The sequence below is a fragment of the Cavia porcellus genome, unplaced genomic scaffold (assembly GCF_034190915.1).
Source record: "Cavia porcellus strain 051 isolate PalLab524CR breed Dunkin Hartley unplaced genomic scaffold, mCavPor4.1 scaffold_1, whole genome shotgun sequence".
Taxonomy (NCBI): domain Eukaryota; kingdom Metazoa; phylum Chordata; class Mammalia; order Rodentia; family Caviidae; genus Cavia; species Cavia porcellus.
This window is the reverse complement of record NW_026947484.1, coordinates 220851170-221094962: the sequence shown is the minus strand read 5'-3', so window position 1 is coordinate 221094962 and position 243793 is coordinate 220851170. Positions and strand designations below refer to the sequence as shown.

At 37.4% G+C, this 243793-nt stretch overlaps 5 protein-coding genes and 1 non-coding gene across 12 annotated transcripts; 3 read left to right on the top strand and 3 right to left on the bottom strand.

Annotated features, from left to right (window-relative positions):
• Positions 1–208: 208 nt before the first annotated feature.
• Cebpzos (CEBPZ opposite strand) lies at positions 209–18675 on the top strand. 3 transcript variants are annotated; one of them, XM_013155915.2, is made up of 5 exons: positions 209–270; positions 2352–2467; positions 3331–3375; positions 3978–4062; positions 7045–7448. In XM_013155915.2, the coding sequence occupies exons 2-4, from the start codon at positions 2353–2355 to the stop codon at positions 4058–4060; spliced, it is 243 nt and encodes an 80-aa protein (XP_013011369.1). In that variant the 5' UTR covers positions 209–270; position 2352; the 3' UTR covers positions 4061–4062; positions 7045–7448. The 3 variants fall into 3 exon arrangements, with proteins under 3 accessions (XP_013011369.1, XP_023422124.1, XP_013011368.1); XM_023566356.2 differs by lacking the exons at positions 209–270; positions 7045–7448 and adding exons at positions 326–972; positions 17582–18675; XM_013155914.3 differs by lacking the exon at positions 209–270 and adding an exon at positions 335–972.
• On the bottom strand, positions 3908–24937 carry Cebpz (CCAAT enhancer binding protein zeta). The gene is made up of 16 exons (XM_005005051.4): positions 24730–24937; positions 21655–23153; positions 17537–17768; positions 16754–16937; positions 15338–15426; positions 13144–13197; positions 12615–12717; positions 12450–12518; positions 10900–10966; positions 9490–9590; positions 8347–8404; positions 7874–8067; positions 6988–7074; positions 5131–5192; positions 4966–5047; positions 3908–4236 (listed from the first exon to the last, which is right to left on the bottom strand). The coding sequence occupies exons 1-16, from the start codon at positions 24874–24876 to the stop codon at positions 4097–4099; spliced, it is 3168 nt and encodes a 1055-aa protein (XP_005005108.2). The 5' UTR covers positions 24877–24937; the 3' UTR covers positions 3908–4096.
• Positions 24938–24939: 2 nt separating this feature from the next.
• Positions 24940–56245, top strand: Ndufaf7 (NADH:ubiquinone oxidoreductase complex assembly factor 7). The gene is made up of 12 exons (XM_063229708.1): positions 24940–25069; positions 25368–25531; positions 29198–29278; positions 30293–30403; positions 33014–33227; positions 34086–34144; positions 35228–35338; positions 37601–37744; positions 39085–39258; positions 39739–40027; positions 42804–51236; positions 54864–56245. Exons 1-10 carry the CDS (start codon positions 25015–25017, stop codon positions 39952–39954), a joined length of 1329 nt encoding a protein of 442 aa, XP_063085778.1. The 5' UTR covers positions 24940–25014; the 3' UTR covers positions 39955–40027; positions 42804–51236; positions 54864–56245.
• Positions 40720–127078, bottom strand: Prkd3 (protein kinase D3). Of its 5 annotated transcripts, none has more exons than XM_063229703.1 (19): positions 126917–127078; positions 119102–120011; positions 95742–95880; positions 93746–93877; positions 92530–92687; positions 87890–88082; positions 72034–72111; positions 70314–70497; positions 68794–68917; positions 66297–66374; positions 64665–64941; positions 62651–62703; positions 59991–60063; positions 57111–57217; positions 49791–49952; positions 49459–49557; positions 46981–47248; positions 44209–44294; positions 40720–43059 (listed from the first exon to the last, which is right to left on the bottom strand). In XM_063229703.1, exons 2-19 carry the CDS (start codon positions 119384–119386, stop codon positions 42886–42888), a joined length of 2670 nt encoding a protein of 889 aa, XP_063085773.1. In that variant the 5' UTR covers positions 119387–120011; positions 126917–127078; the 3' UTR covers positions 40720–42885. The 5 variants fall into 5 exon arrangements, with proteins under 5 accessions (XP_063085773.1, XP_063085777.1, XP_013011291.1 ...); XM_063229707.1 differs by having other exon boundaries at positions 119102–119194; positions 126917–127075; XM_013155837.3 differs by lacking the exon at positions 126917–127078 and adding an exon at positions 126502–126790.
• On the bottom strand, positions 57937–58075 carry LOC111757793 (small nucleolar RNA SNORA2/SNORA34 family). Its single transcript, XR_002792079.2, has one exon. It is a non-coding gene; the product is annotated as a small nucleolar RNA SNORA2/SNORA34 family (small nucleolar RNA).
• Positions 127079–143991: 16913 nt separating the features above from the next.
• Positions 143992–168568, top strand: Qpct (glutaminyl-peptide cyclotransferase). The gene is made up of 7 exons (XM_063229701.1): positions 143992–144220; positions 152042–152188; positions 157632–157910; positions 160554–160730; positions 162844–162943; positions 165806–165922; positions 167890–168568. Exons 1-7 carry the CDS (start codon positions 144134–144136, stop codon positions 168033–168035), a joined length of 1053 nt encoding a protein of 350 aa, XP_063085771.1. The 5' UTR covers positions 143992–144133; the 3' UTR covers positions 168036–168568.
• The last annotated feature ends 75225 nt before the right edge of the window (positions 168569–243793 follow it).

Genomic DNA, 243793 nt, shown 5'->3' with positions numbered 1-243793 from the left:
CGAGTTTTCTTTTACTAGCCGTGTGATTGTGGGCAGTCGACTTTTTGCTTCCCCTGTAAAATGAGATCTTTACAGCGTCTGTTACATGGAGTAATCATGACCGCTAAGAAGACAAGTAAAGTTAGCAGCGCAGGGTGCACTTCAGCCCGCACTCGGCTGGCTCCGGCTGCAAGAGGCAGGGACAAGGTGATTAGGCCGGGAGGCGTGGCCGACGGTGGGAGGGGCGGTGCCGAGGCTTTGCGCATGCGCCGCTGGATGCGCGTGCTGCAGGTAGGAGGGCGGTGGGCTGCTCCCGCTGCGTGTGCTGAATTTCTTCGCAGTGCGACAAAGAGGCGCGTGGTGTGTGTTTGTGTGGCTGTGTGTATGTGCGTGTGGTGAGAGACTTTCCAGGTTCTGGGGAGGGCGACGGACACTCGTCACCTCCAGTTCATGGACGGTGACCCGAGCGTTTCCGGGTCGCCGGGCGACCTCGGCCTGGGGTCGGCGCGTGCGCCCTGGCCGAGCCGCGAGCCCCGGCCCCGGGAGTGAGGTGGCTGTGCGAGCCGCGCGGCAGCGCCTGCTGCCGCTGTATTCGTCGAAGCCCAGGTCATATGCTAGGGAACCTCGTCGCCGCGTGCAGTCTGAGACCCCGCGTCGGGAGTCCAGGCGCCTGCAGGCGCGGAGCCTTGCGGGTCACATCCCAAAAGCGCAGGCGCAGCCGCAGATCGGGGAATCTGGGCGCCCAGCCGCGCGGGGTCCAGAGCTTGGGCTCTGGAGCGGGCCTCGCAGCCCTGCTTTTTTGTGAGGCTGGCATGCGGTTTCATTTTCAGCAGCCCTTCCTTCGAAGTCCAGGCTCTGCCTATGCTGCCAAGTCAGAAGGGCCTCTGGATGCCCCCTCCCCATGTTCCGCTCTGCCAAATGGGTTTTATCAGTCGGTTGAAACACTCCTGAAACTGAGGGAGTGGAAAGAAATAAGCACATCACTTAAGGAAGGTAAATGCTTTTTTACAGTTATTTGAGCATTACTTTTTGAGGCTTGAGCATCACCCTTTCCTAACAAAAGTCTTGGATTCCTTACGTTGTGGAACTGGGCACGAGTAGGTTCTGTGTGCTCGCGAGCCCGTGTGTGTGTGTGTGTGTGTGTGTGTGTGTGTGTGTGTGTGTGTGTGTGTGTGTGTGTTTGCCCCTGGATCATCAGAAGTGACCTGAGAAGTCTATCACCCCCCTCTTGGTTGTTTCTAAGTTCTTTTTAACTTACATTGATTGCATCATTTGTCTTAACAGATTTAAATTTGAGCAAGTGTGGGGGAGTCTGGGATAACACTGTCAGAATGGAAAAGGGAATTTGGGGAGAAGGGCATCTTGTAATAAGAATCTACCTCAGGCATTGTGAAAATGAGGTGGAAACAGATAGAGCAACTGCCTGCCGGTGAGCAGACAGTGGGCCTGGAGAGTACTAGAAAACTAGTTCTGTCTCTACGGAGCACATGTGACACAATAGTAAAAACCGAAGTTACAAGCTAATTCTTGCATTTTTGACTTTAAGGTTATGTGGAGGCAGAGTAAAGATAAGGGTTCATGATGCGTGTATTCAGAAATAGGCCTATGGTGATTTCTTGTTATGTAGCTGTTATTCTTGCTCAGCTTTAGAAAATGAAAGAGACCCACTCTGGCTTTTTTTTGGGTGGTGATTCAATACCATGCTAAGCGCACCTGCCACTCCCAGCCCAATAAACTTCCCTGATTAGCTTTTATAGGAAGGGAATCAAGATCTAAACTGTCTGTAGTTTTGTTATTGTGTCATAACCCAATCAACTTTTCCTCCTCATGTGCCTATTGGCCTTTTGTATCAAAATTACTTGGGGTGCTTCTAAACAAAGGGCAGCTTCCTGGGATACCCAAAACAGCTTTTGCTGCATCAGAATCTAAAGACTGGGGAGTAGAAAACTGTAAGCTGAGGTTCAGGAATACACATTGTATTTTATTTTAGAGACTTGGCCTCACTTTATAGTGCAGGCTCATCTCAAACTGTGTATCCCAGGCTGGCCTCAAACTCAAGGCAATCCTGCCTCAGCCTGAGTGCTGGGATTACAAGTGTGTGCTACCACATTTGGCAGGAATACATTTTAAACAAGCCACTTAAGTAATGTAATTATAGACCATAACTCTTCAGGAACAAGAAACAATTGGTTTATCACCTATCTTTGATTTATTATGCCCCTCACATATGGAAATTGAAAACTGTATAGGATAGCTTGAAATAAATGTACAGTAACTTTGGGATCTTATCTTGTATAAACTTCTTAAACTGAGTGGATTTTTATAATGTGATGAAATATGCTCAATTTCATACTTGTTACTGTTAAACCCAGGATGCCTCGCAGTATGGAACCACTGGCAAAGAAGATCTTTAAAGGAATTTTAGTAGCTGAACTTGTGGGTGTTTTTGGAGCATATTTTTTGTTTAATAAGATGAACACAAGCCAAGGTAATCACAATTTAGAAGTGAATGCTTTCTATACTATACAGTTTGCTAATGCATTTTGAGTATAAATGCTAATGGCATTTGTGGTAAAAATGCTTTATGGATTCAATGTACTACATGTTTTTATGGGCAGAAGGGCAAATGAAGGATTCACTGTAAGCTGGAGGATTTTCGTCTCCCTTATAAACATATTTCACATCTCCATGCACGTCACTGGTTGGAAGAATGAGTGTCCTTTGTCTGGCTTAGTTTGGGAAGCACATAGGTAAACAGCCTGCACATTACAATTCCTCGTTTGCTAGACTGAGAAAGAGGTGACATGACTGTATTCTGACAATGCTGTATTCTTGGGCTATACTTAGAATTTTCTCTGAGTCAACGGTGGGCACTGAAAGCATTTCCCATTCATCACTGAAAATGCTTGAACATACTACGAATGATCTTATTTCAAATTTGTCACGGTAAAGTGATATCCATTACAAAAAGCCATAAAGTTACTCAAAATTATATTGAAACTAGAAATCTTGCTTTTAAATATATTTTTCATTTTTAAGTAAAATTACATCACATATACAGATTTTAAAAACTCTTAAAATAGGTGTAAGGAGGCTCCACGTTAAGGCAAATCATTTTAAATTTTTTTTTGGGGGGGGAGGTACTGGGAATTGAACTCAGGACCTTGTGCTTACCAGGCAGCACAATTTTAAATCTTACTGAAAAAGTTTTAGTTCCTGAGTTAAGATCTTAGAACAAATTTCCGACCTGATTCCCATCATATAGCTCCTAAAGCACGAAATTGTGGCTTGTGTGTTGATACTGTGAGTTTCTTGATCATAACTAATTTACGGTTTTTTTTTTTTAATCAGATTTCAGGCAAACAATGAGTAAGAAATTTCCTTTCATCTTAGAAGGTATGTTTTCCCTTAAACTGTAGTAACTTTTTCATAACTAAAGGGGAAGTGACTGTTATTATTACACTACTGTTTATTATGTTACTTATTACTATTATATTATTAGCTAGTATTTCTAACAATACTATGCCATATTGTAGTTCCTTCTGAGACCAACAGGGAAAAATTCTTACCTATAGTTACCTAGATGAGAGCACAGCTGGATTCTTAATTTTTCCAATGGTTAACAACACAGACTTCAGAATGAGATGTATTGAAAGGTGGTGATGGAAGCAAATCACAAGCTAAACTTTTGGTTTTAAGACTGGTTTTATCTCAGGTGTGCTAACCTCTTAGAGCTGCTTCTTTCTCTAATAGAGTTAATACCTACCTTATATGATTATTAGGATTAAGCAAGAAGAGATTATGTTCTTCAAAGCACATTATCTGGTATAAAGTAACAGTTCATTACAGTAATTAACTGGAGTGAATAGAGGTTGTATGTAAAATATGTAATCTTTTGTCCTTTTTATTATGTAGCAATATGCAAAAGTGATTTTTCAATGTTAAGTTTAATAACATTTTTACATGGTATTATAAGTGACAGCTATTTTTATTTATAGTTTATTACAAATCCGTTGAACAGGCTGGAATTTATGGAACCAGGGAACAGGATCAAGAAAAATGGCTGGATAGCAAAAATTAGGAGTAAGTAGAATGTTATATTTTACATCAGTAACTCTCATTTCCTTTGCTTTTTAGTTTTTTGAGTGTTTTTTAGCCCTTTCTTTTTGAAATTTTTCTTTCTCTTGATGATACTTTTCACATCTCTGTTGTGTAACCAGTCATCCCGTTCAGCCTCCCATCTAAGTTGTTTGAGACCTTTAAGAGAAGAAAGATGGTGTGTCACACGTTAGACGCTAGAGTCCCACAGAATGCTGTGCTTAGGTGGCCCATGGCCCCTGGCTTCCACCCACTAGGTAAACCCACCCCTTGTTTCCCTGCTCTTCTCCTTTTACTGTCAAAAACTTGTTTTACAAATAAAACATGAAGGAGGGGAAAGGAAAAAAAATGCTCTATAAAGATTTTCTTTTTTTTTTTTATCGGTACCAGGGATTGAACTCATGACCTCCTGCTTGCAAGGCAGGTGCTTATGCTGCTGAGCTAAATCCCCAGCCCCTATAAAGATTTTCTTTTTCTTGAGCTCTTTTATTTGTGGAGGCATAGTGAACTATTAAAATCAGAATTAAAAGTATTTAAGCATGTGAAGTTAGCACGTTTATACTATATGAAAGTAGCATGCATGTCATGTGAAACCCAATTTTTGCAGTATGTAGTATTTGTGGTCTAAATACATTTTAACCTTTATCATCCAGAGGGGAACATTTGAAAAAGCTATCCTTTCCAGATTGTAGGGTACCCTAAAAAGGTTCTCCAGAAATCCATCTTCTAATTTTAAGTGAAGGCTATTTTATTTCACCTCCCCCTACCTTTGTGGTACTGTAATCAAGTCCAGAGCCCCACTGCACGCTAATTAAACACTGCCCACTGACCTACATCCCTAGGCCAAGGCTGTTATACAAACTTGGACTGAAAATTCAAGTTACTTACTTGCATTGTCTTTGTTAGCCATGGCATTCATGCCAATGTTATCAAATTTGGATCCCATATTTTCATCCAACAGGTGGCCAAACTTAAAAACAAAAGTATGTATTCATTAGGAAACTTAAAATAATGTAGAATAGCCATCTCCTCAAAGCAGCACAGCAGTCTTACCTCTTCAGCAGATACAAACAGGCTGGAGTCATGGAGGCTTCGTTTCTTTTTCTTTTTTGGTCCTAAAAAGTATATTGGCTGTATTACTCAATACCGAATGGTTTTTGGAGAAAATATAAATTTCTCAACATGACTTTATTTAAAAATTATATTTGGGGAAAATACAGTTGTTACCTGTGAAATTTTGTACTATCAGACAAGATTAAAATTCTACTGATGACCCAGATGGATTTTGGAATAAAGCAAAACTTGATTCAGATGCCTTACTAAGAAAAAGCTGGTTGAACATGTTTATTATGTTATCAAAGAAGCCGTATCATACTTTACTCCACTGGCAGAACAGAATCACAGGGTACTGTGTGGATGTGCCACATTACATTTATCCGTTCATCAGTTATTGGGCATTTGGGTTGTGTCTAGTTTTTGGTATTAATGAATAAATGGGATTATGAACAGTCACATGCAAGTCTATGTAAACATGTCAGAGACACTTGTGATAAAAGTTTCTAAAGCATCCCATCTTAATTTTTTTTAATCTGAAACTTACATTATATGTAACAACTGTGTAAACTCTCATTTCCTATAGATGTTTATTGTATTTCACTGAGTAGTTCTTAAAGTTTTCTTAACGATTATTTATTTTTAATGATAATCCAGTGTGTGGATATATAGTAATACCCAGAGGGTCAAATAATTATTAAATCTAAGCAAAATTCCCTTTTATTTCAGTCAACTGTGCCAGGTACCCTTAATCTGTGGCACATACTATTATCATTGGAATCTTCTAGTCTGAAGCAGCGTTTATTATCCAAAGCAAGGCTTCTGCAGGGCAGCTTTTGATAACCAGCTCCGCAGGTCTGTGTTAGAGCAGCATTCTACTCTGAGGGATTTTCTGGAGGAACCCTACTTTGTATTATGCTTTCAGATATCTTGAATCACACTTAAGGGAAAGTATGATCTGGAAAAACACCATTATAATTTGAATATCTGGTGTCTAGTTATTAAGGGATATTGCTAGTTGCATTTTAAAGAGCCCATTCAAATTTGGTAGGTTTAAGTATCTGAGGAACTACTAACAATATGTAACTAAGATATTTAAAAATTATTTTTATTTGTTTTTATGTTCATGAAGAAACAGAAACCAGAAAGGTTGGCCTTGAATTCTCAGTGATCCTTCTCTGGTATGCGCCATGACACCTGGCCCTGTTTCCTACATTGTTATTAAAAACTAAAAATTGGGGGGCTGGGGATTTAGCTCAGTGGCATAAGCGCCTGCCTTGCAAGCAGGAGGTTGTGAGTTCGATCCCTGGTACTGATAGAAAGGAAAAAGACTAAATAAATAAATAAATAAATAAAACTAAAAACTGTCACCTGATACAGCACTTCTTTATTATTACCTTACAAATGTTATACTATAAAACATAGAACTATTAAAAAAAGGAAAAACTAGCAGGAATAATTCATATGTTCTAGTTACATATTTTGAGATTAGAATTGTTTTATCTTAGCAGATACCAAAAAAATTAAAGGAACACAGATTTTTGTAAGTCAAATGGCAAAGGGTAAAAAATCGAAGAAAAAGGTAAAAAGAGAAAGAAAGGCAACACAAATCTTGAAAATTCAGGGTTTATATATAATTTGATTGCTTTAAACAGGAAGAGAGGATGCAGATACATTTAAATGTGAGAGGAAGGAACACAGGAAGAGAAGAATCGTTAATGTATACATGGGAAATAGTACAAAACATCTTTAAGGAACAAAAAACACCTAAATTATACTAGCCAATTAGAAAAGCGTATTTCTCATTTTTACATGGACACTGCTTAGGTTTAAGAAAGAGTATATGCATTTTCTTACCTAGAAATGAACCAGCGAAGTCAACATCACCTGTGCTCTTTCTTTTATTTTTCTTAGTATTGTCTTTGGAGTTGTCGTCATCAAGTTCTATTACCCAACAAAAAACTGCTATGAAGTAATTTGAACATAACTGGAAACTCCTTAAAACAAGAAACTCCTCCTGTGGCCCCACAGCAGGATACTGGATGGGTTTGTGTTTACTGGCAGTTCATGAAGAAAGGTTAGAAAACAGGCCAAAGATACAATTTTGGTATTCTACGCTAATTTGTAACAGTAAGATAAATCGTTCATCTTTCTTTATGCTATAGGTCTGATTAATAATAAGCTTTTATAAAATGTTGATTAATCTTTGCTGGGGACTGAACTGAGGGTTTACATATGCTACAGGGAATCCTAACAGCTGCATCTCTGCCCCCTGCTAATCACTGTTCTACCATTAAAGCATCAACATAACAAATCAACAGATAGTGTGGAGAGGCTAATTGTTGATCAAAATAAAAGTCAAACACTCAAAACTAACCTGCATTAAAAAATAAAACCTTCCAGAAAACTTTCTAAGTTCCAAATGAGAAGGCGAAGGGCCCTTTTATACCCTTTCTTGGGTATAAGTATTAATATGAATACAGGACCATATTAAAAACCTTTACTATACTGAGTGTTGTGGTACACGGCTGAGGCTGAGGCTGAAGCTGAGGCAGGAGGATCACTGAGTTCGAGGCCAGCCTAGGCTACACAGTGAGTTAAAGGCCAGCTTGAACTGCATTGAGACTGTCTCAAAAAGACCAACCAAAACAAACAAGAAACAAAGAAACCCATACTAGGAAAACTAGGCATCAGAATAAGGAAGAAAGATACAGTTTGTGACTCATTGTTACGAACTGCTTACCTGGAGCGCCCTCACTGCCCTCATCTGACACGTCCATGAACGTTCCTCCATCATCATCAAGTTCATCAAAGTCCTCATTCATGCTTCCTAAAGAAACTTCTTCATCGTCTAAGTTACCAAATTCATTGTCACTTCCCTCTGAATCTTCATCTTCCAAGTTGTCCTTAGCTCTTTTTTTCGTCTTTTTCATATTGCTGGAAAAACCCCAAAACTTATAAAACAGCATGTATTTTTCTAAAGCATATTTTGATGATTGACTAGGCTGTTAAATACTCAAAAGAATTACAAAATGTTTAAAGCGTAACAGTAATATGCGTAATAAAAATAAAAACAGTACTGCTACACTCACACTACCCAGACTTGGTTGAGTAAATTTCCCCTGTGTATCACATAGTTCTGAAGTATACTACTGTAAGGGACAACAATTTCAGAAATGTTGGGAAACAGTAAAAAGATTTAAAAAAGTTTATTACCTTACAAAATCAAGGTCACCCTTTCCAGAAGTGTAACAGTTATCATCTTCAAATGTGTCTGCCAGAGAATATACAGATTGTGAGATGTAACAGAGTAACACAGTCAGTGTGTTACAGCTGAACTGACTGCACTAAACATTACAATTCTTTCAAAATGATACAAATGTGACTATTGTTGGTATGTCTTATCAATGTATATAAGCCTGTGACATACCGATTTTAATGAAATCTCTAAAGTGACTTCTGACCAATTCCAAATTCATTACAGATTTTTTTAATGGAAAAAGAAAAGTAACATTTAATAGTTATAGCTCAGTGTGGTGACACAGACTTGTAATCGCAGCACTCAAGGCTGAGGCAGGAGGATTGCTATGAGTGTGAGGGTGGCCTCGGCCGCACACTGAATTAGAGCAGCCTGAGTTACAGAGTGAGACTCTGCCTTGAAAAGGGGAGGGGGAAATAACAAAATCCCAAAAAACTCCTAAACAGTAATAATAGTTCTTTTTACCATAGAAGAAATATAGCATTTAAGTGCTTGCATCTAATAGGTATAATATGCAATAAAAATGAAAAAACTCATTTCATTTGCCTGGCAAGCACAAGATCCTGAGTTTGATTCCTGGTACCAAAAACCAAAACAAAATAAATGAAATCAGTGTAAGGTTTTCCAGTTTCCCACGTGTTTCATTTCAGTTACATTTTCATTTAAAGTTTTCAAGTTTTGTGGATACAAAAGATAAAACAGCAAGACTATTGCTACCAATAATGCAGTCAGATTATGAGCGGGCTGCTGTGGCCCGTGCCTGAAATTTAGCACGAGGAAGCTGAGGCAGGAGAATCACCATGAATTTGAGACCAGTTTGGGCTACACAGTGAGTTCAAAATCAGCCTGAATTATACAATGAAACTCTGTCTCTTAGAAAAAAAGAAAGCTTATAAAAGATTTCACCTTAAGAGTTAATATACTCATATAAACAAAATTTTCATAACATACTGTTCACAATAGAATCATTTTTAAAAAGTGTTGTTACCAAATATTTAAGCTGGTATTATGATTTTCATAATAATCAGTTAATGATTTTTAAAAACTAAACTCACTTCTAATAGATTACCTGACAAACTGAGTCAATAAAAGAACATTACCAATCATCTTTTCAAATTCCTCATCATCCACGTCTTCTATACTCTCTTCATCTGTATTCGCTTTTTGTTTCTCTTTTACAACAGCAACTTTTTTATAATACCTAAAATACAATGATGTTACACAATTAATTTTAGTAAAGTTCTAATCTTATAATTGAACAATCAAAGCACCTATCACCAATGACAAATCACAATCATAAAAGCTTGTTATAAACTGGGTTAGTGGTTCATGCCTATATCTCAGTACTACGAGAAGGTAAGGCAGAAGGACCGCAAGTTCGGGCCCCGCCTGGACAATTTGGTGATAGCCTATGTCAGAATGAAAACGGAAGCTGGGCATGGTGGTGCACACCTGTATTCTCAGCACTCAAAAGGCTGAGGCAGGAGGATCACTGTAAGTTGTAGACCAGCCTGCACTACATAGTGAGTTTAAGGTCAGCCTGAACTGTGTAGTGAGACCCTGTCTTAACTGCCCCCTGAAGATACAGCACCGTGTGAAGGCTCTGGGTTCGACCCTAACCACTTGCCAAATACAGCTTGTATATTCAATATACAAAAATAGCTTTGAATTCATTGAGCCCTGTGAACATTTGAAATACGAAGTGTGATGAATTTCAAAGATCTGAGTTGCTTACAAACTTGTATTTCATAAAGCTACCCAAACTCATTTAATGGACATGGCATTGTAGTGTCTGTGTGCGATACAGCTTTTGCCTAGCATGCATGAGGTCCTCCTGGGTTTGACACCCAGCTCTGCAAGAAAAAATTACAACACTCACAAAGCCAAATGCGTAGAAACACAGCTTCAACACTAGTGATTTAAGAATTATTCAGGTTTAAATGACTTTATATTTATCAGTTAGCCATATTCCTATGGTTTAGATACAGAAAAACGTTTTTCCTGATGCCATCATACCCTCAAAGTTACATGAAATATTTTTAGAAAGCACAATTCTACCTAGACCCAACCTGATAAAGATTACTAGTACAAGCATTAATAATAATGTTAGTAGGGTTAGAATTACTTTCTCTAGTAGCACAATGAATTTGATTGATTCTGCTCCAAAGCCACAGACTGGACAAATTATTTATCACTCCATTAAACTAATACAGGCTTTATGCCTATAAAATTTACTATATTAAAAAGTTAATGCACACTAAATTCCTGAGTTAGGTTCATAAACCAAACTTTATACACAGAATTGTTAAAATCCCCAAACTGTTTCTAGTTTCACTAAGATATTTAAAGATTAGTGCCACGAGTGACTTTAACTGCCCAACAAAAAGACACAGACACAGCCTCTTTTAAAAGTATGATCTGATCTTTTAAAAGTATGCCAACGTTAACAGAACATTTTATGAACTCTAAGAATTTGGTTCTCCCAGGTGGAACTGTATTATGTATATTACCTGTGGAAAAACACTTCATCCACTGGTATCTGGCTTTCTTCTTTTGCAAGGAACTCTTTACTATTCACTACAAAACAAATCAATGCATTGTAATGTTTTATAGTAACCCATTTTATGCTTCTTAAAAGCATCTTTACAATTGTATAATCATAAAATGTGAGGAAAGTGGACAGACGGGAGCTGGCAGTGTACCGGCCAGTCACTGGAGAAGTCTGTGTGGAGAAGACGCAACATTTGAAACTAATGATTGTCGACAGAGAAAAGCAGGCAGCGTGCTCCCCAGTCACACTGAAACGAGTTCATCACCCTTCAAACTGCATCCAGGGTGCAAATTTCAAGAAATAAAAAATTCAAGGAGTTTTCCTAGTGAATAATCCCCTTTTTTTTAAGTACCGGCGCTTGAACTCACAATCTTGCGCTTGCCAAGCAGGCACTTACACTGCTGAGCTAAACCTCTGGCCCTGAATAATCACTTCAGTTCTGCCGCTTTTTACTTACAAAACTTTTGTAAATGGGGGTGGGCAGAGGACATTTGAAGGGAGGTGAGCTGGCAAAAAGAAGATACATTATGTATAAGTACACGTTCCCTATCATGAATGTGATCATTTTATGTATGGCACTAATAAAAAAATTAGAAAAAGAAAAAAGCTTGACTTTTTAATCTCAGAAAAATGACAGTGTTTGCCATTCTATGAACAGTAAGTAGAGATAAACAGAAATTTTCAAACTTTAACACTGAGGAAAACTAAGAAATAAGTAACTACAAGAGCGTTTGTGCTGGGTGTGGTGGCGCACAGCTGTAAGCCTCGCACCAGGAGGCTGAGGCAGGACTGCTGTGAATCGGGCCCAGCCTGGATAGCAAGACTTGGTATCAGAAAACAGAAAAATCAGCTTTCCCTCTTCAGAATTAAAATTTATGACTCACTTTGATTAGAGACAGTTTTGGGTCATTACTGTATAAACATCTTCTAAACTTTGAGTAAGTTCCTTTACATTTTGGATGGCTGTAAAGTCAGTTTGTCTGACTTAACCCTAATCTCTGAAAAAAGGGAGGTCAGATCTGGTAGGCAGCCTCCTGTGAGTAGACAGACAGACTGGATTCGGTAGGTGAATACTAAATGTAGGAGGAAATGAACTAATTTTCAGATGATGCCCTCTGGGCTGGGGGAGGTAGCTCAGTGGCAGAGTACTTGCCTGCCTTGTGCAAGGCTGTGTTTGGCTCCCAGGACTGCAGATAAGTAAAATATGGCTCTGTGAAAAGCCAGGGGTGTATGTTTTGTTCCTCTAAGCCCATGTTGGAGAGGTTGAAAATAAGGGTTACACAGGTGGGGTTATGAATGGAAGTGACACGAGAGGATGACAGGACAAAGGCAAAATGGTGGTAATGTTACAGCGGGGCGGTGGCTAGCACAGGAGAGTTTGTTACACCATTTTGTTTACATTGGATATATTTGAAATTTTACTTTGATAAAGTAGAAGAAAACATCAACACAATGTCTCTTTTACTGTTTTGTGCTTGTTGGTTCCTAATGTCCAGGTCTGATACTTACCAGCAAGGCTGCGAATATCCTTTATAAAATGTTTCCGTTTGGGCTGCATCACAACACTGTCCGTGTTTTCTGAAATGTAAAACCATGACAGTTTAAAACTGAGTTATATGCTTGAGTTATTACTAAATATCAACTGTGAAATGGTCCCGTGATATGGAAACGTACCTTTGCCTCTATGTGGCTTTGGATTTCGGTATACAAACCGATCTAAGAATCTCATTAGTGTGAAATCCTGCAGTGGGTCCCCTGAATACTGAATATAATTTCCCTGGAAAGTGGGGAGTGGGAGATTAAGAACATAAGTTAAAAAAAATACGGGTTTACTACATAAGGGGCAAAAAAGGAAAAACATATACTACATTGCATCAGGTACAAATAAGTAATAACCCTTTAAATAACCTTGTGCACATTATACTGGAAAAATACCACCATTCAATTAGACAGGAACCAAACTCTGAAGGGACAAAACATTAAGGCAGAATTGGTAAATAACTGCTGTGGTGTATTTCTATTCATCTTGCGGGGAGGGAAGAATTATTTACTACTGTGCATTACACCAATCACTGCTCTTTACAAGAGCAGTAAAATCTGTATGATTCTATCCAGTGGATAAAACGTTGTCTGACCTGTTTTGGTTATCAAAAGCTATAAAAATAAGTTTTCTTTCCTTATCTTTTGAGTATTTTAGACTCACCTGGAGGATAGTCTTCGCAAAAAGCGCTACGGAGGGATGAAAATGCTCAGATAACTAAAAAGAGAAGTATGAAGAATGTCATTAAGTCCAGTATCAACTCTTACTACATACAGCTTATTTTAAAACGTTCAAAGAACTAAAACTTAAGCCAATACATCAGAAAAGTGATTCTTGAACATCACAGTCTCAGGACCTTTTTATACACTTTCTTTTTGGTACCAGGGATTGAACTCATGACCTCACACTTAGCAGGCAAAGGCTTGATCCCTGGCACCATACCCTTATAAATCAAGGATTATAAGTGCTCTTTTACTAGGTTATACTGACTGATATTTACTAGAAATTACAACAGAAGAATTGAAGATATTACAGTTCATTTAAAATAATAAATTGAGGTGCCAAGGATTTGGCTCAGTGGTGCAAGTACGTGCCTGGCAAGCACAAGGTCGTGAGTTCAACCCCAGGTACCAAACAAATAATAAATCCACTATGTATGTTTATGGAAAATAAATGGCTCTAACAAGAAGAATACATCAGTTTGCAATTTTGCAGCCCATTCAACGTCTGGCTTAATGAAGGACAGTGGTTTCTTTTTATCTGCTGCTGTATTCCATGTTAGTTCACACATACATAGAAAATCTAGCTTCAATGCAGGTATAGTGTTAGAAAAGGGAGGATTCATAAGTCTTTAATCAAGCTTGGACTTTCTTTGATATTTTACCAAAACTGAACATTAGTTATAATACTGAATGTGAAACTATGTTCAAATGGCTTTTGGCATTTGTATTTAGAACTGGCTTATTTTGAATATATCTTTTATCTACACATGAATGTGTAAAACTGCATTAATCACTTGAAAAATGGAGTTATGCAGTTCTTTCTAATGTACATCATTTAGTTTACAAAGAACACACTGTTCGTGCCACCACTGATTTCATCAGAAAAAACTTTCACACATAATCTCAATTCTGTGGAAGGTTGAGGCAGGAAGAATACAAGTTGAAAGCCAGCTGGGGCAACTTCGTGAGAGCTTCTCAAAATCAAAAGATAGCAGGGCTAGGATGTAGCTCTGAGGTAGAGCACACCAGGTTTATACATACGGGGACACTGTAGAACCTCAATGCGGGTGTTACACGATTTCTAAAATTGAAACATCTGCTTGAAGCAACAAGTCCAATTCATTCATTTTTTTTTTTTTTTCTTTTTCCTTTTTATCGGTACTGGGGATTGAACTCATGACTGTCTGCTTGCAAGGCAGGTGCTTATGCCGCTGAGCTAAATCCCCAGCCCTGATTCATTCATTTTTAACAACTGCTCCCAATACTCAAGTTCAAGGAACCAGTCTGACACTCAAGTCATCCTTTCTAAAAGAAGTGCTAGATGAGTTTGGAACAGTGACATAAACAGGCTTCCTCAAGAGACGACCTTCATCCTCAGGTACACAGCTTAGGTGGTACTGGCACACGGAGTACTGGAACGTACTTTAAACTCAAGGTAATAAAATCAACAATTTCCTGCTTTATCATTAGGGAGCAGCACTGGCTTTCTCCTTCTCTGTAAGTATATGGCAGTGAAAAGCACAATGGCTGCCAGGGCAGCGTGGTGCGGTATATCTGTGGCAGGGCAACAGGAGTACGACCCCTTCTCCCCCGTCCCTTCTTCCCTACCTTCAGGGCTACTGCTAACGACAAGACAGCATCTTCTGATCACTACACCTTGCCACACTCACTGAGGAGGTGTCAGACACCCTAAAATGTCTTTGGCCACACTTTGAGAATAGCTGCGTAGGAAGATACTGGCTTCACCAAGAAATTTCAGGAAGGATATTTAGAAACATGAAGTCCTCTCATGCAATTTAAACAGTAAGTTTACTGGCAAAAATTCTACCATTGCAAAACTGCAGATATCTAATGTACAAAAGCAAAGTTTATCCTTTTACAGAGCTGTTTTATGCAACAATTTATCTACGAAAAGCTATATTTATAAGACATTGGTACAACATTTTTATTTTACACGCACATTAAGCTTTTCTACAGTGAAAACCTGAGAGTTCCTTCTCTCAAATGTGGAAATATAATGTTTATATTGACACTTGTATGTATCACAAGAAAAAGGAACACTTCAAGGTGTTAAATCTATAAGGGCGAGAATGTATAGCACAAATGACTTAAAAGAGCATTTGAAATGATTTTACCTTTTTGAGTTCCCAAAAACTTGTATTTTCAGCTCCACAAAACAAAGGGTTTCTACTGAATGGATCATAAGTATTCAACTGTTTGACACCTAACAACAAAAACAGTGTTTTTCATTGATTTATTGCTAGCCAAGAGGCCACAAAAACTACAACCATTAAATGTTCTTTCAGATACAAACTTTAACAGGCATCCGAGATTCAAAACTCCAAACCACTTCATGCATTAGTCTTGGCATCTAAGCTGATATTTGTTCTTGAAAAAACCAGGCAGCATATTTATCACACTAAAAAACCCATTTAACACTCTTTAAATAGCAAAAAGTGTCAAAAAAACAGGCTGTAAATGTTAAGATGGAAATAATCTGAAGACAGGTCTGGTCTTTTGGAGCTGCAGAGTGCGCCACGTATTTGTTACTAAAGCATTCCCTAAAATCTTACTTAGATATTCCAAGTAAGAATTTACGTATCTGTAACGTGCTTAGAAATTTGGGAATAAACAAATTTAAAACAAGATTTTCAGAACATGTGAACAGGTGCACAGGTTTGTCTCTTTTTAAAGGCTTATTCTCAGTTCAATTATCAGGACAACTGACAAATTCTTATAAAAACTTTCCTGGCCGCTACCAGGCCTCTTTTGTACTTCACTGACAGTTTTACACTTGGAGATAAATTAATCTGACCACAAGTCCACAGCACAGCTGAAGAAATGGGTCTGGTACATTTTTTGATCTTCAAAGCTTAGGGTTCTCTTCTCCACAGCCTCAAATGAAGAGCCTGCATCTCTAAGATTTCTTTTCTAACATCCTATTAAGAGCTAATTCAGTTTGTATGAATGGAAAAAAAAATCACTTAGGGTTCCTAGCTCAAAAGACATTTTCTATTGTAAAATACTACTAAGAAACGTTAAAGGGTGAACCTGATGGTTAAACAAAAGAACCAAGAAGTTCATACAGTTCATAGTATTTGGTCAAATTCTTCTGTTAGAAATCACAGTTGTGTGAAACATATTTGTGTACCTCTACGTGTCCATGTTTGAAGCCTTTACATGTTCAGGTCAAGACCAAAACAGTAACCAGATGAAGTGTGTAAACTTGTAGTTGAAGAAATGAGCTTACTGTGCAGTGAACAGTACACAGTTTTCTCACAGCTCTAAAAGTATTTGCTTTAATTTCTATGATTTCCTATGAAAAGTATAGTTTTTAAGTGAAGATAATGGCGACTTGCTGTTTTAAAAATTTACTTCTTATTGCTGGAGATGTACCTCAGAGGTGAGGCACTTGCCTGGCATGTTCAAAACCCTGGATTTGATCCCTAGCACTGCGGGAAACAAAGTCATTTCTGTAAAAGTCAAACAGGGAAATAACTCCCTGGTTTAAAAATGCAAGACAATAATTTAAAAGATTAAAAACATGTTACCTTTCAAATTATTCACGTGTACCCAGGAAGCAGTCTTTGGGTTTTTGGTTTCTGTATCAGACACAGTTTCCTCTGTTTCAACTTTTTTCACTGTATCTACTTCTGTTTCTTCGTCTGCATCAGTGACCTTTTCTATGCCATCATCATCTGCTGCGTCAACAAATTTTTCTTCATCATCAGACTCCTAGAAAAATGTATGAATCAAGTGAAATGTTAATGGAATGAGAAGTGCAAGGAGTCTGTATTCACTTACGTGATCTGCTGTATCCCAGTCCTTTAAATTTCACCTTTATTTTGAGACAGGCTCTCACTAAGCTTCCCTGGCTGGGCTTGAACTTGTGATCCTCCTGCCTCAGCTTCCTAAAGTGCTAGGATTATGGCATGTACCACCATACCCAACTCCAAAGTTAACTTCTGAGCCAAGAGCCTTTGGAACTTTATTACTTGAAATTACTTGGTCCTCAAATAGATATCTGACATGTTATAAACAACCCAACTAGGCAGGTGCAATTACTTCCATTTTACAGGAACTAGGACTTATAATCTTCCCTGACTGTCTAACATAACTGCAGTCTTTAGTGTAGTATACTTGTAGAAGGGTCAAGTAGCTTGCCCACATGGTTAGTGTACACCTGGCACTAAAGTTCAGGTCCATCTGATCCAAGAGCTCACACTGGAATATGCTGCAGAGAACTAAGTTACTGTTCTTGAAACAAAGAAAAACCAAAACCGACTAAAACATTTTATCAGCCATTCAAGTTAAATACCAGTTTTAAAATATACCATGTGATTGTTTAGTTGACTTCTTAAATCTGGTTTTGCTTTAAGGATCTCAGACACAAGATACAGAGCTCCACATATGAACGGTGGCGTCTGTGTGCAAGTCACTTGAAGCAACCTCTTCACAAAAGCTTTCACCCGGCGCAAGACTATGTCTGCTTTCAGAGATTTGTAGACAAGGTTAAGGAACATAGCTTGCTTGGAACACATCAGCAACCCTGGATCCAAGATCTTTCTGTAAAATAAAATTACATCAAATACTTGCTTACAGAAATGTCTCCACAACCATGTTTTAGAGACTTCACAAACAGGTAATGTAATCTTTCAGATAAATTCCTACTTATGTTAGAGTAAGAGATCATTTCTGTTCTAACAGATAAAATGAAAATTACAGATCTGAAGAAGCAGAATGATGGTGGTACCAGGAGGGGGGAAAAAGAAAAAAGGAAACATTTGTGTGTTTTTTTCTTTTCCAAATTTTCTATAAATCAAGAGGGTCCAACCTCAACAGTATGATTTTTATGTAACTATAAGATCTCACCCGAAAGGCTAATCTAAAAGCCAATAATGAAAATTTTCCTATGAAGCGGGGGACTAGACTCCTGGGGTTTTGGCCTTGTACCACTGGCTATTCGCTGGTGACCAGACGTGGGCTCCACGCGGTTCTAGTGAAGGCCACCTATGAATAGTAGAAAATTACCAGGACTTCAGAGGTTGTTTGACCCAGTGCACTGGCTGTGTATCTTCTCCTGCAGCTCTGCATGTCCACAGATCTAAACCTGGTTCCTCTGTTTTGGAGGTTTGAGACAGGATCTTACTATGTGGTTCAGGCTGTCTTTGAATTTACTGTGGAGCCCCGGCTGGTCTAGAACTCACTATGGAACCGAGGCAATCCTCCTGCTTCAACCTCCTGAGTGCTGGGGCTACATGCATGTGCCACCATGCCTGGCTGGTTCCTCTATTCTTCCAGTCTCATGAATGTTCTTTAGTTTCACAAACTTTATTTCCTTGGCTTTCCCACCTTTTCTCCCAATGTGAAATGGATCAAGAATTGTGTGTTATTCATTACTGTTAGCCCAGTGCCTAAACTTACAGCAAAACTGTCAGTATTTGTTGACTGAATAAATATACTTTCATAGAAAGTGGTTGTGCACTGAGCACTTACTAGGAATCCAACCCAATTCTGGACACCTGTTTTACTAGAAATCTCTTTCATTTTCTGATGTTGGGATGGAACCCTGACCTCACACATGCTGGTCAACCATTCTACCACAGCCTTACCTCCAGCCCCTAGAAATTCTCTTTTTCTAGAGCTGTAGTTTATGCCCGTGTAATTTCCAACCATCAATTCTACTGTTCTCTGAAGAAACACAATCTAACATTTTCTGTCATAGCTTTCCAAATACTCGAACCTATGCAGTCCTGTCTTTTTCTCCCCCAAGTCTCTTGTAGGCAGCTCAACTCTTAATCTCATACAGTTTTCATTCTGTGGCAGGGGTTGGGCATTGGGAGTGAACCAGGGCCCCTTAGCATGCCCTCTAACCACTGAGCTACACCTCTGGCCCCCTCATATGGTAATTTTAATACACTCTATCCTAACTTCTGAATGCCCTAATTGGTCTGAACCTCAGGAAAACAGAACATAAAGAATTGACACAATTCCCCCGGATTAGCTTGAATAACACACAGGATAATTACTTTATTAGTTCTACGCACTTCCACGAATGTTTTCCACTAATACTAAAAACCAAAGTACTTAAGCTGTGAAGTGTTCTTATGGATTTGTATACTGATTCTCTCCGGTTGTCACACCCGTAATTCCAGACATCTTGGAGATACTTCGAGATATTCAACTTCCCCTTTTCACACCTAAACTTTTCAGTATTTCTGTTCATTCAATTCACTTTTAATCATAAATTCCAGAAATACTTAAGAATTTAGATAGGACTGCCTCTACCATTTTACAGAGAATAGGTTTCTAACATTCTTAATACATTTTATTTTTGGAAAAAAAAAACCCTATCATTTCTCTGATCCCTATCAGTTAGGGATTTTAGTTCAAAGGATTCACAGTAAAACCAAGAGCAAATGAGTACTTTAAAATAGCTTAACAGGTTTTTAAAGCAACCCAATTCTGAGTACAACTGGCAAATAGTAATCAAAAGAACTTGGGAATGTACTTTGCCTCAGAGTTGTTATACTGGTGTGTTAAACAGACTGACATTACATGGACAAAGAAACCAAGACCTTTACATTTTCAACCAAATTAAAACCATGAAGTATTTGTTATTTTAAAAAAAAAATTGTAAATTTTTAAAAAGAGCTATGGAAAGATCTCTGAGATTCTTTTTTTTTTTTTTTTTTTGGTCTTTTTCCTTTTTATCGGTACCAGGGATCGAACTCACAACTGCCTGCTTACAAGGCAGGCGCTTATGCCGCTGAGCTAAATCCCCAGCCCCAAGATCTCTGAGATTCTTTAAAGTGTATCAGACAAATGAGTGCCATGAGACATCATGACCTCGAAAGCCAGCAGATGTAGATGTGCTCCCTAACTCAGGCTTACTATCTTGTGACTCTGCACAAACCACTGTGCCTCAGACCTGAGGCACTTACAGGATCAAAGAATCATGTAATATTTACATCTCAGATAGCAGCATTTACAGGATTAAAGAAAACTGTGTGATATTTACATTTCAGATAGCAGCCAATATTGTGATAGCACATTTTAGGTTGTTAAGCACTTAGCATATAAATGAAGATTGACATGGTCAACATAGACATTGTAATTTGGAAAGTGTCCTCCAAAAGTACACGGGGTAAGGGCTTGTTTCCCAGTGTGGTGCTACTGAGAGGTGGTGGCACTCTGGGAGGCAGGGGCTAGTGGAGGGGATAGGGGCCCTGGAACCCTGTCTCTTCGTCTTTAACTTCCTGGCTATGAAGTGTGAGATTTTACTTCACCATGCATTTCTGCCATCTTGCACTGCCTCAACTAAAGTTCCAGTTCAGTCTTGTACTCGCTGTATAACTTTGGGCAAGCTTCAAAATCTTGCTAATAACCACGAGACAGGTTATTTGCTTCACATTCTTCTAATATATTATGGTAAGATAAAATGTCTACTGACAATTTTAATGAAAATTAAGCTATTAGCCCAAGTTACAAAGTAAAAGTAATGGCTAGGATTCAAACCCAGACACTGTTGCTATTAACCAGTACATTACACTTTTTCTCACAAATGTATCTATGCAGTTAGGTGCAGGGACACACAGCTGCAATCTCAGCCACTCAGGGGGGTGACACAAGGAAGTCAAAAATTAAAGGTCAGTTGGGGCATCTTATTAATACCATCTCAAATAAAAAAAGCTGTTAAGTCCTGGCGATATTTTTCAGTGATAAAGCTCCCCTCCATTAAATCCCTACTACTAAAAAAAAAAAAAAAAAAAAGTATGTGCAATAGGTTACATTTTTCAGTAATGTAGCTTGTTAGTATACTTGAACTGTGCTTAAAAAGGTACACATTGTTCATAATACTATGCTCACCATGGGTAAGCCGCAGGACAGCTGCAAAGTACAGCAAGCAAGATCTTTCACGTATTTTATTCTAAGTGCCTCTAAGGGTGGGACTCCACTGGGCCACAGCCTGAGCCTGTGGACAGTGTGGAGAACAGGCAGACCAAGCAGCATGTACAAACACTCAAACTATACTTGCTAAAGTCAATGCCATGGCACAGGCGCAGGATCCTAGCACTCTCAGAGGCTGAGGCATGAAGTTCCACTTAGAGCTGCCCTGGGCAATTTACTGACACTCTGTTTCCAAATAAAAAGTGAAGAGGGCTAGGGGCATAGCTAGTGTGAAGACTGAATTTAATCCATGATACTGGAAAGAAAACAAATGAAAAAGTCCCCCCACCTCCCTGAATGAATTACTGGACAGGAGAGAGGACAGAGAACTGAGGATCAAGGGGAGAAGGAAAGTTCAATTCTACCTGTGGCTTATTTCCTTAAAGGTCTCAAACTTGAAGTCCGGTTCTGTGAAGCCTCTTTTTGCCCAGAAGCTGGGCACTACATATACTCTACTAGATCCTCACTACTCACGCTGCACGGTGGAAAGCTATGCACTTACCTGTATAATGCTGTATAGTATCGATCTGATATGGTCTGCTGAGAATTCATCACTTGGAAAAGCAACATCAAAGCCTGAACACTGGTGTTAAAATTTACAACATGCAGCACTTTGAACAAGGTGTCCACCTGCTCCCTCACTTTCTCATCCCCACTCTGGGAGTAAGGGTACGCCCTGTTCACACCTGATAAAAGGGCACTGAGCATTTTTGACTCAATATCTTTTTTCTTGATACAAGTCCGAAAAAAACAAAAATAGATAGTTATTAATTTGTTAGCCAGTTCACTTTCTTCATGGGAGAGGACTATTTGATTTAAAAAGCAAATTGCATAATATTGAGCCTTGGGGCTGATATTTGAGCGGAAGAGTAGCCTTTCTATTTCACCACACACAACTCCTTTCATGTTTGGATGTTTACAGAGTAACGTCTCTAACAGATGGGAGGCCTTGGTGGCTATCCTGTTCTGAGGGTCTCCCAGTTTATTCACCACCTGCATAAGAAGCGCCTTTTCTTCTTCAGGCTTGTTGCAGAGTAGCTCATGAGCTGCTAAGAGGGCCCTAGTTTTAGTGGCTTCCAGTGAGTCACGACTTAAAGTTTCTAAGACCTGCACAAATTCAGCTACTAAGTGTTTCAGCTGGTGTTCAAAATACCATAATATTAACCTTCTGTCTCTGGAGTCCTTGTTGCCACTGGACACCTGTTCCAGTTTGCTGAAAGGATGCTGGCTGAAAACCCTCAGCTTGCGGTTATCTGGTAAGAGGTCTGTAATGAGTAACTCTTTGAAGGTATCCAAAGCCATGAGGCACTGCTGCTTGCTGCCCTTCTTCTTAACAAGGCTCAGGAGAGTTTCTACAAACTGGAGAGTGTGAACAGCATCATCCTGGATAAGAAGAATCATGGCTGCCATCCTGTCACCTAGTGTCCCAGATGACACAATCGCCTTCATCCAGGTAGAAGAGGCTCCCTTTTGATTATTTGTTTTATTTTTGAATAACTTGACTTCGCATTCATACAGCTTTTGAGCCAAGGTTTTGTACTTAGACACAATATCCCGAGGCTGGGGTTCAAAACAATATTCACTGGTATACTCCAGATCATACCATTTGCCACCAGCCTTGAGTAACAAAGTCTGCCTCTCAAAAAATTCAAACATGTCCTGTTGTTCTTCTTTCGGTACTTTTGGTATGGCACTGCCCTTCTTGGCAGAATGCTTTCCTGCCATGTCCTTATTTTTCACCTTACTCATCGATACGTTCTCATTTTCTGCCTCATTCTGCTTTTTATTATTTATTTTAGAAGCCTTTGCTTCTTTTTTGTTGGCATTTTCTTTTTTAGCCGGTTCATCTTCCTCAATGAAAGAATTTGAATATTTGTCCAAACCAAGGTTTTGAATAAATGCTTTCAGTTCACCTTCTTGAAGGTCATCAATTGTTCCCTTTTTGCCTCCATCCACAACTTCCTCATTCTCATCCAAAGTAGCCAGCATAAGGTAATCTTGCTGCATGAAAACATACATAGGTTAAAAACAAATTACAAATACAATGTTTTGGTTGAAACTTCATCTTTGAACTCTGTAGAACTGAATTATTATGATGTTACCTGGCCTGCTACCCTATAGCAAAGAAATGTGATGAATAGAAAATTTAAATATAACAAATAACATGAAATTTAAATATAACAATAATTTAAATATAACAAATAACATGAAAAAGTATAACACAACCAAAAAGCTTTTCAGAATAAGGAAAGCTTTTTCCAATTTAACATAAAACCCAGAGACCATGAGACAGGATCAGTAAATTCATCATTCTCTTAAAACACAAAACAGAAAAATCAAGGCAATAAACTGCATTACTTAAAACAGTGTAACACTGGCTACAACTTATGTAGCCATAATAAATGGCCAGGTAGCTAAGACCTACAATAATTTATGCAGTTATGAAAAGTGACATAATTTCATACATCAATACAGAAGGATCTCTAAAGCAGAAAAGATGTAAAATATATGATCCCATTTGTATTAAAAAAAAACCTCCATGCATATATTTCAAGTGTGTATGTATTTACATGGCAAGGTATAGAACATCGTTGGAAAATATAAAATACACATGTAAAAATAACTGTTTCTTAGAAGGGAAACTATGAAGGGAAAGGGAAGTGGGAAAGATTGTTCATGCATCCCATAACCCCAGTAACCTTTTAAAGCTTGTTCATATGTATTTTCTACTCAAAAATTAAATATGACACAAGCACAGAACACACTCTGAATCTGCCCATCCGGGCTGCATTTCCCCTGCTCTACCTCCCACAAAGTTTGGTATCAAAAGGATATTTTTTTTAAACAGCGGCCTATCATACATTTGCCAAAAATCTTCCAGTGACTCTAGACCAAACATGAGGCTAAGGCTTCATTTCTCCTAGTCTCCCCTTCATTCTCCCTCAATTACAATGGCATTTCTGCTGTTTAGAGTACCATTCAGCCACACTTTGCATTTGCTATTTTCTGATTGGTCGACCAACATTCGCACCGCCCTACAGATTTTTGCTCAAATGCGTTCTCAAGGATGCTTTCCCGATCATGTCACCGAAGCTGTAATGACACTTCTCACTGTATTCTCCTTATTCTCTCAATTACTACCTGGCACCTTAAGTATGTCTAAAAAGTCTTGTTTTCCGTTTCTCTCAGGATGTTCAAACCATGTACTTGAGCTTCAAACGCATACAGCGAGCATGCGCAAATACCGAGTTAAAATAAAAATTTTTAACATCATTGGCACTCTAAATATTGGAGCTACGGGGTCAAGACCAGAAAGTTAGCTTTTTCAAACCTGATAGAGTGATGGTAATGACAGGTCAATACAGTAAGGAAGATCTCGCCTACTTCCTAAAGATGGTCACAGCGTAAAACGTTCAATTCTAACTTTTGCACTTTTGTAAAGTGCAGCAGAAAAACTGCAGCAAGAGCTGCAAGCACTTTCCAGGGCTAGGATGCGAGTCCCGCACGCTTATCCTCTCCCGCGGTAGAGCGCGCCGCCTGTCCCCCTTCTCTCGGGAGGGGAGCCTGTGGCCCATACCTTGGTGCCTCCGAGCCGCAACACTTCCTCCAAGGAGAACCCATCCTTGGTTTGGCCGCTATCATCCTCATCCGAATCTTCGAACACGTCTTCCTGGGGTCGGGGTCGCTTGGCATAAAACTCCAAAGGTTCCTTTGCCGCAGCCATGGCTCATAAAAGCACGCGCGCACAGCCACAGCTCACTTCCGCCCGGAGCGTGACGCATTTCCGTCGGCGACGTGACGTTACCGGAAGTGGTCGCAGTCACCGCCCCCGGGGCAGTGCTGTGCCGCCTTCGTAGCGGGAATGGGTGTCCTGGTGAGGTCCGCCGCCCGGCAGCTGTGCTGCGCGGCTCGCGCGGGTAAGGGTCCTCTCGGTAGAACCCAATTGTGGGAAGCGCCTGGATCACCTTCACAGTTTCTCCGTCTGGGGCTCAGTTCCAGCCCGAGGAGCTCTACGCTAGCGGCTGGGGTCCATCCGCAGGCCCCGTGCGGCTGTGTGTTCGTGGGCGCAGTGCTGCCTTCTCTGCGCTTCCTGGGTGAAATGCGTGGGTCTGTCCGCGTTCTGGGCTTGGGGCGAAATTGAGGATGAACGAAGTTTCCTGGAAAGCACTTAGGATGCTTGTACCTGTAAATGCCTGCATAATCTGTGTTTTTCAGTCATTCCCTGTACTTGGAGAGGGAAATACTTCAGTTCTGGGGATGAACCGGCAGAAAACAACCGGGTGACACCGATGCTGCGGCATCTTATGTACAAAATAAAGTCTACCGGCCCCATCACAGTGGCGGAGTACATGAAGGAGGTCTTGACCAACCCAGCCAAGGTATGGGTCGGGGTCCTGCAGGCCCGCTCTAGCAGGTGTACGAGGTGCAGGTGTCGAGAGGGTGTGAACAGGGAGAAGCCCGAAGCTCTTCTAGGGCAACCTGGGGACGCATAGTTGAATCTTTAGTGGGTCACGACTAGTGCCGGTAGAGAAGACAGATTCCCAAGGCATCTAGGAGACGGAAGGTAACTAGCCTTTGAGGGAAGGACGGCGGGGGTGGTTGTTAGGCAGAAGGGTATGCAGGAGAGAGCAGAGCCCCTCAGGAGGATCGTAGCGAGTTCGAGGTCAGCCTGGACTACAGAGTGAGTTCAAGGCCAACCTGAACCGGTGAAACCCTGCTTCAAAAACAAACAAATAAAGAGCCTTTTTAGGAGGTAGGGGATGGATGTATACATTTCAGATGTACACGGGGAATTCTTGGGTAATGGAAGTTGTCAGTAGGCAACTGGAAATAAAAATTCATTGCCTAGAAAAATGTCTGTCAGTAACTTCAGTGGGCATTGGAAGCATGTAAGGGTTTTCTTTATTTTTTTTAGACAGGGTTTTCACTATATGATTGCAAAACTCGCTTAGTTATGTAGCTCAGGCTGGCCTCGAACTCAGTGATCCTCTTGCCTCAGCCTCGGGGGTGCTGGGATTATAAGCATGCACCACCACATCTGGTATCAGCGTTTTATTCTTGAGAACAGAGTCTATGCCTTTGTTGTAGGGTTCAGAACTGTCATAGCTTTCTGCCCCACAGTTCCTTGTCCACTCGACAAAGTAGTTTGGTGACAGTTTTTTATACAGTATTTCACTTTTTGTTAGGTTAAATATGACATCTGTGGTATTCTGGGATGGTTTGGCCTACTCCTGTTGGAGGTGGTGAAATGATTTAAGTGTCCAGAGTTTTACTACGGGCAGGGGCACTTTAATGTTTGTGGGCAGTGCTACAAGGTAGGTGGCTTAGACTGGTGTGGTTAGAGGTGAGGTGAGAAAGGAATTAGAAATAGATCTTGGACTCATGAAGCTTGCTAATAAGTGGAAGGGTGAAGGAGAGGAAAGGATCAAGACTGATTCTTAGATTTTTGGCTTGAGCAGTTGGGTGAAGGTTGTACTTTCCTTTGAGACAATTAGGACAGGGAGAACCAGGTTTGGAGGCATCTGGGAAACCATCTAATTAGGACCTGAGTCTTACATACGTAGTGATGCTCAGGTGGAGGTGGTCAGTAGCAGCTGGCCGTAGGTTTCTGAAGCTTAGCAGCAGATTGGGTATGCATATATAAATTTGGTTTTCCGCAGTGTGTAGATGGTGATTAAGACTGAGGAACTGGGGATTGTGTACACGGAGAAGGGAATTTTCCTAGTGTTAAGACTTTGGGTAACTTCAACATTTAGTTTGAGACTCCTAACCTAAACCTTGAATAATGCCAAGGGATTGTGAATTTGAATTGAAAAAAATTACTTCTTTCATAAACTCATAATTGAAACTTAGCATTTTTATAATTATAAACAAAGGCAACAACAAAGAACTTTGTCCATATATCTTTTTTCCCCTTTCAGTGGTACTGAGGGTTAGACCAAAGGCTTTCACATTGAAGTACATTAGTAAACTTTATTAACTTTTTGAGATAAGGTCTCACTAAGTAACTAACTTGCCCTGGTTGGACGTGAACTTGCTATCCTCCTGCCTCAGCCTACTAGACTGCTGGGATTAAAGATATGTGCCACCATACCCAGCTAATACTTAGCACTTTGTTATTAGTGGAGATAACAGATATTGTTGTTATCATAGTACAATGATTACAAATGATTACAAAAACCTCAATACCTATCCTTTAAAACAGTTAATCATTGAGTATTTCATTTGATTTTTGTTTAATATACCAGTAAAGACATATTTTTAAATATTCAGTAAGTATTTTTTCATTGATTTCTTCTGTAATCCTGTGTGTTTAAAATTCTGTACATTTAAACTGGAAAGCTAGGGGCTGGAAGTTTCATTCAGCGGCATAAGCGCCTGCCTTGCAAGCAGGCAGTCCTGAATTTGATCCCTGGTACCGATAAAAAGGAAAAAGACCAAAAAAAAAAAAAAAAAAAAAAAAAAACCTGGAAAGCTGACACATCCCTATAATCCCGGCACTCTGGGAGGCTGAGGCAGGAAGATTGCAACTTCATGTCCAGCCAGGGCCGTTTAGCAGTTTATGGAATCCCTGTCTCAAAACAAAAGCAAAAAAAAAAAAAATGGACTAGAGCTGTAGCTTACTGTGAAGACCCGAGACTCAGTCTTGAGTCCTGAAAAAACTGATGCATTTAAAATTCAATGAAGGGTTTACCACTATGGGCTTCACTTTACTACCAGAGTGGTTCAGTGCCCGCGCCAATGCTACTTCTGAAGCAAAGTCTTACACCCCTTAGAAGGGGAATATTATGTGTAGTGAAAAAAAGTTCTGTTTAAAGGTGAGAATGAGTTTGTTTCTAATGCCAGAAGGGAAAAGTTGAAGCTGTAAGAGATAGGGGTTGATAAAAACAGCCTGGAGATGCTGGGTAAGGACTGGCAGCCCAGGGCCGGGGATTTAGCTCAGCGGCGTAAGTGCCTGCCTTGCAGGCAGTCAGTGCCATTAGGTCTACTGAGAGATCGCAAAGGTATTTAGCTTTTCGAGTCTCAGAGTGGGGGAGCAGGTGGAAGCCAGGAAGGCAGGGTGCTGAGAACGTGTTTCAGGTTTTGCAAAGGGTGGGAGCCCAGGGCCACCTGCCGAGTACGAGGTGGTAGCGTAAGGTATTGGAGAAGCAGGGGAGAAGCTTGTAACTGGAAATTCTTTCTTGAAAATGACCCAATAGGTTAAAACTTGGGATGTGAAAATAAATAAAACATAGTTGTCTCCCCCAAATAATTACTGCTGCTTGTGAAGAACACAGATACAGGAAGAAGAAGAATTCAGAAGAAGGTGCACTGGATTTAGTCTTAGGTCAGAGGACTGAGCAAGACTTGGTCAGCAGAGGCGGCGTTTGAGCAGACTCAAAGGATGAGTATGATTTTGAGCAAGATACAAAAAGGGAGAACTTGGAATAGCATAGAGGTGTAGACATCAGGGCTAATTTATAAAAGAACCCAGCTTTTTATTGTGACATGATGCTCATATAGAAAAGTGCATAGGTCACAAGTGTACCATTGAGTGCATTTTCACAGGGTGAACACTCGTGTAATCTGTGCCAAGGTCAGAAGCAGAACATTGGTTGACCCTGGTGCACAAGCTTGTGATCTCAGGTACTTCAGAGGCTGAGGCAGGAAGATCTGGAGTCCAAGGCCAGCCTGGGCAACCTGAGATCCCATCTCAGAAAACAACAAAAGAAACAGAATATCATCAGCAGGCTGGGCTGATTTGGGAGAGGAGGCTGGGAGGCTTGGTGGGGTCTGGGGCTGAGTTGTGAGCAGGGCAAGGAGGGCAGCGATGAGCATTTCATGGCTCCTCGGGCTGACACTGATGAGTAACTTTTCCTATCAGTGTAGCAAACTGACTCCTATTTTGTAAAAGAAGTGAAGACACTGTCTTTATCTTGCCTATTTAGGGGAGAGAGCTTTCATTCTAAATGTTTCATTGTATATCTTATGTAAGATTTTGAGAACTGTTTGAAAAAACCTTATTTGAAAATTAATTTTTCCCCATTTTTTTCCCTTTTGCCTAGGGATATTATATGCACCGTGATATGCTAGGAGAAAAAGGAGATTTCATTACTTCACCTGAAATAAGTCAGATCTTTGGAGAGGTAACACCCTACGTACACTGACAAACAGTAACGTCGTCAACATTTGAGAGCAGATCAGTTCCTGTTAGTGAGGATAGTGTTTTACAGGGTTTATTTTGTGACTCATCAAAAGTTTTAATTTTTTAGAGGGAATAGAGAGGAAACAGGAAAATGGTAGAGAAGACATTTGAAACATTTATACTTGATTATAGGGAAGGGATTAGATGATAAGAGGATAAAGAGAAGTAGAAATGGAAGCCACCAAATTGGAAAAGAGAAGAACCAGATGCAGTTGAGAGTGGAAGAAAAGAGGGAGAAAAGGTTAAAAAGAACACTGAAGGATTACTGAAATCAAGTTGAGCTCTGGAGTTCGTAGTCGTGATTTGATGATAGCTACATTAGAAGTCCCCTTAAAGAGCAGGATTTTAGTTATCTCCACATAAGTTCCTTTGATGATTTAGAAATAGGAAAGTATACACAAGAGGAAGTAGAGTCCAGGTTAATAAGAAATACTAGTTGTATCTAAGAATCGTGTAATTTAAGTTGAATATAAAGAAATGGCATAGTCCCATCTCATATGTCTGTTTACTTCCAAATAGCAGTACCTTTTTGTAAGTGGTACGCTCTTATCTGCTCATTTTTATAGAAGTGGCAGATCCGAGATTGTCTCACCCCGTCTTTCCTGGTGGACCTTTTCTGGTCTTAGGCAGTTTCTCTGTCCTCCTGTCCTTATCAGTACTCAGCCAGAGGCTTTCCATGACCCTCTGCTCCGCCTCTCTTCTCCTCTCTCTCTTCTGCAATAAAAATCTCATGGTGGAGCTAAAAGGATAAAATTATTGTTAAGCTTCCTGTATGGTGCGTGTTGTAATATAGTTACTACTGAAGTTCTTCTGTGTGTATGTGTATTATGTACATATTACATAATACACATATAGTTATTTGCAAATATTTTATGCATAAAGTGTACTTATTTAGGACTTTACGATATAGTTTTGTACTTTATGATATTTTAATGTGTGTGTTTCCTTGTTGTAGCTACTAGGGATATGGTTCATTAGTGAATGGATGGCGGCTGGGAAAAGTGCAGCTTTTCAGCTGGTGGAACTGGGCCCCGGGCGGGGCACCCTCATGGGAGATATTCTGAGGGTAGGTGATAAAAGAATGTCTGTAAGTCTTATTGGTCTTATTCTGAGCTTGCTAACTTCATTCATTTTCTTGGCTTTCAGTTCTATCTCTGCAATCCTTATGTTTCTCCGCTAAAATGTAATGGTTCATTTCTCATTATGGTTCATAAGCTTAAAACTGTGTGTATGTGCATATGCGTGTTTGTACATGTGTAGCGAATATAAAAGCTAACTATAGATGTTTAGAAAATATTTTAGGACAATATATTGTCCTCTCAGTAGGTAAAGTTTTGTTTATGTCAAGCAGAAGCCATAAAGAAAAAGATTAATAATTTAACTTCAAGAAAATAAAATTAGGAACTTTCTGTTCTTGGCAGAAATTAAGAGATTTTAGTTTGTTAGAGACACAGTGAAGTGATGAGATTAGTCACAGAGTGGGAGAACTTGTAACATATATAGCCAAAAATAGTAGAATATATAAAGAACTCCTTTAAATCAATGAGAAGATAACAAATATTAGAAAAATCAAGCTGAAGATGTAATAGGTACCTCCCAAAAGAGAAAATCCAAATGACTAATAAAAACAAAATGGTGCCAGTTTCTCATAGACAAATGGAAATTAAAATCACAGCGACATAGCACTGTAACTATCAGACTGGAGAAAAATAAAAAGTCTGACATCACAAAGGATTGGTGATTGCAGGGTGTGTGGAGCAGTGGCATGTGTCATATGCTGCTGGTGCAGGTGGGATTTGGCACAGCTGCTTTGAGAAGGTATTGGGCATTATCTGCTAACTTTCAGGTTACTTATGTTGTATGAATCTGCAGTTTTTACTGCTACTCATACAAACAGAAACAACCCAAATGCCTGTCCTTGGGAAAACAGAAACCCAGATTCCTGTCCTTGTGATACAGCCTCCAGTAGAATACCGAGTGCTGAAAAATGCTCGAGCCAGCAGCATGCAGCAGTATTCAACATGAAACAAAAATACTGAGTAAAAATAGTGTTGCAAAAGAATTTTTATGATTGTATTTATATAAAATCTGAAAAAGTCAACAGTAAGCAAGATACATTTGATGATGTATATTTAGTAATATTCATTAAAGTCATGAAGTGGCTAATGTGGAATTTAGAATGGTGTGTCTGATGCATGCAGGGGAGGACATGACTGGAGCACAGGTCGTTCCTGTTTTGGTGAGCAGATGGTGGATATTTTATCATTCTGTCTATTTCTGTCATTCTATCTAGTTCTTCATGAAAACATTAAAAGGAGACTATAGTACCTGATAAATAGTACTACTTATTTCACTTTTGTAGTCTTCACTATGTTGAATTTATTTTGAATTTATTTTGTATGTATCTGGCAAGTCTTGATAAAAACACGAAGACATTCGAAAACTTTTTTTTTTTATTTTCGGTAGCTCTCAGGGCTGACCTCAAGGCCTTGCTCATGCCAGGCAAATGCTCCACCACTGAGCTGCATCTGCAGATCATATTTAATTTTCTTGATGCTCTATGACTTTTGCCTCAAATTGGGAATGTTTTTTTAAAAAACAAAATTTATAAGCATCTAACAAATACGAATCCTGATTGTTCTTGGAAAAGAACAAAAGAAAAAAATCACTGATTCAAGTTTTAGGGCTCTATTTTATGGCAAAACTACCTGAATTTAAAATAGTTTAAAAAGTTCTTAAAATAATATTTCCTTAGCCAAGTACTTGAAAAAATTTAAGCCCACAACCTTTAAGATGTCTCTCTAGATCAACTCACAAAGACCCTTTTGAACCAGAAAATTTAAAGGGGTGTAAACAAAATTTCCAAAACAAGTATTTCAGTCCTGTTTTTGAGGTTTTTTTCTTGGGAAATTTTTCCATATATGGTTTAATCTCCAGTGTGAGTTTGGGAACATCATGTTCATTTGATTGATCTGTATGTACACATTTGTATCTCAAAAATAGGAGACATCACCAATGAAAACTCAAGTGAAAAATACTGATACTTTATGAATTTTAGCCTTCAAAGACTGATAAATTATTAATATTTTCCTTTTTTCCCTGAATGTTTACAATAGTTAAAAAATATAGCTAAAAATATTTAAAATGTGGTATAGTCCCAAATGTAAGCCACCAGGTTATTAATGCCATTCAAATTTATTTCCTTTAGGATACAGTTTAATAATCCCCAAAATAAGATTATTTCATAGACATAGAGACTTTACAAAACCAAGGCCTTATAAATTTTATTTTCTTTGTCTTTTTTTAGGCTTTACAGTCTGAAATTTTTATTGAATGCAAAATTTTTTATTTTCATTTGTTAATCATAATGTGTCATTAAGCAACCAAATTGTACTGTTTATTTCTTAGCTCAGTGGTGGCAAATTTTTTAGAACTTTCAGTGATGCAAACAGCCCACTGCAGTGCACGTTGCCTGCCATAGGTTTGCCCCACTGCCTGAGCTTATGCTTTGTAATTCTAATTGGTGTGATTCTTACTGACTGGAGAGTGGGTTACGTCAGGAGCAAATCTTAGCACATATTGTGATTTGACTGAATTAATGTAGTAGATGGTTAGAACACCTAACACAGTTTTAACACATCGCATTTTGCCTTAATTTTTTTCTTTTTGTCTTTAGGTGTTTAGTCAGCTTGGATCCGTGCTAAAAAACTGTGATATTTCAATACACTTGGTAGAGGTGAGCCAAAATTTAAGTGATCTTCAAGCATCAACACTGACTGAAGCAAAGATCCCATTAGAGCGAAATGCCGAATCTCCAGTGTATATGAAAGGTGTTTCAAAGTCTGGGCTCCCAATATCCTGGTACCGCGATCTACAGGATGTTCCAAAAGGTAATTACTTCACATTGGTTAATCAAAGAATTTTAATTACAACCTCATAGTAGTGATCACTGACCATAATTTACAGCAGTTTAATATATTAAATTATTGGTGCCAGATTCTATTCCCATAGAGAGTAGCTAACATTTTTTCCTAGAAAAGATCTTTGTAATAGAAGACAGAGTTACCTTACTTTAAGGAGCAATGTATTTCATGTAGTTGTATTAGATAAACAAATAGCAAAGCAAAACCAAATAGCCAAAATTTAAATATTCATTGTACTTTTTAGTATTTCCATATAGCTAGGATGATACTGATGATGAAGCGGCCCACAGCAACAAGGGCTGAAGCACGCAGTGCTAGTAGAAAGATTTAGGTACTTCCTTTTTTGAAAATGACTGCTTGTCTGAGGTATGGTGAACTCTGTGATACTCAAGAATCTCTGATAAATCTACGCTCACACTAAGTGGGGTGGATCCTGGGCAAGATGCTTAAAGCCGTCCCTCAGCCGCAGCCTGCTCAGCTGCTTTTGCAGTTTGGGTTGCCTTCCAAAGGGGAGCTAACAAATAAATGTGGTGTGTCTCATTTCTTTCAGGTTGAGTGGTGATTAGATTTAGCCAGTAATTCAGCCGTTGCAGTTCTCAGACGCCATAATGTAGAAAATGAGACTAGTAATAGTTGCTCCTTCATACGTTCTGCAGAGTAAGTTTTCCATGAAGAACAGGCGATCTCTGTGGTGGTGATCATTGTGGAAGCATCCAGGGTCCAATACTGAATAGTCAGGCATTTCCTTTTTTACAGTTTATGTTTTAAAGACTTATCTGCATTGAAATGCCGAACCATTAATTTTTTTCTTTTATTTTTCAATAGGGTACAGCTTTTTTCTTGCACATGAATTTTTTGATGTTCTTCCTGTGCATAAGTTTCAGGTATTGGTGAACATTGTGTTTGTACTCAGAACACACAAGAGTACTTAAATTTATTAACCTTACTTGAATAATTTTTAGCTATTGATTGGTGAAATGGAATATTAGCTACAAGTGTTGATGTTCTTGGAATAATTGTTAAAGATTCTTAATTCTTCTGTGAAGAATGTCACTGGTATTTTAATACACATTGCACTGAATCTGTAGATTGCCTTTGTCAAGTTAGTACTACTGTATAGCCTTTTAAACAATTCTGCCAGTCTGTGAACATGAAAGGTCTGTTTTCTAGTGTCTTCAGTTTCTTTTTCTGTGTTCTAAAATTTTCATAGTAGAGGTCTTTCACCTCCTGGGTTAGACTAAACCCTGGGTTAGACTGAACCCTAGGTTTTTTAAGCTACTGTGAATGGAATTGTTTTGTGATTTCTCTCTCATTACTGGTGAATGGAAAAGTTATTGACCTTTTAATGCTGGTTTTACGTGCTGCTACTTTGGAGTATGAATATGATCAAAAAGGATTGTACACATTGACTCCCCCTTCCCATGTGAAGCTAGGGAGTGTGGGGCAAGCAAAAGGGGAGGAAACGAAGTATGTTCTGTGCGCATACAAATCTGCCCAAATGGAACCCGTTAATCCGCATAACCAATGGGCACTAATAAAAAAGTGTGAGAAATTCTTAATTCTTCTGGGGTAAACATCAGATGGTAAATGACTGTCATGTGTATAAAGAATTTATTTTGACAAATTTCTAAAAATTCTAAACATTTTTATTTTCTCATTCTTCGAATCTTAAGATTTGGTAATGTGTGTCTGCTGGTAACTTTTAAGGCAAGAGCAATTCTCATTAGCATCTGCGTTTGTTCTCCACACTGCTTTTTTGATTTTCTTGTCTTCTGTAGCTCCATTATGTATTGTTTTTTCCTTACAGTATTGTTTACATATATCAATTTATTCATATTGTTTCTGTACTAAAATTACTTAGTGCTCTGTAAATGTTTTTTATGTGCAAAGAAAAAAGTTAATAGTATTTTTGGTAGAAGGCAATTATGAGAACTTGCAAAAAAATTTTTCATGTTATTTTCGTTTAGAAAACACCCCAAGGATGGAGAGAAATCCTCATTGATATTGATCCACAAGTTTCTGATAAACTGAGGTTTGTTCTGGCGCCTTGTGTCACCCCAGCAGAAGCTTTTCTGCAGGTAGGAATATTGTTTCTTCTAAGTTTCTCTTCCTGCTAGTAGAGCATTCAGGTATTGTTTTTTGAGTTACTATTTGAGGTCCTTTAACCAGGAGAATTGTTGGCAACATTCTATGTGCTTTTTGTTGATGGTAAAAATACAAAAGATCTAATTTCAAGAAAGAGGTTAAAATCATTTCTTAAGTTTGTCACCTTAATGTTATGTATGAGAAAGCTAGGAAGCACTTATTTAGCTAAGACCTTGCCTACTTTTGTATTCTGTTGCCTGACATCGAACGATGAAGATACCTTCAGCTTTTACAGATCGCCTAAGAAGGCGCTGTAGCTCCTCGTGGCAGCAAAGTTATAGTGAGAGCTCAAACTTACTTGGCGCTGTGTGTTACTTTGTACTTTCTTGTTTCATTCTCAAGGCAACTGTATTAGGCAAGTTTTCTTTCTTTCCTTTTGGGTGTTACTTTTTCTCTGTGTCCTGCCCATGGACAGCTGGACTGCTGTTTTCTCTACTCCTCAGGGAGTAACTGTAGGCGCCTGCCTACCCCGGGTTTCTGTGTAGGTCCCAAAATACTGTGTGTTTCTCAGAAGTATTTTGGCTTCAGAGCACTTCTTTTTATTCTTTTTTATTTTTCCTACTGCAGGAAAACTTTCTACTTTCTGGGCCTTAATTAAGGATTGCTTACCGTAGAAGTTAACAGTTTCAAAAGCACAAGCATACACTCATGAATTGTTTTCTTTTCAGACTATAAGTTAAAATATCAGAGTAAACACTTGTGAACATTTCTGTTTTTTTATATTCTACCTAATTTTACCTGAATGTCAAGCAGATTTATAAAGCTCCCCCCTCCATTCCTTGGAGCTTATTTAGTTCCTGACTTGACTGGCATTCACTTAGAAGGGGGTGAATTTTCCTTTTTGCTTGAATTTTCCTTTTTGCTTGAAATGATGCTGCTGCTGTTGAAGAGCAGTCTAAGGTATTAACCTGTGCTTTGTCAGCTGGTGCCTGAAAAGGCTTGCTTAATGATTTTTATGGTTATACCACAATGCAATTTATTTAATAGCACTAGGGCTAAGTGGCTTTTGTTGTTGTTGTTTTGAGACAAGGTTTCATGGCACAGTTCAGGTTGGCCTTCAACTCACTCTAGCTCATGCTGGCCTTGAACTCCAGTGATCCTCCTGCCCCAGCCTCCTGAGTGTTGGGATTATAGGAATGTACCACCATGCACTAAGTGGCTTATTTTATTTAATTCTCACAGCAGAAAAAAGGAGGAAAAAGATTTGGGTTGAGTAACTTGTATACTGGTAAGCACTTGGAAGAGCTAAGGTTCAACTGTACATCTGACTTCAGCTCTTACTGACTGTGCAGTGATAGGCATAGACATTAGAGCAGGCCTTTATTTCACTTTAGAGGTTTTGCGAGCGAGCAAGAGATGTGTTTTCATCAGGGAGAAAAAAGTGTCACATTTTCAGTCATCTCAGGCATCAGTAAAACTTCATATATGCCAGTCAGATTGACAAGTATTAGTATTTACTGTCCCTTCACTTTTGATAGTAGGGGACCCCAATCTAGTGGACCCTTACATCATGGTTGGACACTGTGGATAATGAGTCTCAGGTGCAATGGTACTAATTCAGAAGCTGGTGTTTTCAGATACAAGCGTATTATTGGTATTCTTTGTGCTCCAGCAGAAGTCATCATAATACGTTTAACAGGATCTGTTTTGTTATATTGGATTTATCTTTTGTTCTTTCTGACCAAGTTTTTGAGTACTTGGGCACTTGAGGCACTTTTCTAGGCAGACAGAAATCCCTTTCTCATGTTTCCAACCCAGTAGGATGTTTGTTTTTACTATATGGAAGTACTTTTATAATAAAGTGAACTAGGTATGGTGCCATGCACTTGTAATCCCAGCACTGTAGAGGCTGATGCAGGAGAATTGTGAGCTCAAAGCCAGTCTGGATTATACAGTGAGGCCCTGTCTCAAAAACAAAATAAATAATGCACTTGGCCATGAAGGGGTTGAGGGCATATACCTTTGTATAAAAGATGCTAAAATATCTGCAAAGTTAGTGGATAGCATCAGAGAATCAAAGAAATCTACATTATTAAGGGAATGTCATGTGAAACAGTGAGAATAGAGAAATGCTCATGTTGAAAAGGAATTTATTATAACTAAGAAATGCTTATTATAGAGAAATACGAAAAACCTTAAGGAAAGTTTTTTTGAATGATATATTTTGATCCTTCCAACTGTTCCCCCCTCACTAGCATGATGAAACGAGGGATCACGTTGAAGTGTGTCCTGATGCTGGGGTCATCATTCAGGAGCTCTCTGAGCGCATTATGCTCACTGGAGGTGCTGCACTGATTGCTGATTATGGTCACGACGGGACAAAGACCGACACCTTCAGAGTACGTGTAACCCAGTAACGGACTGATTGGTTTCACTGTTAGATTTGAAACTCACTGAAGATCTTTAGTTTTGGTTTTCACAGTGCCTAGCATTGTTGTATATTTAAAGCCAGGCATGGTGGCGCACACCTGTAATCCTAGCACTAGGTGGCAGAGGCGGTGGCGCACACCTGTAATCCTAGCACTAGGTGGCAGAGGCGGGAAGGATACTGTGAGTTCAAGGGCAGCCTGGGATACACAGGACTTAAAGGCCAGCCTGCACTACTATGTAAGGTGGCCTCCAAAGAAAAAGAAATACATAAAGCATTGTGGTATATTTTAAATTTATTATTAATTCACGTTGTTGCAATTACCCGTAACCTTACATCTAGTTTCTAAGGCCAGCATTCAACTGTCCTTTGAACAAGTTGTGAATTTCTTAAATTCTTCTGTAGCTGCAGAACCTAGTAAGCATCTGAGTAATGCAAATGGAAAGAGTTTCTTCTATTTTTCAGCCCTGCCTTTATTTAACATACATGACTATCTCACTGGTAGCCTACACCACTGGTGGTAACAAATGAATCTGATCACTTTTATTGGTCTTTTTAATAAAATTAATCAGAGCCATCTGACAGTGAGTTATAAATTAAATCAGAGCCTCCTGGCCACAAGATATACGAGTTATGGCCCTGTCACGAACATTTATAATTACTTTTGGTACTTACTACTTTGTGGATTCAAACATTCTGTCATAGTCTTAGCATGTTTTTCCTTTTCCACATGTATTCCTTTTATCTTTCAACATACTCTTATCAATGTTCCTTGAATATGGTCAATTTTGTTGAATGTTCTCTAACTTAAATACATTTAACTAGATGCTGTTCATCACTTTCTAAATCTGTGGTTAATTCTAACTTTATTATTGTCACTACAAATAACTCAAGTTGGTTTAAAATGTTGATCTCTGGCTTTACCTCTGGGATTTGATCAACATTTGGAGGAAGTCTATTAACACGTTTAGTTGATTCTAGGATTCTACAAAAACAGCCTAGGTTCTGATTACCTAAATTCAGTGGGAGAATAAATAACATCATCTGTATTCCATCACCACAAACATGAATGAAAATGTTAAATAACTTTTTGTTATGGTCAGCATTTTGAGACACTCCCCACTTTTGCAATTTGTATTGGGTTTTCCATGTACCACCTTCTTTGCAAAAAGGTACTACTGCATAGTCTACATCACAGATGTAGGCCCTATTTCCTTTTTAATGATTGCATGTAAATATGTACTGATAAGAAAGCATTTCTTTGGTCTCAATAAAGATAGCTATAAATGTGTAAAAACTTTTATGTTTAAGGGATTTTGTGGTCACAAACTTCATGATGTCTTAACTGCTCCTGGAACAGCAGACCTAACAGCTGATGTGGACTTCAGTTACTTGCGCAGAATGGCACAAGGAAAAGTAGCTTCTCTGGGTCCAATAGAACAACAAGTGTTTTTAAAAAATATGGGAATTGATGTCCGGTTGAAGGTAATGGTTTATTTCACTATCATTAAATACTTAATTTCATAGTATTTCAAAAATAAGAATCGTCTGGTCAGGTAGAGCTTTGGTGCTTTAGTCTTTTCAGTCCTGTAGGGTTTTGGGTAACCAGATGCTAGCTGGAGGCTGGCACAGCCTGGTAACTTTCAGGAGAGGTAGAATAAATGCTTCCTAACAGTAATGCTTATTCATTAAAAAAAACCATGTTCATGGGTATGAATGTTACTAATGTTCTTCCAAGGACACTTAAATTTACAGAGCAAACTCTGTAAATATTCCTAAGAATGCAGAACCATCGGTTTGGGTTACAGCAAGCTACATTTTTAATAACTAGCCTATGAACCTTGGGTGTGTAATCAGAATTCATATTTTAAGCAGTAGAGTATTGGAATATGTGAGAGTCATCATTAGTGTAGTATCTACCTACAGATTCTTCCTTCTTCTTGCTAAGAAGTGTTTCCTTCTCAGGTTCTTTTAGATAAATCAGATGAGCCATCAGTGAGGCAGCAGTTACTTCACGGGTATGACATGTTAATGAACCCTCAGAAGATGGGAGAACGGTTTCTCTTCTTTGCCTTGCTACCTCATCAGAGACTTCATGGTAGAAGTCACCAAATAAATGCGTGCCAGTCAAAGCCCTCTGCGTCACCTGTGGCTGGATTCGCTGAACTCGCCTGGCAGTGATATTTCAGCTTTACGTTTTTATCCTTCAGTCTGCCTAAGAAATCAAAATAAAGGGAATACCCATACATTAAAGGTAACAAGTCCTAAAGTATTTTATCTCTTCATGGTCAATAAAAATAACTTTTTTTTTTTTTTTTGGTACCAGGGATCTAACTCACAACTTTGAGCTTAGCAGGCAAGTGCTTGAGCCACTGAGCTAAATCCCCAGCCCCAAAATAACCCGTGTTATGTGTTAATAAAATCACAAAACTTTTAGGGTTGTAACTTGGTACAAACCTGTTTTCAATTACTTTAACTGCTACTGAGAAATGGAGTTTCCTTTTAATAAAGCTAGTTGTATTTTTATTTTTAAAAGTACATATGAGTACTGACTGGTTTAATAAGAATATTTTAAAAGAAGAGGTTGAACAGGGTGTCTGACAGATCTCTAAGCTCTTACTAAGTAAAAAAAGTAGAACACGAAAATTTCTACAGTTACTCTATTTTTGCTGGATTACATTTACATACTTGTAAATAATTTCATAGGCACTAATATAAATTTACAATTATAATTATTCTAAACTTTAAAGAAATGAGCCCCTCAGATAATCACCTCAAATTTTGTATATAATTATAATAAAGTTGCTTTAAAATATACCATTACTTTAATCTATAAATACTATTTTCAAAATAGTTCTGTTATCAAAGCTTACGAAATAACACAAACAAGTAAGATTTTCCTTGGATCCCTGTGTTACAGGCGGGCCAAGATTTTCATGTGAAAAATATGGTGATACAGAAATACATTTTATTATCAAGCTTTTTGAAAATATTTACAAAAAGTGGCACATAACAAAAAATATAAAAATGTACTGAACAGTGTCATTATAGACTACTTTGTACATTATCAAATGTTTCTAGCAAACAATTATTTGTTACACAAACAATTTGATTTCAAGACATTTTGTTATACAGTATCTGGAGTAACTCCAAACTGGAGTCATCTCCAAATTATTTGACAGTGCCTTTAAAAATTTTTTTAAAAAACTTCTTAGGCATTCAGCAAAAAGAGTGCAATTAATTTCATGGCTTGTAAAGTTTACATAAGTATAGCAAATGAATTGAACGTAATTCCAGTTAATTTTCACCAAATGTAGTAAAACCACAGTGAAGTTAGTTCACTGATCATTAAGGATCTTCTTCCATGTCATCTGGATTGGGAGCCATAATGAAGTGCTTTGGGTACACCAGGTTGTGTGTGTATGCATGGATTTCCCAGTAGGTTGCCTAGTGACTCAAAAAAATTTTTCCACTTTGTGTATACTCATATGAAGACATACTTTGGAGAAATATGGGGATGTCATTGTCCATCACAGGAAAAGTCCATTTATAACAAAGATTCTCAAAATTGATTTGGTTATACCTTTGCAGCCGTGAGGACATATTATGAAATATGTGGAAAGTCTCCTAGAGGTCTGTAGTGTAGCATAATGACCAGGAGGGTTCATAACCTCAGCAACTAATCTCCCATGCCTCAATTTCTTATCTCTAAGATTCGTAATGTACTTTCAATGTGACTGTTGTGAGAATAAATTAAAATATATTTAAAAACTTAAAGCACAGAGGCACTGTGTAATGTTTCTATTACTCTTTTAAGGATATTCTTAGTCCTAAATGAATAGCTTTAAGGATCTCTAATGACATTCTTAGTCTGTTAACATACAAGATCAATCTTTTCTTTGTTCTCCCAAATTCTGTGGGAAAATGAACATTTTTATACTTTTAAAATTATTAAATACACTCATGTATATTTTTACCTCACTTAGAAGCATTTCACATAAGGGATACTTAACCTGTATTAGTAAATATTTTTAAAATAGTTTGATGCTGGAGCTGATATATAAAAAGTTCTTATTGTTTAATTTGCTATATTGATAACATAGTTCAACTCTTACCAACTGTTTCATGTCTACCTCTATCCACTCCCTCAAATAGCTTTTAAAATTGAATAGTTTTAAAACATTCTAGATATTGTAAAGTCCTCCAATAGGCTAAGGGAAAATAAAGGCATAGTTTGCTACATAGTGACAGCAGAATTAACTGGCCTTTCATTGATCTTTTTTTTAGTATGTACTTTTCCCCTCAGATTATTTGACCCTAGGTAAAAATAAATTATGTAATTGAAGTTTAGATATGCACCCATTGAATGTCAGGATACAGTGTGGCATCTGGATGGTGTCCCGTGGGAACATGAATGTTCAGCACAGCTGAGCTACGAGAAGGCACACATAACCACTCAGCACTCAGGGACAGTTTCTACAGGACTCTGTAATATCAGTCATCCCCAATCCTACTAGCTATCATGAAAGATTCACAAAGATGATAATTTAAGTTTTATGTTGCAGAGGCCATATTAAGAGTCGAAGTTCCAAAAAAGGTTAGAAATAACTGTTTTTAGAGTCTTGTCTGACATAAAAAGGTGAAATAGTCCAGTGCTCCTCTTATATGTATCTAGGAAAAACTTTAAAATCCTGGTGGTCACTTAGACAAATTATTCAGAAAGTTCTTTTGTAAATCATATACTGTTAGCCTCACAGTTAATGCTAACACAATAACTGGATGCTAGCTTGCCTTTTAAAAAAAGTGTGTAATATTAGGAAAGGGAAGATAAATTAAATGGCATTATTGTTCTTAAAAGGGAAGAATTAAGAAAAAATACAAAACCAGTTATTGCTTATGCTACAAAATTTATAAGACGCTTCTGCTTGATCCCTTTCTGCTCAGTGTCCCTTCCTGTACCTACTCATGAACTGCAGTATCGGTGCTCCCAGTGCCTTCTCACGTTTCCTCATGTCTTTGCATCCTTGCAGGTGACAGCCTCCAAGGAACAAATTATGCAGCAAAACTTTAGTCCATAAGATGAAACTCTTACTGAAGTTAGTTCACTGATCATTAAGGATCTTCTTCCATGTCATCTGGATTGGGAGCCATAATGAAGTGCTTTGGGTACACCAGGTTGTGTGTGTATGCATGGATTTCCCAGCGAGCATCATCACTTTCATGCGTAATGTAACGTTCTCCGATTCGAGTTTCAAATTCTCTAAGGTCAAGCCATGTCTGATAGTCCTAAGGAAGAAATGTAATGTGTATGAACTAAAAAATAGAACACTGGCAGCCTTTTTTTTTTACTTTGCACACTATCAATAATTGATAACTCCCACTAAGTTTTTGATACTTAAGTTCTATTTATAATATTTTAAGTTAGCAATGTTGAATATAAACACTTTGTCAAATCCACTATTTCCAATAAATGAAAATACTTTCTAATAAATGAAGTAAAAAAAAAAGTTTCAGGCCAGGTGTGGTGGCACAGGCCGATAATCCCAGCACTTAAGAGGCTGATGTAGGAGACCACAGTGAGTATGAGGCCAGCCTGGGCTACAGAGTGAGTTCAAGGCCAACCTGAACTGCTCACTGAGACCATGTCTCAAAACACAACACAACACAACACAATACAACACAACACAACACAGCACAACACAACACCAAACCCAGCTCAACCAAGTTTCAGGGTTCTGAAGGGGTTAACAATCACTAAAATGTTTTGTGTTGTACTGTTGGGAGTCCCAACACCAAATTGTAGTTAATTCTCCCTCTCATTCCCTTTAAAATAGTTCTAAGGCTTTTCTCCTTACTCTGAAACATAGTTTTTCTTGTAGGCTTTTAAAATTTATGTGTGCCAGGCACAGTGACGACTTTCATTGTGGGTATTTGGTACATGCACATCACATGTTGTAATTCTTTTATACATCCCTTTCCCTCCTACCCCTTACTGCTTCCCCATGTCTCCTGGTCCCCTTCCCACTGCAAAGATCTATCACCTTGTTTTCTTTTATCTGCCTTTTATTTTGCTTTTTTTTACTCTGGATTTCCCATGATTATTAAGCTTGTGTGTTTGGTTTATTTCAGTTAACATGTTTCCGAACTGTATTCATTTTGACAAATCTATGTAATGGTGGATCAAGCCAGTTTAGACTGTGTATGGGGTAGGGCCTTTCAATACAAAAATAAACCTTTAAGCAGACATTTAAAATAAAATATAGTTTATAAAAATGTATGTCCTGTTAATCTTACAAAAAACTGAAGTTAATATACAGAGCCTACAGAAAACCAAGTCACTGCTTCAGTTCCTGTAGTCACCACACAACTCCTGGAGCTATGGCCATACAAATGAATGAGCTGCTTGTATAAGGATCACCAGGTTTGTTTTTTTACCTGTAGCCAGGGATGGCTAAGAGATTTGTCAACACTGTAACGTTTCCTCATCTTCACTTGAAGCAAGTTGTTTATCAAATCAATTGCTAAAGGAAAATACAAAATTAGATACATAAATTGGGTGTATAAAGTACCCCAAACCTGTGACTCTGCCACAGGTTGTCTACTTCATAGAAATGCAACATTGAGGAAATTTTGCTTCTCAAGTTCGTGGACTTTTCTACATGTAAAGTGGTCCATTAATGCTTGCTGAATTAAGTATGCCTGTGAAATTTTCATTTGATTAAGAAGGTTGTATAGAATACAGATTTAAAACACACACTCTGAAGCCAGACTGCTGGGCTAAAACACCGTATAATTCTTCCTAGTGATGCAATATGGGATCAGTTATTGACCTATGATGTAACTTGGTTTTGTCATCTGCAAAACTGGACTTGTTGAAAAGATAAAATCAACTTAATATATGTAAAGAACTTAGAATAGTCCGTAATATATGTAAAGAACTTAGAATAGTCCGTAGTATTTAAGTGCTATTTATTAACTGTTATTCTTTCCAAATGAGTAAAACAGACTGATTGTAGGCTTACGTATCTCTTCCAACAATAACCATGTTGCTCTCTATTCCCAGGATAGTGTGGAAGAGCAGCCAGAGCCACTGTCTTGCATATACAAATAAGACTGGACTGAGGTGTTAACTTTCTTTTTTGGTGGTACTGGAGATCGAACTCACAACCTTGCTGAGCTAAATCCCTAGCCTGAAGTGATAACATATTATCAGAAGTTTATACTACACCTAATAAATATGTTCAGGGTGTTTTAGTGTAAATAGTGAGACCTCGACATACGATTCTATTACTTATTTGGATAAATGGGTCAACTGTAAAACCAAGGCAACTATGAAAGTACACACTGACGAACCCTGCATGCTACACTGGAAGCGCGGATATGAAAGTGCACCCTTTAGTGACTGAGTGCCCAAGCTGCACCCCAACAGCCACTTACTTGTTGCAAAATGTCAACACTGCAACTAAACCTGAATACTGAGGTTTTAGTTTAGAAAAACCAACTCATTCACTTAGCTTGTGTGCTCACAGGGTTGCGTGTGCCCGCTGCGGCTCATGTACCTTAAGTTTGCTTCCACTGATCTAGGCCCACAAACAAGCCAAATGAAAGACATACCATACTAATTCTATTTCTCCCATATACATCAAGTAAGGGTCTTCCATGAGTACTTTATGAATTTCTCTGTGTTCAAATATGAAATCTTTTGCTCCTTAAAATGTGGTTCACCTTTTGCATTATTTCAAGTGTTTATTTTTTATTTTTTTGAGACAAGGTCGTTGTAGGTTGTGCAAGGTTGTTTAGGTTGTCTTGAACTCACTCAGTAGTCCAGGCTGGCCTTGAACTTCAGTGATCCTCCTGCCTCAGCCTCCCAAGTTGCTGGGATTACAGGCATGTGACACCATGCCTGGCCCAGGTGCCTATTTAACTTTGGTAACATAAAAAAAAAGCTTCCCATGAACTTTATTCAGTTTTGATCAAATTTCTCTCAATTTAATGGGGGTATTTATCAGTCCCCTTCTAATTAGGCCTAGTACTTTAAGGGGTGGGAGGGTATACCTGTTCCAAAAGCTGGCCAAATCCAGGTGGGAATATTTCCCAATAGGGCACTGTTAAGTAATGTTGTAAGTGGTACACTATTAGTGACAATACACTAAAGAGCACCAGCTAATTCTTTCTTGATGGTATAAAGCAAGGGGTTACAAACTCAAAAGCCTTTACAGGCAGGGAAAACAAATGTATGATGCTTCACAATACAGGTCCACATGAGGACTGAAAACAAAATGAACAGCACCAAATATAAAGTTCCTTCTATGTATAGAGAACTTAAATTGTAAGTCTGTATTCAAGGAGCTTACAATCTTGTTCTGAAAACAAAAATTATCAAAACAGTAACTAAGAAAAGTCCTAATGAGCGTAAGTAATTTCACATAGTGTAGAGGAGGGGCAATAAGGAAGAATGTCATGGTGATCACAAATTAAGGCATCTTAGCTTTACAGTAGTAGTGAGGAATGCACCATTGTTTTAGGGAAGCCAAGTTGGGTGTGGTGGTATACTCTCACAGTCCTAGCATTCTTCGAGGCTGAAACAGAAGGACCACAGGTTTGAGCCTAGTCTTAATAAGACTTAATAAGACTCTGTCTCAAAAAAGAAAGGCCTGGGGGCTGGGGATTAAGCTCAGTGGCATAAGCGCCTACCTTGCAAGCAGGCAGTTGTGAGTTCGATCCCTGGTACCGATAAAAAGGAAAAAGAAAAAAAAAAAAGGCCTGGGGATGTAGTTCAATGTGAAGGTGCTGGGTAGCTATCTTCACTACTGTGGGCTGTGTGTGTCTGTGTGTTTGGGAGTGGATTAAGATGAAGCAGTGCTTCCTGAAGATGATTTGGCAGTGGTGATTGGGAAGAACCAGAAAAGAGACTCTTAATGCAGTGATGGTGAACCTATGGCATGCATGCCCCAATGGGCTGTTTATCATTGAAACATTTTAAAGTTTGACATCCCTCTAATATGACAATTAAAAAGATATGTTAGTAGTTTCAGAATGAGGCTGTTTGGCCCTAGATTACTATTAAGCATGGGAACTACAAAGAAAACAATGCAAAGGTAAGAGTGCTCAGACACTGGTAACTAAATAGAGAAGTCAGATTAGACAGGCTGAGATCACAAAGATTTTTAGACTAAAGGGCGCACTGTCAAATTTTATGTACTGTACCTTCACTAGAAATTTCTCTCCATGGATTTGGTGGGTACATAAATGCAGCGTTTTGGATTTGGTCATTTATATCTTCATCCTCATTGAATGGAAATGTGCCACTGAGGCTCACATAGACAATGACTCCCACTGACCACATATCTAGAGAACGGTTGTAACCTTTGCTCCTGAGAACCTCAGGGGCTAGGTATGCTGGAGTTCCTACTACTGATCTCCTGAATGACTTCTCACCAATAATGCGTGCAAATCCAAAGTCACACAGTTTCACCTGGAAATAAAGGGTGATGTTAATTTTATAATGTAATTATATAGCAAGTAGGCCTCAATATATCAGATCATCTCAATACACTCACCAATTATACAATTATAAGTACTAATTGTAGAGATTATAGAGAAGGAATCTGAAATATCCTTTTTCAAAAGGAGTATATATTGATAGCTATGTGAAACTAACACATATAAAAAGCTTTCCTAATATTTACTTCAGTAAAACTTTTGTTTCTAGAATACAAAAACTTTTATATTCCAGAATATGGCAACTACCAGACTGGCATTTCAAGAGTTCAGTTTTTTTTTTTTTTTTTTAAAAGAAATAGAAGGTGATCTTTTATCATTTGTCTAGTAAAGAGATCACTTTTCTCCCAGGATGCTATATATTGAGACTCCTAAAAGGAATAAGAGGGTTTTCTATTTCTGTGGGACAAATTACTGCTAGTTAAACATTAAGATTTTTAAAAAGTTGTGAAGGCAGCCTCAGTCCCTACTATATACTCCTCCATTTTTTTGTAGAAGTTCAGATTTTGGTGATTGATGACTGCTGAATAAGCAAATGCCAAGTACTTTCCTGAAGAAATGCTCTGACTCTCAGAATGCTTCAGAAAAAGAACATAAAGTTCACAGAAAAGGGATTGGACCTCTAGAAAAAGTAGGCACAAGTAAACCAACGGGATACACAAAAAAGTAGAAGTGCTATTTCCAGGATACAGACTCTGACATGATTTTATGAAAGATACTTGCGCTGTCAGTACTGAACTTGTTGTTTCTCTATTTGAGTATTTAAACACTAGGAGTGCAGACCCTGAAGAAACATTCTTCTTCTCTTTCTCATTAAATGCCAGGATTTAGATAATATCTTGATACAGATGATTTAACATTCTGGCAACTGAATAAAGAAGTACAAAGTACAGCGCAAAAAAGATTATCAAGTAAATAACATTTTTTTCCCCTTTGCTCCTAATGGGAACAATGTGGATCACAAAAAGTCGACATTAAGAAGTTGGATTCTAGCTTTAGCCACAGGGTGTACATCCTTTGCCTACTCTATTTTGAAGATCAAATAAGATAATGTCTAGAAACAGTTTATTTAAAATACAGCACCAACTATTATGGGACCTTTTCAAACGTCACAATGATAAGGAATCACTTTAGTCACACAAGCTTTAACAACATGAGTACTATTTTAAAAGCCAAAGATTTAAAAAAATGAATAAATACATTGTTTTCAGCAGGTGTGAATGCACACCATTAATAATCCCAGATACTTGAAGCAGGAGATCTCAAGTTTGAGGCCAGCCTGGACAACATGGACCCATGTCAAAATAAAATATAAAAAAACCTGGGACTGTAGCCCAATGATACAGCATCCCTGGCTTTGATAACTGGTACTAAAAAATAAAAACAGTACAGTTGTTTCAAAAATGAGTTTTGATTTAGCAGGTTATGAAATAAATTGAGCTGATCAAGATTAGCATGGTTTTATGTTTTTTATATTTTGGTACCACGAATTGAACTCAGGGCCTTGTGCTTGCCAGGTGACAGACAGCATTGTTTTAAAAAATGAAACTCAACTGAATTAAAAAAATCAGAGTATATCACACATACACCACATACTGTCACAAGTGTGAGCATTCCTGGTGATAGGAAATGTAATTTCTCTGTTTTTGGTGAAAATGTTTGTAGTACCCTAAAGAAAACATGACTTGAGTACCTATCTCAGTCTTTTATCTTCCATTTCAGATAACATCTCCCAGTTTGTTTTAATTTATGAGGCATTCATCCTGAGTACCAAGTATCATAAGGCTGATTTTTCCCACTTCATTCCCAACCCACGAGGAGAAGGGAATTAAAAAGTGTTAAGTGCAAAAAGTTATTCATTGATATGTAGAGTCTGGAAACATCTTAGTGAACATAAACAATATGATTAATAAAAATTTCAATTTAGTTAATCCTCGCTGCCAGGTATAGACTAAAAATTTTCTGTAAAATGGGATGTACTCTGAACCTTAGTACAATGCTTTTTACAATTTTCTTTTTTTTTTTTTTTGTCTTTTTCCTTTTTATCGGTACCGGACTGCCTGCTTGCAAGGCAGGTGCTTATGCTGCTGAGCTAAATCCCCAGCCCCTAGTACAATGCTTTTTATTGTGTGAGCACTTTATAAATGTTGCAGATACATAAAATGATTCTGGAGAGTATCTCACCTGAGGAAATGGCTCTGCTGATGCAAGCAGCACATTTTCTGGCTTTAAATCACAGTGCACAATGTTCTTAAAATGTAGATTCCGCAAAGCAACAAGTATCTGTAATTAAAGAACAAAAGAACTTTTTTTTGCCAATGTCTGGAAAACCAGTTAAACCCCAGTGTTACTCCTTGAAAGGGGTAATAGTGTGAAAACTCCTTATGAAGGTTTAGCTACAAATGTTATTTTGATCCTCAAAGTTAACAATTCCCGCAATCTGTTAATATGTAAAAACACTGCTTTTAATTCTCTTAGTTTTTAATTATTTTCTAGTTTCAGGAGAGCTAAGGTACCTGTGTGACCATAAACTTAGTAATTCGTTCTGGAAGCCGACTTTTCTCACTAGATAGAATCATTTCCAACATATCTCCATGTAGTTTTTCCATTACCACAAAAACACGTTCGGGTGTTTCAAACATACATTCCAGGTTTACAATCCCAGGATGGTGCAGATTCTGGAGAAATTGTAAGACAGTTAAATGACTAACAAGTAGAGAAACAGTTTTAATACACAGATATCTAGCATGCTATAACCAACTGTATGAGATACATGTTACTGAAAAGAAAAAAGTTGAGAAAAATAAACGGAAAAAAATGAAAAACAATCAATAAAAAAGGGTGTAACAGATTCAGATTTTCCAAGTTGTGCACTGAATGAAAAATGGATGCACTGAGGGGTGAGAATGGGCTTTTCATTTTTCTCTTTCCATTTTTTTCTAAGATGCTGTTATATTTTCCTTTACTTTTCTTTGCTTGATCTATTTTTTTAAAAAACTTTTAAATCCCCACACCAATCCAGAGAACCAGCTTCTAGATTTAGTGTATTCTTTTCCTTTATTAATTTCATTTTTATTTTTATTAATCTCTTTCCTTAAGGTTTATTTTTTGTTCATTCTTTTTAACTTTTTGAGCTACAATCTTAAACTCATTTATTTTTATTCTTTCCTGCTTCATATTTGAGGTGATAAATCTTTCTCTGAAATGATATCCAAAGGCTCTTACATACACACATACATATATACATATTTATATACATATATACACACACAGGATTTTCATGATTATTATATATATTTTTTTGTGTGTCTTTTTCATTTTTATCGGTACCAGGGATCCAAATCACAACTGCCTGCTTGCAAGGCAGGCGCTTATGCCGCTGAGCTAAATCCCCAGCTCTCAATTTTCATGATTATTTTCTAAATATTCTAACTTTGGATTTTTCTCTGATTTAAAATTAAGATAATTTTAAGTTTTTAGTGGTAGCTGTTTTCTAATGTTGTAACTGATGTTCTGCTTTTATTATGTTAAGATCAAAGAATACTACTTATTCTGCTTTTTGAGTTGGGGTTCCTTAGGATACAGAGTTCTATGTACAGTCATTAGGTAAATCTTACTGTTTAGCCTCTGAAGTTAATTTTGTTTGCTCCATATGTTATAGACTACTAATAAGCTTGTGTTTGTTTTTGTGTCTTCTTTCACTTTCCTTTATAAATGCTGATACTATTATTTGTTACAGTGTGATTTACAATTTTCTATGGATAAAATGCCATTCTTCATTTCTTGTTTTCCCTCTCTTATTGGATCATGATCTTCTTGGCTTTCTTTTGTTTAGGAAAGGAACCTATGGAGGACATCATAATTCTGTAGATTTCAGAACTAACAAAACTTTCACTGTGGCCTTTCCTCCTGCATGGTGCCGAAATTCATCCACTGTTTTTGGAAATTATTCTATGTAATTTGTAAGTATGAATTCTTCTATTTTTATTAAAGGTAAATTATACTCTTGTTTGTCATTATTCTTAAAATTCTGGTATGGTTTCTAAGAAAAGGAGAAAATTCTAAGTTTATACCATTGTGTTCAAACCAGAAAGTTTCTAAGTTTCTGGTAACATTTCCCCATTTGAATACTTAGCTATTAGGGCCAGGGATTTAGCTCAGTGGCATAAGTGCCTGCTTACAAGCGTGAGGTCGTGAGTTCAATTCTTGGTACAAAACAAAACAAAACAAAACAAAACAAAACAAAACACAACTTTAGGGCTGAGCGGCGACGTAAGTGCCTGCTTGGCAAATGCAAAGTCGTAGTTGGATCCCCGTACCAAAAAACCTGTATTTAAATAAATATGGGTTTAAATATTTAGCTATGAGAAAACTGTATCTTCTCGCACTACTCTACTATCCTCTTCAGGAACAGCAAAAGAAACACTGTAGTACTGTATATTTAACAAAGAAAAGTCCCTGCTCATTCTTCCTTGTCCTACAGTATGTTTCCCAGATGGAATTATATTATTAATCTATGCAGTTAGAAATCTTTTTGTATTTATAGCTGTAAGTACACACACATATAATACATTACTTTTCAAAGTTACACAAATAGAATCACTGTGCATTGAGTAATATGTGGTGGATAATTTCACACATAAACACGATTATTTGTCATGTGCCTTGGTGCTGTGCAGGCAATCTTGATTCATTAATAAAAATGACAAAGTTCTGTCTCATGGAGCTTATTAATTCTAGCAAAGTGACACAGAGAACAGGAAATAAGTAAATCACTTAGAATGGAATTGTAAGTGTAATGTAGAAAAGAAGACGAGTCAGAGTAAGGGAGTCATGGGAAGAGCAGGTTTAGTGCTTCATAGAATGTTAGGGCTTCACTGAGGACATGATGTTTGGGGCACATCATGCAGCTATTTGAAGGAAAAGCATTCCTAGCAAAGGAAACAGCTCATACAAAGCCACTGAGACAGAAGCATGTCTGGCATGTTTGAGAAACAGAAAGTCAATGTGGGCATTATTTGGAAAAAAAGACTGAACTTGTTGAGTACAGTGTCTATATGGAAACCTTTAAAAGACATTTTTGTTCTCTTAATAAACAATAATCTGCTAGAAAAACTGGCTCTGCGCATGCCAAATATTAAAGCTGGACTCCTATCTTTCACCATGCACTAAACTAAATTCAGAATGGATCAAAGATCTAAATATTAAAATAGAAATAATAAATCTACTGGAGGATATAGTAGGTAAAACTCTTGAAGACACTGGGGTAAGCACAGACTTTATGAACAAAACCCGAACTGCACAGGAACTGTTATAAAGAATCAACAACGAGGATCTCATCTTACTGAAAAGCTTTTGCACAGTAAGAGAAACCACCAACAGAGTACAGACAACCCACAAGGTGGGAAAATGCTTGTTAGCTGTTCCTTAGACAAACGATTGCTATCCAGATCATATAAAGAACTCAAAAAAATTGGTCCTCCCAAATTTAAAGACCCAATCCAAAAAAGAGCAGCTGAGATGAATACCCACTTCTCAGATGCATAAATACAAACAGCAAATACATATGTAAAAAAATGTTCAACAACACTGGTCATTCAAGAGATGCAAATTAAAACAACACTGAGAATCCACCTCATCCTAGAAAGAATGGCTATTAAGTAAGGGATCAACCAATCACAAATGCTGAATGGGCTGTGGGGAAAAAGGAACTTTTCTCCACTACTGGTGGGAGGGTAGACTTGTGTAACCACTATAGAAATCAGTGAGGAGATTCCTTAAAAAACTAGGACTGTAGTTTTGTAGTTTTGATTCAGCTATTCCTCTTGTGGGTAACTTCCCAAAAGAATTAAAAACATATCACAGTGATATATGTACATCCATGTTTACAGCAGCACAATTTGTAAAAACTAGGTCTTTAAAACAACCTAAATGCCCATCAACTAAGGAATGAATAAAAAAGATGTGGCATTTTTATACAATGGAGTACTACTCAGCCACAAAGAAGGATAAACTTGAGACCTTTATAGGTAAATGGATGCAATTTTAGTCCACACTCGTGAGTGAAATAAATCAGACGTGCATGTGTTAAATATTCATATTATCTCACTAGTGTGAGAAGCTGGAAAAACTATATACCTAAAAGATAGTTACACTATTGATTTCTTTGAGCTCACTGAAGAGAAAGGTTTGTGCTAGCATTATTCAGATAATTAAATGCAGATGTGTTGTACTCTGAGTAACTGATTTGAAGAAACAATACGCAATCTGTATACCATTGTTACCCCCAATTGTCTTTGAAATTTTATTTTTTTCTTTAAAAAAAAAAGCAAAGGTGAAAACTGAACACAAAATGCAGTAAATAATAAAAATGAACTATAATCACAAGTGTTCAAAAGTGGCATATGTTCATTTCTAACTGATAAGAATACAGAGTCTACCATCAAGTGCTTAAGGGAAGAGGCTCGACATTTCAGGGTAAACTGTAAGGTTATTTCTAGTTTAAGGCCAGCATGGGCTATCAAATGAGTTCAAGGGGCTAGGGGCTTAGCTCAGTGGCATAACTGCCTGCCTGGCAAGCACAAGGTCTTAAGTTCGATCCCTGGCACAAAACAAAACCCTCAAGGCCAGCCTGAACTGCACTGCAAAACTGTCTCAAAAAGCAAAAAGAAAATGTGGGCACAAGTCACTGGTGCCTGAGTCACCTGCTCCACCTCATTTCTGCTCTGCAAGAAGCAGGGACCATCTTCCCAAGCAAGCTGACAGCTACCAAAATCCTGCTGGCTTCAAAAGCAAAGACGAAACAGAATTTAGGAAATTTATTGTTTGGCTTGAAAACCAGAAAACCAGACAACCAGACACTATAAGAACAAAGAGGTAATTTAAGAAACATCCACAGCAATAACTGCTCAACTTCTTTGAAATATATCTCAGAGATGTTAACTATTCTTTCAAGATTCAGGAAGGTAAGGAAGCAAGTGACTGGCTTCACGGTTTAGAGGTTAGACTTGAATATGGAGATAATGCCGAAAAATAAAGGATTTAGTACCTGGTAACGCGCGTATGCGTGCATGTACACACATACACAATATTGACAATGTAACTAAGAATGCAGAGCCATGGCCAATCTGGATGAATCTGGTGTAACAGCTTTGGCTGCCCTCCCTCACCTGAAGGCTACGGCAATACACATTTTGTTTCTGGAGCACCTAACAGAGGATGTCGTTGCTAAAGCCAATCAAACAAGAGGGCTTATCTGTTACTTTAGACAAACATTCTTGGTCATGATATTAGAGATGCAGTTTTTAAAGAAGCTGTTCTAATTATGTAATTGCTACACACAAAAGAACTCAAAGACCTAATGACAAAAATTAATGAAGCTGTAGTAGCTTTGCTAATCCAAAGACAGATCACAGACAGGAAAAGTGGAAGATGAACACTTTATAGACTTCAGCTTACCTTAGAACAAATGGGGTCTAGGTAACTTCTGGTATGTATTTGGAAATCAGTTCTCACTTTTGAGGAGGGAATCCTAGAAAACTAATTGTTCTAGAGATTTACCACCACCACTGCTTTTTTTCCTTAATAAGGTTTAAGAAAGTAGAAGAAAAAAAGAGATGTGGCTATGGAAAAGATAAGCTGTGGATGCCACTGGTGCTGCAGGTGAAGGTAACAGCAGCAAGGTCAGCCACAGGAGTTCAGCCGACTTTTTAGGTTACTTGATGAGGACTAAATGTAAGAATATCACCAGGTAAAGACAGAAAAACAGTGATATTGTTGGAGGGGGAACAGTAAGCCAAAAGGTGCTATGAGTGTAAGAGAGCAGTACATGCCCTTTGATCCATGTGAAAAAGTCTATCTGGAATGTTTATATGAATAAATCTTGGGGAATTAATTTCAGTAAATGTATGATTTATAAAAATTCTCATCTAAAAATGTATTCGTTGTGTGAATTTGGGACAGTGGTAACAAAATTACAGTATTTCTGTACAAAGTAGGGCAGAAGTTCATCTTTATAGATTTTGTTGAGTGCACACATTGCGTAAGAACACCTGAGTCACAATTCCATGTGCATACACACAGAATAGGTGCAACAAGGTAACAAAAAGGCGCATGTAGTTTGGAGACAGATTCAGAATCCCAACCTGCCTAGTTCCTGCTGGGTAATGTTGAGAAAAAGTAGACTAAGTGCAGATTCTAGCACAAATTAAGCCACTTACTAAATAAACAATTTGTTTATATAACAATCTGAAGACAAAAAAAAAACGGGCGGCTGGGGATTTAGCTCATCGGCATAAGCACCTGCCTTGCAAGCAGGCAGTCATGAGTTCGATCCCCGGTACTGATAAAAACGAAAAAGACAAAAAAACAAAAACAAACAAACAAAAAAAAACCAATCTGAAGAGAATCTACAACAAAGAATGCTATATTCTATTTAGTAGGAAAACAGTATATTTAGAGACACGTTACAATCATTTAATTCTATTTTCAGCTGGACAATATTAAGGAATATAAGCAGAAGCATGTAGCTGTTTTTCACACTGCATTAACTGAAAATTCCTAAATTTAGTTATGATCTACAATTAACATACAAAAGAAAGTGCTTCTGTACTTAGTCCAGAGTTGTATTTGTGATCAAAGAATCAAGGAGAAATTAATGCTTAGGAATATATTCTTAATTTTTTTTCTGTACACTAGTTGAACAGTAAGATTCTAAAATTAAAAATGCAGAAACATCTTAACAATATGTTCTGTGTTAAAACAGTATAATGCTATTGTTATCCTGTTTAAACATAGCTTTATAAAAGTAAGCAGGTTGGATGTGACCTTAGGTACTTGTGGACCACAAGCTTTTGACTATTATTCCTCTGAGAAAATGAGGCAAATGCTTAGAACTGTGACCAATAATGTAAAAAATGTAATGCAATTTATTTCTAAAGATTTTCTTTTCTTCAATAAACCGTAAGTTCAATAGGCTGTGTTTTCTTTAATTTCACCCTCATGTAAATGGGAGCCCGACAGCATTAACTATTCTATGACTACAGTTTCTTAAATAATATACAAGAGCTGTACAATTAATTAATACTTTTGCATATTATCAATATTTACATGATATTCTGACAAATGAATTAAAGATCAAGCTAAATTTTAGTTTACTAAGTAGAGTAAAAACATTTTACCAACAGAGGTAAATATGTTAAGATGAAAGAAAAACACATTTTATTTTGTGGGATTTAAGTAATTTGCTAATATTTCCTTAAAATATACCTTATGGACTAAACCACTACAAAATTTTGGTTTTGAATTAATTAAAGAATTCTACTTTTTGAAAGGCATATCTTTTTTATCAGTCTTTATGCTAACTGCTATAATTAACACATTAACTGTGATGATATAATGAAATGTAGGAGTATCAAAGTATTTTGAACTAGAGTAATGAATTAAGAATGAAATTTTATTACTTTTTCAAAACAGTACTTATAAAAGTATATTCCAGAATTGGGATATATCTCAGTGGCACAGCATCTGCATAGTAAGCATCAGGTCCTAAATTTGATTCCTGGTACAAAACAAACAAACAAAAATCCAAAGGAAACAAAGTATATTCTAAGTAAGCTACTAGTATTCAACAGAATAGTGGTATTTTTTAATACCTACATCACCATAATCTTATAAAAAGGAATTATGTAGTTAATTCAGATTTTTACCTCGCTTCCTTCTTAGCCAAGTGATTATAAAAATCAAAATCAAATCTATTCTTATTTGTACACTAAACAGATGAGTCGAAAACTGATAAAAATATAAAATTAAAGTCTACAGAAGCTCTTTTTCTTTACCTGTAAAATAGCCACTTCATTACGTAGTTGACTTTCTTGCTTTGTGGGGAATCTCATCTTGTCAATCACTTTAATAGCCACATCTCTTCCAGTCTTTCTATGTTTTCCTATTTAAAAAATAAAAAGAAGCAAAATGACAGTTTATGCATAATAAAAAAAACCCTACTAGGAAGCTGATCATAGAATAAAATTATATGTACTGGTGTCTTTTTATTTTATTTTAAAGAGAATAAAACAAAACAATAAAATGAAATAAAACAATGGAAATGATACTAGATTTCAAAAACAAGACAGTAGGAAATCAATCATAGTGTAGTGCACATTGTTATCCTCTAAATAAAGGCTCAGACTACCAGACACAGGCATGCAAAGTCAATCAAACAGAACAAGCACTAAGTTGTCTCTTTACTTCAGTTACTATCATTTCAGAAACTTCAGGAGTGTGACGTCTAATTTCTTTTGTGTGTATGTCTCCTGGACTTGTTCTGGGTGGCTGGAGGTCTGAGATTTCACCCTGCTCCTTCATCTTGACATTGTCCTGTGTTCCTCTGAATCAGCCAGTTGCTGAGTCCTAGGTGTTTCCTGCATTGGCTGCAGGGGCTGAGCTAGGCACCTGGGTTCCTCCGATCTGAAGTCCTGGGGTGGCTGAGAGGTGCCGGGTAGCTGCTCATCCATGTTTCCCAGATGGTGTAGCTTCCTCTCCTCCAGGCCCATAACTGGTGGGCTCACTGGGGGTGTGGTTTCCTCTCCTTTGGGCCAGGTGCGACAGATTCACCAAGATGATGCTTCTTCTCTGGGCCCCTGGAGGTGGGCTCACTGGGGGGCAAGTGGTTTCTTTCTAATTAACTGACCATTACATTTCTGTAGTAAAGTTCTGAGATGGCCAAAAGACCATAAAAAGACACTACTTTAGGCCTCTGGTTGAAACCCCCTTCAGAAAACTGCCAGCCTTGATTCAGGTCCATTCTTCTGTTCATTTTCTTTCTCTACACTTTTTGCTTTAAGAATTACATTTTCCCTGGATAGTATTTGCCCCTGATGAAGGCAGCTTCATGATTTGAAATGGCAGAAAATTTGAAAGAACCTGTTTGCTGAAAAGAATCTACTTTGTTATATACATGGCAGTTAAATACCCCGACCTAGTCTTGAGAGACTATCAAGATGGAAATATTATGTAATAAATAAATTTCATTCTATGTTCACTGGGCTATCCTCAGGTAATTAATTAACCAGTTACTCCCACACTCCAGTCCTCATACTTCTAGAATGTAGATATAAGAGCTTGTGAGGTGGAAGTATGCAATCAATAGTCACGTATTATATAATTAAGTACTGTTTTAGATGCTAGAGATTGAACAGTAAAAACAGGCAGATTTTTGATATTACTTCTTTTAACCTATAAGTGATGTGATATTCTCTATATAACTATTTATTTGAAAATAACTCAGCTAGGGGCTGGGGATTTAGCTCAGCGGCATAAGCATCTGCCCTGTAAGCAAGTGGTCATGAGTTCAATCCCTGGTACTGATAAAAAAAAAAAAGAAAATAACTCAGCTGTCATGAAAGTATAATCATAAAAGTATGCCTCCTAAAAAAGACTAGATAAATTGTATATTTGGTAAGAATCTAAGGGTACATCAGACAGCTGTGACTTCAAGATGAAGTCTTAAAGAGATATCATTAGTCTTAAAAGTCATAGATACCTTGGTACCTTGGTTCATGAATTTAATTGCTTCCACAATTCTAGAGAAAGAACTAATTTTTTGAACCAAGGCACCACTATATTGCATAAGCATGTAAAATCAATAAATCTTCTGGGTGATTACTGAATGTCAAAGACAATGATAGACGAAGAATATAAAGAAACCCAGATGCTTCTCATTCTACACTCAAAGTTCAGTGGGACGACAACACTAGAAGCCAAGTGATAGAACAGCAGTTTTACCTGACTGAAAGGCAGAGATGGACGTGAAAATCTTAGTACGAACTTCAAGTATGAATAAATATTTACTAGATGTACAAAGTACTACAGTAGGAACAGGAACAAAATATACAAGCATATAAGTATGTCTTGAAGAAGTAAACAGAGAGGGAACTGTAGTGAGATCAGAAGCTAGAAGAAACCACAGAGGCTCGTATGCCCTGTAAAGAGTAGTGGCCATTAATCTCCAGGTAACAGCCACACAGGAGTACTTTATGATTAAACAACACTAGTAACTGACGTGAATTTTCCGGAAAGATTCATTCCAAGAATGGTGTGAAAAAGGGGAGGACTGGATGCAGAATAGGCAATGAAGAGTCTTATTTTAAAAGTCTTGAAAAGAGACATTAAGGTTAACATTTCTTTTGTCTCCACTATAGCTTTTAAGGTACTTTTAGATACATTATATTACAGAGTCCTCAGAGCTATGTAAGTCAAATTTTATTAGCTCTATTAAACAGATGAAAATATCAAGACACCAAGAGGTTTAAGAAACTTCCTCATATTGAAGATTTCAGGTATTTGGATCATATGGAGCACTCGTGCCAAAAGCAGACTAAAACAGTACCATTTATGTTGGAAAACTAGTAGAGAATATCCTTTAACGAGCAAGTCTACAGAACCCAGCAAAAACTTCAACCTCCCCCACCAAACATCTTTATGTGATCTAGGAGAGGAGATAAAGACTACTACAAAAACCAATTTTCTGATTTTTTCACTGTTATTTTTTAAAACTTGCAGCTGAAATAAATGAAAAGAATTTAGTCAAAAGGATGCAAGCCAGCCTTTGAAAAAAAGGGTAGCTTGATAAAATTATATGACAAAATAGCTGACAGATATTTTAAATTTCACAGTTTTCCCATAATACATAAAACACAGAAAAGGCTGATGCTGCTTACCTCCATAAACAATGCCAAATTGGCCTGAGCCAAGGACCTCATCTGCAAAGATCTGGTAAACAGTACTGATGTCCTATCAGCAAAGAGTAAGCAGAATTACTTATCTCTATAAAACAATGTCAATATCTCTGACTCAAATACATTTTGGGGAGTTTTTTAGAGGCAATTTTCAGTAAGTACAAAATATTTTATAAAACAGAGCCTTCTCTATTCTAGAAAAGGCCAAGCCCAAATACTATGTTGCTAATGTGCAAGCATAAAGTATTCTATACAAAGACCCTTAGGAAAAAACGTTTTGAAAAATAAAATCCCATACTTATTAAGTGGTGATCTAAAAAAAAGTAAATTAACATAAAAAGTTAAGAACAATGTTTCATCTATTTTATCAGTAATGAGACACCTCTTTGATTTGAAAGAAAAACACAAAAGTTAATATTGAAATTAGGCTGATTTTAAAATTAGGCTGATTTTAAAAGACTTATAAAATCTAAGAGAAAGTCTATACCAAAAATCACTCTTTAATCTTTCTCCTCCTGCCCCCAACTTTATTCCCCTTCTTTTATTAGTGCTTATTGCTGTCAAAATATTCATGCAGTAACTTAAGGTGTGTGCAGTGCAAGAACTGCATCACAAGGATGACCGACAAAAGAAAGACTAAGTGGGACTCCTCTTGGTAGATTCACACTCACTGACAATGCCTCAGGCCTGCCTCAAAAGCCACGGAAAGGCAGATATATTGTTAAATTATAATGAAAATTTTAAGGTTTGTACAAATCATTTTTATATGCTTCTCAACTAATCAATTTTTAAATTTAACCAAATTTTGATTCAATCAAATTAGGTAAGTGGGCATTCCAACATATATACATTTATAACTGCCAGAGAAGGTTTCTTAAAAAACTCCAAATCTGAATCTTTTTTCTTCTCAGTGGTGGCGCATGCTGAGGCTGAGACAGAAGGACTGCCATGAGTTTGAGGCCAGGCTGGGTTACAAAGTGAGTTCAAGGCCAGCCCAAACACCATAGTAAGGCCTAGTCTCAAAAAGCCAGAAAAGAAAAGTATAGATGTGTTCCCCCGTGGGACCATTCAGAGTTTGTGCTCTCATCTTTGTATCTTTTTTTCTCTCCCCAAGAATATGTTATCTATTTTACCTACCACTAAGGTAAGAGATACCCATTGTATTTCCTGGAAACCTTCTATCTTATATAATACTAGGTATCTAGTCTCTTCATGGCAATCTTAGAAATTCCAAGCACTGTGTGTTAGAAAACTATAAAAGCTAGTGCCTTGGGGGAAAAAATGAGAAATTTTTATGAAGAGAAAATCTACAGACTAATGTTCTTTGTTTTCTAGTGTTTTTCAATCCAGAAGATAGCAAGCTGGCTTGTGGGCCAAATCCAACCAGCCACCTCTGTTTTATACACCCTTGATCTAAGGATGGCCTTTAAATTTTTAAATGACCCAGAAAAATCAAAATAGTATTCCGTGATATGCAAGTATTACACGAGATCACTGTTAGTGTTCACAAAGTTTTACTGGGAGTCACTCATGGTTATTCATTTATGTACTGCCCATGGATACTTTCTTGCTACAATGCCAGAACTACGTATGTAGGTTATAAAGCGTCTTACAAGGCCCTTTTCAGAAAAGTTTGCCGACCTACTATAAAATCCTACAGGTACCCATAGGCAACGGCTGAACTTAACCTACTCACCATTCCTTAGAAGTCCTATATTTATGGCTGCCTTCTATTTGCTTATCCCGTTCCCTGGTCTCGCATAACGTTTTAGCTGTCCATCCCTATTCCTTCCTCTCCCCTCCAGTAACAAGCAGCCTCTCCCTTCTCTTTAGTTTATCATTTTGTAATATCCTAATTTCAATTTGTAGTAATTTAATATCATTTCTTCTAGTGAAAAAGTTAACTTTATTTCTGTGATTTAAAATGTATGTTTTAGTTTCCCCCATCAAGCAGAACTCCTTAGGGAAGTTATTATCCATAAAGTCTTAGGCAAAATACTCGATATTTTGGGCTATGATCTTATTTTGTGAGAGTTGACCCCCCTGCTATAACCCCCTCCCCAGAGCGGGGAATAAAAGGGTTAACTCCCTAACTCCCCAGAGCGGGGAATAAAAGGGTTAACTCCCTAACTCCCCAGAGCTATCAGAGCAGAGCAGAAAGAAATGCCTAACTCCCCAGAGCTATCAGAGCAGAGAAAAAAAAAAAAAGAAAAAATGCACCTGCAAGGTTGTTCTGTCTCAACGAGATAAGTAAGACAAGTAACTGTTCTGTTCTGGGCACATAGTGACTGGGCTAGGACCCCCAGTCTCCATGGTTACTCAACCCCAAACCCCTCCAATCAACTTCTGCCAAGTCCTATCCTGCTCAAAATTAACCAATGCAATCTGCTTCTGTAAATTCGCTTGCCTCCCTGCGCCCTTAAAAACCCTACACAATTCCCCTTCGGGGCCCTCCGCACTTGTTTGCCTGGGGGACCCCATGCGCATGAAAATAAACTTTTTTCCCTCACCAAGAGTTGAGTCCTTGGGGTCTCTTTCCCTGCGGGCGTCGGCCCTAACAATTTCTCTACTAAAATTTTTACATTTTATTATCCTTCTCTTAATCATCCAATATGCACATGTTATCTGTAACAATCACTTACCACATTCTCCTGGATCTGACAATTAGACACGGAGATACTGGTAGACAAATCTTCTGTAAAATATAAGAATGATATATAAGAAAAGAACAAAATTACTAATAGTTACTGATATATTAACAAAGCCATGGTATGTGAAACTTGAAAATTAGGCTAGTCCACAATTAATATATACATTAAAATGTATTTATACATAATACTAGTTTATTTACAGGATATTGGTTAAGTAAAATATGACACACCTATAAACTGTAATATTCTAAGCCAGGCATGATAGTGTATGCCTGTAATCCAAACACTCTGGGAGCCAGAGGCAGGAGGATCCCAAGTTTGAGGACAGCTTGGGCTGCTCAGTACCTTAATGAGACCCTGTCTCAAAAATAAAAAATACTGGGGATGTAGCTCAGTGTGAAGGTCCTGGGTTCATTCCCCTTATTGACTGGAAAATTATCTGTAATGGAGATAATAAGATAATATAGAAAATGACAGATAATGAGTCAGAAAGGAGTCATATTTGAGATAAGATGGGAAATGGGAAATGGAAACATAGCTTAGTGGTACAGCATCTGCCTAGCATGTGTGAGGCTTCTGGTTCAATCCCCAGCACTGCTAAAATAAAATTTAAAAAAAAAAAAGTTGAAGAATATTACTTCTGGTTGAGTGGGAGAGGTAGAGATTAGAGTAGTGAGGGTTTTAGTATTTGTAAGCTTCAAAACATTCAGACAATGAAATACATTTGCATATAATAAATGGGTAAAAGCTGCAAAAAATCCCACAAAAACCCACATGGAGTACGACCTAATCTTTTTAATTTAAAAAAAACTATATAGTCAATAATACATGACAGGCTCTCCTTCTGTTTATTCCTTGACTAAAGAAGAATTACACAGCAAACTCAATAATGGTTTCCCAAGGGAGTGCTATAAAACTGGGGCTGGGGATAGGTGTTATATGTGTATATGCACTACTTTTTCATTTTGTGTTTTTTTTGTTGAACTCGGGGGGCCTTTCCACTAATCTATTTCTCAACTGACTCCTCTCACATTTTCTGATAAGATCTTGCTAAGTCATTTAAGTTGCCTAGGCTGAGCTTGAACATGTGATCTCCCAGAGTGCCAAATTGGATTTTTCTGCTGGGAAGTTCATGCTTACTCTTTTATCTACATCTAAGTTTTTCAATTAATGCACTCCTCATTTTGTGCACTGTACTGCATTATGCTACCATTTAAAACTTAGTAATGTATATCACATTTCTCTAAATAGGTCTTATGATTTCTGTATTTCTTTAGTGCTCTATCTCAGGGTCTAGCACAAGGTCAACAGCAGCACAGAATTATATAGGTAAATTGAAACAAAGTGATTAATACTTATTTCAATAAAAATGCATTTGTTTAATGAATGATGTTTCCTCACAAATGGCAATGGAGTAAAAACAGCATTATATTATGCCTTTGTAATAATTGTCCCCTCAAACTTTAATCAAACTGAGGTTTAATTTTTAAAATTCTATTGGTAAAGAATGTGTATTCAATAATTTTTTATATTTCTCAATGTTTAATCTCATTTAAAATATAGTATTTCTGGCATCACAGATTTCACGACCATGATGTGAATATTAACAGTTTATTATTTTTTGTTATCTCCTACCATGAAACAAAATACTAATACCAGTAGAATACTTCATTAAGACTTACTGGATGCCAAGCATTCTTCTATATCTTACAGGTTCCTTTCATTTTAATACTGACAACCCTCTAAGTAGGTACTACTTCAAAGAGGTAAAGTACTTTGCCTAAGGTCATATAGCAGTTGGTAGAGCTAGCACCCGAGTGTGGGGAGAAGACTCCAGAGCCCAGCTTTTTTATGATTAAAAAGCAGTTTTACAGATGGATTAAATAACAGTATTGGTTATTAAAGACAATGTGTGGGCATTAAAAATGCACAAAGAAACACAATTACACCCCAAAACGCTTAAAACCAAAGAAGAGAAAAAGCTATCAACCAGCTTATTGCTTACTGTGATCTTTCCCTTGCCCTGGAGAAGTGCAAACACTTGCTTGAGGGGTCACAGGCATGAGGGCTTGGCGAATTGCTTTTTCCCAGCTCTGTGCTACATCAAGTCCAACTCCAGTGGCAGCAAGAACAGGATTATGAGAGCTGTCCCCATTATTCTCACCAACAAAGTATACCATAGTGTCAGTAATGATTTCAAAACAGTGTGGGTTGCTTCCTTGTGAAATGTTTGTGAAATCTCTTGGCGAAGACACTTGCAGAATTTCTGAAAGTGGAATTTCCTAAAGTAAAAATTAAGCATTTGAACAATATGAGTATCTATTTGTTTTAATTTTTAAATATACTAAACTACTGAAATAAGAATTTTTATGAATGTTATTAAGATGAACAGAGTATGTAGCATATAAAATATATAATTAAGTCTTGACAGTGCATGCCTTAAGTGATTTCTATGTCCAGCAATGTGAGAGGCAGAGGATGTATGTAAACTATAATAAGAGATTCAGGCCTGTGTAGCAGGCCTTTAAGATGCAGACACGAAGGATTTAGGATAGTTTGCCACTATATTCAATACTTGTCAATTTCCATTTGTCATTAAATTAACCCAACAGCTACTTCTCTAGCAGATGTTTTTCTGTAAGTAAATAAGAAGCAGAACTAATTGCAGAAGACACAGAATTCTGGTTAGTTTAAGTTGCTTAACTGACCATACATTCTGGTTCATGTCCATTATTCTGGGTTTAAAAATTAACATTAAAGTCCACTTTGTAAGGCCAAAAAACTTATTTTTAAAAATCAAGTCACCATTATTCTCTATTTGCCTTTTAGATGGGGTCTTCCTATTTTGCCCAGGTTGGTGCCAAACTCCCAGACCAAAACAATTTTCCTATCTTTATCTCCCAAACAGCTTGTTTTATTCACTGAAGATTTTCACTCATTAATTTTGCCTTTCTTTCTTTAGAAACTATGTTTCATTTTCCTCCATGGGTAAGTACTATTACTTTTTTTTTTATTGGTACCTGGGATCAAACTCACGACTGCCTGCTTGCAAGGCAGGTTCTTATGCTGCTGAGCTAAATCCCCAGCCCCAAGTACTGTTCCTGAACATAAAACTTAGGTCTCTGAAAGGATGAAAGTTTCTTCTGTCCAGCTCCTGTTCTCTTTCTTACTGACATTACACTAATCATCAGTACACTTACAGTCTTCTTTGATGTCAGTTTGTGACCTGGCAAAATGTAGGACAAGCCAAGGAATAAAACTGCACGAAGGAGACAAAGAGCCAAAACAAGCAACTAAGATTTGGAGCTTAAAATAATGTGACTTCTGCATAAGCAATGATCAAGTGACTTTCTAAGCGGTCTGACTAAAACCACAGTATCCAGAAGCAAAGTAGCAGCAGCCTGACAGGCCAAAACCACACATACACACCAACAGAAAACAATCTTTGGTAGTGGAGCTGTGGACAGTGGGGTGTGAGATGGAAGGATGGGGAACGGCTGCTGAAACAAGGGAACAGTGACTTCTATAAGATATACTAGGCAGAGTCATAAGAACCACATACAAACAATGAGCATCATTTGAATAGTTTGAAAAAGTACAATATTTTAATCTCTTTTATAAAATGTGAAATTCTTACCTTATAATACTTTGATCCAGATTCATTTTGAAATAATGTTAGACATTTGCTGTCAAGTCTCCAATAATGCCTCTTTCTCTATAAAACAGAGGTTCAAAAATAAAAGTACTTTTACTTTCTTTTAATTTCCATTCCATGAATTTATATTTTTGAATAAGTTTAGAATTCAAGAAGTTCAACATTCTCACAATATAAAAGGTCATATAGTGAAAGTATCATTCCTACACTTACTCATATCCCACATCTCAACCTTACAAACAATGTTGTAAGAGGATTTCAGGAATCCTCTTATAGGTATTTGTGTGCATGCCTGTATTATCCAAGTATAAAATCACACACATGCATGCAGAGACACACACACAGATGGGATATGAATGAGAATTTATCTATAAGCTATTCCTAGAAGCTGGGCTGCTGGGTCAGATGTGTGCACCTGTAATTTTCTGATGGTGCTACATTATTCTCCACAAGATTTGATTCAACTTGTAGTCTCATCAGCAACACAAAAGCCCCTATTTAATCATGCCTTCATTAATGCAGTATGTTACTAGACTATCTGATGTACTGAAAAATAAAAACTGGTATTTCAATGAAAGTTTAAACTGATAGATCTTTTATTATAAATGAAATCAAGTTCCAAACGAGTCATTTGTATTTTTTTTCTGTGAACTTTGTTCATATTCTTTGTCCATTTTTCCACTGTCCTATGGTCTTTTTCCTAACAATCTGTTGACTTTATTCACATATCATAAAATTAACTCTTGTTCAGAATGAGTTAAAAATACTTTTTCCAGTTTCTATTTTGGTCTCTGCTTTTTGTCACATAAGAATTTCTTATGAAATTAAATTTATCAATCTTTTATTTTTTTCCCCCACTGACTTTATGAAATAATCTGTTTACAGTTAAATCTTTAATCTATTTAGATTTATTACATGTAAAGTATGAGATATGTTTTCAACCTTACATTTTTCAAAAAAGCTAATGATTGTCAATGATATTTACTGGATTATTTATCATTCTCATTGATTTGATACAACACTTTTGCTACACTACTGAATCCTCAAATGTATGTATATAACTTCAGATTCAGTCTGGAAGGACACAAACTATAAAAAAAAAAGAAAAAATACGAAACTGGTGTATATAAAACTTTACTAAAATAAGCTCAGTCTGCTGAGTACTTCATTTTAAAAGGTTACACTGCAAAGCCACTTTAAGTAACATGTCTGCAAACTCTAAAAAGAATAATAATGCTAATATTTACTAGGTGTTAACTATATGCCAAACACTGTTCCAAATTCTTCTGGTATATTGGGATACGTCTACCTATAAGGCAGGTTACTATTACTATACTTATTTTATTTTACTTTTATTATTATTTGAGATGGTCTCAGTATGCAGTTCAAGCTGGCCTTGAACTCAATTCATAGCCTAGGCTCATGGTGATTCTCCTGCCTCAACCTCCTGAGTGCTGGGATTATAGGCATGTGCCACCATGCCTGGCTTACTATGCCAATTTTATAGATGTGCAAACTGAGATGTAAAGAAATTTTCCTAAGTTTACAGTTTACAGACTTAAGCAATCTAGCTGCAAAGGCTCTGTTCTTACTATTTCATGCTGATTCTTTGTATCTGCAGTCATCTCACTGTAATTTCACCATTCTTCCTCTTTGATAGACAGATCTAATAACTGGTCTACATAAAAACAAGTATTCCCTATCTCTGTAGTAATTTAAGATGAAGTTCTTATCAGATGAAGTTCTAGATTGTTCTACCTTTAGCTGCACCTCATTTTTTTTTAAGAGCAGAAGTATTTATTTAGAGAAAGATTCTGTCTGAGAGAGACAGAAGGGGTCTTGAGTGGGTTACCAAAGATTCTGTATTTTCTTTTTTAATTTTATTTAAAGAAAGACTAAGCAAAACTGAAAATAGGCAGAAATAATACATACGTTCAGAGAAAAAAATAAACAGTAAGAAATCGCTAGTTGATGTTTACATATTGTCGTTTTACAAATAGTTGTACAAGGTAAAAGAGTGGAATATGTAAAGTGGGAATTCAAACAGCGAGACTGCAAACAGTTCTGTTCAACTGTCCAACAAAAACTTAGTAACATGGTTGTCAATCCTATACACTTAAACATACATGCAGTTATCCATATCTTCATTTATGTTAGAACTAAAGCAGGTTAAAATCATTCTGAACAAATAATAATAGTATTGCTGGATTTCACATCATGACACTCACTGGGTACTGTATGCATTTCATTGTTTTGAGTCAACACTCATTACTGAGACATGATACTAGACCCTTTTTGAACACTGCGTGTAAAACATTAAATATTTTATCTTTTAAAAATGCTTTATAAGTGTAACTTATTTCAGTGTAACTCATATTACGATAGTACACATAACATATATATGTCCTTTGACTTAAAAAGTACATAGAACAAAACTCATAACCATGTTTAACTAGCGTAATAAAACATGATTACTGACCAGATTATCTCTGCTGGTGTAATGGACCATCCACCCCTCCTTCACCATTGTGCTGCTCTTCCTCTTTGTATGCTTGATGGACTGTACAACCCTCATTAGTGGAATGTTATTGCTTGTTGATGGACTAAAAGGTATTACAAATTTATCAAAAATTTTGATTAAAAAATACTACAATCTCGTCTTTTTAAAACTAAGTTAAAATTTTAAAAACATGTTAAAGACAATGATTGAAGAAAATACATTAGCCTTGTTTTTTGGCACACTGTTAATTTACAGAAGACTGAGATAACATAAACATTCATTATTTATTATGAATGTCTTCCAAGAGTGCAGGTCACAAAAATAATACGGGAACTAACAGAATAAAGGAATCCTTGTCAACTGAAAGATTTGGAAGCTGGAGAGGTCTCATTTGGTTTGCTTTTAGGAAGTTTTCCTCTCCTCGGCATCATAAAACATTAGCAAATTCACAAAAAGGTACAATATCTATATATACAGTACTCAAATTCACATGGCTCAAACGTAGAACTCTGTGGATCATACTTCAGCAAAAAGTATTCTTACCAGAAAATATTTAAGCAAAAAAGACTTAACAGATAGTAATTAGGAAAAAAAGGTAAAGAGTTACAGCAGATTATATTGAATTATGAATCATGACTACAGCTGGAGAAAAGAACCAACTTGGGGTATGTGTGTAAAACACTTTTTTGCAATGTAGGCAGCAAACAGTTAAATACTTCTCTTAAAACTGTTAAGTAATTTGTGATTAGGAACCCAGCTGTGTTCTTTAACAGTTTCCACACTGGGTAAATACTAAGTTTTAGTAACAATAGTAGCAGCAACAACAATAATAGTAACAATTATAAACTGAAGTGAATAAAAGATGACTCAGCATGATGAGACTGACCCATTTTCTCTAAACAGTTCTTCATTCACTGCTAACCAAAAAGCAAAACCTGCCAAAATGCTTACATTTTTCTACAAAGTTGTATATTCTACAGGCTACAAACACTGTAAATATATATCTATGCACATATATATACACACACTCATATATATGAATTAGAATGTTTAAATCTTATAGTCCAATAAGACTAAATACTGGTAATAACAGTACAGTAACTATTAAGTAATACATTAATTATGAAAACTGCTCCTAAGTTCATCACCATCATCTGAATCCCTATCATCTTTGTGCATCACTGTTAGAGTAACTGTAATTATTACCTACTAGTTTCACTATAAAATAATCTGCCTGTTTGAAGAAACGGGTTGTTGTAACAGACAGTTTATTTTTCTTTTTAAGAAAGTTCTTATATTTGCTCATCTTGAGTGTATGGCAAAGGCAATAAAACTTATTTCAGAAGTGCTATGACATGTATAAAAGAATTAGCCATGATTTAATTAGATTTTAAATTACATTTAAGGTTCTGCTTAAAGAAATGAAGCTTTTCCTTAATGTTTCAAAAGAGTGACTTTGACCTCATATCTGGAATTTGCTGCTACCACCTACACATTACCTGATTGTTCTAACAGCTTCTTCATCTCGTTCCACATCAAGATCAGAGGGATCCAGGAAGAACATTTTATCTTCTGGAGGAGACGGCTCTTCTGTGTCATCTAAACTCCGATTACCATCAGTGTTCATGTCGTTACTATCAATATCCATTGGTATATCTGTATCTGTTCCCATACTGGAAGGTTCTAGAAAGGTTTTAAATTTCAGATTTTATACGAATGAAATAGCAACACATGTAAGTATAGCAGTCTATTAAATAGATAAAAATGTCAAAATTTTTAAACAGACAGTAATTCAAGATAAAAAAGTATTTCTTAGAGAATATACAAAATGCACAAGTCATGAGGCACAAAAGTACAAATCATAAGGAAAAAATTAATTTGACATAAAAACTTTAAATTCCCATACAACAACAGGTACTACATACCAGTAAAGTAAAAGATAAGCCTCCACTATTACATTATGATCAACTCATGTGGGGGAAGTATAATGTTTTTAATAAATGGTTTTGGACAACTAGATATCTACATGCAAAAGTATGAGGTATGATCCTTTTCTTAAACTATTCAAAAAGTAACTCAAAGTAGACTGCAACCTAAGATGTGAGAACTAAAATTATAAAACTCTTAAAAGAAAAACAGGAATAAACTTTCATGATCCTGGGTTAGGAAACACCTTTTTTGATACAACACCAAAAGGCTACGTGACAAAAGGAAAATTAATAAAGTGAAAAGACTGCCACTGACTTGAAGACAGTATTTGTGAATTGCATTATGAGATGACAGTCTTACATCCAGACTATTTGAAGAACTTTTACAACTTGTAACTAAAAGAGAAATATCTTAATAAATGGGAAAAGGACCTGAAGAGGTATTTTCCAAAGAATAAATAAAAATGGCCAAATAAACACATGAAAAGATGCTCAATATCAGTAGCCAGCAGGGAAGTGCAATAAAAACTACAATAATATACATGCCACACTTTTAAATGGCTGTAACAAAAAAGACAGAAAGTAAAAACAGGTGGCAAGAAAATAGGGAAACTGAAATCCTTGTATACTGCTGGTGGGAATGTAAAATGATGCTTAATTTTATACCACATATAACTGAAAAAAGAGTAGGATATAAAATTAGTGCTAATCTGTAATAAACAAAAATAAGCACTTAAATACATAACTAACAAGGACAAAATCTCCAAACTAACCAGTAAGCATATGCTCAGAAGAGCACTTCCTTAGGGTTACTTCTCATAAGCCACTTAACCTAACAGGGATCAATTTCTTCATCTGTGTACTGAGGCTAATATCATTTATACAACACTGAAAAAATGTGTTAGCAGGTCTGTGCTTCCTTTTCTTATCTAAAAGCGTGGTTCTTATGTTTAAATGTCCATGTTTTTAGAGTTTAGAACAATGCTAGCACAGTAAACATTCAATAAATATTTAGAAATTTAAAAGAATAAAGAAAACAACAAAGTTTTAGAACATAAGCTTTTTTTTTGTCTCGACAGAAGATACATAGTAGCATGGGCTATCTCAGATTATCAAGTGACAGGAGGGTTAAGGAAAGATAATAAAACTTAATTATTAATAAAGGTATAGTATTGCTGTATTTTGCTTATTAAGATGAAAAGCTTAAAGAAACAAAAAATACAAATATAATCTTACATGAAAGAATCAACCTTTTCTGATCTTTTATAGAAATTAAGAGAAATAACTGTACCTCCATTGAAAGAAACCTCCCCAAGGCAGTCTCGTGGTACTTTTGATGCACACCGTTTATGGCAATTGAATTTGCAATCTAAAATAATATTATCAATTTATTGTTATATAGAGATAGGCAAAATCAGATTCAACCAGACTTTTTTAAACCACAAAAGGAACTTATTATTAGTAATGATTATGTTGCTGCTAAAAAAACAGTTATTCTCACCCAGGAACCCAAAGTCTTCTGGTTTTTTTTTTTTTTTTTTTTTTGAGATGGAGTCTTGCTATGTAGTCTAGGAAGCCTTGAACTCACAGTGATCTTCCTGCCTCAGCAGATCAATCCCAAATGCTGGGATTATAGGCGTGTACCACTGTGTTCAGAGGAACTCAAGTTTTAAGTTTCAACTTCTGATGGCACACGTTAGCAGTTGTTTACCCTACCACAAGTCGCTTAACTCTACATTAGTTTCTTCAACAGTATAATGAGCCTAATACGATTTGTAGAATACTTGCTGGTTTTGCATTTCTCTCATCTCATAGCCATCTTATTTCAATCCAATATATGTCAAGTATATTATTTTTATTTTCTAAGTATTAATGCTTACTGCATATACTGAAAGGAGACAGATTCAACAGTTAAGGGGAACCTAATAAGGGCTTTCACATACATGAAAGGATTCAGTTTCATAGGCACAAGGTCTCTCATTTCTCTTCAGCCTATAAGAACCTCAGAATTCACAGCACTGCAAATCAGGGTTATATAAAATCTCTTCAGTAGAAATACAAATCCTAGGTCCCAAGCCAGACCTTGGTAACTCTAAGAATAGGGCTGACAAACATGTGTTTCAATGAGCTCTTTAAGTAACATTAAAATTGAAACCCACTAATGTAACTATAATACCAGATCTGAAATAACTGGCTAAAACATTTTGACTCTTGATTTGGAATGCTTTGTAACTCTTGTGAATCAAGGAATTCTTACATAGTGCTACCACCATAGGCTAAAGATCATTACAATTTGGCAAATAATAATCCCATTATACGTAACATGGTCCTTATGAGAGGTCCTAGGAAAAAAATTGTATATGATATTAATATCTTGCACAGCTCTTAAACAACAGATTTGGTTTTATCCATGAACTCTGAAAATCTTGAAAATTAAGAAGGTTTCTTTTTCCCTTTGAAAATTTGGAGTCAAATTTGTGTCATATCTGGCTCAAGTATATAGGTTCCTTTTTTTTTTTTTTTTTTTTGGTGCTGGGGATCGAACTCATGACCTCACGTTTGCCAAGTAGGCATTTACACCACTGAGCTAAACTCCGGCCCAAAGGTTCCTTTTCTTGGGGCATGGTCTTCTATGCAGGTCAGGCTGGCCTTGAACTCACTATTATTGTAGATAACTTAGTTATAAATACTACAGGCAGTCAGACAGGGCTGTGCACAGAAGATAACTGTAATTTGAAATACAATCACTAAAGGCCAGGCTTCAAGAAAAAGAGGAACTCCACTTGCATACTTCATCTAGGGAAGGCAGTGATTGATATTCTAAAGAGGCATCAGCCTTGGATAGGGAACCAAAACCTCGGTTCATCATAATTTTATCCTACCTCACACCCAACTTGTGATTTTCCAATTGGTTCAATATTATCTAAGCAACTGTACTTATACTCTTATTAACTGACTATAGGTGGGTCCCACCTTGAACCTACTTTATCTTGTGTCTTTGCTTAATGAAACACCCTTGAGAAGCGGGTCAGTGGACAACCCACTTTCTAGGTCCTCTTCTGTCTCTCTTAGAAGCTATCTTTCTTTCAATACATTCTCCCTATGCTTAACCTCTACTGTTCTTAGAACTCATTCCCCAATTTTAGAGAGCATAAACTCAGTATTTTATGAATGTAGTAGATTGGGAGTAATAACATTTCCCTTGTATAATATTGTATGTCCTGTATCAATTGCAGGTCCCACTGAGATAACTGGAAAGAGGTAAGAGGTATGCTTTTGTTTCACGGATTCTGGATTGTGATTTAGGTAATCAAAACTTTTATGATTTACAGTTTCTTTGTCATTGCTTAGTGTTTTCTTAAAATGATAAATTTTAGGACATGGAAAGATTATAATACTTCTTTAATGGGATATTTTATTCCTGTTTTACATATATTGCATTTGGACTTACTGAATTTACTAGGGTTTTTTGTTTGACTGGTCAGTTTGTTATCTCAGACAACAGCAGTAAAGAAAAGTTGTGTTAGTGCACCGTCTAGTGGACCTTCACATGAAATGCTGTAAAAGGGTCTTTTTCAAATCTAGTCTGTATTTAGCTCAGGTTTTTTATGTACTCCTTACAGAACAATTAACAAATGGCAGCTACTCTGGACAGTTAAAAGCTTTGAGAGCAGCCACCACATTCTTAAAAGCAGAGGACAGATTCTCCAGGACATTCCAGTGAATCCCCACTGAAGTCAATGACCAATGGAAAGTGGACCAGACAGGCAGTAGAATTCCTTTCTGGAGATGAGTCTCTGGTTGGGGGGACCAATACAAACTGAGAGAACACTGAGGGGTCATGGCAAGGGCTATAGTCTGATGAATACCCAAAGGTTCCTCAGTGGAAGCTAAGTTCTAAAAGCCTAAGTGGGTAGCCAGCGGAAAAATCTTCACTTATGTATTGTCCCATCTGCACTCCTGAGTGAGGTGAAAAGGCAATCCACTTCTGGATCGCCTCCTGTTTCTCAGGAGCTGTCTCTCCCTCAATAAATTCTTCCTACTTTTAACCACCTTTGTTCCTAGAATTCATCTTCAGTTTTAGCGAACAGAAACTTGGCATTTTGGACATCTAGCAGGTTGGGAGTTACAATATTTCCGTTATATTATTTGGAGGCCCATACATCATCCTTATATAATATACCCTTTAACCTCTGAAAATCTTGAAAATAATAAGGTTCCTTTTTCTCTCTGAAAATTTAGAGTCAAATTTGTGGTTCACCTGTATCAACTATGTAGGTTCTTTATTTTTGAGAGATGGTCTCATTATGTAGGTTAGGCTGGCCTTGAATTCACTATGAGGTCCAGGCTGGCCTCAAACTCAGACATCCTCCTGCCTCAGCCTCTCAAGTGCTGTAACACAGGTGCACATTTAGCACATTAGATACTCTGCAGGTTCTAATGGCAGGAATTTTTATTTCTCTGTGCTCTTGACCCATATTTTTAGTAATTTATTTATGTTTTATTGTATTTCACATATGATTTTAAGATGCCTTAAGGTTTTTATTCAGCAAAAGAGATTAAAAAAATGGATGAAGGAATAAATGAGTGAAGAACTGTTTTTAATCCAGTGTATCTATCTTAAATTACAAATTTTAGCTTAACAGATGCATGAAAATGATGAGTATTTCACTTTTCAAGTATTTGAATGCATATTATAAAAACAAAAGAATCATTAATGTAATTTATTTTTTTAAATTTTTATTTAAAGAGAAGAAACAAAACAGTAAAAGGGTACAAGTAATACAGAATTTCAGATAAATAGTAAGAAATCACTAGTTAATAGGTTACATATTGTCATCTTAGAAATTGTTTGTAATTTATTTTTATTGTTCACTTCAAAAGTTTAACTATCAAAAAATATAACCTGCCATTTTCTGGACCCATATAAGTATAAAACTTTATTCTCTTAAAATTCTCAAAAGGTAGATGAATAATCCAGTAGAAGAGTTTACTTAAAAATTCTGACAATGTCACAGGACCCAGGAACTCCAGCCAGAGGTGTGCATGGAGCTGGGCTAGACCCAGGCCCTTCCTGAGACTCCCACCACCTCCGCAGACCACCTAGACAGGGGCCTCACCTGCAACTCCTGCAGTCTCCATAGTCCACCTCGCTGGAACCAGGAACTACAGCTAGAGTTGCGCATGGGGCTGGGCCACAAGCTGACCCCTCCTGTGTCCCACATTCCTGGCCACCCACCTCAGGACCTATGAACTCCAACCTAAGATGTGCTCCCACAAAGTCCTGTCGCTGCCATCAGGGACCCCCACCACCACCTGGACCTAGTATTGCTGTTGACCTTCGGCTCCCACAACTCCCCCAAGAACCTTGCACTGCAGTGGATTAACCATGCAGTATTGAGAGGAGACTCAGTAAGAAGAACTCAGCAGGCTTCCATCAGTGAGTTGAGTCTGCCCCTAAAACAGGAATAGAGTTTGCCACCTTCAGTGGGTAAACAGGAGCAACAGAGAAGCCCCCTCCAGAAGTAGGCCATAGGGGAGCCTGGCAAATGGGTGAATGAGAACTTCCTCCATATAAAGAATATTAGTTAAGTTGAAGAGGGCACCAACAAGGCCTCCCTCAACCAGGAGAAACTTAAGGGGGCCAGTGGGACACCCAGAGACACAGTAGGGTCCTAGACGAGACAAATACTATGAATAGGGAGATCTGATGACTCTGAACAACCTGAGGACATAAAACAGCAGGAACTAGGGGTTGATATCCATTAGTACCCCTAGGCCTTGCAGGGGGAATTCAGGTGATGGGCTCACATCTTCATTGTGAAACCAAGCAATTGTACAAACATCAGCCTTAGAGTAGGACCCCACGATACACACTATCAACAGTTGACATTGGGGATTAGAGGACCAAATATTAACCGGAAAGGGAAAAGTGGCAAAATGAAAAAGCAAAATGCAACCGCAAAGATCTAGTCCACCAGGAGCAAGCATAGGAGACATGGAAATAGAGGACTTCAAAAGTAACACACCGGAATCTCTGAAAAGATAGCAAGTGAAATAAAAAACAACTCCATGAGGCTATAGAGGAAATCAAATTAGAAGTAATCTCTCATGTAAAAACAGAAATGACAACCTTAATAAAGGAGTTGCTCAGTGTAGCTAGAGAAGAAATAGATTAAAAGTACAAGAGCATAGGAAACTGATTGAAACCTTGAATGAACAATACAGAAAACAAACAGAATTCATGAAACAAACTCAGAGACATCCAAGAAACAAAACATTCTATTGAAAGCTGGCAAAATCATTTAAATGAAGCCGAGGATAGAATTTCAGACCTTTAGGACAGGATCGCAATTAGCGATCATGAAAGGACCGAACTTTTAAAAATAACAAAGCAGCATGAAATGACAATCCAGCAGCTCCACGATGATGCCAAGAGAAAAAATATGAGACAAATAGGCATCAATGAAGATGCAGGAGTCAATGCAAATGACATAGGTAAACTATTCACAGAAGTAACAGCAGAAAATTCCCCAAACATGGGGAAAAATCTGGTATGCAGATAAGTGAGGCCTACAGAACGTTAAACAATCACAACCACCACTTGGCGACTTCTGGGAGAACATGGCGGACAGATAACAGCTACTACAGAGGCTCTCTGAAAGACTCGGCTCAGAAGTCAGGAAGGGTGCGGAGTAAGGAGACATAAGCGGGTGGAGATATGCTCTGCTGACTCAGGAACGAACTGGGCTGAGAGAAACCAACTTGGAATGTAGTCCTGGTGCTAAAACAGGAACAGAAAAGCCTCAGTGTGGAGGCTGGAGCCCGCGCCATTGGAAGCCGCGATTTGGGTTTCCTGCCGCACGGCGGCTGCCTCTACATCAGCTTGGCAAGGAGAGAGACGGGGGTGGAAGCTCTGAGAACGGGAATCTGCGAATGGAGTCGAAAACAGGACGGGCAGGGAGGTATGCACTGACTTGTGGTGAGGTGAGTGAGAGAAACTGACACTCTACCACAGTTTGACTCCAGCGGAGGACATTCTGGGCCCAGGCAGTCCTGCGGGAGCAGGGCGCGGTGGCGACTTCAGCCACACATCCCCCTCTCAGGCGGGATTGGTGAAAAGTGCCTAGCTTACGTGACACTGCTGGCGGACCCAGTAGGCTAGCCCAACTCAGATCCCAGAGCCTGACGGTGGCTGGGAAGGGCAGGCCCCGCGTAGGCTGCCTGGTCTGGAACTTCCTGGTGTGCTGTGGTGGGTGGGAACACCTAACCTGCGCAATTCGAGCAGGCTGTGCCTGACAGGGAGAGAAGTTGGGCCTCCTATGTAAGCTTGCATATATAAGGAACAGAGAATATGGGAAGAGGCAGCAACAAGAAAGGCTCCTCGGCCCCCAATTCTGAGAAACAGGTAATAGCAGACACCGCACCAATAGACATAAAGCTCCATATAGAGAGCCTCATAGATCAGTTCAGGAATGAAGTTATCAATGACCTGAAGCTAGAAGTATGCAGAATAGTTAGAGAAATGCTAAGCACCACCCAAGAAAAAACAGATGGTGGAATGGAAGAACAGAAAAAGAGGGGAGAATTGTTTGATGGAGAAAACAGAGAAAGCATAGAATACGTGAAACAGGTTCAAAGGGACTACCAAGAAACTAAGAAGTCTATCGAAAACTGGCATAACAGCTTGAAAGAAACTAAGGACAGACTATCTGAACTGGAGGGCAGACTTGTAATATGGGAGAATGAAATGAAAAACTTCTTAAAAACAACAAAGAAACAAACAGCAATAATACAAAGACAAGAAGATGATAAGAGGATCCATAATTTAAGGATTAAGAACATAAAAGAAGAAGTAGGGACACAAACAAATGAACTACAAAAGCTACTCACAGAAATAATCCAGGAGAATTTTCCTAATTTAGCAAAAGGTAAAGATACTCAGATATATGAGGCATACAGGACCCTGGCTACCTACAACCCAAACAGAGCAACACCCAGGCATATAATAATCAAAATTCCAGAAATTCAATACAAGAACAGAATATTAAAAGCTGTCAGAGACAAGAAACAGACCACTTACAAGGGAACACCCATCAAAATTACAGCAGATTTCTCTGTACAAACCATCAAATCACGAAGAGCGTGGGGGGAAGTAATTCAAGCTTTGAAAGATAATAATCTCCAGCTAAGATTGAGATATCCTGCACAACTGTCCCTAGAAATTGATGGAAAAACAAGGTGCTTCCAGGATAAAGAGGAACTGGGGGAGTTTGCAACCACCAATTCAACTCTACAGAGAGTATTGTAGGATATTCTAAAAAAAGAAAAATACAAAGAATCCAGAAATAGTGGCGGGGAGGCCACAACGAATGGAGCAGAGAACAAAATGAAGAAGACAAACTGACAGCTACTGACAGAAAAAGAGCTCAACAGAAATGAGGCAGAGAAGATTGGATGATAGGAACAGCTATTTTGGAGAAAATGACACCTTAATAGGTAATACTGATTTAGTATCATCTTGTTTTGAAGTCTCATCAAGCTTTTGTTTTTCTGTCTCCATTGGTCTAAATAGGTTGTATCTTATTGGATTTTATTATGTACGATAGTATAAGCAAAAACCTTTAAAAGACAAGGAGATTATACAGAAACCATTGTTCATTTTCTGTTAGTCGATTCTAAATACCCTGTAATGCTGTCATTCTCTTAAATGGTTTTACATTGTTTTGATATATTTAATACTACAGTATACGAAGTTGTACTCAAGGATTTCAAGGAAAGAGACAATATGGTAACTACTTTTATGTCAAGATTATCTGGTGGTGAAACACTATTCTGCTTAAATGGTTATGTTTTGATCTGTGCTGTTTTGCTATTATGCCCTCTTTTATCTCAATCTCCACTCCATTATTTACTTTTTTATTTTTATCCTTTTAATTAAGGGAAAAATAAATAAAAATAGCAGGATATATTATAGTAACCCACTTTGACTTTCCATTATCTCGATTTAAAGCCCTGTATTACTCTCACCATCTTGTTTTTGACTGATGTTCCCTTATTCTGTTTTGCTGGATAGTATCAGGTTCGAAAGTTTAGGCAACAGCTGTGAAGATAGTGAGATTCATTGTAATGCCCATTCTCGTTGACTTTTATCTACTTTTGAAGACCTACAATGTCTCCAATGTTTTGGTTTTGTTGGTTTTGCTCTTTACTGTTTTGTTCAATTTTATTATAACTAATGATATAGGCAATTCTATTAGAGATAGCGGGAGGCATTATGGTAACCATTGTTGATCACCTTGTATTATGTTTTTACATTATCTATTATGTCCACCCTTTTGATTTGACCGACTCTGTTCTGTTATGTCACATTTGGTTTTACTCTCTTCCAGAAAAGCAATAAGAACCGTGGGAGCAATGAAACTCAAAATGTGTAATAGTCATTGTACAAAAGAGAGGAAAAGAAAGTGCTCTAAACTATATAACTGCATGTATATTTAAGTGTATAAGATAGAAAATGATATCACAGAGTTTTATTGGATCAATGAACAGAACTGTTTGCAGTATCATTGTTGGAATGTCCACTTTACAAGCTTTAATCTTGTGACTTGAACAATTATTTCTAAGATGACAATATGTAATCCATTAACTAGTGATTTCCTACTGTTTATTTTTTTTCTCTGTAAATCTGTATAACTTGTACCCTTTCTCTGCTTTTTTTTCTCCTTAAATAAAATTTTAAAAAAATCACAACCAACATAAATCTACACCCAGACATATAATAATTAGGATCCCAGACATGTAGCACAAAAACAGAATACTAAAAGCTGTTACAGAAAAGACACAACTCACCTATCACGGAAAGCCCATTAGAATCACAGCAGACTTTTTTTTTTAGCACAAACCCTCAAGTCAAGAGGAGCTTGGAGTGAGGTATTTCAGGCCCTGAAAGAAAACAACTTTCACCCCAAACTGATGTACCCAGAAAAACCTTCATTCAAATTTAATGGAGAAACAAGATACTTCCATGACAAAGAACAACTGAAGAAATTCAGGTCCACCAAGCCAACCCTACAAAGAGTACTGAAAGACAAACTAGATAGAGATAAAAATGATCATAATCCCCAGAACAACAACAGAAAGTAACTACCAGGTAGGACAAGCAATTAAACAAAGGGGAAAAGCAGAAAGCAAACAACTGCAACATAACATGGCAAAGTCGAGCCAGTACGTATCAGTTATATCCATAAATGTAAATGGCCTCAATTCACTTATCAAAAGAAATAGGTTGACAGAATGGATCAAGAAACATGATCCCACAATATGCTGTATGCAAGAAACACATCTGATCCAAAATGAAACTTGTAGATTAAACGTCAAAGGATGGAAAACAGTATTTCATGCAACAGGAATGCAGAGAAAAGCAGGGGTAACTATTCTATTTACAGACAATGTGAACTTCAAACCTAAAATGATTAAAAGAGATAAAGAAGGTCACCACACACTTGTTAGTAGAAAAATTCAAGAGGAAGAACTAACAATTATAAATAGATATGCACCAAATATAGGAGTACCCAACTATGTAAGACAAATAATAATGGACATGAAAAATCAAATACACAAGAACACAGTTATAACAGGGGACCTAATATCCCATTGTCACAAACAGATAGATCAACGAGACAAAAAGTCAGCAGACAAATAACAGAACTCAGTCATACCTGTGAGCAACTGGACTTAGTAGATGTCTACAGTGTTCCACTCAACCATATCAGAATATACATTCTTCTCAACTGTATACGGGACATTCTCCAAAATAGACCACATATTATCCCATAAAACATTCTTAAGGAACTGCAAAGGTATTGAAATTAGCCCATGCGTAATATCTTACCATAGTGCACTGAAATTGGAAATTAATGGCAGAAAAAAATGGCAAAACTTTCATAAATACATAGAAATTGATTAACAACCTTCTGAACAACAGATGAGATTAAAGAAGAAATAAAGCAATACCTATATGCAATGAAAATGCAGAAACAATATACTGTAATCTGTGGGATGCAGTGAAAGCAGTCTTGAGAGGGAAATATACAGCAATAAATTGTCATATCAAGAAAACAGAGCGAGCACAAATAACTTAATGCTTCATCTCAAGCTTCTAGAAAAAGAAGAGCAAGTTAAACCCAAGCTCACAGAAGAGAGGATATTGTAAAGATTAGAACAGAAATCAATGCAATTGAAACTAAAAAAAATACAAAAATTAATGAATCAAAAAGCTATTTTTTTGAGAGAATCAACAAAATTGACAAACCTCTAGCTAACCTTATCAAGAAAAAAAAAAACCCAAATTCATGCAATAAGGACTGAAAAGGGGGAAATTACCCCAGATCCCATGGAAATTCAAAAGATCATGAATACCTACTTTGAAATCTCTACTCATATAGAGTGGAAAACAGAGGACAGATGGACAGATGGACAGATTTGTAGAAATATATGAACTACCAAAGCTCAACCAAGAAGATAGAGCAATTTAAAATAACCCAATATTAGCTATAAAAATTGAAAATGTAATTAAAAACTTACCAACAAAAAAAAAGCCCAGGTCTTGATGGATTCATGGCTGAATTCTACAAAAATGTAGAGAAGATTTGATGCCAATACTCCTTAAACTGTTCAGCGAAACTGAAAAGGAAGCAATCGTCCCTACATCATTCTTGGAGGTAAGTATTACTCTCATACCAAAAACAAAGAAAGATCCAACCAAAAAGGAGAACTATAGGCCAATCTCACTAATAAACACTGATGCAAAGATTCTCAATAAAATACTGGCAAATAGAATGCAGCAAATCATCAAGAAGATTATACATCACGACTAAGTGGGATTCATTCTGGGAATGCAGCAATGGTTTAACATACACAAATAAATAAATGTTAATATACCACATCAACAGAGCCAAAAACAAAAACCACATGACCATCTCAATAGATGCAAAAAAAGCTTTTGATAAAGTTCAACACATGTTCATGATAAAAACCTTTAGATACTCAGAATATATGGTGTCTATGTCAATCTGATAAAGGCCATTTATGACAGACAAACAGCCAACATTATACTAAATGGACAAAAACTGTAAGCTTTTAACAGGAAGAAGACAAGGATGTCCACTATCACCACTCCTATTCAATATAGTTCTGGAAATACTGGCCAGGGCAATCAGACAAGAGAGAGAAATAAAAGGAATAAAAATAGGAAAGGAAGAAGTTAAACTGTCACTATTTGCAGATGACATGACACTCTATATAGAAGATCCAAAAAACTCCATTAAAAGACTACTAGAAGTAATAAACAAATTCAGCAGTGTAGCTGGATACAGAATGCTCAGAAATTAATTGCATTCCTGTACACAAACAAAAAACTCACCGAGAGAGAAATAATGAAAATATCACCTTTCACAAATAGCATCTAAAAAAATGAAATACTTAGGAATCAACCTAATCAAAAATGTAAAAGACCTATATGCTGCAAATTATGCTATGCTAAAAAAGACTGAAGAGGATATTAGAAAATGGAAGGATATTCCTTGCTCTTGGTTAGGAAGAACCAACACTGTGAAAATGGTCATATTCCCAAAACTGTTATACAGACGCAATGCAATCTCAATCAAAATATCATTGACATACCTCATAGATCTAGAGAAAATGCTCCTAAAATTCATTTGGAAACAAAAGAGACCTAGAATAGCAAAGGCAATTCTGGGCAACAAAGGCAAGACAGGAGGCATCTCAATTCTTGACTTGAAACTATACTACAAAGCCACAGTGATAAAATCAGCATGGTACTGGCAAAGAAACAGACCTGAGGATCAATGGAACAAATTAGAAGATACAAACACAACTACAAAGACACTCAGCCACCTGATATTTGACAAAAGTGCTAAACATGTTCACTGGAAGAAGGATAGCCTCTTTAATAAATAGTGTTGGAAAAATTGGCTTTTCACATGCCAAAGACTGAAACTAGACCCATGCCTATCACCATGCACAAAACCAAAGTCGACATGGATCAAAGACCTAAATATTAAAATAGAAACACTAAATCGACTGGAAGACAAGGTAGGCAGAATTCTTGGAGACACAGCTAGGGCAGACAGAGAATTCATGAACACAATGCAAACTGCACAGGAAACACTTCAAAGAATCAACAACTGGAATCTCATTGAAAAGTTTCTGTACTTTAAAAGAAGTCACCAACAGAGTGAAAAGAAACCCACAGAATGGGAAAAAATTATAACCAGCAACCCTTCAGACAAAGGACTTATATCCAGAACATATACAGAACTGAAAAACACTAAGCCCCCCAAATTCAAACACCCTCTCCAAAAATGGGCATCTGAGATGAACATCCATTTCTTAGATGAAGATATACAAATGGCAAATAAATACATGAAGAAATGTTCACCATTACTGGTCATTTGAGAAATGCAAATTAAAACAGCATTAAGATTTCATTTCACTTTAGAAAGAATGGCTGCCATCAAGAAAACAACCGAAAACAAACATTGGCGAGGCTTGGGGGAGGGGGAGAGGAACACTGCTCCATTGTTGGTGGGAGTGTAGACTGGTGCAGCCACTATGGAAATCACTATGGAGATTTCTCAGAAGACTAGGATTGGAAGTTCCATTTAACCCAGCTATTCCCCTCCTGGGTATTTTCCCAGAAAAACTGAAAAGGTCATGTCACAGTGATATATGTGCACCTATGTTCATAGCAGCCAATTTCTAAGGAAACAACCAAAATGCCCATCAACTGCAAAGTGGATGAAAAAGATGTGGTATTTTTATACAATGGAATATCACTTAGCTATAAAAAGGATGATCTTGAGGCCCTTCATAGGTAAATGGAGGCAACTTGAGATTACCCCCTTAAGTGAAATAGATAAGAATCATATTTATGAATATCACATTGTATCTCTAGTGTAAAAAGTAGCAAGAACTGTAGGAGTAATAAAACCCAAAATGTGTAATTGCTATTGTAAAAAGAGAGGCAAAGAAGGTGCTCTAAAGGATATAACTGCATGTATGTTTTTAAGTGTGTAAGATAGATGACCCTATTACTAAGTTTTTGTTGGATTGTTGAGCAGAACTGTTTGCAGTCTCATGTTATAATGTCCACTTTGTATGCTTTAACTTTGTAATTTGAACAACTTTTTTTTTTTTTTTTTTGTCTTTTTCCTTTTATCGGTACCAGGGATCGAACTCACGACTTCCTGCTTGCAGGGCAGGCGCTTATGCCGCTGAGCTAAATCTCCAGCCCCAGAACAACTATTTCTAAGATGATAGTATGTAATTTATCAACTAGTGATTTGTTAAGTGCTTTTTTTTGAATTCTGTATTGTTGCTACCCTTTTTTGTTTTGCTTTTTTCCTCTTTAAAATAAAAATTTTAAAATAATGTAATTTATTTAAAATTTTAAATAAAATTCTAAAAAATTATAATCAACTTGTATATTTTAGTTTCTCTACAAAATACTGTGCTTTTCTACATTTTGTTTTTACTGTTAGATATTAACAGGTATTATTAACTTATCTTTATTAAGATTATTTGTTGATTAGGATTTTTTTATCTGTCAAAAATGTACTTCCTGAAACCAATTTTTAGTGGTTGCTTGCCACTTTTGTTTTGATATTCTATAGTATTAATTTATGTATTAACATTTTCAAATTAAGCTTTGAAATAAAATTTCAGCATTTACTTTATGCTTGCATAATGGTGATTAAATATATGACAATAAATGTATATAATATGTTCTCTATTTGATATTCTGTATTATCATATATTGTGAAGAAAAGTTTTTTCTTTTTTGCAGTGCTAGCAGTGAAATTCAGGGCCTCATGCATGCTAGCCAAGTGCTCAACTACTGAACCATATCTCTGGCCCTTTCCTTATATTCTTACATTAAATAGGTATGTAACTACCTTAATATGTATTGTAAATAAAAATTTATTATTGTAAAAATCTCAATCCTAATATTTTACTTAAATCATTTGAAAATTTGGTTCCACAAATACCCTCTACTGTATTTTTTAAAAGCATAGTACCAAAGGAAGGGAAATGAAAAAAAAACATCTAAAATTGTATAATCACACTTAGGATGACTAAAATGATTATGCTACAAATTCCGTAAGTACTTGGAACAAAATAGCTAACATTCATAGGATTGGAACAACTTTGCATGTTAATGTTTGGAAATCTAAGGAACTCTTGAAGAACATTATGTAAATTAACAACCCTAGTTATGCTCCTATCACCTTGTTTTGAAGGCCTGTATCATCGTTTTAGGCTTTTTGCTGTTGTTATTTGTCTTATTTGTTTTGTGTTTTTCTAGTAATTTGTTTTGTTTTGGTTTGGTTTTCCCTCTAATACAGAAAAGATAGGTATACATGTAGAGGCTTATACATGTGTAGGACTTCCCCTAAATAGTTTATGAGAATCGATTATATTATGTGTGATGAAATGAACAGTGTCAAGGTTTATGTCGGTGGCCCCCAGGCCTCATGCATTTGCATTGTGCATTTGTGATTGGTTCACTGTCTAGCTTAAATTGATGGTGTCAGTGCTACACCATTTGGGGTGGAGCCAGCATACAATGTAATGGCAGAAAGAAGGCGTGTCTCTCTCTCTTGCCAGTTTCTGTCTTGCCCTTTGCAGTCACCAAGAACTGTGGCCCTGCCATGCCACCCTGCCTTGGAACCAACTAAATATGGACTAAAATCTTCAAAACTATAAAAAATAAAAATTTCCTTTCCCAACTTTGGACATCAGATATTTTGTCTCAGCAATGATTAAAAAAATAAGACAGTTACTTTGAAGAAAAAGAGACATGGTATTCATTGCTGATACCGTATCATCATGCTGAGAAATCCGGTAATGATTTTATTCTTTGTTTAGAATGGTTTTAATATGTTTTGTATTGTTTAAATTCAATATATATGAAGGTATGGACAGCTAATTTGAAAAAGAGCATTATGGCAGCCATTGTTGATTTTTCTATTGTCTGGTTTTGAAGGCCGGTAATGCCTTCATCACTCTGTTCTGATCAGTTTAATACTATTTTGTTTTGTACGACTTTATTGTGTATGAAGATATGGACAACTATTTGGAAGACATTACAGTAGCTATTATCTTGCTTTGAAATCTGTGTCACTTACATTGTTTTCTTCTGATCTACTTTGTTCTATTTAATTATATTTAGTTTTACTTGAAGATAAAAAAGAAAAAAAAATAAAAGCATGATACCAAGAACTGTTATATTAATTACATGAGATAATTTCCACTTAACATGGGATTAAAATATTTTAAATCCCTAGTGTTCACTATACAGTAGGATCACTGGAGAGGACATATTAAACAAAAAGACAGAATCATCTTTGCAAAGATAAAAGCCTAAGAACAAATCTATTATTTCATTTAAAAACCTGTTTGGGTAAGAGATATTTTAGAAATACTTCGATAAGTGTGCTGGGTTAGTATCCAAATAAGAGTGGTATCTCTCTTATAATTTAAGTGGTTTCGTCAGCATCCTACTTATTTTAGTGTTATTCACAAAGACATTTTTGTATTGCTTTCCTGGTTAAAATTAAAATTAAAAATTAAAATTAAATTAAAAACAAAAAATTGAAATCTCTGTAATAAGTTTACATGTGTGTGCATGAATATTTTGGGTAGTGTCTGGCTCTAAAATCAGAGATTTAAGCTCCAATGTCAGCCTCACTGGTTATAATGTCTTCCATATTGCTAAGTGTTAAACATACAGATTAAGGAGCTACTGATTCAAATTCTAGTTTTTCTATTTATTGGCTATGGAATCTTAAGAAATTTAATAGAAGATGACTATTATTACTAATAGCAAAAGGATTACTTTATGTACAATTGCTTTGAATTTTTTTAGCAGTGACTGACACATAGTACAAATATTGCAAATAGTAGTTAACATACATATTTGTATTTCATACGTATTTCTTTTCTTTTTAAATTAATTAAAACACAATTTTTTCAACGAATGTTTCTGAAATATAAATGCTTAAATCTGTATTTATTAACAAAAACAGACACGAATTTTACTTAAGGAAAATATTCAATCCTACCTTTGCATTGCATTCCTTGGCGAAAAAGACCTTTTAGTAGCCTTTTGCAGTACTGACATATTGTGGGACGGCCATAAGAGTGAACAGCAAATGTGTGTGGAACTTTTACTCTGCACATTACCATCTTTTCCATCCAGATTGGGCGACCACTCCATGATGGAATTCTCTTGCTTGGTTCTTGGTGGATATGTGTCTAAAATGTAAGTAATTCTCATAAGTTTAAGTTAATATTAAAAACAAAATATCAGGAACAAAGTTTAATCACAGAAGTCATTTACTTGGCATCTTAAAGCCAACAATCTAAAAATGAAGATCTGAGCAGTTTCCTTTGGAAAGCTTACTTTACCAAATCTTGAATGAGAAAAGTATATATATTTTTTTATCCTATTTATGTAAACAAACAAAATTCAGGTACATTAATTCTCATATAGAAACATTCACTGATTATTATTTGCCACGTACATTTAGCACTTTACAAATAAAAACCAAAATCTTAAAATAACACAACGTGCACAAATCTATTTAAAAGTTACTAAGGAATTAGCTACAGGAATACTAAATAAATTCAGGAAGTAATGTTGCATTACTGAATCTGATGTTTGAAAATATTTTGGAACACAGATTTTCAAAATTTACCTCAACCACCATTAAAATATGTATGTATAAATGCCGTGGCACAAGTCTATAATTTCATAAATCTGGGAAGCTGAGGCATGAGGATCACAAGTTGAAGACCACTTATTTCAAAAATAAAAACCAATAGGTAATGTAGCTCAGTAGCTCTGGCTTAAATCTGCAACATTATTCCCTCCTCACCCCCTAAAAAGAAGTCTAATTAATTTTGATTTCATAAATAATGGCAGATACAAAACTAATTAAAACACAGGGCTAGCCTCGGTAAATATACTATAAGTAGTTCTCTAACATTTACAACATTTTCCAGATGTTTTTGGTTTTTTCCTTCCAGGCAAGCAAAAAACAAAAAACACAAAATTAAAAAAATATTTAAAAACCTTTGTGTAAGAAAGATGATAGGGCATGTCTGTAATGCCAGCACTGAGGGAGGCTGAGATAGAAGGATTAAAGTCCATTTTAGGCAATTTAGATCCTATCTCAAAATAAAAAATAAAAAGAACTGGCGATGTAGCTCAGTGCTAGTTTCCCTGAGATTGATACTTAGTATTACCAAACCAAACCAAACCAACCAACCAATAAACAAAAAAAGTAACTTAAGAGATGTATGGATTTTGGTAACGATGGCTCTTTCTATATAAAAGAATAGATAACCAAAATAAATTATAGGGTAATTGAACATGGCTCATTACATGTATTCAATAAACATTCACTGATTATACGGCAGGTTCTATTTTCAGAACCCAAAATTGAATAAACCATAATCTGCATTCTTGAGCATAAAAGCCAAACACCTAACTGCCACACAGATGTATTAAGTGGATATTGCTGTAACTACTTACATCTTCATGTCAGAACTGAGATCCAGAGATTAAGATGCCTTTTGTGGCCAGTAAAGTTTATAACTCAGAGAAGTTGAGTCATTCTACATTGGTATGTCAAACCAATGGAAACATAAGTCAGAAGAAATCAAGAGACTAAATTTCTAAACTGAATTATGAGGTAGTTTAATTGCAGGAACAGTAAAAAAGAATGCTAAACCCTAAACCACACTTGAGTGCTCCAGATGTTGAAGGTTGTCCTACTAGTCTGGCTCACTCTTCTTCCCTTTGCCTATGGACCTTCTTCAGCCAAAGAACACTACGCAGATTCTGCAAAGAAAGAATTCTAAGAAAGAACCACAGGCAACTAGAAACCTGTGTTATGTCTTTGCTCATGTCTGGCTCCTTATTTTAGTGGTGACTCAACACTATGCTTCTTGTACTCTTACTTTTACCACTTTTGATTTGTACCAAGTTCAAAACACACAACATGAGGTAAGACTGATTTAGCCAGTCATCATCCAAGTTACTTTTTTAAGTTTTGGTACTGGGGATCAATCTCATGACCTCACGCTTGCCAGGTAGGTGCTTATGCCACTGAGCTAAATCCCTAGTCGCCCAAGGTACTCTTCAAAATAAATTACTTAACAATCCTTTTCCTATGCCACCAGTAAATTAATGCTTTTTGGTAAGGTTCAACTGGGATTGGGGTATTATGGAAATGGAACAAAGCATGTGTGCCAGGAACTACGGTGGGAACAGTGGCTGTAGGAACTACCTACTTTCTTACGTCCAGTATAAAGTTATTTAAAAGAATCAATACTACTTAATGGCAATATTAGAATCAAGACTTAAATTTAGGTTTTTGGCCTTGTAGTCTGGTGATTGTTAACCTTTTCCCTATGTCAATATACCTGGGCTTGCAATACAATCCAACCAGAGCCTGGTGTGGTGGCCCATGCCTGTAATTCCAGCACTGGGGAGGTAGGAAGATCATTGTGAGTTCAAAGTCAGCTTGAACTACAAAGTGAGACCCTATCTCAACAACAAACAAACAAAAGAAAAAAAATAAACAACCAAATCCATCAGCAACAATGCTTTGCTTGTCTGTCGAGTGTGGAAGGCAGCAAAGGTATGGTAGATTTAAACAGAATTCTGAAGGAGGATTAGTATAGTTAGCTTGAGAATCTGGTGAAAATGGGACCACTGAGAGCTTAGGAATTTAGTTTAGTGGTAGGACTATTTACCCAGGATGCTCAGGAACTGGGTTTGATTCCTAACATTGCAAAGGAAACAAGGGGATGTGAGGTGAGAGGTGTGAGGCATTGAAATCAGAGTAACTAGAATTGAGTGAAAATTTTTATCTTGTTTTAAAGTTCCCTACTTACAAACTGGTGCGTAGCTGAACTGTTGTTTCTTCTCTATTTATGTGTAGCCAGAAATTTCCTAAAAATACGACTATTTCTACAGTTTAGGTTTAAGCTAACATTTGCCAAACTCAATTGCTCACAAAAATTTGTAGAACTGTTAATTGTCAAGTATATAAAATAAAGAGAAAGCATTTTAAAATGAGTAGTTTCTCAATTACTAGTTTCAGAGTATCACTTACACACACTATCTCCACTTTGCTCACATTTAGACCCAACATTTTTCTCTCTCACAGTGTGATTCTGTCCTTTTTGTGCCCTCAGGAGTGAACTTTCTTGGCTTAAGACTGCTTTGATTATTTTGGGTATTTGGTGTTTCTATGTGAATTTTAGGAACTTTTTGTCTTGTTCTGCGAAGAATGTCATTGAAATTTTGATGACAATTTCATTAAATCTGTAGATTGTTTTTGGTAATATGGATATTTTAACAATATTAAGCCTCCCAACCCATGAACATGGGAGGTCTATTCATCTTCTAGTGTCATCCTCATTATCTTCTAGTGTTATCCTCATCTTTCTTTAGTGTGCTGTAATGTTCATTGTAGACTTCTTTTACCTCCTTTGTTAGGCTGGTCCCTAAGATTCGGTTTTTTTTGAAGCTACTGTGACTTGTTCTTATGGTTTCTTTCTTAGTAGTTCATTACTGCTAGATAAAAATGTCACTGACTTTTTAATGTTGATTTTGTATCCTGCTACTTTATTGTACTTGATCAACTCTAAATATGGTCTTCTTGGGCTTTTAAAACATACCATTACCCTATATTGTTCATCCCCAGATAAGTTTCTTGTGCAGTTTGGTTGTATAAAATGCACTAATTATATAACCATTCATTCTTAGTACTTATGCCCACTATTCTTTTTCTATTTTAGAAATCATACATTACAGCTAAGTAATATGTAACTAAAGGATTTTTATGACAGGATTTCAGAGGTTTTTACTTTGGTATATCAGGGTAGCAAAATCTTGTAACCAGGCTGTCAAGACAATAGTACAACACCTTCATTTTGCCACAGAATTTATAAAAGATTGAGAAGTTTATAGAAACAATTAAGTGATAACATTACAATCTAGGGAGAAGTCATTTCAGGCATTATGAGATGTATGTTCTCTTTTCTGATCTATTATATTTACCCTTCAAAGGCACAATACATTAGAGGTAAAATCACAGAATAATAATGAGATCTGGGTTTAATTCTAATATTTACTACTAATCACCAAATCATTCATGTCTCCACTATTTTGTGTGTAAACAGATCTGATATACCCCATACTGTAAGGCTGAATGGAGTCATTCATTCATCACTGAGTACCTAACAAGTACACACAGGTATTGTGGTATGCACAATGAAGCACAAAAAGAAAAATTAATAATAAACTCTTTGGGAAAGAGCTAACATAAACATTAAGTAAGATGTTACACACACAATTAGCTCTTAAAAAATATAATGACATTCATATTTTTCTAGGGAATTGGAAAATCAGGAAAAGTAGCTTTTGAGCTAGATCTGGGAAAACCATGTAGGGCTGGCAACAACAAAAGCAAAGCAGGGGCAACAAGAGAGTGTCTAGGAAATGCTAGAGCACATAGACTTTCAGGAATATAAAGTATACAAAGGTTTCTGTGATGGTTAATCTTGCTTGTCAACGTGACTAAATTGTGAGCTTCCTAGAAAACTGGTAAACACATGCTCTTCTGTATCTTACAGAAGCACTAGGAATAACTAGTAAAATATCCTTCTATAACCTTAGAATACATACCTCTTCACTAAGAAGGGGTACACATTCAGGCTGGAGGGGTCTTGGAACTGAGAGGCCAGGTCCTGGTAGAGATACATTTGACAGACGTCTCTTTCTTACTCCACTACAGTTATTTGGAATCTTGAAGGCACATCTTTTATGATAATTTAATCCACAGCCTAATATTTTACAAGGTAAAATGTAAGATTAAAAAAACTTTACTGTTTAAGTGTACAACATAAAAACTAGTGCTTCTTTTATTTATTTTCTCTGGTAACAACACCATCTTAAATAAGAACCCAGACAATACTTGAGTGAAACCTTATAAATTAAACAAGAATAGTACAGAGAAAGGTATATTTAGAAAGACTAAGTTAGCTGGAGTAGTGGATTTTGCAGTCCCTAAAATAATTACTTGGAAATCTGTAAGAAATGTAAATTATTGGGCTCTACCCTTGATCTACTGAATTAGTAAGTCTGGGAATGGAGCCCAGCGAAGCATGTTTTCTGATGCTTGGCAAATTTTGAGAACCACTGGCTTAAAGCATTGATCAGCAACAAACAGTGTCCTATGTATGAAACCTTCCCATAATGATAAATTATTGGAAACTTGAATTTCAGTATATATAAATACATATTTTACTAGATAACAGCCATGCCATTTGCTTACATATTGTCTATGGTTAGTCTCACATTATAGTAACAGAGTTAAGTCACAATGGAAACCATATGGTCTGTGAATTTTAAAATATTTATTCTCTGACTCTCCATATTAGAATACTGTTCCTTGGTCAAAATGTATACCTATACCCTACTCCCAGCAATCCTAATTCAGAAAATCTTTGACAATTTTGTTTTGTACACAAGAGATTTAACTTTCTAAAAAGATGATAAAGAAGGAAGCTGGTCAACTTTCTAAAAAGTTCTTATGGTAAGTAAGGAGCTTGGTTTTTGTTGACCCACTACTCTGTATCAAATGTATCTATTTACCTTAAATTTAACTTTTTATGAAACTCATTAGGTAGGATATATATACAGAGAAATCAATCCTCAAAGAGGACCTGCTTAAAGACAGGAACAAGTAGATGACAGAGATAGGTCCAAATTCCTAATATCTGCTAATCTCTGTAATTGTAAACTTGTTTTACTACCTCAACATTTATGATCTTGGTTTTTCATGGGTAATAAAAATAGAAATGTGACATCGTTTTTAAAATGACAAAAATGTAATACATACCTTCACATTTTAGCCCTTGACGTACCAATCCCCAGAGCATCTCACCACAATAATCACAGAAAGTAGGAGCTTTGTAAGAATGTACATATAGAGTATGGGGACGAATCTGGAAATCTTCTACTGTGGCCAAAGCTTTTAAAAAAGAAAAGCATTAAACTTTCTATTTGTAATTGCAAAGAGAGTAGGAATGTTCATCATTTTCATCAAAACACAGAATAATTTTTTCCCTAAAGGTTTCATCTGACCATAAAAACAAACTATTTTGGGGATTTAATACTATGATTTTAAAAAAAGTGATTTTTAACCTCTAGAAAGTTCACTAGCTTCAAGTAAGTTGAGCTCCAACTTAACTTGGAGGCCTATAAGTTAGGCATTTGGACCTCCAAAAAAGTCCTTTCTTAGAGTGATGAGACTACAAATTGCCACTAGCTTTATTTTAGCTAATTAAAAACTATTTAGTGCTGGCACTGTGGTACATGCCTGTAATGCCAGCACTCAGGAGGCTGAGAAAAGTGATGACGTTCAAGACCAGCCCAGGCTATGTTGTGGGACCTGCTGTTTTTGTTTAAAAACAAAAACACCTGCTCTAACGTTTATCACAACTGAGAAACAGAACACTAAAGTAAAAAAATGAAAAAACAGTAGGGGTAAAAATGCAAGGTCAAGGCCAGGGATTTAGCTCAGTGCCGTAAGTGCCTGCTTGGCAAACATGAGGTCGTGAGTTCAATGCCCGGCACCAAAAAAAAAAGCAAGGTTCCTGTCCCAACAAAACAAAAACAATCCAATCCGTGGAACCTAATTTTAATTTATTGTAATACTTCTGTGGGAAAAAGATACTGAGCTCTTATTTAGGATCCCACCCTGGACCCAGATTATTACTTTTTTTGTACCAGAGATTGAACTCAGGACCTTGCACTTGCGAAGCAGACTTATGCTGCTGGACTAGATCCCCGGCAGACTCAGATTGTTCTCTCTGTTCTCCATAGTCCTAGTGGTTAAGAGAAAGAGTTCTCTCTTAAAAAAGCAACAGGTCACAAGGATCTCCCTCCCATATCAGCCTGCAAGTCATTAGGCTTGTCCCTGTGATTTGATGAAAGATCCATAGCAAAGAACGGATGGGTATGAGCACGAGGAGCGGGAGCATGAGGGAGGACAGGGAGTGAAGTCCTTCATGAATGAAGAGGAAGACAAAGAATGCGAATAGATGTACCGAGGTTACAGATGGTTTGTGGTTGTGGTGCAGAAGATGAGTGATCATGCTGAAAGCTAGATAAGCAAGATTAGAAGTGCAAAATGAATAGGGACTTTAAGAGAATCTCAAGAACAAGGCGAGTACTAGAGGAGGGAAAAGTGGCAGCAAGACTCTGAAAGCTTGGCTAGCCGGCTTGTTTCCATTTTCCCAACAATTCTCCTTTCCTGCAAAAAAACAGAACAAAACAAAACAAAAAACAGCCTTGCAGACTACTGCGTACATCATTATAGCTTTCTCTCCTCTTTACACTCTTCACAAACAATCCTGCCCACAAACAGCAGTCATGATGTTGACTAATAATGGAAACAGTGAGAGTTAAGGAAGAAGGAATGACAAGAATGTGTAAAGTAGGAAAAGGAGAAAGTCCATTGAAAACAAAAAGGGAAGAATTTTTTTAAGACACGCAAAAAACAAATATTGTCACTTCCTCTTCTATATGCTCAATATTATTTCACTTTTCCTGATTTTCTTTCCTGAATCTCAATTCTTCTCAACGGTATCCTTTACTGTTTCATTTCTCTTTCAGGTCAGTTACCAATTTTTTTAGCTCAAGTAAGTCACTTCATTTTCCTACTTTCCCATCTGTGGTATAACCTTTCTGGAAGTTGAGAAAATAAAACAAAAACCACACAGTAACATAATGAGAGAGGAGGCAACTGTATAGTATCAAGATTAAGTGTAATAGAACACAGCACTTAGTACAGAAAATGACTGAAAAAAAAATAAAAGGAGGTGTTCACTCACCTGACAGAACAACTTCTACTAGATCTCCTTCATGTATTTCATCTGCTGAAGTAATCAGCTGCAAAATATTTTCGGAGTTCATGTCATGGCGAAAGAGAAGAATTTTGTCATACATGCCAAAGAATCCACACTCTGGAAACTGGGGGAAAATGGTCCTATGTCAATATACCCATAGTTTTTTCCATTTTTATGTTATACTTCAATGTTCTGAAAGAATTGTAAATAGTGTTTTAGCTACCTACATTAGTACTGTATCTACAGGTGATTCGTATACTTGAGCACCCTAATTTTAAAGTTCAGATACAGAAAAGTAAATTTACAAATAATTATATTGAAATATAAGTCTCTTACAAATATAGGCTTTCCAAACAGTTGGTGAATATAATCTTGAACTTACTACTATTGTTCTTTCCTTTTTCCTTCCTTCCTTCTTTCCTTCCTTCCTTCCCTGTTAGTACCAGGAATTGAAGCAAGGATCTTCGCACTGAACTACATTGCTGTTGGGGATGGGGTTTAATGATGTCACTGAATTGCCCAGACTGGGCTCAAATTTATAGTATTTCTGCTTCTGTCTCTCAAGAGCTGGAATTATGGGCATGTGCCACTACATCTAGCTATTTTTAGACAACAAATCTTTATCCCATTCTCTAGAGCTGATCTAATGGTTATCATTTGGATCTGAAGGGTTCCCCAACGTTCCAGATAGTTAAGGCTTGGTCATCGGTCATCGGGGTGCTACTGGGAGGTTGTGCTAGAGCAGTTGGGAGTGGGGCTCTAAGGTCACTGGGGGTATGTCCTTGAAAAGGGATTTTGGTACTTCGTCTCTTTTTCGCTCTCTTGCTCCCTGACCATGAGGTGTTCAGTTTTGCTCTGCTATATGCTCTTCCTGTAAATTTACTATCATGCCAAAAGCAAGAGAACTAACTAATCATGGACTGCAATCTCTAAAACAGAGCCAAAATAAACCTTTTCTACGTTGATTGTGTAAGGTATTTGTTACAGCAACAGGAAGCTGATTTACACAGTTACTAATCATATGAAGTTAAATATGAAATAAACAAAATTAAAAGTTCAGTTCTTCGGTCACTTCAGCAACATTACATGTGCCCAGCTGCTACTTTGACTACAAGTTACAGAACCAGATGGTGCAGAACACTCTACTATTCTGCTAAGTTTGAACTGTGCTAGATAGAAGGCCAGTAATTTTCAAACTCCAGTCACAAGAGTACCTTGCAATGTTCCTACAATATTCTAAAACAGTGAGGATGAATCTTTTAGAGTTTTCAATAACAAAGAGCCTGCTGCAGCATGCACTACCACTGGTCTAGTGTTTATCTAGTATCTTTCTAAAGTCTACCACTGTAATTTCAAACACATGGTTCATTATATTACCCTTTAGAAAAATCTTTAAACAGAGCAGGAGATTTGCAGATTTGTTCACATATGGCCTATTCATTTGTATTATTTCAAGGCTTCTACATTGACTTTTGTGAGCCAAGAGACTTTGGGGATTAGTACGCAGACTAAAATATGAAGATAAATATTTACTATACAAAGTAAATTGTTTCAGGTTAAGAGAAAATTTTAAAATATTTGCCTTACAAAATAATCATGCTTGATTTTCCAGCCAATTTTTAAAAAAACGAGCCCACCTACAAAATTACCAGTGCCCTTGGGACATGTTGTTCCAAAAATTCTTTAGGTCTCAGAAATTCTAAATACTCATTGGCCTTTAGCTCCTTCTGTAATAACTTTTAATCATTAAAACTACAAAGTATGACAGATCATAAAAGGCCTTTGTCAAGTAGCCTGGTAAGAATCATTCACATTAAACTATAAATGTATTTATTTATGGTAGCAATGGTGTTGAAATGTGATTTATCTATTTCACATGGTAGTCCTGCTTTGTGAAGATCCGTGGAAAAATTTTCTTTGACTGGTTTTGTAACATGAACAACTTCATCATGTAGTTGAATCATGTTTTCTTGTTTACTTTGCCCAATGGAAATAAACACCTAAATTTATACCCCACTTTTAGCATCAGTCTATGATCTTATGGCAGGTATTTTAGGTACAGAAAGTAACCTAGCTTCCTTTTACTTTCCAAGTTTCATTTTTTCATTAGAAAAATCTTTCCCATCTCTCTAAAGAACCAACTGAAAAAACATACAAAAGTTTAAATTATACATTGAAGTTTTATTTACATTTTAATATGATTTTACAAAATTTAGTTAATTGGAAAAAGAAGTATCTTAAATTGCAACAGTTCTTAGTAACAACAGATTCCACAATCCATTTTTATAAAAAAATCTAACAAATTTTGTATGAATGAAATTGGTTTTTCTAAGTTATATTTCTTGCATGTCTGCTAGATACAAGGTACTGGCTTCACAGTTTTTAAAAGGGTTCTTGCTCCACAGTAGTGCACTTGCCTTGTATGTGTGAGTTTCTGGGTTCAATTCAATCCTCAGAATTAGGGGAGGGAGAAGAAAGGTGGGGGGAGAAGCAGGGTTTCCATAGGCTGAAAATAAATATGTGTCAATACTGAGAACAAAGTTGAGTATAGACTTGTGACTTAAACAAGGTGCAGAAGAACTGGGTAGTACAAAAGGGGCACAAAGGGGGTACATGGGGCCTGACTAGAGCCATACTAACAAAGCTGGAGTCAACACAGCTGATTCAAGTTTTGGTATCTACTATTTACAACATCTCAGATTAATTTAAGATTAAGTGTTGTATTACTTTTCACAACACTTTCTTGTTTATAAAATGGGTATTTATCAAAATTAGATTTCTTGATGACTGCATAATCCTGAGCCTTATGATCAATAAACGCTATTGGTTTACATTATTTTGCTATATTGAAGGAAATATCCTGCTATATTCTAAGCAAGGGAATAACATAATTAAATGTTAGTGCAAAAAGATTAGGCTGATAGTACTGTGTACAGGAACTGAGACAGGAAAAGATCAGTGTATGCTCCTGAAGCTATAAGTCAGGAAAGAAGTTACAGGGTTTAAATCATATAATGAGAAATGAAGAGACAACAGTTCTTCTGGTAAATCATATGGGTCATTAATACATAAGCCTGATATCCAAGTAATTATTACAGAAGAACTTAATAATAAACATAACAATGACAGAAAGAAAATAGCATTAACGTAATACATTTACAGCTTACTGTAAAATGATCTTCATAAGACTCATAATGGTGAATAATAACATGAAATCAGTATCAATAGAATAAAAAACTTAAAAGGCAAAATTACAAGTATACATATTAAAATGAACACTTGTGTATCAGAGGCTGAAAAGCCCTTGGTGATGGTAAAAATAAAGTCATTTTCTAGGTTAGCAAATGTTTTTGTAATTATATTTATCTATTAAACTGACAGATTACAGAGTTCTGAGGAGAAAAGCTGTAACTAGCTTATGACAGATTTTTAACTGATGGGTGTGTTTGATAAGATACTCAGGAATTATCTGAAAGCAAGAGTCTAAATGAACTAACAGAAGTTATGACCTAACAGAAGACCTAAATGAAGTAACAGAAAACAATGGCCTTTAAAAAAAAAGAAGAGTGATAAGATTCAAAATATATAATAGATATTGTAAAAATGAAAGGGAAGGAAACTGCTGTAAAGGATATAATTGTATGTCTTAAGTGTGTAAGATAGATGACCAGATGACTATATTTTTGTTGAATCAATGAACAGAATGGTTTACACTATCAGTGTGTGTCTATCCACTTTTTATGCTTTGATTTTGTAATTTGAACAACCAATTCTAAGATGACAATGTGTAACGTATCAACTAGAGATTTCTTAGTGTTAATTTTTTTGAATTCTGTGTTACCCTACCTTTTTTTCTACTGTTTTTTTCTTTAAATAAAAAATAAAATCATGAAAAGATCAAATATTGCCACTGAAAATCAGAAAACACTGTGGCCAAGTTATAAAAAACAAGTCTGGGGCCATTCACAGGCCACAGGGAGAACAAGAAGCCAGTCACTTCCTGTGAGTTGGCACCATTGTGTGGGCTGTGGGGAGGAAAACCAGACACCAGCCCCTTCTGACACGTAGGCTGAGAGACCAGAAGAGCCAAAGTTTCCCCTCTCCCTGCCGTAAGTAATTGGCTGATCCAGAGAAACACAGACTGAGATGATAAATATTGAAGTAAAATACAACTTAATGCTTGTGATGTTTAGTGTTTCATTGACTTTGCAGGTCTAAAGCTGGTTGTCTGATCATCTATTTAGAGGATAATACACCATACAGCATCTATGGGGGCTCTCTTTCTGAAGGTGGTAGCCATTGTTAATTCTCTATTACCTTGTTTTAAAGTCCTGTATCATTTTCACTGTTTTGGTTTCATTTTGTTTTGTCTTGTTTGATTTTATTATATCTGATGGCATGGGTAGCTACTTCAAAGATAGTAAGGTATATCATGGTAGTCATTTTGGATTTACTATTATCTTGCTTTGAAGTCCTGTATTGTGTTCACTGTTTTGTTTTTTCTATTTTGTTTGATTTTTCTAGATCTGATGATCTGGGCAGCTATTATGAAGACGACAAGAGGCATTACAGTAGCCATTGTTGATTTCCTATTAGGTTGTTTTGAAATCCTGTATTACACTGTTTTGTTTTGATTGGATTTATTCTGTTTTATTTTGCCTGGTCTTAGTCTCCTTTAAAACAAACAAACAAACAAACAAAAAAAAACAGAAGGTGGGTAAAAACATACGCAATTCATTTTTATGATTCAAAATTCGAAAGGTAAAGAGCAGAGGACACAATCTATGTCTTTCTTACCTAGTTATTTCCCTGTAATCAACGATGCCAGTTTTTTTTACTTTTTAAAGATATTTTTTATACAATAAGGTAAAAATGCATGGATCTTTTCCCTTTTACACAAATGGTAGCATAGTATAAACACTGTATATACCTTTGTTTTAAAAATTTCTTACTTAGGAATATATTTTGGAGATCATTCTATTAACAAAGAATGTTTATTCTGTTTTTCTGTAACTGTGTAGACTAGTTACTCTTGATGGGATATGAAGTGATCAGTAAAATTAATGCCAACTGTTTTGCATTACTGTATAATTTTTAACATTAGTTTGTCCATCTGTGAAACAGTATACTTTATAACCATGAAGATTAAACCAGGTAGCCTGTATGGAGTCTAGAACACTTGATGAATTGAGTGCTATAAGAGTCTTAGATATTCTTGTTTTCAGTAGTTTGTTATCATAAACAATTACCCATTAATTTTATATGCATGTATTTTTTCACATTTCTAGTGAATGTAAGGAACAACTTTTCTAAAAGACTTTCTGGGTCAAAGTACATACACATGTTTAAAATTTTAAGATACTGCCAAATTCTTTTTATGGGGGCTATGCCAATTTCTAGTTCAACAAGCAATACATTAAGAGTTTGTTTGCTCCACATCTTGCTTTATAATAAATTACCAAATCTGTTGATCTTAAGTAAAAAAGGACATCTCTATTTAGCTTTAATTTGTATTTACTTTATTACAAGAAGTTGAATGTATTTCCTTTCTGTTAGCTACTTACATTGGTGGATTGTTGAACTCTAAAACTCTAAATCTATGCATTCTTCAGAATGACTCTTATTAATTATGAGGGAGGCCCTTAAAAAGTCCTGAACAATATCTCAAAAGACATAAAAGAAGATACTTTATGTTTCAAAATTTGTAAATGGAATTTCTTAAAATGATCTGGTATTAGCTGGGCATGATAGGAACATCTTTGATTTTAGCACTCTGGAACACTGCATTTGTAGAGGTATAATATAAGCCTGGGCAATTTAGTGAGACCCTGTCTCAAAATGAAAAAAGAACCAGGGATGCAGTTTAGTACAAAGGCACTGGGCTCAATTCCCAGTAAAGACATAGGGATGGAGGTGGGCACCAGAAACTATTATAATATTGCTGTTTTGGTGGATATGCCTTCAAAATAGTCTCTACTTTTCTAGTCACTGAGACACAATACCTGACACCTACAAGTCAAAGGGGAAAGGTTTATTTCAGTCCACAATTTGCAGAGATTTCTAGTCCATGGTTAGCTCGCTCCAGGCTCCAAGGCAGAATAGACAGATGACAGAAGGGGACTGAAGAGAAACACTCCACGGCAAAGGAGGTAGGAGGCAGTGAAGTAACAAGCCTTTTTTTTGCTTCTATTCCCTCTAGACAATAAGCCTTTTTGGGTAGTACCACTCATACCCTGGGTGGGGGTTTCTCATTTCACGCACCCAGAACAATGCTGAGTAAGTCAACCAGTAGACTAATTTAATTATCACACTCTTAATCCACATTCACACACTCTAATTCAAGCCACTTCCAAAAACCCCTCTTATGAGGCACATGAGACTTTGAAGGGGCAACTAGATAGAAGCCATAATAATTCTCATGGAGAGAAAAGACAGCTGTGACAGGGAGCAAACTAGAAGAGTGGCAGATGCAGGATCTGTTAGGGTTACAGCTCTGATTTATTATATACCTCTAGGGTGGTGGTTCTCAACTGGGAATATTTTACTTCTGAGAATATGTGTCTTTGTCTTAAGACAATTTTCTTTCATACAACTTGAGCTGCTGACATTCACTGATAAAACACTGTAGAATGCACAGGACAGCCACTAGAGTGTAACTGTCTGGCCCAAAATGTCCACGATCAAGTTGAAAAATTTTGTTCCAGAGAAAAATGGGAGCCAAAAAGTACAGAGAGGCTGGGAAACTGGAAGGAAGTTGACAACCCTCCACAAACCAGACAGGCCCATATTTCCTTCCCTGGCCCACTTCAGCTTTGATTAAGACAGAGGAAATGAACAGCAGGACTTCAGAGAAGTAAATTTAGCCTTTGATTTGGCTTCTTTCTAACACCCTTACTTCTTTTCCCATTTCTTTTCTAAAGATAGATCAATAACTTCTCTTGATTATATAAAATGAAGTCCTAATGACCCCAATTAAATGAGAAAGTAACCAAATTTTAAGCTATCAAATTCCCACTCCCATGGATTCCCTTTGCTTTTGCATCAGAGATGGCTTTAAGAATTAAAAATTTTTTTATTGTTCTATAACTATTGTATAGAAATTAATTTTGATCATATTAATTTATACCTCTAACTACATGGTCTCAATACTAAAATTCTTTCAAGCATCATCTATATTGACAGTTCTTTAAGGTAAATAATTTAAGCCCCTATCATTAAAATTATGTCAGTAAAATGTTAGCTTGGTATAAAGTTCAAGTTTTATTTAACTTGGTCAGTAACGATTTTTGCATGTTAACAAATATCTTTAACATTATCGAAATGGATAATGTTGGAGTTTAACATTATCCAAATAAGTATTTATCACTAAATATTTGTAGAAGGGTGCAGATTTTATTCTAAATGCAATGGTAAACCATTGGAGTTTTAACATATATTTTCATTTTTTAAAAAAATGAAATAATGAATACATTACATTAAGCTCAATTAAAGGTTTGATAACTTTATATAAATTTTTATACACCATGAACCCAATATACAGAACATTCTTAGCTTCATAGACATATGCACTTAAGACACTGAATAATAAAGTGTTTTTAAATTTTCAGTCAAAGAAATCATCACAGTATTCTTCTGAAACCTACCATTTGAAGTAGGTAAACCAGAAGGTAGTACATAAGTGGCAAGATGTTCTCTGTTTAGGTTTCCTACAGAATCCCCAAGACCTTGAACTTAGTTAACAGGCATTAATTTATTAAATAAAACTTGTTAGTACTAAGCAGCTAATTTAAGAACCATTCCCTCAAAGTAAGTCTAATATTAAAGTTATTACCAAGTTTTGTCAAGTATTTAATTGAAGACTCTCAATAACTTCCTATATAAAAATATAAAGCACTTTAGTCTAGATGAGTCAGCCAGGTATCTGTGATTCCAGCATCCGGAGGCTGAGGCAAGAGGACTGCCCTGTGGGAGGCCAGTCTGAGCTACATAGTGAGTTCAAGGCCAGCCTGAAGTGAGATCCTATCTCCAAACACATACATGTACACACACACACACACACACACACCCATGCGCACACAAACATTATTCAATATGTACTTGAATTTATTCTCATCTTTTGACATTTTCAACCCAAGATTTTTCTGGACATTGCATACCAGAAAAGCTGCTTTCATATCTGCCTTTAACCAAAATTTTTTCTTTCGTTTTACTAGTTCAAACTTTCTGGGACCTTTTATTCCAGCCAAGGTTTTAACCTGAGTTTAAAACAAATTTCTTTTTCCATCTCAAGCCTCCAGATTAATAATGGCTGCCTGTCACTTTTTTCCTAGATGAAAAATGCAGGGGTAAAGAACAGGATGTCACCACACCAATGCAACACAGCTGCAGTAGAAAGAATGAGTAGACAAAACAACATAGAATAACAACTGGTTTCTGGAAAACAAAAGATACAGCTGGAGTTTTCACTCTACTTTGGCAGAACCTGAAAATTACACTCAATCCATTTCTACAGACACAATGTACTCAGTCAAACAGGCCAAAATCATTCCTAAATTAATCTGCATATGCTATAATCTTAGGTCTAGAATTATATAAATGGCCAAAACTAAAATCAAATGTTTAATCACCTAAAAGCAGACTGTCAGTTTTAGTCAGAATAATTTCAATTTTACTAAATACCACTAATAACTTAAAATCAATTTCTTCCTGCCAATTTTCTTGCCCATTATTCCAATTCATTATGTTCACTTACAAATTAATAGCATTATAAAAAATATTTTCTAAGCCTTTTGGCATATGAAACCAAAAAGGTGGAGAGTGCAGTGCTTATATGTCAGAAACTATACAAAGCATCTGGCATAGTTTTATTTAACTTCCTGGAAACTCCTAAATAAGTAATCCTTGTACTTTAGTAAAATAAACACACTTTTTAGTTATATCAAATAGTAAAATCAAAAGGTAATGGCAAAGTAATATTAAATGTTGGCAGGGTGCTATACATAGTTCGGTATTTATTAGTTTTAAGATCTCTACAGGACCCACGATCTTTCCAGATTTAAATAAATTTTGAAACCACAGGCATTACTAATTATGTGTCAGACATTGTATTAACAGCTTTACATTTAATCATCGTAATTTTGTTAATGGAAGTAGCTTCAAAGAGGAGAAAATTCCTCAGATGTTAAGTGATTTTAAAAGGACCCATCATTACAAAAAATGTGAGAAAATAAAAGATTTACATACCTAGTCTGTCTCAATTCCAAAACTCTACTATGAGATATTATACTGTCATCTCTTCCTTGGATTTTTAAAATGTATTAATAACAAAGCCAACTACAGAATGTCAACATTTGGAATCCATGCATGAGTGATCAATGTAAAAGGGCCAGGCTTTTGGCTTATTCCCTCAGAATTGATTTGCTTACTTAATCTGACCTATAAGTGGCTTCCCAGTTAAAGAGCTGATCAGCACATTTTAATTTGGATCAATCTCAGTTTAGATTTGTTACCTTCTAATTTTGGCTGGTTCTAAGTACCACTAGTTCTTTGAGTTTCAGCAATAGAAAGGCAGTCTTTTCAGTTTCTAAATTTCTAGGTGGCAGAGACTTGTTGGTGTCAATTTTGCTTTATAAACTAATATAAAGAAACACGAATTTGGGGATGAAGTTCAATGATAAAGTATGTGCTCTGACATGCATGAAATCCTGGGTTCAATCCTCTGCACCACAAAAACAAAAACAGGTGACGAAAAGCAATAGGAATCTTATATAAAGGTTGAAATTTATTCATTATTTAACTCTATTCATACTCAGAAACTGTACTATTCTTAAACAAAAATGCCTAAGCCAAATTAGGAATCCTACTGGAAAGAGTTCAAGTTATACTTCACGTTTTAATGTAGGAAATAGTCATATTCTCTAACTTCCTGACATCCTACAATAGCAGTAGCAGAAATTGCACATTTCTCCAAATTCAGAAATTATATTTCTGCATTAATTTAGCTCATGTTTTTGTTTTTGTTTGTTTCTGGTACTGGGGACTGAATTAACGGCCTTCATACTGAGCTACATCCCCAGCCCGTTTCTAATGTTTTTAAATTTTGAGGCATTGTGTACCTAAATTGCTAAATGCCCAAGTTGGGCTTAATTTTATAATACTCCTGGCCTTAGCCTCCTACAGTGCTAGGATTACAGGTCTGTACCACTAGGTCACTTTTAATTCAGCATTAACATTTTGGACCAGTTAACTGCTGCAGGGTTCTCCTATGCATTCTAGCAGCCTTCCTGCCCCATAAATACCAGTCCCCAGCAGTGCAAAAACAAAAAAATGAAACAAAACAAAATATAAAGGGCTGTGGATGTGGCTCAATGATAGGGTGCTTGCCTAGAATGTCCAAGACCCTGGGCTGATCCTTAGCACTGTAAGAACCACAACAAAACCAAGTCTACAGATGTTGCTGAATGACCCAAACAGGAATCAAAATCTCCCTGGTTGAGAACTATGGGTTTGATTTGGTTTTATGCATTAAAATTAGACACTGACACTGTAATATGTCAATAAAATAGTAAAAGGCCTAATTTACATTCTTATGTAGCATAACAGAAAAGTTCAGTTGTGCCTTTAGGTAGTGAATAACGGAATTTCAGAATATTCTGGAAGAACCTGGCTTGACAATCCCAGGAAGACCACAAACTAAACAGTAATCTAAATTAGTAGGAGTAGCTTAGGTACAATGAAGGCACTGACACAAGAAGGCAGTGTTTATTTGTTCATTTCTTACTCTTTTCAGCTGACAAAAATAATTTCATTAATGCAAGTAATTACCACCATAGTCTATTTGTAGCATTATGCTTTTAGTATTAAGTGCATCTAGAATGTGTCTTTTACCAAACTTTTATTAAGAATAAGACGCTTCTGAACCTTAGAGCTGAGTAAGACAAGCATCAATGTCAATGTACACAATGTTGGAAGGGTTTCAAAGCTTCAAAAAAAAGGAAGCTAAGTTCTGGCTTATGCTAACAACAACAACAAAAGAAACTCCACCCTACTCCACCTTCAGGATGTGTAATGAAACTGGATGAAATTCAAAGAATGACCACTTTTGGTCATTTCCAAGTTTTTAGCAAAACTCAAACCAGAAATAATTTGTTGGTTGAAGAGGTTAAAAAAAAAAAAAAAACAAAAAAAAACCCCTCACCATGTTTTATATTATCCTTGTTAGAATACAATCTAGTTTTTAATTTAGGCTTCAAGTCATTGTTTTCTATTTGAGATTTTGTCATATGTTCTTTGTTCACATATTAAATTCATTTTTCTCCTAATTAAACACAATACTTGATCTACATTTATTTTAAAACTACTATTGGAACATTTCCCTGTAAGCTTTGCCAGTTTACTTTTTGTGAAATATATTTTGAAGTCATTAGAACAAATATTTATTTAGGTAGTTTTCCTTACCAATATGGAGTATTTTGTAGAATGGACATACTAACCTTATACAATATTTCTTGAGGCTTATTTTGTTGACATTATTTTCCACATTTATATTACAATTTTAAACAGTAAAACGTACAAACTATTGTTTTCCCTGGTGTTTCCTTTTACTGACCTGAAATTGAGTTATCTCATTGTTCCACGTTTAACAAGTCAATTTCATTTGATATTTATTTTCCTTTGATGTAAGTTTTCATATTTAACCATTACTTTCTCTGAAACTTACCTTAAGTGTCAAAGTGGAAATCTATGTTCGTACTCCTTTGACTGCTTAAAACTGACTTTCTAGGGGCTGGGGATTTAGCTCAGTGGCATAAGTACCTGCCTTGTAAGCAAGAGGTTGTGAGTTCGATCCCCAGTACCGATAAAAATGAAAAAGACAAAAACAAAAAAACCCCTGACTTTCTAAATAGCATTTTTAGAAAAAGGTTCTCCATCATTCTTTACTTACATATATCTAAACATATATCACTGTCTGGCTTATTCCCAGTTAAGTAATATATAATTTTAGTTATTTGTGGTTCTTTTTTCTTTTCCTTTTCACATTTTAAAAGTAATGATCTTGCCAACTTTAGAAAAATGTCAGACAAATTTTAGAATAGCACTGCCAGGGTAAAAAGAATCTCAATAAGATTTTTAATGGAAAAAATAATTTTAGAAATAAAAATTGTATTAGTCTTTTGCAGGAACATAAGACAATCATTTTACAATTTTTTTCAAAATTTCAAACTTCAAAATTATACTTATACTTGGTTTTACCAATTTCTTGTGATAATTTGTTTTTTTGGTACTAGGGATTGAACTCAGGACCTTGCACTTGCCAAGCAGGAGACTGTGCCACTGAGCTAAATCCCCTAATCCCCTTCTTGTAATAATTATCACTACTTTTAATTACTGTTTTCCTAAAGGACATAGTTATATATTTTTGGTTAGTTTTCCTCTCCCTGTTGGACACCAAAAAAGATCTCATTTAACTGTTCTTTGTTCTTTACAGTTGCTATATAGGCACTTCTGGCAGTTTAAGTCTTGGAAATGGTATATGGTGGAGAAATATCTCCATTTCATTAATTTATATAACATTCTAAAGGCACAGAAATAAAAAGAAGTATGATTATTCACTTAACTGCTCAACAATAGTAACTGTCTAAATCAACTGAATTAAACTATTATGAGATTGTGAAGTCACATAAAAGCAATCATCATTAATCTAAAACACATCATATACTGAAGAATAGTCTAATAATCACAAGTTTTCACATGCAGCTTAAAAAGATCCAGTAAATCACATAAATGATACATCACCAACCTCTAGTTTTCTACATCAATAGGAACATCAGTATAGCTGGTAGACAATTGGGAATACCTTTTTTCCAACCTTGTCATTGTCTGAGAAATATAAAATACATATATATATATATATATATTTTTTTTTTTTTTTTTTTGTCTTTTTCCTTTTTATCGGTACCAGGGATCGAACTCACGACTGCCTGCTCTAGAAGCAGGCGCTTATGCCTGCTGAGCTAAATCCCCAGCCCCCAATACATATATATTTTTGTACCGGGGATTGAACTTATGACCTCACACTTGCCAGGCAGGTGCTTATGCCGCTGAGCTAAATTCCTGGCCCTGAAATTTATATTTGTAATCCCATGGAAATGTTATTGGAATCCTGGTGAGTTAATTCCAATCGACCACTTCTAGTGCAACCCATGATGAGAATAAAGACATTAAGACATATTTACAGATAAGGGCAGACAAGGGGTCCTGAGTCTGGTCCAGATGACGGTTCACCAAACAAAGGCCTCAACCCAGAGCCTAATCTAGATTTTATTAATTCGTGAAGAAAGAAGTGGCTAAGGATGAGCGACTGTGAGAATGGCAGGAATTGCGTGAGTACCGTAAGGCCTGAAGGCACCTCTGCAATGTATAGCAGAGAAGGGTATTTAGAAAACCAATCTGCAAAACATAAATGAGACAGTAGTTAATGTGTAGGGGACAGTGTCTCAGCTCTGTAAACCTTTTGTATAAACCTTTTTTGCCCTAGGAAATGATAGCCTCTTATCGTGAGGCTTAAACCCAGTTGACAGCCCCGGAGCTGTATGGCTCTGCCATCTTGCTGGGCTCAAATATTTAAGGGAGACTAAAACAGGGAAACAGGATGTATGCTTCAAAAATCATGCATCACTATTTCAGCTAGCCCTATTTACACTGCTTAGAGTCAACTGATTGGGAAAAGGAAACAGCTTAGCCATCTTTGTACGTTACTGGTACATGGAGCTAGGGCCAGGTTACGCTAGACTGGAGGTAACTGCTTTATACTTAAGGAGAGCCACTCAGGTGGTCCTCTACAGTTCTTGCTTCCTGGTTGAAGAAGCTGGAGAAGGGTTAGTTGTGGGCTCAATGGCTTTTAGTTGTCTCCGAGTTGTGAATCTTCTACATCAGACTCTAATACAAATTATAAATGAGAGAATGAGCATACTAATTTCAATTTAAAATCAAAAGTGAGCATTGAGATATGCAATTGGATTTAATTGTTTTGTAGCATCAGCAACCATCTGTCTTTAATTTGGATATCAAAAGTTGCTATCTGTTGTGACACAGACAGTATTAGTCTGAAAAACATCTATATCCACAGTGATATTTCAATGGATTGCTTCTTGTTTGTATTTCTTGATCATTCCCCAAGAACCTATCTATACAGTTCAAGAGGAAACAACTGTCTTCAAGACTGTAGGTAATAAATTTTGATATTCATGTGCATTCCACAAAACATAAAATCAAAAGATAACATAAACTTAACTGATAGTAGCTTTCATTCACCACTGACTAAGGTATTTCCAACAGAGAAGGCTCTCTAAGCACAGGGGTTAATATCTTTTTTTGGGGGGGTTGGAAACCACTAAATCAGATTAATATTATTGATAAACCAACATATATTGTGTAATTACTATGTGTTAAGTACATAGTAAGTGGGCTATTTTAGAAATAAATTTAAGTAAGTAAGTATTTAAGTGAGTGGGCTATTTCAGAAACAAATATTTAATAACATATCTTTAGGTTTTCTGTCTCTGTCTTTTTCTCTCCTCCCACCAAAACCCTTGAAGAGATGAATGCTAGTTTTAATGTCATTTTTCAGGTAAGAAGCCAAGGTTACACGATCTAGGTAAGTGATACACACAAACCTAGCTTGACCAATAACTCATATTTTAAATTACAATACTATATTGTTCCTTACGAATTTCTTTATACAATCAAAAATATTTACTGAAAACTTACTATGGCTATATCTGGCTTCACAAAGCTTAGTTTTATAATACATGCAATCATGTAAAGAGACAATTACAATCTGCACAATGAATGTTAAAATATAATAGTGTGGATAGCACATACGCAGAAAAAGACCTAACTAGAGGATAAAACAGAATAGTCAAAGTCTAAGAACAATGAGCACAAAATGCCTAATTAATGAGACAGCATGTGTTACGTTTAGAGCTGAGGAAATGAATCTGGATCAAAGATATGCCTTGGGAATCATCAAATATTTTGTAAGTAATCTTTCGATAATACCTTACATAAACAATCACTACTTCTTTTACCTGCACTAAAAATGTTACTTCCAGGGAATGAGAGGGGTAGACATTACAATAAAGTTCTTAAAAAACTAAATCTGGCTTATATAAAATTTACAACACTCCTAAAAAAGTAAAAATCACAACAATTTATTCATTTGACCATGCAAAAGAGTCTACAAGTGCATAGAGAGGTTTCTGTTTTACTGACTGCTGAGGATGTCAAACTTACCTTGTTTACCCATGGCTGAGATGTACCTCAGGTGAGGTCCCATGGTTGATAATAGTAAAAGCAAGAAGTATGGTTTAAAATTTGTTTTCATAAATCCTCAACAAGCAGTAACTCTCTTTGAGTTATTTTATCATTTATACCTTTGTTCAGGGAATATCATGATCTAGTTTATATTACATTAATCTGACATTCACTTGTCTTTTCTGGAGCATAATCATTATGGGCTGGAAATGTGTCTTACATTTTGGGAGCCTCATAGTATCAAGCACTATAATTGAAAAAAATAAGTACACCATAAATATCTGTTCAATTGAAGCAAAATCAGAAGATAAAGGCAACTAGGGAAGGGATACTTTTATCATATTATTCAGTTCTCCACAAACTGCCAGATAGAAAAAGGAAAATTAGAGCTGAGCATGCTGGCTTACGCCTGTAATCCTAGCACTCAGGAGGCTGAGGCAGGAGGATCATTGTGAATTAGAGACCAGTCTAGGCTACAAAGCGAGCTCAAGGCCAGCCTGAACTGCATAGAGCTCTGTCTCAAAGAAGACAAAAAAAAAAAAAAAAAAAAAAAAAAAGAAAAGAAAAGAAAAGAAAAGAAAAAGGAAAGTTAGTAATATTATTTAATCTAAAATCAACTATCTTATTAACATATAATCAGAGAGGGACCTCACTAAATTCTTGAATTCTAAGATTAAAATTTACACTTTCAGTATGTGAAAAATGAAATGGCAAACACATACAACATTCAATTTTATATACATATTTGAAGAACCAATCTTCAAATTATTATTTATCTGGTTCTTAAGCTTGTCAAATTCCATTAGACTAAAGGTTCCAAACTCTAGCTGAGTTAAATAAATTTTATTGAATCATAAGCTATAGACCTATTAGCCATTGAGTACAATGTTAATGACAGTATACATAAACTAAGGTATCTTTAAACAGACAAAGTTTTGTAATAAATACTATAAACAAAGGCCTGCAGAGGTCTAACTGTATTTCAGCTAGGAGCAATGGCTCAGTATTTGCTAATTTAATGTTTGCAGTGACTATAAAACATAGCTACTATGAATAACAAGAACTGAATGTAGGAATAAAAATTGGTAACAGCACTGCTAACAATAGAAAAGACCATAATACATTGTACTGTGTATACTGCATTATATATAATGTGGTTATATTGTTTGAAGATAGTTTAGGATAAGTTAAAGATACAGAGGCCACGGATTTAGCTCAGCAGTGTAAACACCTGCCTGGCAAGCCCGAGGTAGTGAGTTCAATGTCTGGTACCAGGGGAAAAAAAAAAAAAAAAGATGTAGAGTATATAAACCAGAGAAGGAGTTTGAAACCATTCTCTGTAAAATGCCAAAAGTAGTATTTTAGGCTTAGTAGATCATCTAAAAAAATTCTGCTATTGTAAAATAAAGGTAGTCACAGACATTATATAATGAATGAGCATGCTACATTCTCTATTAACTATTTACCAAAACAGGGGCCACATTTGGCCAATGAATGTAGGCTGCTGAGCCTTGTATAGAGCAACTGCTAAAAGAAATCTCAGAGAATATATAGAACTGCAGTACAGATAAAAGGAATTATATCAAATACTTAATTCCAAAAAACACAAAAAAGGAGTAAAGCCCCCAACATAAAAAGGGACAAATATTAAGCAAATAGCAAATTTTCTTGTACACATGCTCCTTCTTACAGTGAGATCGAGTGTGTAGTTCAATGGTAGAGTGCAAGCTTGACATGTGGCAAAGCCCTAGGTTCAATCTACAGGATGAAAGAAAGAGAGAGAAAAAAGGAAAAGAAATAGAAAAAGGAGACAGGAAGAAAAAAGGAAGGTAGGAAAAAGTATGATGAAACATGTCTATGCTGCCATGTTTACTGCAGCACTATTCACAATAGCCAAGTTACGGAATTAATCTAAGTGCTTTCAATGAATAAAGAAAGCAAATGGGGTGCACACAAATGCACATGGAATACTATTCAGTCTTACAAAAGGAACATAGTCTGTCATTTGTAACATTAAAATTGGAGGACATTATGCTAAGTAAAATAAGCCAAACAGAAAAATACTACATATTTTCACTTGTACGTATAATCTAAAGCAAGTGAGGCAGAGAGTAAAATCAGTGGGTGGTTGGGTACCATATGCTGGGGGATAGAGAAAATGGGAGAAGATGACAGACAAAACATACAAAGCTTCATTAGACAAAAGGAGCAAGTTCAATTTTTTTTAGTTCTACTGCAAAATGTAACTATATATAAATATTGCTAACAACTACATACTGTATATTTCACAACTGCTAGAAATTTAAATATTTTTATCATAAAAACATATCTGATAGCTGGATACCATTAGCTTGATATAATTGTTCCACATTGTATTACAAATCAACAGTACTTTGTGCTAGGTAAGTGTATATAATTACAATTTGTCAATATACAGTAATCAAAAAAGATATGGACAACTTTTACACTCAATAAGACAATTTATAGACTTCCCCAGAGAAAACATGAATGAAAAGTCCATGAAAACATGTATTTTAATCATTAAGGAAATGCAAATCAAAATTAGAAAGAGGAATTACTATACTCCAACCATATCGCATAAATTAAAAAGACTTACAAAACTAAGGGTTGGCAAGAATGTGGAGCTCATAAGGAAAAGGTATACCTATTTTAGAAAAGTATGTTAGTATCATATGAATATAGATTGATCATATGACCCAGCCATTATATTAAGTACCCTAGAGAAATGCAAACATTTTAAAAGAGATTTATAAGGGACTGTTTACAAACTTTATTCTTAACAGACCAAATAAGAAACAACTCTAACGTTGGTCAAGTAATAAGTGAACAAACTGTGGTCAGTTCATAAAATGAGCTAGTTTAATATTAAAAAGGAACTGCTGAAACAGAAATACATGAATAAATTCCAAAAAAGTACTGTGCTGGGTGAAAAACAAAAGACCACAGACAGCATGATCTCATTTATGTGAAAATTCACAAAAGAGACTATACAGAAAGAATGTAGAGTTGTAGTTGTTTAGGGCTAAAGATAGAGACTACTGCAAAAGTGCAAGAGAGATTTATAGGATAAAGGAAATGCTTTATAATTTGAATCATCAGTGATCATACAACTGTACATTGTATAAAATTTTTTTATTCTTTTTTTTTTTTTTGTCTTTTTCCTTTTTATCAGTACCGGGGATCGAATTCATGACTGCCTGCTTGCAAGGCAGGCACTTATGCCGCTGAGCTAAATCCCCAGCTCCCATTGTATAAAATTGTTAAAACTCATCAGACCCATGAACTTAAACTGTATGATTTTATAATAGGCAGGCTGTATTTCAAATATGAATTTTAAAATACAACTAACATAACTAGCACTTAAGGGAGAAAACCCCAAAATTTATATACATGACATAATCCCGTGTAAAGAACCAGAAAATAAATCAACATAAAAACCTAATCTTATCCAATAAAATAATTTATAAATCTAATAGCCATGCATAATAGTGATTCATTTTAGATCACTGGGGTGTTTTAAAAATATTTAAATATTATTTTTGTATATGTAATACATGCATATATTTCTGTGTCTATATACATATAATAATAAAGTCTGCATTATTCTGTTATTATATATATTGGGGATCATTATACTCACCAAAAAGGTCTTTTGGGTGGAGAGCTGGGGAAGGGATACCTAAAAAATACTTCAATCTCACAATTTTCACTTGGATCACTGAAATGGTACTTGAACAAATCTTACAAATTTACAAACTGTATTTGAATTTATCATTCAAGTACTCATCTTCCTCTAAATGAAAAGTATGGTGAGCCTTTGGGCTTATTTCATTCTTAATGGTCTCTTCTCAGGTCCTCTAAACTGCAAGAACATTTCATCATCTTTTAACTTTTTTGTTAACAAAAGAGCTGGGATGGTCATTCTTTTGGGGAGAGAGGTTTTTTTTCTTGAATAATGACTATATTTTAAGAGTCAAGGACAGCAAAAAAAATCCCAGTGTGTATTCCTGTGCAAAATGGTAATGGAAGAACACGCTTTTAACTGTCCTAAAAATCTTCAGAACACAGGAATTCTATTTTATTGTTTGATAAAAATAAATTCTGTTATCTCCACCAGAAAAAAACCTTACTTTTCATTCTAGATTTTCTGCATTGGTCACCAGCATTGCCATACTTCAATTCAAACTGGTCATCTTTTACCCTTTGCTCTTCCCTTATTATATGCAGGTTTAATAGAATGTCAAGTATTACCAAAATTATTTATTTGACAACCTTCAAATATGCCTTCATTCTCCAAATGTCTCAATTCAAGTCATCAGTATTATGGCCTCCTACCTGGTATTTCTACTTCATCTCACACTCAGCTTCCATATTTAAGCTTTCTGAAAGGAGACACGACCATCTCACTTTGCTGTAACAAAGACCTTAATTAAATCTTTACTCTTAGAAAAATCAAGTATGAAATTTTTCATTGCCATAAGGAAGGCAATATGGTACAGAGCCAACAGTATAAAAGCTGATTTACCTGTGTAAAATCTGACTTTTAGCATGTAATTTAGTCTCTAATATTCCAATTTCCAAGCAAGCAGCAGGCATGCCAGGGAGAGAACAAGTCAATGTCCCCCGAGATCCAGCCGTGTTGGAACTTGGGGAGCTGAGCAAGAAAGTAACAAGCCCTCCTTCCTGGTAAGCAGCAGCAGCCAGAGCAAGCAGGAGGTGCGTCAGGAAGAGGACAAGTCAGTGTCCCCCGTGAGTTTACCAGTGCACGGGCTGGGAACCAAACGTCCCATGCTTCCCCCCTACCTTAAGCAACTGGATGGTGTCGAGGACAGCCAGAGTTGATAGCAACTAAGGCATGTAAAGCAACTAAATGCTTGTACTGGTGGGTTGATTATGCTGTCCTGGGGTCAGAGGTCTGAGCATCTCTTGGGAGGATGACTGTAAGCAATATAGCAAATATGGGGCATTTCCTTCTATCTTCTCTTTGCAGGAAAATATTATTTTCACTGTTTGCTTTGTTCTGATTTTTTCTCTATTCAATACTCTGTTTTGATAGGTTCTATAATGTTCTGTTTTTGGTTTGATTTTGCTATACCTGATTGAATAAACATGTGAAGATAACAAGATATACTACAGTACCTATTACTGTTATCTGGGTATCCTGCTCTAAAGTTCTAGACCAATTTCAGTCCACTGTCTTGACTGGCTTTATTCTGTCTTGTTCTATTGTATTTTACTACCTTCAAAATAAAATTTTTAAAAAATGTTAAATTCCAATTTCCTCCTTTCACTGAACAGAGATCACCCACACCCTTGCAATTCAGTATGGTCTATGGTGAAAGGAGCATCAACAGTACCAGGTAATATACAAGAAATGTATACCCACACAAACCTACTGATTTAAAGTGTTTATAGAATTCCCAGATGAATAAAGTCTGAGATTTACCACAGTCTGTTGTATAAATTAAATTGAATATTATAAAGTTCCTGGCACAGAGTAGGTAGTCAATAAATGTTATCAGTTATCCTATTCTCTTTTCCTCCTTCCAAATCTTTGCTCGTCCTGCTCCTTTTACCTAGAATATATTTCTCACCTTGCAATTTACTGAAATCGTGTTCATGCTTAAGTATGAGGTTTAATGTTGCTGTCTGTGTGAAGCCTTCTACATTCATCAACCTGAGAAAAATTTTTTATTTTGCTTGCTAATTTTCATGTTTTATGCTGATAAAGATGTTTCCCCTGCTAAAGTTTTAAGAATGGGTCACTTCATGATTAATCTACTTCCTAAAACTTAACCAGTGCTATATGGTTTTTTTTCAGTGCTACATGTTTTGAAGATTCTTTATAATTAAGTTTATAAAGAACAAAAATAAAAGAGCAGGTACATCCATGAGATCAAACCATCAAATTATATATAAAAATGTTAGGTACTGGCGTACCTTCTAGAATTTTAAATGTCAATTCTTATGAAGAACGATTTAATTTAGTTTGTTATAGCAGACAGTTAGCTTCGTAAGAACTATATTCTGTGGTTACTGAGTATACTGTATACTTAATTGGAAGACATTTTATAGATGTGCAATGCTTGATAATAGAAAGATAATATTGTTAGCTGGAACACAATTTAAAACATGAGCTCTGAATTCTTACTGCTAAATACTTTGGAAAATTACTTAATCCCTATGTGCTTCAGTTTCCTTACATATGACTATATTCACCTCAAACAGTGAGAAGAAGGAATGAAATATGTGTAGTGAGAACAGAATCAAGTATACAATAACCATTCCATATATGCTAGCTATTATTATTAATGTAATCTGTCTTTACTATTTTAAAAATCTGGAGCATTCATTGATAGGGAAATCATCATCTCTATAAATGACTCCCCTTTCATGTAAAATCAAAATTATGAAGAGATTCAAAATAACTTCTAAATATCACTCAACTAATTATTTCAGAGCCCTAGGAGTTAATCTGGAATTGTACATGTGTAGGTAAGGAAAATGGATAACTAGTGAGCAAGCTGTCTCAGACAAGAGAGAAGGTAAAAAGAAAAGAATTTCGGACATAGTTTTTCCATCTTCCACATAAGTTAGATTCATGAAGGCATTGTGCAAAATCCCAAAATCTAAGCGGTCCCCTTTAGATTTCTTTCCAGTTAGAACCTGAAAAGGTCATTTACCTCTTGAAATTCCTTTTTCATTTTCCTGCCTCTAGCAAAACATGAGGGTTCAAATTCAGAATTAAAGGTTCCGAAATTTCACATCAAGAATTATATACTGAAAATCATTCGAACTCGATTTGACACATCAGCAAACTGTGATTTTGAGAATAAAATCACTGAGCCAAAGTCACCTAGTAAATAATATAGCTAATTCTACAGTTCTGTGGGGAAAAATATCAGTATGCATCTACATAACAAGTGAATTAGTTGAAGTAAATAAGCAGACAAAGTTAACTAGCTCGATATAGCCATTATACAATAGGTACCATTGTGAAACTTGTTATATGCAATAAATACAATGTTCATGTCAATTAAAAAACAAAAGTAAGCCAGGTATGGTGGCATATGCCTATAACCCCCAAAATTGGGAGGCTGAGGAGGAGGATCACTGTAAGTTTGAGTCCAGTTTGGGCTACATAAGTCAGGTCAAGGCCAGACTGCACTACATAGTGAGACCTTGTAAGTTTAAATATTATCTTTAAAGTAGAAACTATTTGCAAAAGAATCTTGTAAAAGAATCTCTGTAATCTGTAATGAAAAGGAAACCAATTCATATAACCCATATAAATAGTTCACAGTAAATAAAAAACATACTACCTCATCCACTTTTAGTCAAAATTAAGGCCATTTAACTTAAATTATTTAAAAACTGGTATGATGTAGGGTAGAAAATGGGGAACAAAATAAAACCATTTTGAATTTTCAAATATTATGTCACACTTTCAAAACTGATTTACCTATTTTTTAAGGTGAAAGTGTGTCCTCCCATATTAACATGATATTTTAAGTAGACTCTGAGTATCTCCCTAGAAGAGTAATCCAAATCTAAATGGAAAGGAAATCTAAAAGAGAAGACAAAACACAGAGCACCTAGAAGCACAATGTGTGGAAGTGGTCACTGCTGTGTTCCAGCTTTTTGGTAAAGTACCCTCTCAGTGTCTTTTTACATCCTTCTACCTTCTGACTTTGTCCAAAAACAATTAAGATTTCTTATGTCCCTTTGATTTTACAGATTCTTCAGTTTTTAAAAGACAAATAGTGGTATTTTAATGCTGGGATAAAGAATGTTTTCAGTCTAGAATATACTGGAGATTCCAATTAGATTCTGAAATTTCAGACTTTCAGCCCACAATCTATTCAAATGCTTCTAAACACACTCATAATTAGGGACAAAAATTACCAATGGATTCATGTGTTAAGTCATTGTTAACATGTATAATTTATACAGAAGCATTAGAAACTATTAATTAGAAAAACTATTGATATAAATAGTTTGCACAGTACCTTCTGATAAACAATGGAGCACACAAGATCCTTGACAGCAGATAAGGACAGCTCCTGGGCTTCAATGGTAACATTCTCCCGCGTGAGGCCAATCTGCAGTAGAAATGAAACTGTATGCACAGAACCTCTGGAGTTGGTGAGGGGTGGTGCGCTGAAGCTGCCATTAGAGAGTCGGGCAGAGAATCCTGTCTTAGGACTTGAACATGGAGAAGTTGGAAGCACAGCAGGAATTGTTCCAGGTACTACAGACTTCTGGGCTGATGGAGGGGAATTATTTGCAGACATCTGCCTTTCTTTAATCTTTAAAAATAGTTGTCAATTCTTTTTAAATGGTATTCAAAATAAGGGCAGCACAAAAATGACTGCACTTTTGATTTAGATGAAAGTTTCTTTATTTCCTCTATTAAGACACTCATACCAATGGTAACAAATTCTGTTACTGCAGTTTGAATAAACAAAAAATACTACTTCTCTTAATGAGTTCCATCAAAAAAGTCTCGTCTTTAGGACCAAAACCTGGGATCTGTGAAGGACTTCACATCATTGAGTTATATCTTCATGAGAATAATCGTTGACATTGCTTATTTACTATACTAATATCTTCACCTATTTTCTTTTAAGCCTGTTCTTGTCTCATTTTTCATTTCAGAAAACAAAGTTCTTTTTCTCTCAAGATGAAATCTTCCTGGGTAAAAAACAGTATTGGGGTTAATTTATTCAATATTTATCCTCTGGTTCAATGATTTGATGGAATATCTTAATATCCACTACTTAAATCAGCCTATCAAATGTCCTCATTTCCATTTTAGGGGTGAAGCTTTTCTATGTTGAGATAAAAAGCTTTTTACAAATAGTACAAGCATATTTCATTTGATGAATGGGTCCATCAAGAAAGGTTGATGTTGTCAGCCTAGAAGGAATTTTCAAAAAGGTTTTTAATATTTTATATACAATTGACAATTTAAAAATACAAGAATTCCTACAGCTTTCAAATGATAATTCTTGGTTATGTTTGTATTTCACTAATACATCCTACTGAGTAGCCATTTTTTAATCAACCATTTTTTTTGCAATATACAATTTACACAGAGTCTCCTGCCTGAAAAAATATTCCTATTACTTAGTAATTTGTGAAACTTGAATAAAAAATTTAAGTTAATGAAACACCAACATTTTTATTCTACATTATACAACTGAGTTATGACAAAAACAGAAAACAGAAGGGACAAAAAAGTAAAAGTGATATCATCACAAATATAAAATATATACCAATCAGCCATATAAAATACATATAATAATTTCCTAATGTAAGAAGAGTATTCTTTTAAAAAATATATTAAAAGTCTAATTGTACCAAAATACAACTCTTGATTTGCTTTGTTGAAAAATTCTTTGAGAAGGCTAAGGAAGTAGGAAGCTTGGACCGTTGGTTATGTAGCCAACAAAGAAGTATGAAAGTAGACCTATTAATGACAGGAACTTTAAAGAAAGTGACCTCATCACAAGGGATCTCTAGCAGCAGGAAGGAGGACACTACTGACAGTGAAAGCACAGTGTGAAAAGAAAAAGGTATGAAAGTATAACCCTACATGGCTAAGCGAAATAATTTACAAGAGACAGAACCTTTTAAATGTCATCTATGTACCCATAAAGAATGCCAAGGATAAAAAAGTGAAACATCTTGTGTGCTGAATGACTCTGCAAAGAAGATGATGGGGCTAAATTAAGATGAACATGACAGAAGAGCAAAAAATAAAAACACAGTGGTATTAAAAATGAGAAAAGGTCAGAAAAAAACTGTTAAAAGCATTTAGAGTTACTTTCAAGTAAATTACTATTATTTCATCTTACACTGTATAGCACTTGGTAGTTTTATAAATGTTTCACATTCTCTATCTCTTGATACTTGAGAGTTGACAAGCAAATACTACCATTTTTGCAGAAGAATACATTGAAGCAGAGGTGGTAAAGCAACTTATCACATGACTATGAAGTAGCAGAGTGGGAATCAGAACCCAGGTTTCATACTCTGTTAACCAGTACTGTCTCCACAATGACATACTATTTCTCAAAGAGAAAAAGGAACTGAGAATCACTGCTCAGAGAGGATGTTGCTAAGGTTGAGAGATCACACAGAGACACAATTGCTCAACTTCTATTTGCCTATCTTCTCTAACAGTTTTTAAATAAAGCACAGAAAGGCACTGAGAACTGAAACCGGGGCTTCATGAATTTGAGACTGAAATGATTTTACATAAGTTCAAGTCTCTGTGTCCAGGGACTTATTTGCATACAGTTATAGAAGTGAGCAAGTGTTGTCACAAAGCTGAATCCAAAAATGTTGGAGAAAGAACTTGGAATGAAAGAAGTAATCAAGACTTGGAGTTAAGTACAGTTTCTCCAAGTACTGAGGGCTAGGTGAGTAAATGTCAGAAATAATATACTTAAACTAGTAAATCCTTAAGATAAATTTAAGAATAGATTATGAAGCAAATGGTTTGTGAATGACTAGAGAATATAATGATCATTAAATGTCAACTTGAATTCAAAGCAAGAAATAATGCCATCCACTTCAACTTAGAAGAGTAACTGTCAGACTTCTTAGATAAAAGAAAGCATAATAGCTTATATCCACTGAGCTCCTAGAACCTGCCAGTGTTCTAAGCACTTCCTCATTTAAACCTCACAACAATCCATTTTACAACTGAGAAAACAAGTTCAGAGCTTAAAGGATTTGCCGCAAGTCACTAATTACCAAAGCCATTGTGTACGTGTGTGTGTGTGTGTGTGTGTGTGCGCGCGCGCGCGCGCGCGCCTGTACATGCACAAGTGTTTCCAAGTAGGGGCAGGTGTATTCTGACAGAAACAGTATTTGAGATGGTTTTTCATCTATGTGTAAATATGGTGCTCAAGTGAGTTGGAAGTTGGTGCAGTTGGGAAACTGTCAATTTAAATGAGGAAAGTGTTAGGGGGTAGACCTTAGAATTCTACATTTAGCCTTATTTTTAAAAAAAATTATATATGAGGTAATAAAAATGCAAAGGATATGCTTATAAAAATCTGCAGGCTGAAAAACCCAGGAGAAATAAATTAAAATTAAAGTGAAACCTGACAAGGTTAAATAATATACTTTAGTTTCATCAAGTTCAATGTACAACAAACAAATGGGGGAAATGCTGACTTTGAAGCTATTCAGGAGTATGAGTTATGAACCGAAGAGTTTAACATCAGCTGTTTCATAATAGATGCCTAAAGAATTAATGCAAACCCAAATCTTCTAGGCACTGAAAATCCATCGGTGTTAATCTGTACATCTATTATTAGTTGGCTTACATCAATATTATGTTTATTTTTATGGTCTACATTTTTGGAGTCATAGATTTTTAGACTGGGGCAGAGGGATACATATATAAAGATGGAAAAAGTTCTATGATAAATAATTGTATATGCTTAAAATCAAACAGAGTAAGTGGTCTTCCAATATTTGAAGAGGTGTTAACAGAAGAATTGGTTTTATTCAACATTACTGCAGAAAGTAGAAGCGAAGATGACTGCACTCTCTACATGAATCACCAATAGGGTAAGGACTGAATTTCTGCATGTAAAGTCCCTATCTATAACAGTACCTGGCATACAGTAACTGTTCAAACTGTTCAGAAAGTTTTAGCTATTTTTAAAGTGATTAAAGGAACTAACAAGCCTCTACTTTATGTTAAACTCTGCAAGTGAGATATGGTCCTTTATTAAATCATTGCACCATCCCAAAAGATTCAGCTATTTTACAGAAATGAAACCACCGCTTTTTACTGCCCACAACTACATAGCTAGAAAATGATGGAAGCAATTCAAAGTGCCCCCAACTCCAAATCCCTTGTTCTTTCTACTATTTCTTTCCACATGGAACAACCTAACACAAGCTGTCTTGCTAAAGAATGAACTTTGGAACTCAGCTAACTTGAGTAGTTGTAAAAATGTGAACTATCATAATAAAGTAGTAAAATATTTATAATTCTGTACAAAAATACTTCAAAATACTATACTGCTGTGTTAAATAGTAATAATTTTTTCACAGATGTCTGCCCAAGAAATCTCTAACATGTTAATTACTATTAATCAAATAACAGTAATTGTCTCATAATACAGTTGACTGATTTACCAGAACTAGTGATAACTTCATAAGCAATGTATCATTTTGTATAAATTATTATATTATTATTATTGTTATATGGTACTGAGGAATCAAATTCAGGACCTTGTCTTTGCCAGGCAGGCACTTATGCCACTGAAATATACTCCTAGCCTGATTTTTTTTTATAGTATCAGCATGAACATGAATGTAAGAAACCAAGAAGCTATCATATCAGTTTTTGCACATTCATCCTGTCTTCCCTCTCCTGATTCATAAATTACCTTGATTTGCTCTGTAAGAGGCAAAACATTAAGACTGAGTATTGAAAGAAATCTAACAACTCTATATGAACCTTTGTGTTTAGTTTTTGTCTTTATGTATCAACTAGAAAACTCAAAGAGTACATCTTATAAATTTACAGATTGTTTTATCAATGAGAGAGTGTTTCTCACACTTATGAGAGAGGCTTAAAATGACAGTATTGTCTACTTGCCAAGAATTTCTAATGTTTATTTGGAACATCTCAAATATTCTTTTGGGGAGCTATTATGTGTCCCACCTAAATGTGCTTACATATCTGTCACACTGAAACTGATATTACCCTGAAAGAACAACGAAGCCTCTTAAGCCCATTTTGCTCACTTATTACAAAGACGGTGACACGGCACTTGGATGAGGTTTTCTGATAACATTATAAGCCCATCTACTTCCCTTCAGGTGCTTCCCCCTCTTCTCATCACTTTAATTCCTACCTTAACAAAGTCTCTAATGAGAGCCTCTAACAACAGCTCTTTTTTCATTCAATAAATACTTAGTTCAATTTATTAATCAGACAGCTATGAAAGATCCTAGAGTTATACTACAGTGACCAAAACAGAAATGGGCTCTGCTCTTTTTGCAACTCACAAACAGTGATATGACAGAGCACACTAAGAGGATTTAATTTCATCTGGGCTCTCATGGAGTTCTTTTAAAGAAACAATATTTAAGCGGGGATCTTTGAATAACTAATAATTGAAGAAATACAGAGGACAGACAATTCCAGGAAGACAAACCATATGTAGTTATTAAATACTTCAAAAAGTTACTACTTAGTGTGTAACCAGTATTTTTTGCACTTAGTAAAGGTTAAAGTGAAGATGTAAAATGCTTTTCTATTTAGCATAATATCTGCTATGACTCCATCAAAGAGTTGTCCAGGTTCAGTTTTATGTACTAGTAATAGTAATGAGGTAGAAGGTTGTATCTCCCATCCCCACACTGATACATACATGTATTCTTTAAGCAAATAAAAAAGGGTGACCTTTTTTGCTGCAATACTAACCAGTGCACAAGTCAACATTCATTTTCTGCTTTTGTTTAAAAACCTTAAAGTTACTTTTATACCTACCATATACTGTGTAAAAACTCAAATATATTTTAAAAATCTTATTCTGTAATAATACATTTAACTACTTATATATTTTTAAAAACATGACTATTACCTTAGATTAATGCTCTTTAAAACTCAGCATCAAACTAAATCATTTCCTCTGAAATTCTACTCATCAGGGACAGTGACATTTGAATCTTAGTTCGTCCACTGTCAAGGCAGAGTACTGAGAGGGAACATGATGTATGCTTTCTGCTCGGCACTGAAAAGTATATCCAATAATAGGATTACAGATTGCCAGTCTGGCAATGCAAAACGAATCTATGTTGAGCTTGATACATCTTCATCTTTGCACCAGTAGTATCTGAAATCTGATTGGCTAACAGCCAAAGGGCAATTTCTCACATATTGCTACTATAAACTAACCACACAAGTTGAGAAAACTTTTTCTATGTTAACATTAAAACTAAAATATCTCCTAAGAACCTTATCTCAATTTTTTTCCTTAAACCATTGCTCCAAAAAGCCATTCATATAAAGAAGTTCAATCTGAGTTACATAATCAGAGGCTCAAATATGATCAGCATAGGAGGGTGTGATTATTAAATAAAATTAAAACTCACGCTAGCAAATAAATTTTCCCACATATTAAATTTTGAATTCTTCACAAGTAATTTTCTTTAATAGTAATTAACTCCACAATTGTTAATATATTTTATCAACTTTAAAAAATGAGAATAAAATGTCCCTTAAAAACACATTTAAGAAACCATATAGTTGTCCAATTTTTCTTGTACGGTGTTCTCATTCTTAAATTTTAAAAATTTAACATTTGAAAGCTCATTTATTAAGTTCTTTTTTGTAGGCAGCTATTTGAACCAAAAACTGTTCACACAGAAAAAGAAATGTGTTTTTAAAGAGATCATGTGATGAAACCAAGAGCTTATAAAATATGAGTAGTAAAAGACTTACTATCAGGGATGCTTCAAAAATTAGTTTCAGGATATACACCAGCCAACAATCTTGAACCTGAATGATCATGACACGTGAACTGCTTTATAACTCACATCTCAAATAGGAATTGGCTCAGGCCCACCACATTTCCTGTGTATTATGAAGCAAAATTCACTACAAAGGTTCCGATGATATGTTTTAAATACTGCTTTTACTAAAGCTAGTAATTTTTTCTTTTTAGTTGAACTGCCAAATTTGATCTCAATCTAGATTCTTAAGAGGTAAGGTTTAAGAGAAAAACGGCCTAGATCTCAGTGGGAGACCTTTATGGAAATTTGCAGCAAATCCATAGGTACTGCCTGCCCTCACTGTATTAAGTTTAATCTCCAATAAGCAACATGGAAATCGCTAAAACCCGTTAAATACAAAGTAAAAGCATTTCAAGAAGAAGAACATTTTCTAGGGTATAGATTAGGACTTTTAAAAGTTTTGTTTCATTTGTGGCTACGTAACTTAAAAAGGCCAAGTCCTATGAAATAGTAGTAGTTCAGGGTGTACTTATCTTTCCTAATCAAAGACAACACTGATAGTTTTATTTCCTGTGGGGATGGGTGTGGTTGAAGAGACAGTTGCGTCCATGCCTTCAATCTGTGTGGAAAAGTCTGCAGGTCGCCTGTCGCTTGATTTATATTCGTGTCTGCAGACTGCAAGGCCTATGTTTCTTGTTGCAAAGACTTGAAATAAAGTATCCAACAGGCAATCGTGCAGTGCGTGGTTAACTTTTTGATCAAAGAAAGTTGCACTCTTCAGTGTTTCATCTTTTAAAACAAAAACAAAACCACTGGCCTGCGCGAGAACTCAGAGTAACCTTGCAACTTTGTAGAACTCAAGCAGCCAGGAAATCAGGGTGGGGGGTCTGACATTCTCCAAGCACTATCTACTCACCACTTTGTGACGGGTACAAAGCGAAGAGAAAAAGAACAGCAGCATCCAAAATTCCGCACAGAGTGCCGCGGGTCTGCTTTCGGGAACTAGTTCGGGGGACCCGGGGACCGAGAAGGTCCTCGCCGGACCGGGCGCGGCGGTCACCGGAGGAGCGCGTATCCAAGTTGGCCTCGCACGGACGCCGGAACTTGGCGCCCCGCTCCCTGGGCCGCCCGCCGCCCCAACTTCCCGCCCGGCCCCGGCCGCCGCCCAGCCCCGCGCGCCCGGAGTCCCGCTGCCCTGGTCGCCGCCGCCGTTGTCGCCGCGTGCGGGCGGCCGGTGGGGGAGGGGCCGGCGGGCCGCGAGAACAAAGGGGCGGCGGCGGCGGCGCGAACTTTTCCGGCTCTGCCCCGCGCCCCCTGAGGCGAGTACTTACAGAGTCGGGCTCGGCCAGTCCCGAGACTCCGCGCCCGCTAGCGTCTAGGTCTCAGACGGGGCGCGGACGGGGCTTCACGCGCGTCGCAGGAACCCGCCCGCCGCCGCCACCGCAGCCGTCGCCGCCGCCGGCGCCCCTTCCTCTCCCGCCCTCCCCGTCCCGTCCTGAGGCGGCAGGGCGGGGGGCCGGGGCGCGCGGGCGGGGGCGCGCGGCCGGCGCGGGGCCTGCCGGGAGCTGTAGTTCCCCCGCGGGTCCCGGCCGGGTGGGGGCCGCGCCGCGAGGTGTGGCGGTCCGGGGGCGCGGCTCCGGACGCCCCAGAGCGTGGAGCCGCTGCGGTGCCTTTCTAGAGCTCACTATCGCTACTGACACGCCCTCTCTTTGCTACCTCTGAGGGGCAAGAAGTGACAACTTGGACGAGGAGGGACTCGGAGGTGCGCGGAGCGGAGGGCAGGTGGCACCCTGAGCTGGTTACCGCCCGGCCCCGCACCTTCCCTTCCCTCCCTCCTGCCCTCCGGGTGGCCGCTTGGCCCCGCGCCCGCGCGTTCCGCACCGACACCGACGCGGCCGAGAGCACCGCCGACTGCGTGGCTGCTTTCACTGTTTCCCCCTAGTGGGGCGAGCCCTCGAGTGTGAGCCCTCCCACCAGGGTGAAGCACAAGGGGGAGCCGATCTCTGAGCCCTGAAACGAGGGTGACTTCGCTGGCTGAGTGGTGCGAGTGGGAGTCGCTTCAGATCTCTAGAAGACGCTGTGTGCTAAATTACAGGTGTTTTATGTGAGAGAAAAGCCGGAGCATCTTGTCACAGAAATGGCATAGCGGCCCCGCGTCAACCCCGTTTCATCCCCAAAAAGTGCTTTAGTAAAATATTCAGAAACAGGCAACAATCAGCATCCCAGTACAGAGGTCAAGAGGATAGCTTTTGAGAACAGAAAGAAAATAAACCGAAATGGGCCCATACTGTGAAGCCAGATCATTAATCTGAAACGCTATTCCTGGGATTGAAATTAAGAAATGAGATTTTAAAAATAAATTTTGTGCGTGTGTGTGTGTGTGTGTGTGTGTGTGTGTGTGTGATGGGGATGGAACCTAGAGCTTCACACATGCTAAGCGTGACCTAAATTCCCTACCCCTCCCAAGAAATGGGAATTTTAAAATAAGTTACGTTAAAGATGGGACAAGTATGGTGTGTAATCCTGATGGATTTCCAGTATTGGAAGGAGCTAACATCCGGTGGCATCTATCTAATTCAAGCTGATTCTTTAAGGTTGAAAGTAGATTCACTCAAGTTAACCTTTTTTAAGAACTCCCTTGTCCACCTTTGCCTTTTCCCCTTCCATCTCCCAGCACACGTTTTAGTCTGGCCCCAACTGTCCTTTCTAGACTTTCCCAGCACCTCACAGCTCGATCGCAGCCAGTGACATCTCACTGTTGACTTGCATTTTCTGCTGTGATCTTTAGATACAGGGTTACCACGCTTCGAAATAAGTTTTCTAGAAGAATCAAGCTACTGTTATACAGAGATGTGTGTATATGCAAGAGTATGTACATTACACATTTGTATTTTGTTTCATTCCCACTGTTCTGCTTTTTAAACATAAAATTGTTTTTTTTCACTTTTTCAAATCTTTAAACGCATTTTAGCCTATCTTTATACCTGTAGTTGTTTTGCTTGACATGGACTCTAATTTCCTCAAAATGTTTCCTTCCTAGTCTAAGGGCATTAAAGGGATAAAATTGGGTTTAATAAGTGATGTATTTTATCCCTAAGAGAAAATATAATCTGAATGCTCAAGATGGGAAGGATTTTTCTTCTTAATGATATTTAATGAAAACAGGATCTTTCAGTCTTTCTCTTTTTTGGTTGCAGTTTCAAATCTTCCAATCACACGCTAACACCCCACTCTGTGTATTTAAAGACGTACACATAATTATTCATACATATACCCAAGACAAGCAAAGAAGATCAATGCCTTGATCTTGATAGTAGAGCTGATTCAAAATCCTAAGTGCAGAAAAACGTGATCTGCTAAGGACTAGCCTGAGCAAATGGTCATTGTTTTTAAAACTTTAGCCAGATTTAATTTACAGAATTCAGTTAAGAAATTATTTTGTGTTTGTGTCTTTTCCCATGACCTTGTGAAAAGTTTTTAAAAAAAAGCATTTGTATGTCAATATACTTTTAGTGAAAATAGGGCAGAAAAGTCTTACGATTTATGACTTTGTCAGCAGAGGGAGACTTACTAGACTTCAATTTGGATTACTGCACAACTTTTTAGACTAATTTGAACTGCCGTACCCTGGGAACTGACTTATCTGATTTGGAGGCTGTCTATAATTGTTCTGTACTCTGATAACCTTTGACAATTCTCATGTCTCCTATCACATTGCATTGTGGATTGAATGTGTATCAGATCCTCCTGGGTCTCTATCTACCCTTTCCTCCACTGAACTTATGGAAGACCACATTTATTTTTCTTTATCATTACTTAACACCATGCTCAGTAAATTTTGGGTGGACTAGTATGATGATTGACAGACTGTGTCAACTTGAGTAAGAGAAGCTCAACTAAGTTGGCTCAGCAATTCCACACACTAGACTTACCCCAGGGTGGCTTGTTGCCTGGATACTACAAAGGGGAAAGGAAGGATGGATTTGCAGGAGCTCCAGTCTTTACCTTCATCTCCTGGCTCGCAGCACAAACCAATCAGCCGTTTGATATGGGCTTGAACAGGACACTGCAGAAAGCTCCAGACCTTCCGCTGAACCCTCAGTCTCCAGTGTGAAGACACCCTCTCCACTCTTCCTCATCGACTCTGTGGGTGGCCATTGTAAGCCAGTCTTGTAAATTCTTTATATATCTCATGTTATATCTGTTTGTATACCTTCTCTAGTGAACACTGACTGGTACAACTAGTGAATTTTTCCAATATATCTTGATTGTGTTAGTCTGATAATAGTCCTAAAATATTGCACAATAGACTCTAAATTTGTTTCCTGCTATCTAAAAGCAAGTCCAAATTCTGCTTGGATATAAAGGCTATTATTCATAATACCCGTGTTAGTTTAACACGAGTCTAGGTCAAAACATCTATTTATTTTTATATGTCTTTCTGTGTTTATTCCACTTGCTCCTCCTTTTCATTATTTGCTCTTATATTTAGTTTACTGAGGATCTGAGCTCCCACTCAGTGCAGAAACTGCACTAACCTAGAAGAGCCCATTAGGAAGGAAAGAGTTGGGATGGGACTTTGAAGACAGAATTTACCTAGACCCGTGCTACTTAATCACACTAAGAATTGATCTCTTCATGTATAAAATGGGGGGAAATAATTATGTACTTCATAAAGTACTTATGTGAGTTAAGTGAAAAAATACATGCAATGCACTATACATGTAGTGTAATCTACCTTGGTATTATCATGATGCTACCACTTAATAAACTGTGTGACTGTGAGACAGTTAACGTCTGTGTTATTCAATCTCCTCATCATTGATTGACCAGAATAATAACTGTTGTCTCATAGACTGTTGTAAGAATTAAATGAGGTAATATATAGAAATGCTTTTTAAAATGCCTAGAATACAGAGAAGCTCAATGCTATCATTATTTATTGTATTAATATTACTTTTCATGTTAAAGAGTATTCTTTTTTAATATCCCTATTTCTTGTCTTTTGGCTGCATAGAGAAAGAGAAGTTTTTAAGCTTGATTCTACGAAGGGAAATTTAAAATGATATAAAAAAACTGAAAAGGAACAGGAATCTAAAGAACCCTACAATAAATTCCTCTTTATTTCATCGAGGAAGATGGTACTGCCATTCTCAAGTGACCAGTACCATTTTACAGTGTGCTAGTAGAGCAGAAAATCATTAAACTTCTGTTTGTTGGTTTTATTTTTAATATGATCAGTTGGAATATCTGAACAGTTTACTGTAATTTGCATTGCAATCATGCCACCTTATATTTCAAAACCTCAAGTATGTCAAGAAAGAATTCTGATTAGCTGACCTTACACTCTGTCATTTCCTTTCATGATGATGGCTACCTTAGCTAAAGACTAATTGATATTAATTTCACTCATTTGTCTTCTTCCTAGACTCCCTCGAGACTCTTCCATCTTGATTTATTGACTTACTGAACAATTTAAAGATGTATTTATGTTTAAATCCAGTTGCCGAGATATAGGAAAACATATAATACAGAGAAAGAATAAAAGAAAAAAATTGGAGGCAAAATAAAAGGCAAACTGGAAAGTGTCAGAGAATGTGTCTCGTGTTTTTATGGTGATGCTAATATAAACAATACACTTCCAACCTGTATGAAATTATAGCATATACAGTTAAGTACAGTATGCAGTATTTGATACAGATAATAACAGACTATGTTACTGGCTTATGTGTATGCTATGGCTATATTTTAATTTTTGTTTTTAGTGTTTGGGATTAAACTCAGGGCCTTACACATGCCAAGCGTGCACTTTCCTACTTAGCTATACCCTTCGCCCCCACTATAATTTTTGTTGTGGTTGTAAATGTACTTTTTTCCCTTACAACAAAATGTGTAATGGAAGACTATCCACACGTTTTGCTGGCAGCAACCTCATGTACCTTATGTTTACAGCACTTCTTGATTGTGTAATTTTCAGTCATGCTTGATTTAATTACCTGGTGTTTTGTTCATCATGGCCCTAGGAGCAATAGACTATACACAATATAAACCGTGTAGCCTAGGTGTGTGGTACCTGATACCATCAACGAACTGTGAAACTGCCTATCGATTCATTTCTGAGGACACATTCTGGTGACGTACAACTATATTTATAGACTACAGTGTGTGTGTGTATGCGTAGTAGAAAATAACACTATATAACCAGTTGTCTGATTTAGTAAACACATGTAAGTGTAGCACACACAGATGTATGCAACTAGGCTATTGTTTACTACACCGTATATTCCTCATATTTTTAGTCTGCAAAATCCAGAATAATCTATTTTATTATTATTGATCCTATATCTACGGGTTACTCTCAAATGACACACATTTCCTACCTGAGCCATTGCTCTATGTTCTGAATGATATTTACTTTTTCTAATCTAAAAGCAGTATTGAAAGGAGACTGCTTTGCCTTTAGAGTGGAATGGAGACACACAGTTCTTGTGTGACCACTCCCTTTTGTTTATGAAATTTCCCCTCGTCCCCTTCCTAAAATTACTTTGCTTTTCCTAATTTGTAATACAAATCTAACCCTATTAGAAAGGGTTTCCCAAGGGACTAAGCATATTATGAAGTGCAATTAATCAATTTCTGCTGTTTTGTCACAGATCTCCTAATTCAAACTGTAGTGTTCCCATAACAGTTACATGATTTATTGAGTGAGGACCATAAAACATCAAGCCTTGGCCAGTAACAGAAGGGGATTATTCTTATTAAAATTGGATGCTAAAATTTAAGCTTCTTTTGGGGGGAAATTTGGGCACACTCTTGTTTGATGATGAGCTCTGTTGAAATGCTTTTTCAAACATTAAAATTAAAGATAGATTAGTTCATCTAATTTATTACAGCCTGAAAAATGGAATACATATAAATTGTAGTGCTGAAAGAACTATTTGACCACAGTCTGTGCTGTTTTAGTACTATGAAAGCACTCCAAATACCTTGTTGATATTTTCAGATGTATAAATAAAACAAACAGCATAAATTTAGTGTAAATGTAAATCTAAATCTAAGTAAAAGTTATATAAATATCTATATATAAAATAGACATACATATATAAATAGATACGAACATCTGTGGTTGAAAGACAGACTTTGACTTACAGTATTACATTGCAACTTTCTAGCTATTAACATTATTATTCATAGCTACCATGGCATAAACAATTTGGGTTTTTTTTTAATGACTGTTGCTATTTTCTGCAAATTTGTGTTATTTTTGTTTGTTAGTTTGTTTGTTTTTGGTGGTGAGACTCCACCCCAGACCTTATACATGGTAGGGAAGCACTCTACAGAGATTTATACCCTCAAGAACTCCCTATTTGTTTTCTTAATGTTTTAATTTTGGACACAGTGGGAAGAGATTTTGGAGTCTTTCTTATTCTTTCATTTGAGACTGCTAGGCCTAACCTGTATTTAAAAGCGAGCATTTTTATATATGACTTGAAAATTAATCTTAATCAGAAAGGAACTAATTAACAATCACAGTACTGCTCTGAGATAAAGGGAATTTCTTTTTCAGTTAAAACTGATTATACTCTTTGCAGCCTGATCAGTAAAAAACCTTCATAATAAAACCAGATAAATATAATACCTCAGAAAAACTATAAACAATACCAAGTCAAAAGACAAGTGCATTAGTCTTGATTTTAGATTATATTAGCTTATATTTTGATATTTAAAAAATTATGTTTTCCTTTCCCAATAGATACGATAGACATCTCATTAAAGAAAAGAAAGCAATGCCCTAGAGCTGCTGACCATGGATTATAAATGTGACCTAAAATAAATCTTTCCTCTTTTAAATTGTGAGTGTCAGGTATTGTCAGGTAGGCACTATGCAGCTGACAGTGACAAGAAAGTGTTGAGAGAGGTCAAAAAACTTTTTATTTATGAGTTACCCAGCCTTAAATATTTTTTAAAATTGACCTAAGAGCAGTTTCTGAGGTTGAATCTATGACCTTCACACTGAGGGACATCCCTAGCCCTTTTGTATTTTTTATTTTTGAGACAGAGACTCACAATTAGTAAGTTTCCCAGGCTGGATTAAACTTATAATCCTTCTGCCTCAGTTTCTCAGATACTGGGATTACAGGCATGGCTATATTACTTTATAGATTATACAATTTTTACTTATATATAACATCAAATTAGAAAAGGTATTTGGCAGTATCAATACAATTAAATCCTTTATCATATTTCTAACATATCATAAAAGTTTTTCTAATCACTCTGAATGGAAACAAGTTCTTTAACTATCTTTATATCTTTCATGTACTATCATTAACATATTGCAGAAATTAGGTCTTTGTTGCCTTATTTGATCTCACAACATTAAACAAAACAGCATCAATATAATTTTTAAAACACAAAGTCTATGTATGTATCTGCAAATATGCACTTATCTACTGTATGCACGAACAGTTTGCATAACAACCAAAACATGTACCTTTACATTTTACACTGAGTTTTGGTATTGTATAGTTTAGAGCTGTCTACTGTGAGCTGCAAAGAATGAAATTTTTTTGTTTGTTTTCTTCATCTTTGACACTGTCTACTCTCATTTCCTTACTACAGTTTCATTTCTTTGTATCTTGAACATATTTGGCTGTAAGAGAAAAACATTGACTTTACAAAAAAGCAATACAAAATTAGTTTAAAGGTAAAAGAAATTTTGTTGGAGTGAAAGAGTAGTGTTGCATATTCTTGTGTAACTTTTAGTACACTTTCTTGAATTTTTCAAATGGGAACTGTTCTTCTCCCCTTCTTTGAGAGGAGAGTATAGTGGAGAAGGTCAGAAAGCCAGAAGACAAAGGAGCTTTTCCTGTAACTTTTATTACTACCTTGACCTGACCTCTGATATTGTGGGAGAAACTGGGATGATTTACAGGAAATCTAGATTCCTGAAATTTCTAAGGAACAGCCAGAATCTGACTCTGAACTGAAGACACAAATATTTTAATTTTCACCCCATTATTGAAAGCAGTGGAAAGCAGATTTAGGGAGGGATGTAATGTGAGCCTCTTTAATTCCCTAGGACTAATGAAGAAATAAATGGCACAGAGTTTCATGCCAAGACTTGTGCAGGGGCAAAGAAGCGAGGGCCAAGCAGGGAGATTTGAATGTAAGCTGCCCATTTAATAAATTGTGTAAGACTGGCCCGCTTTCCCAGGCTTCTTATTTTTACCCTTCCAAACAACTACTATGCAGCATGGTTACTATGTTTTATTAACCTGATTATATGATTTCTACTAATGTGCTCGTTAAATATATGGCTTAATGCAGTAATGCTCAGCCCTGTCCACACATTAGAATCACCTGGGGAACTTCTAAGCATTCTAATGTCCAGACCACACACCAGACACCACTAGATTTTTAAAAAGCTCCCTAGAGAACTCCAAAGTACAGCTACAGTTGGAGCCGCTGGCTTAATGTATAATAATCTTTCCTAGGTAAAATAGTTTTACATAATAATTTTTACATCTTTCCATTTCGGGACCCCTTACATTGGTAACACTTACTGAAAGCCATAAATAGTTTTTATTAATGTGGTTTATGTCTGTCAATATTTATTGTATTGAAAATTAAAAGAAGATTTTGGTAAGTAATTATGGCTCTATTTTAAAATAGAAGCATTATGTTTTTATCACATTTTCATAAAAAATACACATTTAATAAAACAAAGAATTTAGTAAGAACACTGACATTGTTGGATGTTTTTAAAAATGTCTTTATTGCCTCTTAGAAGACAACTGAATTATGGCTGGGGATAGAGCTCAGTGGCACAGCACCTCCCTAGCAAGCACAAGGTTGTGAGTTGGATCCCTGATACTAGGGGAAAAAAAAGAAGACAATTGAGTTTTCATTTATTTATACATTCAATTGTTGTGCTATTTTGGTGGAAATATGAATATGAAAAAAATTTGGCCTTACTCGGACACGTAGTAGAAGCATTTTTATAGCCTTTTTACAGAATTGTTGAAAATTTTTATTATTAAATATAAACAAATGGTAGTGCCATAAAAATCCATTGCAATTTAGAATGTAAAACTATGTAAGCAACTTTTTTTTAACCCCATTATACTATATCCTGGTCTCTTTTGTATTCATAATAGATCTTTGTGCATTTTTTTAACATGGTGAGTTGAAAATTTGGAAAATATCAGGGGCTGGGGATTTAGCTCAGCGGCGTAAGCACCTGCCTTGCAAGCAGGCGGTTGTGAGTTCGATCCCCGGTACCGATAAAAATGAAAAAGACAAAAAAAAAAGAAAATTTGAAAAATATCAACTCACCAGGTTATTAAGATATTCTAAATGTTGAACAATCATCACATTTGTTAAACCATTGATTTCGTCAGAAAAGTTATTACATATCAGGAAATTATTAAGTGTATGGCAGCAGATGCAAGCTTTCCAAATCAAGTTTTTCCTTGAAAGATCATTCTATTGTTGGCAACAGATGCTGTCAGTCCTTTTCTTTGAAGGCATAGGCATCATTTGTTCATTTTCAAACAAATGTCTGCCAAATATACAAATCTGAATAATCAGAATTTGTCAGTCATTGTTTTTCCAATTAAAAGTGGAATTTGATGAAAAAAGCAAATAGTTCAGAATGCATCTCAAGCAATGGTGTGTTTTTCCTTGATACAATTGTCCTTCCGTATGCAACAGAAGTGATTTATTTATATCACTCTTTCATGTATCATATGAAAGGGCAATATGCTTTCAATTTATGCTTCTGGAGTGAAGATGAGACTGGATTTAGCATCCTATCTTGATTAAAATATATCAAAATCCTGTTTAAATATTGGAAAACAAGTATCCTAGAAGAGGGATGACAAAAAGAAAAGAAAAGAAATAAGCTTGATACTTTTTCTAGCTTACTGACTTGAGTTTCCGAGAGGCAGCGTAGGCCGCAGCAAAGGTGATTTCCATGAGTGGAAAGAGTTGAGAACATAGGAAAGTCAGGGGGCTAGATTTTGCTGAAGAAATTCTGGAAGACAAAACCTCATGGAGGAAGAGCTTTGGAGATCAGTGAAGCTCTCTCCACAAGTCTTCAGCTGAGCCTTGACCAATACATATGAAAACACTACTCAAGATGGTGGGTGAACTACCCAAAGTAAGTAGGAATAACAAGTCTCAGAGCAAAAATGGACCAGAATATTTTGTGTTTGCAACAGTTGGAGTGGCAAACCTTAAAATACAAGGGACAAATAGTAGACTACGCAGGAGAGTATTGTCTCAGTTGTAGATCAAATTATCCTGGACAATAGGACACTCTGCTCTAGGAAAAGTGAAAAGCCAGTCTCTAAAGGATCAAACTATTATTAATCTCATTGTTTCCCAGAAAAAAATCATGATTATTTAAAGGAACACTCAAATACAAAAATACTCAACAAGCAAAAAGCAAAATCTAGCTCTATTAAAAACTGCTAGATATGGAAAGAAACAGGAATATGCAACCTATAATGCAGAGAAAAAAAGGCACAGAAGTGGTGTAGATAATAAGTGAGTAGGTAAGGCTTAATCATTGTCATAACCGTATTCTATATCTTTAAGAAGGTAGGACTTAGAATGATCATACAAAGAGAGACGTCGTGGTAAAAAGAAGAACTAAATCAAACATGCAAAGATGGAGAAAAAATGTCTGACATGACAAAAACATTAGAACTAATAGCAGATGAGTGCTCCAAGGAAAAGATTAGTGAATTTGAAGACATAGCAATGAAACACAAATGGAAGAGACAAAAAAGAAAATGTAAAGAAACCAATGACCTTTGGGGAAAATGTCAAATAATTTAGTAGGTGGTTTGTGTTCTCAAATGAGTGAGGACTGGGTGGAGAGAAAGTGGGAAGAGAATAAAAGTGTCTGAAGAAATAATGGCTAAAAAATTTCCAAACTTGACTAAAACTTAAAGCTTACCAATTCAAGAAACTCAGTAAATCCCAGGCACAAGAATATAAAGAAAACTCCGTGGAGGCATATCATAATAAAGTTTCTTAAAAAGTGAGATTAAAGAAAGAATCTTGATAATGGATTGAGAAAAAAACACACATTACGTACACAGGAACAAAGATAAGAATTATGGTGGAATTCTCACAAGAAACTAAGGAAACAAGACCCTGGAAGTGCACCTTTAAAGTCCTGGTTGAAAAACAATCTGTCAATACCTTACTCTATACTCAGAGAAAATAGCTGGCAAAATTTGAGGACAGAGAAAGACTTTTTTTTTAGCATACAGACACAGAATTAACCGTATCTGCACTGTAAAAAATAGTAAAGAATACAGTTGAGGCACAAAGAAAAAATTCAAGATGGATGCATTTATCTACACAAAGGAGAACAGAATATCAGAAATGGTAACTAATGTAGGTGAATTTAAACTATTTTTTAAAACTATTTTTAATAATCTGTTTGAAAGATAATTGTTTAATAAAAAGATAATAGATTGTGGGGTATGTAACATATTTAGAAGTAAAACATAACAGAAACTGAGTCAGGATGACTGTAAGATTAAGACCAGCCTGGATTACATAGCAAGACCAGGCCTCAAAAAACAATTATATATTAAAATAAGAAAAGAAAAGGTAAAAGTCACAACTCAAATAGCACAAAGACCAAAAATGAAGAAACAGAAGTATACTATTGTAGGATCCTGTATTATGTAGTGAGTGTTGAAGAAAAACAATAATACTTTAAAAATTTCTACTACAAATACCGATGCAAACACTGAAAACAAATACTGTCTCCTCAAAACAACTGCAGAGGTATAACTAAAAATCTAATAAGGGAATTGGAATACAAAGGAAGGCAAGATAATCAGAAAAAGGAGTACAAATGGCCAAAGAACAGATGGAATATGTGCAAAACAAATGGAGCAGTACATTTACACTTATTAATATCAATAATCACATTAAGTCAGTAATCTAAATAACTTGCTTAAAAGCCAGCGACTGTTGTTGGATAACAAAGAGAAACAAAATAAAACAAAACAACCCCCCCCAAAACAAGATTTAGCCATATGCTGTTAATGTAAGTTTTCTGTTTAAAATATGGAGAAGATAGTTTAAAGGTACAAGGATAGAAAAATGCATCATGTTAGCCAGGAAAGTAGAACAGTTAATTATATTAATATTACAGAAAAGTAGATTTTAAAGCAAAGAATATTACCAAGTACAAAGAGAGTGACTACGTAATAATAAAGAGGTCAATTTATTAAGAAGACATTGCATGGAGCTGGAGGTTTAGCTCAGCGGTATAAGAGTCTGCCTGGCAAGCTCGAGGTTGTGAGTTTGATCCTCAGTACCAAAAAAAAAAAAAAAAAAAAAAAGAGGAAGAAGACATTGCAATTCTAAACATTTATGCATTAAGAAACATCTATTATAAAAATTGATAGACCTGCATGGAAAACTATACAAGTTCACAATTATATTCAGAAATTTCTGCACCATTTTTTTTTTTTTAGTAATCAATATAACAACTAGAAAGTCAGTGATGTGGAAGAATTGGGCAATGCTATAAAAAAATCAGCTTGACTAAACTGACATAGAGCACTCTACTCAATAATAACATACACTTTATCATGATGGATTATATTCTGTGATGTAAAATAATTCTCAAAAAATTAAAACAATCTGTACAAAGTATGCTCTCTGATCATGATGGAATTAAATTTAATAAAAAGTATCATGGAAATTTTACGTGGAAAATAAGTCACACAGTTTAAGTAACACATTTGCTAAAAGAAGAAATCAAAGGATAACTAGAAAGTATTTGAACTGATTAAAACCAAAAAGTCAACATACCAAAATACCTGTAACTTATCTAAGTGGCACTTGAAAGAGGATTACAGTGCCTAAAAACTTCTTACTAGAAAAAAATGAATTGCTGCACATTAATATCTTCAAGTTTTCATTTTTTGAAACTTTAATGGAACAGGAGGGAAGAGTTTCAAAGAAAACCCACAGTAAGTAGAAGAAAGGAAATAATAAAGATATGTTCAGGAATGAATGAAACAAATAAAAAAGAAAAAATGAAATCAATCATTTATTCTTTTTTCAATTTTTATTTTTTATTAGCACCTATTTGTGTTACCTAATGATTATATTCCTCTGGAGGGTTTTACATGAACATAACACATGTTATTTCTCTTTCTTTGTTGTTTGCTTTATTGACATGGAATCTTATATATTCTAGGTTGACCTTGAATTCACTATGTAACCCAGGCTATCCCTGAACTCATGGCATCCTCCTGCCTCAGTCTCTTGAGTGCTGAGAATAGAAGTTTGTGCAATCATTTGTATATTCTAATGGCTAAAATTAAAGGCTAAAAGTACAAAATATTGGTGAGAATGTTGTGTGGTCAAAATTCTCATATATTACTTGTGGTAGTGCAAAATTGTACAAGGATTTTGGAAAACACTGTGGCTGATGTATGATTTGCCTTGGGTACTAGAAGGGCAGATCAAAAAGAAAAAGGAAGAAGAAATTCTGAGGTGGTTAATGTGTTTATTCTTCCTCCCCCCGCCCATTCTCTCTGGTACCAGGGATCTAACTCATGACCTTGTGCTTGCCAGGCAGGTGCTTATGCTATTGAGCTAAATCCCCAGCCTTGTTTATTCTTTTGATTGTGGTTTCACAAGTATATGCATGTGTTAAAACTCATTCCAAAGATTCTTTAAATATGTATAACTTAATGTATTACGATTATATCTCGATAAAGCCATTTAAAAGATATGTGCTCAGGGGTTGAGATTTAATAAAAACAACTAATTTTATTGTTTCATTAATAAATTCTTAAGTGACATGGAATCTTTTTTCCTGTGTGCAAGGCAGTATGTATATTGATAATGAGTACAATTTTCTTTTAATATTAAATTTTGTGTCCTGTTTTAATAAGCACTGAGTCTTTGCAACATTAGTGCAAAGTTAATGCAGTAAAAAATTAAAACTAAATTAACTTTGGAGATATTCAAAGGTTCTAGGAGTTCACAACTACACGTTGAGAACTGCTATTTTTGATTTAGTTCAGTGACGTCACTTTAAAGGTGGTACTAGGTATATACTCTATGGGGATTTATTTTGGAGATTGGGACTGGCATCCTGTAAATCCAATATGGAGAATCTATGCATTTTGTTTGCTTTATTGAGATGGAATCTTATATATTCTAGGTTGGCCTTGAATTCACTAAAGATGACAACCACTCTTCTTGTGAAGTATTATCACTGATTTTTTTTCCATGATAAGAAAATAAGACCTGAAACTTTAATTAAAATGTGAAAGCTATGGATTATCTTCTATAGGGAGAGCTTGAAGAAAGGAAAAGTTGCAGTAGGAAAAAAACACCCAGCAGATATAAAGGATTTCTAAAAGTTTCTAGAATGAAGGAGGGAACAGAATGAGTAAAGGGAAGTGCAAGTGGATGTTTAGTGTATAAGACACAAGAAACGTGGAAGTATAGATACAAGTAGTTGGGTTGGACTTGTGCATTTGTGGAAAGCTGTCAGAAAAGCCCAGGTATGCAAAACAAAAACAAAAACAATAAAATCAGCCTCAGTTAGCCCACGAAATGGTTTAGATTTGTATGAGATCCAGTATATGGTTACATTTGTGGTGGATACAGAGGCGTACTGTTCAGATCTCTTTTCAGGCAAGGGCTGCTCCAGCTGTTGGAATGCTGCTGGCTGAAGTTTTCTTTGGAGTGCTGGGCTCCCCGCTGAGGTGGGAAGGTGAAGTCCAGCCTTTCTGGTCCATTGCAGGACAGCCTGACAGGCCAGTTCAGTTCTAGGCTCCCCATGGGTGTGAGAGAGGCTGTGGAGCTCACTTCCCTGGAACTTCTCCCTCTGCCTGGTCTTGTTCCTCCTTCCTCCCACAGAGCTTTGTCCCAAGGGCAACACCCTAAGACACATCCTGCTTGCTAAACCGTCTCAGAGTCAGCTTCCTGTAGATCCCAAGCTGCAGCAGCTTCATTCTGACCTAAATATGACCAAAATCGGAGAACTCTAAGGAACAGAAAATCGCCACCAAATTATGTGTTAGCATTTTAGCTTGATTATTCTCAGATTTCTTATTTTTACTTGTTCATATTTAGCACCATATTATGGCTCCTATTTTGTTTCATAAGACTTGCTGTTTTCACCTTCTCTTTCTTACAGAAACCATGTTATGAAAATATAAAAAGGTAATCAGAGTGAGAAAAATAAGTGGTTTTTTTTGCCCTCAAGAGACCTACTATTTTATGATTGGTTTGGGCAGCAAAGGAGGTGACACATTGGGACATAAGATAGTTGTTTTGCTCTGAATACCGAACCAATAGAAAGTTCTCATTTCTGAAGACAGAACTCTCCCTGGTTGAAATAAAAAAGCTATTCCATATTATTTAATCCTGGATGTTTAAACTGTCACTCAAAACTCTCAGACATGAATAGGGTTTGTGATTTTGAACCTCAGGCAAGGAGAAACTCATCTTGTCTTTCCTGGCAGTTCCAGAGCGGGTATAACCATGTATTCCCAGACCAGCTTTCTTTGGAAAGTCACCAGGTAGCCAAGCCTCAGAAGAAAGGATGGTTGGGCCTTCTGGTAGGCTTCATCACCTTCAAACTTGGATCCCCAGGAAATAGTTCTGTTTTAGTATGCTTGTTTACTTTTTCTAGGAATTCTATGTTACTGAAAGATGACGCACGACAGGTCAAGCCCTGATCCTCACTGTGGAAGAAAAAGAGGATATGAAGTAATTGTCTTGACAGTTTAGACCAAACACCTGCAGACAAGACTTAAATTGTTTTCCTTTCCTTATTGTGGTGCTGAAGATTGAACTGAGGGCCTTGCACGTACTAGGCGAGCACTTTACCACTGAACTACAGCTTCAATCCTGTTTTGTTTATTTTAAAAATAGTATTATCTCAATGACAACGACCTTTGACACTACAAGGTACCGTCTGCCCCAGTATCAGTACTGCATTGGTTCCAGGACTACTCTCCCCATACCAAAATCTTTGAGTGTTCAAGTCCTTTATATAAAAAGTCATACCATTTGCACATCCTCCTATGTATTTCAAATCATCTATAGATTACTTTCAACAATTAATTCAATGCAAATTCTACTTAAATATTTAATGACGACATATAATGACGACAATGGGAATAGTGACACAAAACAGTCTGACCTTCTTCAGTGCAGGCACAATTTTTCCCCACATCGTTTGATTTGTATTTGGCCGAATTCCAGGGTGCAGAAATCAGGGAAGCATGGGCCAACTGTAAATAAAATTGTATTTGGCTATTCTAATTTTGGAAGTGCACATGAGACCCACTGTAGTATTCTAGATCTCATTCATTTCAGATAATTACATCAACCAAACTTCTCAGTTTGGGGGTATGATGGTCAGTCTCTTATAAGGCAAGGCAAATACTTGTGGGAAAAGAGAGAAAAGATAAAAATGCCCTGTTATTATAGGCAGTTAAATTAAATAGATATTAATGCAAAATCAGAAAGGGACTGGGATGTCAGAAAAAAACGTATTAGAATTATTGCTGGAGGTGTGTCTCTCCTTTAAGGCCCAGGCTTCAAAGACCAGTGCTACATTGCCTCCCCAAGGGATAAGCCATAACTTGAAGATTACAGTATAATTGATATCACCACAGCCAGTGAAATCTAGAAAGTCACTCAAGTGGGTGACCAGAACTCTGAACCCATCCCTTCCTAAAACTTTGTTTTTTCCATGTACCTGCTAAGTGACCTGCTTCTCTATTGGCTCAATATTACCTAAGTCGCTATACTTGTAATCTCATTGGTTGATCATGTTGCACCTGACAGGTGATAGGATACCTATCTCTTGATCTTACTCTATACCCATTTCCTGGACCCCTCCTGTCTCTCAGGAGCTATTCCTACTCGCCAATGAACCTTTTTACTCTAACCTCCATTATTCTTTGGAATTTGCTCTTTGATTTCAGGGAACATGACCTTGGCATAGCTGACACTTAGCAGGTTGGTAATTATATTTTCCCCTAGATCCCTATTACAGAGGAAACACTTTTCCTTGAGGCTTCCCAGCTTTCTCAGGAGGGTCTTATTTTCCTCATTTATCAAAAGGTATTATAACTGAAGAATAGGACAGGGCCCTGTGCAGATTATTCACTTGACTCTGTCCAGGTCTTCTGACAGAGCTGCCAAAAATCAGTTCTTAGCTCCTCCCGGGCTCTGATGAGCCCTTCCCCTCCTTTGTATTCTCCACATCGTAAAAGGCTTTTCCATCTTCCTCCCTCCCTTCCTTGCATCCTCTCCAAGACGAGGAAGCGCTGTCTCGTCCCTCGGAGCAGCCGGCCCCCCGGCTCGCCTCGGTCTGGGGGCGGAGGCTGCTGCTCGGCCTGCGCGCAGGCGAGGCTTGACCGCGGAGCTGGGGAGGGAGGCGGGCGCAGCCGACCCGGGGTGGAGAAGGGGCCGGAGACGGGCGCGCGCTCCCGGGCTCGTGCCCGCTGCGGCCCCGGGAGCTGGCAGAGATGGCAGGCGCTGCGGGCACCCTCCACCTGCTGCTCCTGGCGGCCTGGGGCGTGAGTCGGGGTGCCGCTTCCTGGACGGAGGAGAAGGTGAGGTGCTTCTGCGCCCTGGCGCCCGCGCAGGGACCCCGGCAGGGGGCTCCACCTGGGCAGAGCGGGAGGCGGCAGGGCTGCAGCTCCGGCCCAGGGCCCCGCGCCCCTCCGGCGACCGGGGTGCGAGGCTCGGGCGCCGGGTGCCTCGACTGCGCTCCCGGTGGCCGCGAGGACGCGGGCAGGCTGGGTGAGGTCGCCGGGCTCCCCTGGCCGCGGGCAGTGGGGCTGCTGATAGCGCAGGAAGTGTCTCGCCCGCGCGGCCCCACCGGGCGAGGAGGGCGCATCTGGGCGCCGCTGCCCACTCGGGATCCACGAGGCCCGCGGGGTGGCTGCGCCTGGGGTGCTCCCGCAGCCAGCCCCGGCTCAGTCCGAGGCTGCGCTCTGGGCGTTAAGGGTCCCCGCTGACTGCACAGACCTGCGTTACTGATTTTAGATTTTAAGCAGAGCAACTCGGAACCTAGCTTCTTAACTGAAGTCCTGCTTTATTTTGAGACCTGTGTTCTGTTTTGCTCCATGAAAGAGGATTTTACGCGTTGTTTTGAGAGAAATGCGTCTTAGTTGTAGTGAAAAATCTCATACAAGGAACTCAGAATGAAAACAACTTGTAAGATCCTCTTTGCAAATGAGTAAACAGATTCACATTTTTCTTGTGTAAGAGTTTTGAAATCATGAAGTTGCCAACGACTGTGCAAATGTTAATGAAATTGGAGTACAATAGTATGTTTTGGGAAAAACTACAGATGCTTTGACAAAGTTCTTCAGCAGTTTTTAATTCTATTCTATTTTATTTTCTTTTTTTGTATCAGGGATGGAACTCAGGACTTTGCACTTGCCAGGCAGACTCTTATACCGCTATATCTCCAGCTTTTTCTTCATAATTTAAAAATGATTTCTTTATTAATGCATGTTTTAAATAGGTGATGGATATATTTATTGTGGGGAGCAGTTACATATACATATTGCATTTAAATGACTTCAGCGTGCTTCTGATTACTCAGCCCTACACAGGATATACTGGTGACTATTCACCTTTTGTCCATCACAGGAATACACACACACGAATAGTTCAGTCCAGTTCTGGGAATAAGGCTTAATCAGCTTTACACTGGAGCCCACAACAGGCTCCCACTTACGGGGAAACCATCCCCCTTGGAGCCTGGTGGGGTGTGCAGTCCACTCCAGTCACCTCGCCATAAGAGAAACTTTGCATGGAGTCCAGTAGAAGAGTGCCCATGAAGAATAACACTGAAGTACGTGCTCTTCACCCTGTGGGAATAGCTTCGTGCTCAGACACTGGGAAAGAGATACTACAAATTAGAATGTGGTGCCTACACCAAGGGTGTCTTTAAGACACATCTAAGTGGATGGAGTAACGAGATGGAAACTGTCCAAAGGAGGCACCCTAAGAGAATCATTGGTTGATATGCGTAGGCCGAGGGTATTTGAAGCTGGGAGAAGATGCTACCATTGTTAAAATATTTTAAACTAATGAGAATTTAATTTTTAAAACGTATACTTTAAAGCGCGAATCACTATTCTATTGTTTAAGAAGCTTCCAAACACTCTTCCATTGGAAACTGGATACTTTCAAATGGCGTAAACAAATGAGACAAAGGGGATCAGTGAATGGTAATCAGCCAGGGCATTCCATATTTCTAGCTCTCTCTCCCCATAAATGTTTGGCAGGCCTTTATCAAGCTTTGGGCAACAGCAGCATCTTCTGCCAATAGGAAAGGTGTGGTAAAGAAGGTACCAATTTTGAAATTTGTTTATTTTGTTTTGAAATAAAGGAGTGTCTCTTTCATTGGTGTCTAACATGTAAAAGCAGACCAATCCTAACTATGTTTATATTTACAAGATCACTTGAACTTCCTAGTGATCCTACACCTTCCTGTGAGGAGGGTGTAGTTGTCTCCAGTTTATAGATGAGGAAACATGACCACTATCATACCACTGAGTTGAAGAGCCAGGATTTGGCTTAAGCCTTGATTTTTCCTCTTCACTCTCTTTTTTAAGGAAGGTAAGTCCTAGCTGATGGACAAAAACAGTGCCCAAATAGTGCAAGAGTGTGGAGCCAGAGTGCAGTTTGGAGGGGCACAGGGAGGGCTCGCCTTCCCTTCCTGGGTCAGGGCGCACACTAAGTGGTACCCACAACAGGAACTTTGTTTTTGGTTCCTTTGCTTCCCTAACCCCTCCCCTATATTCCCCTTTCCTTGATTTCCCTCATACAGCTTAATGGTCACCATTATTCTGGGGATTGATCCATATACTCAAAACTACTTCTTTTGAATCTTGCCCCCATCCCAAACCTCAACCACATTCCTTTGGTACAGGGTCATTCTTCCAGTACATTATCCTAAATAATGTACTATTGAAAGGATTCTCGTTACTTAGCTCTTACTTAGGTGTGAAGGACTCTTGGCTTTTGAAAGGTGTTCTTAATTTTTAAAAGAATATTAGCTCCAGTAAACTAAGCGGCTTCTTTTAGAGTCTCTTATAAAGTCCACATGTGCTCATTTTAGAAAATTACCCTGAAAAAGAAATCAAATTTCACCCATAAGTCTGTGCTTGAGACACACTATAATTAGTTTTTCTCGTATTTCTGTTGCTAGTCTCTTTCTCTCTGTGTCTCTGTGTCTCTGTGACTCACACACACACATGTATTCACTCTCTTATAATCTCAGGGTTTTTGTGAAGAATGAGTGAGTTAATCCCTGTAAAACACAGGGGCTGGCTTAAGATAAAGGCTCAATACATTTTAATTATATTAAAATAGATATACATGAATATTTCCTCCTGCAGATTGTACTTCAAATATGATTTTAGATCTTGCCAAGGAGCTTAATAGTGTACTATGAATCTTACCGTAAGCCAATAAAACATATTGGCAGTGCCATTTGATTATTGCAAAATCATCATTCTATAATTCAACTATTTCTTTAGTCCTGAATATTTAAGGTGTTTTGCAAGCATTCACTGTGATAAAGCTGGCCCCCAGTGATTTTAGTTGGTAGAATTTTCCTTCACTGTAACAAAGCTGAAATACAAATGTTCAAGTGGTATGGTGGTGGAGGGGCAGTTTCTGGAGAAACCACATGCAGGAGAGGAACCCTTTTTCAGGATGGACTCTGACAGAGGTTAACTGCTGTCTTCAGTGTTTCATATTCTCTGGCTTCTAGAACCACATATAGTCTGAAAATCTTTAGGGCTTGCCTCCTCCACAGTTCCAAATCCTTAGCCATTCACTCTGTTACTTGCATGATTTTTCTGGAAGCAAAGAGAGGTCATTGGTGGGCCTGGTGCTGACAGAGAGACAAAGACAAAACGTATCATTTTGAAGCCTTTAGCATCTGGCAAGTGAGAACTATGACACCCATTTCACACATTAGGAACATTTTCTTAGGTATAGCTGATAGACGAGGGAGCTGAGATTTGACCCTAAGTTGTTGTGTTTAAAGACTACTCTGGTTTGATTTTTAAGAAGGGCTACTTGCATTTTAAAAAGGCAGACATTATCTTATTCAATTCTCCAGTCTTTTCCAGCTGCATCTGTAATGTCAGCAGCATCTGACACAGAAGGATTTCCATAAATGCTGGTTAAATTGAATTTGCAGGTAGACAGAAGTGCTACTCTGAGGGCTGTCTGGAATGCTCACGTAGGAGAGCAACTTGAATTGGCTGCACTGCTGCAATGATCTCTAATTCAGTGGTTTGGAGCCTCAACTCCCTTTGCATGCTGGGCCAGTTCTACAGATTATGTTAATTAAACCCCTCTCTAACTTGGCACCATGTGATTAGCCAACAGGAGATACTTCAGGCTATCTAGTTCACATTTTTTTAGCTGAAAGATTCTTGTCACCCAGAACAGACTTATCGTCCTTTCTGCCTGAATGAAAAGACAAGGCCAGAACTCTAACAGAGCCTCATTCTTCTGAGAACACCTGCACCAATAGAAATCATCCAAGGGCCTTTGAACTGAAACAAACCTAGAGTAACTTGGGGTTTGCATTTCCCTTTGGATGTAACAATTTGCCCCTCAGTTTCTGTCTGTCATCTCGCTGAGCCCAGCTTTCCTTCCCAGGTTTCTCTTCCATATATCCTTTTCTTCTCTCTCTCTCTCTCTGTCTCTTTTACTCTTTTGTCTTTGAGTTAGGGTCTCACTGCGTAGTTCTGGCTAGTCTTTTGCTCACTTTGTAGCCCATGATAGTCTCAAACTTGAAAGGATCCTCCTACCTCCGCCTCCCAAGTGCTGGGATTACTGGCATGTGCCACCACACTCAGCTTTTCATCTTAAAAAAAAAAAAAAATATATATATATATATATATATGGTAGATTCTAAGAGTAAGACTCATTAATAATTGAATGCATGCGATTTATATTGGGAAAATCAAATGCCATAGAGTGCTTCAATAAGTAGCAGAGCTTAAGTAATTAACTGAATGTAGCTGTTTTGCCTTCTCTCTCCTTTACTGAGCTGGCAGGTCCCTGAGTTTGATCACCAGCACTGCGGAAATAGCAATGATAAAATAAATGAAATGAAGTCTCTGTATTCATGAACATCCATAGGGCCGTTTGCTAAACTTATTATCATCCATTAAGGATTTTTGTGGTGGTGTTGCCCACTAAGTTTCATTGCAATATCTCTTACAGTTGGAGGAATATTTATGTTGTTCCTGATTTTTGTTTAATATCTGAAGAACTATTGTGAGCCTCTGCACATCTCTCATTTAACATGAACTCAGTTTCTTATTACCGTGGACCTGAAACGAAGGACCTTTCCCACAGTGAGCAGGAAGGCTCCTGGACAGAGTAGTGGACAGTACATAGAAAGGCTTCACTGCTCAAATGGTCTTTGAGCCAGTTTTCTTTTTTTTTTTTCTTTCTTTTAAAGTTAAATTACATTTAATTGTATTTTTTGGTTTGTTTTTTGAGAGTCTCACTGTACAGTTCAGGCTGGCTGTGAACTCACTATGTAACCAGGCTTGCCTGGAACTCACAGTGATCCTCTGGTGTGCCATCCTGACCCACAGTTTTTAATTGTCATGATGACTGTCCTGGGCCAGTCCTGTGTCAGACTATCAGAAGCACTGAGTGTCAGAAATTCACAAAGAACAAAGCCCACTAGTCATAAACGATGGCAGTTCCTGGCCCCTCCTGCAGGTCTTTTCTATCTTTATATTTGCTTCTGCATTTAATTGGTTTGGTATTTATGACTGCAAAGGTGCAAAGGTGCAAATTTTACTCTATTATTATGTAGACAGTCTTAACTAAGTTTCAGAAAGACAGTCCATCTGTTGATTTCTTTGATGAATTTGACCAATACGTATTGAATATCAGTTTGAATCAGGCCCTGTGTGGTTTGTGGAGAGAGGGGTAAGTAAGAGAGAGCTCTAGCTGTCACGCACCTGGCAGCTCACATGAAATCCTGCCATGAAACAAGTAAACACGCAAGTGACCTCTATCCTGCAGTCAGAAGCAGGCTGGAGTTGGTCAGGTGGACAGGAGAGAAAATGACTTGTGAGGCTGAGGGCACTGCTGATTCCAGGGGACTAGGGCTTCGAGTGCTTTGGGGCATGAACAGATGCCAGGGTGTCGAAGGCTTGGTGAGCAGGGCAGTGGCACTGTGGAGCGATGAGCCAGTAAGACAGAAAACGGACTCCTGCCGGTGGTTAAGTAATAACATGAAAGTCCACTGAGCTCTGAAGTCCATTTTCTTCTTTGTCCATCTCACATTTCTGATACTTTGTCTTTTATTCAGATTTTTTCTTCAAGTGCTGTTGGACACCTAAATGAGGGTTTAGACCTCGGAGGTATAAGGAATCTAAAGGGTATAGTGACAAATCAATAAGGAAATAAACTTTAAAATGTGTTACCAGTGGAGAAGCAGAAACTTTAAAATACTCAGGCTCAGCATCAGTATTCAGCAGTAAGTTGGAAGCGAATGAATGAGGCAGAGCATGGGATTGGGACCTTTTTATGGACTTATACAACTCTTCCACAGCTTTGGGGAACCACCTGTTTCTATGAGCCTCAGTTTCCACTGATACATATCAAGGAGGTAGGGCTCATTTTAGGTGGGTTTTCTAGCTGTATCATTCTGTACTTCCTTAGAACCTCCTAGCGTTTGATTGAAAGAATAATAGAACTACGACATTGAATATTTATTTTGGCAGTTCACATGTATCAGCTCACTTAATTCTGATCAGTCTAGGATGTAGGTGTTACCATCTCCATTTTATGCATGAGTCATAACGAGAATGAGCAACCTGGCTAGAATTACAGCTAGAGAGTGGAGGTGCTGAGTTACATGTTGAGAAGAGAGGGTCTGTCTGATCCCAACAGTCAGTGCACCTAACATCATCAATTCTGAAGGTTAACACTGGGCCATCTCAAGGTGCAGCAGAATATAAATAATTAGACAATAAGCATCCTCTAATTTCACAGTTCTCACCAGCCTCAAGGAGTCAATATAGTGTTAAACTAATTTTCATGAGTCTTTAAACATGTCTAGCCAACACTGATCTCAGAAGGACCCATAAGATAGATATAGCACCCTCACTTTATATTCCAAAGAACTCCATACTCATTATTATTATTCCCCTTAGGGGAGAAGTCATCGGACCAATCATATGTAATGAATGAATATTTCATTATTATTCACATAATAAGAAAACAGAAATTTGTAAAAAGTCATATTGAAGATGCAATATGACAAAGTCTCACCATGTAGTCCATGGCTGGCCTTGAACTTGAAATCCTCCTGTCTGAATTTCCAAAATGCTGGGCTTGCTGGTGGGCATCATGACATCCAGCTGAAGATACAGATTTTAATGTTAAGTTGACTTAGCTTTTTAAGCTTCACATTAATATATAAGTTTACTGGAGAGTGTGAGCATGAATAAAATATTAGAATAATATTTACCTGAAGATTTTTAAACTGACTGTTTAACAGGTTAAACAATCATCAAGCTGAGGTTGAAAGGCAAGATAACAATCATGTGATTCAGTGCTGTCTGATATAAATAGAAAAGGAAATATGGATATGTTCTAAATTTTTTAGCAGCTACATTTAAAAAAACAAAAAGATGAAATAACTTTCAATAATATATTTAACCCTGTATATCAAAGACTTGTTTCAACATATAATCATTATAAAAATCAATACTTTTTCATAATCTTCAAAATTCAGTGTGTATAATACACTTGAAGTATATTTCAGCTTTACTAACTACATTTCACACCTTGAATAGTTGTGTGTAGCCAGTGGCCACCATATTGAATAGCATAGATTTAAAGCAAATTCCTTTCTTAGTTTTTCTAGGGAAATGAGATATGAAGAGACTTAATGAGGCTAACTCAACTTGTAACTGGCAGCCAGAGCTTTGAAGCCAGTTTCTTGGACTACATGATAATGCTTGTTTTAAATACTACTGTGCCTTTTAAAAGCTGTGATGCTAACAAAATATATTGTTTTCTTAGCTGTAGTTTTTGAAATATTGGGTTTTCTTAAAACTAGGGACCATAATTAATATTATTAAACCCTACTTATACAAAATGAGTGTTCAGAAAAGTCATTACTGTGAAATACTAATTCTGGATTGAAAGCATTCTGTTAATTTTGTTTTTAAAATAAGCTGTCAAATTATTTGTTTAATTTCCTATGTGGAACAGGCCAATTATATAGTTGAATAGTTTAATATATCTCATAGGACATAAAAATGATCCTTTGAGGTTTAAAGCTATCAATACCAATGGGCCGGGATAAGTCTTAAACATATAAAATTATAGACAATTAAACAATTTTCTTTAATCCTCAGAATCATCACCAACCCGCCATTCTGAATTCCTCTTCTCTTCGGCAAGTTGTAGAAAGCACCCGTATTCTGGAAATGTGGCAAAATGACCTACGACCGTTACTGATAGAGCGATATCCAGGATCCCCTGGAAGCTATGCTGCCCGTCAGGTGAGAACCCAGCAGCCAGTCTAGAGCGTGTGGAATAAATACTTTGCTTTTCCACAAGGAATAATGCTATGGCTGAAGTTCTGAGTTGTCTAATATTTGATCAGTCATCTTGTTACTCACCATCATGAACAATGAAGAAAGTCCAGTGACTGAAAATAAATCAAGTGATACCTGTTAATCTGGACAGGTTTGTGTGTGAAATCTCTGTCTAAGGTACAGCATTGGACATGGTACTAAATCCTCATCTCTTGACCATTTTAATAACATTCCACTCTGTCTCCTAACCTAGTTTCTTGGTTCCTAAAAGCCTGACATCTACAGCTTCCGACAGCTCTTGCTGGTAGTTCTGGGCTAGGAGTGGGTCACTGTACTGTCAGCCTTCATCATTCCCAGAGAGAAGTTGTTTTGTGCCCTGAGGAGCAAGGGGTAAAGTATTTTCTGCAGAACAGATTTCTCAAATTTCTGCCTCTGATCTACAATAAATATATGTAAGCATACAAATATGTTTAACTGAAAAAAATTATGAAAGAGCCTCATTCTTATTACCTGTAATTTACTTCAATATTGTTAATTTTATTTTGCTGGTTTTTCAAAATGCCAACAAAGACCTCCTAAACTGATTTCAAGACCTACTGATTTTACCACTGCCATTTGAAAGACATTGCTAGTGGAGGGTAATATGAATGACTCATAACTGGACTTGACTTTGAATTTCTCTTTGGGTCCTTAGTGTTAGATGTTTCTCAGCAACCTGAAATCCTACCTCTGAATATCTGCTTTTTCAGACCATCCCATTTCAAGGGATAGCTTGGGCAGGAATTGGCTGGTTCCTTAAATCCTCCTCTGTGACCACACCATCCGCCCAGCTTTTCAGGCAGAAGTACTTGGCACCCATCTCTGTGCCCAGAGAGACCTGCAAGGCCCACCTGTCTAGACAGCTTTTGGGCTTTTCCTTCCTGCCTAACTTATGATTTCTGTGCCTAAAAAGCCTGTAGCTCTTTTTAACCTTCAGATGTACTGGGGACGCTAATGATGATGGCTGATTTTTATGGATCACTTTTACATCTCAGCCAGTGTTCATAACAACATTAGGTGTGTGCTATTATTATTCAAATGTCATGAATTAAAAAAAAACACCCGAGGTTTAGGTTCCTGAATTTATTTGCTGACAGCTAAGTGAGGACTAGTGATAAGGCCATATATGGATCCAAATCTGTGCCATTCCTTGTCCAGGGGAGGCAGTGCTCTTACGTAGCTCTGGTCTTTTTGTGCCCACGTTGGTTTCTGTGCTTCCGGTGAGGTGTGTTTCTTCCAGATTCTTGGGGCCTTATCGCCTCAAAAATCTGTTAAATGAGGACCGTAGCATTTACTGGCCCTATCCAAAATTCTCAATTCCTCATTCTTTAGAAAATCTATGACGCTTGGCCCATGAGACTGAGACATTTTCATTTTCCCATACCGTTTGCTCTTCTGCCATCTATAAGCAGAAACATAGGCAACTTTAGCCTGATTTCCTTGACTGTGAGCTTGCAAAGCCCGTAAACACAAGAAACAGTGTTGAAGCTCTGGCTTCACAGAACATGTAGTGTCCATAGTACACATAGATACTGTTGTGCTAACAAGCATAGCATATTTATGTAAAAGATTACACATTTATGTAAAAGCATTGCTGGATCCACGATAACATTTTCTACTGTTCCTGTGGGGCTGGAGACAAAGGAGAAATTAATTGACAGCATTTTAGTTTGTGATGGGAACGAGGCGGAGGGTTAAGACAGGTACAGGCTGGCCTTGAACTCACTTTATAGTCCAGGCTGCCCTCAAACTCATGATCCTTTCGTCTCAAGTTCCCAAGTGCTGGCATTACAGGTATGCATCACCGTGCCTGGCAGTTCTGTACATTTTTAAGAAACTCATGGCTAAATTTTAGAGACCGGTCTCCTACGTTGTGGAAGACAAAAGATTTCCTCTTTTGACAATGAAGTAATGACAGAGTTATAGGAAGGTACCCTAATGGCCTTTCTTTTACTAATAGTTCTGAGCCTTTTACTCAGAACTGAATTTAAGAAAGAATGATAGCAACTATTCTCCGAAGGCCTTTCGAAGAACTAGATCAGATGTTCTATAATTCATAAGGTGACAGGATTATACTTAGATAAGACTTTCAATTCTAAAAATACTGTGAATCTGATATAAAATTGTTAAAGGAATTAACTTTTGCAGTAAAGCTGTACATTCTTATGAATTCTCTTTCAGAAAAGGAATATTTGGAGGAATCATAGCTTGCAATCTACATTACTATTAGATTATTAAAATATTTTTATCTGAGGTCATAACTTATAAATAATACGAAAGCATTACATTTAGGGAGCATTTCAGTGATTTCTATGATAAGATTAAAAAATAAATTTAAATTAGCTTTACAAAGTCTTTTTTGACGGGACAAACAACATCCTTTGTCTACAAATGCATCTGAGGAGCCAAAAGGGGATTTGTTGAGTGAAAGATGTGTATGTTCCAGGGTATACTTCCAGGCCAGGGGTCCTCCAGAGTGGAGAACCCCGTGTGGGGTGCCCTCAGCTTAAAGCCCCTTCTCCTTGTGGTATCATCCTAGATGTCGCAGAAGTCCGTGTGACAGGGGTCAACATCCTGACAACAGTGTATTTGCAGGCTTTGTGCAAATACCAAGGATCTACTTCCTCTCCATATAACTGTGGTCCGTTGATGTCACTGCTTCTCTAAATCTGAAAATTAGGATTTTAATTGTTATATCCAGGATCACCCACTAATGCTAACCTGGAGCACTCCCCCCTCAGACTCCCCCCTGGGAAGTAGAATAGCATGTAATAGTGTCCTATCTCCCTCCTTATCAGGCCTAAAGGGCCCAGCTTTTGTCTCTTCAAGTTAGGGGAACACAGTTGTGTTAGACCTCAGCCATATCCTAGCAGTAAAAGCAGTGGTTTGGGGAGTTTCCTCTAGAGACTTGCAGTGGGAACTTGCAAGACTAAATCTGAAAGCCAAAAGCAAAACAAGTATTGGCGACCTAACTCGACTTTGAAGCCAGTTTAATTGTTTGTAATGATTATTTATCTTGGTTGCTAAGATAAATAAAAATACAGTACTTATACTGAATACAGAAAGGTTACTCCAGGGAGAACGCTTTTGGCAGCATTTGCTGATTTTTTTGTGGAGTTTAATGTCCATGTGGACATCAGAAATAATGGTCAAGACCCGCTTAGTGGTTGGGGAACGAATGTGTGTGTGATGCCTCTGGGCAGTGCTAACAGATGCATTTTCTAAAATACCAGCTTATTTTCAGGCTACTATTGGTGTTGGACACCGCATTTTATGGAACTGTTTATCATCTGGGTACCAGATGTTCTGGAGTATATGCTTTTTAAAAAAGATTATCCCTTTTCTTTTTTAAAATTTATTTATTTATTTTACAATGTGTAGGGACTTTGAGAGCCCACAATTAAGGAAATCAGTGTGAAGTTGCATTGTCATAGTCTTTGGGAAAGCTTGTCTTAGATGCACAGTGATTTCTCTCTGTTCAAGCAACTAAAGTTCCGTGTCACATAATTTTACATATATTATTGCATCAATCCATATTTACTGAAAGCCTGCTATGAGCCAAGCACTGTGCAAAGAATTATGGAGAACTACATGTTAGGTGAGATATGAATGTTGATTTTGTAAAAGGTTGCAAACATGTATTTTGAGGACATGAAAAGACAACATGTAAGGTTATAATAGAGAAGATGAGGTACAAGCACACACAATGCTTTTTAGGCCAAAGTTTGTCTTGAACCAAAAGCAAAGAATGGCAGATAGGAAGAGGAACCGGGGTGGAGGGATGAAGAGAGAGCGGTTAGTAAGGGAAAGCAAGAGTGATTAAAATGTGTTATATGTGTATTGCAGCTCTCTACAATGTACATAATTGTTATGCAATAAAACATGTACTAATAAACATAAACTAAAACAAAGAATGAACAAGTGGCGGGGAGGTCATCAGTTTACTTGGCATCATCAAGGCTGACTGTAAATCAGTGCTACCCTACCCGCAAGGTCCTCTCTCCCTGCAAACTTCCTGCTACAGTTTTTCCAAGGTCCTTGCCTACGTGTCATGTCACATTAGCAAACAGTAAACCACGACAGTCTTGTCCAGGATAGAAAATTCTGTATTTCCTAGGGAAAAAAATATTTCCCACTTGTTTCCAGTTGTTTGTAAGTTATTGTTTATCATCTCAAGGTCCATCCCTACTGGATGCTAATTGTGGGACCAATTGCTACTTATTGTGAAGGTTAGTTTGTTTTTTGAGTTTTCAATGAAGGCAATTTACAAAGATAGTTTTTGGGGAGAGATATAGTGAGAAAAATGTGGCCAAGAGAAAGTAAGGATTGAAAAGAGCAATGAGCTCATAATTTCTTCTCTTTCTCCATCTTCTTTCTCCTTTTCTTTCCTTTTTTTTGAGACAGAGTCATGCTGTGTACCCCAGCCTGGCCTCTAATTAGCAAACCTCCTGCCTCAGCTTCCTGAGTGCTGGCATTACACACATGCACCTCCTTACTTGACTCAAATTTCAGGTTTTTAAGGAAGATGCTTCCAGTCCTTGACGTTCTTTTTCTACCTACTGTTCCTTCCCATTAGTCCTTGTGTTTCCCATGAAACCTAAGTGGTTAGAAAAGAGTGCAAAGAGATTGTTTTATATTTCTACCAACATTGTCAGTGGATCTGGGCCTGCCTTACAGACATATAGAAAGCTTTTTATATCCATTCTTTTGTTGTGGAGTCTTTCTCCATAGCCCTTGGCAGGTGGTGTCAATATCTTGTTGGTGTTCATTACTTATGTAGCATTTGCTGGACCTGGGGATACTTGCTGTACCTTTGGGACAAAAAGATCTATATTTTGCTATTATTACCTTTGAACATCTTAGAGTAGACATGTGTGGGATTCTGGTTTCTCAAACATGTTTTCTTGGCCTCCTAAAAATATTAAAAGTAGACCTGGATTTCTGTCATCTGACTTTCGATATGTCTGTGATGCATTGTTCAGTAAGAATATCAAGGGGCAGAATAGCATGTAAATTAGGATTCTTTTCTTATAAAAAACACATCCTCTTTTGTAGATATGTGTGTTTATATGTTAGTATAGACTTGTAAAAAGAAAGAAATGTGATGGGTCTATATCCATCTAATAATATTGGTTGATATTTAACAATTAGCTGGGATTAATTAGTAGGGAGGAATTAGAAGATTGCTTTTCCTTTAAATAGGCAAGTTGCTATTAAGTATAATAGAAATTATAACAATATTATCCTTATTAATAAGTATAGTAAGCATGTACTATAACTTTAACTTGAAAGATCTTGTGTACAATTTTAAATACATAGCTAAATAAAAACTGTGTATATATGAAATTTTGGTTTATGTTTTGATCAGCACATCATGCAGCGAATTCAGAGACTTCAGGCTGACTGGGTCTTGGAAGTAGACACTTTCTTGAGCAGGACACCCTATGGGTACCGATCTTTTTCAAATATCATCAGTACCCTTAACCCCACTGCCAAACGACACTTGGTCCTCGCCTGCCACTATGACTCCAAATATTTTCCTCACTGGAACAACAGGATGTTTGTGGGAGCCACTGACTCAGCTGTGCCGTGTGCCATGATGTTGGAACTTGCTCGTGCTTTAGACCAGCAACTCCTCTCCTTGAAGGTATCTGCTTTCCTTTCATTGACTCCTAGAATAAAATACATTAGCAGCAACTCGGAATGAATTCCGAAATCCTTGGGGGAATGAGAATGCCGCTTGGAAATGGAAACCTTTTGAGGCATTTTTGTAATCTGTTACAAAAGTTACGAAGTTGAAGAAATATTAATTGGAAGGTTGCATCATTTAAAATGTCACCATGAGCTGTATACCTAATACATGCCAGTGCACTTATTAATTGGGATCTAATTTCTCCGTGTTGGATATGGATTAAATTAAATGCAACATTTCTTGGCGAATAATGAAAAAGGAGGAAGTTGGTATAGGTTTAAGTTTGAGAGCTACGTTTTAGAATGAGCTATGTTTATTTCTTTCTTGTTTCCGCAGCCATGAGACATCACAGACTTCTGATCTGAGATGTGGCTCTTGCGTTGGAGGGGGGGAGCTGCAGGAAAGGGGTTCTAAAGAGAGAGTGGGTAATTCAGACGCATCAAGATGAAAAGCACGAAGCAGAAACGCATTATTGTTATTATCTGTGAATCTTGGCTCAATTTTATGTAGCATAGCAGAGCTTTTGTTATGCTCTCAGTTCAAAATACTTTGGGGACTCTCAGATGTTATTTCAGTCTCTGTGTTCTTGGGGGTATATCGGAAAAAAGTGCTAAACTAGATGAAGACGTTTTGTTCTGATATCACTCATAATCAAATAAACACGACATAGCAAAAACAAAAACTTTGCTCACAGGCAATCAAGGCCTTTTTTCCCTCTTAGAGTTTTATTGAAGGGTCCAGCTTTTGATAAAAAGGGTAAAGCAGAAAAAGTTTATCTCATAATGAAAGTAATAGGCATATTTTGTTCTGTTTTTGCTGGATATGCTGAACTTGAAGAAAGCAAGAATTGTTTATGTGCTCTCAGGATACTTTTCACTTTTTTTTTCATTTTGTTTTTGTTTTCTGAATCTCTCAGTGTGCCTTGTCCCATCCCTCCCCTGCTTTTCACATGCATCTTTCCCCAGCAATTGGGAGAGGGACTTTGAAAGCTGATACGATGGATGCAGTGATTTTTGCATTTCTAGTACAAGGACAGGCAGTGAAATGAAGTATAATTTAAAAGGCATGGTTTTGTGCAGTGGGTGAGTTTCTTGGGTGGGTGAATTGTTTTATTCCCATATGGCTTACTCCTGCTTTTGGTGATCAGAAATAGAAAGGGCTAAATGACTTGTTGGGTGGGGAAGCCTCATTAAAATTTTTGAGTCAGTATATCCATTCTCTTACCTTTTATCCTAGAGATAAAGAATGAGGTAGACCAATGTTTTTTTTCTTCTTTTAGTACCAGGAATTGAACTTAGGATCCTGTGCTTGACAGGCAGGCGCTTATGCTGCTGACCTGTGTCTGAGGCCCCACATTTTTAATAGGACTAATTTTGAATGCAGATTTGGAGAGTATTAAATCTATTCTTTTTTTTTTTATCTTTTCTTTTTTATTGGTACCAGGGATCGAACTCACAACCACACACTTGCAAGGCAAGCGCTTATGCTGCTGAGCTAAATCCCCAGCCCCATTAAATGTATTTTTATAGATATATTTTGAGTAGCTTTGTGTTAGGGATTTATTTTAGGCTCTTCAGCTATCATGGATTGGGAAGGTGGTGGTATCCTAAGGAGTCATATGAAACATGAGAGCTATCGCCAGACAGTGGAAAGTGTGAAATTAATTATAATTCTGTTCCTTCTCAGTTCTGCTCAAATACTATCCTTTCCATAAGCCTTCCTTGATTCCCCCAAGGAATTCAACTCTCATTCTGTCCAATCTCCAGTGAACTTGTATCATTTGTGGCCCTTGACACATTTTTCCATGCTCATGTATTTGTTTTATCTTTACTAATCCAACTTAAGTGTAAGCTTATTCAAAGGAAAGGCTACAGTTACTCTTCTTAGCATCCCTGTAGCATTCTTAGGACAGATTTTGTTCTTATTCTCAAACAAAGACTTTCAGATTTAAATATGGTGAGAGGTAAGAAAGATGTGCAGATAGTTCAGCTTGGGCTTCCCAGGAAGCAGATTTTGCTGGGGAGGTTAGCATTCAGATCATTTAGTAGGGAGTGTCTTTGGATCAGAGCTAGAGGCAGGGAGGAGAAACAGATGGGATTAGGCAGAGCGAAGTGGAGATGTAGTGCAGGTTCAACGACAGTCTCGACCAACTTCCGGAAACCTCTGGAGATGCAGTGGCCTTTAGAGATTCCCAGCACCTGTATAGGTCAAACACAGGATGTAGGACACTCCCAGGAAGGGCAACTGAGGTGTTTCTGGACCAATCCATCCTCCTAAATGGGAGGCATGTTACAGTGTTCATCATAGCAGTTCCATTGTTTTCAGTTTTTCTGGGAAGTAGAAACAGATAAAGATTTCTATTTTCAGAGGAAGTGGAGACAGGTGAGATTTATATGGGTGAAGATTATGGGAGGTGTGACAATTTTCAGAGGATGTGGTGTGAAATAAATTTTGGCATAGTTTCACTTGCTTGCTTTGGTATCTTTTTTTTTCTTTATGGTACATCTTTTTGCCCAGTTTGTAGGAAAGTACTTGTTTTTAAATCATTACAGCGTTTTGCTCTTGTTTATTATTATTATTATTATTTTTTCTTACCAGAATATATCAGATCGCAGGCCAGATTTGTCACTCAAGCTAATTTTCTTTGATGGGGAAGAGGCATTGTTTCACTGGTCTCCTCAAGATTCTCTGTACGGGTCTCGACACTTAGCCTTGAAAATGGCATCAACTCCGCACCCACCTGGAGCAAGAGGCACCAATCAACTTCACGGCATGGTTAGTGCGGGAAGTTTCCCTGGTGCTGCCTTCATAGGAGAGGCTGCCAAAGCCAAGTGAAGACCCAGAAGTGCCTGAAAATCTTCGGAGCAGAGTGTTTACAGTAGAACATTCTTTGGCAGGCTTTAGGTTTTTGAGGAATCCCAGAGCTACAAAGAACAATTCTGGGTTAAAAGCTATGTTTGGCTAAGCTTAATTGAAATGATGTTAAAAGAATTGGATTAAGGAACTAATAGTTTGTTTTGTTGGAAGCACATTCCCTAAGTACCTGATGGAGGCAGAGAGAGCAAATCCCTTCCTCGAAGCCTTTAAAGACAGAGGAGTCTGGGGTCCTGGGAAATGCAGAAAGAACAGGGTAGGAGCCAGGCATTTTCTCACTGTCAAAGTCCTATAGTGGCTCCAGTGTGCATATGATTTTTTTTTTGTCTTTTTCATTTTTATGGGTACCAGGGATTGAACTCACGACCGCCTGCTTCCAAGGCAGGTGCTTATGCCGCTGAGCTAAATCTCCAGCCCCGTATATGATATTTTGATCTGCTGGTTTGTTATAGAATATTTGACATGGGTGTGGGTTCATTTTGACACTACCCTAAGACACTGCTATTGAGTAATGTGTGCAACACAGAGCCTCATTTTCATCCCTATTCCTGGACCAACAACCCATCCCTAATCCCTCAGCCCGCCTGTGAACCCTCTCCTTACTCTGTTTCTTATCCCGTTTTTGATTTTTACTCTGTCTCCAATCCTCACTAACCTCACCCTGGAACTTCCTGCTTCCCTTAATGCTTTATTCTTCCCCAGTGTTCATCCATCCCCGACCCTCACCCCATCTGTAAAGCAAACATTTACAGTTAACACCCTACTTCTCATCTGTGACCTTTTCATATTAGTGACCTTCCCTGTATAAGTCCAGCTGGTCACATTGGATATCCTTTGTTTTTATCTGGCACATTTTATGTTGGTAGTTTACTCCGTATGTCCATTGGCAGCTCAAAATGTGTCAGGGAAGTATGATCAGCACCTCATCTATTCACTGTACCCAGGTTTGTATAAAGGTTCAGAGAAGGAGACAACTGATTGATCGGTAGTAGGAACAAAGTTAGTTATTTATCTGTTCAAATATAAGAATTCACAGTGGTGGTGAAGATCATTTTTCTCCAGAAGGAAAAAAATAAAAATCTTTTAATAGCTTATCCAACATTATTCATATGTTTCTATTTTAAACAATCTTGTTTTATTTTTACAATGCATGTCTTTAATTATCATTCATGAATTTATGTATACTATCTTTTTAAAATCACAGACCCTGAGAATATTTATCTAATGTGTGTTGGTATCTTTTATAGACATTTACCCACACATTATTTTACTTCTATAAATCAGGAGGGTTTTTGTTTGTACCTGGGATCGAACTCACAATCTGGCACTTGCCAAGCAGATGCTTGTACCACTGAGCTAAATCACTGGCTCTAATTAGGAGGTTTTAATTTAGAGAGTTTATGCAGGGAGTTCTCAAGCTTGCTGATGTTTTATGGCTCAGGTAAATTAAGGTATTCTGATTTAATTATAGGGGTTTATAACCAGAAAGGACTTAGAGATTAGCTAGTTTGGGCTCTTCATTTGATACACAATGAAATGGAGATACAGGAACACAATATTATATATTCCATTTGCAAGGGATTTTTCTTGTAAGTGGTTTGAACAATAATTACTTTTATAGACAGTTGTATCATTACATATTAGGGATAAAGTGGCTGATTACAATGAATAGAAAGTCAGACAGGCTTGGATTCCTATCTGAAAATAAAATATTCTTTAATCTATAAATTTGCATCCAAATTGTCCCTTTCTAATTTATCCTTAGTGCTGTCTTTTAGGAAGTGCATACACAAAAAATCATCACCTTGTCTTTTGTTCACATTGCCGAAACAAGATTTCAAAAATTCCCTAAAATAATTAACATAAAATATTGTCAGCTTTTTATGTTTTATACAACTCCCCAAATTATTCTCAATTACTAAGATGCAATTAATTTTGACTGATTATTCTGCACTATTGATGAGTATGAAACATGTTTCGGTGACTGTGATTAAACCATATTTTTCTGCTTTAGGATTTACTGGTCTTGTTGGATTTACTTGGAGCTCCAAATCCAACATTTCCAAATTTTTTTCCAAACACTGCCAGATGGTTTAATAGACTTCAGGCAATTGGTAAGTACCTCTGTCTCTGCAGAATGAAATGTGGCTTATTCCTGCTGAAAAATAGTACATTTTAAAATTCAAACAAAAAGGTTTTTTTTTGCATGTGTGATTTAAATATATTATATACATTATTACCTTTTTTATTGGCCTATTGATTAGCTTATTAGTCTTATTTATCTCTTTTAGTGGACTCAATTTATTTTCTGTATAAAACTGTATTTTGAAATGGAAACAAAATATTACATTTTACCTTTGCACATCCTTAGGAATAGTGTGCAAATATTTTTACCAAGGTACTGTCTGGTACATAGAGAATGGATTTCTAGGGAAGACTTCACCCAGCAAAGCATGTTAACTAATGATGAATGTTGTGTACTACTAACACCAAAAGATATTCTTTTTATTATTATTATTTTATTTTGAAAAGAAAAACAACACAGGAAAGAAAAACAAAAAACAAGAGACATACACACAACTACAAGAACAACAAAAAAACTCAAAACAATTACAATATAGGCTTTCAAAACAAGATGATAGGAATTTAACAATGGTTGTAATACTGCATATTGTTATCTTCAAAAGAGTTGCTTAGATTGCCAGATATAGACATGCAAAATTAATCTACTTGTATGAGTATTAACTTCTTTTTCAAGAACTACCAAAAGATATTCTTTAAGTTTTCTTAAAGAATATCTTTAAGATAAGAAAGATCTTCTTTTCCATCTTAGATTATCTTTTTTCTATCTTATCCAGATATTCTTTTTTTTTTTTTTTGTTTTTCTGGTACCAGGAATGGAACTCATGACCTTGCACTTGCCAGGCAGGTGCTTATGCCACTGAGCTAAATCCCCAGCCCCAATTTTCTTTGAAATACAATCCACCTCTAGAAATTTTTCAAAGAAGTAAGAGATCAAGAGGTGTCTTGGTTTCTTTCACTGCTGAAATAAAATACCTGGTGCTCAAAATTAAGGAAGGAAGGGTTTATTTAGCTCACAGTTTGTGGAGGTTTCAGTCCATAATCAGTTGGCTCCAAGGCAGCGTGACATGGCACAGGGGCAACACTTCAAGATTTTAGAAGACAGCAAAAGCAGCAAGAGGGAAAAAAGGGTGGAGGATCAAGCCTTTTTCCCTCCCTTCTACTGCAAGCAGGCTACCACTCTCCAGGGCAGGTGTAGCACTCACAACATCTCCCTGGCCTCCTCTTGCACAGGATGAGGATGTTTATAAAGTAGGGACCCTGGCTCCCTGATGAGTTGCTTAGTTACACTTCTAAATTTCTCAGTGTATTAACCAGGAGGCAAGAGAAAGATCTGTACAGAGCCACTTGGAAGAAGATTTAGAGTTAAATAGAGTGGGCTAGGCTAGACTAGACTGGGCCAGGCCAAGAAACAGGTATCTGTGGAAGATAAAACAAACCCCTGAGGTATCAGGGAAAGAAGGAAGTGAGATGAATATTGTAGAATCTGGATTATGAGGCAGGAACTTCTGACTAGAAATTTCCAGGATACATACACTTTGTGGGGCAAGAGAGTCATATTTTGAGCCGTGGGAAACACTGTGCTGTTTTAGCTCACACCTTTGCCATGAATTAAGAATTTGCCAATATGCAGATATAAATTTATATGACAGAAACTTCAACCTGAACTTAAGATGTTCATCTTTGCAAATTTTAATTTCTACTTTAAAATAATTACTATTATGGCATTATTAACATAAACATCTTGAGCTTTTTTTTGCAGCATGTTTTCCTAACTTTGATAGCAATCTTTAGAAATTGACTTTTGCTTCCTTTAAGGGTGCACTTTTCTTATTTTTTTTGTACTGGAATGAACATATATCAATAACTTGTAGTTTACTGCAATTTTAACCCATTGTACTCCCCTCCCTCAGAATATTTACACTTCAAATGATATTTAAAATGAACAAAGCAAAATTGTATCCTATGATAAAAATTACAAATATCAATAAACAGAAGAATATTGTTTTGAGGGTGGTTACAGCTTTCCACTATTCCTAAAACTCTATTACATATGCTTATTTACTAGATAGTCTAGTTTTCACTTTTAAATTTAGTAATTAAAAAATAATTTCACATTGGGGGTATAGCTTAGTGGTAGGGTGCTTGCTTTGTATGCATGCAACTCTGGATTCAATCCCTAGCACAGCAACAGAACAAAACAGCTATCCTAATCTTGTCATCTTTTGTCGTCTTGTAACATGGAACACTGAGGTTACATGTAACGTATGGGTTATGTATATTGCAAAATGACAAGAATGATAGATGCAGGATTGTGATTCTCAAACTTCAGTGTGCACCTGAATCTCCTGCAGGGCTGAGATCCCTGGTTTTCCAGATTTTTGACTCTGTAGATCTGAGTTGATGCCAGATAATTTGCATCCCGAGTGGTGGCTTAGGCTGCAGGTTAAGAACCTTACTTTGGGAAGCACTGATGTAGGTCACAGTAGGTACCCTTTTTCTCATAATAACCTTCATCCTATGCTAATTGAGTATTTCCCATATCTCCTGTTTAAGCCTTCTTCATGCAGGATCTGGACCTACAAGCATCTACAGCTGAATTCCTCTCCAAGGCCCATTTCTCACTTTCTCTCTCTCCATTTTTCTGTTGAATTTCTACCTCTGTGGAGTTGTCAGCATAAAGCAAGAGCCATGTGTGAATCTTCTCTTTTCCTGCTCCAACATGGATATGCCAACTTCAGTTCAGGTGTTTATTGTCATGAGCGTGGACATACTGCATAATATTTAAAAAGTGATGCCTACATGTGCTAAGATTTCTCTTAAATAAGGATGCATACTGAGTCTTCATCAGATAAAAAATAGATGTTCATCCACTGTCTAATTTTTATCTGCAGAACATGAACTCCATGAATTGGGTTTTCTCAAGGATCACTCTTTGGAGAGGAAATATTTCCAGGATTTTGGTTCTGGAGGCATTATTCAGGATGACCATATTCCATTTTTAAGAAAAGGTAACATGTGTGTATGTACCTATACATGTTCATGTGCATTTTTTATCTATTGTATTTTATGTTCATCTTGAAATGTAAAGGCTGCTGTATGTCATGTATATACTTAAAAGTAGATCAAGATCAGTATTTTCATCTATGCCTTATTCTGAAATCTTATTTAGCTTCCTGATGTCACCAGACAACTTGCTTTAGCTGTGAAATTTCCAGGCCTCTAATTGTTGCAAACATTTGAGAAGCAAATTAAACATGAATAATAATTGGTACATTTTGAATTACTAAACCATCCTTCCTTAAAGATTGACTACACTAAATTAATATAATTTGAACCAATCTAAAAGTATTTTAAATCATCTAAAGATAGTCAATAAAATTAATTTGAATGACAACCAATCATTAAAAAAGAAGTACATATGTTATGATATAATTAAGCTTTGACTTTGTGTCTTCTAATCATGAGCCTGTAAGATAGAAAACAGGTGATTGAACCAAATTAAATGAGAGAGAAAAAGATTAAAGGTTCACTCACCTGATCTTTATTGATGCCAGGTGTGATTCAGATTAAACAATGTAAAACTTTAGCACCTGTTACTCTTGTGGTTACCAAGTGAAATGACAGAACCTGCCATTGCTTATTAGTGGGAAGGAATGACCAGTCTGAAAGTAATTGTTCCTTTCCCTTTCTTGCCCTTCTCAGGGAACAGTTTCCGTTTATCCTGTTCTTCATATTAGACTCCTGGGAGCTGTCCTCACTTGGGATTTTTTCCCCAGTCCACATCCAAATCTCACACACATTCATTTTTAGGTTGTAGGAGGTATCTAAGTATAACACTGTACTGTTCTGTTCCTACTCCCCTTGATTTATAACACTCCTCAAATGTGAGGAACCATTAAATTGAATTAATTGATAAATTAAAACCATCTCATGGTTTCTATTTTCTCATGAAAATTCTTCCAAATCTTTGAGGAGGCCTTTATTTTTTTCTGGTCTTAATGTATCTATTAAAGCCCATACTGCACTGATATTCTGCTATCCTTTATGGAGTTAGACTGTTTTCTTGTGCTTTGTGTAACTGTGATGTTTGATCAATAAGGAAGCAATATCCTTGAACGAGATGGCGGAAGTCTAAATCAACTCAAGGGCTCTTGCTGTAGCTTCCCTACTGGTCTCCACATTTTGTTCTTTTTATTCTTTGTAGAGAGTGAGAGTTATCTTTTAAAAATATAAATCAAATTGTTACTATTTTAAAGTCCTAATGGTTTGCGATCTTGCAGAATAAGATAAACAACCTTTACCACAGCCTGTCGTGTCCTCCATTTTCTGCCTCTGTTGTCTCTCGGTACCGCCTCCTACCTCTCTTTCTAACCTTTGCTCTGGTCCAGCCATCCTGGCTGCCTTGCTAGTCCCCAAGGAGGACAAACGCACCTCTGCCTCAGGACCTTTCCCGTGGCTAATTCTGCTACCTGCTGTGCTCATCACTAGATCTTTGCCTGGTTTGTTTTCCCTTGGGCGTATCTAAATTTAAACATTGGCTTCTCAAGGAGGCCTTCCCTGACTTTAAATACCTCTGTCAGCCCTGCTGCCTGTCCTGCATCCTTTACTCCTGTACCTTGTTTTATTATTCTCAATTAGCTGTATCGCTTCCCCAAATTACGTTATGAATGTGTTTACTTGCTTCTTTCTCCATTGGAATGTAAGCTCTGTATGGGCAGAGCGTGGCCTTTGCACTAATGAAATTTCAATTCCTAGAATTGTATCTGGTAGGTAGTAGGTGCTTTGTAATTATTTGCTGAATTAGTTATCATTTTTCTAATGAGTGGATGCTCTTAGAGAACCAGATAAGGTACAGAGAAGCACACAGGAGATGCTGAATCATTATATAGCTTTATACCTTACCATTTGAAGATTATCAATTTCTAGTTTACTCAATGGAAATATACACAAATTACAAGTTGGTTCTTTTTTTTAGGTGTTCCAGTTCTGCATTTGATACCATCTCCTTTCCCTGAAGTCTGGCACACCATGGATGATGATGAAGAAAATTTGGATGAGTCGACTATTGACAATCTAAACAAAATCCTACAAGTGTTTGTATTGGAATATCTTCATTTGTAATATTCTGATGTGATTCCTGGTTATTGCTTCTGTATCAAATTCAAAAGTCAGAGTATCATTTAAAATAATCTGATTCCAGATAAATGTTGTGTGGAAACTTCTATAAAATTTCTCTGTGGGTGTCTTTGAATATGTGATCAATGAATCATAGAATTATGTTATGTTTTCAATTGCTTTTAATTCTTATCTAGAGATAAAAAGGGACATGTAAAGAAAATAGAAAAAAACATCTTTTAAGAATTCATTTAGATAAAGACTACAAAATGAAGTCAGATTCATTTATTCAATATCATAGATTTTCAAACAATACTAAAAATGTTGATGGTGTGCAATATATCCCCTTAATTTTATGATTTTTTCATATTTAGGAGTCTATTGTACAATATGAAATGGAGATGTACTTTAAAGGCTTTCAGCCCTCTTTGAGAAATCTTTGTAGGGTTAATTTTATGGATATTAAAATCAGAATTAAATGCCATGTTGTGAATTTCTTTTCTAATACATACATAAATAAAAAAATATTTAATGCCTAATCCAAGTTTTATAGTTGTGCAACTTTAGTTCCTTACTATAAAAATAGTTTAATAAATAAAAAATTATTAGAAAATAGATGACAAGAAAAGTGTAATTGCATCATATTAAAAGAATCATTATTGCCTCTTTATTTTTCTCTTACTTTATTCTTTTTATTTTTGAAGCAGTGTCTCACTATATATTCAGGCCTGCCCTTGAGTTTATTATGTAACCCAGGCTGGCCTTGAACTTGTAGCTGTTCTCCCAACTCAGTCTCTGGAGTGCTGGGATTATAGCCATGTGCTACCATGCACAACTTTTTTTTTAAATCATATTTTATATATGGGTGTAATCAAATTGTACTTATATTTTTAATAGTCCCCCATTAAACTGTACAATTAGTATATAGCTGCTATTTTGGTCTTGGCATGGGACAAAGACAGAAAAAGACCATTGATTATGACCTCTAGAATTAATATTCAGGTAACACAGCACTTGTCAGTTATGATAGCTTTTTTTTTTTTATCGGTACCCGGGATCGAGCTCTCAACTGCCTGCTTGCAAGGCAGGCGCTTATGCCGCTGAGCTAAATCCCCAGCCCCTATGATAGCTTTTTGTAAATCATATGAAATCCATGTTTGGTTACTTACAGCATAATTTTTTCTGGAAATTCATTGGCACTATGGATTGTCTTTAGTGATAAGAAACAATTACCTAAAATATAAATTTGACCAACTGAACAATTATGAAATTGATCCTGCCTGATAGGTGCTGTTATCTGGGTACACTGTTCTCTGTGTATTCTCTGTACAGAACAGACATTAAGTAATTCTTATTGAATTATTCTGCTAAGGCTAGGTATAGAGTGAGACAGTTCAGTGAAAGGGTTAGCAATTCAAGCTTTAGGTTCAGTGATAATGGAAGTCACTAGAAAGTAATTTAATTGCTGAAACATACTTTCCAGATAAGAAAAGGATAAATATACTTTTATTTTTATAACTGCACCTAGTTACGTGCAAGAATATAGCCTGAATTTTTATGTTTACATATAAAACATTATCTGTAATTTCATGTTGACCTATTTTACAGAATTAGATTTTTCTAGGACTTTTTATTTTACAAAACTTTCTAAAGTTATATAAGTGGACGTTGTACCTTTGCAAGTTAATAACTTTAAACACTAACACTTATTGAACAGTAATTCTGTGCCAGATGGTAACTTTACATGTTTTTACCAACTTTATCCTCATGCCAAACCTACAAAGTAAGTGGTATTATTAAGCTTATTTTATGATGCTCAGAGTGGTTAAATGTGTTCTTCAAGATTATAGAAACTACAAAGTGGAAACAGGGATTTGAATTCCAACAGTCTTGATCTGGACCACTATAAATTATTGCCTCTGTAAAAGCATATTCTTAATGCCAAGTGCAAAGCAACATTTGTATCCTCATAATTTTATAGATTATTTCTTAAGTCTGGGGAAGCAGTCTTGAATCCTTGTTACCATGATTCACCTGACAGTGTTAGGCATCAAAAGCATATCATTTCTGTGCAGAATTATTTTTCTGTCATAGTAAAGAGTATTTTTCCATTAGCATGGATATAACAGAAATCAGTAAGAGTGGTTCCAGGACTAAAGAATCTAAGCCACAAAGCAGGATTAAAGTGAGCTGAGTTTCCACGATTAACTTTTTGGATGAGAGAAAATAAAAAGGAATTTGAGAGCAACGTCTATTTTTTTTAAGCATCAGGAAAGAAATGCTTTAGCTGATGATATTATGTGATAGATGTTTTAACTGATGATAAACAGCATGAAAATAAGTTTTGAAGTATCCTAAACATTAGTTGACAGGGCTGCATACATAATTTTAAGCCAAAATGATAAGCTCCTTTTGAAGCAGAATTAATGGGAGATCTGCTATAATCTGTTGAGTTGGCATTGGTTGAATTATTTTTTAGAGGAGGTTGGAGAATATGTTTAAATGGGATAAAGGGAAAAGTGAAAACATAAGCAGCTTAACCCAGTGAAAGTTTCCTTGCTTTGAAATGGCACATCCTAAAATTCTCTTCACTAGAATTTGCATTAATAGGAGAAAAACAATCATGATGTCATAGAAGGAGGCATTTTAAGGTATTAACATTGATATTAATCTCTGAAATATGTTTTGTAGAATTCATGCCAGTCAGAAATATTACTTTTTGAAAATTATAGCTGCAAAGGCAGTAATCCATAAACATTATGTTGCATTTGGAATTTTTCTATATGCATTTTGGAGCATTTTAGAGCTCCTAAGAGAACAATTTGTATGTTTCACCTATTACTGTCAGCCCTTCAATATACAGGGCTATTTTTCTTCTTCCAGAGAAGTGAGTTCAAAGGAAAATATTCAGAAGAGAGTATTCATAACCTTGGCATCTTAAAAAAAATCACGAGCTTGTTATTGTAGCTCGAGGGCTGTGACTGGAAGAGAAAAGACAGAGCCTTCAAAAACAGAAATATTTTAGATAGTGAAGCAGTTGTCATAAGAACAAAGCAGCCCATGTTTCCAGCTCTGACTCCAAATCTTCAAACAGTTTATTTCATGAAGCTTCTTTCTTCCATCAAAGAAATACATTCATTATGGCACTGCAGCAAAGTCATGTGAACAGTGAATATTTGCTCCATCAACTTGGCCCAGCTGGAGGTGGTTACTTGACATATAGAAGGAATGGACACGGCTCTAGACTTCATTTCCTTAAAACAGCCCTGCATGAGCCTAGTTTGTGGTCTATTCTGCTGAACTTCACTTCTCAGTTCCTTTGTGAGACTTAAAATCTGAGGAATGAAGGTGTGGAGAAGATGAGAGAGACTGTTCAGAGCAGCCCCTGTAATTTAAGCAAAGCTAATGCATGAAACGACTTAAATCTGCTTTTCATGAAGCTATGGGCTGTGCTTCAAAGCCAGTCTTCCCATCAACTTTTGGCTTCAAAGATGACTGTAGGAAAGATTGAGGTTTCACTCCCAGTTTCAGGACCACTCTCTCTGCAGCCTGAAACTCTGAAAGTAGTTTTGAAGTGGTTTGACTGCCTCCCTTTCCTTCCCCCCTTCTGCCTCTGATGTCTAAGGTACATCTTTTTCAGCCTTCAAAGAGCAAAATGACTGCTTTGTTGCAAGGAGCAGAAGCCACTGCTACGTTTCAAAGAAGGGCTGAGGTGGAGAGCAGTGGTGGTCAGCTAGCTGAGCTGGTAGAGTGGCATAGAATCCTCCTAAAATTCTCCTACACATCAGAATTGCCCCCAACTCCTGGCAAGACATCCAGCAAGACATCCTGGCGAGACATAATTTATATGACATTTTGAAGACAGCTGAGATGAAAGGACTGTCTGTGTCGTGCCTATATCCCTCATCCTGCATTTGGTCGGTGTGCTCATGCAATGTGAAGTCATCTTACTGTGCTGCTCACATTTCAAAGGCCATGCATGGAACGTAGCCCACTCTCCTGACAGACAGAGCCAGGCGTGCCAGGGAGTGCTCAGATCATTTTTTGAGAATTGATATTAAGAGCACACAGTTGCCAAGAAGGAAAAGTAACATGGCTTGAAGCAAAAATAGAATACCCAAACTCACAAAGATGACAAAGTAACAGAAAAGTAGATTTTAAAAATGATAAGAATACTGGAAAGTTTATTTTAGTACATTTACTTAGTATCATGTAGGGCGTGAGGTCTTTGACATTTGATTTGATGTTTGTGGTTTTGGCTAGCAGACAATGATATGTAGTAAATTGTGTGTTTGAAGAGATCAGCATGAGAATCAGCACCACTAAGCATGACCATCAGTTTCACCACTGTCCCGTCTTCATCCTTGAAGGAGCATCTGGGTCCACTTCCTTCTATAAATAAAGCCCCCATTCTTACATCCAAGACCAAATGCTCTTGCTGGAGGTGTAATTAAAGAAGCTTGGAAAAATGATGGCTGCAGAGAGTAGCTGTATAAGTGATTTTAAACCTTATTGATAGAAGAATTAAGGATCTGAAAAGATCACTTTAAAAGTTTGCTTATTTTTTATCGTTTAGTAGGGCAACTTATATGCACCAATGATATTCCATTTTGGTTTATGGTAGAGTTATTTAGTATCAAGTAATTTATTTATCCTTTTATAAATTTATTCATATCACTGTATGTTGGTAGTCTCATTTTTCAAGGAAATGAACACAGAAATTAATTTATTCTCAGTTGATGCTAAGAATAGACGTTAGGGAATTTAATTTCTGACACTTGATGTGCTAATTTCAGCGTGGCTGTAAGGGGGCATTAGAGATTTTCTAGTTCATTGGTTTTTCAGCTGGGGGTAGTACCACTCTCGTAGGGGGTATTTAGAAGTGTATGTGGGTTTGTGTGTCTGTCTGTGTGTGTGTGTTTCACATTTGAGGGGGGAGAGGCAAAAAAAAAAAAAAAAGGTTCAGGACCATTTGTATAACAAAGAATTATCCTAACCCAGTGTCAATTGTGCCCTCATTGAGAAACACTGGCTGGTTTTCAAATTTTTCATTTTAAATACCAAGAAACAGCGAATCATTTAGAAATGAAGAAGGAGATCAGAGTGAAAGCGGTGGTTTTGAAAGCGGGTAAAGAGATAAAAATTATCAAGATATGCTACTTACACATACTAATTCTCCCAACCAAACATACTTTTGTGTTTTGCAAACATACATGAATAAAAAAGATTCCTTTGATTGCAAGTAATAAAAATACTGATTCAAGTCTACCTGAGCAAAAAAGGAAATTTATTTTGTGTCTCTGGTCTTGGGCACAGCTGAATCCAGAACCCCATCTCTCCTTATCTATCTGCTGTGACCTTCTCTGAATAGGTTCCAAATCTAAGTATGCACTTCCTCTTGGGAGCAAAATCGATGCTAGCAGCTGCAGGGTCATAATTCATGCGTTCAGTTCCAGTGAAAATACCAATCCTCTGTGAAACAGGCTCCCAGGGTCCTAGCCTGATTGACCTTAACCCAGGTGGTTCTAGGACCTTTAGTGATCCAGCCTCTGAACGTGAATTGACTTTGTTTTGTGACTCATTTCCACCCCTATAGATGGGAGAAGGGTAACCCCCAAAACCATAGACAGACAGGTGGAGCAGGGATGTTTTTCCAAAGAGAGGTCTAGAGAAAGGGTGCTGTACACTACAGCAGGCAAGGGAGTTAGTTGGGTGACTTGTGCAAATCCTCAGGCATGGTGTCATATTGCCCTTATCTTACAAACCAAGTGGCATTTTAGTGTTCTCTTAGCATCCTTCATCAAAGTGCAAAAGCATAAGGTCAAAGCCTTGGAAGAAGACCACACTTGGCACTAGGCCTTAAAAACCTGTATTAGTGATTCCTAAATTCAGCAGCAGCTCATGCTGTGTTCCTGTAGTGAAAGGAGTTTGTTAGAGGAAAGCAGAGTTGTTTCTGCTACATTCAGATTTTTCTTTAAGATCATTGTTCCCAGGCTTCTTTGCAAGTTGAAAGAGTTTAGAAAGTACCATCCAAGGGAAGAAGGTTAAGCTTGTTAACATTTTGTCTTGACAGAAGGCAGAGATTACAGAATGTGAGAAATTAAGGACACTGAGGAAGGGACTGCCAAAGGCATATTTCTCTGCCATGAGAGGTGGCAGTCAGGAGTGAGAGCTTGTGTAAACATAGCCTGAGCCTCGGCAGACTGAAGCTGATGAAGGTGAGATTGACTGAAGAGGAAAGGGCTTGGTGACTCACTGAGAATGTTTCATTTCGGCAGTTCTTTTCAAAATCAGTGTTCAAGACAGCACTTGGTTTCATACACCACAAAATATATGCTTTTTACACCGCTCCTCAGAGGTTTATCAACTTTACCGGGGTGGGTGGTGGTGGTGCCAGTTCATAAGTCTCTCTCAGGGTCATTTTATTTTACAACAACTCAAACTGTTGTTCAAGAATTCGGACCTTAAGAATAGAATCCAGGTCCTTTGGAGCCAAAGAAAGCTTTAGAAATGACCGATCCTCTGATGTTCATCTTCAGTTATAGACTTTCCTTGGTGGCAGCACTGTAGATAGGTCCCTCTCCACATTCTTGCAAACTTTCCCAGAGGTGGAATGTGCTTCAGTAGTTTTCAAAGCTTTGTGCTTCAAGCAGAACTCGTCTCCCCTAACCGCAAGGAAATCTCATATAAAAATCCCAAAGACAAAAGCAGAGGCATCTGTTCAAAGCGGGGAGACAAACCTTGAATTTTTGGCTAAGCCTTGTTCAGTCCTCTAACATACCCCACCAACTCTCACACGGTCTCCTCAGCACCCCGTGAAACCTAAAACTGCACAGCACAGGTGGGAACTTTGATTCAGTTTCAGACTTTTTACTCTTTGCAGCTGTCCTCACTCCCCAGGTGGTTTCATCCAAGCTCACAGCTCCAAAATCATCTGCAGATGACTTCCAGATTTGTAGGTCAGTCCCAATCTCTCCAGCTCCAGACATCTCTATTGGTGTGTGCCAAAGGCGTCAGAAATAAAGAAAAACAAAGCTGAGTGCATGACTCCATGCATTCCCTGGAGTCTTTTCCTTTCCATCTCAGTAAACAGATCTCAGTAAACAAAAGTCTGTTGACCCAGTTCTGACTGTTTTCTCTCAGTTGAAGACATCAGCAAATCCTATTGACTCCTTTGCATGGCAGCCTACATCTGTCCACTTTGAAGCACAGCTCCTTCTCTGGGCCAAGTCACTGTCCTCTGTCCTGGTTTCCCTGCTGCATCCTTGCATTCTTAGTCTCCTCTCCACATGAGATACAGACCCATGTTTTAAAATATAATGAAGTCACATTTCTGTTCTGTTTAAGACCTTCCAGTGGATTCTCGTCTCTCCAGAACAGGATTCAGTGGCATCAGCGTGGCTGACAAGGTCCCACACGATCAGGCCACTTTCTAATCTCTTTTTCTACCATGCAATTCCTCATTAAACTCATTCTGGCCTCTTGGATTTCCCCAACAAGCTGAGTGTGTCCCTGACCCTAGTCTTTATTATCTCCTCTTCTTTGGGCTGGAATGCTTTTCACCAGTTACTCACATGGCTTTTGCCTACATTTCATTTGGGCCTCTCCAACTGATATTTGATGGGAATGCCCTTCCCTAACCTGCTTCATCCTATCCCTAGTCCTGGAAGGCTTTGTGGCAGTTTACTTTGTGAAGCTACCACCACCTCTTCCTCCACTAAATGCTACCAGCTTCTGTTTCTTGTTTGCCTAAGAGTTACGACATGAATTTAGCAATGTCTTCCATTGCATTTACTTTGGCAAAAGTGTATGTGCTTGATATTCAGGTTTGATCCAACTGGATCCAGGAAGTCTCTGGCTTCTGCAGTGTCTGTCCAGATAGGTTAGATAACATCACCTGGAAACGCACAGCAGTTAATGCCCTGTGGAGTGGACTTAAATGAATGAGATGTGGGATATAGGAAGAGAACAAAACCTAATTGCTCACCCTTTCTCTCTACAGTGGACTGTGGGAGATGCAGTGGTTTAATGTGACTATCTCTGGAAGAAACAGAGATAGAGGAACCAGTCATATTTGCTGCAAACTTGCTGCCTTGGTAGCGCATCTATCGTATGTGCTTTTCTTCCTTTCCTGCCTCACTTCCTACTTTCCTTGTCTTTCACTTCCCTGAAGTTGCACCCTCTCCCTTAAAGTATTAGGCATAAGCTTTTTCTTCAGGCTCTGGTTCCCAGGGAACCCAATCCAGTGTTAATCAGTTCCTTTTTCTCTCTCTTTTTAAAACAGTATTTATAACTATTATTGACTTGCTTGTTTGTGGGTTCTCTCCCTCTCTCCTCAAAACCATGATCCCACACACATATAAGAAAAAGCAAAGCTTTTGTTTTGTTTATTACTGTAACCTCAGCGATCAGCCCAGTAGTTTGCACATAATAGAAGCATACTAAATATTTGCCAAAGGAATTTCATGCCCAAGGAAACTTGTCTATGCTAATCCTGGCAAACGTCACTCAGACTGATCCACTTGTAAATCATGCAGTAGTACAAATGAAGCTCTGGCCTCATTCATTGCAATTGTCTAGATATCCTGGCTTTTAATCTGCCTTTGATTTTGTTTCTTGATCCCTCATCCTCGCAGTCAGACTTACTGCAGCTGCTTTGCCCTCCTTTAGACTCCATGTAACAGAGAGATCTTAAATGTAGGCACCAGGCCTCAATATCTAAATTTCACTCCACTAACATTTAATTTGAGGGGCTGGGGATTTAGCTCAGCGGCATAAGCACCTGCCTTGCAAGCAGGTGGTCGTGAGTTCAATCCCTGGTACTGATAAAAATGAAAAAGACAAAAAAAAAAAAAAAGAAAACATTTAATTTGAACTCCATGTTGTGGCCTACATATTCCATTCAAAACTGAATATAATATCACCCTCCCATCTCTCTTAGCTGAATCCCACTGTCCTCTTTTTCTGTCCCTTAAATTTGCCATGAGGAGGTTTCTAGACATTCTTTTCCTCCTATGGGATGGTCCTCTACTTCCAGTCCAGTCTCTTGCCTTCTCACATAGGCCTTTCTTCACATTCCCTTATCCATAGTTCCTTCTCTGTGTGTCTCTCTCAGCACTTGGCTCATTTCCTTCACTATGGTTGTTACAACTTGTCATTATTTCCATGATTTGTGATTATTGATGGAGACTGGCTCTGTTATCACTTGATGAGTCTATGAGGGAGAGGCCATTCTTACATTCCTTATCGTATTCCCAGTGACTTGCAGAGATATTTCCATGTGGCAGATGTTTGATAAATACTTGGTGGGTAAATAATAATTTAGATAGTAATGTCATTTCCAAATATTTGACTTGAAGACTTTGCTCACTTTATCAGGGACAGCTGATATGTCATTTTTATCAGAAAGACCTTCTCTAGCCATTTTGTATAACAGTGCATTTCCTGGCTTTGTACCCTTGACTTTGGTGGGAAATTTGGTATCCTCGGACTGGGCCACTGGTACTTTGTGAGAACAGGGCTTGGCTGTCATCTTTGCTGTCTGCCTTGAGTCCCTGTTTCACTCAGTTTAAGCCTCATTCGAGGCTTCTCCTGTCCCATTCCAGAGTAGTTGGAGGCAAACAGAAACAGAAAAAATTTAAGTAATTTACTCAAATTTGTACAATTCATATTGATTTGAGACTAGATGTCAGGTTTTGCAATTTTCACCTAGTCCAATGTTTTTTTTATTATATCTAGCTATTTTTTAATCTTTATTTCAAAGCAAAATGGCTTACTTTGGGATTTTATTTGGGTATCCCAAGTGTAATAGGGGTCAGGAGTAATAGAAATAAGAAAAAAATTATTACAAAGTCTTGGGTAGAAAGACAAACCTCAAAGCATCAGACAGTTACAGAGGATCAAATACCCTAATTTCAGAACTGTGGGTAGATTTGATGCTCAATGGCTGTCTGAATTGTACAAATTTAAGTAAATTACTTAAATTCTTTCATTTCTTCCCTGAGTTGTTATTTTCCAGGGTTCAAATTCTGAATCGCAGAGAGGTCGAATTGTTGCTATTTACCGGTCCGCCATCTTCCCGGAAGCTCACTACTGGAGGAAAGAGCCTACACCTTAAGGCCTTCCTGGTGCCTAGGAGCCAAGAGTAGATGAATTATGCTGATTCACAGAGTCCCAGGACAGCTTTCCTGCCCAAAGTCTTAAGATGCCTCACCTCTCTCTCCCTCTTCCTCTCTCCTCTGCCAATTTCTTTTGGTCCTTTTATGCTCTCCGTCCCTTAAAACTTCATCCCATCCAAACACTTTACCAGCACTGAAAAATAGTATTGTGGTTCTTCTTTTCTCTTTATTTCATATAATACATTTTTCTTTTTGCGAGCTTTTAAAATGTCCCCCATTGGAGGGAGAGAAATAAAAAGGTAAGAGATGCACCTAGGGAATTCTCTGGACCTACTGAGCCTTGAGGTTGGTACTAAAGTCAATACTTTTTTGAGACAGTACTCTCAGGCTGTACTGGAAGCTGAAGGCCGGGCATCACCACCTTACAGCCCAGTTTCTGGGCCCTGCTTATGAGCCTTGATCAGTGGACCCTGGAAAATAACAACTCAGGGAAGAAACGAAAGAGGCAGGTGGATTCCTGGGAGCTTGGGAGGATCTGAAGGGAAAATTGGAGGCTAGAGAGAAAGTGAAAATACAGACCACAGTGCAGAAAAAGGAGGTGACAGACTGTACTTTCTCTCCAACTCCTGTAGATCAAATCTACAGAGGCACAGTAGGTGGGTGGCTCCAGAGGCCTCAGGGAGCAACACACACACTCGGAATGGAATGTAGCCGTGGATGCTGTGAGCTACAACAGCTGGTGAGTGACTCCAGTCTAAGCTTCTGTCATGTTCCTGGAGAGGGAGCTTGACCACAGGTCATTTTTAGGGAGGGGCCAGCTGTACTCCAGACTCAGAGCAGCCATGGGTTGGCTTCATCTTTGGGATCCCAGTGTTGAAATCCCAGAGTGACTGGGTGAGGGACAACTGTGGCAGATGTCGAGGGTCAGGGAGCTGAGATCAGGCTGGCAAGAGACACCCAGAATGTTCTAGACTAAACAGTTTAGGCTTCTACCCCACAGACATCAGGATCAGCCTGAACGTCTGTGGAATTGGAAGCTTCCAATAGGCTTTAGAAGGCTAAAGAAAATTTGCATGGGTATCTCTATAACCTCAACCAAAGAGTTTCTGATTTATCTGTGTGACTCCTATATCTGTCAAGATGGAGATTCCGGAGAAGATTACATTTCTGCCTCTCTATTCCTGATCATTTTCCTTCCTGGGAGGTGGGGTGGGAATGGAAGGGGCTTTCTCCCTCCTCATCATCCATGGCCTTTCCATTCTTCCTGTTGCCCTCTATAAATCTCTTTATTCTCCATTGGAGCTGAGTTGAGGGACAGCAAGTTTTGTTAAAACATGTTTACATCAGGAGATTACAATCTGATAATGGTGAAATTTCAGTGTATAACTCAGATTGTGAAGTTTTAAAGATATTTCCGTGTTCTCAGAATCACAGAACTAAATTCCTAGACATTAACTCTTAGGGTAACTTTACATGCAGCCCACAAGGACACAGGACAGGACCCACAGAGAGGGAATAGACTACATATTTCAAGTTGTAGGATGCTCTGGTCACTTCAATATATTTGTTCTTTCCCCTGGGTTCTTTTTATAATTGCTTTGGGCTACTCTAACAGTTTGTCACAGTGTAATTAAGCATACTGTCATAAAGTGTTTTGATTGCATTGCGTAGGGCACAGTCTGTGCATTCTGTTTTGATTTACATACAGCTCTCTCTCTCTGGGCCTGGGGTATATCAAAGCCACACACAGATTACTGATCTGAGTTATTTTCCTGATATCAAGGCTACTGCTCTGGATGCTGCTAGACTTGTTGAAATGGCTGGCTGTGAAGCACAAAAGGAAAATCACTTTGATGTGCAGACTTGATCTGCCTTGATTAGGGAACCAAAGGCAAGAGTTATTGGAGAACAGAGTGTTCCTGGTCTGTGTGCCTATTGAAATATTTATTTTCTTTTATTCTCCTAGCTCACTTCCATCTCACTCATGGCTCTTCCTTTGTCTCTGTTGCTAGTTCTTCTTCATATCCAGACTCCTAATGTTGAAGAATCACAGGGCTTGGTTCTTGATCCTCTTCATTTCTCCATATCACTCTGTCTATCTAGTGTCACGTCTTTGAATACCAACCATATGCTGAGAGGGAGCCTCTAGAGATCTCTGTCAATTATCTTCTAGACTTGTAATACAACTATTGTTATGGATTAAGAACTGATGGTCAACTTAACACTAGCTGAATTAAATGAGCATGATGCTGAGTGTAGATGTTCCACCTGAGGAAAATTTCTGGCATAGAAACATGAAGCAGGAGAGGCGTTGAGACATGGGTTTCACTAAGTGTTGCTGTTTGAGCCATTGGTTCTCTTGGAGGAGCTCTGGTCCTTACAGCGAGCATCACTTCCTGGCTCTGGAGGGGAAGATGTGTGCCATTTAATCTCCAAGACAAACTTGTCATGCTGGCTTCCTGGCATGTACTCAACTGTGTTTATCATCAGAGAAGCTCTGTGTTGCTGAGAATGGCTGTGGTGCTTTTCAGGACAGCCTTGATCTTTGTTTTCAGCGTGACTTCTTGGCTCCAGGGTAGAACCCTCAACCTACCAGCACAGCTCCTTCACTCCGCTGGCATGGACTTTCTAGCTTCCACCGCTGACCTTTGGGCCTTCCCAGCACAGATCTGTAAGAGACTGGCGTGAGTCTTTCTCATGGGATCTAGACCTCCAGTTGAATTTGTGGGAGGCATTTTCATGGGCTCTAGGTTTTCATCGGAACTCATGTAGGACGTTGCTATGGGATTCTGGCCCTTGGCTGAATATTCTATGTCTTTGGTGTTGTGGATAGATTCCCTGCACTTTCTTGCCTTAATTCTGAATGACCATTATAAAATAATATAAATTCTGTGTCCTGATTCTAATTGTTCTCTGTATAGCCCCTGTCTACAACAACTATCTATTAAATAGCTACTTTTAGTGCTTAAATTCAGCATGTACCCAGTGAACCCCTGATCTTCCCTGTCAAACCTCTCTACCCATGGATTCCTCAGTCTTGATTGGCTATAGATTCATTCACCCTGTGCCTCAGCCAAAAACGTGAAAGAAGCCATTTTTAACTTCTGTCTTTCACATTTTGTACTTAATTACTCAGAAAATAGGCAGGCCAGGACTGTTTTCAAAACAGCTCCCAAAGCCTTTACTACCTCCACTGCTACCACACATGCAAGACACCATTATCTTTTGCTTGAGTTACTGTAAAATCCTCTTACAGAGTCTTCTGGCTTCTTCCCCTGTGGTCTGTGCTTACTGCGGTAGAAAAAGTGATCCTTCAAGGAAATAAGTCAAGTTGTGTCACTCCTTCACCCAAACACCTGCAAGATTTATTTATGTGAAGACACTGGCAAGAATGATTGCCAGTGTCTTCACAGTGGCCTATTTGACCCTGTGTGATCCGTGCTCCAACCCACTCTGACTATCTTTGAGCAATATCCTCCGTCCATTGCTCACTCTGTGCTACAGTGACCACCGGCTGTTTCTTAATTAAATATCCCAGGCCTGCATCCCATAGAGGAATTTTGCATAACCTGGTTCTTCTGCCTAGAAGAGTTCCCCCAAAGTACCTTCATGACTAGGTTTATATCTTCTTCCAGTCCTAGCTTAAGTATTGTTTTATAATGAAATCTTCAACCCATTTAAAATTTTAATCTTGATCTCTCAGTGTTCCTCCGCACAGGACACTTTATTTAATATTTTTCTTTATGTTGCCTGTCTTCCTGTTTCAAAATGTGAGCATTCCAAGTGTAGGGATCTTTGTTCATTTGAGCAGTGGCTGTCATATGGTGGGTTTACTACATGAATGAGCGGCTAGAATGGAATCAGACTCAGCCTAACAAGGAGACCGGAAGGAAAGGCAGGCAGTGGAGTCCACAGAGCACAAGAGTTTAAGTTGTGGGAGTTTGTGGTTGAGAATTAGAAAGATTCTAAGTGGTAACTGGAGCTGGCACTGTAGGCCAGAATGGCCACTTCCATAATCCTCTAGGGTCGGTTACATTGTCATTGATAATAAGGAAATTTTATAAAAAGAAAAACAATCTTGTTAGTTACACTTCATGAATAGAAACACATCTACTTTATCCTGTTTCCCCTGCTGTTGTTGTCGGAGACTGCATCATATTTCATGATGCAAAGGGAAATGGATACTTGAATATGTTTTTCTTTCTTCAAGCAGGCATAAAAAATGGAAGGAAAGGTGAAAAATTTCAGAGGCAAATGCTTTATTTTTAGCTGGTGCTACAGTGAGCCAACAGGGAGAAATTTGGTACCCCATACATGCTTGAAATGTATTCTGACTTTAGATTCTTATGACTTTGTATTACTACAGCCACTTCTACCACTGCCTCTGGATCAAGGCACAGCGACAGAAAAGTGAAACTTAGGTATCGATGAAGAGCAGATCATCTGATTATTTCAGGTCTGCAATCTGCAGGAAAGCACAAACTCTGCTTCATCTTTTTATTGCTAACCTCAGGCCCTCAGGCTTCATTTTTGGTGACAGTCCCTTGCTGGCTTCTCCACTGAGTGCTTCAGACAATAGCAGTGACATGCACAAGATTAGGAGCATCACCTTCCACCCTTGAGAGCCCTAATAGGATGATAAATTTTGGAAAGCATGCTAACATGTACAGTATTCAGCTTGTTTGGTGATCGGAGAACTTTTTCTCTGTCGCCCACCTGTCTGTTTTTCCCTGTAGGTTTTGGCTGTGGTGAAAACCCGATTGTGTAGAAGTTCACTTAAGAATTCAAGGGTTCACTCAGTACAGTTCCAAATATATAATCTGGCCACTGAATAACAGGGTGGACTCAAAGTTTCCAGTTACCACAACCAAGAAGCGGTGCTAAATGGGAACAGAAGCCTCAGCCCACTCACTGGGACCAGAAAACACTTCAGCTGGAGGATGGTGGTGTGGAGCTCTGCATCTTATAAAGTGAAGTTTGCGGAATTTCTTGTTACTTATGAGGCCAAATCATGTCCTTCCTCTGGGCCTCAATGTCCTGATCTGCAAACTATATGGATTCAATCTAGGGCTCTATATGTAAGATCCCGTGGAGTTGTACAGCACATTGTCTAAGAGTTTTATCTTTCCAGATAGGACTGAATTCAAATCTTGGCTCTGCAATGTAGAGCATGTGAATTTTGAGCAGGTTATACAGCAATTCATTTTTCTGATGGGTAAAATGGGGATTATGCTCACTCATAGGATTTTAATAACTATTAAATGAAATACCAAAGAAAACACCTTGTGAAGTGTCTGTAACCTAATCATTGGTGAACAATGTAGGCTGCTCTGACCTTGCTTGTGATTTGTGTGTGATTACTTTCAAAGCATATTATCTCATGTAAAGCTGGCAATCGTGGGCGTTCAGTTTTATATTTACCAACTAGGAGAGTAAAGCTTAGAGAAGTCAGGTGAGTTCTCTTTGGTCACAGTGTGTGATAGAGCCTTGCCGGATACCATGGGGCCACAGGAAATGCATCAATCAGACTTTTACTGAAGAAATAGAGTTGTACCCACTTACACAATGGTGCAGACTTTTAAATTATGGTTACTTATGTAAGAAAATTCTCTAGAGATAGTACAAAAGGCAGGTAGTTGTAATCATCTGGTAAATTTACCAGGGAAATAAAAACACTATGTTCTTTTTAGAAATGACTTTATTTGTTCCCCCTGTCCTGCTCTGTGAAGTCTGATCAGATTCTGCCAATGACAGCAGGAGAGGCAGACTGTGTTTCTCATCAGCCTCTTCAATCACGGTTCTTTAGAAATGAGTCTCAACTGTCCCCTTCTGATCTTCACCACCATTTATTTTATGGTTCCTATTCTCTTTTAAAATGTCTTTGAAATTCTTTTTCTGTTTTTTGAACATTTAATACTTATTCCTTTGGTTTCTATTCCATAAAATAGTACATGTTGATTACAGAAAAACTAAAAAAAATAGAAGAGAAGAAAACACTAATCTCATGATGACCATTGTGACTTCTTTCTTTGAGCATGTTGTATGTATATTAGTTTTACTTACGAATTATCCTGTTCATGTTTTCTCAGGTAACCTGCTTTTTAAATCCATTTTAGTATGAGTATTCCATCAGGTTATCAAAATTATTTAAAAACACAGTTTTAAAAGCATACTTTGGTGCATATTAATTTTACCAAATGTTGAGTTTCATTGTGGCATTTTTATACATGCATATAAAATATTTTGATCATGTCCACCCCTGCCCTCCCTTACGCCCTCACAAAGCATAACTTGTAATGGCTGTTTGATAACCCATTGCATGAATGTATTAAAATTTAACCTATTTTCCACTGTTGATGATTCTTTCCAATTTTTATAAATACTACTTGAACAATTTTGCATATAAACTTTTGCTCTCGTCTTTGATTATTTCCCTGTTAACAGCATTTATTAGGCAAGAGATAACGGAATGTTGCTTTCAAGGATCAATGCAAGTTGATGCAACTAAGCCATGAGAGGGAGCCTTTGCAAGGGGCCTCAGGCTGCCAGTAGGTGTCATCTTTGCCTCGTGGTTTCTTACCTGTTTTCTCAGGATCATTTTAAAAGTGGGAACAGAATTAACTTGTGAGTCAGTAGAGTTCTGCTCTCAATATTAAAGTCTCTTACAAGCAACAGAAATCTGCAGTTGTTTTGTTGGTTATTTTGTTTTCTCCATTCGGTGAATTTTGTTCAGCTCAGCAGCACGTTTCCTGCTGATCTTATTTCTGAGAAAAATCAGTCATCCTGGACTCTGGCAGGACTCCATCCTTTCAGGCTCTCTAGGAAAAGCACACACGTAAAGAAAAGCTCCTGCTTATTGAATGCTTTTCAAAGAGCATCTAGTAACTAAACATTCATGCTTTTTTTCCTTTTTCTTGGAGACAAGGTCTCACTATGTAGTCCACTTGAATTTGTCATCCTGCCTTAGCCTCTCAAGGGCTGGGATTATAGGCATTTGTTACCACATCTGGCTTTATAACCATTTCAAGAGCTAGTTATCATCAAAAGTCTTTTCTAGATAGGGAAACAGACCCAGAGACGCTAGCTTGCCAAGGTGCTACAACTAATTAATGACTGAAGGTAGTATCCAGACCTGGGTACATTTACCTTTGGAAACTGTGGTTGTAACAGTTTGCCTCTTTGTTTAGAATGCAGATTGTAAGGCCCTGCTCTGGGCCTATTGAACAATTGGAGATGGGGCCTTAGAATTTGCATTTACAAGTCTTGTTGGGGGGATTGTGTGCATGTGTGTGTGTGTGTGTGTGTGTGTATTAAACACACACACTGATTTTGTCTGTTCTGTGACTTAGCCAACCAGAAGTCATGCTTAAAGTGTGGATTGAGCTTGAGTGATCTGTCCTTCTGTCACTTGTCCTGTCCCTACTTTATGACAGCACTAAAGTCTGGGAATACTTAAGGGCTGGCTTTGGAGATACCACATGAAATGTTTTGAAACTGAAAACTTTGTTGCTGGGCAACTATTCTCCCTTTTTTTGCTGGAGAGACATCACTTGATACCCTCCATTCACTAGCAGAGAACCAATGTGGCTTAGGGTCTGGGCCTGCACTTAAGAGATAGACTAACTTGGGTTGAATTTTAGCTTTGTTATTTGACTTCTCTCTGGTCCTGGAAACTTAAATTCTGTTTCAATATGTCTGAAAAATGGGTGCCACTGTATCTACATCATAGGGCTAGGGTGACTATGCAAGGTAATGTATAATAATATGCTAAATATAAGTAAACATATTATCTAGCATCTGTCTCAACAGGTATTTAGGAAATTACAGAAAAATTAACAATTTGGTTAAATAACAGGGAATATGTTATTTTAAGCTTAACAAATATCTATTTTTCCTAGCTACTTGAAAACTATTTTATTGAGGTTTAGTTATATAACACTGTGAAGTCCATCCATTGCAAATATACACAAGTATGATTTCTAGCATGTATTTTGAGTTGAACCTCCACCCAGCTTCATCCAGCTACTCAGCTTTAGTTCACTTCTATTGCCTCAAAGAGTTTCCTCCTGCCTATTTGCAGTCAGCCATCATATCCTACCACCTGGAAAATTATAGATCTATTTTTTTTTTTTTTTGATCAGGGATAGGATTCATGACTGTGCACTTGCTGGGCAGGCATTTACTCAGCTAAATCTGTTTTTTATCTCTCTAGATGTTCCATTTCTGGACATGTTTATATAAATGAGATAATAAGACATGCCCTTTTATATGATTGGTTTCTTTACTAAACAATTTTTTAAATTAAAATTTTTTATTTTAAAGGGGGTAAAATTAAACATAACAAAACAGAACAAAGTAGATCAGAAGAAAACAATGTGAAACAGGTTTCAAAGCAAGACAGCAAAAGATCTATAGTGGTTATCATAATATTTCCTATTTTCTTCTAAAAAGTTGTCCATATCTTCACACACAATAAATTCATACAAAATAAAATTGTATTAAACTGATCAGAACAGCGTGATGAAGACATTACAGGTCTTCAAAACCAGACAATAAGAAAACCAGCAATGGCTACTGTAATGTCTCTTGTTCTCTTCAAAATAGCTGCCCATACCTTCATGTATGTTGAAATTAAACAATACAAAACAGATGAAAACCACCCTGAACAAAGAATAATAGCATTACTGCATTTCACAGCATGACAATGCGGTATCAGCAATGGATACCATAATGTCTCTTTTTCTTCAAAGTAGTTGTTCATTTCATCATGTGTAATATAATCAGTTCTCATAAACTGTTTAGGAGAAGTTCTATGCATGTATAAGCCCCTACATGTATACCTATCCTTTCTGTATTAGAGGGAAAAACAAAATAAAACAAAACAAAACAAAACAAATTACTAGAAAAACATGGAACAAAAAGACAAATAAATAATAATAGCAAAGAGCCCAAAACAATGACATAGGCCTTCAAAACAAGGTGGTAAGAGCATGACTAGGATTATTATTTTACATAATGCTCTTCAAGAGTTCCTCAGATCACCAGACACTAACATGCACAATTGTTCCAATCCTATGAATGTTAACTATTTTGTTCCAAGAACTTACAGAATTTCTAGCACAATCATCTTAGCTTTCTTAAGTGTATTTATACAGATTTAGATATTTGTTTTTTTCTCTTCCTTTTTCTTTTTCCTCCTTTCCCCTGAGATATTATTTTTCCCCTTTTGAGCAGATTCTTAGCATTTCACTGTACTTATTGAAGATTTTGTATCTTATGTACTCTTCCCATTTCTTACACTAGGGAGACAATATGGTATTTATAATGTGAGTTTGATTTATTTCACTTAGAAGTATGGTCTCAAGTTGCATCCATTTACTTGTATATATCTCAATGTGATCATTCTTTATACCTGAGTAGTACTCCATTGTATAGAAATACCACAACTTTTTATTCATTCCTCTGTTGATGGACACTTAGGTTGTTTCCAAGATCTGGCTATTACAAGTTGTGTTGCTATAAACATGGGTGCACATATATCACTGTGGTATGATATTTTCAGTTCTTCTGGGAATATGTCCAGAAGTGAAATGGCTGAGTCAAATGGGACCTCCAATCCCAGCCTTTTGAGGAACCTCCAAACTGACCTCCACAATGGTTGCACCAGTCTACACTCTCACCAACAGTGCAGATGAATTCCTTTTTCCTTCACAGCCTCTCCAGTATTTGTTGTTGGTAGTTTTCTTGATCCTGGCCATTCTTTCTGGAGTGAGATGAAATCTCAGTGTGGTTTTAATTTGCATTTCTCTGATGACCAAAAATGAACATTTTTTCATGTATTTAATTTGCCATTTGTATTTCTTCATCTGAGAACTGTGTATTCATCTCAGATGCCCATTTTTGAATTGGGTCTTTGAATTTTGGGTGGTCTGATTTTTTAAAAAAATTCTTTATATGTTCTAGACAAAAGTCTTTTGTCTGACAGCTTTGACAGCTCACTAAGATTTTTTCCCAATTTGTGGGTTTTCTTTTCACCATGCTGGAGATTTCTTTCAACATGCAAAAACTTTTTAATAAGATGTGATCTCAGTTATTGATTCTGGGAAGTATTTCCCATGCAGATTGAGTTTTGTTCATGAATTCTTTGCTGACCCCTATGTCTTCAAGATTTCTACCTGTTTTTTCTTTCAGTAGGTTTAGTGTTTCTGTTTTAATATTTAGGTCTTTGATCCGTTTTGACATTAGTTTAGTACATGGTGATAGGCATGGGTCTAGTTTTAGTTTTCAGCATATGGAGAGCCAATTTTTCCAGCACCATTTATTAAAGAGACTGTCCTTCTCCCAGTGAACATGTTGGGCCCCTTTATCAAAGATAAGGTGGGTGAGTGTGTTTTTAGTTGTTGTTGTATCTTCTAATCTGTTCCATTGATCTTCAGGTCTGTTTTTATTCCAATATCATGCTGATTTTATTACAGTATCTATGTAGTATAACTTCAAGTCAGAGATTGTGATGCCTCCTGCCTTGCCTTTGCTGCTCAGAATTGCCTTTGCTATTCTAGGTCTCTTCTGGTTCCAGATGAATTTCAGGAGTGATTTCTCTAGATCTCTGAGGTATACTAGTGCTGTTTTGATTGGGATTGCATTAAATCTGTATAACAATTTTGGGAGAATGGCCATTTTCAAGATATTTTTTCTTCCTATCCATGACAAGGGATGTCTTTTCATTTTCTGAGATCCTCTTTGATTTCTTTTTTCAGGGTATTATGATTTTCCCTGAATAGATCTTTTACTTCTTTTTCTTAGATTTTTTTTGGATGCTATTATGAAGGGTATGGCTTCTCTTATTTCTCTCTCAGTGATTTGTTGTTAGTGTATAGGAATGCTATTGATTTTTGAGTGTTGACTGTGTATCCAGCTACGTTACTGAGTTTAGTTATTGTATGTAGGAGTCTTTCAATGGAGTTTTGGGGGGTCTTCTACATAGAATATCATGATGTCTTCAAATAATGATAATTTAACTGCTTTTCCTATCCTTACTCCTTTTATTTCTCTCTCTTGTCTAATTGCTCTGGCTAGTATTTCCAGAACTGTATTGAATAGCAGTGGTGATAATGACATCTTTGTCTTGTTCCTGATTTTAGGGTAAAGGTTTTCAGTTTTCGGCCATTTAATATAATGCTGGCTGTTGGTATGTCATACATGACTTTTATCATATTGAGGTAAAGATCTATTTCAATTTTCTGTAAAGTGTATCATGAATGAGTGTTGGACCTTACTAAAAGCTTTTTATACATCTATAGAAATGATCATGTGATTCTTATTTTTGGCTTTATTCATAAAGTGGATTACATTTATTGATTTTTGTATATTGAACCATCCCTGAATTCCTAGGATAAACCCCACTTGGTTGTGGTGTATGATTTCCTGCATTCTGTTTGCCAAAATATTATTGAGAATTTTTATATCTATGTTCATTAGGGAGACTGGGCTGTAGTTCTCTCTTTTGGTTGAGTCTTTCTCTGATTTTGGTATTAGAGTAGTACTTGCTTCCAGGAATGAGTTAGGGAGAATTGCTACCCTTTCAATTTCATTGAAGAGTTTGAGGAGTGTAGGCATTAAATCTTATTTGAATTTCTTGTAGAATTCCTCAGTGAATCTGTCTGGATCTGGGCTTTTCTTTAATGGTAAGGTTTTAATTACATTTTAAATTTCATTAATAGAAATTGGGTTATTCAGCATTTTTTCATCTTCTTGATCCAGCTTTGGTAATTCATATGTTTGGTAACTCATATATTTCTAGGAATCTGTCTATTTATTCTGTTATCAAGCCTATGAGAGTAGAGGTTTTTGAAATAGGTGTTGATTTTCTATATTTCCACAGAGTCTGTAGTGATTTCACATTTTTCTTCCTGATTGCATGAATTTGAGTTTTTTCCTTCCTTTTTAAATAAGGTTGGCTAGGGCTTATCAATTTGATTTATTCTTTCAAAGAACCAACTCTTTGATTCATTAATTTTTTGTATTGTTTTCTTAGTCTCTATTGCTTGATTTCTGCTCTGATCATTTTAATTTCCTCCCTTCTTTTGGCGTTGGGCTTGACTTGCTCTTATTTTTCTAGATATTTGAGGTGTAGCATCAGGTTGTTTATTTGTGGTCGTTCTGTTTTCCTAATGTGGGAATTCAGGGCAATAAATTTTCCTCTAAGGACCATTTTTATTGCATCCCACAGATTCCAGTAAGTTGTATTTGTATTTTTGTTTGCTTGTAGATATTGTTTAATTTCTTCTTTAATTTCCTCTGTGACCCACTGTTAGATCAGGAGTATATTATTCAGTTTCCATGTGTTTGTGGGATTTTTGCAGTTTCTTTTATCATTATTTCTAGTTTCATGGTGCTATGATCTGATAACATGCATGGGATCATTTCAATTCTTTTGTATTTAATTAAGCAAGTTCTATGGGCTAGTATATTATCTATTTTAGAGAATGTCCCATATGCTGCTGAGAAGAATGTATATTCTGATGTTGTTGGGTGGAACACTCTGTACATGTCCACCAAGTCCATTTGTTCACAGGTGTGATTCAGTTGTCTTATATCTTTGCTGATTTTATGTGACTTTATTTGATCTGTCTCTTTATGTCAGTGGTATGGTAAGGTCTCCCACTATAATTGTGTTATTGTTTATTTGATTTTTCATTTCTGTTAATATTTGTTTTGCATAGCTGTGTACTCCAGAAATTGGTGTATATATATTTAAGATTGTTATCTCTTCATCTTGAAGTTTTCCCCTAACTACTTATATAGTGACCTTCTTTATCTCTTTTGATAATTCTTGGTTTGAAGTTCATATTGTCTGCAAACAGAGTAGCTACCCCTGCATTTTGGGGGGTTCCTGTTGCATAATGTATTGTTTTCCATCCTTTGACTTTCAGTCTATGAGTATCCTTATGGGTTAGATGGATTTGTTGTATACAGCATATGGTTGGATGTTGTTTCCTGATCCATTCTGCCACTCTGTTTCTTTTAGTTGGTGAATTGAGGCCATTTACATTAATGGTTATAACTGACATATATTGGTTTATTTTTGGCATGTTATCTTTCTGCTGTTGGTTCTTTACCTTTCCACTCTGTTTAATTATTTGTCTTGCTTAGTGGTTTTTTTCCTATGTCTATCTAGAATGTCTTTCAGTGTTCTTTGCAGGGTTGGTTTGGTGGTTATAAAGTTCTTCAGCTGTTCTTTGTTGTGGAAGTATCTTATTTCTCCATCAATTTTGAAGGACAGTTTTTCAGGGTATATCAATCTGGGTTGGAAGTTGTTCTCCTTTAGGATCTGAAATACTTTACTCCATGCTCTTCTTGCCTTCATTGTTTGTGTTGAGAAGTCTGCTGTAATTCTGATAGGCTTTCCTTTATAGGTGATCTGTCTCTTCTAGTACCTTTTAATAGTCTGTTCTTATGTTGGATTTCTAGGATGTTGAATATTATATGTCTGGTTGTAGTTTTGTTTTGGTTATGGATATTATAGTTCTATATGCTTTACTTATCTGTATTCTAATTTCCATTCTTATCAATTTCTGACCTAGATCCCAGATCTCCCGAATGAGTGTATGGCAGAGGTTTAAATATAATGAGACAAGTGGTCTGATTTTAGGGTTCTGGGAGTGTCAAAACCCTTTAGCTGAACTCCAGACTCTGAGGGCTGAGATAAAGACTTCTCTGGACCATACAATTTATTTTTTAGATCCAACAACAAGAGGTGGGGAAATTGAGGAAAGCACAGGCAATGAACAGGACCTTGGGAGTCACTTAAGGATGTCTCCAAGTAATGAACCAAGTCAATTGAGTAGAACTGTCTTATCTTGAAGACATGGTAGGAGTGAGACTGTAGGAATAATTTCTGCAGCTATAATCTCTGTTTACTTAATTGATGTTTGAGCTAAGTGTCCACAGCTGTGGCCTTATCTTGCCTTTTGAGGTATCTGTGGCCTCACAGGCCACTACTGGCCTCAGCCAGGACAAGTGATTTAAAGAGGTTCACTTACTATGAATCAGCTCCCATTGCCAGGCAAAGGGTTGAGGCATGGAACAGACTCACAGATACACATACAAAGCCAATTAATTAATTTTAAATCCTGCTCAGAGCTGCTTTGTAGTGGTCTTCAACACATTCTCATGTTTGGGAATTTTTTAGCTATTACTTCTGTAAATAGCCTCTTCATATCGTTTGTGTTGTCACCTTCTTTTTTGTTTATACCTATTGATCTTATGTTGTTTTTCTTTGCATCATCTTGAAGCTGTTGAATTATTATTTCCTGATTCCTTGATTTTTTTAAAAAGATCTTTCCTTTCCTGTTCACTAGCTATGATTTTATCTTTGAGGTCTGAAAGTCTATCTTCTCTTTTATTGAGGCAGTTTTGCCAACTTTTGAAGGATTTTTTGATTTCCTGTATATCTCTTTGAATCTGCTTCATGCATTCTGCTTGTTTCTTATATTGTTCATCCAGATTTCCATCTTTTTGCATTGTTCCTCTAGTTTTTTAACTATGTCTTCTTTAGGTGTGTGCAGCATTTCTTTCATCACATTTATCATTTCTTCTTTTACCTGGGAGATTACTTCTGATCTGAGTTCTTTTATTTGTTTCTTTACTTCAGTTGCTATCATTTCAGGAGTTTCGGGTGTATGGCTTACATTTTGTTCTATGTCTCCTAGGCTTGCTTAGGATGGACTGGAGGTTTGTGATTGCATTTTGCTTTCATTTTGTCATTTTCCTACATTTTTGGAATCAGGGTGATGTGCCAAAACTTCCCCATGGGCTGGAAATCACCTTGCACACTTTCAGCTCATGAGGTGGAATGCAGGCAGCTGCATGCTGCTCGGGGGTTGCTGAGTGTGGCCCAAAAAGACCTGTATGGTCCTCTGGTGTGTCCTCCAGTGATTTGGGATGCTGGGAAGGGCCTTACTGGGCTTGTGGTGATGTTCCAAAGCTTCTCTGTTGGCTGGAAATCACTTTCCTGAAATAATGTTTTTAAGGTTCATCAAATTGTAGTAAGTAACAGTAATTCTTTTCTTTTTATTGCTGAATAATATTCCACTGCATGGGTATGCTACTTCTGTTTGACCATTCTTTAGTTGATAAACATTTGGCTGCTTCTAGTTTTTATGTTATGAATAGGCTGCTATGGACATTCAGTCCACGTTTTTCTTCAGGCATGTGTTTTCAGTTCTCTTGGGCATATATACCTAGGAAAAGTACTAATATAGTAAATGCTTGTAAATTTTTGGAAAAACTACCAAACTTTTTCCAAAGTAGTTGCATGTCTTGGTTAATTTTCTGTCATTGCTCAGACAAAATATCTGACACCCAAAGTTGAAGAGGAAAGGTTTATTTAGCTCATAGTTAGTGTAGATTTCAGTCCATAATCAACTGGCAACAAAGCAGGGTGGCATGACACAGGGCCAACAGTTCATGGCGGTGGAAGACAGCAAAAGCAACAAGAGTAAGACTGTGGGGAGAGCAATCCAAGCCTCTTTTCCTCTCTTGTCCTGTAAGAATGCTACTCACTCCCAGGCGGGTGTAACACTCACACCATCTCCAGGTCCTCCTCTTCTTCTTTCTTCTTCTTGTTCTTGTTCTTCTTCATTTTTGAGACAGAATCCAGTTCAGGTTGAACTTGAACTCACTGTCTAGCCCAGGCTGGCCTTGAACTCACAACCTCAGCCTCCCAAGTGCTGGGATTACAGACATGTACCATCATGCCAGGCTCCATGCTTTCCTCTTGCATAGCTCCTAGATGTTGAGAACCCTGTCCCTTTGCTGAGTCACTTAGTTAAACTTCTAAACTTCTCAGGTTGATATAATGAATCAGCCATTACAGCATCCTGGGGTGTAAACAGTCACCCTAGGGCATGTCCTCTACTGCTGAGTTACTTAGGTTAAACTTCTAAACTTCTGAAGTTGACAGGCTGTATCAATCATTACAGTGAATCATTTTAAATTCCCACCAGAAGTATACAAGGGTTCCAATTGATCCATATTTGTACTAGATTTATTGTAGTCTGTCTCTTTGATAATAGCCATCATTATAGGTGAGAAATAGGATCTCACTGTGATTTTAACTGAAAGTTTACTAATGACTAGTAGTGTTGAGCATTTTCATGTGCTTTTCTTCAAAAAAATGTTTATTCAGCTCTTCTGTCCACTTTTTAATTGTGTTATATTTCTATTTATTATTGGGTTATACAAGTTTCTTACTATTTTATGAATATTCTAAAACTGACAAATGATTTGTGAATATTTTCCTCAATTTATCAGTTGTGATTTCATCTTATTGATAGTATCCTTTGAAGCAAAGAAGTTTCTAAAATGGAGTTAATTTTTGTTTGTAATTTTAGTGCTAAGAAGCTATTGCTAAATCCAAAGTTACGAAAATTTACTCTTCCTTTCTTCTAAGAGTTTTATTATTTTAGCTCTATTAAGTCTTTAATGAATTAATTTTTGCACGTGGTGTGAATTTGAGGCATTAGTTTCAGTTTTTAAAATGTGGATATTCAATTGTCCAGTACTATTTGTTGAAAAGACTTTCCCTATTAAGCTGTCTAGGAACTCATGTGGAAAATCAACTGAGTATGATACAATGGTTTATTTCTGGACTCTTAATTCTGTTCTACTGACCTTATGTTTTCCCTTAGACTAGTAGTACACTGTCTTAGTTGTAACAGCTTTGTAGTAAATTTTGAAATTAGTATGTGTGAAATCTGACTTCGTTCTTTTTAAATATTTTTTTTTGGCTATTTTGGTTCCCTAAGATTTCCACATGAATTTTAAGGTCAGATTAAGATCTGTGGAGAGCCTGATGAAATTTTGATTTAAGTATGTTGAATTTCTACCTCAATTTGGGGAATATTGTAATTTTACAATGTTAAGTCTTCCAATGCATTAATATGGGATGTCATTCCATTCATGAATACGTTTTCATTTATTAGGCCTTCTTAATTTTTTAAATCAATGTTTTATAATTTTTGATGTTGCTAAATTTGTTTTAGTATTTCATTCTTTTTTGATGCTATTAGAAATGAAATTGCTTTCTTGATTTCATTTTCTGTATCATTTACTGCTAGTGTATGTAACTGATTTTTGTAGACTGATCTTGTATCTTGCAACCTTGAAGAATTTGCTAATGAGTTCTATTTTCAAAATGGATCCCTCAGGGTTTTCACAATACAGTTTTACTTCTTCCTTCCCAATATGGATTTTTTCCTTGTCTAATTGCCCTGGCTATCACCTCCTGTACAATGTTGAATTGCAGTTGAATTGTCTGTTGACTGTAGACATTATTTTTCTAGGAATATCAGGGGGGAAAATGTTTAGTCTTCACTGTTAAGTAAATGTTTGGTTGTGGTTTTTCACATTGCCTTTCATCAGATCAAGAAGGTTACTTTCTAGTCCTACTTTATGGCACATTTAAAAAATGATGGAAAAGTGTTTTATTTTATGAAATGCTTTCTGGAATTTATTGAGATACTTATATGAGGTTTTATACTGTTAAATTAAGTATTAATATTTTTTGGCATGTAGATTGAACCTAGGGCTTTGTATGTGCTAGGCAGTTACTCTAACACTGAGCTCCATCCCCAGGTCTAATATTTTTGATTTTGTTAAATGTAAAAATTTGGAAATTACATGACTTAGAAAGGATCTCCCATCTCCAGATCATTCAGCTTCTAAATTTCTGTGAAGTAATAAAAAATCTTCACCAAGCTTTATCAAATGATTTAAATTATATGCTTTCACTCTGTTTAATCAATACTCTTAGAAATGGTTGGGAAAATATAGAAATTGATGATATCAGTGCACTTTTGCCAGTAGAAATTTGATAAATGCTTTAAATACTTTTTCTGTCAAGGTCTTGGCACTGCATAGAGAATTCATTCAACATTTGGAAAATGCCTGCCATGTAATTTAAGCAGTAAAGCCAGTCCTAAGTGTAAAATTCATCTAACAAATTTATTTTCTTTCTGGAAAGTTTGTTTTCATTTTAAACTAACAGAAACAACATGTTAATATATGGCCACATGGAGCCAACTTTCCTGAGAAAGTGCACAAGCTGCCCATACATACACCAGAGAGAGAAAAGTCAGTGTATCTTGAGAATCCACCATGCTGGGACTTGGGGAACTAATCAAGAAAGCAATGAGCCAGCCTTTCTGAGAAGCTGTGCAAGCCAGATGCACTCCAGGAAAAGGAAAGATAGCACCTCCCGTGAGCCTACCAGTGCTAGGGCTGAGAATCAGATACCACCCACCCCCTACCCCTCTGGCCCTTAGCAACTGGATGTGTCGAGGACAGCCAGAGTTGATAACAACTAAGGCACATAAAGCAACTAAATGCTTGAATTGGTGGGTTGATTATGCTGACCTGGGGCCAGAGGTCTGAGCATCTCTTGGGAGGATGATTGTAAGCAATATAGCAAATATGGGGCATTTCCTTCTGTCTTCTTTTTGAAGGCTGATATTGTTTTGACTGCTTTGCTTTGTCCTGATTAATTGTTTTGCTCTACTCAATATTCTGTTTTAATTGGTTTTATAGTGTTCTGCTTTTGGTTTGATTTTGCTACACCTGATTGAATGGACAACTATCATGAAGATAACTGAAAGAGTTGTGGCCCAGACAGGACACTGTAGCCAGTAAAGCCTCAGGTGGAACCAAGGAGCTCCATCTCCCCCACCCCTAGGAATTTACCTATGGCGCCAAAAGAATACCAATGGGCTACCTGTGCATCACTAATGCCCCTTAGGTTCCACCCCAAACCTAGGCTACTTATATGCCTCCACTCCACGTGTTCCACGGAGAGATCGCAGACCCAGGGGGGAGACGCTGTGCCCCAAGGGTTTGGGGGTGTCTCTCCCTGCATTCTCAAAATAAAGGTCATTTATATTTCATACTTATCTTTTTAGCTGCCACTGGTCCCCCACAGTTCTATTAATAACAAGATATACTATGATACCTATTATTGTTATCCTAGCATCCTGCTCTGAAGTTCTGTACCAATTTCACTGCACTGTCTTGATTGACTTTGTTCTGTCTTATTTTGTTGGATTTTACTATCTTTAAAATAAAAAAAAAATGTAGGGCTGAGGATTTAGCTCAGCAGCATAAGCACCTGCCTGGCAAGCGTGAGGTCATGCGTTTGATCATTTGATCTTTGGTACCCATCTCCCAAATATATATATATATATACACACACACACACACACACACACACACACACACACAGTCACGTGGCAACAATCTTTTTTTATTTTGAAGGTAGTAAAATACAACAAAACAAGACAGAACAAAGCCAATCAAAACAATTCAATGAAATTAGTACAGAACTTAAGAGCAGGATACCCAGATAACAGTTAATACGTACCATAATAGTGTATCTTGTTATCTACACAATAGTTGTCCATTCAGTCAGGTATAGCAAAATCAAACCAAAAACAGAACATTATAAAACTTATCAAAACAGAATATTGAGTAGAGCAAGACAATTGATCAGAACAAAGCAAAGCAGTCAAAACAATATCGGCCTGCAAAGAGAAGATAGAAGGAAATGCCCCATATTTGCTATATTGCTTATGGTCATCCTCCCAAGAGATGCTCAGACCTCTGGCCCCAGGACAGCATAATCAACCCACCAATACAAGCATTTAGTTGCTTTATGTGCCTTAGTTGCTATCAACTGTGGCTGACCTCCATACCTTCCAGTTGCTGGGGTGGGGATGGGATGTTTGATTCTCAGCCCTCATGCCGCATGCCGGTAGGTCACAGGAGACACTGACTTGTTCGCTTCCTGCTGCGCCTGCACTCACTTGAGCTGCCACTTAGCAGGAGGAAGGACTCGTTACTTTCTTGTTGAGCACCCCAAGTTCCAACATGGCTGGATCTTGGGAGATGCCAACTTGGCAACAATTATTTCTAAAGGAATAATCACTGGATATGAGTTGATTGTTTTTGCTCATGATCAGTTTTTTAAAATATGAGTTTAATGCCCTGGATTCAGTAATATTTACAATTTAATACCTACTATTTATGCTGTATGAATATCAAGGTTTGGTTTTTGGCAATTAAATATTTATGAATAACAGCATTAAATCAAGATAATGTTTAAAACAGGATATAAAAAATAAGGTTGCTGTCTCTTTTCTTGGCAATAGTTCCCTCAGAGATATGTTTATATACAGTGTGAATTCTAAAGTCTAGTCAATTCAAGTAAAAGTTTGAAAATTGACTCCAAGTTACATTTCTCAACAATTTTTGCATACCATAATCTTACTGATATATAATTTTCTTTTCTTTTTTATGTTATGGGAAAAAATAAAACCGAATTTCATAACACAATAATAGGAGAGTAACAATAGTTAATATATTGCAATAATATATTGCATCTTCAAAGTAGTTATTCAGAGTACAAAATATGGGCATAAAATTCTCCATTTGATAGCAGCATAAATATTCCTTTCCAATGAACTAAGAAACCCTAATACTATAGCTAACTTGCATTTTTTCCCTTTTTCCCTTTGCCTCATCCTAATTCCTCCTTTCTTTTAAAAAATTTGTTCCTATTTTACGATATTTATTGTACATCTTGGACATATAATTTTATTTTCTGTTATAGTAATCTGTTAGGTATATTCCTCATCTGTCACTCTTTTGCCACAATAAAAGTAATGCTACTAATTCAAGCACCTTAAAAAATAAAAAAATTCTGCTATAATGTGGTACCTAAATTCCTAAAAACCTTACATACTACAAGAGTTACACACTAAAATAATAGGGCTTATGGGAAAAACAGCTTTACAGCACAGCCCTTGACACTAAGGCAACCTTTAAAGCAGCACATTCATAAAACAGTAACTGGCCCTGGGAAGATAATCTAGACTGTCCAGGTAAGGTGCTATAAAAGTTATAAAACCATATGACTAAAATGGATGATGGAAATATTGGCAACTCTCTGGAATAGATGGTCTTTACCTGAATATAATAAAGGCCATCTATGACAAACCAACAGCCAGCTTCATATTAAATGGCCAAAAACTGAAATTCTTTACCCTAAAATCATGTCCAAGACAAGGATGTCCCTTATCACTGCTCCTATTCAACATAGTACTGGAAATACTAGCCAGGGCAATTAGACAAGAGAGAGAAATAAAAGGAGTAAAGATAGGAAAAGAGGAAGTTAAATTATCATTATTTCAGAAGATGTGATTCTCTACATAGAAGACCCCCAAAGTGCTATTGAAAGACTCCTAGATATAATAAATAAATTGAGCAATGTAGCTGGATACAAAGTCAATACTCAAAAGTCAATAGCATTTCTATGCACTAACAACAAAATCACTGAAAGAGAAATAAGAGAAGTCACACCGTTCACACTAGCATCCAAAAAAGTAAAAAATTTAGGAGTTAATCTCATGGAGGAAGTAAAAGATCTAAACAGGGAAAATTATAATGCCCTGAAAAAGAAATCAAAGAGAACCTCAGAAGATGGAAAGACATCCCTTGTTCACAGATAGGAAGAATAAACATTGTGAAAATGGTCATTCTCCCAAAACTGTTATACAGATTCAGCACAATCCCAATTAAAATACCTTATAGGTCTAGAGAAATCACTGCTAAAATTCATCTGGAACCAGAAGAGACTTAGAATAGCAAACACAATTCTTTTTTTTTTAAATTTTATTTAAGGAGAAAAAAAAAGTAGAGAAAGGGTACAAGTTATACAGATTTACAGAAAAAAATAAACAGTAGGAAATCACTAGCTAATGGATTACATATTGCCATCTTAGAAATAATTGTTCAAGTCACAAAATTAAAGCTTGTAAAGTGGACATTCCAATAGTGAGACTGCAAACAGTTCTGTTCAATGATCCAACAAAACTCAGTGATATCATTATCTATCTTATACACTTATATATACATGTAGTTATATCATTTAGAGCACTTTCTTTTCCTCTCTTTTGTACAATGACAATTACCCATTTTGGGTTTTGTTGCTCCCACAGTTCTTATTATTTTTTTGGAAGGGAGTAGAACCAAATGTGACATAACAGAACAGAGTCAATCAAATCAAAAGGGTGGACATAATAGATAATGTAAAAGCATAATACAAGGTTATCAACAATGGTTACCATAATGCCTCCCGCTATCTCTAATAGAATTGCCTATGTCATCAGTTATAATAAAATTGAACAAAACAGTAAAGAACAAAACCGACAAAACCAAAACATTGGAGACATTATAGGTCTTCAAAAGTAGATAATAGTCAACGAGAATGGGTGTTATAATGAATCTCACTATCTTCACAGCTGTTGCTTAAACTTTCGAACCTGGTACTATCAAGCAAAACAGAATAGGGGGACATCAGTCAAAAACAAGATGGTGAGTGTAATACAGGGCTTTAAGTCAAGATAATGGAAAGTCAAAGTGGGTTACTATAATATATCCTGCTATTTTTTATTTATTTTCCCCTTAATTAAAAGGATAAAAATAAAAAAGTAAATAATGAAGTGGAGATTGAGATAAAAGAGGGCATAACAGCAAAACAGCGCAGATCAAAACATAACCATTTTAGCAGAATAGTGTTTCACCACAAGATAATCCTGACATAAAAGTAGTTACCATATTGTCTCTTTCCTTGAAATCTTTGAGTATAACTTTGTATACTGTAGCATCAAATATATCAAAACAATGTAAAACCATTTAAGAGAATGAAGGTATTACAGCGTATTTAGAATCAACCAACAGAAAACGAACAATGGTTTCTGTATAATCTCCTTGTCTTTAAAGGTTTTTGCTTATACTATCATACATAATAAAATCCAATAAGATACAACCTGTTTAGACCAATGGAGACAGAAAAACAAAAGCTTGATGAGACTTCAAAACAAGATGATACTAAATCAGTATTACCTATTAAGATGTCATTTTCTCCAAAATAGCTGTTCCTATCATCCAATCTTCTCTGCCTCATTTCTGTTGAGCTCTTTTTCTGTCATTAGCTGTCAGTTTGTCTTCTTCATTTTGTTTTCTGCTCCATTCATTGTGGCCTCTCTGCCACTATTTCTGGATTCTTTGTATTTTTCTTTTTTAGAATATCCTGTAGTATTCTCTGTGGAGTTGAATTGGTGGTTGCATATTCCCCTAGTTCCTCTTAATCCTGGAAGCACCTTGTTTTTCCATCAATTTCCAGGGATAGTTGTGCAGGATATATCAATCTTGGCTGGAAATTAATATCTTTCAAAGCTTGAATTATTTCCCCCCACGCTCTTCATGATTTGATGGTTTGTGCAGAGAAATCTGCTGTAATTGATGGGTGTTTCCTTGTAGGTGGTCTGTTTCTTGTCTCTGACAGATTTTAATATTCTGTTCTTGTATTGAATTTCTGGAATTTTAATTATTATATGCCTGGGTGTTGCTCTGTTTGGGTTGTAGGTGGCTGGTGTCCTGTATGCTTCATACAACTGAGTATCTTTACCTTTTGCTAAATTAGGAAAATTCTCCTGGATTATTTCTGTGAGTAGCTTTTGTAGTTCATTTGTTTGTGTTCCTACTTCTTCTTTTATGTTCTTAATCCTTAAGTTATGGATCCTCTTATCATCTTCTAGTCTTTGTATTATTGCTGTTTGTTTCTTTGTTACTTTTAAGAAGTTTTTCATTTCATTCTCCCATATTACAAATCTGCCCTCCAGTTCAGATAGTCTGTCCTTAGTTTCTTTCAAGCTGTTATGCCAGTTTTCGATAGAGTTTTTAGTTTCCTGGTAGTCTCTTTGAACCTGCTTCACGTATTCTATGCTTTCTCTATTTTCTCTATCAAACAATTCTCCCCTCTTTTTCTGTTCTTCCATTCCACCATCTGTTTTTTCTTGGGTGGTGCTTAGCATTTCTCTAACTATTCTGCTTACTTCTAGCTTCAGGTCATTGATAACTTCATTCCTGAACTGATCTATGAGGCTCTCTAGATGGCGCTTTATGTCTATTGGTGTGGTGTCTGCTATTACCTGTTTCTCAGGATTGGGGGCCGAGGAGGCTTTCTTGTTGCTGCCTCTTCCCATATTCTTTGTTCCTTATATATGCAAGTGTATATAGGAGGCCCAGCTTCCTTTCCTGTCAGCCACAGTCTGATTGAATTGTGCCGGCTAGGTGTTCCCGCCCACTGCAGCACACCAGGAAGTTGCAGACCAGGCAGCCTATGTGGGGCCCGGCCCCCCCAGGTCACCCTCAGGCTCTGGGATCTGGGTTGTGCTAGCCCATTGGGTCTCAGCCAGCAGCGTCACGTAGGCTAGGCACTTCTCACCAATCCCGCTTGAGAGGGGGATACGTGGCTGAAGTTGCTGCAGCGCCCCGCTCCCGCAAGTCTGCCCAGTCCCAGAATGTCTTCTGCTGGAGTCTCATTAAACTGTGGGAGAGTGTCAGTTTCTCTCACTCACCTCACCGCAAGTCAATGCACAGCTCCCCGCCCATCCTGTTTTCAACTCCGTTCGCTGCCCCATTCTCAGAGCTTCCGTGCCTCTGTCTCCCTGCTGAGCCAATGTAGATGTAGCCGCCGCGTGGCGCGAAACCCAAATCTTGGCTTCCAATGCCGCGGGCTCCAGCTTCCACACTGAGGCCCCTCTGTTCCTGTTCTCGCACCAGGACTGCATTCCAAGTTGGTTTCTCTCAGCCCAGATCGTTCCTGAGTCAGCAGAGCATATCTCCACCTGCTTATGACTCCTTACTCCGCACCATTCCTAAATTCCAAGCTGGTTCTTTCAGAGAGCCTCCATAGCTGCTGCTATCTGTCCGCCATGTTCTCCCGGAAGTCAGCAAAGACAATTCTAAGCAGCAAAGGTAAGGCAGGAAGCACCACAATCTCTGGTTTAAAGTTATATTACAAAGCTAATGTAATAAAATCAATATGGTTCTGGAATAAAAACAGATCTGAAGATCAATGGACTAGATTAGAAGATATAGCCACAACCACAAATACACTCAACCACCTTATCTTTGATAAAGGGCTCAACCATGTTTACTCAAAGAATGGTAGTCTTTTTTAATAAATGGTGCTGGGAAAACTAGCTCTCCATATGCCAAAAACTAAAACTGAACCCATGGCTGTCACCATGTACTAAATTAAAATCTAAATGGATCAAAGATCTAAATATTAAAACATAAACACTAAATCTGTTAGAAGCCAAATTAGGTAAAAATCTTGATGGCATAGAGGTAGGTAGAGAATTCATGAACAGGAATCAAACTGCACAGGAAATACTTCACAGAATCAATAACTGGGATCATGTCTTACTAAAGAGTCTCTGCATGGCAAAAGAAATCTCCAGCAGAGAAAAAGTAAAACCCACAAGGTGGGAAAAAATCTTAGCGAACTGTCTCTCAGACAAAGAACTTCTGTCTAAAACATATATAGAATTAAAAAAAAATCACCCCTGAAATTTAAAGACCCAATCCAAAAATGGGCATTTGAGATGAATACACACTTCTCAGATGAAGAAATACAAATAGCAAATAAATACATGAAAAGATGTTCATCATCATTAGTCATTAGAGAAATGAAAATTAAAACAACACAGAGATCTCATCTCACTCCAGAAAGAATGGTCAGGATCAAGAAAACTACCAACAGCAAATGCTGGAGAGGCTGTGGGGGAAAAAGAACTCTCCTGCACTGTTGGTGGGAGTTGTAAATTGATGCAATTACTGTGGAGGTCAGTCTGGAGATTCCTCAAAAAGCTGGGATTGGAGGTCCCATTTGACTCAGCCATTTTACTTCTAGGCATATTCCCACAAAAACTGAAAACATCATACCACAGTGATATATGTGTGCTCACGTTTATAGTAACACAATTTGTGATAGCTAGATGTTGGAAACAACCTAAGTGTGCATCAACTGAGGAATGGATAAAGAAATTGTGGTGTTTTTATACAATGGAGTACTATTCAGTTATACAGAATGATCACATTGAGATATTTATAAATAAATGGATGCAACTTGAGACCATTATAAGTGAAATAAATCAAACTCACATGAATAAATATTGTATAGTCTCCCTGGTGTAAGAAATGGTAAAGAGTACATAAGATTTTATGGTTATCATGACTCCACATTATATTTCATTCATTAATAACATTTTCATTCATTAGTTGGAATGGTTTTATTCTGTTTTGTTTGATTTTATTATGTGTGATGGTATGAACAGCTATTTTGAAGAAAACGAGACATTATGGCAGCCATTGCTGATTTAATATCATCTTGCTTTGAAGTCCTACCATGTTTTTGTGCTTCTGTTTCCATTGGTCTTATCATGTTATGTCATATTGGATATCAGTATGTGTGATAGTATAAACAATTTTTAAAAAATTTTATTTAAGGAGAAAAAGAAAAAAACAGAAAAAGGGTACAAATAATACAAAATTTAAAAAAAACAGTAAGAAATCACTAGTTAATAGATTACATATTCTCATCTTATAAATAGTTGTTCAAGTTACAAAATTAAAGCATATAAAGTGGACATTCAAACAGTGAGACTGTAAACAGTTCTGCTCAATGATCCAACAAAACTCAGTAATATGGTTATCAATCTTATACACTTAAACATATATGCAGTTATAACCTTTAGAGCACTTTCTTTTCTTTTCTTTTCCTTTGTACAATGACAATTACACATTTTGGGTTTTATTACTCTCACAGTTCTTATTACTTTTTTTGAAGAGAGTAAATCCAAATGTGACATATCAGAACAGAGTCAGTCAGATCAAAAAGATGGACATAATAGATAATGTAAAAACAGAATACAAGGTGATCAACAATGGTTACCATACTGCCTCTTGCTATCTTAAGAAGAATTGCCTATATCATCAATTATAATAAAATTGAACAAAACAGTAAAGAATAAAACCAAAACATTGGAGACATTACAGGACTTTAAAAGAAGATAATAGTTAACCAGAATGGGCATCATAATGAATCTTATTGTCTTCACAGTTGTTGCCTATACTTTCAAACTTGGTACTATCAAGCTAAGCAGAATAGGGGAAAATCAGTCAAAACAAAATGGTGAGGGAAATACAGGGTTTCAAATCAAGTTAATAGGAAATCAAAGTAGGTTACTATAATATATCCTGATATTTTTTATTTATTTTTCCCTTAATTAAAAAAGTAAATAATTAAAAAAGGAGATTGAGATAAAAGAGGGCATAAGATCAAAATAGTGCAGGTCAAAACATAACCATTTAAGCAAAATAGTGTTTCACCACAAGATATCCTGACATAAAAGTAGTTACCATAGTGTCTCTTTCCTTCAAATCTTTGAGTATAACTTTGTGTACTGTAGTACCAAACATATCCAGACAATGTAAAACCATTCAAGAGAATGACATTATTACAGGGTATTTAGAGCCAACTAACAGAAAATGAACAATGGTTTTGTATAATCTCCTTGTCTATAAAAGTTTTTGCTTATAATATCACATATAATAAAATCCAATAAGATACAACCTGTTAAGACCGATGGAGACAGAAGAATAAAAGCTTGATGGGACTTCAAAACAAGATGATACTAAATCAGCACTAGCTATTATGATGTCTTGTTTTCTCCAAAACAGCTGTTCCTACCATCCAATCTTCTCTGCCTCATTTCTGTTGAGCTCTTTTTCTATCGTTTGTTGTCAGTTTGTCTTTTTCATTTCTCTTTCTGCTCCATTCATTGTGGCCTCTCTGCCACTGTTTCTGGAATCTTGGTATTTTTCCTTTTTTAGAATATCCTGCGGTATTCTCTGTAGAGTTGAATTGGTGGTTGCAAATTCACCTAGTTCTTCTTTATCCTGGAAACACTTTGTTTTTCCATCAATTTCCAGGGACAGTTGTGCAGGATATATCAATCTTGGCTGGAGGTTATTATCTTTCAAAGCTTGAATTATTTCCCCCCACGCTCTTCATGATTTGATGGTTTGTGCCGAGAAGCTGCTGCTGTTGCTGTAAAATGAGATATTATAGTAGCCATTGTTCATTTTCTGTTATTTGGCTCTGAATGCCCTGTAATACTTTCATTCTCTTGAATGGCTTTATACTATTTTGTTATGTTTGATAGTATTGTACGTGACAGTATGCTCAACTATTTCAAAGAAAGAGACATTATGGTAGCTACTAATAGTATACAGTTGTCTTGTTGGAAGTGCTGTGTTGCCTACATTGTTCTGTTCTTATGTGCTTTGTTCTGTCCTCTTTTGTCTTTTGTCTTCATCTATTTAAAATTTTAAAAAACTCAATAAATTGAATGCTATTTTTAGCATCAGATGATGTCAGATTGTTTAGGCTTTATTAGTTGTATGAAAGTTTCTTTTCTCAATACTTTTTCTTGTAACTGTGGCATCCTAGATTTATTTATTATTTCCTTTGTTAGAAGTACAGCTTTCAGAAATTTCTTTAGTTTTATTGGTAGAAAACCTATTTGCCAGAAAAATGGTTTTATGTGGTTTTCCTAGATATAAATACTTAGATTCCTGTTGTCTTCTTTCAGCTTTTGAAAATAGGTTCTATTGTCTTCCAGCTTTCATTGTCGCAGATTCCTTTGAGAAGCCTGTCCATTTCTTTGTCAGTAACGTGTCTGATTTTAAGATCTCAGCTGAACATGGTGATGCATGCCTTTTACCTGAGCACTCGGGAAGTGAAAGCCAGGCCTACATAGTGAGTTCAAGGCCTGGACTACACAGCAAAAACAGACAGACAAACAAACAAAATCTTATCTTTTCCTTTGATTTTCTGAGATTTCACTAGAGTATACTTATGGTTTTTCTTTAATAAATATAAATAATACATTTAATTTTGCAGTTAATTTTAATGATTTCTTATTTGCTAAGCACTGACATCTTTTATTCTAAAGATGTGTGTTGATAGTCAAGTTTGAACAATTCTCAGCTATTATTTTATGAATTTTTAAATGAATTTTGTATTTTCTCCTTACTTTCCACCCTGCTATTCAAAGTGTAGTCTGTGAACTACCAATAATTTACTTGATCTACGATTTCTTAGAAGGGCAGAGTCTCAAATCTTATCCCAGACTACTAAATCAGTACTTTCACTTAAACAGTGTCTCCAACAGATTCAATGAACATTAAATTTTGACAAGCACTGTCAGGCTTTCTTATGCTAGCCTCCATATTTTTTAACCTTTTATATTTTACACCTCTTTTTTCCTGAGATTCATTATGTATAAATTCTTAAGATTGTTTTTAGTACACGGCTGTTCTCTCTAGCTTGTGTTTAATCTGATGTGCTCATGTTTAATCATGAATCTCCAATTTGGATTATATTTTTAATGTTTAAAAATTGAAATTTTGATTCCTAAGCCTGCCTGAGCTGTTTTTTACTTTATCATAATTTCAAACTTATACATTCCATAAGTATCTTAAAACAATTTATATTGTTTTATATCTGATAATTCCAACATCTATATCAACTTTAGAAATATTAAAGTTTTATAGTTTTATTCACTAATTCTGAGTCATACTACTTTTTGTCATATTGCTTTTGTCATTTTACTTTAATCTCACTTTTAAAAGAGTTTCAGGAGTGAGCTCACATTCCTCTGGAAATTCTTTGAAGACTAGATCATATTGAATTCTTTCAGAGTGAATTTATATTTAGTTCTTCTGTGGGATATATGGCATTACCAACCTGGGACTACTTTAAACTGAATTCTCAACATGGAGTTTTTTTTTCTCTAGCCATATGTGTACTATAAATTCCAATCCCATGCTCAATTGGTGAATAGTTTGTGGATGTAAATTGTCAGAGGATATGCTTTTCTCTTCTTGATTAATAACTATGAATCAAGTTTCTTTACTGTTTATCTCTGTGGGGCTATTGTTTTTTCTTTCTTCAAGCATATTTTCTTTTGGGGTGCAGGTCTTATCAGGAGCTCTTCATCTGGCATCTCACCTTCCTCAGGATATCAATTTTGTTGCTTATGATTCATTGAAACCCAAATTCTAGGCTATCATAGATCAGTTTGTCCCTGGGGACAGCTGTCAGGTTTAGTGTTAAGTTATTGTGCTGGGTTTTTATTTTAAATGACTTTCGACCACGGACAATTTTTGTTAGTCTCTTGCTAGATCAGCTGCTAAGCATTATTAAGTATCATTTATGAGAAAAGTTTTCTATAATGCGTAGGCGGTTATATTGCCATAAAGAAAAGTTATGGGAGGTTTTAAAATGTCCTTTTTTAACATACAAAGGAAAAGGAATATGATTGTAGACTTGAATCACTTTGGAATTTTCCTTTTTTAAGACTTAAATTTATAAGCAGACTTTAACTTCTCTCTAGAAACCTTATAGTGAGTGAGTTTAGATTTATATGGGATATACAGCATGTTATCATTGGAATGTTTTGGTGATGTTATTTTTGCTTTTTCCAGAACTGTGAGATTTTTGGGTACTGTGAATTGAATCACTTGTAGGGAAAAATAGAACTAGTAGTGAATTTGAATAGGAAGATGGACTAGGTAGTGGTTAAAAAATGTTGTTGGGATAGATTTAATCAAACTCTTAAGGCCTATTTTAGAGCCTGCTGGGGGCAAAATTGCCAACATACAATGTGTTATTAATAGAAATGCTACCAAGCTCTCCATTTGTTTTATTCCTTTATCTCTCTCACTACATTCTCAACTGTGGTAGAGTGATTTATAGTATCTAGTCCTTTCAAATACCAATAATGAACAATTGCAGTTATTAATGACAAAAGAGTGAGGATGAGCAACTCATTTTCCCCTCTATCTGACTTGCCAAGTAAGAAAGATTTAATGGAGTAACAAGATTGTTGAAAAGAAAAGCTGATGCCATTTCTCTGATCAGGTGGAATGGGAGGGTCTTTATTACTTATAGTATAGAAGAGGTGAACCACATTGGAATTTGCCTAAGATCTTCTTTCTGCATGCTCCTGAACAAGTTACTTGGTCATAGTGACAATACAGCAAGGTTAATTATTGTACTTATTTATTGCTCGTAACTGGAAAATAAGGGTGAGATAATACCTGTAAGGAACTTATTCAGCATTCAATAATGAGAGTTGCAATAAAAACCTGTATAATTCTTATACATCAACTCTCATTTAAGACTCATCCCAAATCCAAAAAGATGGACAAACAGACATTTACACAAACCATAGTGTTACAGGCAGCTGAGTTATTTAGAATTATATAGAAATATTATATAGAAATTATATAGAAATATTATAGGCAGTGGGACAGGGCTAGGTCCTCAAAGGAGCCAGTGCAAATACCTTGCAACTGTTGGGGAGACAGACACCTCTTGCTGTGGGCCAGGCCTCAAGACAAAGGATCAAACAAATGCATCTACATCCTAAAGACTGATATTCTAATTAGTTCCTTGGGAGTCACTATCCCATCCCCTAGGGGAAAGGGTACAGCAAATGCCCGCTTCTTAAGTGACTTGCTTTCTCATTTGTCTCCAATGTAATCAATTTTACCTGAACTATTAATCTTTTTGGCTAACTATAGTTATGTCCCATCTTATGCCCATCTGCCTTGTGAGTTTCCTGTCTTCTCACACCTTGAACCCATGGTTTTACTCTATAAAAGTCCCTGGAAAAGACAGAGTCCTGGGCAACCTACTTGGGTCCCCTTCTGTCTCTCTTCAGATAGAAGTTTTCTTTCTCTTAATAAATATATTCTACTTTTCCCTTCTGTTGTTCCTAAAATTCATTCTTCGGTTTTAGAGAACACGAACTCATGACATAGTAGATCGGGAGTTTCTTTCCCCTGTATCAATAGGTGTTATGGCTTATGTTTGGATGGCCCCACCACAAGCTTCATGCAGTCATGTAGGTGGCTGAATCCAGAACTTGTGATTGGTTCATTGTCTAGTGCTGGGATTAGAGGTGTAAATGCTGTACCCGCCTGGGGTGAGGAGCCAGCATACAGTACAAGGTGGGGGGGGGGAAGGAGGTGTGATTGTTTTCTCCCTTTTTGCCCCGTTGACTCTTGTCTCTTGTGGTAGCCGTGAATGGTTGCCTCTTAGCCACAACACCCTGCCTTGGAGCCAGCTGAGTATGAATTGAAACCTCCAAAATTGTAAGCTAAACAAACTTCCTTCATTTTGGGCATTAAGTACTTTGTCTCAGCAACCAGAGAAAAGTAACCAAGACAATAGAGTTTGTTGGCATATTCCAAAGATATGGCCTTCCTATGTGTGTATGTGGATTAAGAAATGACTCAGATTTGAGATGTATCTATTTACCTAGAAATGTTTCAAGTTTATCCTTCTTTACAGTATAACAGTACCCCATTGTATAAAAACAAAACAATAAAACAAAAAACCCAACAACACATTTTCTTTATCCTTGGCTGATGGGTTATTGAAATGTTTTGAAGATTTAGTTATTACAAAGTGTGCTGCTGTAAGCCTGGGTGCGCATGTAATGCTGTGGTATGATACTTTTAATTCTTCTGGGAAGATACTCATAAAGGGAATAACTGGGTTAAATGGAACCTCTAGTTTTAGTTTTTTGAGGTATCTCCACATTGGTTTCCATTTGATTGTGAGCTTTGCAAAGTATTCATGTGTGTATACTGCAAAATGATCAACGATCCCATAGGACTTTTGTCGTATTTCCAAATTATATTTACCCTCTGTTTGTATGTATAGATTAAAAAATACATTGACACTCGACTCATTCTTCTTGTCTCAACCCAGGCTAACACCAGAGACTTACCTATTATACTATATTTTCCTTCACTAAACAAATGTTTTACTATTATTTCTATTTGTGAAGATCCACACAGTTCTGAAAATTAAAGTTTGCTCTTCTTCAGTACACCATTGGCCCAAACTATTTATGATCTATGGACAAGAGACCATTTTGTCTGTTTCTATAGTTTGGAAATATACAATGGGGCAGGGAATATTTTGCAAAAGTGAGGGAAGAGGAATAAAGCCTGAAAAGGATTCCTGATGGATCAGTTCTGTGATACTATCTGAATATTGCCAAGCTAACTATGGATTTTATCCTTTATCTATATTCTATTCACAATTATAAAGGCTTATGGTCCTGAGGTTTTTAAAGTGGTCTGTGTGAAAACAAAATAGTACAGTACTTATGTTTAGTTTTAGTTTCAATCATTACAATTCTAAGTCTTTTATTTTAATGTATTTGTCTTGCATTTTAATGTATAATATGCATATGTGTGTTTTATAAATATATTATCATAAATAACACTAAATGTATAATATGCATATGTATATAAGTATGCACACTATAATATGCATATGTATATAAGCATGCACACTATAATATGCATATGTATGTTATAATATGCATATTATAATATGCATATGTATATTATAAATATACTATATTAACTAATTTGTAAGAACATTCACTTTTTGCTGATGGGCAAACAAAACAATTTAGAGATTCCTGAGGAGGTTGCATTTGCAGACTTAAGTACTACCAGCTTCAGTATATGGTTAATAAATCCACAAACTAATTCTTTTTTTTTGTGTGTGTGTGTTTTTCGTTTTTATCGGTACCAGGGATCGAACTCACGACTGCCTGCTTGCAAGGCAGGCGCTTATGCTACTGAGCTAAATCTCCAGCCCCCATAAACTAATTCTTACTAATAAAGTTTGCCAAAGTTTATGTATCATTGATATCCAACAATAGGTGAATTTCTATTATTTAAATATTTTAGTTTTGTGTTTAGTAAACTCATGACTGGGACATGTCTAAATTATATGCTGGAAATATTGAATAAAACATGAGTAGAAAAGAGACAGGCTTAAATCTTTCCAGAAACATTAGTTAGTATTGAATTTCTGAGGCAGAATTATAGCATTTGGCTGGTGAAGACTTGGTCCCCCAAATAAGTATCCCCATGTGGAATGACATGTGTTTCTAAGAGGTTTGAATAGAACTTTCAGATGTGTCATCATCTGATTCAGAAATAGGTCTTCATTTTTAAGACTTCCTTGGTTCTCAAATACAAAAAGGGCTTCTCACAGGCAGGTTTTAAGTGGGGGAAGAAAGGCCCCAAGGGAGTCTAGAGGTGACACCCTGTGGAGAGAAACAGCAAAAATTAGGATTGAGGGGAAAAGTCACAAAAACAAAACAACCCCTGAGATTAAATTTTGCCTTTCTCCCTATGAAATGGAACTGATATATATAAAAGAATTCAAGATGCCTCCCGATTAGTTTTCTAGGACTTCCATAACACAAAAAAAAAAAATGGCAAACTACTGCTTAACATAACAGAGGACACTTTTGAGAAAGAGCAGGCCCAGCATACAATTTCCCAGGAAGGACACTTAGTTCCTTTCCCACATGAACTCAACACAAATGTGATGGGTCCCAAATTCTCCTCACTCTTCCTGTTTGACAATAAATACATTCAGATCGTATCTAGATTTAAAGTTAACAGCATACCTTCCTTACAGTTCTGGAGGCTGAAAGTTCAAAATTGAAGAGTTGGCAGACCTACTGTACGGAGGGGGGACCAACAAGACGGAAACCCCTCTCCTGGCAGAGCTTGCACCCCACAAATGGACACAGAGGGAAATATGCTTGCTTCTTGCAGCTTCTGGTAGCCCCTGATGCTCCCTGGCATACAACAGCAGTGTCCCCATCCCTGTAGCTGGCTTCCTGAGGCCACCTTCCTTCCTGGCATCTCTGCTCAAATTTCTCTCCTTTTAAGTAGCTGTTCATTTTAGGTTGGAGCCCACCATACTCTGATATGATTTCATTTTAACTAATTATATCTACAACAAACCTATAAAGACATACGACGACCAAATAAGGATACATTTTGAAGTAATAGGAGTTAAGAATTCCATGTCTTTTGGAAAACACAGTTCAAGCCACAATAGCTGCTGAGTGGTCTGAAATTTCTTAGGAGAGAGATGGAGTGATCTAGCAGTGACTTTGGATTTCAGTGCTGTGAGTGGGAACCAAAATAGAATGGGAATGGTTTTCTTAGACCTTCTCAGGCAAGACAAGAAGACCTGGAAAAATATTGAGGAGTAGCAGGGAAAACAGGACTTGTCAACATCTTATATTAACTTACATGTAAAGAGTAGGCTGGGTGTTTTGCTGATTAACTTTGTAGAACGGATGACTAGGCAAAGTGCTTGCTGTTCCTGAGCATCCTCTGTATGCACACTGGGTGCTATGTGCACACTGGGTCTACATGCCTCCTGCCAGTCTACTGCCAGTGTTTTTGGTGTGTGTGCCACTTTTGTTAATGGCATTGCATTTAAACCTCAGAAAGGGGTTGGGGATATAGCTCAGTGGCACAGGTACCTGCCTGGTAAGCTCAAAGTCCTGAGTTTGATTCACAGTACCAAAAAACAAACAAAAAACCCAAATCAAATTAAACCAAAACGTAAGTGTTGTAAATATCACCCATGGGAATGGTGACATGAGTAAAACCTATCTCTAAGCAATGAGAAAGAGGAATCAGCTAGACAGACAAACTTTGGAAACCTTTGGTGGTAGAAGTAATGGGAGAGCAAAATTAAGAAAATACATTGTATCAATACTTTAGCTTTAAATCTAGATCTGAATGCATTTATTCAAACAGGAAGAGGCAGGAGAATTTGGCTGTGGGCTGGAGAGTCTGGGACCAGCCACATTTGTGTTGGCTGTGGGCTAGAGAGTCTGGGATCAGCCACATTTGTGCAGGGCCTGCTCTTTCTCACCAGTGTCCTCTGGGCTCTGAGTCAGGAGAGCTGGGACGAGTTCTTTAACTCGTGGATAGTTTTTTAGTTTGGAATGTGTCCTGGACATCTGGCAGACAAAGATGCAGCTGTTTTGTCCTGGCACTTGGGCACACACATACATACCAGAGGCAAGTGACACGGGCCATTTTTGATTTTTTTCATTTATTTTTCCTGTCTGTTAGCAGCCAACTAATGTAGTTTCCAATGGCAATAGATACCCACTGATATACTTCAATAATTTTTTTTACCAGTACAATTTTACCTAAGATCTCTGTGCTTCTGTGTTTGTACAATTTATTTTAAAATTACACATGTAAAAGAGTAAGAGTGAACGCCAGATATGTTAGGATTTTTAATAAGGTGCTTGTATCTTTTAGGCATCTTGCTTAATACAATGATCCATATTAAACAACCGATATCTTGAAGGCATATTGTTGAATATCCCCTATCCTTATTATAGCACAGAACATTGCATTTGATAAGAACTGTGATATCCATCAATCTGAATGAGAGACTAGATATCTAAGGCTTTTGAGATGGGGTATTGGTGAGGTTTAGCTTCTCCTTAGAGGAGATCTCAAATTCTTAACCATTCTTACAGTTTAGTTGATAAATACCAGGGATAAGAAAGATCAGATATTTTCTTTTACTTTGCAAAGCTCACAGTCAAATGGGACCATAAATATGGTGACTAATGCTGCCTACAGGAATCCAAGAGGATATAAAACAGATGACACTCACGTTAGATTAGGAAGAGAAACTGCACTCTAGGTGCAGAAATAAAGGTGAAGAAGGGGCAGCAGGCCACTGTATTAGCTTTCTTATTAATCAGTTGGAACAAAATACCTAACACCCACAATTTAAAAGAGGAGCAGATTAAGCTGGTTCATTGTTTTGAGGGATTTGGTCCATGATTGGTTGGCTCCCAAAACAAAAAAATGCAAGTGTTAGGACAAAAAGGGAGAGAATCAGGGGCACAAGCTCAACAGGACAGGTTTATTTTAGAACAATCTTGAGAGGGACCACTTTAGCACTGGAGACCTGATCAGTCACTCTAGTACAGTCTACAAGGCTTTTAAAAGATCATGAACATAAGAAAGGTGGTCAATGGGCTGGAAAAGCCACAAGGGGACACTCAGAGTAAGAGTTCAGTACAAAGGAGTTGTGGCTATCAAGCTGGGGTCAGGTTTAAAGACATACAAGTAGTTGCACATAGTATTTCAAGACCAGGGATGAATAATTATTGGGATTTACAGGGTGTAGATGGTTTACATGGTGACTACTGGGTCTTACTGACCCATGATTATACATTTATAGTAGGTGTAAAAGCATACCAGGAGGAGGGAAGTTAAAGGGGTCTCTACTTAGACCAGGATAATGGTGGCCAGATTCCTTTAACAAGGATGATACAAGGTTTACTGGGTCAAGCTGTAGCCTGGCCCTCTTGGATTATGGCTACAGGACATCTAAGTGCCTGAGTGGCTGCACTCAGGGAAACACTTTCCCAAATGATTCTCAATAAGCAAGGGCTCACTTCTTAAAGCAAAGTCTTTCGAAGGAGTTGACCATTTTACACAATTGAGTCTGTGATGAGTAAGGTCTGGTAATTTCCTAAGATGCCCACAAGACATCTTTTTTATTGCCTTAATGCAGAATACTTGGCTCCTTTTAAAATACCAACATTTTTAGCAACCATGCTCTGTATTGTCCCAGATTTACAGGTACTACTTTTGTGGTGATACTGCAAACTTTTCAAATCTTTTAGTTCTACTTTTTGCTCCTGGTTCTCACTATAGATAAGGTAAAACCTAAACATACCCATAACACAACCTGAATGTTGGGTTGTCTTGAAATTTCCTCTAGCAAGTTATCAGTCTGCCACCTTTAAATACAGCCTCACACAAAGTCTCAGGGCAAGGGAAAAGTGAAGACAAACTCTTTACCAGAATGTAACACTCATGGCTTCTAGGCTAATTTCTCATACAGTCCTCATTCTAAAGTGAAACCTCATTAGGCTGGTCTTTACTGTCTGCATTTCTCTCAGCATGCTGACCTCTTGAGCTCTGACCAGAATCTCTCATCTATCTGCTTACAGCATTACCAGATGTGACTAACTGGCATTTCTAAACCTTTCTGGAACTCCTCCTGCAAATCAGTTTGATAAGCTTCTAAACTACACAGTCAGGTACATTTATAGCAATAACTAATTCTCCAGTGCCAAAATCTATATTAGTAAGCTGTCTCATTGCTGTGACAAAATACTCAGCACTCACAATTTATAGGAGAGTTTTATTTTGACTAACAGTTTTGGGAGATTCAGTCCATGGCAGAGAGCATTGCTCAATTGGATAGCCAGAAACCAGAGATATAGGGAAAATCCAAGAAAGGGGATACATCCTCCAAAGGCACACCCCCAGTAACACAACTGTCTTAGTTACTTTTTACTCATTGCTGAGACAAAATACCTGAAGCCCAAGTTGGGAAAGGAAAGGTTTATTTCTCACAGTTTTTGGAGGTTTCAGTCCACACTCAGTTGGCTCCAAGGCAGGCGGGCATGGCTGGGCCGCAGTTCATGGTGGCTGCAAACAGCAAACAGGAACCAGCAAAGAGCAAGACACACCTTCTTCCTGCCATTACACCACATGCTGGCTCCACCCCTTTGTGGGTGGAGCACTGACACCATCAATCCAAGCACTAGACAATGAATGAATAACAAATGCACAATTCAAACTCATGAGGCCTGGGGGCCACAGACATAAACCATGACAACAACTCTTCTAGCAGGCCTCACTTTCTAACAGCACATTTAACTATGAACTCATCAATGGATTGATGAGTATAGTACCTCCAATTGCAATCACCTTCCAAAACGCTTGTCTCACCAAACTTTGGGGGGGCCACTTTAGATCTAAACCATAATAGCCACTGAAGGCAATAGAGAATTTTGTGTAATTGTGTACAAATGTAGGTGTTTGCAGCCGAGTAGAAAGATGGTTGACATGTGAGTTGTTTCAGTGCTTCTGGTGCCTGGATCTATGGGCAGAAATGATAAAAATATTGGTAGGAGATGAAGCTAGGAAATGGGGTAGATTTAGAGAGATATTATGCATCTTGCTAAATTGTTTGGACATTATTTTATCATTAAAAAGTTTGAAGATACTAAGAAAAACTCCTTCAGTTGGTGTCTAGAAAGAGATTGAAAATAGTAATTATAGTTTTCCAGTCTCGATCTTACTTAGTCCAATATCTAGCCACATCCTCAGCTTGATAGAGTTAACTTCCATCTCAGTGTTTACTGAAATTTGTTATTCAGTGTGATTTTTTAAATTTTCTGTTATGCATCAGATCCTTTTCTCTTTATTGGGTGACAACCATTGCTTCAGGGGAGGGATGCCATTGGACAAGGTGGATTTCAAATGTTGGCTTTCAGTTTCTAAAACTGAGGATTTGGGACACATTGGGAAAAATGTACTCTATCAGAGAGAGTTTTTCTTAATTCTTCTCTACTTCTCACCTATTTTATCAACTAAATAAAGATTCTCCAAACTGGGAGAAAGATACAAAATTTGCAAGAATAAGAAAATCAGACGTTGCATAATTCTGAAAGTGGGAAAAGTAGAAATTCGTATGGATTTAGAGGATCTAAGACAGAAGGGAACATAGATCCTTATCCTTAGGGATAGCCCAGGTTGGTGACAAGGTCCCAGTCTCCACATGCAGCGCAGTTTTGGAGTGGAACTGGCCCTGGGGCCTGGCAGATGGGGCTTGAGTCAGCTTTTGTTTCTTGTAGTCTAGAGAGGAGCAATTGAAGACAAATATTTTATGTGGCTCTATAAGAACCCTAGAAGTAATAGAAGAGATGGTGGACTGGAAAAGGGGCTTGTGGCTGGGATGAGAGGATGGTGGTCTAAGAGTGACCTATAAAACCATTGGAACTTGACTAACGTGAACTGGGTGTTTTCTCTTATCACGGATAAACAATTTTAGATGATACTTTGGTTAAGTTCCTAAGATGGAAAAATAAGTAATAAAGAAAAAAGCATTAATTTAGACCTAATTCTATTTATAGTTCTACATTTGAGCAAACCCTGATTTGGGATCTTGCCATCACTCCCAAGCAGACTAGACAGTCAAAGATGTTTTTACAGTAGGAGAGTTTGTTGGAGAGAGGGTCATAGTATTGAGTACTCCATGGCTTTCCTCTCCTCCTCTCATATTTCTTGTCCTCCTAATCTCAAGCCATTTGACTCTAAGAGAGACACTCCAGAGCTGAAGTACCTATGAGAGAGCAAGACTGATGCCTCATTCCCAGGTGAGTTTCTCTTAAGCAGGGAGTTGGCACTCTTTACCCAGCTGCTCTTTAAGCTGAAAGAGCATGAATTGAAAAAACCGTAGGATTAAAAGAGATGAAGTATAAGAAGGCAGCTTGGGCACCTACTTAGTATAGTTTAGATCCGATGTCTCATGTATTCTGAGGTGGGCCCCAGTCAGAGGAGGTGAGTCACTGTGGATGTGATGTGGAAAGATGTATTATTGTGTCTGATTCCCTCTCTTTGTCTCAGCTTTCTGACTTCCATGGGCTGAGCAGGCCCTTCCACCATACTCTGTTTGCCTTGGAGCCAGCCAACAATGAGTTAAAGCCACTGTCTTAGTTACTTTTTACTCATTGCTGAGACAAAATACCTGAAGCCCAAGTTGGGAAAGGAAAGGTTTATTTCTTACAGTTTTTTGGAGGTTTCTGTCCACACTCAGTTGGCTCCAAGGCAGGCGGGCATGGCTGGGCCGCAGTTCATGGTGGCTGCAAACAGCAAACAGGAACCAGCAAAGAGCAAGACACACCTTCTTCCTGCCATTATATCACATCCTGGCTCCACCCCTTTGTGGGTGGGAGCACTGACACCATCAATCCAAGCACTAGACAATGAATGAATAACAAATGCACAATTCAAACTCCTGAGGCCTGGGGGCCACAGATATAAACCATGACAGCCACTAAAACTATGAGCCAAAATAAATTTCCCCACCTTTAAGATTCAGGTGTTGGGTATTTTGTCCCAGGTACTGGAAGGTGACTAATATACTACTCTTCACTGAGTCAAGATTTCTTGACTCTCCTGTAGGGTAAGTGGATGGTGAGCTTGTGTGTATGTATTTGTATGAATGACTCAAAAGGGACTGATGCAGGCCAGACAGTCCTGGGGCTTTGGGTAAGAATAAGGCGGGAACAAGAGAGGTTGTTCTGCGGAGCATCTCACATGGTGGGAAGCTATACCCCATAGGCGAGGCAGCTTGTAGGCACCTACTTCAAGGAAAATACAACCAGCTAAAGCATGCAGGAGATGTAAACAGAATACACCTGCTGCCTCCTCTTTCCCCACAGTCAAGGGACAGAAGAAGATGTACAAAGAAAAAGGCTGTGATGATGGGCTCTCCTCGGGCCCCCTGAAACACACACTCCTTAGGCAAGAGTTTGGCCTCGGCTGGGGAGAGTGAATGGCCTTGAATGGGATTTGAGTATTGAAGTTTTACACTGAACAGCCTGAGGAAAAACTTTTTACTCTTTCAAGAATCTGGAGAGCTAAAGAATGTCAAGGTGCCAATAGGGTAGGGAGATTCAGAAGAAGATGAATGAAGAACAAAATTTTATACTTGTATAAATCTTAAGGTTTTCTGGGGGGGGGAGAGAGAGAGAGAGAGAGGGAGGGAGGGAGGGAGAGAGAGATCTGTGAAGTACAGGAAGCCTTGCAGTGGAGGGAAGCAGCTGCAGTGGTGTCTCGGGTGGCACAGCGTGACAATACATTGGAGACTCCAGCGTGGGGATAGCTGAGAGCAGGCTCCTACGCTGTCCTTGCCTCTCCAGTGGACCCTCTTCTACTTACAAACACTGCTTTGGCCTGACTCAAATCTTCTAGACATTAGATGAAATCCAAGAGAAAAGATGTAAGTTGACCAAGACCTGGTTTCTACCACTTGGTAAAATAGGAAAGGTGGTTTGAGTTCCTTGTAGAGCTGTCAGTCCGGAGCAACTTTGCCTACTTCTGTTTCTTGGGCACGTAGTATCCTTTAATAGGTAATGGGGATAAATTCTCTCCACCCAAATAGCCTCTGAAGATTTACTAAATCTATCTGCTTCTCTTTCCTTCAAATTATTAGTCTTGCTAATTCAGCAAGGAGTTTAAAATCCAACACATTTCACTTTGATATTTTCTAATATGAAGTTAATATATTTCAATGAGGGGGATTTTTGTAAACTGAAAATACATAAAGAAAAAATTAAGTATTTCTACCCAGAGAAAAACCACAGCTCATAGCCTGATCTATTTTTTGCCAGACAGATTCTTTTTTTTTGTAGAGTCAGTATAGTTGTGATTATGCTGTATATGTAAGTTTCCCCCTCTTGACTTTTAAAACTTTGTTATAGCATAAACACTTACCATGTTATAACAAGTGTTAAAATAAATATTTCAATGAAGGCATTGTATTTCATCATTTGAATTTATGGTCATTTACTCGACCACTAACTTCTTGTTGCAGTTAAACAAAGTTGCTGACACTGACCAGGTCATCTTGTGCAGTGTGGACAGGATAGTTGCAGAGCTTCAGGAACTGTAACCATCTGTGTGGAGAGACAGTGCCTTCGAGGATATACCACTGGCCAGGAGCACTCTTGTTGCAGCTGGCTCCTTAGTTCTTTAGAGTTAATGTTTCACCTTGGTGTGATTATTTGTGGGAAGGGAATATATTAACTGAGAGCCTGCTGTATGCTGATGGGGGCAGGTACTTGCATGGTCTTTCTTGTATATTCCTTAGACACTTTACAAAGAGAGTAATATCTCCATTTTGGGTGAGGAATTTGAGGCTTAGAAATAAAGGCTTATTATTTCTTAGTGTAAATGTTTAGGGCCAGAAGGTTTGGGTTTTTTTTTTTTTTTTTTAGCTTTTGGAATATTTTCAAACACAAGACAAGGCAAATTGGGATCAAGACCCAAGATAAAATGTGAAATACATTTATGTTTCATTATACTTAATGCATATAGCCTAAAGGTAGTTTTATGCAATATTTTTTTTAGCATTTCTATGTTTTGACCATGTCATATTACATAAGGTCAAGTGTGCAATTTTCTACTCATTGTTATCATGTAGCAATAAAAAAGCTTCAGATTTTGAAGCATTTGAGATTTTGGACTTTGGGATTAGGGATGTTCATTCAACCTGTATTAAACAGCCTTCCTGAGATACCAGTTAGTGAGTGGCAAAGTCTGGAATCACCAGGGATCTGGCTGGTTCTAAAGTGCAGGGTCTTTGCATGACATTCATTCTGTTCCATTACCTTTGTGTAGAACCCACATAAAAGACCAAGGAGTCCTGGGATTCTGAGAAGGTATAAAATAGATACACACCTGTTTTCTGCTTCCTTTTCTTGGGTTTGTGGAGGAAGTGGATTAGGGCAGAGAGAACAGCTGGATACTATGGCTAGTTGATGACATTTTCTTACAGGTTTTCATGGGGGCTGCTTAGTCTGGTTCTGAAATAATCACTAAAGGTCGATTATTAAAGACTTAACCAGAGTGATGTTACTAAAGGGTTCTGGAGAGTTGATGTGGTTTATATCTAGACATCCTTCAAAAGCCTCATGTGCTCATAGGTGGGGGCTTTTGGGATGTGGTTGGATCATGGGGTTGTGGTAGTAGATTAGTAGGTAGAATCTTCTATAGATTAGCCCAGTGATGAGTTTATAGCTAAATGGGATGTTGGGAGGTGAAGCCTGGTTGGAGAAGGCGGATCATTAGGGGCATAGCCATGAAAGGTCTATCTCCTTCCCTCTTCCTGTGATTGCTTTCTGCTTCCTGTTGCCATGCCAGGAGCTGTTTCTCCTCTGCAATTCCCCTCTGCCATGCTATCAGGCTGCCCTGCCTTGGAGCCAGCTACCTATGGACTGAGACCTCTGCAAACTGTGAGCCAAAAGAAAACATCTCCTTTTGTCCCAGATAAGAGACAGTAACTAAGACAAGACTGTAAAACATAGAGCCTAGTGTGAGGCTTTCGGTTATTAGGCACATGCCTTCGAAGGGGATGGTGGGATTCCAGCTTCAATTATGAGGTGAACTTTTGCAACCAACTATGAGGTTAACATGTTTCCTCCACCATGTGTTCCTGCCATGGTGCACTGGGCTGTTATGGAGCCAATGCAATGGGGCCAATCTGTCATGGGCTGCTGTCTCCAAAAGCATGATATATAATTAGTCTTTTCTCTTTACAAGTTAGCCAATGTATTTTGTTATTGTAGTGAAAAGTTGACTAACACAGGGCCACACAAAACAGTGTGTCTTATGGCTCTTGTATTCAGAAGGCTGGGAATGAGAATTCACTGACTCTAAACTTCTCTAGTGCTTGTTTTCGGAGAATTGAATTTACCCTCTTTCCCTCTAACAAGGACGTGTCTTGGAGTGTTGGTCCCAGAATATTCTAGATGTGTGACAGAGTTTCTCTTGTACTCTAATGAATATGATTTCAGTCATTTTGCAAGATCACCACTAGGAGATGCACAAGATTCAAGGAAGTTACCAAGAGCAACACTTGATGAATTTTGGTCCCTGTTTATCTCAGTTTTGCAGGTTTCTTTTGTTCTATTCATTGAAAATTAAAGGCAAAATATCGGTTTCTCAGATACCAGTAGCTGCCCCCAAATGGAAAAAATTTGGCTTTGCATTTTCATGGAGCGACAGAGGCTAATTAAACCAGATTCCCTAAGATACGAATAATAATATGTGCAGCACATGATTCTTTTTGTGGACATGTCATCATGTTTCATCCTTTGGTAAAGGATGGTGATGATGGCAATGCAGATAATTTACCTTTCCTATGTTTCACTTTGAACTGGGTGCTACGCTGTGTGGCACACCTACCACCTTTATTCACCGTGTACATTGTCTCGATTCATTGACATGCTCATACTGTTCCCTCATTTTGCAAAGAGTTGGAAGCATAGAGAAGTCAAGCACATTATTGCAAATGACTTACCTACTAGGTGGTTGAACTGCCACCTAAACTCAAGGCCTCTGATCCTACAGATGCCTGCATAACTTGGTAACCATTCTGCTTCCTGGTTATCATCCCAGTTTGACAGATAAAGATCCATCCAAAAAGGCCACCAGTTCAAAGACTTGTCCTGAGTCTCAGCTGGTTAGAGGAGAGCCCTAAGCTAGGAGTTCCTTTTCCTGGTCCAGTGTTTTCATCTGTGTCTTGTAGCTATAGCATCTGCAGAGGGCTGCAAGGTAACAGGAGGAGGAGGAGGAAGAAGAGGAAGAAGAGGAGGAGGAAGAGGAGGAGAAAGAGGAGGAGGAGGGGGGGGCCTCACTGGTGAGGCAGATCAACACAGGGAACAGAGGAAGTTTGTGTAGATTCTGCTCCATGGGCCCTTGTGGGCTGCAGCCACCTTGACAACTGCTTGGATTGTGGGAGCTGATATGGGGTTGCCTGGGCAGATGACACTCTGTAGCCCTCTTTGAGTCATCTTGGCTTTGGAACTGTTTGGTCAATAGGTGGCAGCAACCACTCCCTGCCATTTTTGCTTAATTTTATTCACAGCAGTCCTGACTAGTTTTACAGTCTTATTCCTGTGTTTAGATGGCTTTGTGTTTGTTTTCTCTTTCTAGGATTCTATTCATTCAACACTTGTCTTCAAGATAGAGGCTCACAGATGCCTCTCAGGCAAATTTCATGCTATTCACACTCCATCTCTCCTTGTCTTTGCTGCAGCTGCATTTGCTTGGAGATTTCACATTTATGGCGATCCTAGACTTCAAAGGTTAGCATGGCCATAGAGGCCTCCCACAGCCATGGGTTAAGACTTATCCTTAAGATTCTCCTTCTGTTTTGCATAGTGTTGAATCACAGGCCAGGGCGGCACATTTACCTCTCCAGGCAGGGTGAGGGCTAGCTAAAATTACTAGGAATTATGGCTGGATACTCTCTGAAGGAGGATGGGGTTCTGGGGTTGGAGAGGGCATCCTTCCTAGCATTTCTATGTGAAATGCAAGAAAACCGGTCTCTAAAGTGTATATTTTCCTTTCCCCCTGTTCTTTCTCTCCTCTCCTCTCCTCTCCTCTCTTCTCCTCTCCTCTCCTCTCCTGCCCTCCCCTCTCCTCTCCCCTCCCCTCCCTTCTCCTCTCATCTCCTTCCCTTCCCTTTCCTTTCCTTCCGTTCTCTTCCCTTCCCTCCTCTCCCTCCCTTCCCCTCCCGTCTCCTCCCTTTTCCTCTCTTCTCTTCTCTTCTCTTCTCTCCTGTTTGTTTCTCTCCTCTCCTCTCCTCTCCTGCCTCCACTTCTCCAGCCTCTCCCTCCCTTTTCTCTCCTCTGTCTCTCTTTAACTCATCCTTCTCTCACCCAGGCTTGTGGACACCCTGGTAATGTTTCAATTGCAGTTCAGTTTTGATGAAAATATTGAACTGTGAGTCAATAGTATGGCTAGAATTAGAATGGAGCTGTGGCTCAACTGCTGTATAAATCATAAAAGGTTAAAAATCAGAGATTTGGATAATAAGAACTTTGAAGTTTTAAGTTTCATTAATTATAATACTTCATTTTTCAGGAAAAATGGAAAATTCAAATCAGTGATTTGAATGAGACCATAATATAAATGATGAAAAGCACAATATGGAGAAAGATGTTGGGGAGGATTGTCAAAGATGTGAAGAGTGAGGTTCTTGCTAGGCCACCTACATGGTGTAACCACATGTTATTCACATAGTCTATTCTTTAGACTCGTGTGGTAATTGCACAAAGCTGACCATTTATAGCTTGATGGGGCTTGCTTGTGTGTCTTAAACACTCTTAAGACAAATAAATTGTCCCAGTGGTCTATATTTGGTGCCCATTTTTTTGCCTTTGTGTACAAAGCTGAAGTGAGCTTCTTGTTTGCTCTTGGTTCAAATATAATGGTTCAATTGTCCTTTATGCCAGGGAGTGAGCCACAGAGTATACCCAGAGCCCTGTGGGAGCCCCCAGGAGGGAGGTGGCTATTTGGGGGAGTAGTCTGTAGGGGAGACAAGTTAATGATCCTGCCTAGGGCATTCCAGAGTTTATTTAATGATAAAATTGGGCCCAAGTTCTCCACCAGGGCTCGTAAGTTTTGTGCAGCCCTGATGGGGTGAGAATGCAGTTAAACATACATCCTAAAGGCATTTTAGCTCATGAGGAAATGGTAAATTTCCTCAGTGATTTGAAAACCCCATTTTAAAATTGTGCCAAAAGTTTTTTAAAACTCAGTTTCTATGAAGAAGGAAAACAAAATGGTAGTTTAGTAGGACTATACTTATCAAAGCAATTGCTAAAGACTAAAAATTCATCACTAGTATCATATAAGTAAAGAAAATGCAGTTGTCTGATTGAATTATATACATACATATTTTATTGAATCCTGTCAAACTGGTTTACATTAATGTAGTCTAAATGTGCCATTGGCCTGAAACTCATAGTCAGCAAATTGAACATGGCTTTAAAAAAGCAAAATGCATTCCCCAAATATCAGCTTCTTAACATTAAGACCTCAGTGGGTACAGGGTTTCCTGTTTTGTTGGAAATGGTAATGAATCCAAGTGAAGGTGTTGGCTGCCAAGAGAGTGACTGAGCTTGCAATGTGAAAGGTATGGAGAACAGGGCAATAGATAAGATCAGAATGTCACCATGTTATAAGACCACCACACCATCATCTTGTACTAGTGAGTCTTCCTTTCCAGGCCTAGGTATTTTGAAGATGTTCAGTCATTAATTAGTTAAGCTAGTTAAGGAGGCTCTGGGAAGAAAGAAAGTATGGAAGGAAGGAACGAAGGAAGGAAGGAAGGGAATAAAAAGGAAGGCAGGTGAATAAGCCTTTTCATCCTGTCTAAGAGTCTTCTTGTGGGAGCAACTTGGAAGTGGAAGAAGGCATCTTTTAAGTCTACACATGTAATCCTGGTGGCATTTGGAAGTATCAGTATGGGTTGGAACAGCAGAGGATATGGGAGCACAGTAGTTGATGGCTACCTGAAGGTGAGTGTTTGACCCATACCGTGGGAGGACAGTTTTCAAAATTTCAGGATTATCTGTGTCAGGCTGTGTTGGGAGCCGCGTCTGTGATAGCTCGTCTTGCGCGGCGGACGTGCGGCCTGTGGTAAAGAGCAAAGCCTGAGGTAGATTACCCCTCCCATCGAATATGTTAGTTTCCTGCTTACCGCGTAAACAACCCGCTCAACAATATAGTCTGCCTGGCAACTGATGATCAGCTTGCCTTGCTTACTTTAACATGATTGGACACTGTACCCGTATATATACCGGTGCCACCCCTGGGCGGAAGTAGAAGCCAGGTAGAAGCCTGGAAGTAAAAGCCCAGAAGGAGCCGCGGAGAACGGACCGGTAGAGGCTTCGGAGCGAAGCCCGGAAGGAGCCGCGGGGAGCGGACCAGAGGAGGCTTCGGCTGGGAGCGATCCCAGGGCAGGCTATACGGAGAAGAAAAATAAAAAGAAAAGGTTGTCCACTGCCAGACTTTGTCGTGTGTCCTTCCTGCCGGCCGGGAGCGGACATCGACATTTGGTGGCCCGTACGGGGACTGATCACCCCCGAGACGTGGAAGTAGACAACGCTCCAGTACAGAGCTGCGAGACAGGTGAGTTGGAGATAAGCCTGGGCTCTGGGTGGCGCGCACCTACAGGGCTTTTAGACTCCCCTCAGGCTCACGCGTAAGTGGCGGATTCCTTGGGCCTCACGCGGTGAGTAACATATTAAAAGATGGAAAACATGTTAGGTAGCAACACTAAGAGCGAGGGTGGTTGTGGAGAAAGCTCTCAAGAGCTTACAAAAGTACGCAGGGTATCTGAGCAGGCCCAGTCAGGGAGCTCCCGAGAGGGGTCCGTCAAGGGGAACAAGGATGCTAAGGAGGAGGACGGGGCTCTAGCCTCGGAGTCGTCTGACTCCGAGGACGAGGGAAAGTTGAATGGCAAAGAGGCCAAAGAGACCAGCTGTCAAGAGCCTAAGTCGCTCAATAAGGAGTCGCAGGGTTCTTTTCCAGCGTTGCCCCGCAAATTGCGCTCTGCTCAACCTGGTCTGCGGAGGAGTAGAGAGCTCCTGAGCGCTCCCCGGCGCGAGAGGGAGGCGAAGCCTTCCGCCCCACCTTGGGGGCCGTTTCCGGAGGCGATTCCTCGCCACGAGGCGGCCGCCTGGGAGCTCTCTCCCCTTTCGCCAGAACAGAAAGTGATGCACGGGCCCCCATTTTCCGCCCAATCACGGCCGCTGTCTTATGCTCCGCCGCCGGCGGGTCGGTATTTTTACAGGCGGCTTTGGCAGGGGGGACGCTTGTCTCATGAGGTACATCCACCTGGGATAGATAGTGGCCCCTACGAGATATTTCCTGTACAAGTAGCTATGGGCCAGGGACGCAATGTATGGGAGCCTTTTGAGATAAAGCAGATTAAAAAACTTAAAAATGCAGTTACAACCTTTGGGCCGACTGCGCCTTACACCATTGCCATGCTAGAGAATCTGTCTTCTGGGCCCCTCACCCCCGCGGACTGGATTCAGCTGGCAAAGGCGTGTCTGCCCTCGGGCAGTTACCTGGATTGGCGAGCCTGATACACAGAGTTCTCTGCCGAGCAGGCTAAAAAAAACGCCGGTCGAGAAAATGGGGGCTGGAGATTTAGCTTAGCGACATAGGCGCCTGCCTTGTAAGCAGGCAATCGCCAGTTTGATCCCTGGTACCAATAAAAAAAAAAATAAATTAAAAAAAAAAAAAAAAAAAAAAAGATAAAAATAAAAAATAAAAAATAAAAAACAAAAAGGGGGAGTAAGCCAAGGCCTGCCTCCAAAGGCGCGGTTATCTATGACAGGACAATAAATGGGCCCGGATCCAGTGGTCAGCTGGAACCGAGGCGCGGTTTGTGTTTTCCCACAGGAACCGGGACGAGAACCACTGTGGATACCGGAGAGACTGACACGGGCAACAAAGCCCTCGACTGAAGATCAGACCTGCCCTACTGGAGATCCATCACAGACCAACCAACAAGATGAATAGAAATAGCGGTAGCCCAAAATAGACAAAAAGATCCTCAGGCATATGCATGGCTTGCTCAATTGGCCCACGACCGAGTCTAGATATGGCGGGCATCCCTCATTCTCCTCCATAAGGTGACAATACACAGCAGGGTAGGTGAGTCAATGACGGGTAAGAGCGTGCCTCCCCAGCACGACTCGACCTAAGCCAGGCCCTACCCCATCCTGCACGTAAGCCGCTGGACTGTTAGATGCTGCCCAGGTCTAAATTTCTCTCCGAGGGGATTTCTTTACGGAGAAAAAATGAGTACAAGCTTGTGTGCATCCAGGTTCCGTCCAGTTTGTGCCTGGCCCTAAAAAAAGGACGAGGGCCTCAGGGCCTTGACAGACCATGGCATGGCCAACCAGGGTCTAAGCCAAGGACCTACGGTGGGCCTACACATAGGGCATAAGCCTCTGCACCCAGTCCAGGAAGGGCTATGATGCGCACATTCATAAAAAATAAAATAGGGGGAGATGTTGGGAGCCGCGTCTGTGATAGCTCGCCTTGCGCGGCGGACGTGCGGCCTGTGGTAAAGAGCAAAGCCTGAGGTAGATTACCCCTCCCATCGAATATGTTAGTTTCCTGCTTACCGCGTAAACAACCCGCTCAACAATATAGTCTGCCTGGCAACTGATGATGTTAGCCAATCAGCTTGCCTTGCTTACTTTAACATGATTGGACACCGTACCCGTATATATACCGGTGCCACCCCTGGGCGGAAGTAGAAGCCAGGTAGAAGCCCGGAAGTAAAAGCCCAGAAGGAGCCGCGGAGAACGGACCGGTAGAGGCTTCGGAGCGAAGCCCGGAAGGAGCCGCGGGGAGCGGACCAGAGGAGGCTTCGGCTGGGAGCGATCCCAGGGCAGGCTATACAGAGAAGAAAAATAAAAAAAAAGGTTGTCCACTGCCAGACTTTGTCGTGTGTCCTTCCTGCCGGCCGGGAGCGGACATCGACAAGGCTGATGCAGGAATAAGCTTCCTCTCAAGGAAAATGCAGGGTTAAATGAAAAGGAGGGAGTATCTTGGTGTGAAGGAGATGGTCACTTCTAACCTGAAGAGGTGTTCTCTTCTCAGAAGCAGTATTGGGACTGGCTTATTCATGAATTTATGTTTGGTGAGATTTCTCAGAAGCTGCAATTTTGTGCCTGGCAGAAGGGGTGAGAGGCAAGAATGAATAAGTTGCCATGTTTCCCTGGTGATGGTAAGTTTTTTTTCTTCCAAAGGGGAGTATCCATAGTCCCTGTAACCTGAATATTGGTAAGGGCTTTATCAGGCTTCTGGGTACATATTGATGAGCTTTTTGTTTCCCTTCTTTGATGTCTTTGAGAAACACTTGATTAGTTTCATGCTTTTAGGCAGGGTGACCTTTGAGAATGGCCATGGCAACTTATTCATTAGGGCTGACAGTCCAATTTTTTCTCAGTCAAAACATGGAACTCAGAAGGAATTGCTGATGATCATCTCAGGTGAGTGTTAAGTGATGCCATCTGACCAGCATAAGGCTCTGGAAGAAGGGCCTCTGTGGCCAAATACAGGCAGTGGCTAGATGGAACTGGTTCAAATGGCTGAAAATAGATGAGTTGGGAGCACTGCTCCTGTAGTTAGTGACTGTGGGGTTTAAACTAATTAGTTCCCATCTCTGACCTCCTATGTATGTGTTGTGTACCCTTGAACAATGGTGTCACAGGCAATGAGTGGGTGCCTATCAGAAAGAGAGACCATTCAGATACCCACCTGGCCATGCTCCTTGCAAGAACTTTGGTGCAACTTAGCTAAGGAGAGTGTAAGTCATCTGTTATACCATACTTTGATCTCCACAAGATCATAGGCGAGGGCCCAATCAGCCACCATGACCAATGCTTCCCAGTGTTGGTTCACAGATAGAGCAGCCTATTGCTTTTGCTGTCCATTCCACTCACTGACACAGTTGTTCAGCAAGCACTCAGAACTTAAACATTCCAATCACCATTGCCTTGAGGGTGGCCTTGACTAACAAGAGATGATCAAGCTTTTCTTCTGCTTGAACTGAGCAGAACTGACAGATTGACTAACTGGGGTACCCCTGGATGTCTTACCAGAACCAGGCAGGCAGGAAGACAGATAAACAGATTGTATTGTTTTCCCTTTCGGGTTCAATGTGAGCTGCTTGAGTAGGGAGCCAGGAGTCCTCCAACAGACCTCTGAGGGGGCTCAAGAAACCTTAAGGGCCCACCTTCTTGTCAGCATCTGGAGAGATTCTTGTTGTGTTTGTGAGGGCCATGATCAGTGATCAAAAAGGTCAGCGTTGTTGGTCTTCCTGGCCAATGCACCAGATGCAATGGGAAGCAGAAACACTGAAATGACTTCCAGAGTTTGGAGCCAGATTTATTTTAAATTGATGGACACTAATGAGGATCATTCCCAAACTATGAAGCCTCAAAGACCCAGGGAGGTATGTTTTTATGGAGATGAAAGGGGAAGTACAGAGAGAGGCAGAGTACTTGACTGTCTTACAATATGCATCATAGTGACCAGCTATACATCACAGTGACCAGTAATTTCTAGGAGACAGAAGTAACAGGAACTTGCAACTAGAACTGTCATCTGAACAACTAACAGACTAGTTGGCAGGGGCGCGGGGGTGAATTTTCTGTTACGCTGGAGCATTGTGGGGTGGGGGTGATGGGTAGATTTAGAAAAAGTAGTCCTGGGCTTTCCTCCAGACTTGCCCTGGGTTATAGCAGACATGTAAGTGCAAGAAAGGTGAGGTCTTCTTAAGCCCACAAAATGGACCACGCTACAGAGATTCTGAGCAGTCAGGATTGGAAAATAGGAACCTGAATCAAGCAGACAAATGACAATCTTTTTGTGATAAAAATCCTATATTTTTGACATTTATTAAGTAATTTAAAGTTTATAGCATTACACTATATAGGAAAGTTACTATTTTCTTCATTGTACAGCTGGAGAAATTGAGGTTCAGAGGGAACTAGAGGAAATGTAATCAGGTTATAAACTTTGGTTTCTATGACCACAAAATCACATCAAGCAACATTTTCAAGAGGCTAAATTGTAACATGCCATGGATATTAAGAGGATGGTGTTGAAAACAAAATAGTCGATTTTAACGACTTTGTCATTTACTAGCTATGAGACTTTGGGCACATAGTATAATTTTGAGGCTGAGTTTATCATGAAGGGTTCCTGTCTTTGTCGTTTTCTCATTGCTCAAACACAATACCCAACACCAACAACTTAAAGGAAGAGAGGTATATTTTGGTTCACAGTTTGTAGAGGTTTCAGTTGACTGGTTGCTCCAAGGCAGAACGGCATGGCAGAGGGCATCACAGAGGAATAGGGACCTGCATCACAGCCTCCAGGGAGAAGAGAAAGTTAAGGGAGGAGCACGGAAGGGAGACAAAGCCTTCCTGTCTATGCCTTCAGTGATCCACCTCTTTCAACCAGATCCCACTTCCTAAAGACAAGTCAGCTATAAGCTCCCATAATCCAATTACCTTCTAAAAGCCGTGCCTGTGACGTATGAGGTTCTTGGGAGATATCTAGATATAAACTGAAAGAGTTGCTGGGAAGATTAAATACTGCACTTAACAGTTATAGCACTATGCTTGGTGCATTATGTGTTATCAGTCAGTGTGGAAGTTAATAAAGTTCTAGCTGCCAATATGCTGGTGTGCACCAGCATAGACCCATTGTACTTGAGGGCTGACACTTGGAGGAATTGATTGATGCTCTTTCTGTACCACTTGAATATTCTGAGTATGTCATCTGATCCAGGGCACCAGGGAGGACTCCCAGATCCCTATAGGCAGTTCACAAGGACTGCAAGCCTAGTCAGCTGTTGAGGGTGGATGGCCAGTAGCAGCAAGATGGCTCTATACCATTGTGATGCTGAGGGCATTATCCAGTCTGCATGTGCACACTGGCTGTGTAGATGGTATCAATCCAGAGAAGATTTTAAGCTCCACCCCTTGAATGTGGCCTTGTCTGTGACTGTTTTTCAATTGTGAAATGAAGCTGAACTCAGAGATGCACCAGAGAAGGAGCCACGGACAGTGTATCTGGCTGTAAAAAGGCTTCAGCCATGGAAGGGTAGGCATGGAAGGGTAGGCAATCTTTGTGGGAAGATTCACTCAGAAGACTACATTATACATCTGAAAGTGGTTAGGAGCCATGGAATTAGAGCAGAGTTTTGAATTTGTTAAGGGGCTGTGTAAGGCACACCAACTTAGCAAGTTTTTATTTGTATCATGGAGGTGTATTGTTGGGCTATGTAAACTAGGAAAATTACTATGGGAATCAGTATGGAGAGTCTTGAAAAAAAACTAAAAATGAATATATAATATAAAATTGGATATATCATTCAATCCAGTTATACCACTCCTTGACATACTTCTGAAAGAATTAAAGACATCTGTATAGGATGTCTTTAGTGATGCTGCATACTCATATTTATTTCATTCATTTATTTTTTATTTTAAAGAGGATAAAACCAAGGAAAATAAAACAATAAAATCAATCAAAAGTAAACCAGTATAAGTGATTTCAAAACCTTACGAAACCAACAATAGTTACCATAACACCTTTCGTTGTCTTCAAAATAGCTGCAGATACTTTCAGACATAGTAAAAATTGAACAGGGCAGAATAGAATAGAAACAATAAAGCCAAAATAATAAATGCAACAAAGGACTTCAAAACAAGCCACTAGTAAATCCAAAATGGCTACCATAATATGTCTTGTTATCTTTCAAGTAGCTGCTCCTGCTATCAGATTTAACATAATCAAACAAAACAAAAAATAAAACCCAACCCAACAAAACAATGAAAATGATACGGTTTCCTAGCCAGAATCACCTCCTGGTGAGGAACCTGGTTCTCTCCTCTTGCGGTCCAAGAATGGCACAGACTGCTGGAGAGAGGCTTGGGTGTGGCTGTGCCCACATGGCAGCCTGCACATGGCACTGGTTTCCAGGTGGGGATTGCCTCCTGGTCCATACTCATATTTATAGTGGCACAAGTCACCATTTATAATGGAAGCGGCGTAGATGTCCATCAACAGATGAATGGATAAAGAAAATATATATACACAGGGGAGTATTTTTCAGCCATAAAAACAAACAAAGCCATGTCATTTGCAGGAAAATAGATGGATCTAGAGACCATCACATTAAGGGAAATGAGCCAGTTGTGGAAAGTTAAATATCTTGTTAATTCCTATATCAGCAGTTTATATATAAAGAGAGAGTGAGAAAGGAAGGGAGAGAGGGAGAGAGAACTGACAAAGGACTGCAGGTAAACTTTTAGAGGTGAGGAAGGGGAAGATGGGGAAGGGGAGGCAGGAGACAGAATAAGAAGGATGAAAATAATCAAAATATGTTATACACATATATCAATATACCAAAGTGCATCTCTTTCTGTATTACTAATATGCATCAACCAAAAATAACCAATAAGAAAATGGCATAAAAACTCAGTAAAAGGGGAGATGGCTGTGGGCTAGAGTGATCTGGAGGGTTTGGGAAAGTCATGAATCTTATCTGGGGCCTTCCAAGCTAGGTAGAATTCTTTATTCACTGAGAATCAGAAATGTTTAAAACTATTTTTTTAAATAAAGCATTCATCTTAGCTATCAATTGACTTTGAAAACTGCATATTACCAAGAAAATTAATTGGACATTTCCTGTTTTAGGTAGCTCTCCATTGTGACTCAAACCTTTCAATAGGAAATACTTGAGTAACATTTTTAACAGAAGCTTGAAAAAGTATGAGCTATTATTTTAGTTTTGACTTTCACTGACAGAGTTTCAGGAAAAAAAGGAAATTTTCTTGATGGATTGTTTTATACAGTTTTGATTCAAGATTAAAAATAGACTTTTGATCTTTTTACTGGGCCTGTTAGAATTTCTAGCTCATAGAATTTTCATGAGGAATTTATTCCCCTAATTTTATCAGTCAATTGTAAAACAAAAATATGTGACTAGCAAAAGGGCTCTTGAACCAGGAAAACTCATCAATTTGACAGGGCTGTGACCATAACACTGCAGTGAAAGATGCCAAAACTCTGTTGCAGCACAAAGTGAATTTTGTTCTCTGGAGAGTGAACAGCTGGTTTATTTCACATTTACTGTGGTTTCAAACATTCTGTTAGATTTAATTTAAGTGTCTCATGTTTGTTTTCCTCAGTGTACTTGTTGTGTGTTTGTCTTTGTGATTGTTGTCAGTGCTAAGACATAGTCTCTCCCTTTGCCAGCATTATGGGAAGCCTCAGTTGTGACTTGGAGACAACTAATGTTTTCAATGTTAGTGAACTAAACAGTCTAATTAAGAGGCAGAAATTATCAGTATAGACGAAAAAGGAAAGCCCCGATTGTATATGATTAGGAGAGACATAATTGAAATACAGGTGTGAATAAAGCCAGCCATATTGGCTGTAATCCCAGCCCTCTTGAATGCTGAGGTAGTAGAAACACACGTTCAAGTCCAGCCTCGGCAACTTAGTCACTTAGCGAGTCTTGGTCTTAAAATAAAAGATACAAAAGAGGTGGGAATGCAAAGGCCTAATACTGGGAAAAAAAAAAGCACCTCAAAATATATGTAGCAAAATTTGACATTATAGGAATACAATTACAGAGAAAATTACGGAGTTTTAGTGGAAGGTTTCATGAACTGTTCCCTAGGAACTGAAACAAAACTAGTCAAAAATAAGTAGTAGAGACATAGAGATTTGAACAGATTATCAACTACCTTGACCCAGTTAATAATTGTGGGGTCTTCACCAAGCCACTGCAAAATGAATGTCATTCTAGTGTACAGTGTACATTTATTTTAGTGCACATAATATGTTTATCAATATATGCAACATTTTGGAACATAAAATAAACTTTAATAAGTTCCCAAATATTGAAGTGGCACAGAGTATGCTCTCTGACCCCAATGACATTAACTAGAACCAATAATAAAATATGTAGGTAAATCCCAAATATTTGGCCATTAAGAACATTTTAAGATATTTGTGAGTTAAAGAAGTTACAAATAAATTATAGTTTTTTAACTCGATGATGAAAATGCAATAAATTAAAATCTGTGGGATTTACTAAAGAATTACTTAAGAGAGCAATTTGTATCTTAGTCTTTTAAAAGAGAACAAATTGAAATAAATGACAGAGAAAACTAATGAAATCAAATGTAGATTCTTTGGAAACAGCAACAAAATGAATAGAAACTGAATCAAACTGATAAAGATAAAGGATATAAACCCCCAATGTTGGGAAGAAAAGAGGAGTTATTGCTACAGGAATAAAAAGCATAATAAGAGACTGTTGCAACAAATGTATGCCAAAAATTAGGTAACTTCAAATAAAAAAGGAAAAAACAAGAAGCAAGAAAATTCCAGATCACTATCCTTCATAAACCAAAACCTAGCAACTTGAATCAAACACTACGTAAAAGGTACTTCCAAGAAGTTTATCATAAAAATTGAAAAGCAATTCTAAAATTTACATAGAAATGAAAATATCTTAAAATAGACAAAATAATTTTTGAAAAGAATAAAATTCAGGAACTTATACTATTTGATTTTGTTAATTAACTTAATGTTAGAGTCATTAAGATTCTTATTTGTGAAAAAGCACATGAATCAATAGAATTGACAAAGATTAGAAGACAGTCCAGAAATAGCTTATGTGTATTATGTGCTACTATATTCGTTTAGTTGATTTTCAAAAAATGGTGCTAGAATAACTCAACATCTATATGAAAATGAAAACACCAATGTTTAACCTTGCTCCATATACAAAATTAACTCCAGATTAATCATAGATTTAATTGTAAAAGTCAATACTACAATTTTTTAAATGTGAGAAAATTTTCCAACTTTAGGTAGTCAAGAATGTTTTTAGATACAACACATAAGGAACAGACAGCTAAAGAAAAAATGATAAATTAGACTTTATTAAAATAAAAAACTTGCTTATCTAGAGACACCATTAACAACATTAAAAAGTAAGCCACAGAATAGGAGAAAATATTTGCAATGCATATATCTAACAAAGGAAATAATTCCAGAAAACATATGGAATTCTTATAAGTGAACAATGTCATGCAATTCAGTTTTTAAAATGGGAAAAAGATTTGCACATGTGAATATAAAATGGTTTAAATGTTTTAGAAGAATACAGCAGTTCCTTAAAAAATTAAATTTACTTTACCAACTGGAATCTCTTTCCAAGAGAAATAAAAATTTATATACCAAAAAGATTTATACACAAATATTCATAATGCCATAATTCATAGTATTTCAAAGTATGATGAAAAATTACACACCGGTAAAAAGGAACTCCTGATAAACATAGTAAAGTGGGATAAGTTCAAAAACAGTGAGATGGCGGTGCAAGCGTGCAGCGGGCACGCTAGGAAAACAAGTCAGCGTCTCCCCAGATCCGGCCGTGTTGGAACTTGGGGAGCTGAGCAAGAAAGCAACAAGCCCTCCTTCCTGGTAAGCAGCAGCAGCCAGAGCGAGCAGGAGGCGCATCAGGAAGAGAACAAGTCAGTGTCCCCTGTGAGCTTACCAGTGCGTGGGCTGGGAACCAAACGTCCCATGCTTGCCCCCTACCTTAAGCAACTGGATGGTGTCGAGGACAGCCAGAGTTGATAGAAGGCATGTAAAGCAACTAAATGCTTGTACTGGTGGGTTGATTATGCTGTCCTGGGGCCAGAGGTCTGAGCATCTCTTGGGAGGATGACTGTAAGCAATACAGCAAATATGGGGCATTTCCTTCTCTCTTCTCTTTGCAGGAAAATATTATTTTTACTGTTTGCTTTGTTCTGATTTTTTCTCTATTCAATACTCTGTTTTGATAGGTTGTATAATGTACTGTTTTTGGTTTGATTTTGCTATACCTGATTGAATAAACAACTATTGTGAAGATAACAAGGCATACTACAGTACCTATTACTGTTATCTGGGTATCCTGCTCTGAAGTTCTAGACCAATTTCAGTCCACTGTCTTGACTGGCTTTGTTCTGTCTTGTTCTGTTGTATTTTACTACCTTCAAAAAAAAAAAAAAAAAAAAGAACATAGAGGAGGAAAGAAATGGTCTCATTTCTTTCTAGTAAGAGTACATACTATATAGACCTTTAATATCATTCTAGAAAATGTAAACAAATCTATAATATTGTAAAAGCTTGTTAGGGAAGGCTAGTGCTAGGGATGGAAGGGACGAAGAATATTTTTTGAAAATAGAAATATCGTGTATTCGATTGTAGATTTGGTTGCATGTGTCTTCTCAAAAGTCATTGATCCTAAAGTATGAATAGATACAATTTACTGTATTTTCATTACATTTCAATAAGGATGATTTAAGAAAAGAAAAAAAAGAATTTATTGACAAAAAGTGTAAGTGATAGTTCAATTAACTTATAAAAGAGTAAATGAATGTGTGACAGTTCTTTAAATAATTAAATTTCATTTTTTATTGTTTTGGAATGGTCTATTAAACTTATGAATTACTACTTTTGTCAACATTATAATAAAAACTTAGAATTAATTTTAAATCTTCAGGGTCAGTAAAAAGGAAAATATATTGCTGATTATAAGCAATTGACTTTTCATGTATTTGGAATATATGAAGGTTAGAGACTGAAATGAAGTTTTTACAGATAAGTGTTTCCAAAATATATTGTAAAAATCTTTCTTATTGTGTCTTTTACACAAAGCACAAAATCATAAAATAAATTCCTTAATTTTCCAAACATAATATATAAGAATAATAAACATTGGGGAAAATATTTTTTTTTCCTTTTTAATGCTGGAACACTCAGCTAAATTTAGTCTATAGTTTCATAAATACTTGGGTCTTATTCAAACATGATGTAAGTCATTTTGAAATCCATTGTTTGAGAAATCATATCATTATATATTTAGTGTAAAGTAAATAAAAACAGTAAATCAAACAATTATGTTACTTGTTTAATAGCAAAAAGATGGATATTTTTCTTGATTTATTATAGATATTAAAGGCAATACTAAACAATGTATACAACATTAGTAACATATTGTTTTAATGAAATATGTGTAATACAGAACCTGCCCAGAGGGTGATCAAGATGCACCCTCTACACTCTGGGAATTTTCCAAGTGATGTAACTGACTTTGTTATTCATGGAGGATCCCTCAGACCACATCAGGTAGCTTATGATAATGAGATAACTCAGGATGTGTGTGGCTGTATCAAAATGACCAACCATAGAATTAGAAATTTGGAGCTTCAAGTTATCTTTTCCTCGGCCCACCCTCACATCAGTCCAAACGCTGGAGTTTACAGGGGAGAGGGGGAGACATTGAGTCACATGGTCAGGGATTCAGTCACTCATGCATCTGTAATGAAACCACATAAAAATTCTGGGTGCTAAAGATGAGATTCCTTGACCGTTACTATTTTTTGGGTATTGTCACTGTTCGATGGCAGGAGGATAATGCATCTCGGAGGATGACAAAAATGTCATATTTAGAAATCTCTTAGACTTATCCCTATGCAACGCTGCCTTTTGCTGCTTCTATCTCCTTTTGCTATAATAAAACGGCATGGTGGTGCACACCTGTAATTCCAGTACTCTGGGATCCTGAGCAGAAAGGTTATAAATTCAAGTTCAGTTTGGGCAATTTATAGATTTAGCAAGACTCTTTAAAAAACAAAAAGGGCTGTGGATATGGCTCAGTGCCAAGGCCTTAGGTTCAATTCCCAGTACATCAAAAACAAAATAAATCTTACTATAAGCATAGGACTTCCTAAATTCTAGGAGTCATTCTGGTGAACTGTCATGCCCAAGGGACTCTGTGGCGATACCCACGGTTCCAAGGGGATCTAAAAGAGGGTGTCCATGGGGTGAACTTGAGGGTGGTATCTTAAGTGAGAACAGTCTTGGGGAGGCTTGTACCCTCAGGCTCGGCAGCTTAAAAAAATCACTGCAAATATTTTAAATAAAATCTTTCACAAAAAATTACAAAAATTATAAGGTAGCTTATGGAATTCCCAAAGAGGTGGGACCCTGAAATAACATGTGGGAGAGAGTGTTTTTAAGTGGAAATTTGTACGCAATCAGCAGTGTAACCAGCATTCACAGAGAAGCAGGTTCTCAAATTCTATATTCCAGATGTGCCACTACCACCTCTGGATGGCTTGTTTTTGGTAGATGTTCATCTGATTTCATGACTGTGATGGCCATTTGCTGTTGTACCTTATTTTTCCCTTATTTTCTTTGCGCTATCCTCTGATTTCTGTTCAAAATTCAGTCTTCCCAGTTTCCAGCTCCATACATACTTCCATATGTAAGGCAGATGACCCCTACCAACTTCAGAAGCAGGAGAATGGCATTTTTGGTTGACTGCATCAGTGCGTTCTTTTCTTCTGACCACAGTGATTGACTCATTTTGGTTCAATGAGCTGTTGAGAGATAGGCTTTTGGAAAAGAAGCTTTCTTGCAATTTCAAAAAGATTACCTGATGAGATGTTCTCTACCTGGTGAATGTTGAGGAAAAATTGCATAGTTCCAGGAGCCTTTGGCTTGCATATCCAACCACAGTCTGCACTCTTAGGGTGCAGAGAACACTACAAAATGTCCGGGGTTTTAGTGTTGAACTGCTCAGTCAAGTCTCACTTGTCATAGGACCTTGAAATGTTACATGAGCTAAATACTGCTTTTACATTCCCAGTCAGTTTGGATGAAGGCTTTCTGAGACTTGTTATGGGACAGTGAAGTTAAAATAGAAGAAGATGATGGATTTTGGTAGAAAATAAAACTGAACTGTAAAACAAAGTGTGGTGTATTGGAGTTAGATGGTAGTTTAGGTACATTTGAACCCTTTACCACGTCTCTAAATCCCTTGAAATGAAAGAATGTCATATATATATATGAGAGATACATACATGAGATACATATGTGAGATATATTTGACAAAAACTGTCAAGGGGCAGGGATATGACTCAGTGGCACAGTGCCTACCTGCCAAGCACAAGGTCCTGAGTTTCATTCCCAGTATCAACAAAACAAAGTGAAACAAAAACAAACAATCAAAAAGCAATCAAATAGATAAGAGCAGATTTTGAGAAATTTCAAAGAAACAAAAGAATGGGGTGAGAGGTGACGACAGGTGGATCATTATTAATGGAAAGGGTCCAGGTAAACCTATAAATCTTCTCACACTGAGCCACAGGTCACATAGGGAGGGGTGGGTGAATGGGGCACAAAATTCAGGTTAAAGCACCAAGGTCTACACATATAAGAATAAACCAGTGCTTAGATAGAGTTCTTACTTAGGATGGGAGGGGAACCTTTTACAGAGAATCCGTCCAGTCCTCTCATTTGGGCAATTTGGGCAGAGATAGGAAAAAGCCCTTGCATAAGAAAAGCTACCTAAAGAAAGCTTTCTAGTCTTCATGCATGTAGATGAGTGGACCATCTAGGAAGAAGAAATGCTACAGAGATAACCAAAAGCAAGAAGGGGAAACTGGATGCATAGATTAGTAGACCCTAGGAAAGACAGCCTATATGGAAACCAAAACGGATCTTAAAAGAATTTTGTATTTTGGTCTTTAGATTAAAATCAGTAATAACATCTGAGAATATATTACATTCGGAGAATAAGAGTAGGGAGCTGTAAGAAAGTATATATCAGATAATAGGAGGTAGTTTTTGAAAATTGATTTTTGAAAATATGGTTGCCCAGATAAAAGTTTAATAGGAAGAATAAATAACAGACATCATGAATGAGCCAGATACAAGAATGGGATTCGGTAGAGAGAATGAAGGGTTTTTCTTTTTATTCTATGTACATGTAGTTTGGTATCATTTGCTTTTTTTTTAAAGAAAAAAAAATTTAAAAATTAGTTTCTAGAAGCCTGATGTTGATGGCTCATGCCTGTAATCCCAGCACTTGGGAGGCTGAGGCAGGAGGGTTGTTGCTAGACCAGCCTAGGCTACAAAGTGAGCTCAAGGCTGGCCTAAACTGCACAGCGAGACCCTGTCTCAAAAAGAAAAAAGAAAAATTAGTTTCTAGTTCAATAATTCGTTTTTTATTTTTTTATTTTTTGGTACTGGGGATTGAACTCATAACCTTGTGCTTACCAGGCAGGCGTTTGTGCTACTGAACTAAATCCCAGCCCCAATAATACATCTTTTTGTAAGTACTTTTTAAAATTTGGTAATTTTATTTTTTGGTAATTACTAAAGAAATTAACCTAGATGCAGACAAAAACATATATACTATAGTACTTAACACATCTTTGTATTTATAATAAAACATGAGAAATACCTGAATATTAAACAATAGGAAATTGACTTAACTCATATTATTATTAATTATTTACTTTTTTGAGACAGAGTCTCCTACGTAGTTCAGGATGGCTTGGAATCCACTCCACTGCCTTGAACTTGCTGCGATTACAGGCATGTATCACCACGCTTGGTTTAACTCATATATTATTACTAAAAACATACTGTACTTTCAACAAGTATATCTAGATGTAGACAAAACATTCAAGATACACTCAGTGATAAAAACAGACTTAAAAGTATATTCAAAACAGAAACTACAACCAAATATTCAGTGATTATCTCAGAGTGATTCTGGTTTTTACTACTGTATTCTCTAAAGATTTTCAATTTAAGATCTATCACTAATCTGCTTGGAAAATACCCCAAGAAAATAGAAAGGAAAAGATAGGAATGGAGTTCACATTCTCCTTCCATAGCTCTGTCTTTCAGGTATGTATTTTGTTTTCATTCAGAGCAACATAGATTCATACCCACTCAAATAATACTTGTTTCAATCAACACATGTTGCGTGGAAAAATATTTATGCATTCAGGCGTGGGTGACACACAACCCCTATCACATACATATACACAGTGCCTTTGGTAGATTTACAGTCAACTGAATCACCATGGTGCTGGGTGGAGATGCACCACCTGAGGATTGTTGTCAACAGCATGAAAAGAAAACTGGAGGAAAAGTTGATTCTCCTGGAGAAACTTGTCACGCTGGCCTTCCTGGTATGAACTTGGCTGTTTTCATTGTTGGAGGAGCTCGGGTCCTCACTGTCACTGAGGATGGCCGCGGTTCTCTTTGGGGGAGCTCTGGTCCTTTGAGCATTACATCTTGGCTCCAGGGTGGATCCCTGAGCTTGCTGGCACAGATCCTTCATCCTGCTGGTGCAGACTTTCCAGCTTCCACTATTGACCTTTGGGCCTTCCCTGTACAGATGCTTGATATAGACTTGCATGAGGCGTTGTTGTAGGCTCTAGGTCTCCAGTTGGACTTGTGGAGGACACTGTCATGGGCACTCGGTCTTCAGCTCTACTCATACAGGACTGGTGGGATCCAGGCCCTCAGCTGGATTCTTTGGGACTCTAATGTGTGGACAGATTTCTTTTGCATCTGACTCTCTGGGTGACTATTATAAAATAGTCCTATAAATTATGTGTCCTGCATTAAATTGATTCCCTTGCAAAACATGACTTCAATAGTGCCCCAGATACCTACTCATGTGTTTTCTGGCTGAGCATTAGGAATCATTAACCTCACCCTTTTAGCCCGTATTTGGCATGTTGAAAAGTATGAGTATGCACGAACCAGTGCATTTTGTAAAATTATAGCCATTTTAAATTAGTCTAAATTTATAAAATTTCAATTAATTGGTGATTTCTCACATTTTAGTTGCTTTCAGGAATTAAAGGAAATTATCCATGGATTCAAAGTCATATTGTTTGCCCTCCTTTAAAATTGCTATTTGATATCTATAATTTTCTTGCAGCATACAGGTTTTAGACTGTTTCCCCCTTCCCCCTGCAAAGTTGCTTAATTAGGGTAACCTTCCTTACTGGAGTGCTCCTCTGTCCTTCTTTCATGTGCTCCATGAAGAGATTATAGCGATTCTGAGAAATCAGAGCATTGATTTATTTGGAACAGGTTTTTAGTGTAAGGAATCAGGGCCATTCAACACCACAGTTTTATTTTCTTTGTTAATTCATTTGATAAATCACCACTTCATGTCTAAATATAGAAGCTTTCATCTACTCTGCCTTCCTTCATTTTTATGAAATCAGTTTAGTACTGTAGTTGAAAAAATATGGGCTATGGTGTCAGACTGGTTGCAGCTGGAATTCTGGTTCTACCACAACCAGAGTACATGATTTGAGGGCAGTTACTTTTCTGAGTCTGAATTTATTTGCTCAAAAGGCTAAAGAAATATCATTTGTAAGAGAAAAGAAAAAAAAAAGACACTAGCATAGAGCTTGGATATGAGCTGGCTAAATGTCTCTACATACACTAGATTATCTGTTGTCATTTTTCAGCATTAGGGGTCTGATATTCTGTATGACTGTATCAGAAGTCAGGAGGTATAGAATCTGATCTCAGTAATCCTGCTGTCCGACTGAAGTGACCACAAGGCTGTTTTCCCCCATCTGTAACATGGGAGGCATGAGGATGGGGCTAACAGACATTACTAGACCATTTTGCAGCCGCCAAGAGGGAATTCTGCCCCAAATGCTTACTTTGCACTCTCTTTCATATGACAGGCTTTATGTTCACGTTAGCTCTGAGGCTGGAATCTCAGAGTTAACACCGCCTTCCTGTAGAAGTTTCTGTGTCTGAGGCTAATCAGCTTCTGTCTGAGGAAGCAGAACACTTCTTCACATCTCAACTATCACGGACTATTTAGGGAATGAGATTTAATCATATTTTTTTTGCTTTGCTTGGAGCACACGAGTCCTGTAGGAAAACAAGTGAACTTTGTCCATTTTTGGACTTGTGAACTTT

Bases quoted from the DNA above. Each gene is read 5' to 3' on its own strand.
- Qpct (XM_063229701.1), top strand. From the start codon at position 144,134: ATGGCAGGCGCTGCGGGCACCCTCCACCTGCTGCTCCTGGCGGCCTGG. The intron at 152,189-157,631 runs GTGAGAACCCAG...TGTTTTGATCAG, and splicing joins GAAGCTATGCTGCCCGTCAG to CACATCATGCAGCGAATTCA. The intron at 157,911-160,553 runs GTATCTGCTTTC...TTTTCTTACCAG, and splicing joins AGCAACTCCTCTCCTTGAAG to AATATATCAGATCGCAGGCC.
- Cebpz (XM_005005051.4), bottom strand. From the start codon at position 24,876: ATGGCTGCGGCAAAGGAACCTTTGGAGTTTTATGCCAAGCGACCCCGA. The intron at 17,769-21,654 runs GTAAGTGCATAG...TTTATTTTACAG, and splicing joins TACTATACAGCATTATACAG to AAAGATCTTGGATCCAGGGT. The intron at 16,938-17,536 runs GTATATTTTAAA...ACATTTTTCTAG, and splicing joins GTCAACTAAACAATCACATG to GAGTCTGATGATGAAGAAAA.
- Prkd3 (XM_063229703.1), bottom strand. From the start codon at position 119,386: ATGTCTGCAAATAATTCCCCTCCATCAGCCCAGAAGTCTGTAGTACCT. The intron at 88,083-92,529 runs GTATGTATTCTA...CTTACATTTTAG, and splicing joins TACCCCTTCTTAGTGAAGAG to ACACATATCCACCAAGAACC. The intron at 47,249-49,458 runs GTGAGATACTCT...CTTTATTTCCAG, and splicing joins CAGCAGAGCCATTTCCTCAG to GTGAAACTGTGTGACTTTGG.
- Ndufaf7 (XM_063229708.1), top strand. From the start codon at position 25,015: ATGGGTGTCCTGGTGAGGTCCGCCGCCCGGCAGCTGTGCTGCGCGGCT. The intron at 30,404-33,013 runs GTAGGTGATAAA...TTTTGTCTTTAG, and splicing joins TCATGGGAGATATTCTGAGG to GTGTTTAGTCAGCTTGGATC. The intron at 33,228-34,085 runs GTAATTACTTCA...ATTTTTCAATAG, and splicing joins TCTACAGGATGTTCCAAAAG to GGTACAGCTTTTTTCTTGCA.
- Cebpzos (XM_023566356.2), top strand. From the start codon at position 2,353: ATGCCTCGCAGTATGGAACCACTGGCAAAGAAGATCTTTAAAGGAATT. The intron at 2,468-3,330 runs GTAATCACAATT...TTTTTTAATCAG, and splicing joins TAAGATGAACACAAGCCAAG to ATTTCAGGCAAACAATGAGT. The intron at 3,376-3,977 runs GTATGTTTTCCC...TTTTATTTATAG, and splicing joins ATTTCCTTTCATCTTAGAAG to TTTATTACAAATCCGTTGAA.